General features: G+C 37.2%; 2 protein-coding genes and 2 long non-coding RNA genes across 13 annotated transcripts; 3 read left to right on the top strand and 1 right to left on the bottom strand.

Moving 5' to 3' along the window:
* Positions 1-37,190: 37,190 nt before the first annotated feature.
* LOC108026472 (uncharacterized) lies at positions 37,191-51,424 on the bottom strand. The gene is made up of 3 exons (XM_050887190.1): positions 51,358-51,424; positions 40,239-40,411; positions 37,191-38,229 (listed from the first exon to the last, which is right to left on the bottom strand). The coding sequence occupies exons 1-3, from the start codon at positions 51,422-51,424 to the stop codon at positions 38,071-38,073; spliced, it is 399 nt and encodes a 132-aa protein (XP_050743147.1). The 3' UTR covers positions 37,191-38,070.
* On the top strand, positions 40,660-139,374 carry LOC108026473 (zwei Ig domain protein zig-8). 9 transcript variants are annotated; one of them, XM_017097415.3, is made up of 10 exons: positions 40,660-41,459; positions 79,395-79,628; positions 101,369-102,210; positions 128,271-128,395; positions 128,953-129,042; positions 130,092-130,259; positions 131,450-131,584; positions 131,647-131,860; positions 136,127-136,238; positions 136,306-139,374. In XM_017097415.3, exons 3-10 carry the CDS (start codon positions 102,093-102,095, stop codon positions 136,322-136,324), a joined length of 981 nt encoding a protein of 326 aa, XP_016952904.1. In that variant the 5' UTR covers positions 40,660-41,459; positions 79,395-79,628; positions 101,369-102,092; the 3' UTR covers positions 136,325-139,374. The 9 variants fall into 9 exon arrangements, with proteins under 9 accessions (XP_016952904.1, XP_016952905.1, XP_016952907.1 ...); XM_017097416.3 differs by having other exon boundaries at positions 40,660-41,434; XM_017097418.3 differs by lacking the exon at positions 79,395-79,628.
* LOC127010956 (uncharacterized) lies at positions 112,971-115,063 on the top strand. 2 transcript variants are annotated; one of them, XR_007763924.1, is made up of 2 exons: positions 112,971-113,495; positions 113,992-115,063. It is a non-coding gene; the product is annotated as an uncharacterized LOC127010956 (long non-coding RNA). The 2 variants fall into 2 exon arrangements; XR_007763925.1 differs by lacking the exon at positions 112,971-113,495 and adding an exon at positions 113,548-113,930.
* Positions 139,375-139,973: 599 nt separating the features above from the next.
* LOC127011020 (uncharacterized) lies at positions 139,974-189,087 on the top strand. The gene is made up of 2 exons (XR_007764026.1): positions 139,974-140,224; positions 188,888-189,087. It is a non-coding gene; the product is annotated as an uncharacterized LOC127011020 (long non-coding RNA).
* The last annotated feature ends 79,742 nt before the right edge of the window (positions 189,088-268,829 follow it).

The raw sequence follows: 268,829 nt of genomic DNA on the forward strand, positions 1-268,829 counted from the left end.
GTATATATATATATATATATATATATATAAAATAATTAAAGGAACTCCATTTCAAAATAGTTTTTATTTTATATAATTTTTTTAATTTAAGTATAATATAAAATGGGACAAATTTAAAATTAATAATCTAGACTAAATAAACCGTCGAGTAAAGCGCTGTCATCTCCATCATCCAACAAATTTAAATATGGATTTGCTGGTTGTGGTGGGGGATCCTAAATTTCCTCGAAGATGTGGTCATCGTCTGGAAACATTTCCGTGGGGATAGATTCGTCCAATTCATTTGATCCACACTGAAATTGATCCTGGCTTTCATCGTTTAGGATCAGGGACTCCAGAGCAGCCTGCGTAGCAGTCCCTATTGGGAACTGGCTCCGCGCAAGGGAGGATAATTCCGGATCCCTTTCTTGGGTAGGAGCTGCAGCAGGTTGAAATGCTCTTCGTAGGAGACGATCAACCGAATCTTTCAGAAGCACCCACAACCTCCTGATCCGAGTTTTTAATAATCTCGACATCAGAATCCTGCGTCTCTGGTATTTCGAGGTGATCAATCTAACAATGAACAATCTCAATAGTAAGATCCATTGGTAAGCAATACTGAGGCATTTGAAGAATTGTTTCTGAGCAATTTAAGGGGTGTCATTTTTAATTTAATTTAATTTAATTTAACAGGTTTTCATCTACAGGGAGTGCATACAGACATGTTGTACTCTTAGAACCAATCCGATTGGTTCTCGATAATAGGAAGCAGAACAAGACCGCAGTCGAATGGTTATTAGAGGGAAAGGGAAGGCAAGGTTTGCTAACAAATTACCGGGGTGTGAACGTGATGTAGGAGGTTACGCTCACGAAAGGTAATCTCTGTGTAAGCAAGATACAAAATTATTGACACTTTGGTTCGGGCCAACTTTTGCGCAAGATGTTGCAGTGCAACCATTAGCATTTTCTCAAGCCTTAAGCTGAGAGTAGCTATAATAAGGGGGATCAGAGGTTTTTTCGACGGTTTTGTTTAAAATCATATCAGTGTGTTTGCTGTGTGGGTCTGCTTGTGCGTGGTTGCTTGTGCGTAAGGTGTAAAATTAAAATTTTTAATTGAAATGGCATATTTTCTAAAGTTTAGTTTATCTATTCAAAAATAAAAATAGTTTTTAAAAATTCAACCTTTTGATTTTTTAAAATTTTTGAAATTTTATATTTTATATTAAGATGGACAAACGTGGAAAAACGATGGACAAATGATGGGCAAACGATTTATTCTTTCGGACTCTCCTTATGCATCTGGAATTGTCGACGGTGAGAAATGTTCTTGCAATGGGCGTAGAAGAGCGGTCAAGCTTCCCTTAGCCTACAAGGCTAATCCCCTTGCGAGTCCAACACGTTAAAAGTAGTCGTCGTAAGGAGCTCCAAGGATCTTCAGGGAACTACAGCATCAATCATTATGGCGACCAGGAGCTGTCGAAGATATCGAAGACCACAAGAGGCGATATCAAGGCCAGCCGAGCCACAAAGCCGCTGTAATATTATACCCGCAATAAGCCCATTACGTTTCTCACCGAGCTACTGGGCGGTCTCGTTTGGTATCTGGACCGAGCTGAAACAGCATACCCCGAGAAAACAGGGCCAAGCATTACAAATGTAGAAGGGGAAAACCTAGTGGCAAGTCAAGGTTTCGTCAGCCTGCAAGCGAAGGATCAAAAGAGAGATGCATGCCAGTAAAAGAAAACAACAGCACCGACCAGCCAGATTATGCAAAGGTCGCTAAGCAAGTCTACGACGGTGGGGAGAAACCATTTATGTTTTTGGAGCAAGAGGAGTGGTCCGCCAACACGTTACTCAAGGGGAGGGCTTGGTTAATCTCCAATAACAAGTAGTGGAAAACATGGGTGGAATTCATCAAAACATTATACACATATTTCACACTGAGAGATTTCTTTACGAAACTAATGGATCAGGTCAGGCAACGAAAGCAGGGCTACTGCAATTCGTTAAAGGACTTTATGCAATTTCTGAGACCGATCGGGTATTCCCCAAAAGAAACTCAAAACAAAATATCGGACTTGGAAACGCTGATGATCCTAGCCGACGAATTCGAGAAACTGGAGAAGAAACGGGAAGCCTTTGCTGAGAAGAACAAGTTCTTTAGAAAGAAATCGGCAGCAACCGATCCCCATGAAGCTCGAGGAAAGAAAAGGAGGAGATCAACGCAAAGGTGAACGATCATCTCTAAATGAGGTTCATAGAGCACTCGCTCTCCCATTGTGACAGTTAAAAAGAAGACGGGTATTTGGAGTCTTTACGTAGCCTTCAGGCAAATCAACGCCAAGTGTATAATGCCTACCCTATAACCCGAATAAATTATATTCTTTATCAACTGAGGGAGGCACGGTACTTGGAGGTTGGGTACTGGCAATCTGAAAGAATTCAGCAGGCAATACACGGGGTTTCGGTGCGACCTTTCAAAGGGTGCTGGGCTGTACGATCGGTCAAGAAATGTCCACACAACCTTTTGCTTATCAGGATGACATAGAAGAACACAAAGTGAATCTGAAAACAGAGTTCCGGCGGCTGAAGGAAGCAAACCTAAGGCTAAACCCGCAATTTGAATTTCAATTTTTCAAGAAATAAAATAAGTTCTGGGACAAACTGATAAACAAAATACAATTTTTATTCTGAGAAGACCCAGAAAATCTTGTTTTGAGTATTACTTTTGAACAGAGCATCCGATTTTGACAGTGTACGTAGGTCATTCGCCGCATATTTTAATTGAGAATGCAACTAGGTTAATAGCAGGTGGTTACTAACGCCCAGGCCCCAACAGATCAACATTTTCAAATATTAGCGTTTACACATTCACTACTCTTTGTCCCAAAACAATATATTTTCTTTAAGTCTGGTATGCAGTTCTTTTGGTTTTTGCAATACCACTGCTGAGCGCGACGGCCGAATCGCTTGAGAAAACTTTCAGGGAACGCATAATCGCAAGGTATGGGGTCACGAAAGAAGTCATAACATACAATGAAGTAAAGTTTGCCAGCCGAATGTTCAAGAGTTACCTAGCCAAGATGCTTACCAAGCCATGACCATTAACACCAGTATTTCGGAATCCTCTGACTACATACCATCGTTTCTTACATAAGATTTCTGAGCGCACTATATGATAGAGAGACCTTAGGGACCGGTCGGTAACCTTAGACCCGCGGATGAGAATGCCAACAGACTCAGGGAAATTTTCGGGATCGTAAGGCGACATCTAAAGAGAGCCTCCCAGGATCAGGCGAGGTATTTCAATCGATGGAGGAGACAATGGAGGCCTCTTAGGATATACCAGAAACACCTAAACGATGCTCCAAAAACACTACAGGGTTACTCCAAGGAGTATCTTAGGACACTGCAAGATGACTCCAGGGACTATTCAAGGACACTAGAGGATAACTCCAAGGATCCTACAAGATAACGCCAAGGACACTATAAGAGAACTCCAAGAATACTATAAAATGACTCCAAGAATACTACAAAAAAACTCCAAGGATACTTCAAGTTAAACTCCATGGCAAACTAAAAAAATTACAGTGAGATACAAAACTTATTTTAGTGCTACCCATATATTCCTAAAATATATTTTGTAATTCCATTGTAAAAAGTCACGGTTTTTTTTCTTGTGCACTCTCCTTTTTTAGTGCGTTCCAGCTGCGAGTTTATGTGTACATAAATATAGTACTTATAATACAGTCCGCCTCTTGAACCACTTCTAACACAGTCCACTCCAAGTACTTTCCCTTAAAATTACTGCTAAGCATTTCCCAGTTTTAATTCGAAATTCTTAAAAAAATAAAAAATTATATTTCCAATATTATAGAATAATATGTCAAAAACACCGAAGCTATAATTTGTTTTATATTATTTTCCCACCCATTTTCGGATCTTCCCTATGACAGCTAAATGATATAGTCGTCCGATTTTAAGAAAATTTAATTCCAAATTCAGAAATAATTAAAAAATGTTATTTCCAAGCGTAGAAGGTTATATGTTAAAAAACACCGAAGATATAATTAAAATATAATGAAATATTTTCCTGCAAATTTTCGGGTCTTTCTTATGACAGCTAGATAATATAGTTGTCCGATTTTGATAACATTTAATTCAAAATTCAGAACTACTCAAAAAATTGTATTTCCTTGGGTAGGAGTTTTTTTTTGATAAAGAGCACCAAAGATATAATTTTTTCATATTATTTTCGCGCCAATTTTCCGATCGTTCGTATGGCAGCCATATGATATAGTCGTCCCATTTTGATAAAATTGAATTCGAAATTCTGAATTAACTAAAAAAATATTATATTCAAGTGTAGGAGGTTTATATTAAATAAAACCAACGATATACTTTTTTTTTAGTGTTTTTCCCGCTAGTTCCTATGGGAGCTATAAGATATAGTTGTCCGATCCGGCTGGTTCCGACTTATATACTACCTGCAATAGAAAGAAGACTTTTGGGAAAGTTTCAGCCCGATAGCTTTAAAACTGGGAGACTACTTTTCGTATAAGAACTTCGGTTTGCAGAAATTAACTTCCTTTCTTGGTTTCGATTTCATTCCACAGTTATTGGAGCTGTGGCACGACAATTGGTCAAACATACCCTTCTATTTCGGTTTATATGTTAACGCATTGTGTTTCAATAAAAGTTATACGATGAAATACGGTGGACTACTAGCGTAGGTTTTTCTGAGTAAGCTTTTGCCAATTTGATATCCAGGAAAGGAGTTTGTAATGGCTGTGACAAAATCAAATATCCCTTTAATATCTGCGCTGTACGGCGAAAAAATTTGAGACATGAGCTGGTGCCAGCAATGCTTGGCTTGAAATTTAATTCCAAATTCAGAACTAATTATTTAGCGCACAGTCTATCACTGCTTTAGTTAACAGTTTCTAAAAGTGCTTAGTGTCACGCCTTCATCTTTTATCGCATGACGTATTTATTTTAATTAACGTAATGCCCTGCTGTTCAGCGAAGCGAATATATTTGCAGCTTACACACATTTTCGAGACGTTTCCCACATAAGCTACATTTACCCACAAGCGGATATCCAAATGAATGCATACGACACAGGTATGTCAGACATGATAGCAAACACAGAAGAGTAGGTGCTTTTCGAAAAATTATCTGCTATTTAGCTTTCCACACTGAAAAAGACATAAAATAGCCGCAGGGGTCAAACCAATCCGGACAGTCAATCCAATGCAAAGACCCAAAAATAAAAGGCTTTGTTAGCTTTTGGGAAATATATGTAATTGTAATAAATATATCAACAAAAAGAGCTTTAATGAAGTAAAAATCTAAATTTAAAGTTCCGATATCAACTTTAGTGATGAAAATACATTACTCGATATACTAAGCTCCGGCACGCTTTAACACATGCATATTGAACAACAGAACACATGCATATCATTAGTTGCTCGGACCCAAGTTGATATTTCAGTTAGTTACATATATCCTCTTGTCTATTTTGTAATTTTTTTCTAGTGATTATTTTTCCTTAAATTTTTGATGTGCATGACGGCAACGAAATAGCAAATAACTGCATGAAAAAGTAAAATCTTCAAAAGCTAGAAGTAAAATCAGTGTAAAGGAAAAATAACAAACACATAGTAAGAGATTAATACAATTTCAAGTCGGAGTGGTTGACAAAACGAAATCTAAAAAAACCCAATTCCCTTAAAATTACAAAACTGATTCAGCTGCAACTGCCGAAAGATTTTTCGTCGATGGACCAGCAAAATCGTAAATGTCAAGGCTCCAGAAAAATTTACAACAGCCTAACGTCATCCTTCCTTTGTTTTGCTCGCGCATTTCCATCCGAAATAAGACATCGTTAAGGTAATAATGAAGACCAAATTCAGCTGGAAGGGAAATTTTATTTGATTTTACTTAATTTCGTTTGCACATAAAATGTTTAATATTCTCTAATCTTCGTTTTGATTTTTGATCACGTTAAGCGTTGTATGTCGATGATTAAACATTTATCTGCCTTTAGTTAGAAATTTGATTATTGTTTTTTTTTATTCTTTTTTATTATTGGAAGTTTAATTCACCATGGTCAGTACTAACAAGTGGCCCTTACGACACCAAGCAATGCATGTTACGCGCGGAACCCATTCACCGTTTATGGGGAGTATACGCGGACAAATAAAAGACAATATAACATACGATAAATTCAAAATACGGGTTAAAATATGCATAGACAAAATACATAAAGTAAAACTAATAAGTTGCTAATTAGGTTAGTGTTATTGATTTAAGGATAGGCAATGAGTCGGTAATACATATTATAATTATTATTATATGTTATAAGCATTGCAAAGTACTCTAAACGGTTCATGCATTGCATAATGATTTAATACAAGCGGAATATACTCGTAGTTTCTAGTGAATCTATTTGGCACGTTGAAATGGAGGCGACCCAGGAACTGTGGCTCTCCAACGGTTAGCTAATGATGGTAAGATTATAAGAATTAACCTACTAGAGTAAGATGGTAGTAATAGGCTTTTATCCCAGTTACCGAAAGGCAAATATTTATAAGTTTTTTTGCACAACCTCAATCCCACCCCATATTGGGGACTCCAAACAGAAGCGCAATACTCAAGAATTGGTTGGACTAATGAAATAAACAAAGTTTTTGTGACACAGGGATCATCGATTTCCTTTACCACCTTTTGATAAATGCAAGCACGCTCGTGGCTTTATTTACCATGGTGCTAATGTGATCAGAAAATTTAAGTTAAGGATCCAGGTGGACCCCAAGGTCTTTAGCATGCGTTATCCTATCTAACTCATAACCACTCAAAGTATAAGTTATATAGTGAGGGCTGACACAAAAAAAGGTCATTAGTTTACACTTAGAATCATTTAAATCTAATTAATTATCCATCGTCATCCAAGATAACTTCCTTGTGTTACACGGACGTAACTCGGATTATGGATGAAAAATACTTTTGAAAATAACCCTTTGAGTCCTGCCATTTAAGTAACTTAGGATCCACCAAGAAGATCATCTCGAAGCCCTTAAAGGTCAAATTTCATGACTAGAATCAGGTGATTTACAGAATCAAACGCCTTACTGAAATCACTGTAAATTACATCCGTCTGACGATTTTTTCTAAAACCACTTATTACAAATGAAGTAAATTCTAAAAGGTTGGTTGGCGTTGATCTACGTTTTATAAGTCCGTGTTGACAAGAGGAGATAAAGGACTTACAACGGTGCTGCAAATTACTACCCTTTTTATGAAGTGAGATAACGAACGACTCCTTTCATCTGTGAGGAAATCTGCCGTTTCTAAAGACAAAGTAAAAAGTTTGTGCAATGGTCTACAGAAAGTCTTAGCGAAATATCTAAGAACGAATCCAAATTGGATACTACTGAAAATTAATCCTCCTTATTGTCTTGTTTATTTCAAAACATTTATACATTTTGCATTCAAATCGATATTTTTTTTAAGGATCGCCAGCCGTTGGCTGTGCGTAATTTCAGTGACATGTCATTTCCCATTAAATTTCTATACTAGAATGTTGTTCTTTTTACTTTTATTTCTACTTTTAACTATAATACCGCATGTTTTAAATTGTATTAAGTATACGAGTCGTGGCTTAGATGGGTAATAGTCAGCAATTCAATACACCATACACAACAAGAAAATCCGACTAAGCAAGCAAACAGAACGGTCAAGACCATCATGGTGCAGAAGTGCCCGGAGATTAAGCTAGCAGTGAACCCACCATATCGGAGTCCGCCGGTTATAGTCCAACGTTTTTTACCAAAGGCCACGGCCACGACTCCCAAGAAGTCTATATGCTAAGGAAGCCCTAGGTAAAATACCAACAAAACCAAGGGGTATCAATGGGATCGTACTGCAAATGTCAAAGGACCAAGCCAAACACTATAATCTGAGGAGGACGCAATTAACGCCAGCGGTGAGCGACGTAGTGTGGGCTAACGAACACCACCTATCTAAAGCGGCCGAAAAATTCGCTGCGAAACTAACCCCCAAGTAAAACAGTATTTACCAGGTCGTAGATTTCGCCAAAAGGAAAATAACGGTTCCCGGATGACCTTTATAAGGCCGCAATCGATAGGTATTTATGAGACAAATACATTTGAGTTAAAATTTGTTTTCAGCATGAACACACACAGCTTTTGGCGGTAGTATAGTGGGAGTGGTAAACTTTGCTTGTGTCAATCAATAGGTATGATGAGAAAAATACATTTCAGTTAAAATTTTTTCTTACATAAAAACTTAAGGCTGATTAACGGGTATCTGATAGTTCAGGAACAGTTTTTATTTAAGTTTGTACCGAAATGAGTACCAACTCAAATTGATAAACCAAATACTTAATTGATGTTCTGAAATTTTATATTTTTATTTAAGAGGTGTTTTTGTTTGATATCAAAATTTTTTTAGAAAGGGGTAAACATTTCAATTTACCTTTCTTATAACATTTAGATTTAGTTGTTCATAAGTTACTGGTGTGCAAAATGTAGCTATTTGTAGATGTTTTCTCGCCAAACTAGCAATTTTTTGCAAAAGTGTTTCTTATATTGAGGACTTCCAGGACATTCAAATGGAGTTCGGATTTGCACAAAAAAAGGTCAATGCTCAGGCAGTGTTTATACACTGCTCCAAACTGGTTAATGTGGCCAACTTTGCTGATTAACAACTTTGAAACGGCTATTTTAATTTAAAAGTTGAGGAATTTCAAGGGCTATACATCTTAACATTTTATTTGAAATCGTTGGACCACCTTTTAAGAAAACAGAAAAAAGGCAACAAAAAAATATAAATAAAAAAATCTTTGGTACTTAGCGTTTCCAAATTCTGAGGCACATGCCTCAGTACTTCACAAGCTGCGGGTATACAAAGTTTAGCTATTTATAGCAGTTTTCTCGCCAAACTAGCTAGTTTTTCCAAAAGTGTTTCTTTTATTGATCTGTTTTACATCGTCTAGAATTTTCAGGGCTCTATGACGTTTTGTTACAAACTGACAAACAAGATAAAATTTTCAATTTCAGAGGACCCCGAAAATCTTGCTTTGCGTTCTAACTTTTGAACGGAGCTTCAGACAGTTGAGGTGTCATTCGACGCGTATTTTAATTGAGGATACAACTAGGTTGATAGTGGGGGTAATTATCCTCACCTCACCCAACAGATCAAAATTTCTAATCAATGTATATATAGTAGTTGCCTTCGCACACCTGTTTGATGCGCTTCGTCACTACATTGACAACCGTCCGCAGTGATGTACAATGTTCATTGTATGATGAGGTGAGAAAGGGCTAGCATGTCATGAACTGCACATCGCAAGCAGAATCCAAAATGTCAAACTATTAAATCCGCGGACATTGGACCCTGGTAAGGGGCCGTGGCTACAGAGCGAAAGGAAGAGGCCTATGAGGCTTATATAAGTAAAACCAGCGCTAGAAGCTGGTTATCGAGATTCATAACTCAAGGCACTTTATTAAAAATGTGTGGATGAACAAAGGCATATTTTTAGCAGGCCAGTTAATAAATCTATGCTCTGGTCACACTATTCCTCTCAAAAGAGCGCTTCTCTGCGAAAACGGGGGTTGAAAGCCGGCTGGCTGCCTGCGAGCAGGGAGATCACTTGATTATGAGAGCACAACAGAAGAGGATACAAAATGACAAAAAAACTTATAGAAAAACTAAAACTAAAGTAAAATAAGCTTAAACTAAAGTTAAATAAGCCTAAACTAAAGTAAAGTAAGTCTACAACAAATCAAAGAGGCAATACAATAAATATAAATACTACCTATTTCAATCGCAGCGTGCCAAATATAAAAAACATTTAAAGAATCTCTATTAAGCAAATCGTTGAGTATATTTTCGTCGCAAAAGATGATATTCAGAACTTTTATATGTTGAGGATGCGGCCGTCACCTGATTTAAAGCTCGTTAAAAGGTGCTTTTGCTTGAAATCAGAGGATTTTGTATTAAACATCAAACCCAAAAGTCAATTAAAGTTTCTTATGTGAAACTGTTAGTAACTATCTAATATGTGAGGCAGTATAAGATGCACTGAACTAGTAAATGTGGCTATTTTTAAAACATTCAATTAAAAAGTAGAAGAGTATACAAACTTCGTTGGAAAGTATATAAAAGGTAGAAAAAAGCATTTCCGACCCTAGCAAGTCCACCGGGTCGATCTAGCCATAGCCGTCTATCTTGGAAACTATAAAAAATAGAAAGTTGGGATTTGTCATGTAGATTCTTGAGTATCAGGTCGCTACGCCCACTCCAATGCCAACAAACGCCCATAACACTAGAAACCATCTAACTCCCACATTTTTAATATTTTGAAAATTGCGATTGCTTTCTTATTATCACTACGCATCTACATATAAAAAATGATTGAATTGGGAAGATTCATTTAAATGTTATAGTGGTGTTATGCAAACCACATGCAGCAAATCAGCTCTTTTCAATATTACAACATCAAGCGGATAGGGGCGACGCTAGTTGCTAGGTTTAGAACTTTAAGTTCGCATCACTGTTCAAGATGGAAACCGATTTAACAGCTGTCAAGTGATTTATTCTCAGTTTGGTTTGGCAATTCATCATGAATAGACTCACGCCTGAACAATAGTGCAATTAGTATCGCGCACCACGTCCATTTTATCGTCGACAAAATCGTCCATCAAAGCAGTTAATTCGATTAACCATGGAACGCCGTACGGTGCGTGTTGCTGCGTACAGAAGAAGCTATTGCTACTGTAGAGCGTAGCATTGGGGATGACCCACATTAGTCTATCCGCCATCGAGCACAGGAATTGAATCTGTGTCCATCCACTTTATGAAAGATTTTGCGGAAGGATCTAGGCTTGCGTGCTTACAAAATCCAACTCGTGCAAGAATTGAAGCCAAACAATCATCAAGCAAGGCGTAGATTCGTCGAATGCGCCCAAAACGAGATTGTCGTTGTTCCTGATTTTCATAAGCGAATTTTGTTTAGCGATGAAGCGCACTTCTGGTTGAATGGCTATGTCAACAAACAAAACTGCCGCATTTGGAGTGAAGCTAATCCTCAAGTGTATGTCGAAACACCGTTACATCCAGTAAAACTGACTGTTTGGTGCGTTTTATGGGCTGGTGGAATCCTTGGTCCGTACTTCTTCAAAAACGATGATGGCCAAAACGTTACAGTCAATGGTGATCGGTATAGAGCCATGATTACTAACTTTTTCATTCCTGAATTGAACAGCCATGATGTCCACGAGCTCTGGTTCCAACAAGACGGCGCAACATGTCATATAGGTCGTGCCACAATCGATTTATTGAAAGACGCGTTTGGTGACCGCCTAATTTCACGTTTTGGACCTGTAAATTGGCCTCCAAGATCTTGTGATTTAACACCGCTAGACTACTTTCTGTGGGGCTATGTAAAGTCATTGGTCTATGCGTATAAGCCACAAACGCTTGACCATTTGGAAAACAACATTCGCCGTGTTATTGGCGATATAAGGCCGTAAATGTTGGGAAAAGTCATCGAAAATTGGACGAGCCAGCCGAGGCGGTCATATGCCAGAAATCATATATAAAATGTAATGCCAAAAGATTATCTTTCGAATAAAAAATAATTAATGTCAATCGAATAATTTATCGTTGTTTTATTGCAACTTAAAGTTCTACTCCTCTAAAAAAAAAAACACTTGTTACTTAGTAGATAGCGGCTATGGTAAGGTTTTGCCTGACTGAACTTAATTAGTGGCAAACCTTTGATGAAACTGATGCTTTCCCTGATTAAGATGCGGGTTACGCCGTGGGCTTTACCATCTGGGTGATTTGTGCGGTAGAAACTGTAGCCTCTTCTTTGAAAGTTGTATTTGCTTGTGAGATGCGTCTCTACCAGTAGCAAATTACCGTTAATTTTATTCAGGCACTGTGTTATTTCAAGTTTGTGTCGTGAAACGCCATTGGCGTTCCACATCGTTATTCGTAGGATTTTCCATCAATTATTTTGACTTATTAGCTGCAAGCATCTGTAACACCATGTTCTGGGTTTAAGCCATGAACATGGCATGGTCGTTTTCATGAATAACATAGTCTTCTTTGTTAGCCGAATTGAGGAAGTCTCCACAACCTACATAGGCTGTTTGAAGTGAACAGTATTCCTTGGTGCGCCCCTCTCTGGGCCGTTCCTTGTATGTGGCTTTTCAGCATTAATTCTTCGGTGCATTAAGAATTGCACGTTATAGATGAGGTGCACTTTATTTTTCTCCAAGACTCTGCTGTCTGGCTCCAGCTCGACCCTGAAGTGTGGTTTCAGCTTTTTTTTCCCGTTTTCCTGAGAGCATCGATAACTTCCTTCCTGGCGGTTACGTCGAGCTGGATTCCTTTTAGTACCACTTTTAGGCCCTAGCTACTTTTTAGTTGGTATTTGGTTTTCCTGGCTTCCTCCAGGTTTTTGGATACAACTCGGAAATGTTCTTGAGATTTTTTATGAAGTTTGGTTTCATATAATTGGTTTCCGTCCCCGATCAGCGCAACAATTTTGTTGACCAGGGTATTCGAGATTTTCTCCCTAATGTAAATTGTTGGAGGCTTCGGTTTCGGATGGGTCGCCTGAGCCTGTTCTGGTTTATTTTTCGCTAGAATCTATTACTGTTGGATCTCCCGGGTAATTTATTTTATATTTGGATATGGTTTATTATACCCGTTACTATGAGAGTATAACGGTATACTAGATTCGTCAGGAAGTATGTAACACGAAGAAGGATCTAATTTAAATAAAAGAAGAGCGTGGTTAACGGAATCAAAGGACTTACTAAAATCTGTATATACATTGCCAGTCTGCATTTCTTTTAAATCCAATTATTACAATAGATGTCAATTCAAGAAGGTTGGTTGTGGTCGATCTTCGCTTAACAAAACCGTACTGACATGGTGATATAAGCGAGGAACATAAATGTTGCAAGTGAGAAGTGATAATACGTTAAAATAATTTAGGAATTGCCGTCTTTGCACCCTTTTTATGGAGTGGAATAATAAAAGAGTCCTTCCAGATAGAAGGAAAAACTGATGATGCAATAGACCATTTAAAAAGTAAAAGAATCGGCTCACAAACGGTTGACACACAAAACTTAAACACACATCCTGGAAGTTCATCTGGACCGGGAGAAGAAGTTGGCGTTGTTGTTGCTAAATCTATTAAGAGAGAGCATTACAGGGGAAAAACTATAATTTGCCCTATTTAAGGGATTAGGCTAGTTAGAATTTGACCAAGCTGTGGAACTTTAAGTAGTTTGGAAAAACTCAGCAAATAAATCAGCAATTTCAGAATCCGTCGATGGCTTCATTGAGCTTAGACGTACCGATGAAGGCAATGCTTGGCATTAACAAATGTGTAAAACTGTTTCGGATCGTTTGAAAATTCTATAGCAATAACTGCTGAGAACATTAAAATCCGTTCAAGCCACTAAATGTATAAGTGTTAGATTTAAGGTTTTTAAGTCTTTGAAGCACATTGGTTAACCAAGGAGGCCTGTTTAGGTTCGAAAGAAACCTATCAGGTAAGCATTCATTATAAAACGTATTCAACACTGTACAGAATAGTTCAGTGACACTATCAATGTCTGTCCAATTATAATGAAAAATCATATCGTTAAGTTTATTAAAGTCACATTTACGAAAACATCTCATTTTAGTTGGAGAAACTGAAGGAGGGTATTAAAGCAGGCGAGGCAAATTGTCAGTTCCATAGTTGGATTATATCGGTCTTCAGGTACCAAAAGGGCGCCAATTCTACATACAAACATAAGATCTAATTGTCTACTTACTTACCTACTACTTACTAAGGAATTTTTTATAAAGCTTAACGATAATTCTAAAAGGCCATCAACAAAATCATGGGCGGATAAAGGCATAGCGACAAATGAGTCAGTAGGAGGAGACCTAAAAATATCAGGTAGGCTAAAGTCACCTAAAACAATCAAAAAGTCTCTGTTAGAAAGAAGGGACAGAAAAGATTTAATTGCAGACAGATCGTGCTCATAATTAGATCAGAGCCAGAAGGAATACAAGAACATGTAACAAAAACAGATAAAGATTGCAAGGAAACTTTTAGATATTTAAAATATCTTAAGTAAATGCAGAGGAGTCAGCATTAAGCCTGGTTCGCTTCATATTTGGTCCCTAACATTTTGATACGTCAAAATTAAACTTTTTAGTTTTTTGGAATTTTATTGGAACAAATTCTTTAATCACTAAATCATCATTAAGCCAAAAGCTTTCAGAAAGTAAAACATTAAAAACATAAGGCGGATCGAATATTTTAAAAGACGATATCCTACGAGCGTATGAAAATCAAAATTCTTTAACTGCTATATCTTCGGATGGGAATTATTCACGAATAAATTCCAAAACTTCCTCAGATGTTTTCTGGCAAGCAGAAAAATAATTCAAGTTACACAAGCAACCCTTCAATTCGAAAAAAAAATCACTTGTGAATCACCTTGTGAATAACAAGAGACATGTCAGCTTGCACGAGTGAAGAACAAGTGACCCTCCATATAGACAATTGTATGGGATGTCCTCTTTTTCACAAGAGAAAATTCAAATGACAATTTTTCGAAGTAACTCCGGATTTTAGTGATTCCTTATACTCATTTGTTGTATAGCCTACAACTATTAAGTTATCTATCCACGTTATTAACACCATGTTATATTTTTAGTGATTGTTGCTTGCTTCAGTTAATTAAAAATAAAAAAATTTGTGTTATAATTATTTTATTATTTCTCTGACCGTTTCCTTGTCAAAATTCATAAATAATTATAAATATAAGTATGAATTTGTCAAAAAACACCGAAACTAGAATTTCTTTCATATCATTTGTTCACCAATTATCCGATCGTTCCTATGGCAGCTATATGATATAGTTGTCCGATTTTAATAAAACTAAATTCCAAATTCAGGACTTGTTAGGAAATTTTATTTTCAAGCGTAGAAGGATATATGATAAAAAAAAACAACAAATATAAATTAAAAAATTTTTTTTTCAGATTTTTTTATGGGAGCTATATTATATACAGGGTTGCCCATATTCGACGGACCCATCTGACGACGCCACAACTTTTGACAGAGATGTCAGATCGCTTAATGACATACCGCGTTTGAAGCGTCAGTCCAAGCAGATTTTTACCATGAAACAATACACGCCACGCGAGCGCCCTTAAATAGTTGAAATTTACATTCAACAGAACAAGTCAATTGTGAAAACTCAACGTGCTTTTAAAAAATTAAAAAATGTGAAAAGTGCGCCTTCTAAGAACACCATTAAGCGTTTATACGAAAAATTTACGACTGGTGAGGCTCTTTCTAATTCGAAGAGGCCAAATAAAAGTCGACCAAGGCGATCGGACGAGAATATCGCTGCCGTACGAGCCAGTGTTGAGATGTCCCCAAGAACATCCCAAAAACGCCGTTCTCAGCAGTTGGGCATGGCTCGGTCCACTTTACAACGGATTTTTCGCGTTGATTTGCATTTGTTCCCGTACAAAATTCAATTGACGCAAAGATTGTTGCTTACGAACAAGCCTCGTCGATTGGAATCGGCGCAAAGAGTCATCGAAATGGCCGAAGATGACGATCAATTTTGGAACAAAATTATCATGTCCGATGAGGAAGAAGATTCAAGAAGTGCCTCTTCACGACGAAAAAGTTACAGTTTGGTGCGGCGTTAGTTCGAAAACGGTCATTGGGCCGTTTTTCTTCCAAAATGAAAATGGCCATGCTGCTACCATCAACCAGGAGCGTTATCGCGACATGATGACCAATTTCGTGATGCCAATTATTCGTCGAAAGCGTATGAGGCAGTTCTGGTTTCAACAAGACGGCGCTCCACCGCACACAAGTCGCAACAATCGATTTTCGGAAGAAATTGTTTCCGGGCCGTTTGATGTCGAAAAGTGGCTATTTGGACAGGCCACCGCGTTCGCCCGATTTGACGCCGCCTGACTTCTTCTTGTGTGGATATTTGAAGTCAAAGGTTTACGTTAACAAGCCAAGCACCCTAGAAGAGCTCAAGGACAACATTCGTGAAGAAATAGCCGCTATTCCGGCCGAAATGTTGGCGAAAATGATGGAAAATGCTGCAAAAAGGGCACAATACGCCATCAACGCCAGAGGCGGCCATTTGAAAGATATCATATTCAAAAATTGATGTAAACAAATCTACTTGGAACAAATTAAATGATTAAGATTGCCAACCGCCAAATTTTTATTTTTTTCTTTGATTTAAAAAAAAAAACATGGGTCCGTCGAATATGGGCAACCCTGTACATAGTTGTCCAATCCGGCTGGTTTCGAACTATTTACTACCTGCAAAAGAAATAACTGTTTTGGAAAGTTTGGGCCGGATAGTTTAAAAGTGAGAGACTAGTTTGCGTAGAAACGGACATGGTTAGATCGACTCATTTAGTGTTGCTGATCAAGAATTTATGTATATACTTTATGGGGTCGAAAACGTCTCCTTCACCGTGTTGCAAACTTCTGACTAAAGTCATATCAATTTAATAAATTTTTTCAGTTTTTTCCTTTTTGGGAGCTATAACATACACACAGTTGTCCAATCCGGCTGGTTTCGACCTGCAAAAAAATAACTGTTTTGGAAAGTTTGGGCTCGGTAGTTTAAAAGTGAGAAACTAGTTTGCGTAGAAACAAACAGACAGACGGCCATGGCTAGATCGACTCGTCTAGTTCTGAGAGCGGCGGGCACGCAGATTCTTAGACACAGAAAGATAGAGGCCCAATAAAAAAAAAGAAAAAAACAAACAAACTGACATGCCACTCCGAGCCAAATGTAGAACTGACTTTCTGTTGCAGCACATACAAAAGTTTATTTAATTTCTCTTTGTTTGGCCGGTAAGTATACGGGGACATACGTCTAACTGATTGCTATGAAACTTCTACGATGGGAGTGTTTGGTTTTCCTTTGCGGAAATAAAAATTGTTTTCGACACACAACAAATAAGGTTGACATAAGGTTTGACCCAAATGTAATTGGGTGACACGTAATGTAAATATTTACGCGGTTATCATGCAAGTCATATGACACATTATTTAGGGGCTCTTACCCAATTTATAAACAACTTTGAGCCGAGAGCCAATTTCCAAATAACTCTGACAGACCCGAGATAAACCCGTGGTCAGCTATTTCTTTCAACCAGGCCTCCGAATCATTCCCACCCAGATCAATTTCACGCAGCACAAATCAAACGGATGCTGTAAACATCCAGTCCGCTAACGTAAACAAAAGATCCCCAAAGCGAGCCCCGAGTCCGTTAACGTAAACAAAAAGATCCCCAAAGCGGTCCCTAAAACTCCGCTAATGTAAACACCATTTTCCGGCCAAGATTGGACTTCAAATTTAATTGGCAAATTGCATCATCCTATTTTCCGACTCTCTCGAGCCATTCTCTTTATCAATTTTTGGGGATAAAATCTCTTAAGCCGAGGTTTGATTATTGATCATTGAACTAGAGATCAGGCAGTCCGTTTTTGAGATCCGAATCAAGCAGTAGTACAAATCGAGTAAAAGTAAACGAGCAGTGAATTAACTAAGTTCGACCTATTAAAAAATTGCAGTAGTGATTAAGTGATTAATAAATAAAAATAAATTTTTTTAATTAAATCACTAGTGAGAAACTTAATTTGCATGTTTGAACTTAGTAGTGACTTGTGACTCCGGTCGGAGCGTTCAAAAATCAAGCCCAAATGGGGCCAAAATGGGCATATTCCTGTTTGTTTACAGTACATAAACTCTCGTAAAATTCGACCTAAATCTTAATGCTAGCTTCCGAATGAGCATACAAACATAAAAAAAGGTTTGTGTACATGCTGGTTTTTCTGTACACCATATGTATATATATAATTTCCTTACTGTTATTGCTAAAATGTAAAATATTGTTGTTATTTTGCTAAAAATTTTTATTAGAAGTACATATAAACATTAGACATGATATTTGCATCTTTCAAATCACAACCGACTTCTCTCGGAGTCGAACCTGTGCTTTCATGTACCAGAAGCGGACACTCTAGCAGCTAGACAACCCAAAAAATTTTGCAAGTATAGACAATTGTGGTAATAATTTAACTACGGCGTTTTCTTCATCTCTAGCAAGCCATTTTTCATGTGCGATGTGCCAAAAAAAACATCGATTACTATAAGCTAATGCCCATCGATTTTCTAAAAGTTAAAACTAAAAATCGAGAACGTATTGTTCTCAAGTCATGAAAAATGTTCTTTATACGATATTTTTCGTTTTTTCCTGGGTGAACATACACACACAATGACGGTAGCACCAATAATGCTCCAAATGGGGAGACTTTTATTCGTTGATTCTTGTAATATAATAGAAAATAAAAGGATATCAAGAAAATACAATATATAAATTAATATAAAACTTTACTTTATTTTATTTTTTCTCCTGCTGTTTACAGAGCAAAAATGAACATTATTGAAATCCCTTATACATAAGTGAAGGTTGGTCAAACGTTTTTTTTTAATCTTTGTCTTTTCATCTCATCGAGGCTTGTCAGATATTAAAAAAAAAAACGGAAAGATGCAATTTTTTATTATAAAAAATGAAAATAATATTTAAAATACCACTAAAAAATATTGATGTATTTAATATTTTTTTATACCCTCGCAGTGGGTATAATGATTTCAGTCAGAAGTTTGCAAACGCAGTAAAGGAGACGTTTCCGACCCCATAAAGTATATTTATTCTTGATCAGTATTACTAGACTAGATACAAATCGGACGACTATATCAAATAGCTGGCATACAAACGATCGGAAAATTGGTGCGAAAATAATTTGAAAAAATTATATCTTTGGTGTTTTTAAACATACAACCTCATACGCTTAGAAATAACATTTTTTAATTAGGTCTACATTTTAAATTAAATTTTATCAAAATCGGACGACTATATCAGCTATGAAAAACCGAAAGTGGGTGGGACAAAAATATGAAACAAATTATAGCTTCGGTGTTTTTTGAAATATTATTCTACAATATTGGAAATATAATTCTTTATATTTTTAAAAATTTCGTATTAAAGTTAAATGAAATCGGACAACTCTAACATAAAACTGTCAAAGAAACGGTCAGAGAAATAATGAAATATACCCCTGCAGAGGGTATATTTATTTCAGTCAGAAGTTTGCAACGCAGTGAAGGAGACGTTTTCGACCCCATAATGTATATGTCCGCATGTTCGTCCATTTCTACGCAAACTAGTCTCTCAGTTGTTAAGCTATAGGGCTGAAACATTTCCAAAAGTCTTCTTTCTATTGCAGGTAGTATATAAGTCGGAACCAGCCGGATAAGACAACTATGTCTTATAGCTCCCATAGGAACAATCGGGGAAAAAATTTAAAAAAAAAATATTTTTTCCGTGTTTTTTATCATATAACCTTCTGAGCTTAAAAAAATATTTTTCCATTAGTTCTGAATTTTGATTTAATTTTATCAAAATCTGTCGACTATATCATATAGGTGCCAAAGAAACGATCTCAAAATTAGTCGGCAAATATGAATATTATGTATTTGGTGTTTTTTAAAATATAACCTCCTACGCTTGGAAATAACTGTTTTTAATTGGTTTTGAATTTCGAATTAAATTTGATAAAAATCGAATGACTATATGACTAAAATGGCGTTTCTAAAGTTGATTATTTTGTATAACTGCAAACAAACAACAACTGTATAACGGCTTACCGAAGTTAACTTCCTTTCTTGTTTCACTCATGTGAAGTAGTTGGAGTTATCTACGCTAACATTGATTAATAAATAAAACCAGTGATTTAAAAAAATAAATATACTATTCCCAGGATTCAGACTTGGCATGCAGATTCCTGGGTACAAAATGACACAGGTTGTCAAATTTCTAAACTGATAACTAATTAAAACATAATTTTTTTTCTATTGCTAGATGCAGTCGCTCAGTAGCCTCCGTGAAGGGTGCTGCAGAAAGCACCTTATATGTTTCGAAGCGCAAGGATCACGCAGACTTCAGGAGGCGAGGAGGTGCTAAGCACCCCAAACAATATACCAGAGCCTACATTGTAAAACCAATAATATGTTTTATAATTTTATATCTGCTAAGAGCTCAACCTATGCTTAATCTCTGATTTTTCTTCTGCTTAAACAAGAAAGGAACTTAACTTCGGCAAGCCGAAGTTTATATACAATTGCAGTTATAAGAAATTATCAACTTTAGTGAATAATTTTTTCATATTATTTTCCCACTAATTTCCCGATTTTTCCTATGACTGCTATATGATATAGTCGTCCGATTTTGATAAAATTTAATTTGAAAATCAGAACTAAATAAAAAAAGTTGATTCCAAGCTTAGAAGGTTATGTGTTAAAAAACACCGAAGATATAATTTTTTCATATTTTCTGACTAATTTTGCGATTGTTTCTATAGCAGATATATGATATAGTCATTCGATTTTTATCAAATTTAATTCGAAATTCAAAACCAATTGAAAACAGTTATTTCCAAGCGTAGAAGGTTATATTTTAAAAAACTAATTTTTAGATTGCTCATATAAAAGCAGGGATGGGATGGCTTTCATTCGTAAAGAGTAAAGTTTTCTGATCAAAGCGAAACCCTCGGAAAGGATCCCCCCTTATGATGACGACCACCGCAAAACGAAAAAGGACTACGATTTAAGGATATGCACCTGGAATGACCGAACCCTTAATTGGGAAGGTGCCTCTATCCAACCGGCGGATGCCCTCGAAAAATTATAGGCTGACATTACCGTCATCCAGGAAATGAGATGGACAGGACAAGGTTGCTACAAGCGAACAAGCTGCGATATCTACTACGAAACATGTTAGTGAGTAGCACCAGATTTCGGCACCTTGACATCCACAAGGCCACATGGCTCTCCCCTGATCAAAACACGCGCAACCAGATTGATCATGTTGTGATAGACGGAAGGCATGCCTCAAGCGTGATGGACGTGCGTACGTTTCGTGGAGTTAACATTGACTCGGACTACTATCTTATCGCAGCAGAAGATACGCATGCGGCTATGCCGGGCGAAAAACATATGCCCCATCACACAACGAATGCTTGAAGACATAGGCTGCGATCACAACGGACAGCAATATCCGATGAGCGCAATATCGTACTCCACTCACCTCTCGGAACTGCTCCACCAACATATCCCTCTCCCTGTTGACGCCGGCGGACTCTGGGCGCACATATCCCACTCCATGCGAGCTGCTGCTGAAACAACCATTGGGTTCAAGCGCCCACCCACACGGAACCAATGGTATGATGAGGAGTGTCGCGTCGCATCTGCAGCAAAAAACGCCGCCCACAGAAAAACGGTGCAGTCTGGCGGAACACGAGCTACGTGTGAACGTTACAGGGAGAAAAGGAAGGAAGAGAGGCGACTTTTCAGACGGAAAAAACGGGAGCAAGAAAAGCGAGAGTGCGAGGAACTTGAGGTGTAACAAGTCAACCGTCTGACACAAGGTTTCAAGACCAGAGCATCTAACTGCCGGGATGAAAATGGAAATCTGGTTACGGATACGCAGTGCACGCTGAGGTTATGGGGGTAGCATTTCTCTAAGCTACTAGCAGACGCTGACGTCTCCAATCCCGCCATTGGAGGAAGCAACCCGATACCACCAATCGACGAGAATGTGGATATACCACTACCTAACCATGACGAGGTCCGAGTTGCTATAACGCGGCTCAAAAACAATAAAGCAGTCGGTGCTGATGGACTGCCTGCAGAGTTGTTTAAGGCCGGCGGCGAAGAGCTGATAAGGTTCATTCATCAGCTCTTGTGCAAAATATGGCTAGAAGAAAGCATGCCCAACGATTGGAATCTCAGCGTCCTTTGTCCCGTTCTGAAGAAAAGTGACCTGACGATATGCGCCAACTACCGGGGAATCAGCCTGATTACCATTTTATACAAGGTCCTATCGAGCGTAATATGTGAACGACTGAAGCCGTATACCAGCACACTGATCGGACCTTATCAGTGCGGCTTCAGACCTGGTAAGTCCACCATAGACCAGATCTTCACATTATGCCAAATCCTGCAAAAAAAAACCCAGAAGAATAACATTGAAACACACCATCTCTTTGTCGACAGCTCCTTGCGTATGCCGATGATATTGACATCATTGACTGCAGCAAGCGTGATGTCACTACAGCATTTTCGGCTATCGAATAAGAGTCGGCAAAACTGGGTTTGGCGGTAAACGAGGGCAAGACGAAGTATATGCTGTCGACAAGCAGGGAGGAGCGGCGCCTAGACTCCCATGTGGTAGCGGACAGCTATACCTTTGAAGTAGTCAAAGAGTTCACGTACCTTGGCACTGCCATTAACACCGAAAATGACGTCAGCCTGGAGATCAAGCGAAGAATCACACTTGCCGATAGGTGCTACTTTGGTCTGAGTAAGCAAATGTGCAATAGAGACCTCTCTCGCCGAACAAAATTAACATTGTACAAGACACTCATCCTACCCGTGCTATTATATGGCGCAGAAGCATGGGTAATATCACAGACGGATGCAGCAGCGCTTGGAGTGTTAGAGAGAAAAAATTCTTTGCAAGATCTTTGGTCCCAATCGGATTGGGACCGACTTTCGTATTCGAATGAACCGCGAGCTCGCTGAGCTCGGCCAAAACCCGAATCGGGTTGTAGTGTCACCTAATAATAATAATATGACAGCTATATGATTTAGTCGTCCGATTTTGATAAAATTTAATTCGAAATTCGAAACCAATAACAAAATGTTATTTCCAAGCGTAGGAGGTTATATGGTAAAAAACACCTAAGATAACATTTCTTTAAAATTTTTTCCCCGATAGTTCCTATGAGAGCTGTAAGATATAAATGTCCGATCCGGCTGGTTCCGACTTATATTATGCAATAGAAAAAAGACTTTTGGGAAAGTTTCAGCCCGATAGCTTCAAAACTTAGAGACTAGTTTGCGTGGAAACGGACAGACAGACGGACAGACGGACATGGCTAGATCGACTCGTCTAGTGACGCTGATCAAGAATATATATACATTATGGGGTCGGATAGTCAGAAGGTTGACTGAAATCAATATGCAAGGGTACAATCCGTAAATATTCGTCTGTCCATCTGTTTATCCTTTTCTACGCAAACTAGTCTTCAAGTTTTAAACCTATCGGAATGAAACTTTCCCAAAAGTCTTATTTTTATTGCAGGTTGTATATCAGTCGGAACTAGTCGTAACCAGCCGGATCGGAAAACTATAACTTATAGCTCCAATAAAAATAATCGGGAAAAATGTTAAAAAATTATATCTTTGGCGCTTTTTAACGTATAACCCCCTACGCTTGGAAATAACATTTTTTAACTAGTTCTAAATTTTCAATTAAATTTAATTAAAATCGGACGACTATATTTTACAGCTATCGTACGTATTGATGGCAAAATTATATATATTTTTTTTTTACATATGCATTTTATTTATTGGATCTTCTCTGAATTAAGACTAGTAATAGGTATATAAAATCCTAAATTTAAAAACTATCTGACAGTCAAGATGACTGACGCGAGATTTAAAATATAACTATTGCTGAGCTGGAAGATCATTTCGTTGCAATCGGGTCCGGTATGAAACCCTGGCTAGGCCCCTGGCGAGCAGGTTTGGATGAGAAGATAGCTTGGTGTAGTAGGACGCTTTTTGCATTAATATTTCTTTTACGGGTAGAATGCCAAGATCTCTGAGGATGTTGTCGTTCCGAACATACCAAGGTGCCCCAGTGATAGTTCTCAAGATTTTTGATTGTGCTCGCTGGATAATGTAGATGTTGCTCGCGTTTCCCCACAACTGGGAGCTGTAAGTCCAGATTGGCTTAAGCGTTGAATTGTAAAGCAAGACCTTGTAGTCCAAGCAGAGGGGGGAGGGAGAGGAGCCAATGGAGGTTATTGGATTTTAATTTTAGATGAATTTTCTTAGCTTCGATATGTCTCCGCCACGTAAATCTTGTGCCTAGATGAACGTTACATCATCAGCTTGAGGAATTCAGATTAGCGGGGGACACGTTTGTCTGTTTATGTGTTTACACTTATGTGTTTACACTTTTACACATTTATTTTTATACGCTAGTCTGATAACCACCTCTCCACTACCATGAGATGATCAGCTAGTAGTGCTGTTGTCTGAACTGGGCATTTGGACCGACTTATGATAGCGGTATCGTCTGCGAATGTAGAAGTAGTAAGCCGGTTGTTCGTGGGAACGTAGGGCCCTGGTAAGTCTGCGACCATCATCCTTAAGACTTTGTTTTGATGATGGCAATATGTTGTCTTTTCACCAAAACAAACTGTTCGATTTCAAGGTTGGTTTTGTGTTAGTGTGTGTGCCCCTCCCTTGCGGTGTAGAGGCTGCGACGAGTACGGACTCCAGTGCATCGGCATAGCAGTCGATGTCCTTCTTGTTGTTGAGCTGTGGAGTTAGTTCAATGTGGGAACTTACGTACATTTTTAAACTTCAGCCAGTGGCTTCGATGCGACGTCAGCCTGCAAGGGTGCTCGATTTTTTCCGGGCTTTGAAGAAGAGTTATTAGCACTGGTGAGTGGTCCGATGATACATCCAAAAGCGAATTTTGAAGATATTAGATTGCGAGAATTATTTTTTGTCACAGCAAAATCAATTAAATCAAGTAAAACGTAGTCTAGTTTGTTGCATGTTTTGATGAGTGCATTATATAGTTGCCTTCCTGTGGGGGCCTTCGGAGACTGTAAAACTGGGTGGGCAGTACAAAGCGGCAATGGCAAGGTTGCAGTTGCCCTACTGTAATTTTATCGATGTAGCGTGCAAAAATTTTTTGCAAACCTTTGGTGAATGTATTGTTTGATGCGGTCTCTTATTAGGATGCCGGTCTGGATGATCGGTGCTGATCATGGCCTCCTGGATATATTCAGTTTTCGGCTCAATGTGAGCTGTGCCTGATCTTAGAGCACTGGCGTAAGAAATGCCGTTGGTGGTAATTGAAGGGCTAAATGATGTTCTGGATGCTTTTGCGAAGAAGACTTCCGGTGTCGTTTCCCAAAGCTACAGTTTCCCAAAGCTACACATACTGACCTGAGGGTGCAGTAAGCCCTGGTGTGACCGTATTCCTGGTAATTTGTGCATTGCACTGGCCCGCTCCGGTTGGGCGGCTTTTCTACTGTGATCCTACGATGCAGCAGGTACTGGAGATCAGGTGCACTGCGTTTTTTCAAAGCTCTGCTCTCTGGCTCCAGCTCGACCTCGAATAGTGGTTGCGGCTTCTTGTTTTTGTTCATAATGTTTGTTTTTGCACAAAAACCGTTTTCTTTTAAAGCCTCTGTCATTTATGAGGGGGTCACATCGGGTTATATTCCCTTAAGCACAACTTGCAGGCCTTTGCAGCTTTTTAGATGGTACGTGTAGTAATTCTGTTTACCAACGTTTAAGTACTTTGACACTGTTGGTACGGTTTACTTTGGGCTTATTTGCCGTCAAATTTTTTTGGAGGTGTTAGCTTGCGCTTGAAAATATTAATGTAGCGATCCATGCCTGTCTGCATGGCCGAACCCGCTTGCGGAATTGTCATTTCTTCTACCGTAATAGTTACTGTTGTTGTTGTTCACTCCATGGCGTTTGAGCGGTGAAAACCAGTGCGAGAGCAAGATCAAGCTTTCTGGTTTTCGGCGGTCAGTACACTTGCATTTTCGGTTCTAGAGTATTACTCGTGACAGCGAAATAAGCATTTTTACGGGCCAAAGAGAGACGACGTTTGTCTTGCTCCCTCTGAATTTTTTCCCGGACTTCGTCTCGTTGTGATCCACGTTCTTAATCATTTGTTTATTGATAGTGCGTAAAGATTATTTAAATAATTAATTAGAACTTTAGTTTACGATTCGCGATTAGCATCGCGAAACGCAAAACTTCGCGTTTACACATTTTTCGAACGTTTTGACTGAGTGAATAATTGTTCTTCCGGAGCGTTAAGACTGCATGCGACCGAAGTGAATACAAAATAATATAAAAAAAGAAAAGAAGTTAACTTCGGCAAGCCGAAGTCTGTATACCCTTGCAGTTATAAGAAATAATCAACTTTAGTAACACCATGTGAAATTTTTAAGGATTGTTGCTGACTTCAGTGATATTAAAAAAAATTATTTCATTCATTTTTTTTAGACAATTTTGTATATGTTAGATATATTAGAGTAGTCCGATTTTTATTAAATTGAATTTGAAATTCTTAAAAATATAAAAAAAAATATTCCATATATTATAATATGTCAAAAAGCCCCAAAGCTATAATTTGTTTCATTTTATTTTTCCACCAATATTCCGATCGTTCCTTTGACAGCTATATGACATAGTCGTCCGATTTTGATTAAATTAATTTCGAAATTCAGAAATAACTAAAAAATGTTATTTCCAAGCTTAAAAGGTTATATGTTAAAGAACACGAAAGATTTAATTTTTTCATATATTTCGACTAATTTTCCGATCGTGTCTATGGCAGCTATACGATATAGTAGTCCGATTTTTATAAAATGTAATTCGAAAATAAAAATCAATTAAAAAATTTTATTTCCAAGTGTAGGAGGTTAAATGGTAAAAAACACCAAAGACAAAATTTTTCTATATTATTTTACCAATAATTTATGATCGTTCCTACGACAGCTATTTGATATAGACGTCTGATTTTCACAAAATTAAATTCGAAATTCAAAACTAATTAAAAAATGTTATTTCTAAGCGTTGGAGGTTGTTTGTTAAAAAACACCAAAGATATATTTGTTTTTACCTTTTTTTCGATAGTTCTTATGGGTGCTATAGGAATAGTTCTGTGATACGGCTGCAATAAAAAGAACTTTTTTGGGAAAGTTTCAACCCGATAGCTTTAAAAGTGAGACGGACATGGCTAGGTCGACCAAGAATATATATACTCTATGGGGTCGGAAACACAAAAAATCGGACGACTTTTACATACAGCTGTCAAAAAAACGGTCAACAATATATTTAAAAAATTATTTTAAAAAAATGTTTTTAAAAATCAATGAAGCTAGCAACAACGCTGATAAGTATATGAAGGTGTTACATATATTATTTTTTATAACTGCAAGAGTATATAAACTTCGGCTTGTTATACAATTTTTTAAAGCTTTACCATTTTTATAGCTTTCTTTTTGTAATATTTGTTCTTTTTGGTATTTCTTTGATTAACGTATATTTAATTATAAATATAATTAAACTTTATCCTATTATTGTAAAAAAGGAAAGAAAAAGAAAAAAAATTTAAAATTTTCTTCACATTTGAATCCTTATTTCAATTTTAGCGGTATTTAAATAATAAATTCTTAAACGTAACATAGAAGATTGGTCTTTTATTAAAGTATCCCAGACTACACGATTTTGTTTTAACGACTTTTTAAAATGTCTTTTGCAGTTAGTAATAGTTTTGTGTGGAGAAAAAATTTTAAAGTCCATTTAACACTAATTCGCCTTTTTCAAATAGTGGAAGGATTTAAGATTATATTTAATTTTTGTTTCGTCAAAATACTCGTACTTATGCCGACTAATGTAGGCGGAGTAAATCGTGAATACGAGTTAGTCTCTTGATATTCCTCTAGTCAAGTGCCGGCTTCTAGCCATTATGGGTCACTAAACTACCGAAGGTCATGCACACCCACATTTCTCTTGAAGCTGAAGAGATGAGGAAGAAGATGAGAGGATACGATAATATCCACCTTTGAGTGCTTTAGAACAGTAAACTTTATGTTTACTTTTTTCACCAATTTTTATTCGGCAGTCTAACAGCTATTTCTCACTTATTTTCAGATGATTCGCTAGTTGAGCTGTTGCCCTAGTTGGACATCTTGAGCGGCTTAAGTCGTATGTTATTGCATTGCATCTCAATGCAAAGTCTCTGTCAAAGACTCAAGTAACTTATGCGTTTCACAAATGTTATGATTTTATGCTTAAGACCTTAAAGCCAAACTCAGTCAAATGCTTGCGAGACATCGAGGAATATCGCACTACAATATGACCGTTCTCTAAATGCTGTACGAATTTCTGATGTTATCCGGTTGACCTGGGGTAGAGTTACGTCTGATTTCCGGATCCCGGAGTAAAATTGTGAGCTCTTAGAAATAGTATTATGTGCGTGGGAAAGCAATTTTCTTATAATTTGGACTGGCAGTCACCTCTAAAATTTTCCAAGACCTTTGTTTGAACAATGTTATTAATCATCCTCCTTCAGATATTTCGTATTAAAGTATTTTTATACCCTTGCAGAAGGTTTAATGATTTATGTCAGATGTTTGCAACGCAGTGAAGGAGACGTTTCCGACCCCACTAGACGAGTCGATCTAGCCATGTCCGTCTGTCCGTCCGTTTTTATGCCAACTAATTTCTCAGTTTTAAAGCTATCGAGCTGAAACTTTTCTAAAAGTCTTCGTTCTATTGCAGGTAGTATATAAATCGGAACCACCCGGATCAGACAACTATATCTCAAAGCTCACATAGGAACTATTGGGGAAACATTTTTAAAAAATTATATCTTCGGTGTTTTTTAACATGCAACCTTTAAAGCTTGAAAATAACATTATTTTATTAATTCTGAGTTTGCATTCAATTTTTTCAAAATCGGACGACTGTATCATATAGCTGCCATAGGAACGATCGGAAAATTAGTGGTAAAATAATAGAAAAAATATTATTTCTTTGGAGTTTTTTAACCTGCGCTCGGATATAAAATTTTTTAATTGGTATAATATTTCGAATTCAATTTTATCAAAATCAAACGACTATATCATATAGCTTCTATAGAAACAATCGGAAAATTAGTCGGAAATTATGATAAAATTGTATTTTGGTGTTTTTTAACATATTACCTTCTAAGCTTGGAAATATAATTTTTTTTGCCATCGCCTACAATAAAGTTAATAGAATCATAGGTCTTCACAAATCATTTGAATTTACAGCATACGCTGATGACTATACAATTATAAATAGGCACAAAAAATAAATAAATAAATAAACGTAAACCCACTGCTTACTGACATTCAAGAATGGTGTAAATACTCTGGAGCCAGTCTTTCTATACCCAAATCTAAATTCCTACACATTTGTCGAAAAAAAATGCAACTTTAAATTGATTAGTACCTTTAACTTAAAAAATGTAAAGTGTCTAAAAATACTTGGTATTTCCATAACCAATAATTATAAATGGGATGCTCACATAGATCGACTAACAACACAAATTTCTAAAAGACTAAATATTATAAAATGTCTATCTAGCACTAGTTTCAACTGCCACATTAAAACCATTATCTATACAATACACTCAATTATCATGTCAAAAATTGATTATGGGTTATTTCTATACGGAAAAGCACACAAATCAAAACTTAACAAAATAAAAACAATGTACCATTCAGCTATTAGAATAGCCTTCGGGGCCTTTCGCTCCTCACCAATAAACAACCTACTATACGAATCTAACATAAAACCTATAGAACAAAGAATTAAACTTGCTACATTAAAAAACTTTAAAATGACATCCACCGCAAAAAAAACACCCCTAGAACAAATTATAAAAAAAATTTCGAAAACAAAACGAATCCCAAAACTGACATCGGCAATAAAAGACACTATCGACCACTGCAAAGCACTACAACTTCAACCTGTCCCCATAACTAATAAAAAAGCAACCACGACAACTTGGTCCTTCAACTTTTCGAAAATAAACAAATCCTTACACACCTTATTAAAGCCAAATACACCACCAATAGTCTACAATAAAAACTTCCTAGAAATAAAATATACTCTCAAAAAGCACACATTCTTATACACAGACGGTTCCAAATCCGACAAGGGAGTTGCTTACAGCGTAACCTCCTCACAACAGGTGATAACTCAGAAAATACTTCCTCCCTATTCATCCATTTTCACCGCTGAAGTAGCAGCCATTCTCCACGCATGCAGATATGCGGAAAGGCAAAAATGAAAATTTGCTATTTGCACTGACTCACTCTCAGCCCTTACAGCACTGGAAAACCCAAATAACTCAACGTACTACATATTAGAAATTAGAAAAATAATGTCAAAATACAAATACAAATACACACTGATATGGGTCCCAGGACACTGCGGCATAATAGGCAACGACCTGGCAGACAAAGCTGCTAAGCAAGCAATCTCACTGCCACTAATATCAGAACAAAATTACAACATACACGACACTCTTAAATACATTAGTAACCACATGAAAGCCCAAAACGACCTAATTTGGAACAACACATCTGTTCACTACAAACTAATCAACACAAAAAAACATAACAATTTAGATCTATTAAACCCAACTACCTCCCGATTAGACACCATTAAATTTATGAGACTCCGAATTGGACACACTAAACTGACTCACTGCCACCTATTTGACAAAACACCTCCCCCCACATGCCAACAATGTAGCCAAAACCTTACTCACACATATTCCTTGAATGCCCCAGATATATTGAGCAAAGACATAAATTCCTCCAACAATCTTTAGAAGAAATAGTAGACCCCATGAATATATCCACAACAATCCAATTTCTGAAATCCATTAACCTCTATAAAAACATTTAAATTTAATTCGAATGTACATACAAACCTAGATAAAGTACACATATGCATATACATCTGTATTTAAGTCAAATGTCACATCGAGTTTAAGCAGAAGGCCTTTGTAGCTATTGCTTAATACAAATAAAATTTACCCGCACTTTATAATTGCTGGCAATTTCGTCATAATAATAATAATAATAATAATAATAATAATTTTTTTATTAATTCTGAATTAAATTTTTTCAAAATCGGACGACTGAATAACATTAAATGTTATTGGAAATTGACATGAAACAAATTATAGCTTTGGTGCTTTTTGGAAAAAATTTTGTATTATTTCTTATAACTGCAAGGGTATACAAACTTCGGCTTGCCGAAGTTAACTTCCTTTCTCGTTTTTATTTTTAATTTAATTGATCTCTGCCACCAATTTTAGATCAATATTTTCAAAGTCAAGCTAAGTAATACAGTTCAATATGAGTAATATACAGCAATTAATAAAACCACAATGGCAAATGTACAAAAGTGTGCAGTAAAAATTACATTATGCAAAATGGGATTGTACTTATGTACATTGAACATACGAACGTAAAAGAATTGATCAATTCATTTGTTTAGTTTATTAATTTAATAATTAATAATTAATTAAATGAATAATTTAAGAATTTAATAATTGAATAATTTATTAATTAACCCGCACCCGAAGGGCACGCTGAGAAGATCACATAAAGGGGCGACAAATAGAGGTGGAGAAACATCTATGTCAACATGGATGACATTGATGCTTCCGAAACATCTCCAATAACAATGTTTTTTATTTACATAATGTGGGAGTGATATTACTGAGGGAGTGATATTACTAGAATAACCCTACCTATCCCTAACCATCCCTAAGAGTACGATGAGCAGTAGCATACATTCCAGAGGAAGACGATCCGAAAGGAGTAAAAGACGAGAACGACGACGATACGATGATAATGACGAGAAAAGAAGCAGTTTTTGACGAGATCTAGTTGAGAGAAGACGTGCTTGTGTGAGGAGCAAAACGACGCGACGACGATCTTAACTCTACTATTGCGAAATCATTTTCATTTAAATAAACACTTAAATTTATATATTCTAAAATAATAAAAACCCCACATTTGGAAGCACATCCGGGAAGTAACCGATAAGGTTGGAAGTAATGCGTGAAAGTTGTACGACGTGAACGAGACACATAAACCCTTTGTGAAACATACATTTTTTCAATTATGGCGTGTCTAAACGATTTAATTTCAAACAACTTAAAAACTGCATCAAAAGGAAGCATTTGGGCTCTGCACAAATTCGTGTTTGAAAAAGAGGGAGGCCGGAATAATCGCAAACGGCTTCGCGAATTTGCTGGCTTCCAATACGACGAAAATGACGCAGTGTATAAAGCCAAAAGTGTATACGTGCAGGCAAAACTAACTGAAAGGGATATAATTTCAATATGCCTAGTTTTAAACATAAGCCACGACGTCGAAAATATGAAATTGCATATTTTTCGCAATCTTCAATTTGGCCAACTTCTCACTGGCAACGAAGTGGAAGATCCAGAGGAATCTGATGAAGGGAGGGAAGACGAAGAAGTATACCAAAGCGACGACGAAATCGAGAGTATCATTGCAATTCCGCAGGAACAAATCCAACGAGTGAAAAAGAACGAAAGAAGAATTCACAACCAGTGCCAATTCAATGCAACAAAATGCCGCGTTTCGCTTTAGGTTTTCGCGATATAGAGGAATCTATAAAACAATTCGAGGGCACAGACGAAATTCCAGTCGAGGTCTGTATAAGTGATTTTGAGGACCAAGCTGTACTTATGGGTTGGAACGAAATGCAAAAGCTGATCTTTGCCAAAAAGTCTCTTAAAGGTGTCACGAAATTGTTCGTGTTGAGCGAGAAATAAATAAATTCGCGCGAACGAAAGTGTACAGGAATATTTTTACCGTATGAAAGACATTGCCTCACGGGGAAATGTTGAAGAAGACGCTCTTATCTAATACGTGATCGACGGTATTGATAAACTCTCAATCAACAAATCGATGCTTTATGGAGCCAGAAACATGACCGAATTCAAATACAAATTAAAAGACTACCAAACAATCAGTGCACAATCCCATTTCGTCGAAAGCAGTGCGAAGGACAAGAAAGCTCAAGCAGTGCACAGTGATTATAAAGGTGGCAAGAAGGAAATCGTTTGCTACAATTGTGGCGAGAAGGGACATCTGTCTAGTGGATGCAACAACAAAGAGAAAGGCAGAAAATGTTTCAAATGCAACAAATTCAGTCACATCTCCAAAAACTGTCCCCAACGTGTCCAAACAGTCGAAGAATGCAAGCCAAACGCGCGAGTTTTAAGTGAGCATAACAACATGACGAGCAAAGTGGTTTCAATTAAAACACAAAATTGTATTGCACTGTTCGACACAGGCAGCAAATTTAATATTTTGCGCGAAGATTTATACGATGAGCTAGCTTTGCCGAAGCTAAAAGAGTGCAGTGTATACCTAATTGGATTTGGAAAAAATCGCAATGCCAATAAGATCAAGCCAATTGGACAGTGTAAGCAAGCGGTGTCGATCGATAACAGTCCCTACGATTTGAATTTCTACATAATTCCACTTGATTGTATGGACACTCGAATGATCATTGGCGAGGAATTGTGTTTGCAAGCAGAAATATCGTTCGGTCCAAGTGGTTTGCGTGTGCGAAATATAAATAATCTTTGCCAAGAGAACATGCCATCTAACTTGCTGAAAATTGACACGGTTATTAACAACGATGAACTCGATATAAACGAATCAGCCAGTGCGTGTGCGAAACACGAACTGCGTGAACTGATTACGAATTATAAGCATTATAAGCCCGGTAGTGCTTGCTAAGAAAAACGACGGTTCGCAACGACTTTGCATTGATTTCAGGCGTATAAGCAAGGTAATCGTAAAAGATAATTTTCCGTTGCCCCTGATTGACGACCAGCTCGACCGCTTGCAAGAAGCGTTGATATTCAGCAGGAGATGATTTGCAACGAATATTTCATCCAAAACCTTGACGAAAAAATACAGAAATTCATCGACTGCTGTATTCCATGCATTTTAAGCAACCGCAAGCGTGGCAAGCAAGAGGGCTGGCTACATCCATTGCACAAAGAAGATTTTCCATTACATACGTACCACATCGATCACATGGGTCCATTAGAATCTACAAGCAAGAATTACAAGCACATACTCGCCGTCATCTATTCCTTTACGAAGTTTTGCTGGCTTTATCCTACAAAGTCAACAACTGCAAGCGAAGTCATTACAAAACTACGAGGACAAAGTAATGTGTTTGGCAACTCAGCTTGTATCATTTCGGATCGAGGTTCAGCCCAAGATTTTCATCAATATTGCGACGACGAAAATATAAAGGTTGTCAAGTCTACGACAGGCCTACCACGTGTAAATGGACAAGTGGAGAGACTGAATGCCATAATTATCCCAGTTTTGTCAAAACTCAGTGTGGATGATCCTACAAAATGGTACAGACACGTTGATCGAGTTCAACAAGCCATCAACTCTACTTTCTCGAGAAGCATCAACGCCACACCTTTTGAGCTTTTAATCGGAGTCAAAATGAGGAACAAAGATGACCAGCAAGGCTTTACAACGTTGGCGACATGGTAGCCATAAAGCGCACTCAATTTGGTGAAGGTCTCATATTAAAGCCGAAGTATTTGTGTCCTTACCAAATCAAGAAAGTCAAGCACAACAACGCCTACGATGTCCAGAAAGTTCGCAACTCAGACGGCCAAAAAGAGGGTATAATGATTTCAGTCAGAAGTTTGCAACGCAGTGAAGGAAACTGACCCCATAAAGTATATATATTCTTGATCAGCGTCACTAGACGAGTCGATCTAGCCATGTCCGTCTGTCCGTTCGTCTGCCCGTCCGTTTCTACGCAAACTAGTCTCTCAGTTTTAAAGCTATCAGGCTGAAACTTTCCTAAAAGTCTTCTTTCTACCGTCTTCTTCTTCCGCTTCTACGCAAACTAGTCTCTCAGTTTTTAAGCTATCGGGCTGAAACTTTCTCAAAAGTCTTCTTTCTATTGCAGGTCGGAGCCGGTCGTATCGGACAAATATATCTTTTAGCTCCCATAGGAACTATCGGGGAATAAATTTAAAAAAATTATATCTTTAGTGTCTTTTAACATATAATCTCCTACGCTTGAAAAAATAATTTTTTAATTAGTTTTAAAAAAAAAAAGTACGACTATATCATATAGCTGCCATAAGAACGATAGGAAAACTAGTGGTAAGAACAGGTAGTATATATGTCGGAACCAGCCGGAACGGACAACTATATATTTTAGCTCGCATAGGAACTATCGGGGAAACAATTTAAAAAAAAATTTAATCTTCGCTGTTTTTTATCATTTTTATACCCTTGTAGAGGGTATACTGATTTCCGTCAGAAGTTTGCAACACAGTGAAGGAGACGTTTCCGACCGCATAAAATATATATATTATTGATCAGCGTCACAAGATGAGTCGATCTAGCCATGTTCGTCTGTCCGTCTGTCTGCCCGTCCGTCCGTTTCTACGCAAACTAGTCTCAGTTTTGATGCTATCGGGCTGAAACTTTCCCAAAAGTCTTCTTTCTATTGCAGGTAGTAGTATAAGCCTGAACCAGCCGGATCGGACAATTATATCTTATAGATCCCTTAGGAACTATCAAGCAAAAATTAAAAAAAAAAAATTATATCTTTCGTGTTTTTTAACATATACCATTTTAAGCTTGGATGTAACATTTAAATTATATCTTCGGTGTTGTTTAACTAATAACCTCCTACGCTTGGAAATAACATTTTTTATTTGATTTTGAATTTCAAATTAAATTTTATCAAAATCGGACGACTGTATCATATAGCTGTCATAGGAACGATAGGACAATAAGTAGGAAAACATGAAATGAAAGTTATAAAATGTTATAAAATTTTTTATTAGTTCTGAATTTCGAATTAAATTTTATTAAAATCGGACGACTATATCTTATAGCTTCCATAGGAACGATCGGAAAATTAGTAGGAAAACATGAAATAAAAATTATATCTTTTGTGTTTTTTTTACATTTAAACTTATAAGCTTGAAAATATCTTTTTTTAATTAGTTCTGAATTTCGAATTAAATTTTATTAAAATCGGACGACTATATCATACAGCTGTCATAGGAACGAACGGATAATTGGTGGGAAATAATGTGAAACAAATTATAGCTTTTGGGCTTTTTGACATATTATATCATAATATTGGGAATATAAATTTTTATACTTTAAAGTATTTCGAATTCAATTTAATAAAATTATAGATTATTTTTTATAACTGCAAGGGTATACAAACTTCGGTTTGGCGAAGTTATCTTTCTTTCTTGTTTTATTCTAAGCTTGGAACTAACATTTTTTAATAAGTTCTGAGTTTCGAATTAAATTTTATCAAAATCGGACGACTAAACATAAAGCTGCCATAGGAACGATCGGAAAATTAGTAATAAAATAATATGAAAAAATTAGATCTTCTGTGTTTTTTAACTTATAACCTTTGAATATAGCCCATTAAACGGATTGATTGATATTCCAGGTTTCTTTTAAAATAATAATAATATTGTTCTAAAGGAAATTGGAATTGTATTCGAAAAAGATCCATGCTTGACTAATAGTTTTTTAATAGAACTTTGGTTAAAAAATAAACATGACAAAATTTTTTAAAACGATGGCAAAAATAGTAAATAGTAAAAAAAAACGTATTATTTGTAAGGATGTTGAAAAGAAACGATTTCCCGAGAAATTTTTTGGGAGTCGTCAGCTCATCAATATCGAGGAAATAGACTGTCCGTCTGTAAACAGGTTTAAAGATAAACATTTTTCACATTGTCAAACACATCCAAAGGGCAGGGCTCTAAGCAACGCATTTGATATTTTGACAATTTGATAATAAAATAAGAAAAAAAATGTATATACATTATTTTCAAGTTCGGTCTACATTATTATAAAGTTGGAGCTCCAAGAAAACAAGACTACTAAAATTAAATTTCATGAGAAATTTGACCAATTCATCGAACAATTTCAAACACAAAAAAAAACACAAAATGTTCAAGAAACATAGTGGACATGATATGAAAAAATCAAACTTTGCTTTACATTTTGTAATCCTGATTTAACATCGGAAACGTGCAAGTTACATCCACATTACTTAGGGGCCCTTGCCCAATTTACAAACAACTTTGAGCCAAGAGCTTTTTTCCATTCCTTAAACAAAGCCTCCAATCGATTCCCACCCAGATCAGTTTCACACTCTCCGCTTCAAACGGATTCTGTAAACATCCAAGACGATATTGTAAATCCTGATATCTTTATGATCCTTTTGTTGAAAGAAGAGAATTCTTGACAATTTACCAGTAAAACGTTTTGTGGCGAAAACAAAAATATGGGTTTGTAAATGGGAAATATCTGAGAAACATTAGCTTGTGAGATTTATTTTATTGAAGTAATGTTGATTTATAAACTAGACTTGCAATCATATAAAACATTATTCCCAAACATGCTCGGACATGTTTCTCTGAGATAAGAACCTTTTGTTACTTTAGGTGTGCCATTAATATGCTAATTGTGCCAGTAACTATTTACATCTGTATGTTAGCATATCAATAATTTATTTAATTTTAATATTTGTTCTCGGATTTGTATGTATTTTATTTGTCAAAATATTGATTTGGAATTGGTGGCAGAGGGCAACCAAATTTTTTAAAGCAATTTTTCACTTTTCAAAAATAATACAATTACAACTAACAAAGAAAGCAAAAAATGATAAAAACTTCGCGCTTTTTTGTATTGCCTTTTGCCTTTTTCTTGCTTTTAAGGAGTTTCCGTTTGTTTGGCCTGTGCTTTCTTCTCTTACAGTGGCGGGAAAAAATATAGCTTTGATGCTACGTACAGCAAACCATATTTTTATATATTACAGCAAACTGTGCATTATTGTTAAGCTAAAGATGGCTTTCCTCTTTTGTCGTAAAACAAAATTTGGAAACTAGAGAAGCTAATAATAATACAGTAAACATACATTCGATTTTACCGAAAAAGACGATCTTAAAAAAATGGGCCTCGCAAACTTCGGGTTTGAGTTTTTCTTTTTTACATTCACAGTCAAATACACCTGGATGCACTGTATTGAAATGCACCCAGATGTCCCCCAAAAAAATGCACAACGCAAATGCATATTTGCTAGGTAAATTTGCATGCGTGCGGTTTTGAGAAAAAAAGACGACCTGAAGTCGGACCGTACATTAAAAAGTTAGGGCCAAACACGATCAATATTTTGCAGATAAATCTGCAGTTTTCACTTATAGGCCACAAGCTGCTAATGGCGCCACTAGTTGGTGCTTTATACTTGGTAGCGCTTGGTGCCGCAAGTATGCGCTAGAGGGCGCCATCAAAAAGAAGGATTTCCTTGGACCATTCTTCCAAGCCTTGCAAAAACTAAAAGGATTGCATACTAAGACCTAAAAAGAGAAAGAGAAGTGTAGAAGTAAAAATATTAATAATAAATAATAATAAAAAATTTAATCTGTTGGGCCGGTGGGAGTAAATACCCCCCGGTATAAGCCTAGTTGACCTCTCACAATTGTCAATTTAATAAGATTGGTTGAAAATGACAATAAACCTAAGATCACATTTTTGGGATCAGTTTAATCCTAAATAAGTGTTAAATGTGTACTACATTGTATAAAAAATCTTATTTGACCCTAAATATTGTCATATTGACCGTGCCATGGTTACTTTGAGCCCTATAAAAGCATTTTTTGGTTGTGCGAGCTTGAAGACTTTTTAGGTCAATCGATAGGTACATATTCAGTGGATACGTATTGATGAGACAAATACATTTAAATTAAAATTTTTTCTATCATAAAAACTCTAGGCGTCACAGATTTAGAGTGGGCATGGCACACCCCTGGAACAAACTTGCTATGCGCAGATAGCCTAGGAATCTGCGTGCTAGTTCTGAGTCTTCTAGCTTTTATAGTTTCCGAGATCTGACGGACAGACAGACACGCGGACAAATGGATCAAATTGCTCAAATTGCTGATTGCTCAAAAACGGCTCTAAAGATATTAAATTTAATTTTAAGCTGTATAGTTCTTCCTCAACTTGTAACATACGACACATTGTTTTAAAAAGTCACATATAAAAGAAAATAATAAAAAAAACCGCCATAGCATTGCCATTTTAATCAATTTGACTCTAGATGATGGTAAACATCTTGATAAAAGAAACACGAGTTCTACCACTTGGAAAAATTCGCTACTTTGGCGGGAAAACAGCCCCAAATATCTCAAATTCATACACCCTTAACTTGTGAACTACTATAGCTAATATAGGTTCTGGTATCAACTTTTGTGACGAAAATATATTTTACTATATATTTTTTTAATTTGTTTTCATTCTGCACGCTGCTATTTAATATGGTTATAATAAAGCGTGCCGAAAGAAAATAATTAAGAAAATGTGTTTATTTAGTAGATCGTGCCGTACATTTTCGTCACAAAAGTTATTATTATAACTATTGTTTGCTGTAGTTGCGATCGGCACTAGACTTTTACCTCGTTAATATGTGTTTTTGTTTCCTCTAATAATCGATTAAATCACGTTTTTTATTGGTTCTTTAGCAGCCAGCAAAAAGTAGGCAACACTTTTGATTCTAATGAGCATTGATCGGATAGAGTCCACAGTGGGTTTATGGTTAGTGCGGAAAACCCGCGGGGTATACTTGAATTTAAATTGAGCACTGATGATGAAAAAAATGAACGGGGTTTAGAAAAAGGAATTAAGCATGTTGACCATTGACTGGAAAGCTCCCAAGCATGCGAATTATGAAAAAAATCTACACCATGTTTAGTGTGTACGGATTAACGCTATGTTACTTGCAGAACAGTGGCCATAATTATGCTTCAGTACATTTATGTAAATTCCAGGCGTTCTTTAGCACAAAACTCTCCAGAGCAACTGCAATTTGCCTAATTAAGGATCTTGGAGCCTAACAACAGCCTATCGGTAGCAGTTTATAAAAATAGCAATTCCCGTCAATTCCCAATTGTATCGCAGTGGACCCTGCTTTCTTTTTACGGCCAAGACCGCCCTCTCGCCTTTCCTGCGCCAGGGGTCATGCAAAAGCAATTTCCTGGACATTTACGCGAACGCTAGATTAAGACGCCTACCCCTTTCCAAACGCATTGGCCGACTCTTGGATGCCTCGGCACTCGGCAAACCTATTCGATGGCGACTATACCCTTGCAGCAGTCGGCACGAGCCAGCGCTGTCCCCAAGCTCACGGCCCAGCCAGCGTTTAAATTGTGCGCAGTAAGTAAAAAATCATTGAGGTTGGTCCGCAAACTAGCGGGCAACGACCAGCTCCATGCGGGAAACTGCTCTACTACACCGGCCCGCTGTCCTGCATCTTGGGGGCGGATAGTGGATGTTGGCGTTGAAGTTGTCAGTGAGCTGGGTGACTTACTTCTTGATTGGGCTCGGTAAAAATGTAACTGCAAGCGGCAGATCCGATATTAGCGGTTAGGCTATTGCTCGCTTTTGGCAGACCGACGCTCGAGCACGTGACAATGGCAAAGTGAGTTTCGTTCGCAAATGTGACACAATTTTGGTATCTTAGCACCACGCAGTCAGATGTTCCTGCAAAGAAACCTAAGAGAGTTTTGCCAGAACGGATTCTCTTAAATGGTCTGCGACCTGGAAGCTGGAATTAGCTGCCGCCGGGGCCTTATCGGGCGAAGTCAAAGACTCCACTGAGCTGAAAGCTGGCGAAAGCTTTCGCTCGCTAGAACGAGGCGCATGAGCGGACTCTCTTTCCAGTATCCAGAATTTCCGAAGGCCAACTGAGTCCTGGTCGGCGCAGGTCGTCCTGCCAGTTCACTTCGTTTGCTCCTCGAAAGCTGTGCACGCTGCGGAAGCGACGGCATCGCTCCAAGCGATAAGCAACAACAACACATCGAATACTGGCGGACCATTCAACACATAAACAACAAGCCTACCTGAGTGCGCAGGTCTCAGGTTGAAATTGAAGTCGGGGCTTACCGGCGGCAAAATTGAGATTAAAGTGTAAAGCGGTGCCAAACCTGAAAGGTAACGGGCGATCGCCAAATTCAAGTTCTTTGTTTTATCGCTCCAGCGATGTGTTTTCCTTGCTAATTAATGCGTGGCGCGGAAAAAATTAGTCAGTGGTTGTGCGTCAATTCATCCTTTTCCGCCTTACGCTCCCCTAAACTGACGGAGCACGAGTACGAGTGCGAGAGAGGCAGTGAAAACTGTGAAATGTGCGCGCTGCATTGTTGGTTTGATACCACTTTGACCCAAATCTCAATGCTTAGGCTTCAGTGCGAGTAGTGCGTGACCGAAAAGCCCACTCATTGTCACAGCCAAGTTAAAGTCGCGAATGGCAGCCGCTGTCAAATACGTAAAATACCAGTACCAACATCTTCTGTGGAACTAGCTGCACTTGGAAATCCATCCACAGTTGGACGTTTTGCGCCTGACACGTGCTTTGCCCATTCCGCTCCTCACTTTAGTCTGCTCAGGCATAGAGTTGGCATTTTAATGTGAGAGCTTGGGCTTTTGTTTGTTGCCTGCGAGAAGCACTATTTTGGCTGCTGCCAAACACACAGCATGAAGGTCGCTTAAAACACGTAATTTACACAGGTAATGGAACCTCTAAGTCCCCAAGGTAGGCGGGTTTTACACACATTAAAGCTATATTTAAATCTTTAACAAGACCAATTGTTTTAATTCATTTCATAATGACCTTGCACTACCATATTTTGCCACGCCTTCAAGTAGTCCTGAATTTTATCGAAGCTGCCACTTTGAGATATATGGAAGTTGGCTAAACCGTAAAATATACAGTTAGAACTTACGCCTGTTAAAAATTTCAAAAAAATGCGAAACAAAATAAGTTGAGCTCTTGTTTATTCTTAACGTGGATAATTTTCAATCGACAACAAATCATTCTAAGTATCTTTTCAACATATACCATTAATACCTCCATATTAAAAAAAAACAACTTTTCAACTGATTTTAACCCTAGGGATTTTAACCCTATGCTACCCTATGCAGTGTGATCTGCCTGCACTGAAATTATCTAAATAAACAGCAAACATTTTTTTATCCTTGAGATCCCACAACATTTAATCTATATACCATTTTGTCATAAAAATTACTTCTTGGTTGATATTGAGCAATAAAAAGTTCAGCTATTTCACGCATACTTGACAGCCCAACGCTATGCAACACTAATTTTATGACAAAAATTCTTATTATGCCCGTTACTCGTAGAGTAAAAGGGTATACTAGATTTGTCGGAAAGTATGTAACAGGTAGAAGAACGTTTTTCCGACCCCATTAAGTATATATATTCTTGATCAGGATCATTAGCCGAGTCGATCTAGCCATATCCGTCTGTCCGACCGTCTGTTCGTCTGTCTGTCCGTTTCTACGCAAGCTAGTCTCTCAGTTTTAAAGCTATCGGGCTGAAATTTTCCCAAAAGTCTTCCTTCTATTGCAGGTAGTATATAAGTCGGAACCAGCCGGATCGGAAAACTATATCTTATAGCTCCCATAGTTACTATCGGGGAAAAAATTCAAAAAAATTATATCTTTGTTGTTTTTTAACATGTAACCTTCTAAGCTTAAAAATAACATTTTTTATTAAATTCTCAATTTCGAATCAAATTGTATTAAAATCGGACGACAATATCATATAGCCGTTATAGGAACGATCGAAAAATTTGGAAAATAATATGAAACAAATTATAGCTTTGGGTCTCTTTGACATATTATCTTAAATTATTGGAAATATACATGTTATATGTTTTTAAGAGTTTCGAATTTAATTTGATAAAATTATTGATCATTTTTTGTAACTGCAAGGGTATACAAACTTCGGCTTGCCGAAGTTAACTTCTTTTCTTATTTACATATAACCTTCTAAGCTTGGAAAGATTTTTTTTTTAATTAGTTCTGAATTTCGAATTAAATTTTATCAAAATAGGACGACTATATCATATAGTTGCTATAGAAACGATCGGAAAATTAATGGTAAAATAATATGAAAAAATTATATCTTCGGTGTTTTCTAGCATATAAGCTCCTACGCTTGGAAATAACATTTTTTAATTGGTTTTGAATTTCGAATTAAATTTTATCAAAATCGGACGACTATATTATATAGCTGCCATAGAAACGATCGGCAAATTGGTTGGCAAATATGAAAAAATTATATCTTTGGTTTCTTTCTCGTTTAACATATCTTTCGTGTTTTTTCACATATAACCTTATAAGCTTGGAAATAAAATTATAAAATTTTGAATTCAATTTAATAAAAATCGGACTACTCTAAAAAAATGGTCTAAAAAGAGATGACATTTTTTTTAATATCACTGAAGTCAGCAATAATCTTTAAAAACTTTACATGGTGTTTCTTTTAACTGCAAGGGTATACAAACTTCCGTTTACCGAAGTTAACTTTCTTTCATGTTTTAAGAAAAATTTGTTTGATTATAGTTTTCGATCCTTCATTAAAACTTATACTATTTGCGTAGTTAGCGTAGAAACGAACAGACTGATAGAAGTCCGATACTCTCTGCAAGGGTATAATGATATGTATTTCATGATAAATACAATAAATTTTATTGTCGTTACTCGAAGGGTAGAAGAGTATACTAGATTCGTCGGAAAGTATGTAAGCGTGTCCGACTCCATTTCTCTGACCGCTGACATCTTGAAAACTGTAAAAGCTAAAATATTTTCGAGGTGCTACGGATAGTATGCGCTATTGGCTATAGGCAAGCATATCTCCATCCCTCTCGCAATTCCTTTATATGAGTAAAGGATATGTTATAGTCGAGGCCAACGAGTATACGGTTTGTTTGTTATAAATGAAGTTTTCTGGCGCTGTTAAATATTTAGCCCTACTTACCCCTACTTACTGGTAATTTGCACAGTTAACTGTTATCGGCGATTTCGGGTTCATCAAAAATTAAGCAGGGGTTCGAACCAGAAGAGCAGGCAAACCCCGCTTTTAAGGCACCCAACAGATGTAGAAAAATCATTGTGCAAAGTTTGTTAATGGGCATAAGTGTGGCAACAGACGCTGGCAACGACCAAAGAATGAACTTTAATGCGAATAAAGTGTTGCACATCCCCGAACGCGTATACACCATCCATTCTTTCCTGGCTCGATACTTTTATCCAGCTTTCGTCAACTTCTTCATTTTGCGATCTTTCTATACCTGCCTTGAGGTTCTCAAGCATTGTTAATAGGAAGTACTGTGCCCAGCATACGTGACATTTCTGAAATTAGGTTTAAATATCTTGAAGTTATGTTTCGCCACTTTCTGGCGCGGCATAACGTTTCAATTTCATACGAAAAAAATATTAGTTGATATGAGTTTCTGCCCCGAAAAAGAAAAAGGCGCCGACGCAAAAGGCACTTAGTATTGCTGTCAGGTCTCGACCGAGTTATTTCATATTTCACGGACCCATTTTTTACAAACGGCACAATGTCACCGATATGCGAATGCGTATTCGAAAATACTAGGCTTCTGGAAAGGGTAAAGTACGCAATTTCACACTCCGCCTTTACGCATAACCATAACTACATACATCCAGCGGAGTGGCTTTGGAACGGCGAAGCACTGCGCTGCCAATTTGCAAATTTTCAGCTGTAGTTGGCATTGACTCATCAAAAATTAATCGAATTCCCAGTCTGCGGGACCCCGTCAAACTGTCAGCTGTCACGCAGGCAAAGTAGCCTTTTGGCTCCAGATTTGCACAGGTGTCCAACATTGTGTAATTCGCTTCAAACCATAATTCGTAATGGCATGGATAAGCGCCGACTTCTTTCGGTTAGGTGCTGACCGTGTCCACTATTTTTGTCCCATTATTACGAAGTAACAAAACTCAAAGACCACGTGTAATTTAGATTCTCATAGTTTGCGGTGCGCCGCTTCAATCTCACGTGTTGTATCAGCAACTGCATTTCAGTTGCCATTAATTCGTGTTTTGTCATCGAGGGACAACTGGCAATGGGAGAGCAGCTTTTATTATACGCCAAGCTTAAGAGCTAAAGCTCTGGTTCTGCATCTGGACCTGGCCAGATGCCCCTTGCCAATCCTCAGGTAATCTTTTGGATGTGCGATCCGAATACTGAAATTTGTTGCACTGAATCTTGTTTCGAAAAAACATTAATCTTATCTACGAATAATTCATTTGTGTAACGAACATTTTTGTATAGAACCGATGGATTTTTGGCTCAAATATTGTTTTTTTTACATATAACCTCCTACGCTTGGAAATAAAATTTTTTAATTAGTTCTGAACTTCAAATTTAATTTTATCAGAATCGGACGTCAATATCATATAGCTGTAATACGAACGATCGGAAAATTGGTGGGAAAATAATAATAAGCGTTTCCGACCCCATAAAGTATATACATTCTTGATCAAGATCACTAGCCGAGTCGATCTAACCATGTCCGTCTGTCTGTCCGTATGAACGCCGAGATCTCGGAAACTATAAGAGCTAGGACAGTCAAACTTGGTATGCAGATTCCTGGGCTTCCTGGGCAGCGCAAGTTTGTTTGAGTGCCACGCCCACAAACGGTTAAATCTGTCTGCCGGCCACATAAGATCAGCTGAAATAGTCGGTAGGTGGCGCCCTAAAATAAAGCTTTGCTGCTTATATATTCCCAATCCCCTTTCGCTTCCTTAAACTGAGTAAAGGGTATATGATAGTCGACGCACTCGAACTTAGCGTTCTTCGTTTTGTAAGGGTATACGAACTTCGGCTTGCCGAACTAAACTTCCCTTCTTGATTTAAATTTATTAAAATAATTAAAACTTTTTAATATCAGCATTTAAAAACAAAATAATATTGTATATTTTATTCAAGGAGTATAAGGTATATAGTTCGCCTAAGAAAGGGTATAGGTGCAGTAGCACGCGCCAGCAGGGAAGAGAAAACAAACGAAATTGTCTCTGTAAAGCATATTTAATTAATTAATAAAAGTGATATTTTTTTAAAATAATGAAGTCAGGTAAGTGCTATTTTAAGTGCAAGATGTGGTGCGTTGATCTACGTTTTTAAGACGTTTTGAAGGTTTTACAAAACAACCTAGAAAACTCTAGTTCCGTTATTCGAAGGTGGCTTTTATACAAATGTATAAGGAAACTAAATTGTTTTCCAGGGACTTGTACGAGCAGGTAAAATATTTAAGGAAGGCGACGAATGTAAGCAATAAATTATCAAAACGGAATACTAACAACAAATAACAAATTAAATAAAATGAATTAATAAAAATTAAAAAAAAATGTATGTATTTTAAATTCAATATTTTCATGGGTGAGTCATTTTACTTGGAACTTGTCACTTTGTTACAAACTTGCAAATCACAAAGAGTTATATAAGAAGTGCAAGAGTTCAAATTTGGAAGTTATTAAAGACGCAATTACGCGCCTATGCAACTTTAATTTCACATTTATTCTCTGGAGCGTCTGCACAGTCGGAGGAAGCGCACATCGGCTGCGTCCACCTCCTCGCCACAATCTCGTCGGCACCCATAGAGAGGCGCAATAAAACATCGTCTTTCGTCGCTGGAACACCCGGAGATTGGTGAGCACCACTTCAAGGTGTTTCACCTATAAAACAAAAACGCTGTAGTCGAGTGCCTTGACTATCAGATGCCCGTTACTCAGATGAAGGGAGCAAATGGGAAATGGAGACATAAAGCCAGAAAAGCTATATTTCAGGGCGCCACCTACCGCCTATTTTAGTAGATGCTTTGTCGGCGGCAGACAGATTTTAGCGTTTAAACCGTTTGAGTGCGTTAGAGTGCGCGTGGCACCCTGCTGAAATTAACTTGTGCTGCGCAGGAAATCCGGGAATCTGCATGCCAAGTCCTAGTTCTTATAGTTTCCGAGATCTCAGCGTTCATACGGACAGCCAGACAGACGGTCATGGCTAGATCGAATCGGCTTTTCATCCTGATCAAGAATATATTTACTTTATGGGGTCGGAACGCTTCTTGTTACATACTTTCCGACGAATCTTGTATACCCTTGTACTCTACGAGTGACGGGTATATAAATACATACATATTTATTTACATTTTGCTTTATTTTATTATATTGTATTATTTCATTTTTCTGTTGAAAAGGCCGCGCATAGCTAGGTGGCGCGCGAATCGTTCCAATCATTTTGTCTTAAGAACTTTGTGTGCTATGTTTGAATTAAATTTGCTACTGAATTTCGAATTAAATTTTATCAAAATCGGACGACTATATCATATAGCTCCCATAGGAACAATCGGAAAATTAGTGGTAAAATAATATTGAACAAGAAAGGAAGTTAACTTCGGCAAGCCGAAGTTTGTATACCCTTGCAGTTATACAAAATAATCAATAATTTTATTAAATTGAATTCTTAAAAATATAAAAATGTATATTCCTAATATTAAAAGAAAACATGTCAAATAGCCCCAAAGCTATAATTTGTTTCACATTATTTCTCACCAATTATCGGATCGTTCCTATGACAGCTATATGATATAGTCGTCCGATTTTAATAAAATTTAATTCGAAATTCAGAACTAATTAAAAAAGGTTATTTTCAAGCCTATAAGGTTGTATGTTAAAAATAAACAAAAGATATAATTTATATTTCATGTTTTCCTACTTATTTTTCGAGTGATATAGGAGATGGCTAGATCGACTCGTCTAGTGACGGTGATCAAGAATATATGTACTTTATGGGGTCGGAAACGTCTCCTTCACTGCGTTGCAAACTTCTGACTGAAATCATTATACCCTCTGCAGGGGTATAAAAATAACTCTCATATGGAACAAATTTTAATTTTTCCTTAAATCGATTAACGAAACCAATAACCGATAGAAAAAACTAGACTAAGAAATCGTCGAAACAAATAAACATCATTAAAAAAATCCATTCTAGCTCTTTTTATGTTCCGAGAACTCAGCGTTCTGTCCGACAGACGGACATGGCTAGATCGACTCAGCTAGTGATCCTGATGAAGATTATATATACTTTATAAGGGTCGGAAATGCTTCCTTCTACCTGTTACATAATTTTCGACGAATCAAGTATACCCTTTTATTCTACCAGTAAATTAATATCGACGACTCAGATACTTCCATCCGCTCCAGAGCAATTATTGGTAATGCTTCCCAAGGGCCATTTCTGAGGTGAAGCTGCGCGAGGACTATGTTCGCCTTTGGAGAAAGCCACTTGCTGCGGGCCTGCAAGGCGTGACTCTGTGCACTCTTGTCAACATCAAGAAAAGAAACCTAATTACGGTTCCAATCGCTTCGCCGCAGATCTACTACACATTTCGCTGCTGAAGCTGTACCCAAAACTACAGCAACACCTCGTCGTTGGAAATTGGGTCACAATCATCGTTGGAGCGTCACCCGGGTATATGCCTCTTTGCCTACGCCACTGCCGCATTAAAAAAACAACCGTTACATTGGTATCTTGCGTATCGTAGATTTAGCTTGCCTATGCCTCTACCTCATCGTCAATCAAGCCGTTAAGTTGCATACAGTCATCTCGCTTACTCTTTATACTTCGTTTGGATCTAGCTGATCGTAAGATGTTTGCACAGCGATTCCACTCAAATTGACACTGCAATTTCACTTAAGTGACAAACTGAGTGAAACACATACGAGTATTTACGTATTCACATTGGAGGGTTGCCAGATTGCGATAGTCGTAACGCCGCAGTAGTGTAGTCTTTGGCACTTAGCTTGCAATCTTGACTTCATTAGAACATTTAAAACAACAACATTCTGCATTCGAACTGAATTGCCGGTTGGCAATATTAAAACCGTATTTCAAACAAGCCTTGTCGGTACAAGACATCGAGCAGTAAGATGTGGAGGAGCAGCAACGAGATGTTCGTGAAGAGTTGGAAGACATGTTTGTCAGCATTAAGGTTAGCATTAAGGAGCAACTCGGCCCAGATGTTCACAATACATCTGGTAATGATATGACCTCAGCATACTTAACACATCATCTATCAAACTGCCCAGGCTCGCACTTCCTACGTTTCATGGCAAGTACTCTGAATATCAAAATTTTATGACGTCATTTAAACAAGTTGAGAAATTGAATCAATTGCTAAATTGTTTACGTGGATCAGCTCTTGAAACTGGTAAGGCTTTCCAAGTTACGTCCGAAAATTACGCAAAGGCTCTCGAGCGCCTAAAGAGTCGTTATGACAACCCCACCCTTGTCTTTTTGGATAATATATCGTCGCTATTCAATTTACCGAAGTTTGCGAAATCAAATAGATAAACGTTGCGCAGCCTTATTGACAATGCATCGGCATTGTTTAACTCGTTTTTATCCCTTGGGAGTGAAACACAAATCGTTCAGGCGATGCTCATCTCAATCGTTATGAATAAAGTCGATCAGGAGACGAAGAGAAAGTGGAATGAATCCTTAGATTACGGAACTCTGCCGTCCTGGCCCAAGTGCGTTGAGGTCGTATAGCGTTGCTGTCAATATTTAGAAGCCGTTAGCAATGCCAACGGTGATGCTAATGCAAACAACGCACTCCTCAGCAGCACCCTGGGTTTACCTTTTCTTGCTCCACACCAATATGCCATGTTTGTTCTAGTAGCGAACACAAAATTGATGTTTAGTAACACTTCAGTCGATCATCGCTTCCAGATCATAAAGAAATTGGGTCTCTGAATTAATTGTTTCGGCAAAGGCCACGTGGCCAAATGCCCGTCTACGGGCCGAATCTGTTCCCAATCACATCACACCATGTTGCATCGCCGTTGCCTTCTCAACCTCGGTCAAATGCTCTTCGAATGCAGTTGTTCACACTCACAGGGAAACTAAAGTAGATCGTGTAGTGTTAGCAACGGAATTGGTTCTGGTCAAGGATGCGCTCTGCTAGACTCGTGCTCACAAGTTAACTTTATGTCAGATGGGTTCGCTCAAGCGCTTCGCATACCACGTATCAAGCACCACATGGAAATCCGCAGCATTGGAGAATCGCAAAAACACAGATCAAGCATAGCCCATGTACTACAATCAAATCACGCTTTTATGCCTTAGAATTGTCGCTAGAAATTTGTATTACATCACACATTTACTCAAAATATATAGTTCATAGGTACTTGTTAACGTTGGAGGATGCTATTAACCGAAACATCGAGCGATTGTGGAAAATTAAAGATGTTAGTAGGTCGACTGACATGTACACACCAGAGCAGCGCAAATGTGAGGAGAAATTCGGCGACTCTGTTCGCCGTGACGATAATGAACGCATTGTTGTTCGGCTGCCATTTAAGATTCAGCATGCTTGGAAACTCGTATGAAACTGCACGGAGATGATTTTAAGCCCTTGAACGCCGACTCAATCGCTCAGCGGATAAAAGATCGAAATACATAGAGTTCATGCAGGAATTTGAATCTCTGGGACATATGAGTTTAGTAGAGATGTTTTAACTCGATGCGCCACACTTTTATATACCTCATCATGGTCGGACCGACAATTCAACCCGATTTATATGTGCTGCTCTTACGCTTCCGCTTCAACGATACAATATATTTAAATTCGCATATGTACCAAAACACACATCGGAAACTGTTTCAAAACGGACAATACTATTGATATCATCATCATTATTAAACCCATTGTTAGTTACGCCAATAGTAATAGTTGCTAAAATCATTCTGCAGGAGCTATGGCTGCTAAAGTTAGAATAGGATGAATTACTTCCGCAAAATCTTTATGCAGCATGGACATCGTTTCTTCGCTATTAATACCACGCTTTTGCTTACAGCCGAGACTCCGTAATCTACAGTTACATGGATTCTGCGACGCCTCGATTAGAGCCTATGGCGGCTGTATATATGCACGTACAGTTTTTTCGGGAACCGTATTTCCGAAATCCAGGAAAACACTTCCAGTTGCTACCGGAGACATGTTTCTATGCACGAAAACCCTACGAATCTACTCTCCTGAGGCTGCACTTCATCATCTAAATTGCAACAGTCGATATGGTTCGACGGTCCAGCATAATTACTGCAAGAACAGCTACAACGCAAAGTGGCCTTTACTATAGTCTCCATCAACAATCGACTTCTTGAAGCCTACGATATTGGATCGTTAATGCACTGGAGTTGGCACGCAGCGTCGTACACTGCCTTAGCTATCGACCAACTCTGGAGAAACAGATCATGGGCCAACAGACCTGTCAACTGACGCAGTTATTGCCGCACTGAAATGTCTAATAGCAAGGCGCGGACTCCCCTCTGACATAATTTGCGACATCGCTACAAATTTCGTGAGAGCCAACAACAAGTTAGAAGTTTCTGTTTAAAGATGAAACAACTCGCATTATTTCTAGTTTATATCGAAATGAAATTTTAAGCTTTCATTTTATACCTCCCAGGGCACCCCACTTTGGTGGCTTATGGGAAGCAGCCGTCAAGAGGGTCAAGGCACTGCTAAATCGCACGCTAGCCAACACCCTTCTGACCTTCGAAGTTTACCACGGTCACTTCTGAAGTGGAGGCTATACTCTCTGACCATTTTCGACGGCCCGAACGACCTGGCTGATCTCACACCAGGTGACTTCCTTGTGGGTGATGCCCATCTTCCTGTGCCTTCAGTCGAGGGTTCTAAGGTGGACCACCTGGAGCGCTGACAATGTGTTAGCGCGATCAAGCAATATCTTTGACGTCGCTGGTCGCACGAGTACATAAACGAGCTTCAAATGCATACCAACTAGACCCAGGCTTCTTCGAATCTCTCAGTGGGAGATATGGTCATCATACACGAAGATGATTTGCCGCCGCAACGCTGGCTGTTGGAGCGCATCGAAGCAGTTGTACCAGGCAATGATCGACGCGTGCGCGTCGCTGACGTGCGCACCGCCGAGAGAGTCTACATAATAAATAACTCGTTTTACTAGCTGTCTCTTGAAAGTTCCTTCAGACTTTCAATGGGGCCGGGATGTTGGGTCAAAACCCAATTGTATTAAAACAACCAAGACAGAACCCACACTAACGTTATGTTAAGTCGTATTTGAGTGCGACTGCAGCTGATCTCTCTGGCTCTGCGAGAGAGGCCTTTTTTCATTATCATTCCGACCTCTTACTCTGTGCACTCTTGTCGACATCAAGCAAAGAAACCCAATTACGAACTATAATTTAATATCACCTCCTATTAATTAATTAAAGAATTCAAGAAAAGGCTTTTGAAATAATACTTGGCTCTGAAAGTGCCTTTAAAAACGTTCCGACCAAAAAATGCTGCTGTATTCTATCTTCTTAAAGAGGCACGAGGGGTCTTGAGTTGAAAACCGCTTCTGCATCAACTGCGACAGTTTGAAGTTTCTTTTTTTAGTCTGTTCTTCCGTCTGTCTGTCCGATTCTACGCAAACTAGTCTCTCATTTTTAAAGCTATCGGTCTGAAACTTTCCCAAAAGTCTTCTTTCTATTGCAGGTCGTATATAAGTCGAAACCGGATCGGACAACTATATCTTATAGCTCCCATAGGAACTATCTCGGAAAATTAAAAAAAAACATTGATAATTTAGGTGTTTTTTATTATAAAACATCCTACATTTGGAAATACAATTTTTTTAATTGGTTTTGAATCTTGAATTTAATTTTATCAAAATCGGACGACCTTATCATATAGCTGCCGTAGCTTTCGGGCTTTTTGACATATTATCTTATAATGTTGGGAATATAATTGTTTATATTTAAAGAATTTCTATTTCAATTTAATACAAATTGGAATACTCTAACATATAGATGTAAAAAAATGGTCTAAAAAAAAGAATGAAATCATTTTTTTTTGTTAATATCACTGAAGTCAGCAACAATCCTTAAAAATTTCACATGTCGTTCCTTAAGTTGATTATTTCTTATAACTGCAAGGGTATACAAACTTCGGCTTGTTTACCAATAAAAATGGACTTTACCGCTGCCTCCGACAAGACTCCAAAATATAGTGCGCGGGTTGGAATGAAGATAATTTTACGCCATCGGATGAGGTGAACATTTGTAAGTAAGGTCGAATTCAGCCGTCTTTAAACAATCTATTTCCTTCCAATACGTTTGATGCTGAATAAGTCCTAAAATACATAGGAACGAGAGCTGCAACGTTAGCATTTCAACCGCTTGCCACACGCAAATGTTTTTGATTGCAAGGATCTTGTTAAATGCCCGCAAAACGAAAGCTATTACTCGAAGAACACTATGATACGAAGAGATTTGAATTTAGAATTTATTCAAGGATGCTTTCCTTACATTCGGTGCATTCGAATGACGAAATTTTTCGATTTTCCAAGACCGCATCTCTGGTTTCGTTTTGTCCAACGACTTTGGCCAACTTAAAAAAGGTTTGTCCAGTAAACCAGCTTGTATTTTAAAGTTGGCTGCATCCACGAGATATGATGTCAGTCGGAAAATATTTCCTGGCACGTGACGCCAAGAAATGTCGACAATTTAGCTTTAATTCTTTAGATCCGATTTCATTGGTAAGAGTGATGGTGGGCCAAGTAATTCGATTTTGGAGTCTGTCCAGAAAAAACCTTTTGTATGTTGCTGAACTTGTGCTTTATTTTGTTCCTCGTATCACAAAGAATTGATGCAGCATAAAGCTCTAATCGTGGAAAAGAAAGAACTTTAAATGACTTTGCTTTGACTAAATGCGATTCTACTAATCCATTTCGAATTGAGCGCAATTGAAGCATCTGTGAATCCATGTATTTCGTAGTCATTCATGGAAAATCATACATATCGGGGTATGAAGATTTGGTTTAAATTGTGCAAGTCAGATTAATAGATTGCCAACGATATATTAATTGTCGAGGCAGTATTTTGTCCCAATCGAAATGACTCATCCACAGCTCCTGCATAAAAATGTTGCATCTTTTAACCACTGGTTCAAACCACCCAAGTATGTCAAACAAGGGTGCAATAATTAAGAGAATGTTTCTTTTCGTCATATCTTTTTAGATTTTTGTGATATGATGTTTTTTGATATTATCATCCAACTTGCTAATATTCCATTTGACTGACTCCGATCCGGCACATGACAAAATTCCAGCAACTTGATATATCTTCGATTTTAAATACTCAATGCAGTCAACCAAAGTAAGGAGGTCATGGACATACAAATTGCCGATATAGTTTCGTTATATCTATCTGTGAGAGCATGCCTATCAAGAAAAGCACAGTTTTCACAGAAGTGCCGATCACATTTTACCTCTTCGGTTGTGTACTGCTTTGGAGGTGGTTCTGGAAGTGATACGCTACCCTAAAACTGATTAAAATTTTTATTGAGCTGTTGATACTGCGAGATTATGTAAATAAGAACATTAGCCTTCTCCCTAGATTACGAATTGTCAACAACTTGTCTACTAATAATCCATTCGAGTATATACTTACATGGCAGTCCAGATCCTAGTGTTTAGTAAAATGTCAATTTTTTGTGGCTTAAAAAACAATGGTTCAGCCAAGTCTATTCCGTCAGGGATTGATAATTTTATACGAGTGACAGTTTGAGTCAATGCTATTGGCTTGGTAACAGCAAATTGCAATGACCACTCGTCAACAGACTGAGAATTAAAGTTTTGCTCTAACATCTTCTATACCAGAATAATTTCCGAGCCAGAATCAAGCAAGCCCCTTGCCGGGTGGAATCTTCATTTACATTTATTTATCCTGGATAAGAACTATAGCGGTCGAGATAAATGCTCGATTAGATTTGCGAGAAAGAGATGGGACTACTTGTACGAAGCAACGAGGTTGCTCGCTCGTCTGTTCTACATTTGGTTAGGAAGTTTTCTGTGTTTCAATCCTGCGATATAACGAAGAATGGTGCAGCGAAATTTCAAAGGACAGTCAGCTGCGATGTGCCCTTTATAAAGACAGTTTAAACATAGCGCTGCCTGTTTGACCTAAGTATATCGCTTCTCATGTGGGAGTGCAGCGAACGAAGGGCACGATTAAGATTGTGATCTGTGGTATCGCATTTTACTGCCTTTTTGACACAATTGCCTAAAGGGCGGTTCCATAAGAAACACGTGATACTCTGCCAATGCAGCGTCCATTGCAGTGTCAGAGTTCTTTTGCGCCTCAGTGCAGCTAGCTGTTCTTCTACAGATGGTTTAGACATATTTGCAAAGAGATGAAAGATCAGAAAGAAAAATGCGTTTGAGAGGTTTTGACAAGTTTTTAAACCTTTACAACAGTTTTAGATTAATTGCGAAACTTTTTGATATAAAACTGGGGTACAGCGAGCTGCGTTTTCTCAAAAGTTTTTACGAAGTATGTAAAAAAGAAAACCAATAGTATTTAAACAGACTTTTTTTTATTTGTATTATTTGCGTCCATAAGATCAAATAACATGTGAACTGGATTAAATCGGTGTGAATCCGAAAAATTCCAAGTTTCGGAAACTTTTCGAGTTGTAAATGTTCAAGACAGCAGTCCTGCACGGTCGCCATTGTTTAATCCGCTGCTCAATGGGAGGCAGCCAACGGTAAGATTCCAACGAAGTCTGATATTTCCTCCACGAAGTTATGTGTTAAACTATATTCTTCTTTTCGTTATACATTTACCGTTTTCATTATGGATCATAATACTTTATAATACATTCAATTTCAACTAAAATAAAGAGGAAAGCGTGAACAATCTCTCTAACAGGTTCTTTAACAGCTAAATGTTAAAGTCGTCTAATTTTTATGAAATTTAATTCAAAATTATTAAAAAAAAAAAAACAAAAATATCCCAATACTATAAGACAATATGTCAAAAAACACCGAAGATATATTTTGTTTTATATTATTTTCCAACCAATTTTCCGATTTTGATAGAATTAAATTCAAAATTCAGAACGTATTAAAAAATGTTATTTCCAGCGTAGGAGGTTATATGTTCAAAAAGACCAAATATATAATTTTTTCATATTATTTTCCCACCAATTTTCGTCGTCAGATTTTGATAAAATATAATTTGAAATTTAACCCTACATTAAAAATGTGATGTTTGCAAATAGCTGTCAAAAAAACGGTCAGAAATAATTTTTTTTTTTTAATATCACTGAAGCCAGGAACAATCCTTACAAATTTCACATGGTGATACTAAGGTTGATTATTTCTTATAACTGCAAGAATACACAAACTTGCTTGCCGAAGCTAACTTCTTTTCTTGCTTCATATTATTTTCCCACCAATTTTCCGATCGTTCTTATGACAGCTATATGTGGGATTTGAATCAGGCGGTACTCATGCACGGCACACTCGTAGCGGGTTAAGTTATACGGCAACTCTTAATCAGTTCACCATCTGAAATCCTCGTTAAAGTACTCGATTCTTCTAAGACCGCCGATACCTGATCGAATGAGTCGTCGTTTAGCGTTCGTGAAAAGAGCACGAGAAAGTTTTAAAAAAAATTAAACAGAACTATATAAATTAATCTAAGCATTTATATGTTTAAACTTAATCCCAATATAACATTGTGAATATATCTATTCCTACAATTTGGGGATCGTCCGGGAGTGACCCAAACATTATAGTGCAGAAGTGAGTTTTTACAAACACAACTTCAGAAGGCCAAATTTCAATTCTGGTGAAATAACAATTTTAGACAGCTGTGCAGTTAATTTGGCAATGTGTGCAAAGAAGACGACGACGAAAACCAGCTTTTGGCAGATGTGTGTGTGAAAACGGGCACGGTTGCCCGTTGTTTATAAATTGGGAAAGAGCCCCTAAATAATGAATCATATAACTAACATATCACTGTTTTCAGCAATTTACAGCTTACATTAACCTAATCAAAATAAAATTTTTAAATATGGTATTGAGAAGAATTGGAGTGATAGAAAAGTTGACGAAACAGAAAATCTTTAAATTGTTAATTATTTAATAAAATAAGTCCTGTGCCCTCTCTTAGCGCCAGGATCGCTTTTTGCTTTGCTGCGCAGCTCGGCCTGCAAGTGTTTACAGACACACACACATGCTTAATTGCCTTTTTCATTGCCTGGATATGATCATTGCGACGTATTGATGAGACAAAAACATGCTCGTTAAAACTTTGTTTCTGGCCTGAAGACCAGGGCCGCCACAGCTTTGGGCGGTTTGAGAGCTTTAGAGTGGGCGTTGCAAATTTTTTTTTTTCAATCCATACGTATTGGGTAATAGGTAAATTTCAGTTCCATTTTTGTTCGTAGCATAAAAACTGTAGGCGCTACACATTTTCGCGGATTGTGGGCGTTAGAAATGGCAGCGTTCAGCGTTCATACGGACGGACAAACAGGCGGTCAGACAGACATGGCTAGATCGACTCGGCTAGTGATCCTGATCAAGAATGTAAAAAGATTATACTAGATTCATTGGAGAGTCTCTAAGGTATTCGTAAGTTTCTAAAGTATCCGTCCGTCTGTCTGTCTGTCCGTCCGTATAAACGCTGAGATCTCGGAAACTGTAACAGCTAAAAGGGTCAGACTTGGCATGCAAATTCTTGGGCTTCCTGCGCAGCGTAAGTTTGTTTAAGCGGGGTGCCACCCCCATTCTAACGCCCACAATCCGCGAAAACACGCCCACAGTTATGATAAAAACGAATTTTAACTAAAATGTATTTGCTTCATCAATACCTATCCACCAACTTGAAAAAAATGTGGCACGCCCAGTATATCTATAAACTATGATGGCCACAGTTTTCAAGCTAGAAAATTTTTTTTTGCTAAATGCATTTGTCTCATCAATACTTATCGATTGTCCTATCAAAATTTGTCACGTCTATTTAAGCGCCCATAACTTATCCTGAAATAGCGGGTAGGGGGCGCTATACAATATCGCTTTGCTGCTTATGTATCTCCATTTTCCATTTGCTCCCTTAAGCTGAGTAACGGGTATCTAATAGTCGAGGCACTATAGCGTTGATCTTTGTTATGAAATATAAGGGTTAGAATCACATTTATTGGTCTGCTTTTTTGTAAACTCGGAGCTATAACTGATACAAGCTCAGAGAGTAAAAAAAAATGTTCTTATGATAAGGAAAACATTTTAAACCAACTTTTTTAACAGAAGAAAATACCATTCTTCCGTTAAAAGAATTTATATAAAAAAAATACTTTGATGAAAAGGCGCAAATCACATCCGAATCTGTAGCGGGTAATCAAAGCGAATTTGAGATATATAAATCCTGAACTCGCCATCGTTTAAATATCCGATAAAAACAAAGGCTTCGGAAATAAAAATCCTGAAAATACAGAAAAGATCTGAATATTATCAATGAAGAGCATTTATTCATTCATTCCTACTAGGACAAATATACGTGGTGAAAAAAACACCATAAATGATAGGACCATTTACAACAAACAATATCCTTATATCAGCTTCAGATTTTGTAAATTCTTAAAAATAAGTGTTATGCTAGAAGAAAATAGAAAATAGGCCAATCAAAAGTCCTTATATTTCCCCTGTACTATTGGTACCAAAAATGGGTTTCAATGTAAATGGAACTCCAAAACTCTGACTCGTAATTGATTATAAAAAACTTAATGAAAATACTATAGCTGATAGATATCCAATACAGAACCCTTCATCATTTTGTCAAATCTAGGAAAAGCCAAATACTTTTCAACAATAGACGTGGAATCTGGATTTCATCAGATTCTTCTGAATGATTCTGAATGAACCAGACATTAAAAAACCTAATTTTCAATAAACAATGGCAAATGAAAATTCCTAAGAATGCTTTTTGGCTTGACAAACGTTCCTAGAATATTCCAACGAAAGATGGAAGATATTTTAAGAGAACAAGTGGTTAAAACATGTCATGTTTTTATGGATGACATTATATATAAAAAACATTAAAAAGATTTTTTTGTCATAACTAAAATATTGCTGAACGCAAGCATGAAAGTTTCGAAAGAAAAATTAAACTTCTTAACTAAACTAACTTTCCCGGTTACGCTGTTTTTCAAAACCCAACCCTGTAAACTATCCTTCCTGACTTTTCAGGATATAACAAAAAAATTCGTGCAAAATTACGAAAAGATAGCTAAATCTTTATCGAAATATTTAAAAGGCCAAAATAAAAGTTTCATAAATAAAATTTATTGAACATTTTATTGTAGGCGTTAAAATGGGCGTGGCAACCTTTTTTTTTCAATCGACTTGTATTGATACATTATACATTTTAGCAAACACACACAGTTTTGGGCGGTTAATGGGGTTCAGGCCAGTCACTAGGCAATGATGAGACAAATACATTCCAGTTAAAATTTTTTTCCATCATAAAACTGTAATCTGACTGTTCTACCTTTCATAGTTTCCGATATTTATTTTATGGTGTCGGAAACGCTTTCTTCTACCTGTTACATAAATCCGACGAATATAGTATACCGTTTTACTCTACGAGTAAAAACAAAAAATATGTTGTATAAAAAAAAATGTCTTCCCTCAAGTCCTATTAGGCGTGTTAGCTTGGTAACCAAAAAATATACGTCAAAAAAGATTTAGAAAAGTCAAAAATGTGAAAAATCCGTTCGTTTAGTAAAAAAACGGTCCACTTGCAAATAGACAATCTAAGTCTAAAGCCCTGTTCACAATATAAATTTATGGCGTAATTTTCTGGATTTATTAAACCTGATGGCTTGCTCGTTTGGACGCCAAGCGACGGCCTAGGACGCCACAAGCCCATGAAGCGACAACTGTTTCTGGTGCAATTATATTACAAATTTCATTAAATTAAAAGCAAATATGGATAAAGCCACAGAGCCAAAGGCTGCTCAGCTTAAGAGCTGTCAAAACGCTGTTGTTTCTTGAGTTTTGATTATTGTCAAAACACCGGGTAGCAGCTGCAATTTGCGGAATCTTAACGGGGCCAAATCGAGCGGGTGGGCTTACACAGGCCGGGATCTTAATTTTCACAAGGCGCAAACTGTGTGAAAATAGCACCAATTGCCATGACTTCAAGATACAGGATGGTCTGGAATTTGTGGCTTAAAGATCACTGAGCTAGAATTGGCCGTACAAAAATAAATGGACTCTAATAAAAACGGTATATTGTATTGGGAGAAGAGTATAAACAACCTAAGACTGACGAAATTATGGCCCACTTTAGCGCTTAGGAAAATTGTATATTTGAAAGGTACTATCTCGGAAACTATCATTGGGATTTCAGACTAAAATTCCTTAGGTTTGTACGAAATCTAAATTGTTTACTGGAGTATACACCGGCCAAAACTGTGTCGCCCAAAATTTCAATGCTAGAATAAACTGAAATGTTGTCTCATCAATCCCGATTGACATAAAAAAACACAACAGAACTCCTTAGCTCTTAAATCTGTCTGCCGCCCGCAAACCCACATATTGGAAACGAGAGTAGGCACAGTTCGCTTTGCTGCCTACATATCTATATCTCTCTGAGATAGTAACTGGAATTTAAAGCCGATGGCATCGATAACAGCGTTCTCTCTTTTTTTGTTCCGCTTCTCGCAGAGATTACACAGATTTTTCTCAAGAAGTAACGATTTGATTCAAACTAGCAGCCTAACAACATGTGTTAAGCGGTTGGAATTATAAGCTTGTCTCAAATTATAAATAAACAAAATAATCGGCAAACATGTCCTAACATGATTAAAAAAGAAAAATATTTGTTTTTATATTTAGGTTTCTTGTCCTTATTTTTAAGGCGCTTTTAATTATTTAATTTAAGAAATTGAGAAAGTCACCGTAATTTCGAGATATATCGGTGTTGTTTTTTAACACTTGCTATTTTTCTAGCTTTTATGGCGAATTTACAGTAAAATCGATAACGGTACGCCCGTTCTGCTATCCACTCTTTTGTTGCGGCGTGTAATCCGAGTTCAATAACATTGAGGAGACTAGGTAGTGCAAACAACGGAAGAGTTTCGCTTGATATGGGATCCTAACATACCTTCTCCTGCCGACTTTCCGGGGATACGTAACTAAAGTCTATGGCAACGACTGTTAGATACCTGTTACTTACTACTTACTTACCACCAAGCCTATAGCATTAACTAGCGACACCCCTAGCGTCAAAGTGGAAACAACTGATTTGCTGCACATGGTGCGCCATCTCAATTAAAATTCTAGCTCCTTTAGTTTCCGAGCACTCAGCCTTTATATGGACAGAAGCACAGACGAAAATGGCTAGATCGACTCGGCAAGCGATCCTGATTCAAAATATATGTACATTTTATTGGGTCCAAAGCGCTTACTTTCACCCGTTACATACTTTCCTTCGAATCTAGTACGAGTATACGCGTTTACTTTTCGTGTAACGGATATAAAAGTAAAGAAATAACTGGCTTTAAAATTCAAATGAAATTGGCTATGCCAGGAGCTTACCTTTTTGTGGTCAAGGATACGTTTTTCCTATTATATATCACTCTTTATAAAGGTGCGTTCATGCAAGAAAATTAAAATGGATACGGTCGAAATCAGTCCTCGCAGTAAGCCATCCGAATTGGGCGCTTTTCATTAAATTTAATTTGTCTGCAGCTGACTGTCTTTTTTGGCCCATATTTTGGATGAGGAGACGAAAGTATGTTGGTATATGGATGCTCGGATGAAGGACGACATGCTCCAGCAATTAATTAAAAAAGGAATCAGGATCTGCCGGCGAGCGCCACAGCTCGCGACTGATTAGGCGTTTTAAATTTCACAGGAGAAGGCTTAAAAAAGATATCATGGAATACTAAAAAAAAGGCCGATAACAGCCAAGCAGAGGCCTTATTTCACTTTAGTATCGCGTCCATAATTCATTTTAAAAAACGAATTTACGCCAAAAAAAAAATTACAGCGTTTCTTAATTAGAAATATAAAATTATTCCTATTTAAACCTAAATATTAAATATTTAAATTGTATAAACCTTATATTCTAAGTGGTAATCAAATTTAAAGCTATTTATACTTCTATGGATTACCTTTATGCAAGATTATTATTTAAGACACTCTTTGGTGTATGTCTAACATATGACTGAATAGATTGGGCATGGTCCGTCAGTATCTCGTATATCCGTGCCTGAGTCTCTGCCTAAGGGTTAGTGGTTCGAGTCCTGACAAGTTTATTTTTCTTTTTATACCCGTTACTCGTAGAGTAAAAAGGTTTAATCTAGTATTAGAAAGTATGTAACAGGTAAAAGGAAGCTTTTGCGACGCCATAAAGTATATATATTCTTCACAAGGTCACTAGCCGAGTCGATCTAGCCATGTCCGTCAGTCCGTCCATCCGTATGAACTATGAGATCTCGAAAACTATAAGAGCTAGAATATTCATACTTGGCCTTCAGATTCCTAGGCTTCCTACGCAGCGCCAGTTTGTTTCAGCGCGGTGCCACGCCCACAATCCGCGAAAATCTGTAGCACCTATAGTTTTTTTGATAAAAAAAATGTTAACTAAAATGTATTTGTCTTATCAATACCTATCGACTCACAAAAAATAGGTGCTACGCCCACTCTAATTCCCACAAATGGCCAAAACGCTTAAATCTGTCTGCCGCCCACATAACATTTACTGAAAAAAGCCGGTAGATGGCTCCCTAAAATATCGCTGATGATATATAAGTATTTCATTATACTTTTGCTCCCTTAAGCTGAGTAACGGGTATCTGATAGTCGAGGCACTCGACTATAGAGTTCTTCTTTGTTTTTTTTGAAGTCTGAAATTATTTTTAATGCAGTTTTGTTTATTACAATTGATAAGGAAAGTTTAGATATTATTTTTAAATACTTAAAGTGCTCTCTGCGCAAACGTTTTCTGGAACCGGGGACTTCTTGCATAAGGACAGATACCTTACCAGTTTGTCTACCGGACAACATTTTCGGCGGGCGTTATGTTCAAATGCCATGAAAACCGATACTTGAGCAAAGTTCTAGATTCGCACAATCGAAAAAAGCTTTTGTCGTGCCGTGGTGGTTTTGTTAAATTGATGTCAAATAGGATTTTAAATGCAAAATAGCATTCTTTTAAAACTTAATAAGGATCCCAAAAACTTGATCCTAGGTGAAGTGTCATTTTCACCCACACTTATTTAATTGACAGTCCAAAATTATTCGGTGTTTTTTAACTTCTAACCTCCTACGCTTGGAAATAACATTTTTTATTTGGTTTTAAATTTTGAGGTAAATTTTATCAAAATCGGAAAACTATATCAAGTGGAAAGAACCAGGTCTTTTTCATCTTTTGTTTCTTCTTCGCTGTTGGAGTGTGCCTCTGCACCTATAGCCTTTCCTAGGGGAAATACAATAACTTGTACTCCTTGAGTAAAATATACAATATTATTCTGTTTTAAAATGTTGATATTAAATTGTTTTAATTATTCAAATAAATTTTAAAAGACTAAATTTCACTTTTTTTTGCTTTAATAAAAAATTTACATTTTATAAGAGTAAAAATCTGCGAGGTGTGCCACTCTTGTCCGAAGGTCCAATTTTCATCGAAATGGCTTTTCCAGTTCATAACGACGAAACAAAATCGGTTTTGCGAAATTTTGAGTTTAACCAGAGTTATAGGGGTTTGAATATGGCATTTTTGGCACTTTTTCGAAAAAGTTGCGCTCAGTCGTTGTTTTATATCTTTGGAATGGTCAAAGGTATCTTTATGATGTTTTAATGTTTTCGACTAGTTATCCCGATCAGGATAAATATATATATAAATATGTACTTTATGAAGTCGGGAAAGCTTCGTTCTACCTGTTACATACTCTCTAACTTTTCTAGTATACCCTTTCACTCTACACAGAGAGAATTCTGACGAACTCATCTGAGTTAGAAATGTTCTTAAAAAGAGAACGAAATGTTTTGAGCTTAAGATGCTCTCTTTATGTTGAATCAAGTTGCGTTTTTATTTACTGTTTGATTAAATCGAAACTGCTCTCAAAACAAAAACATTGTGCGATAGACCAGTTCTTAAGGCGTCTGTCTCTAACCCGGAACCAGAGTAATCATTAAGTATTTTAAACAATATCTGAAAATTCCTTATAATTGTAAGAACAAAGCTTCATTACTTAAATAATTTCATACTTCGAATAAAAAAATAAAACTAAATTTGTCAAGGGGAGGACTCGAACCACTAACCCTCAAGCCTGTGCATCGAAAACGAAGCGCTGCCCACTGAGGCACGCATACATTTTTGTTCCCGAGGACATTGCGACAAAAAAAGCTTTGACAAAAGCTTTGTGGATGGCGACTTTTTTTTTGGACGTAAAATGTTCTTGTTTTGATCCCAATTTCAGATCAAATTAATATCAAAACTTTACCATTTTGATTCAAATATTCTTTTGGATTAAACCCAAAATCAGCTCAAAATAAGAACATTTGTTCTTACACGGTATTTAAAAACGAATGTTCACAATTCAAGCACGAGGTTTTTCTCTCTGTGTACGAGTATCTGGTATAAAAAAGATTGTCCCTCCGAGCGCCGAGGGCAGGAAGATTTTAAGACCCAGAGAGAGAGAGAGATTTTTTATCTCTAAAAAGATCTGATCCGACAGAGTTTTGTCTTGTTGGCATGTCACTCTCAGCATACTGCAGAACTGAAGGGATATTAATGTATTTTAATTTGTCAGTGAGTTTATTTCTCGGTAAACAGCTTCACGCAGATCACTTTGCTTATCAAATATAATAATAACACTTTGTTAATTTAATTCTCCGTGCGCAGTTGTGGGAATGCGAGCATAATTAATTTATTTCTTTTTCCCAAAATATTTCCAATTGTATTGATGTGTTACTCATGTGTGAGACCTTTGCATGTTGATACGCAGATTAGAAGATGTATGCGATCTGATGACAACAATTAGACTTTGAAGAAACAAAGACTATGTTGTCAAAGACGCGAGTTTGCAAGCGTTGGCCGTTTATTGCACTTAAGCCATGACAAGGTCCGGGTACAGACTATGGCTTCAAATCCCATTGTCGAACAGATTCGGATTCCCAGCCAGGCAGACTCCAATGTGAATAGCTCGGAAACTGCTGTCGCCGAATCTGACATGCTTTGCTCGGTAGTCGACAATCAGCGGGGAACCTCAGTATCACTGAGGGAATGTGCACTCTGCACTAAAAACCCTTAAATAGAGCTCAATTTTAGTTGAGCTCATCCACGACCCCCCAAAATTAATTCAGTTATTAAATTTATTTTTGCTCGGCTGCTCCTAAGTACCTTAGAGCTACACAGAAAAAACAAGGAAGAATTTTACAGTCGAGTGCCTCAACTATCAGATAACCGTTACTCAGCTTAAGGGAGCAAAAGGATAATATATAAGCAGCAAAGCGATATTTTAGGGCGCCACCTACCGGCTTTTAAAGTAGATGTTTTGTGGGCGGCAGACAGATTTAAGCGTTTTGGCTATTTGTGGGCGTGCACCTTTTTTTTCCTGAATCGGCAGGTATAGATGAGACAAATACATTTCATTTAAAGTTTTGTTTCTATCATAAAAACTGTAGGTGGGCGTGAAACCCCGGTGAAACCAACTTGCGCTGCGTAAGAAGCCCGACTCGTCTAGTGACGCTGATCAAGAATACATATACTTTATGGGGTCGGAAACGTTTCCTTCACTGCGTTGCAAACTTCTGACTGAAATCATTATTTCCTCTGCATGGGTACAAAAATGTCATTTTCTCGAATTAGCGATTTAGACCTATTCGAATTGCGACTTAGCCTACTTCAAACATGTTGCTTCGCTTACACCATCATAGTTTTCATGGCTTCTGTACTTAACGACCGCAGAAAACGTTTTGCGATAGACCAACCAGCTGGTTTCTGTCTCTGATGCAAAATGCCTCATGTTTAAGTACAGGCAGAGTATGCTTAAGAGGGCGGTAAAGGTATTCGATTTTTTTAATTAAATGCAGAATGCAGCACTCTGTGTCAAAATTTGAAGTCAATTAATGAAAAATTGTCGAAGCTATGAGTATTTCTATATCAGCAGGATTTTCTTTTTACACTGGATTTTGTTGTATTAGATGCTTTAAAGTGTTTTTCATACACCTCACGTTTTGAAAGTCGGTGCCCATCATAACTTAAAAACCTTCTTCATCGATACTTTTAAAATTTTAAACACTAATTCTGTACATATTTCTCAAGAAAACGTTGTCGAGCTTTATTTTGTTCAAAATTTTAATTTTACAATGACAAATTAACCGATTTTTCCCCAAATGTTTATTATTTTTGTTTATTATTGTAATTTTACAATGACAAATTAGCCTATTTTTCCCCAAAAAATGTTTTTTTCACTTCAAAGTCTAAAAGAATTGGAATTTTAAAACAAAATTTGACAGCGATGGCTGGGGTTAACAATTATCTATCGAATGAAATTGGATTTTCTTTGTAAAAATTTGATAGGACATTTACCATTCACCACACCCTTTGTTGATATTAAATTGTTATGTGACGTATCAGGGCCGAATTGATACTGGATTTCATCATATTCACCATCATACCATATCAATTTTTTTTTCTGTGTACGTATCGCATATGCGGGATCTATGCAGCGCTTTAAGCCAAACCAGTTACATGAAAATAAATTAAATAAATTTTAATACTTTTGGTTAATGAACTAGTTCAACAAATCTCGTTAGCAAGGTTTGAGGTCAGCGTAAAGTACGACTCGGCAACTGTCAAAAGGACAAAGTGTATTGTGACGTCAAAACAATTACGTGCAGAAATACGCTTGATGGTAAAATAAAGTGACCTGGCTGGGCGAACTGTGCTATCTTCCTCTGAACGGCTAAAACGTGTTGAAGTGCTGACTTTTATAAATTGTGCTCTCCTCTAGACCCTCCTTGTGGCAGGTCCTTTTTTTTTAGCTCGGCAAGGTGAAAATGTGTAGGCGTGGACAGCAATTAATTACGTCAGCAGGATAGCCGAACAGGTGGGCCACGTACAGATAGGGAGCGTCAGCTCATCTGTTCCCCGATAAGTATTTAAAGCGTTTTGGCTTGCGCAATCTTCATCGTCAGACTTAAATAAGCTCCGGCGCCCTGGATCCAAACCCTGAGCCTCTTCGATGATCTCGAATGATACAGGAATTTCTGACCTTTCTTTATTTTTTTGCTGTGTCCCACTTCAGTTCTGTTACTGCTTATATTGCGGTATCACTGTTCTTGCCAGTTAATGGAAACATATTAATGCTCTGTTTTCATTTTAAATTTTATTTTCAAAACCATTGGTAAAATAAACAAGAAGAATAACTGGACTCTTATATAATCTTTACTTCGCAAAAGAAAGCGGGTCAGTCCCTTTAATGCTGCCTATCAAGTTGAAGATTTTGGTTTAAGTACTAGACTGCAAGACTTTTATGAATTTAAGGAACGAGTCTTAAATTTTACGGTCAGGTGTCTGAAACTGATTTATGTTTAGATGCAAATAGCCTTTAATCTCACATCAGATAACCTACAAGACCAAAATTAAGTTCCCATTTCAAATTTTCTAAGAATAGTCATAGTGAAGCCAGTATTATGGTAATACAAAATAATTTCATTCTGAAAGCTTTACCACGATTTTATAACAAAAATATTAGATAGACAGTCGTCAAGTGTTTTGTTGACGTTGAGCCTAATGGTATAATAGAGATCTTACAGTCCTTAAAATAAACAAACTCCGAAATATTAAAAAACATTGTTTCTGATGCAAAACAAAAGAAAAAAAATTGCTCTAACATATTTTTGAAAAGTCACACTACAATATCCCCAAGAGTCTAGTGACGACAATGTCGGTCGATCTTGCTCTTGTTGTTTCTGCCAAGCTTCAGAACAACATATTTTCTTTTTATTGTATAAATTATCAAATATTTCAAATAGTTTTCAAATCGCAAATCATTTTACAAAAGCTTCTAATGTATTTCAATACCTTTCTTACGGCATACAGCCTGTTGCTTTATTAGATCGCAGTTTACGGGTGTCCAGGTCAAATACAGTTTAGACACCCACAAAAAAAGTTCACTGCTCAGGCAGTATTGTGATTGGATAAATGTGGTTATTTTTGTTTACAACCAAACCTTTAAAAACGGTACTTTTTACAACAGTGTGTCGAACATCAAAGGTGGATAAACTTCAGGGCAATATAGCTATATTATAAAAAAATTACGAGCAATTATAAAGTCACGGCAATTTTTGGTTTGTGTTAAGCAATAGCTACAATGACCTTCTTCTTAAAATCTATTTTATAATGTAACAATGATAGATAGTATTATAATACATAATATGAGATTTGTAACAATAAAAGCTTTTTTTTACTTAAAGAGGTATTTCTAGGTATGCTAAAATATCTACTTATTACTTATTCTAGTTGTGTATAGTAAGGTTAAACTTAAATGTTATTGAAAAGGTTTATGGATTAAGAGAATTGGATAGTTGTGGTAATATTCATGGGATCTACTATTTCTTCTAAAGTTGTTTGGAGGAATTTACGACTGCTTTCTATGTAGGGCATTCTATGTATGTGTGATAGGGTAAGGGTGGAAGTTTTGGTGGCTGTTGGTCAGTTTAGGGTGTCCTAATTAATGATATTTATTCGAAAGATAATTGATTTTAAAAGTTTAATATTGTTCTCTTTGTTTGTGTTAATGAGTTTGTAGTGTACAGATGTGTTTTTCCATATAAGGTAATTTTGTAATATATTTAAGGATATCTGGTGCGTTGTAGTTTATTTCTGTTATTAATGGTAGTGTGGTTGCTTACTAAGCAGCTGGTCTACAAGCTCATTGCCCATAATGCCGGCGTGGCCTGGGCCCATATCAGTGTGAATTTATATTTGTGCTTATAGATTATTTTTATACCCGTTACTCGTAGAGTAAAAGAGTATACTAGATTCGTCGAAAAGTATGTAACAGGTAGAAGGAAGCGTTTCCGACCCCATAAGGTATATATATTCTTGATCAGGATCACTAGCCTTGACGAACGCTGAGATCCCAGAAACTATAACAGCTAGAACTTGGCATGCAGACTCCTGGGTTCCTGCGCAGTGCAAGTTTGTTTCAGCGGGGTGCCACGTCCATTTTAACGTCCACAATCCGCGGAAATCTGTAGCGCCTACAGTTTTTATTATAATACAAAAATGTTAACTGAAATGTATTTGTCTCCCCAATACCTATCGACTAACCCAAAAATAAGTGTGACACGCCCACTCCAACGCCCACCAACCGCCCAAAACTGTGGTGGCCACAATTATCATGCTAGAACATTTTTTTTTGCTAAATAGCAGTCATCTGCGTACGCTGTTAACTCAACCGATTTGTGAAGACCTATGATTCTATTTACTTTGTTATATGCGATTGCAAAAAGGATTTCGGATAATGGTGATCCATGTGGAATTCCATTTTGAAGTGGTAAAGGTTGGGATTGTATGTTTTAAATTTAAACACAGAATGTATATTATATATTTGATCAGTTTTTGAACTAAATTTCAATCAACGAGTTCACCTATGATTGTGTGCATTCCTATTTGGTCAAATGCTTTTGAGAAATCTAGTGAAATTATTGAAAGATGACTTTTTCTGGAAAGGGTATACTAACTAGAGAGAGACTATCGAGTAGCTGGCTGTTGTCAACTAGCCACCATAGTCTTTAAGATAATAATTTATCCATGACTTTGATAGACAGCTATTAACACAGAGTCTATTGATTTTTTTTCATATTGTTAGTATTGAAGTTTGTAGATTTATGTCTAATTCTGTTTACTAAATTTTTGATGGATAGTTGGTTTTATCAATGTTGAACTTAGGTTTAATGACTGAGGGTACGTCGATTCATTTTCAAAAAGTTTACCTGAGAGGTGGTTGTCCATTGTCCATTTAGAGTATAGTGAAGTGGGTGGGGAACCATTATTAAGAAGAGATTGGTTTATAAATTTGAATAATAAATTGTTATTGAGTTATTATTTTGTGATACCCAAAATTTGTGCCAGATGTTAAAACCGCCTGTTATTAAAATAGGTGTGGTTGATTTCTTGTAAAGTAAATGGTTTGTTAGGAGGTATATAACTGGAAATAATAGTAAATATTATTTTAGAATGTACAGTTACGGCGATTGAGTCAAAGCTTATATTGGGCATATTGGTTTGTTGTTGTTGTACGGAGTTGTGAAGTAGGAGGGCTAATCCGCCATAGGGGTTGTTCGAGTTATTTATGTGGTAGAGGGTGAAGTTTATTGGTATGTATCTTGAATGGATATTATTTTAGGGTTGTGTTTTTATCTAAATCTTCATCAGTACTCATTGTATACTTATCTCCAGATATCTTGCTTTTAGCATTTTATCAGTTTTAGTTTTTTGCTTGCAGAGGGTATAATGATTTCAGTCAGAAGTTTGCAACGCAGTGAAGGAGACGTTTCCGACCCCATTAAGTATATATATTCTTGATCAGCGTCACTTGACGAGTCTAGCCATGTCCGTCTGTCCGTCCGTTTCTACGCAAACTAGTCTCTCAGTTTTAAAGCTATCGAGCTGAAACCTTCCCCAAAGTCTTCTTTCTATTGCAGGTAGTACATAAGTCCTTTGTCTTATAGCTCCCATAGGAACTAACAGGGAAAAATAAAAAAAATTTTATCATTGGTGTTTTTTAACATATAGCCTCCTACGAAAATAACACTTTTTAATAGTTTAAATTTGATTAAAATCGGACGACTATATCATAAAGCTGTCAAAGGAAAGATCAGAAAATGGGTGGGAAAATAATATGAAACAAATTACAGTGTTACTAACGTTGATTATTTCTTATAACTGCAAGGCTATACAAACTTCACCTTGAAAAAGATAACTTCTTTTCTTGTTTCATTTTATTTCATTGTAGTACTTAACTTATTTAATTTAGCTGAGATTATTTTAGTCTTTGTAGGTGATAACTTGTCTGGTCATAGTGTGTTTTGTTTATTCATATCCTATCCATAATTTTTCGGGTAAGGTAATTGTTAAAAAGGTTAGTACAATTAGGCCTGTTTCAGTCGTTTTATTTGGATCGTTGTTGTCTTTTTTTTTAGTACTTTACGGGCGTCAATAACATTTCGAAGTTATAGTTCCCTTAAGATTTCTTTTTCGTCGATATTCCGTAAATCATTGGAGTAGTAATGCCTTTGAAGGAGTTCAGAGTTTTGTGTTCTTCACCGTGAACCGGGAAGTTGTGGAAGGGCTGTATTTTAAGTGTTTTTTTTTTTGATAAGGAGGGTGCCAGATCTGTTTTTCTTACAAGTTTCGACTGCTCCATTACAAGCGAAGGCTACTACTTTTATTTATTATAAGCGATGATGTTTTTTCAAAAATTTTATTGTCGGTTGTACTTATAATAATATATTTTGGTTCACTTGGTATCAGGTTTATCATTGTCAACGGACAGTCGGGTGGTCGAGGCATTGCGGTGTTTTTGGGCTCGGGCCCAAGTAAGTAAGTTCACTTGTTCTTTGTGTTTTATTTGTAAGTGTGTACAAAGTAGTTGCAAATCGGGTGATCTATTTGTATATTAAGCTGGTAAGCTGTCGTTTGGAATGTAAGTTAGTCGCAAGTCTTTACTCTTTAAAGCTCGGAGTGACTCGAGCTTAAAATTTAATTTTAAGTCGTTAGAGGCATTTTTAAGGAATCCAAACTAGCTAGTTTTTTTTTTCCAAAATTGCTGTTTAACATTGTCCAGAATTTTCAGGACTCTTACATATTTACTTTTACTTACTTACTTTTGGGACAAATTGATAAATAAAATAAACTTTTTATTTTATTAAATCCCCCAAAAACTTGTATTGTTTAATACTTTTAAACGGAGCGTTCGATTTTTGCAATAAGGGTGTCAATTGAAGTAAAAAATCATCTATATCTTTAATACTCTCAATACAAATTGTAATAGCCGATTTAGGTTATTGTAAACTTTAAATTGTTAAAAAACAAGGGAAGGAGGATTCTTTCATTTTGCTTTACTCCTTCCACTCTAACCAAAAGGCTATCCACATGGAAAGGAAAGAGGAGGAAGATATTTTACCCATTTAAATCTGTGTAAATAACTGCTTTTACTGCTTATGCAGAAATAAAATTTTGTTTTTTTTTTGCCTATGGTTGTAAAAACACCACCCACGACCTCCTGTTTGTTGTCAGTACCCTAAAAATATACGAAGGTACTATGATTTCAGTCGGAAGGATTCGTTTCCGGCCCCATAAATCCAGAATATATATATATTATTCTGGATCAGCAGATCCGTTTCTAAGCAAACTAGTTTCTTAAACTTAAAGTATTTGGCTGAAATTTTTACAAAAGTCTTCTTTCTTCTGCAAGTAGTACATAAGTCGGAGCCAGCCATATAGGACAACTGTATCGTATAGCTCCCATAGAAATAATGGGAAAAACATTCTTTTTTAAAAATTACATATTTGGTGTTTTTATACGCGCTACTTGTAGAGTAAAAAGGTATTCTAGATTCGTCGGTAAGGTAGAAGGAAGCGTTTCCAAACCCATTATGTATATATATTCTTGATCAGGATCGGATAGCCGAGTCTGTCTGTCTATGAGTATGAACGCTGAGATCTCCGAAATTATAAGAGCTAGAAGAGTCAGACTTAAAATGCAGATTTCTGGGCTTCCTGCGCAGCGCAAGTTTTTTTTAACAATATACATAACAAGAAAGGAAGCTGAATTCTGTATACCCTTTTAGTTATAATATTTATTTTTAATTTTTTTTTTTGCCTATGGTTGTAAAAACACCACCCACGATCCAACAAGGATTGTTGCTGGCTTCATTGATATTAAAACGAACATTTTTCATTATTTCTCTGACCGTTTCTTCAACAGCTTTATTTTAGATTATTAAATTTAATTCGAAATATGGATCATATGCTAAAAAACACAGTAGCTATAATTTGGTTCATATTATTTTCCCACCCATTTTCCGATCTTTCCTATGGCAGCTGTAAGATAAAGTCGTCCGATTTTGATAAAATTTAATTCGAAATTAATATTCAAAAAAATATTATTTTCAAGCGTAGGAGGTTATATGTTAGAAAACACCAAAGATATAATTTGTTTATATTATTTTTCCACCATTTTTCCGTTCGTTCCTATGGCAGCTATATGATATAGTCGTTCCCCGATAGTTCCTATGGGAGCTATAAGATATAGTTATCCGATCCGTCTGGTTCCGACTTATATACCTGCAATAGAAGGAAGACTTTTGGGAAAGTTTCTTCCCGATAGCTAAAACTGAGAGACTAGTTTGCGTAGAAACGGACGTAAAGACGGACGTAAAGACGGACATTATATACATTATGGGGTCGGAAACTTTTCCTTCACTGCGTTGCAAACTTCTGACTGAAATAATTATATCCTCTGCAAGGGTATAAAAATAATTTGCTGTTAGTTAGTTTTTAAACTTGAAAGTGGGGAAGGTTTAAAAGGCGAAAAAAAATCGAGTAATTGCTGGTAAAACCCTAAAACAGCCATTTTCTATTTCCCATACAAGCGTTTTGAAATAAAAAGTGGTTTTAGTAACCAAGCCGGAACCGGAAAAATGTTCTTAATTTCATTGCTTTTAACGAGGAGCAGATCGCGAAATGAAGTTGCTCTAGCGTTGGCTTTATCGAGAACAGCCGCGACTCTGCTAGAGGGCTAGAACTGCGAGTTTTGACTTGAAATTATCATTTAACATGCAAAAACACCAAAACACCAATTTGCAACATCGCCGAAAATTGCGCTATGGCCATGATCCTACAGGTATGCAAATAAATTGTTTGGTATGAATGCACAATGGCCCATAAGAGGTCACTAAAGGCACTGGAAAGACCTTCGTGACAACCAAAATATTTTTGTTGGGACCATGATTCTGTTGTCAGGTGATTTTCGTCAGACTGTTCCGGTTACTCTCAACTGTTGCTGATGAATCGAATTGATCATCGAATTTGTAGCAGTACGTAAAGACACTCGAATTAACAACTAACATGCGAGTATTTTTGCAACACGATGAAATTGCAAGTAATAATAAAATTGCAATGGACATCTCGAATGGATTCATCACATTACCCACAGATTTCTTTAACATCACAGATTCAGAAGAGGAGCTTATTCAGCGTGTTCTCCCAGATATAGCTCAAAAGATTACTAACCCTAATTGGCTGGGTGAACGAGCAATAAAAATAAAGACGTCGCGGCGAAAAATAAAGACGTCGAGGATCTCAATGCGACTATTCAGAATTTTCTTCCACTTTTGATTTTCGTCGAATCAGTGGACTATGAACTAGGATAACGTAGACAACTACGGAGTTTTTAATTGCCACCTGACAATTTGCAGTTAAAAGTAGGATCAGCTGTCATCATGCTGCGTAACATAATCAACCTCGACTATGCAATGGAACTAGCTGTGAAAATGCTGATGAATAACGTCATTAAGGCAACAATCATAAAAGTAAAATACAAAGGAGAGGATGTCTTTGTCCCGCAAAAACCTATGATTCCAAAGGATTAAAAATTAAATTAAATTAAATAAATCGCAAGGACAGTACGAAGTCCGCCGGGTCAGCTAGTAACGAAATAATTATTTTAATTTTTTTTTTTTGATTTGGATAGTATTTTATTTTACTCTATGGTATAGAATATTTTAACTTCTCAGAATTACGAATAATTCTACGTAATATCACTAAAGTTAGCAAAAATCTGTGCGTCCGTTTCTACGCAAACTAGTCCCTCAGTTTTAAAGCTATCTGGCTGTAACTTACCAAAGAATTTTCTTTATTTTGCAGGTGGTATATAAGTCGGAACCAGACGTATCAGACAACTACATTTCTAATTGGAATAATGGAATTTTTTTTTTACTTATATCTTTGGTGTTTTAAACATATAACCTCCTACCTTTGGAAATAACACTTTTAAATTAGTTCTAAATTTTGAATTGAATTTTATCTAAGCCCGACAACTGTATCGAATAGCTGCCATAGGAACGATCGGAAAATTAATGGGAAAATATGAAAATAAATACGAAAAAATTATATCTTTGGCGTTTGGCGGAAAACATCTTTAAATAGCTTAAATTCTTACACCCTTAACTTGCAAATTGGCGTCAAAAAAATTGATTTGTCTTAATAAAAAAATTAAAAATTGGTGGAATGCTTAAAAACGTCTCTAACAATTTTAATTTTCATTTTTAACTGTGTAGTTCTTGAGATTCCTCAATTTTTCATGTAGGTGCATTGTTGTTGTTAATATCCTTTTGGTATAAGAAATACTAACTTTACCACTTTGAAATATACGCACCTATGAAGAAGCTCAGGAGAATAAAATATAGAACAATCTGGAAACCCTGACAAGGCATCAATGGCATCAGGAGTGTGGAAGAAAACCCTAGTTCGTTTTCTGGAACAACAACAGCAGATCAATAAACGACCTTAAAATTAAAGTGGGTGATTTCAGAGCGGTGCGTTCAGGCACTCGGACTGGCACGCTTACCGTCACGAATCTTGGTGTCCGGGATTTCGTCTATCAAGGCTAAGACAATTAGAGGCTGCAGCACACTGGACTTGCAGTCGAAGATCTCGGATCGCACAATGAAAGTACGTGCCTATATACTCAGCAAAATTACCTCCACATTTGCAAGACACGATATCGCCGCCTCAGTACTCAAGGCATTCGCTGGCTTTGAGCTTGGGGATTCTGACTGTCAGTCGTTGGCGCCAGTCGACATACTCCTTGGCGGCGACTACGTTTGGACCGTGTTCACCGGTCAAAAGATGATCGACGATGAGGGCAACATCATCGCCATTTCGACAATATTTGGATGGATCATTACATCTATCGTAACCACCGGCTGTTCATCTACAACAAAAATGCACACGGCTGTTGACATTGACGCATCTCTACGGCGCTTTTGGAAGCTCGAGGATGTCAATCAGGAATTTCATGGAAAACCAGATGACGATGGAGTTGAACAGCCATTTGTCAGACAACCACTCGTGACCCCAAGGGGCGTTACATCGTCGAACTTCCGTTCAAAAACTTCAAGGAACAGTTTTCAGATGCATTACAAGAGCACTCACAATCTGCACTCACAGTACATGCAATTTATGCGGGCCTATCTTCAGTTGGGCCACATGCAAGAACTGTCGCCAGAAGACATTGACAAACGTAATCTCCCAAAAGTTACGGGTCGTACCTTTCTCGATTTGAATGTTCAAGTTCGTCTTCTCAGCAGATATTGTCAGAATGTATCGGCAAATCTGGTTGTCTGGCTGCCAACCATTGCGGCTATCAGCGTATTGTCTGTAGAGAATATTAAACAAATCCTATTAAGCAAAACGAACTTTCGACAGTAACATACGGCACATCCTGCGCACCACGACCATCAACACGAGTTCCCTACTACTGCAAAGATCCTGAAAGGCCAGTTTTATGTGGACGATCTACTGTCGAAAGCACATAACGATAAGGCCCATATTCACAAACAAAATGAGTTAATTCAATCGATGAAATGTGCAGTCAAGGAACTTGGTGATTGGGTCAATTATCGCTGACAAAGGTTCTAGGCATTCATTGGGATCCAGAAAAGGATATGTAAAATATATTTTTTGCCCTCTATGAGACTGTTTTCTCGGATGACTATCTTACTTGACCATAACTTACGTTTTTCCATTGCTAGCGATTCTTTAGCCATTTTTGGGAAGTGAACCTGCCTTTCGTTTTCTTGGGCTGCTCTATAGGCCCTTTCTGTTTGGCCGTAAGGGTTCCTCTTCTCTCATCAACCGCAAAAATGTCTGTTACTCTATTCTTGCAGTGCCAAATCTGTGTGACTTGAAATACCCAGACCAAGTTATCTTGAATCATTGCCAACGTATTGCGTTTACACTTCTGGTGAGGATTTTATATGCGAGTTCATCGAGTACTCTCTCGTCGTAGTTAATTGTGTGCAGATCCTTGTTTCCGGAAGAGTACAACATTTGTCCAGGATTATTTGGTTCTGAAAACAATTCAGCGGTTTGTCTTTTGCTTGTATAGCATGAGTAAGCGAAAGCTCATTCTGTATTGCCGCCACGCAAGACTCGGCGTCTCGCGTTTCCACAACATTTACTTTCTATCTTGATAACACGATGATAACCAGGCTCTCTAGCCAGAAATGTCGAAAGCCAACACAGCATCTTCTATACACGCCATCATCCTTTTAATCTTGGAATTAGGATGTAATTTTGATACTGCGGAAGTTGGCGGTTGGTGTCTGTTTAGATGTCTATTTCCTTGACCACTCATAGGTAATTCCGTAGCTTTGCTAATGCCCATATAATGGCCAAACATTTTCCTTTTATTGGTAGCGGTAAAATACCCTATCCTTCAATGCTCCTGAAATCATTGTAATAGATCGACCCCTTTGCGAAAGTTCCACACCAAACTCTTTTAGAAGCTTGCAAATTACCATACCTCGAATACATTCTTTGGCTCAGAGAATTCCCTTATAGGCTTTACTTTCCTTGGTCTGTTGCAGTACTGCGTCTAGTAACAAAAAACACAAGAAAATGTACATTTTAAAAAATGTTTCTCAATACCCTTATTTTTGCTTCGTGTAAAACGCAATCTACATTTTTAAAGTGTGCTTTTTTCAGGGAAAATTATGACTTTCTTCACATAAACATAGCAGACAGTTTCTGTAGGTCAAACGGCATTGAAGTTTTTGGCTGGGTAACCAGTTCGTCCTTTAGGTTACAAAAGGAGTTTTGCGTAAGCCGATGCACTAATTTTTGCGTTTTTAAAAGTTAAAGGTAATAAAATGTTACAATTGGAGCTCGGCTCATTACTTAATCAAACAAAACCGCCCCTTAACGTGGTAAGAATCTTCACTAACTCGATTTCAGGGTGAGCCAAGATCGATTCATACTAAATATCCTAAAACCTCGCATCGGTCTAGCTCTCAAAATTAATTTCCAGTAAAAATGCTAAATTATTATAGATTCCTGGAATTTGCCAAATTTCTTAATTAGAAATATATATAAATATTTAATAATAGTATAGTATGCTGTAATTGGTTACAAAATTTAAAGCTATTTACACTTCCATAGTTGTTCTTTATGCAAGATTATTATTAAAGGTACATTGCTCTTTTGTTGTAAGTCTGAAAAATGGCTGAATAGATTGGGCATGGCCCTTCAGTATTTCGCATATCCGTACCTGTATTTCTGTTCAAGTCCTCCCCGTGACAAGTTTGTTTTTTTTTATTTGTAGTCTAAAATCATTTTAAATGCAACTTTGGTTATTTCAATTGATAAGGACAAATTTATATTGTTCTTAAATATTAAAATCGTCGGAGCTTACTTGAACCGGGGACTTTTCGCATAAGAGACGGACACCTTATCAGTTGGTCTGTCGCATAACGTTTTCCGCGGGCGTTAAGTTCAAATGCCATAAAAACCCTTCAGTTCCAAAAAAGTTTTCCAGGGGAATCCCCTTGGGATTACGAGGGGACATGTCCTGGCGCACGGGAAATTCCCCGGGGAAAAGGCCCCTTGGATTTCCCCTGTTCCCTGTTCATTTGTTGAATGGCCTGTCCCCTGCAAGGGAAATGTCCCAGGAAAATCCCATCGGAAATTCGCGATTTTTCCATGGACTTTAACCTTCAAGGGACTCGTCCAAGGGAAATCCCTTTGGAAAATCTCGATTTTTCCTTTTCAAATATGGAATTTAAAATACATACATATTAATTTACTTTTACTTTTTTTTTTTTAGATAATTTGTTTTTAATGTTTTTCATAGCTTTTCTTAAATATTTGTCCGGGTCCTCGGAATTCCTGGCAAACGCTCCGGAAAAAAATAATATGTGTTTAAAAAAATGTGCTTTACTTGTTTACTTGTAGACGTTTGACTGTAGACTGTGTAAAACCCGTTGAGGGATTTCATCACACCACTTTCGGGTAACGGAACCAGAACCTTTTGGGTTGTATTATAAAATGTATAAAAAAAACTCCAAAAGGGACGTTCTTTAAACGTGGATCGACGCACCATATCTTCAACTAAAAGAAGTACTTACCTGACTTGATTTTTATCAAAAAATATCACTTCTATTAATAAATTAAAATAAGTAGCAGCGCACAATTAAAATAGCCGCTGCTTCTCTTTTCATAATTTAAACAGAATGCACCTGCTTTCTACGCTGCTGCGAATTCTCTGCTGACATCGACAGCAGCATACAGTTTTAGGTAGAAAAAAAAAACAAAAAAGCTTTTTGCGCTCGGACATATCCCGGCGACCGGACGGTGGAACTGAAGGGAACCGATACGTGAGAAAAGGTCAAGATACTCACAATCAAAGAAAGCTTTTATCGGTATCAATGACGTGGTGGGCTTGTCAAATTGACATCATTTAGGGTCAAATACAATTTTTAATACAATGTAGTATACTTTCTTAATTAGGATCCCAATAACTTGATTCAAGGTTAAGTGTCATTTTCACGCACACTTTCTCATTTAACAGTCATAGATTTTTTGGGTGTACCAACCAAACCTTTATGAAACCAATCAACCCGACAGTAGGGTTGGTAAAACAATCTATGGCACTATAAATAGTATCGATGGTCAAAAATGTATCAAAAATCTCTGGCGTTTAACTCCCTACTCAAAAAGTCTTGTTTTAATCTCCCAATTCAGAAAATGATATGATGACATATTAAACACCTTCTCGGGACCCCCTAAGTTATTGTTAATTGGGCTGTCGACATTGCGTACCATAAGAAGCTGAAGTAGTGAGGTAAAGTTGGAAATCCACTTTACGTAACGGGCTTGTGTAATGGATCCAAAACTCTCGGACAGGAATCCATGAATTCATTTAATTCCAATGTCATCGCCACCAAAAAAAAAGTCCTCGGAACCTGAAAATTTTTGGTAAGCCAAATTAATCGTTGTTATAATTATCTGATGAAACATTTTAGCGATGTCTGCACAGCGATACGACCGACTCAAAACGACATTTAAACATCAGTCATAGGGTTGAGATAATCGGTTCCATTTACCACAAATTCATTAAGATACTTTCCATGGCTCTTGGAAGAGGCATTTGGCTTGTTAGGATAAAAGGTAAAAACAAGGAAGAACGCTATAGTCGAGTGCCTCGACTATCAGATACCAGTTACTCAGCTTGAGGGAGAAAAATAAAAATGGAGATATTATATAGCAGCAAAAAAAACATACCAGCTATTTTGGTATACGTTATGTGGGCGGCAAACAGTTTTAAGCGTTTAGCCGTTTGGGGGCGTTAGAGTAGGCGTGGCAAATATTTTTTAGGTCAATCGAAACATTTTAAAGAGACAAATACATTTTAGGGAAAAAAATGTCTAGCATGACAACTGTGGCCACCACAACTTTGAGCGATTTGTGGGCGTGGTACATTTTTTTTGGGTCAATTCATACGTATTGATGAGACAAATGCATTTCAGTTAATATTTTTGTTCTATCATAAAAACTGTAGGCGCTATTTTCGCGGGTTGTGGACGTTAAAGTGGGCGGGGCACCCCGCTGAAACTAACTTGCACTGCGCAGGAGCCCCAGGAATCTGCTTGCCAAGTCCTACGGTTCTAGCTTTTATAGTATCTGAGAACTCAGCGTTCATATGGACAGACGGACAGGCGGACATGGCTAGATCGACTCGGCTAGTGATCCTAATCAAGAACAAATATACTCTATGGGGTCGGAAACGGTTCTCTTTACCTGTATACAAAACTTGGTCGCATGTGGCAGCTTAATCTTCGTGTTGCGTAGGCTTTTCAAAAAAGATTTTCCTTCTTTCGGGAAAAGTTATTTCCCTATCGCGCTCTGGAGCGATGCGGTGCGGCGCGTAATTCATTTTTTTGTATTGCCTTGTCAAACATTAATTGTCAATGCCATTCTACTGTGCTCTACAAAAAACTTCCAGCTCATCAGACGACGAAGTAGTTTTTAGCGGTTCTTCGTTACAAAAATTACGAGAATAAAGATATTGACGCAGCAAACGCCGCCCGAATGCTTCTTCGAGTACCGCCACACCGAGACGAGAATTAGTTGTTCCTTGAACATGAACACTTTGAGGCGATAGGGACGTTGAGTTTTCACTCACAAATTACAAGGTATTGCCAAAGCCCAGTTGTTGGCAGCAATCAGAAGCATCGGTAGTCCGTTGAAATATGATTTTAATGGCAATGCTTGCAAGTGTGAGTATTGATTACATTATTTATTGACATTGAGGCTCTGTTTGGGTACGAAGGTACGTTTTTTAGCGACAGCCTTTTTGGACTTCCCGCTACTTATTTTAGAATATGAGCCCTGGTAGATGTTTCTCTATACAAGTGGTTTCGGCAATCCAATGTAGGCACAGCGGTTCGAGGGTTGAAGAAAAAGGATTCGCCAAATATTTTCATCAATGAGCTTGTGTGTGAGTGTTAACACTGCTGGTCCTTGAACTTGGTCCGGTTATGATGGTCAATGAACCTTTTGCTAATTTGTACAGCCAGTCTGAATGACTTAGCAACTGGTATGACGTCACTCCTGGTGTGTAAGGAACAGATCAGTTTCTGTGGCGTGGACAGCTTATCAAGAAGCTAGCGTATTGGGATGTCAAGATGAGAGGTCAGGTTGCTGACTTTCATAGTGGCGCACGCATTGCGTTCTGCCGTAGCGAAATCAAAAACAGATTTGTGGTGTGCAAGTTGATCTTTCTGATTTTAACATTCAAAGGCTCAACAATATGCTCTGGGCGTCCAAAAAATGTTTTTTGGGTGTTAATTAATTCTGGATCTAGCGCTGGAAGTAGTAACTTATTACGCACCAATTTACAGGCTTATTCCTTGAAGCACTTTTGGAGCCGAAGCATGTTTTCTGCGTTTGTTCTCGTACCTGCTGGTGAAGATTGGCCGGTTCTCCGCGTTGCCATTGAATATTGGAAGCTCCGGAGGGAGCACCTGTCTTGCGGATAGTTGAGATGTAGTTGGCCCAATTGATAATGGTGGAATTGACATAGCGTGTGTGTCTGTGTCTGGAAGAGCAAATTGTATTTTTTTTCGTTGTGTCTCTGTTCAGCTGTACTTGTTTCTTCTGGCAGTGCTAGAATCAAATTATTTGGACTTGGTGCGTTTGTATTGGGGGGACTCAAGTTCATAACTGCAAAGGCTTGCCATTTCGTGGCATCAATTTTGTCTTGATTATGATGATGTTGTAAGGTAAGTTTATTTTCCACAAGTTTTATTCGACGCAATGTATTCCAAAATAAAAGTTTCTCAGGGGAATCCTCCCGATTTTATATACATATATAATAATATATAATAAACTCGCGGCAATATTAAGAGAGGAGTTTGGTCACTCTCTTCCCTCAATCTCATTTTCTTTAAAGCTTTTCCTTTCGTCCAGAAAAGAAAACCCAGATTGAATTTAGGTAGGAGTACATAAATCGACATCGCTTTCATATTGAAACTGAGAAAACTAAGGTGAGAAAGAAAATTTTTAAAACCGTTCTACATTTTTTGACTGTACAACAAAGAAAAGTTCTGATATCAAACTTTTGTGACGAAAATGTATTACAGGATTTAATAAAATAATAGACTTTCAACATTTTTTCTCATTCGGCACGGCAATCATACAGCTCATACATACATACATAGCTCAACAGGCATATTTATTTGCAGCGTGCTGAATGCAAACAATGCAATTAAAGATAAGCGACTGGGCCTTAGAAAAGACCCATCTGATCAGTAGGAGCCCAAAGGACACGGCTAATTGCTACGACTTTGTTGTAATGATTGTCATCCTCTAAGTGATTAGATGCACAACTAAAGTCAAATCCTGCTGTTCTCTATCTGATTTCTAGTCAATTTGGGGGTATATTTTTGCCAATATAGGATGAAACCCTCAGAAGTTATTAGGTTGTCATTTTATTAGATCCAAATAGCTTTGCCAATCGCTAAGAAGCCGTATAGTCGATTGTGCATGTCGATCGCCATTGGAGTGAGCGAGGGAAATAGGCAGCTAACGCTTTTCGCCTATTTTTCAGCGCGGTACTTAGATGAGCCAGAAAAAATACCCGGGTCAATGCTGATAAGCGCCGTTAGCCGCGGTCCAAAGTATAAGAAATTTGATCTTAGACTGTGTTCGTGCAGAGGCCGCGTAGGACCCAAACTTTAAAAATGCTCCTGCAGTACCAGCGATACAGCTCCGCCGCCAAAAAGAATTTTAAATTGCTGAATTATTTTTCAGCAACTTAAAACTGACATTAAACTAATCGGAATTTGATTATTAGAATTGGTATAAAGAAGTATTGAAGAGATAGAGGGAGTGACAAAAAGAAAAAATTCCTTAAATAGTTAATTTATTGTAAATATTGTAGTGATGAGAGAAATACATTTCAGTTAAAAATAAGTTAAAACTTGCGCTGGACAGGAAGCCCAGGAATCTGCATGCCTCTTATAGGCTAGTGCACCTGATTAAGAATATATATAATTTATGGGGTCGGAATAAGATATAGTTGTCCGATCCCCAAGAGAAAGAAGACTTTTGGGAAAGTTTCAGCGTTTGCGTAGAAACGGACGGACGGTCAGATGAACATGGCTAGATCGACTCATCATCATATATATAATTTATGGGGTCGGAAACGTCTCCTTTACTGCGTTGCAAACTTCTGACTGAAATCGAACCACCCTCTGCAAGGGTATAAAAATGGGTTCAAATTTAATACCTTTCCCAAAAAAACCGACAAAAAAAGATTTACTTATAGTAATCTTATACTTATATTAAACTGAAATATATATTTACGATTCGATTTTTATTTAATATTTTATTACTTACAGGCTTATAATATATATATATGTTATTACTATAACATAGTTTATATGTATACATGCTTATAACTATTTTAATCTAACGTAAAGTAATAAATAAAGCGCACTGTTTTGATTTTCAGATTTATAAACATATACGTGTAGTTGGTTTGCTACAGCGGAATTCAGGTAGAACTTATAAAGATGTAAAAATACCTATATAGCACTATATAGTTTGCTCAAATCTCTGTATCTCTGTATCTTCTCCGATAAACCCAATTAAACATACACAAATTAATAATATAAACATTGGATATGTATGTAGATTTGTACGAAGGATACATAAATACAGGTGGAAACCAATGAATCTGTTCCTTCATTTTAGGTTTAATGCTTTTATTAAACAAATAAAAATAAATCAACCATTTTTACAAAGTTGATCCTAACAGTTTAAGGAAATACATACATTTAAAAATTCACGCCCAATATTTTTTTTTGCCCAACAGTAGGAACTTTTAGATGTAGTTGTCCGATCCGGACAATATATAGTTGTCCAGACGGACGGACGTCTAGTGACGCTGATCAAGAATATAGGTACTTTATGGGGTCGGAACCGTCTCCTTCACTGCATTACAAACTTCTGACTAAAATAATTATACCCTCTGCAAGGGTATAATAAATTATTTTGGAAGGAACTGATTATTTAGGGTATAATGGAAGATATTGCACTTTATCACTACTCTTCCCAGCCGCCTTGCATGCCACAAATCGGATACCAAGCAGTCGTTACATGTACAACATTTGTGTCAGGCCCTCGTTAAGGTATACGTTTAGCCAAAATAAGCCAAAGGTATGTCCCGATGCCGAATTAAAAAGGTTGGAAAGGCAACAAGAAAATTATTATTAATATCTAAAAGACGGAAGTCCTTCAACATTTTATGGACACCATTTCCGATTTAACGAAGAGCGAGTATCTGAATTTGTCTGAAAAATGGTTGCTTCCGAAACTTTGAAGATGTAGGTAGAAGTAATAAAAATGTTGTGTGCTGGCACAAGCTGTACAACTATGCCGAGACGGTAGACCCCGTCTAGCTGGCGTCACTTAATTCGTATATGCAATATTTCCGCATCTATTCTTAATATTCGTATTGTATGGGAGCCACGCACCTAGCGACTCTTCTTCTCAGTCAATCAAAAAGATGTAAACATTTTCGTTTTGTTTTCTCTAAACTTTGAGCTCCAATAACAGCAACAGCTGCCGGCAAATGGGTATGGCCATCGCAGGACCTGTCGCAACTCAACACATGTGACTCACATGGGTAACAGTTGTATTAGAAGCACATTAATATGGCTTCTGACGGCAGTTCTGCCACAAATGGTCTGAACTTATTTTTTGTTTGCATACAGACCTGAAAGTTCTCAGCCAATTCGGCAGGACAAGGTCTGCCGCTCAAAATGTGGGCTGGAAAAGGAACCAGTTTATTGCGCACTGCCAATTATTAGCTGTTAGCAAACGGAATAAAACTTGTTTGACAGAGTCTCTTTGACAGCGAATTTGCTGTTCTAGCGAATTGTTGTCTGGCGAATTTGCCATTCATGTCGCTTGAAAAGCAGTTTCCCGCGGGCCTGCCGAGTCCCATTGGATGTCAGTTCAAAAGTCATGACTGTCCAACTGACGCGCCAAACCCTCTGAGGTCGTCCCAAAAACCTGGCCGAGCCACATACACTGCGGAGGCCTGCGACCTTGGACTGAAATGGTTGGACTGGGAGAGGCTGATTCGATTTCTTTTTTTTTCTAGGTTAGGTTATCCTTCTAGGTACTCGAGACAATTCCATTCCCCCTTCAACCATTCTACACTCCGTCAAAGCAAACAAGCAATTGTGTTCAAAATCCGTTGGGTGTTTTGCGGATTTTTTGCAAAAGCCAAAGACAGTTTGACTCCAGGTTTTACAACACTTTTTGTTGATAGTTATACATAGGCTTTTATGTAGCCATCTGTGGACGGCTGTGGTTGTCTATGTCTGGCAAATCCACCAAAATGTGCCCTATTTTTTGTTCCTTGCCAAGCTGTGAAAATTATTTTATGAGCTTGCATACAGTTTTGTGGTGTTCATGCTGTTTATTTTGCCGCTTTGTACATATGCTGTCATGGTCGGGGATGTCGTCGGCTATTGATTTTATTTCCAGCCACATTTCAGCTGCGCGAACGCCAGTTCGTGTGATTTACACGAACTGAACGGCTTCCAGCGTATTTGCTGACGTCGCTCCGTGTTCCAGTGGTAAAGATTTTCCCTTGGTGGTGTGCTGATTTAAAAATATTTAAATTCTGCCCTTCCATCTAGCTGTGACAATTCCGACACATTATGACAGCCCGCATTTACCTACTTCACATAACGGTTGAACTCCATGAAATTCCAATTTCCCAAAAGCAGGTGGAGGCTTCACAAGGCACCTGCGCAAATCTGTAGTGTATACACTCAAAAAATTGGTTACAACGGGGTCCATGGACTAGGTACCAAAATAAGGGCAATATTTTTTAAAAATCTTCGGGTATGGTCTTACCTTTAGGACATTTTTTTTAATCCAGGATACATTTTTGAAATCTAGGGTAATTTTTTCTGTTTTCAAAGGTAAACTAAAATGGGAATTAAAGATATATAAACAACAGAGCGATATTTCAGGGCGGCACCTACCGGCTATTTCAGTAGATGTTAAGTGGGTGGCAGGCAGATTTAAGCATTTATACCGTTTGTGGGCGCTAGAGTGGGACACACGGATGTGGCTAGACTCAACTAGTTATGTATCCTGATGAAAAATATATGTACTTTATAGGGTCAGAAACGCTTCCTTCTACTTGTTACATACTTTCCGACAAATCTAGTGTACCCTTTTAATCTACGAGTAACGGGTATTATAAGACTAATTTTTTTTAAATTTAAGGAAATTTATCTTTAATGCACGGTGTATTTTCATTTTAAAGGTAAAAAACATGTTTTAATATGTTTGCTGGTTCTCGGCAAAATTTTTTATTTGTGTTACTTTCTTCTTTCTTTAATTTAAAGTCCTTTTTATACCCTTATAGAGGGTATAATTATTTCAGTCAGAAGCTTACAACGCAGTGAAGGAGACGTTTCCGACCCCATATATATATATATATATATATATATATATTCTTGATCAGCGTCACAAGACGAGTCGGTCTAGAGATGTCCGTCTGTCCGACCGTCTGTCCATCTGTCCGTCCGTTTCTACGCAAACTAGTCTCTAAGTTTTAAAGCTATAGGGCTGAAACTTTCCCAGAAATCTTTCTATTGCAGGTAGTATATAAGTCGTAACCAGCCGGATCGGATAACTATATCTTATAGCTCCCATAGGAACTACCGGGGAAAAAATTTAAAAAAAATTATAACTTTGGTGTTTTCTAACATATACCTTTCTAAGCTTGGATATAACATTTCTAAATTTCGAATTAAATTTTATCAAAATCGGAGGACTATATCATATAGCTCCCATAGGAACAATCGGAAAATGAGTGGTAAAATAATTTTGAAAAATTATATCTTCGGTGTTTTTTAACATATAACCTCCTACGCTTGGAAATAACATTTTTTATTTGGTTTTGGTTTTCGAATTAAATTTTATAAAAATCGGACAACTATATCATATAGCTGTCATAGGAACGATCGTAAAATTAGTCGGAAAACATGAAATAAAAATTATATCTTTGATATTTTTTAACATATAACCTTATAAGCTTGTAAATAACATTTTTTAATTAGTTCTGATCGGACGACTTTATCATATAGCTGTCATAGGAACGATCGAATAATTGATGGGAAATAATTTGAAACAAATTATAGCTTTGGGGCTTTTTGACATATTTTATTATAATATTGGGAATAAAAATTTTTATATTTTTAAGAATTTTGAATTCAATTTAATAAAATTATTGATTATTTTTTTTACTGCAAGGGTATACAAACTTGCCGAAGTTAATTTCCTTTCTTGTTTTATATAATTTGAGAGAATGAGCTCATTCGGTCACTCGCGGCATGTTGGAAAACAGATAGTTACAATTATAATAATTAAAAATAGTCATGGACCAGAATCAGGGAAAAACAAAAAAAAACACTCCCTTTTTGAACTAGCGACCGCTGGATTCGCAGTCGAGAGGATTACTACCGCAACACCACAGACACTTCGCGCCGGGCGACGCGTTTAAACGGTTCATATTTCATTTTGTTGGGGCCTAAGAAATATTCTCACAAAAGACATCAAATTATGTTTATACCTTTGCAGAGGGTATAAGGGAGGGAAAATTGGTGGGGAAAATAATACGTAAAAATTATAGTTTCGGTGTTTTTAAACATATTATTTTGATTTATAGCTGTCAAGGAATCGCAAGAAAAATACTGAAATACTCGTATATTTTTTTCTTTAATATCACTGAAGCTGGCACCAATCCTTTTAAATTTAACATGGTGTTATTAACGTTCATTATTTCTTATAAGTGCGTGGGTATACAAACTTTGGCTTGCCGAAGATAACTTCCTTTCTTGTTTGTCTTATTTTATTCTTACATCAAACAAAAAAACTTTTGTGACAAAAATTTGATATACGATCTAGTAAATAAATACATTTTCTACATTGTTTACTTTTGATATGGTTAGACCCATTTTTGAGAAATCAGAAAAAAGGTTAAAAAAAATCGTAAAAAAAAACATTGTCTCATAATTTTTGAACGGTGATATTTAGACAAATCGTATTTAAAGGCGTACATAGTATTTCAAAATAATATCTAACGACGTATAGCACACCTTCAGTACTTCACAAGTTACGGGTATACAAAGATTAGCTATTATTAGGTATTGCTGTTTTCTCCCTAAACTAGTTATTTTTTCCAAAAGTAGTAGAACTTATATTTCTTATATTGAGCTGTTTAACACCGTCTAGACTTTTCAGGACTCTGAAATAACGTTTTAAGACAAAATGACAAACTGACAAAATAAAATTTTCATTTTGAGAGGAACCCGAATATGTTGTTTTGCGTATTGCTTTTGAACAGAGCATCCGAATTTGAAAGTTGAGGTGTCATATTTTAAGTGCGAATACAACTAGGTAAAAATCGGGGTTAGTTATTACCACCAGCCCAACGGATTATAAATTCTAAATTTTTACCTTTACACTTTCACCGCTCTTTCACCCATTTACCGATTTATGTATCACTTAAAACAATCGGGCCATTATTGTAAATTTTCATTTCTTCATAGTAGTCGCCTTCGCAAACTCTCCTGGTGCGCTTCGTCACTACATGGACTGCCGTCTACAGTGATAAAAACAGAAATTTTAATGCAATATACATATTTTTTAAACTATTCTTTTAAAGAATTTAAATATATTTATAATAGATATACAATAATTTTTGACTGCTTTTGCACACAAAATTGATTTAAATACTTGCACAATATAGCAAAATAAATATTGACCCCACTTTGGCTTAAACGCACGACATTCAGGTATTTTCAACGCATTAGCCCGCAATTTAATGGTGATTTTCTAGATTCAGAAGCGATTTTAGATGACTTTTTGTTTTACGAACTATGGCACTTTGCCCTAAATATGGGTCATTCATTCAGAAATCAAATCCCTTTTTTAAGTTACAGTTTTGATTCGCATATTTTCCAAAAAACTATAAAAACAATTTTTTTCGTCCAAGACCCGATACAAGTTTTTTACTTATTTGCTAAAAAATAAACGAAAAAAATTTTTAAGGCAAATATATTAAAGCTCGGAAAAATTCGCCTCACAATTAAAAAATATTCAGATTTTATAAAATTAATTTTTCTTTACGATTTCAAGTTTAGCGCGACTTTTCTAGTATTTTTACAAATCATTATATTCCTCCCTCCTTATGACACATAATTTTAAATGGCATTCAATAGGCAACTTCATTAGTTCTAGGTGCTTAAAAAAAATCCGATTAGCCAGATTCCGATGAATCTAGTATACCCCTTTACTCTACGAGTAACGGGTATTAAATACAATGGAAAACTTTATAGTCGATGGCATCGATCTTAAGATACCGGTTACTCAGCTAAAAGAAGTGCAAAAAATTATTTTCGATTTTTTGACACAGATAAGAATAACAGTGCGCATCAGTGATAAGTTATTTGCTGTAAAATTAAGTTTTAATTTCAAAATGGTAGGGGAGCTAAAAAATGTTATTCGTAGAGAAGAAGGGTATTCTAGATTCATTGGAATGTATGTAACAGGTAAAATTAATCGTTTTGTACCACATAATATAATATAATATAATGCATAAGTATATAATATATACATACATATAAAAATCTACATGCCAAAAATAATTAAAATTGATTATTCACTTAAAAGTAAGAACCAAATATGTCAAAAATTCAATTAAGACTGCACACCACATTGTTGCCGATTGCTTTCATTGCTCAGCCGATTGTTTTTCCATCAGCAGTGTTATAAGTTTGCAGCTGCTAGTTGAGCTGAAACTTTCTCAAAAAACTTCTTTCTATTGCAGGTAGTATATAAGTCGGAACAAGCCGGATCGGCTATATCTTATAGCTCCCATAGGAACTATCGGGGAAAAAATTTAAAAAAATATATATCTTTGGTGTTTTTATACCCTTGCAGAGGGTATAATGATTTCTGTAAGAAGTATGCAACGCAGTAAAGGAGACGATTTCAACCACATAAAATATATATATTCTTGATCAGCATCCCTAGACGAGTCGATCTAGCCGTGTCCGCCTGTCCGTCAGTTTCTACCCAAACTAGTCTTTCAGCTTTAATGCTATCGGGCTGAAACTTCCCTAAAAGTCTTATTTCTATTGCAGGTTGTATTTAAGTCTGAACCAGCCGGATAGGACAACTATATCTTATAGCTCCCATAGGAACTATCGGGGAAAAAATTAAAAAAAATTATATCTTCGGTGTTCTTAAACATATAACCTCCTAGGAAATAACATTTTTTAATTAGTTCTGAATTTCAAATTACATTTTTTTAAAATCGGACGACCTCAAAGACCTTATAGGTCTTCTCGGAGTCACTTCGGCGACACTTCCAGAAGTTACTTTCCGAAGTGTCGCCGAAGTGCTGCCGAAGTGGCGCATTTCTTCCCGACATGACTGACTTCCGCAATCCAAATGCGATATCGCGGACGATAGTTTTCATCTTCTTGAAGTCACTTAGAAGTGTCTTTGGCAATATAAGTCTTTTTATAAAAAGTGTTTCACAAATCAATTTTTTATTAGACATGAACTGTGCCCATAACCTGTTGTTGTTTTATATAACCGAATATTAAACTGGATTTATGTTATATAATTTATACATTTAAAAATACCGCAACACAAGTACCACAACTTAGCTCAATAAGATTATCAAGAAAATAAAGTAAGTAAGTACGTATTCATTATTGCCCAAAATGGATAATTGCTAAATGATATTTCTGTACAGAAACAAAATTAAGCTTTCTTCCACATATTGGTCTACAATGAAATCTCAATAATTCTTTCTTGAAATGGTATGCATTATTATATGAATTTGCAAGTGACACGTCCCAGGGAAATCCATTCAGATATTCGCGATGCACAACATCTTCAACTTAAGAAAACACTTACCTGACTTGATTTCTTTCAAAAAATATTACTTTTGTTAATAAATTAAAATGTGTCGAAGCGCACACGGTGTTCTTCCCTGAGTTAGCGAATCACTTTTCAAAAGTTATGACTCACTAAGTTAAGCATTCTTTGACGATTTCAGTATTATGAGTTTTGCCAAAAACTTCTGGTCCAAAATGGCGTTTTCTTGTGTGAAGGCCAGTTTCTTTTTTGTGATCTGTTTGAATTTATGCTGCACGTGCCGAGTTTCTAATTTCTGACACAAAATTACATGCATTTTTCCCCATGTACTGTAGCGTGCATGTAATTGGTCTTGTAGTTGTAGAAGCTTCCTTTGCCGCCGCTATCTTGATAAATGCGCATAATTTCAGTAGTTTCTCCTGAAGTAGCGAAGAAAACCTTGTGTGCTTGTGCGTATGATCTAGCTACTGCGCTTTATTGCTCACAGCGCAGCTTGCTGAATTTAGTGGTTCAGATGGACCTAGTTTAGTTAGCTTTGCGGAAATTATAAAAACGTTTACATGACCTTAAATGTGGGTCCATGCGTGTGGTGCATAGTTGCCCTTTAAGTCCAAAAAAGAAGTTTTCCATGGGAATCCTCTTGGGATTCTGGGGGGATATGTCATCTTGCACGGGGGAAGTACGCGAGACGCGTCACATTGAAAATTGTATGGGATTTCCGCTGTTTCCCAGGGGAAAATGCAAAGGAAACTTTCTTGAAGTCCCGTCGGATTTCCCTTGTGTCTTATACTTACTTGTTGTATGGCCTGTCCCATGCAAGGGAAACGTCCCAGGAAAATCACTTTGGAAATTCGGATTTTTCCAACAAGTTTCACTTGTGAAATTCCATGCAAGGGAAACGTCCCAGAAAAAGCACTTCGGAAATTTTGAATTTTTCCAATGAAAATTCTCCTATTAAAATATAGAATTTAAAATATGTATGTATTTTACTTTTATTTACATTTTATATTTTTTTACATTTTGCTTCATTTTATTTAACTGGTATTAATTAATTTTTCTGTTGAATTAAAGCTATTGTTCGTAAATCTAATTTTTGTTTTGTCAATTTGCTTTACACGACCATCATCGCTTTTCTTAAACATTCGCCTGACTGTGCCGAATCCCTGTCCAAAGCTTCTGGAAAAATAAGAACATGTGTTTAAATAAAATACCCTTTGCGGGATTTTTATTGACACAAAACATTTTATCTTCCCACCTTCGGGTAACGTCTCCAGAATTTTCTAGGTTGTGTTGTAAAACCTATAAAATATCTTAAAATGAGACGTACTTTAATCTTAGATCAACGTACAGCATCTTTAAGACACAGAAAAAGAGGGTAATCTCCGAAGATCTGCATCTCTTTTTTGCCGCACCGCTTTCATCGACACTCTTCTACGCTGCTTCGAATTCTCATCTGACATTGACAGCAGGTCCCTACTTTTCCGGTCTTCATTTTTATTGTTTGAAAAATAAATCACCGACCGTGGAAATATGTTGACAACACCAACTGAAATAAAAACGAACAGGGCAAGCCACGAAAACATAGCAGCGGAATATAGGGGCAAAAGATGGTGGGCGGTGAAATGGGTGTTGCAAACGGGCGTTGAACGGAAACGGAACAAAGCACAAAACAAAAAAGTGTATGCCAAAAAGGGAAACTCAGCTACAATTGCAAGGGAAGTAAAATAGGAAAATGAAAAGGAAAAAAAAACACGAAGGGAGCGGAAAAGCAAAATTGCTAAACTGAAACTTTGCTGCAGGCACGATACAAAAAAAAAAACAAGAAAGGAAGTTAACTTCGGCAAGCCGAAGTTTGCATACCCTTGCAGTTATAAAAAATAATCAATAATTTTATTAAATTTAATTCTTAAAAATATATAAAAATTTATATTCCCAATATTATAAGATAATATGTCAAAAAGCCCCAAACCTATAATTTGTTTCACATTATTTCCCACCAATTATCCGATCGTTGCTATGACAGCTATATTATACAGTCGTCCGATTTTAATAAAATTTAATTCGAAATTCAGAACTAATTTAAAAGTGTTATATTTAAGCTTAGAAATTTATGTTAAAAAACACCAAAGATATAATTTTTTTTAAATTTTTTCCCCGATAGTTCCTTTGGGAGCTATAAGATATAGTTGTCCGATCCGGCTGGTTCCGCCTTAAATACTACATGCAATAGAAAAAAGACTTTTGGGAAAGTTTCAGCCCGATAGCTTTAAAACTGAGAGACTAGTTTGCGTAGAAACGGACGGACGGACAGACGGACATGGCTAGATCGACTCGTCTTGTGACGCTGATCAAGAATATATATACTTTATGGGGTCGGAAACGTCTCCTTCACTGCGTTGCAAACTTCTGACTGAAATCATTATACCCTCTGCAAGGGTATAACAACAAATGCTGAAAACCCATGTAAGGATTGGAAGGTGGGCGGTGGGTCAAAGCGGGGGTTCTGTGGCAGAAACGTAGTAACACACACCCAAACAATAACTAGGTGATACCTGAGAATGTATTGTCCTCTTGCTCTGTAGCAACTTTAGCACAGCACAATAAAATTACGAAAATTTGTAAAATTCCTAAACATAAATAAAAACCAAGAATGGTTGTTTTTTAATGACACTATTTTTCGTCTTGGGAGCGAATGGTCTTAAAGAGAGGGAAAAACATCAATCGTCCGATTGTTACGAGTGACACATCAATCGAAAGGTATTGCAGAAGACTTAAAGAAAATCAATTGGTTTTGGAGAAAGCGTGGTGAAAGTGTAAACGTGAAAATTTGGAACATTTGATCTATTTGTCTAAATATCACTGTTTAAAAATGTAGGGAAAAGGGTTGTTTTATTCCTTTTTTTTAACTTTTCAAATTAAATTTTAAGCTTTATAGTTCTTGAGATTCCTAAACTTTTGACATACGACACATTGCTATAAAAACACGTTTCAAAGCTATTAATAAAAAAAAATAAGGGCATGTGCTTAAAAACATGTGTTTTACTTGTATATATATAAAGGTAAATATACCTTTTCAAACGGTTTGAGGGATTTCATCACACCACTTACGGAACCAGAATGTTTCGGCTTATGTTATAAAACCTATAAAAAATGTCAAAAAGGAACATTCTTTAAACGAGGATCAACGCACAACATCTTCAGATTAAGGAAGCACTTATTTTACTCAAATGAGTCACAACGCACAAATTAAACAACCGCTGCTGCTCTTTTCATCACTCAAACAAAATGCACCAAGTCTTCTTCTTCTTTTAGTTTCTTTCTAAACATAACGGAGAGACTCAAAAAAGAGCACCGGCCGATTCGATGCTTCGAATTCTCTGTTGACGTCGACAGCTTTTAGGCAGAAAAAAAAAACAAAACTGCTTTTTGCGCTCGGACATGTCCCGGCGACGGTACTGCAGAACTGAAGGGTTGTATTCAACCAAATTGGCCACTTTGGGGTTTTATAATCATTTAAATTGTTGTTGACTGTTTCACATAAGAAACTTGTGAAACTATATGATTGTTTTTTAACAAAAACTTCTGATATCAGTCTAAAACACTCCTAAACGAGGTAAAAATCTAGTGACTATCGCGTCTACAGCAAAAAAAAGGTTCTGATATCAACTTTTCTGACTAAAACGTATTATGCCGCTCCGCGTCGCACTGCTTCAGTGCACGGACACCTTAAATTTGTCTGCCACCCACATAACATATACATAAATAGCGGTTAGGAGGCGCTTATCAATACTGTTTTGCTGTTTATATATTTCCACTTACCTTTTCTTCCCTTAAGTCAAGGCACTAGAATAGCGTTATTTTTTGTTTGTTTTGTTAATTTGTTTTTACATTCGTCACCTGGCCAACGAACATGAAAAAATATAAGGTCATTAAGGGCAATTTAACCTTTTTGAACTGTGTAAGACCCTTTGCGGGTACAAAATATTTTATCATGATACCTACTGGTAACGGAATTAGGATGTTATAAGACCTGAAACGTTATCTTCTTTACGCTTAGATCAACGCACAACCTGACATTATTTTTTTCAATACAAGGAAGAACGCTATAATCGATACCCGTTATGAGACAACTACACTTAAGTTAAAATTTGTTTCTATCATGAAAACTTTAGGTGCCACAGAATTCGCAGACTAAAACAATAGGCGTCACTACACGAGTCGATCTAGCCATTTCCTCTGTCCGTCTATCTGTCCGTTTCTATGCGAACTAGTCTCTCAGTTTTGAAGCTATCGGGCTGAAACTTTCCCAAAAGTCTTCTATTGTAGGTAATATATAAGTCGGAACCCGTCGGATCGGAAAACTATAACTTAAAGCTCCCATCAATGAAAAAATTAAAAAAAGAACAATTATAACTTCGGTGTTTTCTTAGCTTGGAAATAACGTTTTTTAATTAGTTCTGAATTTTGACTAGCATAAAAACTGTAGGCACTTTAGTTTTTCGAAGATTGTGGGCGTTATAGTGGTCGTAGCACCCCGCTGAAACAGCTTTGCGCTACGCAGGAAGCCCAGGAATCTGCATACCAACTCTTCTAGCTTTTATAGTTTCCGAGATTTCATCGTTTATAAGGTCAGACGGACATGGCTAGATCGACTCGGCTAGTGATCCTGATTAAGAATACATATACTTTTCGGGGTCAAACCGCTTCCTTCTATCTTTTCCATACTGTCCGTCGAATCCAGTAAACCCTTTTACGAGTAACGGCTATAAAAATTAAAGAAAAAACTCAAAAACCACGCCAAAGACGCTGTCAAGGTCAAGGTCAAGGACGCCTAGATGTTGCCCACTATTATGGGTGAATCCATAATAAGAAAGAGCATGACCAGTGAGATTTCGCTCCCAACATGAACATCCAGCCGGGTGTGTTCACGAAAATACGATCTCGTCGTGCTCGCCATTGGGGGAACACTGGATTACATCAATACCAGCTTCTTGCCAGCTTATGTGGAGCTGAAGGACTCACTAGCTTCTTAAGGGGAAGAACCGGGGGAAGCTATTATCGGGATGCTGGCCGCTTTTCTGTAGTATCAGTGGTACAACTCTGTACTGATTCCGGATCTAACTCCCCCAGATGGGAAAGAAGCTTTAAACTTCTTCCTAACAAAAAATAAACAAAATTTATATTTGCGCATATAAATATATATGTAAAATACCATATAAAATATATAATAAATAATATATGATACTACAGAATAAGAAATACAAATTGGTATTCAAAAATACCCGGTTGATGACCAGAATTTCAGACCGACGTGGTTGTCCAAATCCAAGAATAAACATAAAAATTATTCATTGTTACTCGTAATTACTGCCAGCAATAATACAGTCTTCTGCAAAACTTAATTATGCATGCTTCAGAGTAAGTCGGCATATCGTTGCACTTCCGCCAGCATGAACAACCGGCAGCAATAACAATATGTCCGGGCTCACCGCACCAGTGCATTATGAAACTCGGTCGAGCAGAGCTTCAGCTAAAGCCCTAGTCAGATGACGAGCTAAACAAAAGCTGCAAAATGAAGTATGAGGTCAGCAAACAAAACACGACAAAACACAAAGGCAGCGCACAGGATTGTCGCTTGAAACTTGAGCCCGACAACTAACCTCATGACATCAGCTTTTTTGGTTAGCAACTTATTACAATTTCTATATAACCTCAAAAGAGCCAGTGTGTGGGTGTGTGCACGTAGAATGTCCGAAAGGGAAAAATGTATCAAAAGCAGGAATAAAGAGCAAAACTAACCTTCCGTGGGGGGGTTTGGTGTTAAGTGTCAGAAGGAGGCGAAGGCAAATGCCATGTCCTTCTGCGCTTGCCCTTGCAATAGCAAAGGCAAAACAGCTGGGGGGTCTTTAAGTTTTATGGCACCATTGTGTCAAAATATTAGTATGTACATACGTCGCCGTGTGTGTACGTGACTACTTTAAAGTAAATAGTTGTGTACAGCTGTATTCACCCTCGTACTCGGGGGAAACAGATACATAAGCAAGCTTTCCTCTGGCATGACATTTACTCTCAGAATTACTCTAAACTGCTGTATTTCCTATGATACGAAAAGCGAAAGAAAGAATTAAACTGGCATCAAACAACAACTAGTTTCCACCCCTAAGCCCTCCAGACAGGATTATCAATTTAAATGAATAACTTTGGGATGTATGCATTTGCTAATATTTGTCCATGAGCGCAGTGGCGTTAATTAAATACCAATGCATATTGCTGCACAGGAATCCCAGGAATCTGCATGCCAAGTCCGAGTCTTCTAGAGTTCCTGATCAAAAATATACATGTTTCAACTTCAAAGGTCTGTAACTTTTTTTCTAATGCACGCACTTTGAAGATCTTAGTCTTGTTTTGTAGGTTATATTTACTACTATTTAGTAAAACTAGAGGCCATTTGATATAAGTTAAGGAAAATGTAAAACAAGTCAAATGTTACAGTTTTGCACTCCCAATGGCAGGGCTTCGCTTTTTAGTTCTAAGGCTGTTAACGTGTATTTGTTTACATTTTAATCGCTGAGCTTTGATATTTTAAAGCTTCATGGTAATTGAATTCGTTATGGATAGTGGAAAAAGTAGGAAAATTGTTGATATCCTGGAAGCTGGTTAATCTGTCCGACTGACTGTGCAACGGCTCAAATAACATAGTTTAGGAACATTCCAATTAATCCAGGAGGTCTACCCAGAGTTTTAAGTGAACGTGAGACACGCCACGTCGCTAACTTGGTAACAAGCAATCCTGATATAACACCAATAAAAGTGGCGTCAATATCTTATTTGAATGCCAGTGTTTGGACAGTTCGTCGAAGTCTTAACAAATTGGGTCTTAAAGCTAAAGAATAAGGAAAAAAAAAAATTTCTTACAAAAAGATACATAATGCTAGGTCAAAACTTTGCTGCAACACACACAAATTAGACATTAGCGGATTGGGACCGGTGTCTAAAAAAGCAAGCAATGCCAAAATATTTTTGTTTCCAAGGTTATATGGTCGGATTAAACTAAAATTATTCGCTTCGAGTCAGATGAACGCTCTTGGTATTGGAATAGAGATCCTACGATCCAGTCACCAAGGAATTTGCAATAAAACCGTCAAACACGGTGGCGGTTCCATCATGGTTTAGGAGTGCATTCATTCAAAAGGAGTTGGTCCCTTGGTCTTAATCGATGGAATATTGCGAAAGAAGAAATATCTAGACATTTTACAAGAAAATCTTCCGAAGGTTATTGGGAATATGGGCCTCTCTGCCGGAAAATGACATTTCCAGCAAGACAACGACCAAAGCACACGTCCATTTTGTTAAAAGTTTTAAAAGTTTTCTTTTCAAAACAGAAATTTTAATCTACGAAGTGGGCACCACAATCTCCCAACATGAATCCAATATCAAACTTGTAGTCATGTGCAATCGCAGCTGGCGAAATATGCAGTTCCTCCAAGTGGAATGAAGGAGTTGTGGGAACGGGGGAAAGAAAGGAAGTGAAATTCGGCCAGCCGAAATTTGTATAACCATACAGTTATAAGAAATAATCAACGTTAGTAACACCGTGTGCAATTTGTAAGGATTGTTGGTAACTTTAGTAATATTAAAAAATAAATCTTTAATTATTTCTCTGACCATTTCCTTGGCAGCTATCAGTTAGAGTAGTCCGATTTTTATTAAAATTAATTCAAAATTGTTTTTGAGATAATATGTCAAAACCCACCGAAGCTAAAACTTGTTTCATATTATTTTCCCACCAATTTTCCGATCGTTCCTATGACAGCTATATGATATAGTCGTCCGATTTTGATAAAATTTAATTCGAAATTCAAAACCAATTATTTTCAAGCGTAGGAGGTTTTATGTTAAAAACACCAAAGATATAATTTTTTTTTAATTTTTTCCCCTATAGTTCCTATGGGAGCTATAAGATATAGTTGTTTGATCCGGCTGGTTCGGACTTATATACTACCTGCAATAAAAAGACTTTTAGAAAAGTTTCAGCCCGATAGCTTTAAAACTGAGAGACTAGTTTGCGTAGAAACGGACGGACGGACAGACGGACATGGCTAGATCGACTCGTCTAGTGACGCTGATCAAGAATATATATACTTTATGTGGGCCCACTCTAACGCCCACAATCCGCGAAAATCTGTAGCGCCTAAAGTTCTTATGATAGAAACAAAATTTTAACTGAAATGTATTTGTCTCATCAATAAAAAAAGGTGCCACGCCCACTGTAACGCCCACAAATGGCCAAAACGCTTAAATCTGTCTGCCGCCTACATCTACTGAAATAGCCGTTAGATGGCTCCCTAAAATATAGCTTTTTCTTATATGTCTTCATTATCCTTTTGCTTCCTTAAGCCGGGTATCTAATAGTCGAGGCACTCGACTATAGCGCTCTTCTTGTTTGTAATTAATAAGAAAATAGCAATTACAGGTAAGTCTCTCCCACCATTTATTTATAAAGGTGGAACTAACACCAAGTTCATTTATACTCGTACTCGTTTCTCAGGAAACACAGTGCCGGAATAAAAAAGCAGGGAAAAGAATTGTTATTGAAAGTAAAAACAAATACAAACCTGTGAAAGAATATTCAAATTGTATTCACTGCAAATTTGCTAGTGACCAAAAATAAGAGAAGTTTGTTCGTAAAACTTTTTAGGTAAGAGTCTCATACATCTTTAATTTTCGGTCCTTGGGAAAATGTTATTTTTCACAAAGCAAAGAAGGCCTACCCAACCTTTGATGCGTTCTTACTTGGTGGGTTTTTATTACACGCTGAAAATAACTATTATTTATAAGTTTAATATATAAAGGACTTATACAATTTGTAATAAAATGGCCAAAATTAATATTATTTTACTAAAAAATGGAACTTACAAATTTATTTTGAAAACAAATTTTATCCTAATTCTAGGTTCAATCTCTCAGATAGAGCTAACCAAGCCTCTGGAAAAATCTGTGTTTTTCCTCTGCTTAACTAAGCGCACAACCTGTGCTGAAGCTGTGCTTTTTCGTCTGCTTAATTAGGCGCACAAAAGGATTCTTTAAAATGAACTAAATCTGTGCTCATTTTTGAGCTCAGCAGTGCTCCTGGGGCACGCAGTCAATTTCAAACAAATTAGCCACTGACTGAGCGCTTAGTGATGAGCACTTTGTAGTGATTCGGTAACGGATAAATTGAACAAACGAAAATGTACGGAAATATTTTTCCAGGAACTTTATTCTGGTGTCCGCCGCGTTTTATTTCTCTGAAAGCGCTGTAGGCATCAACCTGTGGCACAAAATTTGGATCGAAATATTGTCAGTTATGGGACGCGTCTCTCCAATAGCTTGACAATATGGGTAAAAATGTGTGCAATTCATTTGGCAAATAGCTTTTAATTGTTAGGATGTCTGCTTTAACATTGAAATACGCTTAAAAAAATTTCAAAAAATCGCATTAGGAACAAGGTTTTTGCCTGAAGAGAGAAGAAGAGTTAGAGAGTTGTAAAGTTATTGCTCTTCAATTTTACGTGCACAAATTAAAATCATTCCAACTCTCTTGCTTTTGTACTTTCCAAAATCTCAGCGTTCATACGGGCGGACAGACATACGAACGAAAGGATATGGCTAGATCGACTCTTGGTACTGATTAAATATATATTTACTTTATGGGGTCGGACGAAGGTAGTATACTCTTTTACTATACTGGTAATGGGTATATTGAACAAAAGCTTTGGCAGTTTTGCGCCAGAGTTTCAATTTTAATTTATGTGAAACCGCAGAATTGAGGAGGGTACTAATAACAATAACAAAATTATAAACAGGAAAAACACGATCCCGGCTATTAGATACTCGTTACTCAGCTAAAAGCAGGGCAATGGGGATAAATCCCTATGAATCCCTAACTCTAGCCCAATTCCTTTATTCTCTTCTTCCTCCCCCAAAACAGCGCCATGCAATCGCTGACCTATAATTAATACGCCACATTTGCTCGAAGAATAAACTTTTTTCATTTTCGTCAAATAAATAAAAAATTCCCGCTTCGAAATCTGAGTTCCGGCAAAGCAATCACAAGCAAGTCGAGAAAGGTCGTTGTTATTGTAATTAGGCGAGGCAATTAGTTTACCAAACTGATCTAATTTCAACGAATTTCTTATTTACCCAGCCATTTCAAGTTAATGATTTCTTGTGGTCTACCCTCTGCATTCCAGCTTACATCGCAGGACGCACGAACTTCTTGCGGAGCCCATCTGAAGACTTTTCTTTCAAAACGATTCATCATCTCGCGTCGGACATTGGTCTCATGGGAAGGTGACGGGGAGGACAGAAAAATACCTACAGCAAATTGAATATAACTTCATAAGAAGGCGAATAATAGAAGATAGAGTAAGTCAGTGCTACACGAACCGCGCCCTGGCTTAATGTGCTAGCATGCAGTGACATGAAAAATAATGAAGAGCATGCCACGTTTTTCGGCACTCAGCCTCTAGGGAAAAAAGGACAAAAGAAAGAAGATGGCGACGAGCTGGAACACTGTGACGTGCGCGAGAATCACGAGGGAAAAATCATCGTAACTCACAGGACACCAACGCATTGACAGCTAGGGGAAAAAGGCAGCGCTGCACATCGGACCACCATCATTTATCAGCGCAGCATCGCATCGCGCTTACTAGTAACAGCAGTAGAACTCGGCGAGGCATATGTGCGCCGGAGATGAGGGCGTTGTGTGGTTCCCCAGCTGAAAGGATTCTGCGCGTTCATTCAAAAACCCATTAACCCTAATAAGCAACCACAAAAGCCAGCCAGATAGTACGCCCCGCACGACCATCGATGAGATAGTACCCCCTTGCGGACCAGGCTGTGGACAGTAGGCCTTGGGAGAGGCCGCAGTAGAAACTGTGACAGGAAGGTAACTGTCCGGCGAATCGAGAAAGGATGCCAATCGTGATTTCACGGATGCTGCTGCATCTGCTGTGGCCCCTGCACCTGATGGAGGCGCGCATCCTTCTTCTCCTCCTGCCGACGCTGCTCCTGGCCACGACGCACGAGCCAGGTGCGTTCCAATAGTCCCACATTACCATCTAGCCACAGAATTTAATTAGCCCTGTTTTTTCGAGTTCGAAAGCTTCGAAGGGATTTTTAAAAATTTTTAGCATGACAACTGTGGCCACCAGTTTTGGGCGGTTTGTGGGCATTAGAGTAGGCGTGGCATTGCGCTGCGTAGGAAGTCTAGGAATCTGCATGCCAAGTATGAATATTTAAGCCCTCTTAGTTTCCGAGATCTCAGCGTTCATACGAATGGACTGACAGACGGACATGGCTAGATCGACTGATCAATAATATATATACTATATGGGGTCGGAAACGCTTCCTTTTAGCTGTTACATACTTATTGACGAATCTAGTATACCCTTTTACTTTACGAGTAACGCGTATAAAAATACTTTGAAATTGCTGCTGAGCTTTTAGGAATTGATAAACTGTTGAACCCTGCCTACATGCTTATACCAAGCTTTCGGGTCCTCCGCACAAAGTTTTGTCAATATAGTGATGACAGTTCTATTGATACGCTCCGTTTGACCGTTGCCACGTGGCACTCCTGTGGCTACCAACGAATGCTGGATATTGTGATCCTTACAGTGCTCCTGAAATGCATTGGCTGTGAATGCTGTACCACGATCCGTGATAATACAACTTGGATTACCAAGAACTTCAGACTGCCTTTCCATTCTATCCACTACCTCGTCAGCGCCAGTCAACTCAACTCAACGCAACTCTTAGTGAGGTAAAGCCACACAAATTTAGAGAAAGCGCCGACCACTACTAAAACATGATTGTACTCTTTTTTAGTCAAGTCCATGTGGTCAATATGAAAGGTCTGCAACGGCTCGACTGCCTTGTTTATCGCGTTTAAGAAGCCCTCTTTTTTCCCACTCTACACAGGACTTCACGATAGTTTGAGCCCTTTTCTCTAAATCACCAAGACCAAGTCAATTGTTCTTTTGACGCCAAAGTGTCCTTGCCGGTGAGCTGTGTTGATTATTTCATTCTCCATGGCTGATGGGATTACTTTCAGTTCTTTTATAGGATTCTTGTGTAGAACTTCGTGCTTTAGATATAAGTCGTCATAGGTATTGGTCTGACCGAATCTTGGAGCCACAAGTTATGAACGCGGCTTAAAGCGTCGACATGTTTCACCCTTGTGCCTAGGCGATGCTCTTTTATGTACTCAAAATCTTTGAAAAAACATAGCCCAACGAGATACTTTCACTGGGACATCATTCTTCCGCATGGTCATAGCAAACACATTGCTGTCGGTGACGATCCTAATCTTTCTCCCCAGCAAGTAGATTCTCCACTTCTTTAGGAGAGTAAGGTTTCATTTTTTTTTGTTTTTCATTGGTCAAATTTACAAACCATATTTTTTGTATGTACGCATCGTTAGACTGCCTAAGTTATGGTCATCACGTAACCTTAACAAATGATAGGGATAATAAAAAGTTGCGGCTCTGGTTTTGACCTGGAGCGCGAAAAAAGTCCATATCGTCGCACTCCCCTTGCTGCTTTTGTTGTTCGAGTCTTCGCTTTGGGTTTGGTTTTTTACCGCCCTCTGCGGTAAGCTTTCCACGACGACACCTTATCAAGTCGCGCGGTCCGCTCATTACGCAGCCACCCGCGAAAAGTGGAAATGATGCTCGTGTGACAGTGCAAGAATTAAATATTTATGGAGACGACTTACGGCTTGGAAATCGTTGTCAGGGAAAACTTTTAAAATTGACTTAAAATCCACATCGAAATGGGCCAGAAAGTGTTGTGTGTAACGGCGCGGCGTTTGAAAATATGCGTGGTATTTTCTAAATATGTAGGTGCAGGCAAAGCTTGAAGGGATATCGGATTTTTCAGTCAGGTTCGCCGGTGAGAGAACCAAAGTACCATCAGACTATAAAGCAATCCCGATCCTGCATCTTTGGCAAAGAAAAATGAGTCCAAAACATTATTTGGAAAGTGAATTAAGAAAGGAAGTTAACTTCGGCAAGTAATTAGAAATAATCAACGTTAGTAACACTGTAATTTGTTTCATATTATTTTCCCACCCATTTTCTGATCTTTCCTATGACAGCTAGTCGTCTGATTTTAATAAAATTTAATTCGAAATTCAGAACTAATTACAATAAGAAGTTAACTTCGGCAAACCGAACCCTTGCAGTTATAAGAAACACTACGTCAAATTTTTAAGGATTGTTGCTGACTTCAGTAATATTAAAAAAAAATTATTTCATCTTTTTTAGACCATTTTTTTGACATCTATATGTTAGATAGTCCGATTTTTATTAAATTGAATTCGAAATAAAATTTTTTTACAAATTTTTCCCCGATAGTTCCTTTGGGAGCTATAATATAAAGTTGTCCGATCCGGCTGGTTCCGACTTATATACTATCTGCAAGGGTATAAAAAAACAAAATCAGCTTAGCACATGTCGGCTTTTCCTTGTGTCGGTATCCACCCTGGACTTAAGGTGTCTCTTCTAGACTTTCAGCTTGCTGACTCGCAGTCAGCTTTTCCGCAAATTTTCGTAACGGTTTTAAAACTAAACCATGGGCCGTGTGAGCAGAGGGATACCGCGAGATTTTCACCGGCAGGCTAACACCAATTGTGGGAAACGGGTTAAGGGCTACGGCAGCTAGGCCACCGGGGAACCAGAGAGCTAAAAAACAGCTGATTAATGCAGTAGACTCTGCAGCAACAACCACAAAAATTGAGGATACAAAATTAATTTCCAATGTGTAGTGACTGTGGGTCATAGGGTGAGAAAGGGTGCCAAGAAATATTTATTATTAATAATAAACATGCGAGAGCGCCAGCCACACTTGCTGACTTCATTATTTATCGCTTTTTAACAGTGGTAATCGGGCCAGGGGAAATGGAACAAAAATTGCCACTTTTTCCTTCTTTTGTTGCGGCACTCGGTAAGTTCACAATGGATGACTACCGAAGGCTACAATGAAAGCGAACGAGGGAGTCCCATTGCCGGTTACATTTTTCTATCGCTTCTACCAAAAGTTTTATTACAGTTGCTTCTTAGGCATAATATAATTCACACTGCTAAGTCGCAGGAAGCTGACATGCGCACGTTCTGCCCAGCAGAGAGTCTCAGAGGTTGAGTTGGAGCCATTTTACTAGCAGTGCGTGTTTTTACTCTATTATCGCGTTTGGCCTTCATCCGGGGCCCCACCCTTTTGATTTCACTCCCGGATTTCTCCTGGCACGCAACTCACAAGCTATCGTGTCTCAGTGGCCTGAGCGGTTAAATTCTTCCTAACATGCCCAATATTTTTTCACTTGTGTTGTGCTGGTGTTGTGTGTAAGGAGATAAGGAGCGTGTGTGTGCGTACAAGCAATTTATGTATGGGAAATACATATGTGTGCCGTCTTAAAACGACTTGAGTCAAGTGAACATCTCTTTGTCTGCCCTTGATTTTCCGGTTCGTTTCGACCTATATACTTCCTGCAATAGAAATAAGACTTTTGGGAAGGTTTCATCCTGATGGCTTAAAACTGAGCCTCTTGTTGCGACGGGCTGACATGGACAGATCGAATCGTCTTATGATGCTGGTAAAAAATATGTACATATACAAAGTGTATGGGGTCGGAAACGTCTCCTTCACTGCAGTGCAAACTTTTGATTGAAATCATTATATACTCTGCTTGATAGCTAAATTTTGTTTTTTTTTAATTTTGGCAAGCTGAAGTTTGTATACCCTTGTGTGGTCGGATGTTTTATTAAATTTAATTCGAAATTCTTAAAAATGATATTCCCAATAGTATAAAATAATACGCCAGAAATACCGGAGGTGTAATTTGTTTCATATCGTTTTCCCACCAATTTTCCGAGTGTTCCTATGGCAGCTATATGATATAGTCGTCTGATTTTCAAAGCTCAGAACTAAATAAAAAAATGTTATTTCCAAGCGGATGAGGTTAAAGTTAAAAAAACATAAAATATATAATTTTTGAAAACTTTTATTTTCATATATTTCCTATTAGAGCTATAAGATAGCTATAAGATGCAAAAAAAAAGACTTCCGGAAAAGTTTCAGCCAGATAGTTTAAAATCTGAGAGACTCGTTTCACGGACGGACAGACGGACATGGCTAGGTCGACTCGGGTTGAGCAGGGGTATAAAAAAGACGCGACAAAACAAAAAGAAACTAAGACTGCCGCACGTTAGATAGGATCTTAGTTTTTAATATGGAGGTAAAAGTTGAAGGACCAATTTGACGAAAACACACTACTCCTTTATGCATGTGCCCTGCAAGCAAAAGGGTGATAATTATTTCGCCCTAATATATGTTCTATCTATCGAACACATTTTAAACAAGAAAGAAAGTTAGCTTCGGCAAGCCGAAGCTAGTATACCCTTGCATTTATAAGAATCAATCAACGTTAGTAACATCATGTACAATTTTTAAGGATTTTTTCTAGTTCAGAGATATTAAAAAAAATATTTCTTTATTTTTTTGACCGTTTCCTTGACAGTTATATGTTAGAGTCGTTCGACTTTTATAAAATAAAAAGTTTTAAAAATACAAAAAATTATGTTCCCAAGAGTATAAGATAATATGTCAAAAGACACCTGAGCTATAATTTCCCACCAATTTCTGATCGTTCCTATGATAGTCGTCCCATGTTGATAAAATTATCATCAAAATGTTGAAATTCAGAAGTAAATAAAAATGCTCTTTCTAAGCGTAGGTTCTATAGGTTAATTTTTTTTTTTTTCGATTGTATGGGAGTTATAAAATATAATTGTATACCCTTGCATTTATAAGAATCAATCAACGTTAGTAACATCATGTACAATTTTTAAGGATTTTTTCTAGTTCAGAGATATTAAAAAAAATATTTCTTTATTTTTTTGACCGTTTCCTTGACAGTTATATGTTAGAGTCGTTCGACTTTTATAAAATAAAAAGTTTTAAAAATACAAAAAATTATGTTCCCAAGAGTATAAGATAATATGTCAAAAGACACCTGAGCTATAATTTCCCACCAATTTCTGATCGTTCCTATGATAGTCGTCCCATGTTGATAAAATTATCATCAAAATGTTGAAATTCAGAAGTAAATAAAAATGCTCTTTCTAAGCGTAGGTTCTATAGGTTAATTTTTTTTTTTTCGATTGTATGGGAGTTATAAAATATTGTCTGAATTGTCTGAACTGTAATAACACTCAGACAAAGTCCATATGCGCTTGTTTTTTTCTTTTTACCATTTATTGAATTATTATTTTCATAAAAGGAAACATACCAAAGTACAGCTGCCTTTGGTTGATGCTTGTTTAACAACGCCTGTCCCTATGGTGAATAGAGAGTCACTTCCTAATGATATTTAATGTTTATATCTTTGAAACGTTTGTGGTTGCTTTATATTTATGTTCAAACTTTCTATTAAAAATTTTAACCATAAGGCTTCCCTTACAGCCTCCTATAATGCGTTGTATTCGACTTTGGTTTATGCTGTCACTGAATTCGGTTTTTTAGTACTCCAGAAAATCAAATTTTTTTTTCAAGATGTCGACTGTTGTATTTGGTAAAGTCTTGGATGCCCATTCGAATAACTTGAAAAAAAGGCTCCAACCTATAAAAAATCCGATTGTAGATGAAAAATGAAAACACAATTTTAAATTAAAAATATTTTTTTTTTTGTGATGACAAAATTTTGTTTTAAAAATTTGTTTTTTATTTTTAAGAAATTTAAATTTTATTTCTGTTAAATTAAATTTATTTTAAGAGTAAAGGTTTTAGAAGATTTTATCTAAAAGACATGAAATCAATCGGATAATTACAGATGGAGATAAAGACTTGCGAACAGAGGGTTCTTTTAAAAACTAGCTTTTTCTTACAAACTTTAAAAAATTCTAACAAGAAAATATTTTTTTGCGGCCAAATCCTGATACACGTATTTACTTATTTCCCAAATAGTTTAGAAAAAAAGTTTCAGGTAAATCAAAATTGTGTGGTCGATTTATGAGGTCTTTTAACTTAATAAAACTTAATCTCGCCTGCTTTCCCTTGACACAAACTTTACGTAAAGAAACAAATTTTTTGTTTTAATTTCTAAAAACTTTCCCTTACTCAAATGACCTACCCTCGTATTCCACAAACAATAATTATTATGTTAAACTGCATTTGTAATACAAGCTAGTTTATTAGAAAAAAATTAACCAATGAAACATTTCCAAATATATAATTCCTTTCATTATTATTATTTTACATTTCTTAACGGTTACACCTCCTGGGTGAAATACAATGGGAATACCTGCCTCCTGCAATTTTTTAACTAAGATCCAGTTTTCCGTGATATCAGGACAATATAAGATATCTTTAAGCTCTACTTTCTTGTTTGAATTTCTGTACGGCCTAAATGCATAAATGAATACATCGTTCTTGGCAACAGAAATTTTCATCTAATTCAGTGAAAGTTGTAAACAAGTTCTCATTGTTGGCCTAATGGTCTGATGCGCCAGAATTAAAAAACAACCCAATGTTGGTTTGGCCCGTGTCAATCTAAATACGATCCCAATATGATTTCCTTGACCTTTTTTAAATATCATTTGCGTCAATTTGCCATTTCCATCCCTTCAGTTCCGCAGTTCGCTCGCCGGGACATGTCCGAGCACAACAAGCTTTTTTTGTTTTTAAATTCTGCCTTAAACTATATGCTGCTGTCGACATCAGCAGGGAATTAGGAGCAGCTTAAAAGAGTGCCGACGAAAGCGGTCCGGCAAGAAAGAGAGGCAGATCTTCGGAGATTACCATCTCTTTCTGTGTCTTATAATCTGCCTGCCCGCGGCTCTCAGAGATCAACCTTCGGCCGGTCTTTTTTTGCGTTAATTCTCCGTTAATTTCAGAAATAAGCCAAAAGAAGAAAAACACCTGCATTTTGTTTGAGTTATGAAAGGAGAAACAGCGGCTGTTTAAATTGAGCGCTGCGACACATTTGAATTTATTAACAAAAGTAACATTTTTGAAAAAAAATGAAGTCCGGTAAGTGTTTCTTTGAGTTGAAGATGCAGTGCGTTGTTCCACGTTTAAAGAACGTTCCTTTTTTGAGATATTTTAATAGATTTTATAACATAACCCAGAAGATTCTGGTGCCATTGCCCGAAAGTGGCGTGATGAAATCCTTCAAAGGGTTTTAAACAGTTTGAAAAGGTAAATGTACTAGTAGGTGAAAATGCCTGGAAATTCGAGATTTTTCCAGGATTTCCCTGGTACGTTTTCCTTGCAGGTTAAAATTAATGGAAAAAATAAGAATTTCCGAAGGTATTTCCCTGGGACGTGTCCCTTGCAGGTGAAAAACCATGGAAAAATCTATAACTTCCGAAGGGATTCCCTGGGAAGTTTTCCTTACAGGGGACAGGCCATAAAACAAATGAGTTAAGGCCCAGGTGAAATCTGACGGGACTTCGAAAAAATTCCCAGATTAAAGTAAAAAGGATTCTTTTCTTTTAGCAATTGACCCAAAAACACGTCACTAATAATAGTGACGCACATAAGAGCTATCCCTTAAACTAACTTAAGAAACACCGACTTGCCTCGACCCAAGGAACTGAACACTTTTTTAGGTCTAGTTTTAATTGCACTCCTGACATATTTTTTGGCATTATTTAAGATTTTTTTTATTATATTTGTAGTAAAAAATATATATGCATATAACTAATTTCTGACTCCACCATCTGCAAAAAATATACCGGCCCTTCGCTTCGTATGCCTGAATCCCATAAATAAATGTAAATTATTTCTCCCAATTTAATATTTCTTATATGTTGCATTTTTTAAACATTAATTTTATCCATTCCATATTACCATTAGAAATTAAAAATAAATTTATTTTAACCATTTTATTTAAATTTAATTTCTGATTTAAGTTAATGGTAGACGTGTTGGTGCCTAGCAATATCTGTTTCTAGTTGGTTACTATTTTCCTAGTTCTATTCTATTTGTACACTATTTGTAAACAAAGTGGCTTGAACGGACCTGTAAGGAATTTGGTATAAATAGTTTTATTCTACTAAAGAACAATTTTGATTCATGTTATCAGGTTTAAAAATAACATAAAAAATTCGTTTACGGAGACAAACTTGTTGTAAAGCAACAAAAAATATCATTTCACTATTTCTCATTCTTGTATCTTATACAGGTACACTGTTAAAAAAAAAACATCTTAAATGTCACTATTTCGCCAATATTTGACCTATTTTGCCCAGCGGCTTAGATGAAAACATGAAAACCTTAAAAAATAACACGTTAAATAGTTGATTATTTTTTATGTTAAAATAGTGCACAATAGTTAAATTAAATATTTTGCATCGTAAGAAGTATTATATTTCCATATTTCTTTTAAATATTTTCATATTTACATTCAGTAAATGGAATATTTTATTTGAATGGTTTTTAATACAAATTATTTTAACCCGCATTAAAACTCAACATTTTTTATTTCAATTAAATACTTTTTATATTTAAAACAGACTGGGATGATCATTAATATAAATTCAAATTGCATTCAAATTAAAAATAAACCCCGCCAAAATAACTGTACTTTATGTTTAATTACTATTTAAAACACTATTACTACTATGTTTAAATACTATTATCGTGCATATTCAGTTTAAACAGATCTGAAGTTTAAAACAAGCGTGATTTATATTTTAAAAGTTTTATACAATTAGGCAATGTGTTTTTATTGTATATATTTTTTATAAAATAATCCTATACATATCATACAAACAATGGTTTTCATTACAGTTATTTTAAATACATTTGTACTTAATGTAACTCTTAGAAATTAAATTACTGTTTAATAATATTATTACACCCAATACATTCAGATGACAATTTATAAAAACTAATATATTTTAAGTATTCTTTATCTGCGAAGTTGAAGGTCTTTAATATAAGTAAAAGTTTCTGTTTTTAGCCTCGAATTTGGTATACCAAAATAAATTAGAAGGTCCACATTTTTTATCGCATTCTTAGGTTTTAAAGATGGTCCATATACCTTCAGCATCATTAAATTCATTCTGAAATAACATATCCTATATATATTCTAAATATCATACATATATTCTAAAATTACAGGTTTCAGAGGATTTAATAGAAAATAAATCAAATTAATTGGATAAGTACAGCTGCAGATAAGTTTTTGTTTGTTTTCACTTGTAAAATTATATAACTTAAAAAAATTGTAAACTTCTGATACACATGTTTACATACTTGACCAATAGACAATGTTTCAAGAAAAGTAAAAATGTGAACGTATATTTTTTGCGAAATGCGTTTGGCTTGTTCTACTGTGGACAAAAAGTAAGGTGAATTTTCAATTTAAATTTCGCGGGCCTAGGATGGCAGGACTGTTGATGACATCTGGCGGTAATTTAATGTCAATGTCAGTATCAGTTCTATATTTACGCTTGTGTTTACCAAACGATTGTCGATTTTCACAATGTCTGATTTCATTGAGCAGAGAAATGCCATCAAATTTTGTTTGTGGAATAAAATTTCGGATGCGGAAATGTTGAGGATTTTGCGAAAGGCCTTTGGCCATATCCCAGAATAATGTTTATAAGTGGTACAAAGACTTCAAAGAGGGTCGGGAACGTGTTGATGACTTATAGCGCTCCGGACGACCATGGACGTCAACAGATGACCAACACGTCAATGAAGTGAAGGAATTAGTGCTCAAAAATCTTCGGTTGACTGTCAGAGACCTTACTGATATGATTGGAATATCAGAAGGATCTATGAAAACCATTTTGAAAGACCATTTGGGCCTACGAAAAGTCAAATCTCGTTTGGTACCGAAGACTCTGAATTTCATGCAAAAAATCATCGCGTTGATGTGTGTGAAACAATGCTTTCTGACTAATAGGACAAGCTCAAATGCATAATGTCGAATGATGAGACTTGGATTTATTCTTACAACACTGAAAGCACGTCAAAGTCGTTCAAAAATCAAGGCTATGGTGACATTATTTTTGGGTTTTCGTGATGTGCACTATGAATTTCTTCCACCTGGCCAAACTGTTAATAAGGAATATTATTTGAGCGTTTTGCGTCGTTTGCGTAAAAAACAACAACAACAACTGTTGGTTTTTGCATTACGATAATGCTTCATGATAATTTCGCCAAGAATTCGACGCATATCGTTCCGCAACCTCAGTATTCTCCTGATTTGGTTCAGTGTGACTTCTGGCTATTCCCAAAACTCAAGAGACCACTCTGGGGAACGAGTTTCGAGTCGATTGAAGAGATAAAAGCGTAATCGACGAGTACGCTTATGGCTTTACCAGAAAGGGACTATTTAGCCTGTTTCGAGTATTTGAAAAAACGTTGGCATAAGTGTATTACATCGGAAAGGGATTACTTTGAAGGGGATGAAATTTATTCAGGAGAATAAATAAAGAATTTTGACTTTACAAACAAATTCACCTTACTTTTTGCCCACAGTAAGTTTTGTAATAAAATATTTATTTCCTCACCCCTTTTCAATTTTTACTTACACTTGAATGAAATTATTCGAATTATTGTCTTGAAAACTCTATTAAACACTTGCACATCCGATCAGGAGAACCGCTTACTTTCAAGTGATCGCTGGATTCGCTACAAACCCTGCAAGCATTTAGGCAAGCAAGGGAATTAGGTAAATTTTCCCCCCTTAGGAACCACAGAACCTGAAAATTTTACTTGTTTGCTAGAAAAATATTCTCTACAATAAAAAAAAAGGTAAATACAACAGTGACACTCTTCTCATCAAATACGCTATGGAAATCACAACAACATACTATCATAAATTGCATTATATGACCTGTCTAAACTTATTTAACCCTTTTCTGGGCGACCCTTTTCTGAATTGAGAAAGAGTCGAAGTGTTGAGTTCAGTATAAGACATATACACTCGTCGTCAACGATACTTTGGTTCGATTTTCGGTTTTTTTTCCTCGAGCTACCACCCCTAGCACTATCTGGCAGTGTTCCCAACCGTTACATTATTATCCTATACGATAATGAGTATGAGTATGAGTCATACTGTACAATTGGCACTAATGAGTATGAAAACACTCAACGCATGGTGACGTATCATTTAAATCGGTTTATATCGCCAAAAACGCCTCAACTTAACAGTCCACTAGAAGCACGCTATGCCCAGCTGAGCGGAATTATCGATATAGTAACTATAAGTTGCCCAAGTTACCCATTTCATTTTCTGTCAATTTCTGTGAAGTTATACCTTATAGTGGAAAATAAAGTGCCCAATTTTGAATATCTAAAATGGTAAGTATCGATGTTGTTTCGATTTTACTGTTTATTTTTGTGCGTGGTGAAATTTCACTGACATTATTCAAATGAGTGTTTACATAAAAATTGAGGTTAGGTTTGCTTATTCAACAAATGTAGTAGCCAATTTTGCATATAGAACCCGTGTTTCAACTTAGTGTTTCGTAACAAACTTCAGGAATCTCAATATAAAATGAGAATTTTGAAAAAAAAAGTCGAATAAGGTGGAAAATTTCAGAAAACTGTTTTTCGGATGTTGTGCAGTTTTTCTTAGCAGCTTCACTTAAAAGATATTTGAATGTCATTTCATATTAAATTTACTATCAAGGATTTGAATATTTGAAGAAGATGATTAGTGAAAGTTTTTTCCGGCATTTTTGGGAGCAAAAAAGGCGACAAGTATATTATTATTTTCAGTACGATACAATATTGGTATTTGTCTTCTTCATTCAATTGGTTACTTGATTTTATATTTATAATTCCTATCTTACAGTCATCTCGACAAAAGTCCATCTCGGCCTACTTTGCACCTGCGAAAAAAGAAAAGTAGATGAAGATGTTGCGACAGTACATCGAGAAGAAAACGAGGTTCCTCGTGCAGTGACGCACAGTGCACCTAACCATGATGAAGGCATTGACAATTCTGGCAGCGAAACTTCTTCCAAAAACTCCGACATTGCGCAAGTTTCTACCATTGCTGTAAACATTTCCAATGATGTTGGTAATTTCGTGGGGCAAAAAATTGACGATCACGTGAAACCAATTTTGCTTGAAAATCCTCTAAAAAATTATATTTTCCCATTTTCGTCGAGAGTTGTTTCTGGCAAAGAAATAAAACACTACGACTCTTCCAAACACTTGGATTCTCATGCAGAGTGGCTCGTACTATCTGCAAATATTGTCATGGTTTACGCATGGACAATATTTGCAGAATAGCAGAATAGTTTGGAAGAGTACGTATCCAGCAGACTGCTGAATACCATCAAAGAAGATTTGGAAGCTCGTTTTTCACAAGAAGTTTTGGATGGTTACCAATTGAGTGTGTTGCTCCCAGAAAAAGCGAGTCTTTTAAATAAAAACGAAATCGATGATCTAATCGGATGGTTGATAGAAAGATTCGGGAATCTTCTGGATGATGACAAGAGCGTACAAAAATTGAAATTCAAAGGTGAATTGAGTTACTGGCAATGTCACTGGCTGCAGCAACAAAAAATTGAATGCAACGAAATTCCAACTTCTGCACTGGAAACACTAAGAAAATGTGTCGACATATTCCCAACAATCCACACCTATCTCCGAGTATTCTGTACTCTTCCCGTAACAAACGCGAGCTCTGAACGTTCTTTCTCTTATCTTCGCCGCATCAAAACATGGCTTAGGACGACCATGCTTCAAGAAAGACTAGTTGGATTAGCGTTGCATCATGACATCGAAATCACCGCCGAAGAAGTCATCGAAAGATTCGCAAAACTTGGCAGCCATCGTTTTGCGTTATGAAACACGCAATGTAAAAGCATTTTTCTGTTTGAATTTCGAATAAAATGAGCCACTCTGTAATGCATGCATACTTGACTTTTCAAATATAACCACTTTGTTTACCTAAAAATTGGGATGGATAATTTTTGTTTTATAATTTGTACTGTATTTCTCTCGCAATAATAAGTTTGAACCCCAAATCGAAGAATAAGTTCAATTCAATTTTGGAGGTTACTTAGAAGTGACTTAACAGACGCTTGTAGATGATACCAGAAGGGCCTTTCCCCGTTGGAAATCTTGGAAATTTTGAATAAAAAACTTGTTTTTACATGTTAGGCAATATTTTGCATTTATTTTTCCATAAGGAAACGGACACGGTCCTTGGCATATCGGAAATGCTGCATAATAATATTATTTATGCTTAGCTCCGTTCACATGAGAAATTTAATAATAACCATTTCTAAAATAAACAAAAGCAACAATTTTTTTTTATATTTAAAATACAAATAAAATTGGAGGAATTACCTTTTATAATTAGGTGGAGAATCTTTGAATGCTTATTTCACTGCCATCCAGCCTGGTAAAAATATCTTGAAGTAATAGTACAGCTTCACGTAAATTCGCATTCTTCGTTGAGTTGGACATTTTAATTTTTAATTATACAATTTTAAAATTTCGGAAAAACAAAGCAACACACAAATTTTATACAAAACTGGGCTGGACTGGACCGCAAGCAAAGTGCGAAATAAACTGACGCTCGGTCGTAAAACAACAGCGTAGGTAAAAAGGGAGAGGAATTTTCAGAAATAAAGGGTAACGGCAATTATCGTGTTCTCCTTTTCCCCAGTAACTTAGTTTTTGTATCAACTATCTATTGTCCAGAAGTATCTGAGAAGATACTTCTTCGATATCGTGACCCTTTTTGTTTTTGTAAAATGAGTGCTATCGTCTATCTATCGTCCAGAAGTGTCTCAGACGTTACTTCTTTGCGATCGAAATGTTTGCTATCGCTTTCCTATCATCCAGAAGTGACTTAGAAGTTACTTCTACGCGATATATGTATATTTTGTTTTTGTAAAATGTGTACTATCGTCTTTCTATCTTCCAGAAATGACTTCTGGACGATAGGCGATAGAATTATTTCCTTTTTGCTTGCAGGGTTAAGCGGAGTGTCAAAATATTTTGTGTATAGGTGCATACATATGCAAGTTATATGACACATTATTTAGGGGCTCTTACCCAATTTATAAACAACTTTGAGCCGAGAGCCAATTTCCAAATAACTCTGACAGACCCGAGATAAACCCGTGGTCAGCTATTTTTTCCAATCTCCGAATCATTCCCACCCCGATCAATTTCACGCAGCCCAAATCAAACGGATGCTGTAAACATCCAGTCCGCTAACGTAAACAAAAGATCCCCAAAGCGAGCCCCGAGTCCGTTAACGTAAACAAAAAGATCCCCAAAGCGGTCCCTAAAACTCCGCTAATGTAAACACCAATTTCCGGCCAAGATTGGACTTCGAATTTAATTGGCAAATTGCATCATCCTATTTTCCGACTCTCCTGAGCCATTCTCTTTATCAATTTTTGGGGATAAAATCTCTTAAGCCGAGGTTTGATTATTGATCATTGAACTAGAGATCAGGCAGTCCGTTTTTGAGATCCGAATCGAGCAGTAGTAAAAATCAAGTAAAAGTAAACGAGCAGTGAATTAACTAAGTTCGACCTATTAAAAAATTGTAGTAGTGATTAAGTGATTAATAAATAAAAATAAATTTTTTTAATCAAATCACTAGTGAGAAACTTAATTTGCATATGTCCAAAAAGGACGGACAAAGTATGTCGCGTGCTGTTCCTTACAATAGAGGTCAAGTTAATAAGGAGAGAATGGGAAAATATTTATAAATAATTCCTAAAGAATAAGAATGTATGTTAAAGTAGTGATATTTACTTACATACATACTATTATATGAAAATAACTTTTATTTTATTGTCAAAACATCGGAACGCAGGAAACATTAAGGTTCATATAAACAAACATTCTTTTTGACCAGCAATGTAAAAATGAGAATGGAAGAAGGAGGCGCACTTGCGTTTGCAGCTTTACTTTTTTTCATTTCTCTCGAAATTGTATGCATATATGTATGTATGTACGTATGTACAGTGTGCCGTTGGTTTTAGTTTTTGGTTGCGGCCCAGCGTTTACTCACGCAAAGTTTTTCTTTGAATAAGCATGTTTTTGTACTATTCACTGTAAATTACAAAGCCAAATCTTATGATAATAGTCATGGTATTAGTGGTGCTTGGGAAAAAATCCCATTCTTTAAATATTAAAGCTAATAAAGCTTTACAGTTTTTCTTTTTGAAAATTATTAATATTTTAAATTATGTTCACAAAAATGATGGTCACAAACTTATTACATATGTATGTATATGGTGGGGTAGGTGGTAGCTTAATTTATATTTTTTTTATTTGGTCAAATTATTGATAAAATGTCTCGACGCAGGTGCAAAGACCAATAAAGAAACAAATTCTTGAAATATTATCCCTTCATAGAAGTCATAAAAAATGTATACATATGTATATATATATACAAAAATTTATAACGGGGAATATATTTGTTTCTTCGTACACATTAAATTTGTGTACCCACACCTAAATCCTTTGTTCGAAATGTGTGTGACTTTTACGTGTAACCTTATTATAATCCCAGAGTCAAATTACTTACCCTTCAGTTCCATAACAAAAATTTCCCAACGGAATCCTCCTGGGATTTCGAGGGGACGTGTCCTGGCGCACGGAGGAATTCACCTGGACGCCCCATAGGAAAATTGTATGGAAAATTTGTTTTCGAAGTCCCTCAGGATTTCCCCTGTTCCTTATACTCATTTTTTTCAGGGACTTTCCCATTCAAGGAACACGCCATCCCATCGGAAATTCGCGATTTTTCCATGCACTTTCCCATGCAACGGAAACGTCCCAGGGAAATCCTATCGGAAATTCGCGCCTTTTCCAGGCACTTTCACCTACTTGTATATTTACCTTTTCAAACTGTTTAAAACCCACTTTCGGGCAACGAAACCAGAACCTTCTGGGTTATGTTATAAAATCCATTAAAAAATCTCAAAAAGGGACGTTCTTTAAACGTGGATGGACGCACAACTTCTTCAACTTAAAAAAGTACTTACCTGACTTAAGTTTTTGTTAAAAAAAATCACTTTTATTAATAAATTCAAATGTGTCACAATGTGCGCACAATTTAAACAGCTGCTTCTCCTTTCATAACTCAAACAGAATGCACCAGGTCTTTTTCTTCTTTTGTTTTCTGTCTAAACATAACGGAGAGACGCACAAAAGGGCACCGACCGAAGGTTGATCTCTGAGAACCGATAACATCCGAAGGTCTGCCTCTCTTTTTTGCCAAACGCGCGTTCGTCGAAAGTCTTCTACGTGGCACCGAATTCTCTGCTGACGTCGACAACAGCATACAGTTGTACGCAGAAAAAAAACAAAACAACTTTTTGCGCTCGGACCTGTCCCGGCGACGGGACTGCAGAAAAGAAGGATTACCTACATTACAAAACGTTGAGGTACAAAGGATTGTTAAAATATCTCGACATGTGGTCACGACATCATTCTACCTCAGTAGAATTTTATCAGAAGAAATTATGAGGCCTAGCCGATGCACTTACAACCCACTATAGTGAGTAAAATTGATATTTGTCGAAAAACAACAAAACTTACCATGCGCATATCAAATTGATCTTGACGCATTTTTTTTTCTGTGTATTATAATAACTGCAGCGCTACAGTTTTTTGCGGATTGTGGGCGTTAGTGGGACGTCGTAATTGGTACAGTTTTATCGCAAGAAGGTAAACCAATTACTTTTATTTCAAAAACCTTATATAATACAGAACAAGTTTATGCTTTTAAAAATCTAAGAAATTACTTATACAGAGTGATTATTATTATCTTCCATCATATTTCGCAATCTCTTATAAAAATTCTAATATAGGAATAAAACGCTGGTATTCCTTCATAGAAAGTTTTACTTCAAAAGTCATTTATAAAACAAGTACAACTAATTAGTTGCAGACGCCTTATGAAAGATTCAGATTAACAGCTTGATGAAAGTAACGAATCGGTCTCAGATCAAAACATTCAGCACTGAGTAGTTTTGAGAATGTTTTACAAGAAACCCGTAAACCCTTAAACCAGTTTAAGCAACACTTGCTATTAGCAACGGGGAGGTATACAATACATGAGTCGGTTAATATATATTTAAAAATACCAGACATATAGTAGTATTTGACACTCCTCAATCACCCTAATATAACAATAGGTATTCATTGTAGAAACTTTAATGAATACATATTTTTTAGAAGAATATTTGTCCAAGATGTGGAAAATTCTGAAGACAGACAGATATTCGAAGAAAAACATTATAAAGCACAAGGGGGCGTGACGAAAATTATAAATCAAATCAAATCAAATTAACAAATCAATAGATTGTATTATTGGCCAAACTTACTCACAAAATTAAATAAATATATAAAAAAATTGTAAAATTTGCTATGAAAACAAATATAACAGTCATCAAATTAATATTCCAATTGTAGAAGCCCCAATCCCAAGTAAAGAAGGCGAAAATCACTTTCATGTCTTGTATAGACGCCTATTCAAAATTTCTAGTAGTAAAAGAAATCCAAAATAAATTAAATATAAACAAAGTAATGGGGTTACTTCAACAATTTCCACAATGAACCGAGCTTTACCTCGGCACAACTTAAATCTTTTGCACAAATTTGCGGTTTAAATTTACATTACGCAGACCCGAGGCACAGTACCTTAAACGGACAAATTGAAAGGGCACATTTTATATTAACGAAATAATTAGAGCCTCAAGAATATAATCACAGCATTCATTCATCAACGAACCACATAATGATAACAGAAAAGATAAACAATATCATGTAGAACAGGTAGTTTTTGAAAAGAAACACTGGAAAAGAAATAAGCTTAAAACTAGATATAAAAAGCAAGTTGTTAAGAAAAATTTACCTAACCAAATAATAGTCATCAGTAGTCACAAAGATAATATAAAATTCTAAATATTTATATATTACTTTTATTCCCTTTTCCAGAAAATGTTTTATTAACAAAATCAGAAGTAATTGACTATACAAGTCACGAGTATCTTTTATTCAAGGACAATAAAGAATTATATTATAAATTATACTAACTTCAGTTTTTATAAAGAAAAAATTCACTTGGAATCAGATAATATAACAATAAAGGAATTTAACTTCGGCAAGCCGAAGTTTGTAAACCCTTGCAGCTATAAAAAATAAATAACTTTGGTAACACCATGGGAAATTTTTAAGGATTGTTGCTGACCTCAGTGATATTAAAAAGAAATTATTTCATTCTTTTTTTTCAGACCGTTTTTTTTTAAATATATATGTGAAAGTAGTCCGATTTTTATTATATTGAATTCGAAATTCTTAAAAATATAAAAATTATATTTACAATATTATAGGATAATATGTCAAAAAGCCCCAAAGCTATAATTTGTTTCATATTATTTTCCCACCAATTTTTCGATCCTCACTACGATAGCCATATGATATAGTCGTCAGATTTTGATAAAATTTAATTCGAAATTCAGAACTAATTAAAAAATGTTATTTCCAAGCTTTAAAGGTTTTATGTTAAATGTTAAATGTTTTGTGTTATGTTCTCCGACTAATTTTGGGATCGTTCCTATGGCAGCTTTATGATATAGTTGTCCGATTTTAATAAAATTTAATTCGATATTCAGAACTAAATATAAATATTATTTCCAAGCTTAGAAGGTTATATGTTAAAAGCCACCGAAGATATAATTTTTTCATATTATTTTACCACTAATTTTCCAATCGTCAATATGGCAGCTATAAGATATAGTCGTCCGATTTTGATAAAATCTAATTCGAAATTTAGAATTAAATAAAAAATGTTATTTCCAAGCTTAGAAGGTTATATGTTAGAAACCACCGAAGATATAATTTTAAATCTATATCATATAGCTGTCATAGGAACGATCGGATAATTAATGGGAAATAATGTGAAACAAATTATAGCTTTGGGGCTTTTTGGGAATATTGGGAATATAAATTTTTAAAATAAAAAGAAAAAAAAAATAAATAAAATTATTGATTATTTTTTGTAACTGCAAGGGTATACAAACTTCGGCTTGCCGAAGCTAACTTTCTTTCTTGTTTTTAAATTTTTCCCCGATAGTTCCTATGGGAGCTATAAGATATAGTTTTCCGATTCGGCTGGTTTTAAACTTAATACTACCTGCAATAGAAAGAAGACTTTTAGGAAAGTTTCAGCCCGATAGCTTTAAAACTGAGAGACTAGTTTGCGTAGAAACGGACGGTCAGACGGACATGGCTAGATCTACTGATCAAGAATTCACTACGATGCAAACTTCTGACTGAAATCATTATACCCTCTGCAACGGTATTTCTATTTACATTTACCAAAAATGTTGCTTTAGGTGCTGTCAGTTTGATTGCACGGCCTATTTGCCTTCACTCCCATTTTTCAGGAAACACATGTGCGCTGTCTCCCGGAAAAGAGCGCCAAGCTCTTTTGCTCTGCCGGAGGGGCTGGCTCCTATACTTCGTGCTGATTGAGCGCTTGAGCTGAATTGTGTAACTGCAGGGTAGATACAAACTATCTGCAAATATGTATTTAATTGTAAACGGTTATACCTTCAGTCAATCTGAGCAAAAGACAATTTTGTTTCTATATCTTTTGGAAATGGCTCACGTCAACGGAACTGGACATAAATGAAATTATTTAGCAGCATTTCCGACATGCCAAGGACCGTGTCTACAAGTAGACAAAGCCTATAAAGAAAAATGACTGCAAATTATTTCACAAAAAATAAAAAAAAGGTTTTATTCAAGATTTACAATTGGGAAAGGCTCTCCTTGGTATTTTTTACAAGCCTCTGTTAAGTTACTTCAGAGTGACTTCCAGAAAGGACTCGCTATATCGCAATCGGATCGCGGACGTTCGTTTTCATCTTCTAGAAGTCACTGTGCTTGGATATACATATTATTACAAAAGAAAATAAGAAATATTCAACTCTTATCAGTCAATATTCTATATCTTTGGAATGCTTAAAGATATCTTAAAAAAAATTTAATTATATTTTTTGTTTTATTTTCTTCAGTATTTTTTATCCGCTATAAAGATTAAAACTATTTGAAAATAAAGTTTTAGTAATTACAAAAAAGATACAAAAAATCTATCGATTTACGAAACGCATACAGCGGTCTTCCATATAAAAACCGAAGAGGCCACGCATAGTATCCAAAGTTCTTTTGACAAAACAATTGGAGCGACTTGCGCGCCTGCTAACTATACGCGGCCTTATCAGTTTTATATAGAAAACCCCTATGCTGCGTAAAATCGACTGCTGCTTGATCAAGATACGCTGATAATGAAAGATCAAAAATAGTCATCTATAGTTACACTGTTCCAATTTAAAATAAAACGAGATAGAAAATTAACTACGGCAAGCAAAAGTTTGTATATCTTTGCATTTATAAGAAATAATCAATGTAAGTAACACCATGTTTCATTTGTAAGGTTTGTTCCTAGCTTTAGTGATATTACAAAAATGCAAGAGGGATGGAGTTTCCAGGAAATCTGTTTTTTGCTAGCGCCATCTAGCGCATACTTGCATATAGTTGGGTATTGAAAATAAGAACACAGTATTATTTTTGCATAATATTAGAGTTATTGTCATGTGGGCGTCAGAGTGAGCGTGACATCCTGCTGAAACAAACTTGCACTGCGCTAAAAGCTCGAGAATCTACATACCATGCCGTTCATACGATTAGACGAGCCGAGCCACTAATTTTAATTCGTAATTCATAACTAATTAAAAAATATTAACAAATAACGTAAAATAAGTATAAAGTACGTTAAAAAAAAAAAAACAAAAATACAACATTTTTTGTCGATTATTCCAATGGGAGCAGATATACATAGTTATCCGCTCCGGCTGGTTCCGACTTATATACTTCGGGCAAAAAAAAGAAGACTTTTGGGAAAGTTTCAGCCCGATGGTTTAAAAACTGAGAGACTAGTTTGCGTAGGAACGGACGGACCAACGGAGACATAGCTAGATCGACTAGTCTATTGATGCTGATCAAGAATAAATATACTTTTTGGGGTCGGAAACGTCTCCTTCAATGCTTTGAAAATTTCTGACTGAAATCATTATACCCTCTGCAAGGGTATAAAAAAATATATATTACAATAATGGCATTCAGATTTTAGTAGCAAAAGCATTTAGAAAAAAAAAATAAAAGGAATTGGAAACCAAAATCAAATGGTTTTGGAGAAAGGGCGGTGAAAGTGTAAAAGTGCAAATTTACATAATTTGACTTTTTAGTGCCGTTAGGGATTAATGCTCAAGCTCATTAGCTTAATTGTATACCCATTAAAATTAGCGTCGAATGACACCCTACTTGTAATCCAATGCTCCGTTCAACGGTAATACACAAAACAAAATATTGGGGATCTTATCAAAACGAATATTTTTTTTATTTGTCAATTTGTCGCTAAACTTAAGTTTAGGATCCTGAAAGTTCTAGACCGTGTTAAACAAAACGGTGTTAGTAAAAGAAACAAAAGTTCTACCAATTTCGGAAAATCTCACTAGTTTGGCGGAAAAACCATTAAAAATTTCTCGATTTTGTACTCCCTTAGTTTGTGAAAAAATCACGTTGAGATCTCTATCTATAAAAGCAAGAGGAGTGGAACTTGGCATGCACATTCCTGGGCTTCCTATGCAGCGCAAGTTTGTTTAAGCAAGGTGCCACGCCCATTCTAACGTCCACAATTCACGAAAGACTGTAGCGCCTGCAGCTGTTATGGCAGAAACCAATTTCAACTGAAACGAATTGGTCTCGTCAATACCTATCGTTCAAGACAAAAAAATGACCACGCCAAATCTAATGTCCACAATTTGCGCAAGACTGTAGCACTTCCATATTTTAATCTTTTAACTAAAATGTATTGGTCTTATCGAAACCTAACGTTGATTGAGCCCGAAAACATTTTTCCACGCCCACTTTAACGCCAACAAAACTCCCAAAACTGTAGCGCCCAAAAATTGTTGCAAGAAAAATTGTTTAAGCCTTTTGATTGCCGCACCCACTCTAACGCCCCTAAATGGCCAAAATGATAAAATCTTTCTGGCGCCCACATTAACATGCATTAAAATAGCTGGTAAGAGGCGCTTTACAATATCGCTTTACTGCTGGTATACCTTCATTTTCATTTTCCTCCCTTAAGCTGAGTAACTGGTATCTGTTGGTCGAGGCACTTGTTTATACCGTTCTTCCTTGTTTTTAAATCACTTTGGTTGGTTAAAATATATATATTTTTTTAAGTTCTAAACTTTATAGCCCTGTGGTTAGTCAACTTTTAATATACAGTATAACAAATTTTTTTGTAAAATTAACGGTTTGGTCTGTTCACAATTGTCTCCTTGCCACAATATTAATTACCGAAGAAGAGTGTAGGTGGCGCTTTACAATCAATAAATATTCTTGATCAACATCACTAGACGAGTCGATCTAGCCATGTCCGTCTCCCCGTCCGTTTCTACGCAAACTAGTCTCTCAGTTTTAAAGCTATCGGGCTGAAACTTTCTCAAAAGTCTTCTTTCTATTCCAGGTAGTATATAAGTCGGAACCAGCCGGAATGGTATATCTTATAGGAATAGGAATTATCGGGGAAAAATTAAAAAAAAATTATATCTTTGGATGTTTTTTTAACATATAACCTTCTAAGCTTGGAAATAACATTTTTTAATTAGTTCTGAATTTCGAATTAAATTTTATCAAAATTGGACGACTATATGAAATAGGTTTCATAGAAACAATCGGCAAATTAGTGGGAAAATAATATGAAAAAAATATTTACTAAAGTTGATTATTTCTTATAACTGCAAGGGTATACAAACTTCGGGTTGCCGAAGCTAACTTCCTTTCTCGTTTCACTCATGTGAAGTAGTTGGAGTTATCGTTCGCTTTCTAGTTTGTTTTGTACAATAATAGTTTGAGCGTTTATTGTTTTGATAATAATTATTATTATATCTGCCTCTATCATTATTTACTATCGAAATATTACCAGACTTATTTTTAATTTGGTGCCATGGATTAACGTTCATTGGCTCAATAGTTTGTTGCTTATGATTGGTATTCTGTTTATATCAGGTGTTTTTTTTAGAGGTATAGAACTTTAAGTTGGCATCACTGTTCAAGATGGCTACCGATTTAACAGCTGTCAAGTGATTTATTCTCAGTTTGGTTTGGTAATTCATCATGAATAGACTCACGCCTGAACAACGCTTGCAAATAGTGCAATTTTATAACAATTTATTGAATGACACGTTTGGTGACCGCCTAATTTCACGTTTTGAACCTGACAATTGGCCTCCAAGACCTTGTGATTAAACACCGCTAGACTACTTTCTGTGAGGCTATGTAAAGTCATTGGTCTATGCGGATAAGCCACAAACGCTTGACCATTTGAAAGACAACATTCGCCGTGATATTGCCGATATACGACCGCAAATTTTATGAAAAGTCGATAATTGGCCGTGGCGGTCATATACCAGAAGTCATATATAAAATGTAATGCCACAAGATTATCTTTCGAATAAAAAAAATTCATGTCAATCGAATAATCCATCGTTGTTTTATTGCAACTTAAAGTTCTATACCTCTAAAACAAACACCCATTAGTTTTGCAGAAAATTTATATTTTGTGGCAAATTATTATTTTGGTTATAATTTTAATTATTTAATGTTCCCCTCTTTTTAATATTTTATTTGGAATTTATTGGATAAAATCTTAAGTTATTTTTCCTGATTCTATTTACAATTTTTAAACCATAAAACCTGCTTGCGATTTGATCACGGAAATTATTTGATTCTAATTCCTGAACCGTAAGCAAAGCATTGGATTAAATGAGAAAGGGCTTCTGATATTGAACCATTAGGTCCAGAGATAAAAATGCTTAGAGCATTGCTCCCTATTGTTTTGCTCGTTTATCTTTCCTTTCCGTTTGTTATTATAGTTTGGTTTATATTTTGGCTGGCTGGCTTTTTCCTTTAACCTACATATTGTGGTTGTTCCCCGGTTAATTTCGTTAAAGATTTGATAACTTCAAAAGTGGTTTAAAATTGTATAGTAGGGTCAACATCTTGAGTTTTATAGACCTCTACTATGTTTGTAGCTGTAGCATACTTTTCTACTGTGATGTATTTTTTTGCTTACTTCGCTTAATTGAACATTAATTAATCTATTAATTAATTCCAAAGTTAAGTTACTGGATGTGTCTGGGAAAACTGCAGAAAAATTAGCTAAGGTATATATATATAGTATTACTGATCAGCTCACTAGCCGAGTCGCAATAGCCATGCCCATCTGTCCTGTAGAAACTGTAAACACTAGAAAGTTGGGATTTCGCATGTAGATTCTTAAGCTTCATGCGCATTAAGGTGTCAAGACCACTCTAACACCCCAAAAGTACTATAACACTAGAAACCGTCTAGTTCCAAGAATAAATTAATGTTTCGGAAAAAGTTAAATAAGATAGATTTCTCATTATCTACATGCAAAATATAATTAAAAGGGTTGAGCCAAACATACAGAATGCACATATGTATATACACATAGGCTTATACATATATAGTCTTAATGTCGCTAGGCGACGCAAAGGTGCGCTATATGGCGTTATAGGTATGCCCGTGAAAAAACAGATTTCCTGGAAACATATTTCTCTCGCACTCCATTAAGCTTAGGAACGAGTATCTAGAGTATAGTTAGAATATTCATACTTCAGATTCCTGGGCTTCCTACGCAACTCAAGTTTGTTTCACTTGCCACGCCCAAACAAAAACAAACGCTCACAAATGGCCAAAACGCTTATATCTGCCTGCCGCCCACATAACATTTACTGAAAAAGCCGGTAGGTGGCGCCCTTAAATATCGTTTTGCTGCTGATATATTGCAGTCCGAGGCGATCTAGCCATGTCCGTCTGTCCGCCCGTCTGTCCGCCCGTCTGTCCGCCCGTCTCTCCGTCCGTTTCTACGCAAACTAGTCTCTCAGTTATCGGTCTAAAACTTTCCCAAAAGTCTTCTTTCTATTGCAGGTAGTATATAAGTCGGAACTAGCTGGATCGGACAACTTTATCTTATAGCTCCAATAGGAACTATCGCTGTTTTTTAACATATAACCTCCTACGCTTAGAAATAACATTTTTTAATTGGTTTTGAATTTCAAATTCAATTTAAAAAAAAAATTTAAAAATAAGAATGAAGTCATTTTTATTTAATATCACTGAAGTCAGCAACAATCCTTAAAAATTTCATATGGTGTTACTAAAGTTGATTATATCTTATAACTGCAAGGGTATACAAACTTCGGCTTGCCGAAGTTAACTGAAAAAATGTTATCTTTGGTGTTTTTTTTTAACATATAACCTTCTAAGCTTGGAAATAATATTTTTTTTAAATAGTTCTGAATTTCGGATTAATTTTTATTAAAATCGGAAGACTATATCATATAGATGCCATAGGAACGATTGAAAAATTAGTGGTAAAATAAAATGAAAAAATTATATCTTCGGTGTTTTTTACCATTTAACCTCCTACGCTTGGAAATAACATTGTTTAATTAGTTCTGAATTTCGAATTTAATTTTATCAATATCGGAAGACTATATCATATAGGTGACATAGAAACGATCGGAAAATTGGTGGGAAAATAATATGAAACAAATTATAGCCTTAGGGCTTTTTGACATATTGTCTTATAATATTGGGAATATAATTTTTTATATTATTAAGAATTTTGAATTCAATTTAATAAAAAACGGACTACTCTAACATATAGATGTCAAAAAAACAATCTAAAATAAGAATGAAATATTTTTTTTTAATATCACTGAAGTCATTATTTTTTATAACTGCAAGGGTATATATACAAACTTCGGTTTGCCGAAGTTAACTTCCCATCTTGTTTTATTATTAGATTTTTTTGATTTCTATTAAACACGACTCTCGATTGTTTTCAGTTCCGGGACCAGTACCATTTACTGGCCAGTTGACCCACCCCAGGAACTTTTATTAGAAAACAAAAAAGGAAATTTTTCACTGCCCACTTTACTTTGCTCTATCTTACGCTCGTGTACGCTCTTTTTTTGATTTCAGAACAAAAGTCAATGCTCACAGATAGTGACTGGAAGAAGCTATGGATGCGCGGCGGTATAAATGCCGATTCAAAATTGAATAATAATCTCGAATCGAGCGATAGTCCAATGTTCGAAGACAGTGAGGTAAGTTTCATTGACAGATTGCATTAAAATGTTATCGAATTAAAATTAAAATTAAATCGACTGTAGATGCTACATGACCCAAATGCATAGCCGTAGCAAAGACAATAGCTCGTTTCGTCAGCAAAACATTTTTTCCTAACCCAGCCAAATGCTATTGCCGCAGCCAAGAAAATTCTGAGAATCGAAGACGATGAAGTTGAGTCGTTTACGGGTATACAACTAGTTATCAGCAACCCAACTATGAGACTTATTAATTATTAGTGCTTGCCTATAAATTATTTGCGTTGTCCTCGAATCCAATTATGCAAAACGCAAAATGCCACACCCGTACCCACCGATAAATCTTTTTGTGTCATCCCTTTCCAGACCGGATAGCTTTGACTCTGATGTATTATACCGTCAAAAACGATGTTTTGCTGACTAATTGTGCTGCTTTGTCGCGCTTCGCTCTGAAATCAACTCCGTAAAAAATGAACTTTTAACTTTTTGTCTTGTGTTTTTCTCTCTCTCCCTCTATTCCAATTTGCTTCTTTGATACGATTATCCTGCTCTAAAAGCTGATGGCGCATAACACAACCGTCCAGCTAGGTGGCACCGCCTTTCTGGTCTGCAAGGTCTCTGGAGTGGACAGAGTGGGTGTAAATTGGGTTTGTTTTGTCTCTTTAATTGTAACTTCTCGAACAAGGAAGTCGTAGACTACGGCTAGATTCCTCTGCTCTCATCCGTTATTTGTTGTTCACGCCCTGCTCTTCAACTAGTCCTAAACACACTGCCGTTTTCCGCCCTCTACTGTTCTGCACTGTACATCCCATATGCATACCTTGAATAGAAAAGCACGTATAGGGGCTGCGAATTCGAATTCCATATCGTACTTGGGGTTTTTTTTTCCAATATATTCTCATTTTGCCTCTTATTTTCATTTAATTTCCCTGTCTGATTTAAAGGATTTTTCATTTTCTTCTTCGTTTTCCAAAATGCGCCACAAAAAAGTCTAATTTGTTAAGGAGTCAATTTTAAAATTGCATTGGCAATTAAATACCTGTAATTCAGCTAACACGAATGCAATGGGGATGAAAATATGGTTAATATTCTCAAATAAATCTTCCGATCCTACTAATTTTTGTCACAATCAAAAGCTATAAAAATATTTCAAAGTTTGTGCGCTAAACGGGTTTTAGTGTTATGGTCTTTTGTGGGAAACGAACAGACGGAAATGGCTAGATCGACTCGACTAGTGATCCTGATCAAGAATATATATACCTTGTGTGGTCGCAAACTTTTTTTCTACATAGTACATACGCTCCGAATTTAGTATACCCCTTTACTTCACGAGTAAAGAATGAATAATAAAAATTAAAACTAAGATCAATTTATTTTCAATAAATTTCTTAATGTTTATAGGGCCCTAGTTTTAAAAGCGGACTACAGAAATCCTTTAAAAGCACAGAAGTTATATAAATTTAGGTTGTTCTGCCTTACCTTAAATTTGTGCTCATTCCACACACATTAATCTGCTTGTAAGACATTTTCGTTATTTAATTCATCCCATCAACATTACATGAAGCGTAGGCAACAGTTTTAATAAAACATTCGCATGTTTTACTAAGTGCATGAGCTGACCTTTTGTAGTGCTATTAATTATCTGTCAATTCGTCCGCTCTTTAATAACGCGGTCGGCATTGGCTTTCGTCAACAGAATCAAATATCTTGGATCCGCCGCCGGGACTGGCACATCTTGTCGTCGGGGGCCCAGCTTTACACAAACGACGAGCGTTTCGCGATACTGCACACGCCCGGCTCCAACATGTGGACGCTGCAAATAAAGTTTGTGCAGCGCCGGGATCACGGCATGTATGAGTGCCAGGTGAGTGTGCGTGGGCGGCTAATGGCATGCTGCTGTTGAAATAAACTACCGTGTATTTACATATGCTCTCGTTTCTCCTCAATGCGCCCCTCGTTTTATGAGCGTTGTATTGATGTTTTCACTCTTGGGCTTTCCGCTTATTTCATGTCAGGGCGTTTCTGTCGCATTTGCACGATTTAATTGTAAAAGGCAAATCAAGTTGTATATGAAAAGCTTTGATTTAAGGCAACTGTCCCGTCCTTTCGGTCACCTCTTCGTATCTCAGATCGACTGGGACTGTGATTGGAATCGGGCCAGTGATATTGACAGGAATGACTGGTCCTGATAAACCAAACCCCGCCTGCAAGGGCCAATGACCTTCGCGTTCCCGCCTGACGATGAAATGCACATGCCAGGCCGAATGTCTTGAGTATACAAATAAAGAGAGGTTGTGCTTGGGGTCGGGGATGAAGAAAATCAGCTAACGAGGGAATTCCGAGGGGAAGACAACTAACTGAAAAGTAACTTAGTTGGATACTGCTAAAATGGACGCTTGACATCAACTCCGTTGGTGCAGCACCACAAGTGCCACTCGTTCTTCCTTGAGTGGATGGATAATGCAAGCGAGGTCCCGGAGTGTAATTTTAGAAACGTATCTTTATTTCAAAATTGTTTGTATGCAATTTTAATATGAAAAGCCGCATGCCAAAAAACCAGTCAGACTTAGAGTCCGGATGCTGACTCTCCGGACTCCGGTCTACCGTCCTCAGGCTGTGGACTCAGGACACCGAATCTTTTACTAGGAAGCTGAGCACCAAGCGAGAGCTTCATGCAAATATGCCAAATTGATTATTTGCCTACTCCGTTGCGGCAGCAAGACCAGAGAATATGCAGTTGCAACGTCTGTCTGTCTGAAATTTTGGAGAACAACTCCGGGTCGAGACGTGGGGGAAATGCTCCCCTTACGTAGAATCTATTCGTTTTTGTTTCATTTTTACGTGCGAACTTGAAATGGTTTGATGTGCATTTCAATGGGTGCAACAATTTTTGCACTGGCTGAAAGGGGCTGATTCTTGCTCAAAGTAACATTTGAGTTCATTACGAATACCAATCGCACTTATTAGCCACATTTGCTCTTTTCAATCTCTGGCTTTTTGGTTCCGTTGGTTTAACCTGCACTTACTTTCATAAAAACAAAAACCAACACATAGGTCTCCACGCCGACTGGCATCATTTCCCACTTTGTGAACCTTCAAGTGGTTGTGCCGGAGGCATTCATTCTGGGCTCCGGCGAGCTTCATGTAGACATGAGCTCAACAATCAATTTAGTTTGCATTATTGAAAAGGTAAGTCGGGAAGTGAGTTGAAAGAGACTCCCACTGATCTACATTTACCCTCCTTGGCACAGAGCCCGACACCACCACAGTATGTATACTGGCAGAAAAACGATCGCCTGATCAACTATGTCGACTCTCGGCGAGACATAACTATTGAGACGACCCCGGGACCCCGGACGCAGAGCCGCCTGATCATTCGGGAGCCGCAAATCACCGACTCCGGAAACTACACCTGCTCGGCCAGCAACACGGAGCCGGCGAGTATCTACGTCTTTGTCTCGAAAGGTGAGTGAAAGGATACTAATTTACTCGGGCTCTTATAAAAATATAAAAACACAAACAACTCCTACAGGGGTCATGAACATCTCGTGTGGCGAAGGAAAATGTTTTTTTGGCTCAAACTAGATGCCAAATTAGATTTTGAAGGACAGTGTTTACTGACTTAAAAAAATAAACTTTTTAGAAAATCGATTTAAAGTTTTCGATGCTAGAAGACTGGCCGGGATCTCACCTCGTTAAAATGGTCACACATTTTGAATCTGCTGCTCGTAGATATCCTTTTTTGGCTATGCCCCTGCGTTTCGATGTCCTTGCTCTGCAATTTCTTGAGAATTTGGGTATTGAACTTTCAGGCTTCCGGTAGACCGCCTGCACAAATCCATTTTTTCTTTTCGGGTAACCGTACGACGTAGTTGTTAATTCTTGGCTTTCTTTGCCGGGCAATTTTGTTTCAGCGGGGTGTCTGCCGCCATTGTCATGACAAAAAAAGTTTTGGGAATCTCAAAGTCCGTATAATTTTAAATTTAAAAAAAAATAATTCGTTTGAAACAACTTTGACAAAATAGGCAAAAAGTGGTTTTAGGCAAAAGCTTTTTGCTATAACTTCAAGTCTATTATACTTGGAAAATTTCAGTATAGGCAGCATTTTTAGTAATTTGAATTACCTTTTTATTTACCATAGAGCACGACTCTGCAGCATTGGTTTACATAAGAAAATAAGAACAACTGTTTTTTTTGTTCTTCAGAAACTAGTGGGAATCAAACTTGCTTTACAGCCAAATCTTAATACACACGTTTACTTATGATTTGAAGTAAAAAGGTTAAGGATAATTAAAAATGTTAAAAATTATTTTTCCTTTCCTTTTGGCTCGTAAAGTCACTAAGCCAAACATTGCACTAAAACTTTGTTACGACTATACCCACTACCAGACATATATATATTTTTTTACCTACTACTACTACATTTAATGATTTAACAATTTTGAAGATTTAAGTTCCTTTTTAATTAATTGATCATTATCCATCTATCGGTTTCTGATTTTATGTTAAATTGGCTCTTAATTAAAAGTCAATGCGCGTTCAAAATTTAAACAAGGAGAACTCTATAATCAAGTGTCTCGACTGTCATATGCCCGTTACTCAGCCTTTAAATTATTTAATTTAAATTGGAATACGCTTAGACGATTACAAAGAAAATGCATTAGGCACACGTTTTACCAATCGAGAGTTTGTTGACACAATGACACAAATTTGTATGTTATTTTACTTTCTTCTACACAGAGAGAAAAAACCAAGAACATTGTTTTTGAATTAAGGACATTCGCTGAATGTTTTTAATTCTTAAGCAAAATGGGACGAACTAAAAAAATGAACTTAGTAAATTTCGTTCCATTTTCAAATTTATTTTCGTTTTAATTTAAGGACATAGTTGGATCAATATGATAACATTTTTATATTGATTTTATCTGAATTTGGGATCCAAACAAGATCATTTTACACCCATAAAAAATAGTCATCCCTAAAGCTCTTGTCAAAGCTTTAATTAAGCATTTTGCCCTCAGAAAAAATGTATGCGCGACTCAGAGGGCTAGCCATTCGTTTTTAATGCATAGTCTTGAGGGTTAGTGGTTCGAGGCCTCCTTGTGAAAAAATTATTTTTATTTTTATACCCGTTACTGGTAGAGTAAAACGGTATACTAGATTCGTCAGAAAGTATATAACAGATAAAAGGAAGCCTTTGCGGCCCCATAAAGTATTTATAATCTTGATCAGGATCACTACCCGAGTCGATCTAGCCCTGTCCGTCTGTCAGTCCGTCCGTATGCACGCTGAGATCTCGGAAACTGTAAGAGCTAGAACATTAATACTTGGCATGCAGATTCCTGGGCTTCCTAAGCAGCGAAAGTTTTTTTCAGCGGGGTGCCACGTCCACTCAAACGCCCAAAATCAGCAAAAATCTGTAGCGTCTCAATTTTTATGATGTATTTGTCTCAAGAATACATATCGACTCACCAAAAAAAGGTGCCACGCCCACTCTAACGCCCACAAGTGGCCAAAACGCTTATATCTGTCTGCCGCCCACATAACATCTACTGAAAAGGCCGGTAGGTGGCGCCCTTAAATATCGCTTTCCTGCTTATATATAAGCAGTTCATTATCATGTTGCTCCCTTAAGCTAAATAACGGGTATCTGATAATCGAGGCACTCGACTATAGCGTTATTTCTAGTTTTATTTTACACAACGACAAAATAAAACTTAATTTGAACGGTTTTAAGAAATGATGAGTTTAAATGGAATAACAGGGTAACATTATGGCATTTTTGGCACTTTTCCGAAAAAGTTGCCCTCATTCATTATTTTATAACTTTGGAATGTTTAAAGTTTAATTTAATTTTCTTAAAAATATTACATTATTTTTTAGGTTTTATTATTTGTTGTATTCTTCATCAGCTATAGAGTTTAAAAACATTCAAAAATAAAATTTAATTCATTACAAAAAAGATAAAAATAAGAAAGGAAGTTAATTTTTAAGGAATGTTGCCTGCCGTGATATTAAAAATAAACATGAAATGGGGTTAATTTGGGCAAGCCTAAGTTTGTATACCCTTGCATCTATAAGAAATAATCAAGTTTAGTAACACCATGTGAAATTTTTAAGGCTTGTTGCTGACTTCAGAGATATTAAAAAAAATTATTTCTGCACTGCGTTGCATACTTTTGACTGAAATCATATAAGGGTATAATGATTTCATTATTAAATTTAATTCGAAATTTATAAAAATATAAAAAATGATATTCCCAATATAATAAGATATTATGTCAAAAAAACACCGAAGCTATAATTTCTTTCCTGTTATTTTCCCACTCATTTTCCGATCTTTCCTATGACAGCTAGATGATTTAGTCGTCCGATTTTGATAAAATTAAATTCGAACTAATTTAGAACTAATTAAAAAATGTTATTTCGTATGAGGTTGTTTGTTAAAAAACACCAAAGATATAATTTATCCATATTATTTTCCCACCAGTTTTCCGGTCGTTCCTATGACAGCTCTATGATACAGTCGTCTGATTTTAATAAAATTTAATCCGAAATTCAGAACTAATTTAAATGTTATTTCCAAGCGTAGGAGGTCATTTGTCAAAGAACACCAAATATATATAGTTTTCATATTATTTTTCGGCTGGTGCCGACTTATATACTACCTGCAATAATAAGTTGACTTTTGGGAAACTTGCAGCCCGAAAGCTTTAAAACTGAGAGAGAGAAAACTGAGTTTGCGTAGAAACGGACGGACAGACGGACATAGCTTGATCGACTTGTCTAGTGATGCTGATCAAGAATATATATACTTTATGTGGTTGAAAAGTCTTCTTCACTGCGTTGCAAACTTCTGACTGAAATCATTATACCCTTTGCAAGCGTATAAAAAAGTAAGGTCGCAAGACAGGCAGTAGCGGTCTGCAGAAATAATCTTGCGAGGTCCCAGAGCTTCAATAGTCCGCATGATCAACTTTCTAGCCTTTACACAGACGGACAGTTGGGCGGACAAGCAAACGGACAATCGCACACATGAGCATGGCTAGATTGACGGCTTATGTCCCTGATTAAGAATATATGTTGCTCACACTCCGAAAAATCTAGTACACCCTTTTACTCTACGAGTAATGTGTATTTGACGTCAAAATTTTTCTAATGGGAAAATGTTTAAATGGGCGTATGCCCATATATTATATTTATTTTTTTTATGAAATCTATTGTCCACTGTATGCTTACATTTTGATTTAAAGTGATTTCATGAGGATAATGTTAAATTTTTTTTAGGAATAAAACCGTTTTTTTCGTTTTATCATCTATTAAAATAATTTATGTATATATACCATGTAAAGATAAAATAATGTTATACTTATTTCAATAGTCTTCGGAACAAAAAATTGACACGGTGACTTGGGTTTAACATTGCTAATGTATGATTCTCAAAATTTTGCAAAGTTTTTTATCTTATTCAAAAAGGGCCTTACCCTACTGCGCATTTTTGTGTTCTTGGTGATGCCCCAAACTCCTTATGCTTTTTTTATAACAAAAATATGACGTATTAATTTAATTAAATTAAATTAAATTATGCAAATGCCCCGCACCTTATTAACATTAAAGTGGGAAATGGAGGTCATCCGGGGTGGTGTAAACCAAGAGCGGTGATGCTGTACTTAATTGACAATGCCTCTCTGACACAAAACAAATTCTGGCTCTAATTCAATTTACCTGCAGGCGACAATATGGCAGCAATCTCCCGTCGGAAGACCTCCTCGGCCGACCGCCTGACGCACATATTTAAGTCGATGCTGGCACCCTGCCTTATGTTCAACACTGTTATTGTAAGGTAAGAGATCTTATATAAAATCTTATATTTGGCGACAAGCAGTCCTTAATACCGCCCCTTCCATCAGACTCTTCTTTCTGACCTAAGTAAACATCTTGGCCAGCTGTAAGAAGTGCGAGAACGACGACAAAGATTTCCTATTTAAGTGTTTGATCTAAAGCAAGCCGAAAAAAGTTAATAGCTAAATAACACAAAGTCTAGAATAATTGCTTAGCTAAGCTCAGTAAAAGCTGCGCACTCAAATGTAAAAATCATGTTAAACCAATCGCAGTTTTTGTGCACACATAAATGTGTTTTCTCGTATGCCAGACACTTATCCAAAATACTGACAAGTCTAAATAAGTTCTAGAATATTTTACTTACCAATATTTGTGTACAGTATGTTTAAAAAATATTAAAATATTTTATTTTCGTTTATAAATGCCGTGAATAAGTTATGTAAGCTTATAGTGCTCATTTCAAATTCTTTTTTGACCACGTTTAATGCTTTGCGACCCAAAAAGTCTGTTTTACATTTCTAACCAATTCAAAGTTACTAATTGAAAAACAAAAGCATAAAAGCGGACACTTGTAGCCCAGGAACCACAACCGGGGAAAAATATATGTTATCGGAAAAAAAAAAAACAAAAAGATTAACCCATTCCCTTATTCATAATTATGTTATTATATTTGTAAATAAATTGTTAAGCAAATGGCAAAGCACGCAAGCACAAGGCCAAATACAACATTTAGCCTTGTACTGAAAAAAAATTTAAATTGTGTAAATACTATTAAAAAGGAAATCATAAAGCTCCAACAGCAGCAACCACAAGGCACACAGCCGACTGAAAATGTGCAATACACTGGTCGGCATAAGTATTTTGACGAAACAAAAGTTGAATATACTCATAATTTGAACTTACTTCTTGTAAACTTTTGCATCAATGGATATGTCATTTAAATGCCGTTTAAAGAATGTAATACTTTTCTAAGTCCATTCATTACTTATAAAAAATTTCGAGCTTCTGTGAAAATCTACATTTTGAACTTTTATCCCGATTTTGAAACGTTTCTTCAAACAAAAATAAGATGAGGGAAAAAGTTTAAAAAGTAGATTTATACACAAATTTTAATGAGTTCTAAATGGATTAACAAACGTAATGCGCCATATAAACGGCATTTAAATTTTCTTTCTTTTGATGCCAAAGTTTACAAGAAGTAAGTTCAAATTATGAGTGTATTTAACTTTTGTTCCTTTAAAATACTTATTCCGATCAGTGTATAGTAGCCAGGAGAATGAGAACGAATGAGAGCTGTACATGTAAGTAGATTAGGGCTGATCGAATTGTATATGCCCAACTAGATGTGGCAAATCGTACAGATAACATGATCCTTTAAGGATTATAAGCAATATTGCCAAACAAACGTACGCTTCAAAATAGCGTTAAGCCTCCCCCGAATGCAGAAAAATAAAAAGCAGTTTAATATTAAAATTGTAAACAACAAGAAAGGAAGTTAACTTCGGCAAGCCGATATTTGTATACCCTTGCAGTTATAAGAAATAATCACCTTTAGTAAATAATTTGCTTGCCGATCTTTCCTATGACAGCTATATGATATAGTCCTCCGATTTTGATAAAACTTAATTCGAAGTTCAGAACTTATTAAAAAATGTTATTTCCAAGCTAAGAAAGTTATATGTTAAAAAGCACAAAAGCTATAATTTGTTCTATATATTACTTTCCGACCAATCTTCCGATCGTTCCTATGACAACTTTATGATATAGTCCTCCGATTTTGATAAAATTCAATTCGAAATTCAAAACTAATTAAAAAATGATATTTCCAAGCTAAGAAGGTTATATGCTAGAAAACACAGAAGATGTAATTTTATTTAATTTTTTCTCCGATAGTTGCTATGGGAGCTATAAGATATAGTTGTCAGATATAGTTGTAGCATACGATTTTTCGGCAATGTTGCTTCGAATCCTGTTAAGATTAAGTTCTCCATATACGATAATAGGTTCTTAAATCGAGCTGTCCAATGGAAATGCTTTATAGGATTTCAAATAGGATGTCAAATCAAGCTGTAATTAATAATGGCAAAAACACACAAGACATTAAGGAACGCGTCGAGGCGGAAAACTTGCTTTAGGGTCAAATATTGGATAATGACATTTATTAATCTGCCAAATCAAAATTTGCAGAATATTTACTTTACGAGCTGACATATAGACAGAAATATAATTGAAATTAAAAAAAAACATGCTCTCATCTCGAAAACTTTCATTTGTGTTATTTAATTGTTTGCATTTGTTTCCTGCCTGTGCGAACGAGCTGAAACACCTGAATCATTAAACAACATCTACGTAACAAACTATGTACAACTTTTTGACTTTTTATTAAACAAAGGCTGGCTCCAACAATGCCTGCACTTACAATAGAATACAACATAGAGTATCCACTCAATTTCGAATCGATGTGACGTCATATTTACACCAGCAATATATACCGTTCGTTCATTGCCGGTACGTAGTTTAAAAATGTTAGAAGATACCATTTAATGTTCGAATTGATCCATTAATGTGAGCCTACGGCAAACAAAAGAGTTAATCATTAAAACCGCTAAAGTTAAAATACGGATTGTGCTAAAAATAATAAAAACGATTCCACAGCCTCCTTGTTTGTTTGTTTGCTTTTGATTTGCTTTAAATAGACATTATTATTAATATTTTTTTGGTTTTTACTGTTAGGTATTACCACTGTAAATATTTTATAATAACATGCGTAAATTATTTTATCGAATGTCTGTTAAAGGGCCTTCGTTACAAATAAATACGAAAACACAAATAAATTGTAATAGGTTATGGTATGGAGCAAATTGAACAACCAATATAGAATAATTAAAATGTTTTCAATGTAAGTGCTCGAGCAACTAACTGTACAATTTTCATCTTGCAACCATTTGACGAATATGAATTTAATAATAGTACACATACTTATAAATTAAAACAGAACTAAATTGTGCTTGCACGCACAGATACAATAAATTGAGGCAACAGAAAATAGCAAAGCAGCAATGTATGGCTAACAACACAACATAATTTAAAAAAAAATTTAGTGATTATCATGAAAAATATATGTAATTCCAACAATGTTTCATTTCGATACTCATTTACCTTCGGACGAGAGCGGTTTGTAAATCTATTTCGGTAAGTTTTATTCTGGGCAGTATATCTGCAATAATCAATCGATCACAAAACTTCTCAGCAAATCGAAAGGCATTGTAAAAGACCAACACCATGATACCATGGCACAGCATACATACATATACAATCGACTGCCCTTTTTCCGAAGTTGCCAGCTTTTCAGAACGATGTTCAAAATATTTTTCGTTTTTTGCCTTAGGACCGGCAGCTTACATTCAGTCAAAATTTTATTCACCTCTCGCCATAAATTTCGTAGCGAACGTGTTGCGTTTGGGCACACCCTCCGGCACCCGTTTTTGCCCAAAAGTTCGCACTCATAGTTTGACAAGTGGGCTTGCGAAATCAAATGGCCACCAAAGTTTTTGTAGAATCAAATGAACCCTGGGTAAATTTTCCAAGCACAAGCGCCACCGTGGGCAAGGCTTGATGCGCGGAGGCACAAAAGTAAAACATTCAACAGAAAAAAGATGGGGAATTTCAACGAGAAATTGCAATGAACACACATGGCCAAAAGTCCTGCGAATCCAGGAAGGAATTAAACAGAGCCGGAACCCTTCATTGCTGAGTCAGCCAATTGATCGGAATTGGCTGTTGACAGCTCCAAGTTTATTCTGTCAATTCTGTCAACTGATGTTTGAAAAATTAAAAAATGCCTCATTCTTATTTTTATTTGGCCGTTTTGTTAAAAAAGTTTTTCACTTATCTCGAGCACTCTCAAAATCAAAGTTTAATTTCAGCGTCAGTCCTCGATCCCGGATTGATTTAAATTTTGCAAATAGAATAGACCGTCACATAAAGGTAAGGTGTAAATGTATCAAACCATAAACGGCCAAAACATTTAATTTTGCCTGCCGCTTACATATTTATATCTAATAGTCAAGGCACTCGACTATAGCGTTTTTCCTTGTAAAAGTATAGTAGCATATACAAATACAAATACAGTTCGCAATGCAGTGAAGAAGACGTTTCCGTCCTTTATCAGAATTTCTGATAATTGGATATTTTATGCATATTACAATAACATTTTGGTGCAAAGCTATTTTAAATTCAGATTCAGTCAATATATCAGTTATAATTATAAGATTTTATTCACCCATATACATTTCTTGTATGTCTTCATTGTTTAATATTTTAGTGTTAAGTACATACATTTTTTCGTATTTGCGTTGTGGGATCTTGATAAGCCTCTCTCGTCTCCAACATAACTAGAATAAATATTAAAAGTGCAAGGAAAACAATATTAAAGCGTACAGTTTGCCAGTCGTCAGTCCACAAGATTAACTGTCTCTTGGTCGCATGCAATCAAGGTTGTCCGTCGAAAGTTATGTCATTGTTTTGGACCTTTTTCCCCGTCAGCGCACCCCCCTTTTTAGAGTTTTTAATTTTTTAAGACATTATACATTTATTGAGTGAAATTCATGAATCTTATGATATATGAATCAGTTCATGAATGTTCACTTAAACAATAAATATATACTTATAGTATGCCAAAGGTATGCGACTTCTTTAGTGGCTGGCAGACAGACAAGTCTTCTCCAATTGTTCAGGGCGATTCACTCTTTGTCTATGAATTGAGTTGATTTAAATTTATATCCATGCATTTTGAATGCTTCGTGCTTATATGTTTTTTTTCTCGAAGTGATCGATGCGATTCACATGAAATGTCTTCTTCTTTTCAGGCGCCCAATTTTTTGTTTTCTAGCATGAAAACTGTGGCCGCCACATTTTTGGGCGGCTTGTGGGCGTTAGAGAGGGCGTGACACAATTTTTTGATTTAACCGATAGGTATCGATCACTAACAATGTATTTCATTTAAAATTTTGTTCTTGCTCCCGCATGTTAGGCGTAAGAGTGGGCGTGGCACCCTACCCAGGAATCTGCACGCCTCTACCTCCTGTAGTTTTAAAGATCTCAGCGTTCATACGCAATGCCAACGGTTGACTTAACGTCTCGCTGGCCCGCCAGAGCAGTCAGCACATTGTTGCAGTATCAGCCGAGCCAACTACGCTTACTGCACCAGTATCAAAAATCACATTCTCTTCTAAGTTACTTTAGAACACATCTTACTTTACTTCTAAATTCAAATTAGTATATACGCATGTACCAATTTATGAATAAATCAGTTATCAATCTACTCATAACTCTGCGGTTCTACTTCTTAGAATAGAGCTCAACACTATATCAACTAGAAGCTTACCTCAGCATAGTACCCGGTGACTTCACAGGAGCTTCACAGTATACTCAGCGGCTACATATTTTACAGAGTTCGCTTCGTGCAGCCTTTTCACATGGTGGCTATGTCGACACCCGGTTGCGATTAAATACCAGGTACCAAAACAGTAAAACACTAGTATTCCCTGCCATAGCAAAAATAGTTCACTGTAAGACTATAGTCGGCTCCTGGCACCAACTAAGAGCCCTAAAAGACACTGTCTAAAAATCAATGAGTACTCTTAAAAACCTCTATATCTGAACAAAATCCTGGGATCCTATGGTTTTTTATCAGAAACAACTTGACCAACAGACTCTAGCTCCAACGTTAGGGAGTATACTGACTTTTATTGAGTGGTGCGCTTGCATGCTGGAGACGATAAGCGAACAACCATTAGTCAGTTCACAAGGAAGAGAACTGCAAAATTTGTCACCTAGGATCACATCACTTTAGCGCGGTAGCCATTTTTAAGAAATGGACTCCAAAACGTGTCGACTATTATTAAGGTAGGAGCACTCACAAATTGTTTGTCAACAGCTCATAAGGGTGAAAACTGTGGATCACTGCACACTTGTTAAGACTGCCACAACGGCATCATTCTAAAAAAAAGGTCCCGCTGTTATAGATCCAGAATCTATTACTATAAAGGTTAATTTTATCTCAATCTAGAGATCTGCTAACAGTAACCAAGTAAATATAAAAGCTATTTTCATCTACATACGATTTTAAAATACCAGTAGTGGTAATTGGTAATTATCACAGGTTTTATTAAAAAACAAATCATAAAATTCTCTAACCTTATAGACTGGTCTATATACCCATTTAATGACTATTGAACTTCAAAGACTAGGAACTTATAAACCCCTGACGCAAGGCACTAAGCTTATTAATAAAGATAAGGAATACGTAATTCAGTCATATGGTGAAAGAAGAAAAAGGTGATCTTCAAAGACCAAAACCTGCTTTCAGCTAACGAACGATGAAAACATGGTGGATGGAAACCAATTTGCTATATTTCGACTATTTTAGCATTGATGGATCATAAAATAAGAGCCGGAAGATATGTAGCCAATCAATAAAAAGTCACACTGACTTATCCAATAAGAATCAATAGCTAAAAATAACGGTCTCTTACAGCTGAACGAAACCTGTTTTATTTTTTTATCAACGTCGAAACTAAAAGAACTCTGACAATTTTAAGACATGTCTAAATTCAACGAAGAAAAGGTAAGCATTGTTGCAGAAGGTCCACATGATCAAATGATCAAATGGAGCTCTAACTATGACCCCCTTGTCTCGCGGAGTGGTTCACGGAATTTACTGATTCGTGGTAGGTTTATTGGTAGCTTGGATGGCCTTGGTATCGCCACTTATGGCCTTCGGTATCTCCGATGGTCTGGTTTTCTTGATGTCCTATTGCCTTGTTGACTTTGTACTTCAAGGATAGGGTAAACAGAATGCCACGCTCTCCAGGATTACTCGTTGGTACACTCAGCCGCCTGTCGCGGTATATTTAAAATATGCCATATCATAATAACCAACATTGATTTGCAAGTTATGTGGTGCATATTCTTGTATATCCAGAGAGTTTAAAAACTCCATTGGATGATTCACTATATCATCGGGATTTGTTATGGAATGAACGGATTTGTATGTCATCAAATCGACAACAATTTTTTATTGAATGGGGAAATTCAGTGCGTGTAAATTATTCTTTGCGGCAAGATTTTCTCATTGACCTAATCAAGCATAATTCTGATAATCCTCACTAATGTTTGGAAAAACATTTTCAAACAGTGCTTATTGAGAGTCTACAAATCGGCAAAAGTCGTTGGTTAGAGTAATTAATCCAGATGTCGCCTCAACTCGGACTTTCCCATTTCCAACAGCTAAAAATGGTTTGGAAAATTGTGCTGCAATTTTATTTTGAATTCATTTTGAAGTTGATCTCTCATATTAGTGGTTAGCGATAACTTTTTTACGTTATTCCATAAAGCTGATGCTTTTAGGCAAGCATCCAATTCATCTGCAGGCAATTCACGAGGAATTACTGGCAACGACTGTCTGAAATTGCCTGCCAACAATATCATCAAGCTGCCATAGACTTGTTTATTTTGCCAAAGATCCTTCAGTGTTAAGCTAAGTGCCTCAAGTGATTTATTATGGGCCCTTGTGCACTCATCCCAAACAATAAGCTTGCATCAACAATTTTTCCATTGCACTGGATCGGGAAATATTGTATGTTGGAGTATCAATTGTCATATCTTAATCAAATAGTGGCCAAAATAAATGATTACTCCTTTTAAAAAACAACCGCCTAATCCTTGCACTGTCCCGAATGTTCCCACTGGGTTTTCTGCTCAGACCGCGCGGTCAGTCAAGGCTAAACGCTTCTACGCCTAGTGTAAACGAACGTTCCGCCCCAGCCTCACCCTTTTGCTTACTATCCGTGACGTTTCTGCGGGGCTCGATCTGCCATGCGTAGCTGTCTGGCTGGCTTGCTGATGGCAATGTTTTGCGTACTGCTCCCGGATGTGCTAGCTACGGGACTGGACGTAGTGTGGCTTCTGGTACTCGGGATTTCGGGCATACTCCGATCCGGGACTACACGAGTCGATACCGTTGACTCTCCTGAACAACTCCACTCGAGACCGTACCGATCGACCGCTCTCTGTTCTGGCTAGTCGCGCCAGGACCTTCTCAGTTTCCACTTGAATTACTGGCGTACTGATGTTTTTCCCGAGCTCACAATTTCTAGTCGCAGGCCTTCACTGCTTAAATTCCGACTCCTTTTCCAGCCGTAACGCCAGGATTTCGTTGTCAGAAATAAACAGATCGCCGTCTTTTCTGTCTGCTGCCGCCACCTCACCCTTTCGGACACGAACGTCCGTGTGCTGTGGCTTACGTGTGCTGTCGGGATGTCCGTTTGTACACGGTGTCCTACCGGGTCCCCCCGCTTGTACAGCGGCGAATCTGAGTGGGTCGGCTGCTCTTACAGCTGCTGCTGCTCCTCCTCTTCGTCCCTTCACAACTGGGGTTGCCTCTCCGGGTTCTCCTTCATCTCGCCTCGCATTTCAGGCGAAATTCCAAGATGGCCGCCGCTACGACCTCGTCGTGGCTAGTGGGAGTCGGCTGTTCCCTGGACGGCTCCTTACTGGACCACGAGTTCCGTACCGCTCCGGTCGGTCCTGGTTATCCTCGAACTGATGATTTTCGCTAAATACTCCTCGGCGCCGGGCGCTCCCTGCTCGACACCTCGGTTTTGAGCCTTTCTATTTGCTCGGCCCCGCTATTTTCTTCGGCGTCTCCTTCTGCCTACCTAGCTCTAGAGTACAGCTGTTTGATCTGTGACGTCTTCCGCATGCCTTCGGCAGACTAATGATGCGTGCTCTTAGTTCAGTCCCAATCGATACTTGAGACGCTCTGTTCTGCTCCCTTTTGTTTTCTTGTCGTTCTCCTGTTTTCCTTTATGTAATTTCTTGTACATTTGTTTTTGCCTTGTCGAACCCTTGGAGAATGCCTGGGTTTTTATACCATTGCAGAGGGTATAATGATTTCAGTCAGAAGTTTGCAACGCAGTGAAGGAGACGTTTTCGACCCCATAAAGTATATATATTCTTGATCAGCGTCACTAGACGAGTCGATCTAGCCATGTCTGTCTGTCCGTCTGGCCGTCTGTACGTCTGTTCATCAGTCTGTCCGTCAGTTTCCACGCAAACTAGTCTCTCTGTTTTAAAGAAACTTTCCCAAAAGTCTTCTTTCTATTGCAGGTAGTATAAGTCGGAACCAGCCGGATCGGACAACTATATCTTATAGCTCCCATAGGAACTATCAGAGAAAAAATTTAAAATAAAATTACATCTTCTGTGTTTTTAGCATATAACCTCCTACGCTTGGAAGTAACATTTTTTATTTTCGAATTTAATTTTCGAATTCAATATAATAAAAATCGGAGTACTCTAACATATAGATGTCAAAAAAATGGGCTAAAAAAAGAATGAAATAAATTATTTTTAATATCACTGAAGTCAGCGACAATACTTACAAATTTCACATGGTGTTACTAAAGTTGATTATTTCTTATAACTGCAAGGGTATACAAACTTCGTCTTGCCGAAGTTAACTTTAGTTAGCTTTTTTGTAATATCCTTTGAGAATCCTTGTAGGTATCATTAAACTCTTTTCGAAATATCTTTTGAGAATCCTTGTAGTTATCCTTGGACTCCCCTCCTTCTTAGATTGAAATGCCTCGCCCGATCCGGGCGGTCTGCAGATTTTAACTTAAGATCTCGAAAATCCGTCTGATGTTCCTGTGTCCACACCCACCTGCTGGCCTTGTGTAGCAGATCTTTAAGAAGTTTGACTATTTTTGCGAAGTCAGGTACAAATCAGCGGAACCATTATGGTATTATCACGATGGGAGAGCTGTATGGGCTTGTTGAGTGCTCTATGTATTCCATTTGGAGAAGCTTGTCCATTTATGTTAGAGAGTTCCATTCTGGCACCAATGAATACACTACCCTAGGTAGTATCAGCAGGCTCATTTCCACCTCCAGCTGTTCATCGATTTTGCCGCACTTTTCGTCTGCCAACCTAACTTTACGTCGTGTCCTCGTAATATTCCCGAAGGCAGTCAGTCCTGGGTAGTTCCCAACTCCTGGCAGCATTCGACGCTTCTGACGCCTACTGTCCCGCACATCCAGAAGAATAACAGGCGTTGGTTCTGACATCCTCGCGCTCACTGTCTGTGACCGCCGCATTTTCGGCGGGCCTCCTAGGGGTCTGTGATGTGTTTCGCTTGAAGAGGCCTTTGTGTTGTGCTTGGTGGCCTATACACAGTTGTCCATTGGCCACGGCGTGAGGCGCCTCTTGCCTGCTGCCGTGGGACTCGGTAAAATGGCCATCATTGGTCATTTCCCCGTGTCTCCTGTTGCGTTGGTGATGCCGACATGTTCTTTGAAAATTTCTTTTCCTACGCGAACGCTTCTTATGTTTTTTCGAATTCTTCGTACTTATCGGTTAATAACATTACCGTATCCAGGACCAACAACTTTTACGCTTTTAGGAAGATCCTTAGGCTTGGGTTGCAGTTCTTCTTGATAAAAGAATAAATAAGTGGCCTCATAATCGTCTGCATGACGATCATGTAGTCTTTGAACGACTCATTGAAGCTCGCTTCCGTTGCGTGGCCGGATCCGCCAGCCTGGTGAAGAAGTCTCTCGGCAAAAAGTTTGTGTGAAAGCTCTTAACAAACTCTGCCCAGGTTTTCCATTGCTTGTTATTAGAGATGAAATCATGTCTGAAATCATGTGAAATCACGTCTGAATCCAAGCCGTATGTGTTGGCGGACCAATAAACCTGCTCCAGTAACTCGAATATATTTTCCGCTCCGTCGAGCCTGAATGACCACTCGCAAACCTGTTAAGCGACCCTTGCATAATGTGACTGACTGGGTGTCGAAGTCAGCGTTGCTGTTTTCCTGCCTTGTCTTGACCCTCTCCTCTGGGCCTTTTTTTTGAAAGTTGTCAAAGTTCGTTAACGTGATGCTTTGGCCGACCGAGATGTCGACAAGTTGGTGGTCATTATCCATTTCTGAGTAATACTCCGATAATGCATTTCTCATGACTTCCAGTCTGTACGAGACGGTTCCGATCGACCGCTTTTTCTACTGGCTCGTTATACTCGGAGTTTGGGCCTTCACGAATCGATACCGTAGGCTCTCCTGGGCAACTCCGATCTTGCTACTTGCATACACCCACGGTGCTGCTTCCGACGACTCGACTTCTTGTGCCTCCCCTGTAGCTTATTTGGTTGATATCTTCACTGATATTGATGGTTTGAATCCACGTTATCGACTGATGGACTAGCTGCCAGCGCCCTGTGGCTTTATAAAGGGCCCCCGGGAACCGTTATTTTCCTTTTGCCCACGACACGCTGAGTTTCTCCACTTCGTGTGATACATGTAGCACACCTGTGTGCCCTTTCGAAGCCCAGTCTAAAGTACGGTGGAGTTCCGTTATTCCCTTTTGGACTCGGCACTTTCGCTCTGCTCGACAAGTCTCCACTCTTTTTTTCTTCAAACTTGGCATCCAACCTCTTTCATTCTCCATCCTTGGTCTCCAAACTCTCATCTTCTCCAAACGTAATCTCAAAATTCTATTATTCTCCAACATAGGTCTCCAAAATGTCTTCTGCTGTTTTATTTAAAAAAAACTTTAAAACTAGTCTCTCAGTTTTAAAGCTATCGCGCTGAAACTTTCCCAAAAGTCTTACTTCTATTGCATGTAGTATACAAGTCAGAACCAGCCGAATCGGAAAACTATATCTTATTGCTCCCATAGGAACTATCGGGGGAAAAAATTATAAAAAATATATATCTTTAGTGTTTTTTAACATAGGGGAGAGTAGGGATAGGTGAACCACTTTTTTTTATTAAAATTATTATGTCTGAACAATTCGACGTAAGGGTCTGCTGTATATAGAAATCTAGAAAAAAGCGCGCATTCCTTGGAATATTAAGTATTAAGCAAAAATACTATCTTTTGTTTTGTAAAGTTTATTTGCTTTCCAAATTTTTGTCTCAAATGGTTCAGGTATCCCCACGGATGGGGAGTTTTCTGATTGGGTACCCTCTTAAGTCCTCTGGCGATTTTCCTGGCGAGAACTCACGCATTCTGATCGCCAAAGGAACATCATCCAGGTCAATATTGGGAGACATTGCGGACCCGACTGAGTTATTGTTCCTCGCAGGAGTGTTCAGGAGCACATTTTCATCGTGTACGATTGCCATATGTTGAGAATTTTGATTGTGAGTGTTTTCTGTGTTCATGTCTCTGTTAGTGTAACCACTGCCAAGAAAGTCAGATGCAGAAAACTTTGTGGGTTGAAGGGAAAAATTTCACTCTTTTCAAAACCTGATTTGATATTTTTCGGAGTAATCGCAGCATCTTGTGCGGAATGCACACATTCTGCAACTTCGTAAATTGTTAGTGGTTGCTTCAAAGATTTGATCATTGCATCCAGAAATTGGTTGTAGGCAGCTATGAATGGATAATAGCAAGTAATGTCCAATGGTTGCAATTTATGAGACGTGTGAGGTGGCAGAGTCAAAAGTGTGATGCCATTCCGTTTCGCTAAGTCCAAAGCCCGGATAGATAAGTGACTTTCGTGGCTATCCAAAACCAGTAACTTTGGACTTGTCAGTTCATGTATCCCCACAAGTCATTAGCCAATTAGAAGTGATTTGAAGAAAACATGAAATATTTTAACTGCGTGAGCTATCCGTGGAAATATCATAATTTGAGTCTACTTACGATAAAATACAATTTTATGAAGTTCAATGCCACTGGCGAAGCACGATAAAATTTTTCCAAAGTCACAATTGAAGCTGCAAAGGGTGAATACAAACTTCGATTAGCGATAAAAACGACAACAATCGTTTGACGCGTCTGTGCGTGCGTGTGAGGTTAGGATATCGACTAAGTAAGCAACACACATATAGATAGCGCAAAAAATCATGACAGAAGGTGAAATATTTGTAGTGGTTCATCTATCCCCGTGGTTCACCTATCCCCACTCTCCCCTATATCCTCCTAAGGTTGGAAATAATTTTTTTAATTGGTTCTGAATTTTGAATTAAATGTCATCAAAATCGGACGACTATATCATATAGCTGCCATAGGAAGGATTGAAAATTTTTAACGTATAACCGCCAAGTGGATCGTCTTCAATATTTTAAAAAGGATCATCAGCGCTCTTTAAGGGACTGTCAAACAATTCTAACACTTTTGCTTGCACGGCTATAATTTAAATAGTTTCCAAAATTCGTAGAATTCAACTCATGTTTCTTATGTGAAGCTGTTTATAACAATTTTATAATTTTAGATAACTGGTTGCCTAATAGGCAGACGCCTTACCATTTGATCCACCACACCATGATACGCATGGGAGTGTAAGTTGAAGTCATATGTAAGGCATCGGTCTCTCGTGCGGAAGACCCTGGTTCAAAACCCACCGCGGACAAAATAGAAATAATTGTTTTTGTTTTTTTAGATACAAAATTAAGTTATTATTATATTTTTTCAAAAAGTACGCAATTTTTAGGTCATATATGGTCAATGTGGTCAAACAAACAATACAATTTTTTTGGTTGGGCCCAACATCGATATATAGATATATTTTGTTTAAATAGTTTTCAGCTGTCAAGTATTTTCAAAAGTGTGTCAGTAAGTAAAAAATTCTAACTTTACAAGGCTAAAAATGAACTTTTAGTCCATGCGTGACCTACAATTTTGTCCATCTTTTTTCGGGGTGCTCTAACTTCTTAGTAACTTCTAAAAGATAGAAAAACGATAGATCACATTTTATAAAAACAAAGTATACATATATCGCGTAGAAGTCAGTTCTAAGTCACTTCTGGACTATTTAAGCAATGATAATATAATATTATATAAAGGTAATATAAACTATAGGACGAGTAAAGGCCGTACAACGAAATAGACCGCAAAGTATTTGGTGTGGATTTTCGATCTTGTTAGTGTGCGTTGTCCGTATTAAGCTCATTTGTTGTGTTGGTGTATACCCTTCAGTTCCGAAAAAAGTTGCACTTGTGAATCACCTTGTAAATAATGAGTGACATGTCAGAATACACGGGGGAAAAACGAGTGACACTCCATATAGACAATTGTATGGGATGTCTGCTTTTTTGTAAGTAAAAATTCAAATATACATTTTTTGAAGCCAGTTCTGTTGTATGGCCTGTCACCTGTCATCCAATGAGATTTTACTTATCAAAATATTGAATTAAAAATACATTTATTCAGATTTCGTTATTTGAGTTTTCTGTTAAGGCTGGGTCCTCAAAAACAATAAGGGCAAGTATTTAAAAAAATGTTGTACTTGTATATGTTACTTGTATATTTACCCTTTAGAACTGTTTAAAAGTCATTACAGGATGTTTATTGGCACAAAACATTTCTTCATGCCACCTTCGGGTATCGGAAACAGCAATTTCTAGGTTGTTTTGTAAAGCCTCTTAAAAAGAGACGTGTTTAAAACTTAGATCAACGTACAACATCTTGCGCTTAAGGTAGCACTTACGGTAGCACTTATTATTTTTTTTTTTTAATATAACTTTTATTAATACAAAAATCCAAATGTGTCGCAGCCAACAATAACTCAAAAAGAATGGACCAGGTCTTCTTCCTCTTTTTTGCTGAACACAACGGAGAGGCACAAAAAAAAAGAAAGGCAAAAAAAGAAAACAAAAAAGCTTTCAGACTTGCAGAACTGAAGGGTAATTTCGTGTGGTCTGCTGCAATAATGGCTTAATGACACATTTGACTAATGCGGGGTGTTAATGGCCTGTTGGCAAGGGTCTAGTCGCTTAACTGCGAGAATTGCAAGTCGGAGTTCAACTCCGAGTGGGAAAAATTTTTTTTTATGCATTTGTCCTTTTTTTAAACCATTAATTAAAACATGGTGCTTATGGTGTTTTAGAGCAATGGCTATTAATTGATTGAATGTACTGCTAAGCGATATCGCGGTCGATAGTTTTTGTTATATTCCGATTGAAAGGAAACGACAGACCGGGTTAAAAATAAATGTCCAACTGACGTTATTCGGCTCTGTATAGCTGTGGTTATTTTCGGAATGTTAGAGTGTACATAAGAACAGAGAATATCGATAAAGTAAACAGTAAATGGCCAAGATTTCGTGATTAATATTCATATCACATCTCTCCCCTAAATTTACATTTTGTTAGTAGTTTTACGCTTTCTGAATTCTGGGGGTTGGAAACGGTTGACTTCTTGGCGCGATCTTCATGTCTTGGGCTTGGCGAAGTTGTGGGTGGATTTAAAGTATCGGGCATCCACCAAAACGGTGTATTGCCATCTTTGAAGCTTCTATAAAGGTCATCGTGATCAGATCTCGGCTTAATCTAATTTATACGACGCTTAATAAAACCTGTGGATGTTCGGAGAATAAATACCATATGGTCTCCACTTTTCTCCCCTGGCATAATTTCTGGCAAATACTTTTTCGTTCGGTGAATACTTTTTTGGTTCGATATGCTGGCTTTCAGTTTGTTTTTCAAAAACTTTTCAAAATTCCTAAAAGGTTTCACTGACAATTTTTTTGGGGTAACCCTCAATTGCAAATATAGCTGTGAGCGCAGATATAGTATATGCAGTTGACATTTGGGTTATAAACGGGAACTGAGAATAAGCATCGACGCAACAACCACATTGAGTCAAATATAGGAACCGCAATGTCTATGTGTATCCTTCCCAGGCACTTGAAGCTTTTGGCCAGCTTTGAAACTCTTTTACCGGGGCTGGGTTGCTTACCTTGCAAACGCTGCAACTCTTAGTAAGTTGTGCTTTGTCGTCGTCGATACCTAACCACCAAACATGCTGAAGTGCTAGTTGTTTCATGCGAACTATTCCCCTGTGACAGTCGTGAAGAAGTATAAGAATGTTACTTCGAAGCTTGCGAGGAATAATAATTCTGTTGACATCAGAATGGAGACATAGCAGCTTGTTGTTGATCGTCAAGGCAAATCGGCGACTGAAGTAGGGTTATATTTTGGGATCATCTGTATCGCCTTTCAGACTTCCATTGACGTTATCGGCATTTATTGAACAGGATATATCGACGATGTTATAGCATTTCTCTTCCTTATCAAAAAGGGGATCTGTGCTTATAGGAAGACGTGAGAGTGCGTCAGCGTTTCCATGAGCTGTGGCTGAGCGATATTTAATATAAAAATTGCAAGCCCAACGCTGGAGTCTGTTTGAAGTTATTGTTGACAAATGCTTGCTAGGATTAAAGATTGCGACCAACGGCTTGTGATCAGTTATGAGAATAAATTTCCTGCCATATAAATACTGATGAAGCTTCTTTACCCCAAATATGATTGAGAGGGCTTCCTTCTCAATTTGGCTGTATCGAGCTTGGTGAACGGCAAGGGTTTTGGATGCGACGGCTATTGGCTTTTCCTTGCCATCTGGATGTGTGTGTGATAATACAACACCAATGCCGAAAGAGGATGCTTCTGTATCTAAATCAAGCGGAAGATTCTCGTTGAAATGTGCTAGCTCTGTACCGTCGAGGATATTCTTCATGAAAGCTGAAAAAGCTTGCTGCTGCTCTGATCCAAATTTGAAGGGTATGTTCTTTCTACGCAATTGATTCAGGGGTGAAGCTAATTGGCAGTAATTTGGAATGAAATTTCAGTAATAGTTCACTGTTCCCATGAACGCATCTAGCATCTAAGCATCTTTTAGATAAATTTTGCAGAAATGCGTGCCGTGGCGAATTTTGTGAAACAAAGACTCACGTGTCAGCAATGGATATTTGTCGACGTCCAATTGGGAATTGACGCCTTGCTTGAAATCGCCCCAGATTCGTAGTGCTCCACCTGGCTTTGATGCTAGTACTATTGGCGATGCCTAGTTGCTAAACATTATGGGTTTCCAAATACTTGCTTCCTTGAACTTATCCAATTGGGCAAACGGAATTTGCCTGCTTTCGTAGAACTTTGGATCGGAATTCGATTTAAGGTAAATGCTTGCCTGAAAGTTTTTAATCGTACCCATAGCCGGACAAAATACCTCCTCATACCTCTGCCAAAGATCTGCCATTTGAGTCTCCTGCTTTTCAGTGACGTTTCCGATTTGCTGAATTTCAAAATTAAATGTTGTAAACAAATCCAAGCCGAAAAGATTATTAGAGTTCTCCACATAAGCCACAATTAACACCATATTTGCCAATTTGTTGCCACACTTCAACAGTGTGTAGCTCACCCAGTACAGGAACCTGTTGTTGGCCAAATGCGTGCAAGATTCGATAGCACTTTTAAAGCAGTCTTGCCGGCTTTTCCATCAGAAAAATTGCGTTTTTGGTGATTTGCCGTTTGTGTATATATGTACTGCGTTTGTATCAATAGCTCTCTTCTCAGTCTCCTTGATTACTGCCACTGTCTTTGTTGTTGCCTCTTAGGTTTCAGCATTTAAGAGAACGTCCTCGAGCGACGGCTGCAACTTCTGCAAAGCCACTGTGCGAATTGCATCGAATAAAGTGTGAACAATAATTTGATCGCGGATCATTTCATTAACGTAATTAAATGAACACCCATCGGATTGTCAAACAAATTTACACTCTCTAGCAATGCCACGTACATCGGCAACCCATTCCATATGTGTCTGTGAGTCCTGCATCTGACGTTTAAAGATTTCGTACCGCGCAGCAACAATATAACGCTATTGCTCGAAATAATCTGTTAGTTTCTTCGTTATTTGTTGATATGGTCCAAGTTTTCGCTACCAATCAGATTTTTTACAACCTCGATAGAAAATACGTTTTTTTTCCTATCTGCTGCTTGCACCGAGTAGCAGGTACGTTTCCCAATTTTGATTTTCCTTATTAAAGTTTAGAAACGGCGTGCACGAGAATAATGCTCCCGATCTGGCTATGTTTACACCACTGCTTCGGATTCCATCCTTTTTTGTTGTTATTGCATCAACTTCTGCGCAAATGAAAGTACGCGGCACGTTTATTTATTTTTTCACTCGTCGCCAGAAAATATTGTGTTCCGATTGAGAGGAGAAGACAGATAGGGTTAAGATTAAATCTCCAACTGACTGTACTCGGCTCAGTATAGCTATGGTATTTTTGGTATGTTAGAGTGTACATAATAACAGAGAATAGCGACAAAGTAAAAGGCAAATTCGTGATTAAGATACATATCATATACAAACATAATAGTCTGCTGTAATGGTCCGATCGTACCGAGTGGTACACATATCGAAACGTATTGCAAACACTAAGAGGATTGCATACCAACCCTTTAAAATGAGTAAATTTTAGAAAGTGTTTTAATTTGTTCAAATGTAAAATTATTTATCGTCACAAATTGGAATATGTTACGTTCGCATATTAGAGCCCGAGTTCTTAAAATGACTAAGGCATTTTTGGCGGCATACGCTACATCGTATTCGGTTCGTGGGATTTTGGTAAGCCTCTCTCCTCTCCAACATGAATAACTATTTAAATGTCGACGCCTCGGATTGCTAATAATTATATTGTATTTATATATATATATATACAAACGTGCACGAAAAAGACTGCTGCGCTTAAGAATACCAATTCACCTAGGCTCAAAAAATATATATGTATATGCCTGAGGCATGCGTCGTTCCTAACGGCTGGTATAGAGACTCGTCTTCTCTAATTGTTCATCAGGACTCACACTATCGATTCACTTGATTTAATTGTTTTGTAATGCATTTTTGAATGCTTGCAATGTTTTGGATCTGCACTTTAGCTTAAATTGTTTCTCTGGTAACATTTACATTGCACCACGAATGTAGTATATAGTAGTTTGAAGGTGATGATAGATGTATGGTTACTAGAACTCTGATCGGATGACTCCTACAGCTAAACAATCTTCAGGAGCATGATCACGAGTACTGCGGCCACAAATATCTCACATACGATGTCGTCCTTATGGTTTATCCTCCCCTCCTTCATTAGTATAATGGCGGCGGTGGGTTTATTTTAAGCTATTTGTGTTTTACCCAAGGGCTTTGGATATTGTGGGTGATCCTGCTGGCATAGAACTCCGTGGACAAGACACTAGAATGGGTTCTCCTCTCTTTTCTAATTGTTTTAGGTCTTTTATACCCTAGTAGAGCTTTTACTTGGCTGCCAGTATGCCTCGGATAAACTAGGTGTTCCCACCTAGGATTACTATTGCTCGGTATTCGCTATCTTGGCAGTCAACGACAGACTGTTGCACATTGCCAGCTACCAGGGTATGGTTACCAGTAGGTAATTGATCTGGCCACGCGAGTTGCCAAATTGTCAACAAGTCTGAGTCTGGCTGGTCAATTGCACCCCCTCCCACCGACTCAAGATTCATCGTTGTTTCCATATGCGAATCTTTCTATGTGGAGGCGTACGTAACAAATATCAGAACTTTTGTATGTTAATGGTGCGGTCGCCACTATTTGTTTTCCGCGTTAGGAGTTGTTTTTGGTAGACAATATATAATCAAACATAAACAGTAAAGCAAACAAAAAATATAGTGACGATCGCACCTTCAACAAAAAATGTTCTGATATCAGATTCTGTGACGAAAATGTAATATACGACCTAATAAATAAATACACTTTCTACATTTTTTACATTCGGCATGCTTTATTTAAATCAACCAACTAAGCAATGGCATATTGACTGGCAGCGTGCCGAATGTGAAAAATGTAGGAAGTGTATTTATTTAGTAAAGAGCGTACTTAGTATTCCGAAAAAACCTTCCTAACGACGTATAGCACAAGGGTGTAACTTCAGTATTATAAGATATATATATAGATATAAGCTTACTTTTTTTTTGTTTTTACTAGTTTTTTCAAAAGTGATGTTACTTATGGTTCTTATATTGAGCTATTTAGGATCGGCTAGAATTTTAAGGACTCTTAAATAACATTTTGGGATAAACTGACAAACGGACAAAATGACAAACAAAATAAAAATTCCATTTTGAGAGGACCCCGAAAATCTTGTTTTGCGTATTTCTTTCGAACTGAGCATCCCCACCGGCCCCAACAGATCAAATTTTCCAAGTTTTAACTTCTACACTTTCACCACCTTTTTGGCCACACCATCTGATTTCTTTTAAAGTCTTGGTATGCAATTCTTTTAGTTGTTGCAAAACCTTTCGATTGATGCATCACTCAAAACAATCGGACGATTACAGTAGATTTTCCTTTCTTTAAGTACATATAGTAGTGCGCTTCGTCACTACGTGAACTGCCGTCCACAGTGATTATTTATTTATTTTGATTTTGACTCTTCCTAGCGCTAGTACAAGAATACTTTTAAATTAGGGGTATAGTCAGAATTCAATTTACTTCATGAACATAAGAAAAACTTCTTAGCTATATGGTTATAATTCTAAGTTTTGTTTTAAATTATATACTGTTTTGAAGATGTGTGTGTAAAATCGCTTTGAATTGTGTTGCATATATAATTGTTTTTAAAGGATGCGGTTATTTATTTCAACAAATGACAAATTAGATTGTATGTTCCGTTGGATGCGCTGAATTCATGTTTGCGAAAGAGATAATTCGGCTCCTAAGTTGTTGTTACATTGACAACAGTGCTAGTCTTTTGTACCGGCATTTCAAAAATTTAGAAAGTTGCATCAGAGATTATATGTGTGCCCTTGTGTTTTTCCGAAAAAGAGACTGTTTTTCCGATAAAATATTGTGTGCATCTATAAAACTCACAATTAGCAATTAACCGCTCGAGAACTTTTGACAAAAAAGGCAGAATGGCTGTAGGTCGATATTCTATACCTAATTTGGGAACTGGTACAATTTTTATTATTTTCCAGGATTTGGGAAACGTAGAGGTGGTGATGCAGTTTAAAATGTGTGTTTATTCAGAAAGAATTTTGGGAAATGTTTAAAAAAAGGTTTTAAAACTTTTCAATTTATCTCATTTAAACCCGTTGCGTTGGATTTAATGTTTAAAATTGATTTAAAGACCGCGCACAGGCTGACACAATTTAAACTAATAATAATATCACAGTTATTTTTAAGACAAGGTTCAAGCGATGTCAGATAGGTGTCATGAGTGATTTCAGTTGGTTTAGAATTGCCGATCCCCAATTCCTTTAAAATTGACCATGTATTTTTATTGTTTTTTTAGTGTTGGAATTCATGTATCTAGTAATTTCGTTTCGCATCTGCAATGGTTTTACTAAACAAATTTCTATTTGATTTAAAATCGTTGTAATAATTCTTCGTCTTTTTTATATCATAACTAAACCAAAGGAACCGTTCTGTCCTAGAGGACTTTCACTTTCCGTTGTAAAATTTGTACCTGTGCAATAACACTGTGAACGGAAGTACACGTAGTGGCGAAGCCCGCAAGGGAGCGTGCAAAGACAACTACTAGCCGCAGAATTGAAAATCTGCTATTATGGTCCGATCGTAATGAGTGATGTACCAATCGAAAGTTATCACAAAACCTAGCCTTGCATACCAAGGCTTTAGAAATATCGGTTTGTTTGGGAGAAAAGGCGGTGAAAGTGCAAAAGTAAAAATTTAGAAAATTGTATCTTGTGGATAAATGCACCCGGCTTTTAACCTAATTAATTTTAATTCAATTTTAGCTATAATACATAAATCGAATTTACAATATAATAACTAAATTAGAGGAAGGAGTAACTAGCTACTATGGCCATCGACTCGAAAATTGATAACAATTTGTTTACATTTTTATTTGAGATTTAACATTTGAAGAAATGGATATTAGATAATTAAAAGGGGAGTTTAAATTAGGTGTGTAATTTTACAATTCCTTAGGAAAGATAATAATTGTTTGGAGTTGGCAGCTGTGAGGTCAAATAAGCGATTTGATGGCGGGGTGAGACCGAATAGGTTTGTTCTGCTGTTTTGGTAGTGTCCACAGGTATACAGTAGATGTTTTACTGATAGTTCTTCTCCGCAATTAGGGCAGTTTTGCCGACTTTCCCATTAAGGATGTACTTATGCGTGAGATTTGTGTGTCCGGTTTTTAGTCGTGTGAGAATGGCGCATTGCCTTCCGTTGAGTGAAGTAGGGAACTTGATGTCTTTCTTGTCAGGGTTAAATTATTTATACCAGTGGTTAAACGACGACCAGTCTTCCAGTTCGATGTCTCACAAAATGTTTTTGATGTTTTTCCAGATGTCCTGTTGTAATCCAGGTATGATTGTATGGCACAGAGCCCGATCGGCTAATTTTGCAGCATTGTCGGCCATCTCGTTCCCAAATATTCCTATATGGGCCGGGACCCATAACAGTTTAATTTTGCTACTGTTTTTGATGCAGAGGTGACGAATTTCGGATAACAGGTTATTGTTATTGTAGAAGTTTTGTACTTCTTGCAGGGCGGACAGACTATCACTGCAGATGATATAACTTCCTTTAAGTTTAAGAGCAAATTTAATTGCCTTAACTATAGCTACTGCTTCCGCATCAAAAACTGAGAAGTGGTGAGGTAGTCGACCCCAAGAAACAATTTATCTGTGTTGGTCAACCACTGCAAAGGTGGTTGTGGCATCGGACTTTAAACCATCGGTGAAAAGCCATTTCCTATCGGAGTATTTATGGGTAACTGCTTCGAAAAGCTGCTTAAATTGGGGTCCTTGATTTTTGAAAATCATGAAGTGTAGTGTCAATAGCGGTGGAGCGTATTTTCCACGTAGGGGATGGAATGACTTTGTTACAACGATAAGGCGATCCTATGTTGTGTCTCTTGGTAAAGGTTATACATCTTCGAATCGTAGATTGGACTTTGAATTTCCTACGCTGCTTTGAGGCAACTTCATAGTCCTTCAACAGAATAGAGTTGGTTGAGCACATGAGTTTTGGTATTAATTTAAAGGTAGTTTGCGTGACTCTGGTTATAATGTCCGGCAATCCTGCTTCGGCTAGGATGCATTTAGTTGGGGTCGTTGGAAAAGCGCCAATGCTACGCCTGACGGCCGCATGGTAAGGAGGTAAGATTTTTCTTAAGTTCGATGGCGCGCACCAGCGGTAGATGGGGAGTCCATAATCAATAATGGCCAACAACAGAGCTCTTGTCGCTTGTATAAGTGTGGTCCGATGGATGAGAGATCGCTGAGATGTTAAGAATTTTATAATGTTTAGTCTCCTAATAAGTTTAATCCTAAGTTCGCTACAGTGTTGTTTAAGTGTAAGTCGTTTATCAAATGTCAGGCCAAGTATTTTAAGAAAAGAAACGCGTTATATATCTATGTCATTGTGCGATAATGGTGGGTATGTACAGCGCTGTTACCCCAGATTTGGATTTTATAAAGGACTTCATTAAACTTATTTAGTTCAGTAGTATTCTTACATTTGTTAAAAATTATGGCATCGTCTGCATAAATTGCCAGTTTAATTTGCTAATGTCTTAATATTATGTTGTTTAAGGACTGGAAGGCGATTATGAACAGTACCGCAGAGAGGGGCGATTCTTGTGGGATCCCATTGTGGAGAGTATAGAATTTAGATAGAACGGTTGATCATGAAAGCCTTCGCTAAGTTGAAGGTCTTTTGACCTACCCCCCACCGGGAAAGTTGATCCAATACTGCATGCACCCCCACGCGATCGAAAGCCCTTTTAAAATCAGTTGCCAATATGGTAACATGATTTTTGGTAGAAAGGGCATCCGATGCGTAATGGTGGAGATGCAGGAGGGAATCAATAGTGCTATGTTGTTGCTTAAAGGCCATTTGATGGGGGCTGATAAGTTTATGTTTCGTAATGAACCACATTACCCTTTTGGCTAGCATTTTTTCTAAGGTCTTGCTTAAACATGGGAGGTCTAAATGATTTTATTTCATGTGTTGGTTTGTTAGGTTTTAGGATTGCGATAATTACAGCGGATTTCCACACATGAGGGTAGGTACCCCTAGCGAGCATAGCGTTATACATCTCTAAGAGGCAGTATTTGGCCTCGGAGGGCAACTGTTTCAGCATTGGGTATGAAATTCGGTCTATACCGGGTGTTTTCCCTTTCGCATGCTGAAGTGCATACTTAAGCTCACTAAGGGAAACATTCGAGTCAAGGTCTGCAGAGGCGGTCGAGAAAGAATTACTTCTTTGCGGGTCTTATGTTGGTGGGAGAAATTGCCGTCCTTAGAGTAGTCCGACCAAAAGTTCCCAAATGCATCGCCAATGTCTACGGAGTGGTGGAGATTCCCGTTATTATATTTTTATGTGCTGAGGTTATTTGGAAAATTACCTATCAAGCGATTTAGGTCAGCACAAGTTTTCTTGGTCGATGATAGAGGGGTTATATTAGAAGTGAATCTTTCATAGGATTCCCATTTTGCTTTTTTTAAATTATATTTGAACAGAGCGTTAGCTTTTCCGTAAGAAATTAAAGCAGCGGTGCTTTGAGTTTGTTTGAATGCATGCCAAAGAAATTGCCACCAAGGAACATTTCTCTGATGTAGAGAGGGTTTGGTTTGAGGGATTGCTAAATTGGCTGAGGCTTTGATTCCTTTTATTTTTTTGGCGGCAAACATTTGGTGCGATACAGATCCCAATTGGCTTTATTTAATTTAAATTTAGGGGATGGCGGTATGTTTAGGGAATTAGTTCGAAAATGAAACTTTGTCTTTAAGGGATAGTGATCGCTTCCGTAAAGAGAGTCTTGTACGGACCACTTACAGAAAGGGAACAACGATGCGGAGGCTAATGTTAGATCAATAGCCGTGAAAGAGTTGTGAGTGGAATGATGGGTAACGGAGCCGTCATTGAGGAGAGTTAAGGTTGATTTGTATATGACTTCTTCTATTTGTAACCATCTAGAGTTATGCGAAGATGATCCCGACATTGGACTCCAGGCATTAAAATCTCCCACATATTTGTTGACAATTCTGCTGGTCCAAGTTTTCGCTGATCAATTTCGCCAGGTGCTGACCAATTATCTGTCCTTTAACTTGTTCACTTATTTGAAAATTTGTATTTTACATCTAGTCTCGAATTTAAATTTATGGTTATAAAATTAATTTCTTGTTTTGGTGCTACTTTTAAAATATATCAAAAAAGTGTGCTTGAAATTATGGAAAACTGGTTTAATGATGGACAGCCCATTTCCTCAAAATTGACGAGCTGACGAATCCTAAAAAACGGGTCCTGGCTCACTAGGTAATAAATCACGTCAAAAAAAAGGGGGTGGGGGTGACCCTCATTACTCAGACATGGTTGCACACAAGTGTCATAATGACCAAATTAGCATAATTAAGTAATAAAAGTGTGGGAAAAAGAGGGTAAATATGGGGGTAGGGGTGATCGTTAGGATGCACACAGGTTTCATAATGACCTAATTAGCATAAAAAGGTCACTTAATTAAGTTAGAAAGGGTGTGAGGTGTAAGGTGGGGTGTTTTGTCATGTCTTGTCTTGTATTGTTTTTTTCTCACCCCAAAGGTGTGTGTGTGTGAGGGGTCTTTTCTCATGCGTAGAATTTGTGGTTGTTTAGAGTGATCTTTACCCGAAAATGGTGAGTAGGAGTGTGAGAGAGGGGTGCTTTGTGATGCGTACGAATTTCTAAAACGATATTTAGGTTGAGTAGTAGACGGAGGAGGAGGGGGAAGTTGTTTTATTATGCTTGGGCTTTTGTCGTGTGTAGGATTTACTAAACGATATTTAGGCTGAAGGGATGGGTGGGGGGGGGGGGGGGAGTTGTTTTATTATTCGTGTCCGTTTTGTTTATTCAATTATGGTTGTAGATGATATCTGTTGGTGTAATTCTATAGTGGAAGTGGTGGTGCTGGTGGTGGTTCCTAACAGAATATACACAAAAACAAATGAGATCGTTTATTTAGTCAAATACGTTTATATTTAATCATATTCGTGTTACATTAGTTTCCATTGAGTTTTTAAACAAATTAATGTACCGTTCCATCAATTTTAAGGCATTTTCTTATTTCTTTTCAACATGCATGCACCTGCAGGTGTCAGGTCCGACTTTACAATCATCATATGCCCATGTACAGGATGATAGATGTTCCCCATATTTGGAATGAATTACTGGGGTGGCTTCAACATTTTTTTTTTGTGTTTTTCTCTTTATTTTAGAATTTCAATATATGATGAAATTACTTTTCGAATTTTATATTGTTGAATTATAATATGAAAACAAGCACACGTTTCTATATTATCATTACAAAATTTTCATAAATTTAAATGTTCTCCAAATGATGTTTTTATAAACTCCTTCACGGCAATACTCATGAACATGTCCCTTGACTCCAGCAGTAATTTCAAGTCCTCTTTTGAAATCATATTTCCAATATTAATTATTAGTAGTAGTAGTATTAATAAATAAATTAGTTTTATTTATCAAGGAAGAATAATTCGGTATGAGAAAATTGTTAGTAGAATCAGACATTTCGTAAACTTCTGTTCTCGACTCCCATATTGTGCATGAATGAAAGGTCTGCAGTTTTCTTTTGTGAAAAAGTTTAAGATTTTATGAGCATTGTTGAGTGAGCAGACACCATCTCGAGCATGGAATGAACAATATGGAAGGTGGTTTTCATGCATTATATTATGAGTGGGACATTCAATTTCATCAATGTTAATTACATCATCTATTTTTAAAATTTTTTTTGGCGGAATAACCTTTTTTGATACCCTTTACAAATTATTACCTTTTTTCTCTTAAATATTTTGTGTTTCTTTGAAAAAGTATACTCCGTCGTTCCAATAAATTTTATGATGTTTTTTTGTTAACCAAGTAGCTGCTTTTTCTACATTTTTTATTCAATTCAATAAAATTATATAGAGAGTGTATCATAAAATTAGAGTTCAAGATTGTTGCGTTTTTGAATACGACTCCAATTTCTTTTAGAATAAATTTATTATTATTTCCTTGAAATCCTTGAACATCAATTGCAACAATGTCTTCACTCATGATTGATTGTTAGGCAATCCGCTGAACTAGACCATTCAACGGGTTATATTCAACTAAACGATCATGTATCAGCACGCAATAAACTTGAACATTTTCGATAGCGGGCTTGCTAAGTTCAATTGAAATCCTAACATCGATGGGTCGCGATTTAACCATTTCATTTTGATATGATAAGTCTATTACGATAATAGAAGCTTTACTTTTAAACTCAGGAGGTAATAATAAAGGAGATTCACTTCGATCTTTCTCAAAGTCCAAATTCAAGTCATCGTAGGGATATGTTTCAGAGATTAAGTAGACCCTTAGATTTCTTAAATTGTTTGTAATCAGATGGTGATTATCTTTAAATGCAATTAAAGCAAATCGTGGACGTTCACGGTTAGCAGCTAATTTAACATTCCAAACATGATGTGTTCCGTTACTTAGTTTAGGATTAATGTATGTATCCCAACTACGGAATGCAATCGGCAGATTGGATCCACTTTATATATCATACATTTTAATTTTCGTTGAATCGCTAGGTGTTACATGAGGAATTTTCCATGTAATATTAGTCATATTGAGATGATATTTTCCGACTATTTGTGCATTCTCAATTTTATCTTCCTCAAGTGCATCATTTAAATTTTTTGATATTAATAGTACTAGTTCATGCTTACAATTTAATAACACTTTTTTGAAATCTTCAGCAAATCCAAGTAGATTTTTAAGAGGTATTGTAAAGTTAATGTGCGGGGTTAAATTGAAATCGGGTCCTCCACTCTATCCAGAATTGTAAAGTCTCTTGCTTTCAAATTGATTTGAAGAAAAAAAGTTTTTTATTGTAGAAGTAATACCACTAAACCTGGTTCTATATATTTCAACACCATTTATTTCATAGCGTATTTCATCTAAAAAGTGTGCCATGCAAATATTTCTCATCCTTCCAATAACATTTTGAGTTTCTACGGCTCCTCCTTCCTTAAATAGGGTAATATCTCCTTGAAAATTTAGAAGAACTCTCATGGGGGAGTACATAAAAATCTTGATTTTGAATTGAAGTTCCTATCTCATCATTTGGTTTAAATGATTGTTGATTCGGTGAATAACTGTGATATTCTTTCTTCGAAATACTAACATCAGAGAAAGGTTTTTCTCGCACTGCCAATATTTCATTAAATCTCATAACTTTAGTTAATCTCGTACTTTATAGCGCAGTGATTTAAGAATTAACTTGTTTTTTAATGTAAATGTGTGTCTTTTTACTTTCGATCCTCTTCCTATAACTTTATGTTTTAAAGTGTGCTGATGATGGTAAGTATCACCTCTTTTATTATATATAATCATTGTATTAGTCTTAAATTTCAACGAATTGTATACTTTTCACCGCGTAAATTTATAAGTTCACCGTTCTGATCAGTTATGTGTATAGAGAGTGTACTTATTTCTCTAGTGTTGACTGGTAAGTAAATGAGATTGTGTGGTGTGATATTCATTTTATAGACCAGTGGAACATTAATTCCGAATTCGTATAATGAATTATTTTGTCTACTATTAATATATGATCCGCTCCCAATATTACATACTAAGCGTATTGTGTTTATTTTTTAAATGTTGTCAGATTGTTCCGATATATATGTTTTTTTCAGGTCGGGGTAGATTATTTTTTTATTGAAACCAAGCAATTGTCCAATGGAGTTGTTTCTATTCAAATAAATAGGTTCCATGGTAGTTGTAACATAAACTTGAAGTGTGTTATTATTACTTTCCATTTGAAATGTTTTCTCAAGATCATAATCTTTTAGTTTATTTTTTAGAAAATCATATATATCATATATATTATTTCATATGATCCTATAGGGAGTTGAATAACCTTATCACCAATATGAACTAGATTATTATTTATATCAACATTGGGTATAGAGTTGTACATATGAAAATCAATGAGTGCACACTCATAGTCACCATTCGTTAGTTCAATGGGTGGGAAATAAGTGATGCTTGTAATGGGTTCATTATCATTTAATGTAAGATTGAATGATCTACTCATTTTGGAATCTAATTATGAACTGTGAAAATATAGCTTACAGGAGGAAACTTATATTCTCAAATAAATATAAATTCCTTAAAACCCTTCCTATACCTTCCTTTTTAAAAATCGTTATCTTTAATTATTATGAGGAATCCGTATTTATCGCTCCAGCACTTTTGACAAATTTTCATAAATAAATCATAGGACATAACAGTATTTACATGATCACGATATATATGTCGCACATTTAAGTCATCTTGTTCAAACATTAAAATAATTTTCGCGTTATCACGTATTAAATGTTTTGGAATATGAGTATATGATTTTGTGAGAATGTATAATATCTTATACCGTTTATTGGTTTGTGTAATTTAGTTCATTCGATAAGAAATGCTCCTTGATTAAAAATTATATAAAATGGGTATAATTGTTGCAGTCAGAGTTATATCTTGAAACGAGGTAGTGGTATTATCAACAAAATAATTAACACACTTTCATTTGAAGCACATATTCCCGGCTATAATTTTTGTGGACCTAGAACAAAGCTTAAACAAAGGTTGGAGCGCGGTGATCGTGGGATAAATCAATTGGATTAAGTTTTTAGAGTTCGTGATACTGCATACTCACAAGATAAGGATCTAGCTGATCGACATAAGGCTGATGCAGTATTAATAAATAAAGCGTGGGAACGTGTTGGATCAAAAGATAGTAGTATTGCAGAGACAACAGCAGCATACTTAGTTACAAATATTATGAAAACAAAAAAGAAATTCGGAATGGGTGTGATGAAGGGAAAAAAGAGAAAGTGTAAGAAGAGGAGATCAAAGGTAGAGTTTTTCAAATGTTATCCAAACAGGAATAAGGGCGTTAAAAACTCAGAAACCACTAGATCTAATGGTCAGATCAATTGGTAGAAATAAAAAAAGCAATTAAGATTCCTCGTGTCATTAATGTACCGAAAATTGATGGCATTTTACCTATTGTACCCATTTTGGCTGCACTAAGTGCATTAGGTAGTCTTGCCTCTGGTTGTGCAGCCATTGCTAAAACTATTACTAATGCAAACATGGGAAAAAAACAACTAGAAGAGAGTAAACGACATAATAAAAAAATGAAAAGTATTAAGGTGGGTGAAGGTATGTTTCTAAAACCTTATAAAAAAGGTTATGGAAAAAGGAAATTGAAAAAACTGATTACTAAGCTACCTAAAAAACCTCTTTCAAATATTGAAATTTTGAATTTTGCTCAAAAGTATATTCCATATTTCCGAGGTGTGTTTATAAGAGACTCACTACCAAAATCTCCTTGGAGAGAAGAGACAGGAATTATAAACTAAGATGATAGTTCATTAAATGGTACACATTGGGTAGCTTTTAACAAAAATAAAAAATGTATACACTACTTTGATAGTTTTGGAAATTTACATGTTGTGAAATACTTGGGGAGAGAAAACAAGAGTTAAATAGTATCAACTGTGGACACCTGTCCCTTCAATTCTTACTCTCTAATCCTCCCTTACTTTTTCGTTATGGTCAAGTAATTTTTCTATGATTCTTGAAACTCACCCTATTTTACATGCAATTCGCTGCTATGATTGGTCAATTCAAAATCAAGAATGAGATAGAAAAAGGAGGGTTAGTTTACCTTAAGGTATAAAAACTCGATCAAAAGTTATTTTAACTCACATTTAAAAAACCACCTGTAAACAGTATCAAGTCAAAAGTTTCAAGTAAAAAGTATCAACCTAGATCATCTCACAAACAACAAAATCAACAACAACAAACTGCTGAAAACAACAAAAACATTTAAAACAGCTACAAACAACGACTACAACAGCTACAAACAATAAAAACAAGAAGAGAAACAGCTAAATCAACAACAACAACTACGAGAACAACAACAACAACAACATTTACATGAAGAAACAAGTACGAATATTCAATCTGGAAATGATGAAGGTGCTCAAGGATTTTAATGGTAACCTATCAAAACCTCTCTTAACGAAGACGATGATGGAATCGGATGTGTGCTACCCTATTCGACGAGCTTAACGTGAAAAACCAGCTTTGAAATGGCCCTCGCTCCTGCTGTAACTGCAGGAACGATACTTGACTTTAGATGTTTCAACTATTGAATATATAAAAGGTAATCTTTTTTTATTATTAAAAGGAATGATAACAACCTCTATTTATAATTAAATAAGGCTTAAAATGTATTCATTTTTAATATTATAAATTAAGTACATTTATTCAAAAAAAAAAATTTCATTAAAGTCAAAACACTTTGTTATAAATATTTAGATTATACTTCATTTTTTTCCAGTATCAAATGAGTATCAGAGAAAACTACAACAATGAAGCAAAATCTTTTAAAACAGTTGAAAACAGTTGGAATTCATTAAAAAGAAAATTTGATGAATTGAAGCAAATAAAAAATGAGAACGTATCAAATTTGGAGGAAACTTTTAAACCTCTTACAGAACCTTTACATGAATTACTCACTAAAAATAAAAAATGAAAAAACACTCTCATATAGATGAATCTTATATTTCTCATCAATCCCTTATAGATGAATCCGATGTTTCACAACAGTGATGGCTGATTTAAATGAAAGTGTATTTAAAGACTCCGAGGTGAAGTATAATATCAACATTAGTTAAAACAAGATTTTAGATAATAGTTATGGACTAAGAGAAGAAAATAATATTTTAATGTTGGGTAATAGTACACTTAAAATAAAAAAAATTTAATGGAATTAGGATGTGGAAATTTATACTATTAATTTATATACTATACTATTTAATTTTTCATAACAGTACTAAAGATTATACTAAGAATGGTTTAGAATCATATAGAAACATTTTAATTGAAACAAGTGCTCACAAAAGAAACTATCAACCAGATGGTCAAATAGAAGGAAATCTTTCTACAAAATATTCTTCAATTATTAAACCAATAATATCGTCATCTTCAGTAAATGAAGAATATACTGCTTCTGGGTATATGAGACTACAAAAATTACCACCAAATGATGTATATTGGGATAATGTAAATAAACTTGTTGAAAGATTGCAACTCTTATTGTTAATGGCTGCTGGTAATGGCTGCTGGTAATGGTTGCTGATAATGGCTGCTGGTAATGGCTGCTGGTAATAATAACCATTCTTATGAAATTCCTTCAATAATAGAAGAATTGCGTGAAGAAAAAATAATATATTAATAAAATGGAAAACAATGGTCAATTTTCAAATGATAAAGATTTTTCCTCATTTTTCAAATAGGAAGTTGAGTGTCATACATGTATAAATCTAGATACTGATGGTCACATAAATGTTCAGAAAAAAAGAATTAAAAACTCTTCAAAAAAAATAAATGGAAATGATTTGGCTATTAAATTTTATGTAGATGAAAAAATTTATGAAGCGAAATCACATTAAATGGAAACTGGAAATGAAGTATCAGAGTTGGAAAGTAAAGTAATAAAAATGATAACTCAAATGGAGTATATACATAACAATTAAAAAAGCTTCCTGATAAATTGGAAAATCTTAACAATTTCATAAACCAAAAAACCCGCACGTTCTGATAGATAGATACAAATAGATGGAACGATACTTCGAAGTAGTCCATTTTTATGTCGTATAACGAAGAAGAGGTCTTGACCATTAATTTTGATCTTACATAAATATACCGTTCTTTCATTATTTATTTTATAATTAAAAAGTCAGTTGATAAGTTTGGTTGTTTTTTAAATAAGAAAGAGTACTCAAGAGATATAACAAAAGGTGTAGAAAAATTCAAAACTATACTCAATGATTATGATGGACATTTAAAAATTCAGAGAAAACGATTTAAAAATTCTCTTCCCCCCAATAATGAAAATGATATTGCAACAAAATTTTATGTTGATGATGAAATAAGTAAACTAGTACAGAATACATCTAATGAAATTTCTAAACAACCACAGAAGCAATAAAATCAAAAAATGCAGAAGTTACAAAAGCAATGAAAAAAATAATAAAATGTGGTGGTGGAGTCCCAAAGAATTTACAAACAGATAATGGAAATGAATTCTATAGTAAAGAATTGAGAGAATTGATGAAACACTATGAAATTAATCATTACTCAACATTTATAACAATAGGGAGCATAGAACAATTAAAATGAAACCCATTGATGTTAATGTTAATAAGAAAGGAAGTTAAATTCGGCAAGCCGAAGTTTGTATACCCTTGCAGTTATAAGAAATAATCAACTTTAGTAAATAATTTTTTCATATTATTTTCCCACTAACTTCCCTATTGTTCCTATGAAAGCTATATGATATAGTCGTCCAATCTTGATAAAATTTAATTCCAAATTCAGATCTATTTTAAAAATGTTATTTCCGAGCTTAGAAGGTTATATTTAAAAAAAAACACCGACGATGTAATTTTTTCATATTATTTTACCACAAATTTTCCGATCGTTACTATGACAGCTATATGATATAGTCGGTTATATTTAAAAAAAACACCGAATATATCATTTTTTTTTAATTTTTCCCCGATAGTTCCTATGCGAGCTAAAAGATATAGTTGTCCGATCCGGCTGGTTCCGACTTATATACTACCTGCAATAGAAAGAATACTTTTGAGAAAGTTTTAGCCTGATAGCTTCAAAACTGAGAGACTAGTTTGCGTAGAAACGGACAGACAGACGGACATGGCTAGATCGACTCGTCTGTGACGCTGATCACTGCGGTGCAAACTTCTGACTGAAATCATTATACGCTCTGCATGGGTATAAAAATGAAAAACAGATTTTGATGAGGTTTAAAAATATTCACAAATGGAGAGTTTAAAGAGGGGGATAATGTAGGATTAAGTAAATATAAGCATGTCTTTGAAAAAGTTTATACTTCAAACTGGACAACGGAAATTTTTTGATTTCCGAAAATACAAAATACATATTTACTTGAACACTTGAAGGGCGATACAATTCAAGGGGGCTTTTATAAGCGCGAAATTAAAAAAACAAATTATCTTGTTGAAAAGATTCTGAAACAAAAAAATGATTATGTGCTTGTGCGTTGGCTGGGTTGTTCAAAATCAGAAGATATTTGGATTCATAAAAAAGAAATTCTATAAGGAACAAGCGAAGGCATATAAAAATTAAAATGTACGCATTGACGTCAATGTGTGAAATCAAATTATGTTTCTTCACACGCACAATATCTATTTATAAAGTGTGCAAAAACATGTAAAGATAAGCATACGAATGGAAGTGATTATGTGCTTGTGCGTTGACTAGGTTAAGAGAGCATGCATGTACAGATAAAAATTTTGTACGGAACCTGAACTCCAAAGATTCTGACTGTATAGTTACGCACTGTATAGACTTTTTTAAAATCAGGAGATAGTTGTACGTAAATGTATATATATATATATACACATACAAATCTGGAGGTTATAAAGGGAAAGAATTTCAAAAAGTAATCAGTTTTCGTCTATTCGTTTAATCGTTAGTGCGTGCGTGCGTTCATTTGTTAAAAACAAAATGTCGTTTTTGATTATATTTTTTATAATTTCACTATTAAATCCGCTTAAGAAAATGATACTGGTGCCCAGTGAAATTACGATTATTGAAAACCCATCGACCTTAAATAATTCGATTGATCTATTCATCAAAATGCCGAAATTGAAAAAAAATATTAAAACTGATTTGAAATTTGCGATCTTGGAGGATAGCCATAATTTTATGGATCTTATAAATAAAACAAGTGAAGAAAGTAATAAAAATGTGAACTCGACATAAAAATAATTAATACTAATAATAAAAGTATTAATGAAAACTCATCAACTGCAAGCACAGTTGAAGAAACAATAAAATCAACAACAACAACAACAACTACACCTACATTATCAACATCAATATCAAACCCACCTACTTTGATAAGTAGGTTTCTGGAGGAGGAAGAATCAACTACAGCAGCATCTACAACAACAACTACATCTGCAACTACAGCAACATCTACGACAACAACAACATCTGCAACCAAAACAACATCTGCAACAACAACATCAAACCCACCCAATCTTTTTGATTTTTATAGTAAAGATACAAATGTTGAGAAAATAGAGAATAAAAACAGAGGATCGCTGAAAAATCACGAAAAATTGTTATGGGTATCAATGATAGTGAGGCAGAATTTGAAAGTGCAACACGAGTTCCTATAAAAAGAAATACAATTTAAAAATTCAAATGCACTGAAAACATGCATAACTCTCAAATAGAATTTACAAAGAGAGAAATAATAGACAATTTTGAAAAGCAATTAATTGAGAATTAACGGAAAATAGGGGGGCACCTGAATTTAGGAAGAAGGTTAACCCCCTTCTAGATTCTTGACCGTAACATAAAAATGTTCTAGAGTAGGTGTTAAATGTCACTGCAATAATATATATAGAAGATTGCATGCTAAACGTAGTGAATATATCTAAACGTATGAATACAAAAAATTTAACTACTCGCCACCACCAACGAAAATCTAAGCGAAATATTAATACCCCCTAGCAACACTAAGAATAGATTGCTTTGAATTTGCTAAAGTTTAGACACATTCAGTAATACATGCAGAAAGACAGAAAAATAGGAAAGTATATGAAAGAATTTCGAAAGATGCTGATCTTCTTTTTGTACAAGAGAGTAAACGGGAAGAAATAGGAGATGTAGAACTAGGATATCTCAGCGATGCTCCACAAATGAATGAAATAGGTATCGGAGCAGCAGAAAAAATTAATGTAATATATTTGAGAAAGAGAAATGTAGCATCTCAAATGCTAATTGAATATTTAAATAAAAAGGAAAGTGAGGTTAGATCAGCTGAAATTCAAATTAACGAAATTAATGACTTCAAAATAACTAATAGTGACAATATAATCTGATTGAGTAGGGAAATATGTTTGTTTTTGCAGAATTTAAATAAAGAAGTTGCTAATACTATTTCAAGTGGAGTACAAAAAGGTGAGTTGAATAATATACACACATATAAAATATTATTTATATATATACAAATAATATTTTTATTTTCAAAATTTCAAAATATTAAAAAAGACTTTGATAATACTATTTCGAGTGGAGTACAAAAAGGTAAGTTGAATAATATACACATATATAAAATATTATTTATTTATAATAGTAATATTTATATATAAATATTATTTTTATTTTCAGAGTTTCAAAACCTTAACAAAAAATAGGTTAAAAACGACACTCTGGTTTTGTATGATCACCATGATGGCGATGATGATGATGACCACGATGTGATCATTTACGATGAGGATAATCCGGAGCCATGTGAGGACGAAACTATTCTTGTTGAAGGTGGAATAAAAAACTATGTGCAAACTTTACCTTTAAATTTAGATATGGATAATGATGAATATATAAAATCAATTCTTTTAAGTAATGACGATGATAAAATCTATATATTAGAGGGTGGAATAAATACTCATGTGCAAACTATACCAATAAATATATAAGAAAGTAAGCAAATTGAGTAGATCATTCACTTTTACATTAAATGGTAATGAACCCATTACAAACATTTCTTATTTCCCACCCATTGAACTAACGAATGGTGACTATGAGTGTGCACTCATTGACTTTCATATGTACAACTCTATACCCAATGTTGATATAAATAATAATCTATTTCATATTGGTAAACTCAATGATATTTATGATTTTCTTAAAAAATAAACTAAAAGATTATGATCTTGAGAAAACATTTCAAATGGAAAGTAATAATAACACACTTCAAGTTTATGTTACAACTACCATGGAACCTATTTATTTTAATAGAAACAACTCCATTGGACAATTGCTTGGTTTCAATAAAAAAATAATCTACCCCGACCTGAAAAAAAACATATATATCGGAACAATCTGACAACATTTAAAAAATAAACACAATACGCTTAGTATGTAATATTGGGAGCGGATCATATATTAATAGTAGACAAAATAATTCATTATACGTATTCGGAATTAATGTTCCACTGGGCTATAAAATGAATATCACACCACACAATCTCATTTACTTACCAGTCAACACTAGAGAAATAAGTACACTCTCTATACACATAACTGATCAGAACGGTGAACTTATAAATTTACGCGGTGAAAAGTATAAAATTCGTTGAAATTTAAGACTAATACAATGATTATATATAATAAAAGAGGTGATACTTACCATCATCAGCACACTTTAAAACATAAAGTTATAGGAAGAGGATCGAAAGTAAAAAGACACACATTTACATTAAAAAACAAGTTAATTCTTAAATCACTGCGCTATAAAGTACGAGATTAACTAAAGTTATGAGATTTAATGAAATATTGGCAGTGCGAGAAAAACCTTTCTCTGATGTTAGTATTTCGAAGAAAGAATATCACAGTTATTCACCGAATCAACAATCATTTAAACCAAATGATGAGATAGGAACTTCAATTCAAAATCAAGATTTTTATGTACTCCCCCATGAGAGCTCTTCTAAATTTTCAAGGAGATATTACCCTATTTAAGGAAGGAGGAGCCGTAGAAACTCAAAATGTTATTGGAAGGATGAGAAATATTTGCATGGCACACTTTTTAGATGAAATACGCTATGAAATAAATGGTGTTGAAATATATAGAACCAGGTTTAGTGGTATTACTTCTACAATAAAAAACTTTTTTTCTTCAAATCAATTTGAAAGCAAGAGACTTTACAATTCTGGATGGAGTGGAGGACCCGATTTCAATTTAACCCCGCACATTAACTTTACAATACCTCTTAAAAATCTACTTGGATTTGCTGAAGATTTCAAAAAAGTGTTATTAAATTGTAAGCATGAACTAGTACTATTAATATCAAAAAATTTAAATGATGCACTTGAGGAAGATAAAATTGAGAATGCATAAATAGTCGGAAAATATCATCTCAATATGACTAATATTACATGGAAAATTCCTCATGTAACACCTAGCGATTCAACGAAAATTAAAATGTATGATATTATATAAAGTGGATCCAATCTACCGATTGCATTCCTAAACTAAGTAACGGAACACATCATGTTTGGAATGTTAAATTAGCTGCTAACCGTGAACGTCCACGATTTGCTTTAATTGCATTTAAAGATAATCACCATCTGATTACAAACAATTTAAGAAATCTAAGGGTCTACTTAATCTCTGAAACATATCCCTACGATGACTTGAATTTGGACTTTGAGAAAGATCGAAGTGAATCTCCTCTATTATTACCTCCTGAGTTTAAAACTAAAGCTTCTATTATCGTAATAGACTTATCATATCAAAATGAAATGGTTAAATCGCGACCCATCGATGTTAGGATTTCAATTGAACTTAGCAAGCCCGCTATCGAAAATGTTCAAGTTTATTGCGTGCTGATACATGATCGTTTAGTTGAATATAACCCGTTGAATGGTCTAGTTCAGCGGATTGCCTAACAATCAATCATGAGTGAAGACATTGTTGCAATTGATGTTCAAGGATTTCAAGGAAATAATAATAAATTTATTCTAAAAGAAATTGGAGTCGTATTCAAAAACGCAACAATCTTGAACTCTAATTTTATGATACACTCTCTATATAATTTTATTGAATTGAATAAAAAATGTAGAAAAAGCAGCTACTTGGTTAACAAAAAAACATCATAAAATTTATTGGAACGACGGAGTATACTTTTTCAAAGAAACACAAAATATTTAAGAGAAAAAAGGTAATAATTTGTAAAGGGTATCAAAAAAGGTTATTCCGCCAAAAAAAATTTTAAAAATAGATGATGTAATTAACATTGATGAAATTGAATGTCCCACTCATAATATAATGCATGAAAACCACCTTCCATATTGTTCATTCCATGCTCGAGATGGTGTCTGCTCACTCAACAATGCTCATAAAATCTTAAACTTTTTCACAAAAGAAAACTGCAGACCTTTCATTCATGCACAATATGGGAGTCGAGAACAGAAGTTTACGAAATGTCTGATTCTACTAACAATTTTCTCATACCGAATTATTCTTCCTTGATAAATAAAACTAATTTATTTATTAATACTACTACTACTAATAATTAATATTGGAAATATGATTTCAAAAGAGGACTTGAAATTACTGCTGGAGTCAAGGGACATGTTCATGAGTATTGCCGTGAAGGAGTTTATAAAAACATCATTTGGAGAACATTTAAATTTATGAAAATTTTGTAATGATAATATAGAAACGTGTGCTTGTTTTCATATTATAATTCAACAATATAAAATTCGAAAAGTAATTTCATCATATATTGAAATTCTAAAATAAAGAGAAAAACACAAAAAAAAAATGTTGAAGCCACCCCAGTAATTCATTCCAAATATGGGGAACATCTATCATCCTGTACATGGGCATATGATGATTGTAAAGTCGGACGTGACACCTGCAGGTGCATGCATGTTGAAAAGAAATAAGAAAATGCCTTAAAATTGATGGAACGGTACATTAATTTGTTTAAAAACTCAATGGAAACTAATGTAACACGAATATGATTAAATATAAACGTATTTGACTAAATAAACGATCTCATTTGTTTTTGTGTATATTCTGTTAGGAACCACCACCAGCACCACCACTTCCACTATAGAATTACACCAACAGATATCATCTACAACCCTAATTGAATAAACAAAACGGACACGAATAATAAAACAACTCCCCCCCCCCCCCCACCCATCCCTTCAGCCTAAATATCGTTTAGTAATTCCTACACACGACAAAAGGCCAAGCATAATAAAACAACTTCCCCCTCCTCCTTCTCCAACTACTCAACCTAAATATCGTTTTAGAAATTCGTACGCATCACAAAGCACCCCTCTCTCACACTCCTACTCACCATTTTCGGGTAAAGATCACTCTAAACAACCACAAATTCTACGCATGAGAAAAGACCCCTCACACACACACACCTTTGGGGTGAGAAAAAAACAATACAAGACAAGACATGACAAAACACACATGCAACCATGCGTGAGTAAAGAGGGTCACCCCCACCCCCTTTTTTTGACATGATTTATTACCTAGTGAGCCAGGACCCATATTATCCTACTTCTTCGTTTCTTTTCCACACCCTTACAAATAACTAGTTTACCGTTTGTAATTGTCCACAGATACTCTCTCTCTTGTGGAAAACTGTTTTCTCCATCGTTCCAAAAAACTTTGCGATGTTTGGCTAACCAAATGGCAGTCTTTCAAGATATGGTGTTTCTATTAAAAACTATTATTTAAGCTTGGTTCTTTTTCGAAAACATTTCCAAATTTCTTTAAAAAAATTAATAATTATTATCAAAGAAACCTTGAACATAATTCGAAACATTAAACAACTCGTGTACTAGTCCCTTTAATGGGTTATGTTCAACTAAATGATGTATAAGGAGACAATAAGCTTGGGTGTTTTCATGACTCGGTATCCTGAGTTCTATTGAAATTTTCACATCAATAGGACACTCAATAGAACAATACTGATTCTGATGACTAAAGAGGGCCCCTAATTTAAATTCATTTCATAAAAGTGGGCATTCTGATTCTTACTAAAATTAACATTCATATTATCACATGGATATGAGTCAGAATTTAACTGTGATAAGTTCATAAGTTAAGTGTAAATTCAATTATGGCACATTGTTTTTTCGAGGCTAGCCGACCATTTCATATTTCAGCTGTGTTGGCTGCAATGCCCCAATTTGGGGTTAACATACGTATGAATCCCAACTCTTTTAACAATATCACACAAATTAATTTTTGCAAAATCTCTCGGAGTTACATGGGAAATTTTCCGGATTACATTCGTCATATTTAGTTGAAAAGTTTGTTCATTTCTGGCTTGTTTAAACACATCTCCCAAAAAATATTTAATGGTATAGAAAAGTTGAAGTGGGGTTCCGAAGAAATTTCGTCTCCACTGCTCCAAAACTTGATGCTAAAATTTAATGGATTCTGACTTTGAAGATTATCCAGAGATATACATACAATAGATCAGAATCTATCGGTTTTAGTGGGATTTAGTTTAAGCACTTTTTTATGGAATCTAAACGGTGGTCCAACTGACCTTTCCTTATAAAAGTAAAATTGCTCTTGGGTGGTGGTTACTTTAACTTAATGTATATTATTATTACGTTGAATTTTAAACGTTTACCCATGGTTATCGTATCTTAGTTTATTGTAAATTAAATCAGTGATGTCATTTAATTCGTATGATCCAGAAAGAATTGTAATAACATTATCACCGATGTGAAAGAGATTATTTTCTCTTCAACATTTGGAATCGTATTATACGTATTAAAGTCAATAAGTGTGCATTATTATTGACCATTCAATTTGATAGGTAGATAAAAATTTGTATTTTTAATGCAACTGTTTCCATTCAAAGATTATGCAAGTGATCTTAACAATATTAATTATTGATAAACTGTGGGACTGTAGGTATTTTACCCAGCTTTAATTGATATTCCTCTTTAAATCAAAATAATTATCAAATCCTTTTCTGTACCTTAAGTTACCCATTTCATCATCCTTGCTTATTAATAAGAATCCGTGGTTATCACCCAACACTTTCGATAAATTTTTATAGATTACAGAACATAATCGATATGCTTATCCATACATTACCGTTTGATGCCCATATTCCGGGATATAATATTTGTAGAAAAATGTTTAAATACCTCGTGTAATTAGTGTACCCAAAGTTTTAGGTTTCCTACCAATCATTCTGATATTGACAGCCCTCAGGGCTCTTTTTAGTTAAGAAAGTATTAAAGAATGGCTAAAGAGGATATGGAGGATAAGAAACGTCACAACAGGAAAATTGAAGGTGTTGCTGTAGGAGAAAGATTATATCTTAAACCCTATAGAAAGGGTTATGTTTTCTTTCTTAAGCCCTATAGTAAGGGAAAAGGAATTAAGAAGCAAAATTAATTAATTTTACTGCTACCCATTATCAAATATCGACATTATTAGTTTTGCTAAAAAAAAATCACTCATTTTAGAAGTGTATTTAAGAGAGATCTACTCCCAGAAAAACCGAGAAGTTAGGAGTGCGGTATAAATAACCTTGACAAATCACAAACACGCGGTACACATTGGGTTGTACATAATAAAAATAAAAACATGGAAGATACCCGTTACTCAGCTTGAGGGAGCAAAAAAAAAAGTGGTGATATTTAAGCAGATATAAATATTCTAAAGCTTGAGGGAGCAAAATAAAAATGGACATATACGAGTATAAGCAGCAAAGTAATATTTTAGGCGCCACTTACCGGTTTTTTTGGAATACGTTATGTGGGCGGCAGACAGTTTTGCGCGTTTCACCCGTTTGGGGGCGTTAGAGTGGGAGAGTGGCAAACATTTTTTAGGTCATTCAAAAGGTTTGAATAAGACAAATACATTTTAGCAAAAAAAAAAAAAAAATGACAACAGTGGCTACTACAGTTTTAGGCGGTTGGTGGGTGGTGTAGAATAAAAACATTTTATTTCCCGAACTTTGAGTGGACTGTATTCTTTATTTCATTTTCTTCGTGTCCGATGCGTTCAGTTGTAGTCTTAACACTAAGTACTAAAAAATCTCTAATTGGCGACGCAGCACCAAAAAATATATCAAAAAATGGCAAAGTTGATATTTTATATACCGGGGGGATAATAAGATTCCAATTCACATAAAAACTGCAAAGCGTTTATTAACATGGGGGCGGCTGAAACAAGATTTCAGAACTAGGCAAAACAGCTAACTTGGTGATGGGCCGCGTTATTTCTTAAGTTTTACGGCGCGTACAAGTCCGTCTGGTCCAGGATGGATTTCCAATACACGTGCTAATATTCAAGCTGATGGAGGATGATTTGAGTCCTTGACGAGGACTGCGTTGTCTACTGCTATGTTACGTTCCTTGTTGTTCCAGTTTTGACGTTGCTGCAGGGATGTTAAATACTCTCGGGAACTGCGTTGCCAATAGTCAAGACGATTGATAGGTAGGTGAGTCAGGTCTTCTTCTGGAACAGTTTTGAATGGGCGTCCAATTAAAAAATGGGCCAGAGACAAGTAGTTGAGACCAGTGTCAGGTGTGTAGCGGTCGCGAGTTTACCACAGCACTTATCTGAGAAATCAGAGTTTGCATATGTTCAAGGTTAGAACAGTTAGTTTTTCCCGCGACACGACGCAGATGCAATTTTATGGAGCGTACTGATGACTCCCACTTCCCTCCCCAATGTGGGGAATGCGGAGGAATGAAACTCTAATTGATTCCATCATTAGCCAGTTATTGTGTTACATTGCGTTGATGCTCCTGCGAAGATAAAAGTTGCGTAATCACAGCCAGAGTGCTGGAAGGGAAAAGCTTATGTTATACGTATGCCTGGTAGAGCGGCCATGAATTGGTGCTCCGTGAGTTTAAGTTGACGGAAACAGTTTATCCGGTTGTGAACCCGATTTCTTATCAGGTTCCGTGCACCAAAGATCCAGTGCCTTTGACGAGCAATTACAAATAGTGCAGAAACTCCTGGATGAAGATTGGATATATGTTCGTACCCCAAAACCATTTTTGTGATGGGGTTCGACCTTGGAAGCAGTATAAGGTGGTTTGCCTCAGCTGGAAATCGTGCGTTGTCCACTCGTCCACCAACTCGATGAAGGCCATCCTTGCAAATAATCGGTAAAAGCTTCACCAACTGTGAGGGGCTGTGAAGTCGCTTATATTCTGCCACTAGTTTACGGTCCTCCATAAAACATCTCTGAGCCTCTTTCAGGCAAAGAATGTGAGCAGCCTGAATCTACTCAAAGATGAGCATCTTTCCATTTGCCAGCATTAGATATTTAATGTTTTTTGGATGAAGCGAAAGGTGTAAGCTACAGCTCGTACCAGCTTTGACCAGGACGAGATGCGTTGAGCCAAAGCACGCTACCTGAGTGGTTAATGCGGTGGTCTTCACTTCTTCCTTGCCTTCTTTTCCTGAAAGGGGAGCACAGAATTTCTTACAGCTCAACTTTACCGCTAGCATTTCTGGATCTTGCAGCCATGAAGGTCCCAACCACCATAAGTCGAAAAAAAGGAGATCTGAAGCCAACATTCCTCGAGTGGCGCAGTTCTCCTTTGTGCTTACGTAATGCCATGTGATGCGCAGTAAGGCTTCGTGTATTTCTGAGGTTCTATTGCCTACAAATGTTGCCAAGACTAAGGTTGAGTCGCACCATGCATGTAGTTTAATGTCCCTGTGTTGTAGCGTAGCCTTGACTGATAGGAACAGTCGGCTCAGTAGCACAGCCCCACACAGCTCGAGACGCGTTAAAGACTGCTGCTTCAGCGGAGTAACTCTGGTTTTTCCTGCTATGAGCAAAACAGATACGGTGCCATCTGCTCGCACCACTCTGCTGTAGATGACTGCGGAATATGTCTTGGTGGAGGCATCTGAAAATCCATGCAGTTTGATGTCTTTAGTGTTTTGGGACAAACCGTCCCAGGCGAAGATATCTCAGTATGTGTAGGTCGTTGCGGCATTAATTCCACCAGTCCGCAATTTTTGGAGGAAGCTCTGGGTCCCAGCCAAAATCGAGCAGCCACAATTCTTGGAATAGAATTTTAAACTGTACCACTACTGGCGAAAGTATACCCAGCGGGTCAAAGATACGTGCCACATCTGACAGCACTTGGCGTTTGGTGTTGTCCGGATTTGTTGTGAGGCAGACCTTATAGGATAACATATCCTCTTCTGGATCCCAATGAATGCCCAGAACCTTTTCTGTAGAATTGGACCCTTTTCCTTGTAAGTCGGTGGCCGCGATTGCTTTGTCTTCTCTGAAGACAATACGCTGATATCTGCAATGGTTGGCAGCCAGACAACCAGATTTGCCGATACATTTTGATAATATCTGCTGAGAAAACGAACTTGAACATTCTCAAACGCATACAAATCGAGAAAAGGTTTCGTAGAATGCTGGGTCCAATAAGTAGAGCTTCATTTAAGGACCTTCCATTCGTGTCCTTGAATGTACCATCAAATACGACCCGTAACTTTTGGGTGATTACAGGGTGATGTAGCAAGTAAAAGCTCGGCCGTTTGTCAATGTCATCTGGCGATAGCTCTTGCATGTGGCCCAACTGAAGATAGTCCCGCATAAATTGCATGTACTGTGAGTGCAGATTGTGGTCTTTCTTAAGGCGGCGTTCTACACCACTGAATTTTGTGAGTGCTCCATGTAATGTATCTGAAATCTGATCCTTGGAGTTTTTGAACGGAAGTTTGTCGATGGGGTCACGAATGTGTGTATTGACAAAGTGCTGTTTAACTTCATCTTCATCTGGTTTTACATGAAATTCCTGGTTGACATCCTTGAGCTCCCAAAAGCGCCGTAGAGATGCGTCAATGTCAACAGCCGGTGTTTACGATACATGTAATGACCCATCCAAATATTGTCGAAATGGCGATGATGTTGCCCTCATTGTCAAACATCTTTTGACCGGTGAACACGGTCCAAACGTAGTCGCCGCCAAGGAGTATGTCGACTGGCGCCAACGACTGATAGTCAGAATCCCCAAGCTCAAAGCCAGCGAATGCCTTGAGTACTGAGGCGGCGATATCGTGTCTTGCCAATGTGGAGGTAATTTTGCTGAGTATATAGGCACGTACCTTCATTGTGCGATCCGGGGTCTTCGAGTGCAAGTCCAGTGTGCTGCAGCCTCTAATTGTCTTAGCTTTGATAGACAAAATCCCGGACATTAAGATTCGTGAAGGTGAGCTTGCCAGTCCGAGTGCCTGAACGCACCGCTCGGAGATATTCGCCAGTTCCGAACCACTGTCCAAAAGCACACGGCAGGTGGTGTGCGATCCCTTTTTGTTTTTTGCTGTTGGCAACTCGCTCTTGCTTCCTTGGGTTGGCCAAGGCAGCAGCTAGGTGATTTGCGGGCGCTGTGAGGCGTTCATTCTACCGACAGGAGTATCGGTTTATTTGCTCTCGGACAGAGGGAACGAGGAGGTCAAAGGCTAGAGATTCATTCCTCACGTACCACGGCGCATTTGCAATCCTACGTAGCGCCCGGTTTTGAATCATTTGCACTTTCATGACGTTCGATTCCGAAGCCATGCCCCATAATTGGATGCAGTAGGTCATCGAGGGCAGCACAATGGATTTAAACAGCAACACTTTGTTGCCAAGGCTCAGCTTGCTCGTTGGCTTAAGCAACCAGTTAAGCTTAGCTCGACATGTAGCAGCTATTGTCCAAGATTTGCCCCAGGTATTGTGCTTGTTGTGATTGTGGGATTGTGATGCCGGGAAGTTAATTCTGAGGTGATTCTTGACGCTTCGGTTAGACATGAGGAGTTAGGAAGGAAGGCAGTGTCATCAGTATAAGTAGCCAGAAGCGTGCCCGGCTTATTGGGACACCGCAGATCGGATGTAAAGAGGGTATACAGGACGGGACCCAGAACAATCCCCTGAACGCCAGCTCGAACAATTCTAATGTTTGACCTTTCACCTCTCACCTCGACCATAAAACTTCGATCAAGCAGGTATGATTTCACCAAGAGCAATTGGCCAGTCGGGAGAAGGGACTTCAACTTGTAAAGTAAGCCATCATGTCACACGCGGTCGAAAGCTTCCATGACGTCGAGAAAAATAGCAGAGCTATATTGCTTATTTTCGAAAGCATTAAGGATATTTTCAACAACCCGATGTGCTTGCTCAGGAGTCCCGCGCTGACTAAAAACAAACTGGTGGTCTGGAATGGCTTTCTGTACTCTTGTAACTGCCATCATTCTGCTAAGGAATGTTCTTTCGAATATTTTATAGAAAGTGGGCAGCAAACTTATTGGTCGGTAAGACTCGACAAGGCTCTCCGGTTTTCCTGGCTTTGGTATCATCGTAATCACAGCACACTTTCATTGAGGAGAAAGTGGTGGATACGAAGCAGGAGAACAAGGAACAGGATTCCCTTTCTAAGCAGTGCTTTATCGATTCTGCTATCAATGCCATCGAAGCCCGGCGCTTTTTTTGCATGCAGCTTTTGAATATGTAGGCAAACTTCTTCTGGGCTAACATGTTTGATTGGTAACGCAACCGGGAGAGGAGCGTTAAAAAATGCAAGCGATTCTTCGACGTCCTCTCGGACCTGCACCATGTATCGTCAGATTTTTTAATGGGGATCTTTCGAAGTGGCTGTCATTTCCAAAGGTTAAATCGTTAAGGCTTGGTGGGGTCAGCATTGAGAAGCATCGTATCGAAATATGCTCGCTTCGTTTCATAAAGAAGCTTCTTAAGATCGTCTTCGGCTGTACGATATGCCCTTTTGTCGACTGGATCTTGAGATCTCATATATCTGCGCCGAAGTGAGCCTTTCAACCTTACCAGATCCATAACGTCAGGTTTTAACTGAGCCTGCGGCTCAGTTTAAACTTCCGTTTACCTGTTACATACTTTCCGACAAATCTAGTAGACCTATAATAAAATATATTAGTTCGATAGCTTTGGAAATCTACAGCCACCTAGAAAAATTGTGAAATACTTGGGATATAGCATACAATACAATTACGATAGAGTTCAGAACTTTCCTTTATAGAAGATGTGAAGTCATAACCGGTATATTTAATTGGTTTATTTACATTTGGGGGTTGAAAATCAATGTATGGGTACGTGTATGTGTGAGCTCTGTATAGTATAACAAGTGGACCCGCACGCGTTGAATTTCGCAGTCTAATTCTTTACTTTACATAAAACGTCATCTAGTGGACAAGAACTTTGATCATTCTTGATAATAGACTTAGTACCAACTTAAACCAATACAGTAAACCTATAGTAAAAGTAGTGTAGAAGTCTATACACATAATTACTATCCAAAACATAGTCGAACCATCAAGGTAACAGCTAAATACAACTTGTACCAAGTTCAAATAGCTCAATCATCCTCATGAATCAGGAAAATCGGAAGAACATTGTAATCAAAGAGTTAAATAAATTTAATTAAGAAAGAAAACGTATCTTTTTAATTGGGAAATGGTATATAAATATTACAGATAATGGCGTTTCCTAAACAGTATATGTTTAAGATCGAAGGAGTGACTACATCAATTTTGAAAATTTTCAATTATTTCCTTAAAAGTTTCAAAATATACTTCGATGAATATTTTGTCTCAGTTAACCAAAGGTCAAAAATCAGTCGACGGTTAATACTTTTCAACAAATGAGAAAGACCTCCAATCTAATCAAATATAGTCTGTGCTCTCTAATTTTTTTTAGTAAAACTGAAATTTATAATGAATAAGATTTAAAAATATATACAAAAATTATATTTTTTTTTTCATAATATAAGAGTTGCGTGAGGTAAGGATTATATTTTAATGGGTATAAATAGCGAGTGCAAATAAGTTTTAAATATATAAACATCATGTCTGAAGACAAGTTTGGACATTTTTCTGTTAATAAGGAAAGATTATCAAATTTCAAATGACTTGTTAATCTACATGCTCAAAAAACGAATCAAAAACGGAACGGCAACGAAACATACTAATACGGATAGTTGGAAAAATATTTAAGAAAAATGTTATGCTAAGGAAGTTTTTCAAGCCATGGAAGGAATATTTAAATCGCGTCATGGAAAGTATAAGTGGGTAGATACGTATAACAAATTTATTAAAAAATATAATAATTCAGTGCATAGAACAACAAAAATGAGTCCAAGTAATGTAAATGAAAAACAAATATTACAAAAGTAAATTCCACGTTCGTATTAGTAATGTAAGGCAAAGAAGAAATAAAGTTTAAGTAAGGGGCTCGGGTTTTCGAAGACTAGCTGTGTGAATAAGGAAGACATTTTGTAGTATAACCAATAATTTATTTAATTATTTTTCTATATGCTTAGCTTATCTTGTATTTAGTTTAATAATAATGTTTTTGTACAATGTTTACATGAATATAATTAAAAATAATAAATATACCCTTTACAAACTAAAAATAATTTTTATTTGTTTTTTCCAAAGTCTCGTTCATAAAAAAACACCTCCAATTCTCAACTGATTTATAAACTAGTTAATTTTCAATATGTTATGTTAGGTTTGCAATTTAAGGTTATCTAATAATTCTCCATTGATTTCATAATTGATGTGTATCATCTCTCCTAAGCAAAATGAATTAGATTCTAACCATTGAAAATTGTAAACAATATATTTTTTAATTAGTCTCTGATGTTTTATTGATGTCCTACCATCGTCTTCATAACTTAACATTACGTTTTTTTTCTTTTTCTTTGCCACAGAAAATTGTTAACCCGTTACTCGTAGAGTAAAAGGGTATCCTAGATACGTCAGAAAGTATGTAACAGGTAAAAGGATCCGTCTGTCTGTCCGACCGTATGAACGCTGAGATCTCGTAATCTCTCTCCTGGGCTTCCTACGCGCCGCAAGTTTGATTCAGCGAGGTGGCACGAACACTCTAACGCCCACAATCCGCGGTGTATAAAGTAGCTCGAGATAGAAACCGTTTGTTCTACAACTTTTTGAAAAAACCGGATTTAGCGGAAAATTTTTTAAATGCTATGCTTTAAATCTGGAAAGAAAATTTAATTTGCTAAATATACTTTATTTCCTTGCAAAGCGTATAATGATTTCAGTCAGAAGCTTGCAACGCAGTGAAGTAGACTTTTCCGACCCCATAAAGTATATATATTCTTGATCAGCATCCCTCGACGAGTCGATCTAGCCATGTCCGTCCGTCTGTCCGCCCGTTTCTTCGCAAACCAGCCTTTCCGTATTAAAGCTATAGGGCTGAAGCTTTCCCAAAAGTCTTTTTTCTATTGCAGGTAGTATATAAGTCGGAACGAACGAATCGGAAAACTATATCTTATAAGTCCCATTAGAATTATCGGAAAAAAATTTATATCTTTGGTGTTTTTTAATATAGAACCTCCTACGCTTGGAACTAACATTTTTAAGTTAGTTCTGAATTTCGAATCAAAGTTGATCAAAGTCGGACGACTATATGCCATATGAACGATCGGAAAATTGGTAGGAAAAAAATGTGAAAAAATTATATCTTTGGTGTTTTTTACCATATAACCTCTTACTCTTGAAAATAACACTTTTTAATTAGTTCTGAATTTCCAACTCATTTTAAATCGTGCGACTATATCATATAGTTGTCATAGGAAGGAGGGGAAAAAGGTGGGAAAATAATATGAAACAAAACATAACTTCGGTGTTTTTTGAGAAATTATCGTATAATATTGGGAATACCATTTGTTATATTTTCAAGAATTTCGAATTAAAATTAATAAAAATCGGACGACTTCAACATACAAGGTGAGTAAGCAGGTTTTTTTTAATCTAGCGCCTTCTAGTGGCGCCATCTATATGTCAACTGGTGCGATAGAATTTGCTATCGTTTATCGACTTTCAGTAAAATTTTAATGACATTTCTATTGGAAGTGAGGCTATTGCGTGTTAAATGTCAGTATGTTTTTGTCATCGGTGCTAAAATGAGCTTTGAACAAAGTGCCAACATTTTGTTTAAAAATTGGTAAAACTTTTACCGAAGCGTTTCAATTGGTGAAACAAGTTTATGGCGATGATTTCCTATCCCGTAGCAGATTGCACGAGTGGTTTCAACGTTTCCAAAGTGGTCGTGAGGACACAAATGACGATGAACATGTGGACCAACCAAAATCCGTGATCACCGAAAATTCCATAGCACAGTTTGCGTGAATTCATAAAAAATCAGTCGAAATCATCATTGAAATTCATGGAAATAGAATTGAACATATCCAAAACATCGATTTATCGCATTTTGGCCGAACATTTGTGCTTACAAAAGGTGTGTGCACGGTTTGTTCCGCAATTCAACATTCGAAGGACATCATTAAAGAGGCAAAAAAGACCCGAACTACCTTTTCATGATTGTGACTGGTGACGAAACATGGACTTTTCAATATGATCCCGAAACGAAACGCCGGAGTGCTGAATTGAAGTCGCCGGACGAGCCGAAACCCAAAAAATCGTAGCTGGAGAAGTCAAAAGTGAAGACAATGCTTGTTCAACCCGGCCAAATCGTTAATGCGGTAGTTTGGTGCGCTGTATTCGTGTTCGTCTCGAATATCGAGAAGATGGAAGTTTTCGTTTGTTGCACGATAATGCGCCGTCTCATCGATCGTCGCTTGTGTCCGACCATTTGACCAAAAATCACATTTTAACCATCAACCACTCCCCGTATTCACCTGATATGGCATCTACCTTTGAGAAAAAATGCGTTTGCCGATGAAAGGAAAGCGTTAAGCAGACGTAGAGGCCATTCAAAAGGCTTGCACCGGCATACTGACGACCATACCGGGCAAAGAAAAAAAACACTCGTTCGACATGCTTTTGGACCGTGCAAAACGCTATGTTAAAGCAGAAGGAGACTATTTTGAATGAAATAAATTGATTTTGACCAAAAAAAACAATTTGTTCTGTCTTTTTTTTAAGCCCTGTTTACTTTGGAACTCACCTTGTCTATCTGTCAAACAAACGGTCAGAAAAATAATTAAATAAATATTCCCGTAACTCGTAAAGTCAAAGCGTATACTAGTACGTACAAGGTTAAAGGAAGCGTTTCCGACCCTATAAAGTATATAATCGTACATTCTTAATCAGGATCACCAGCCGAGTCGATCTAGCCATGAGTATTATGACCGCTCGGAAACTATGAGGACTAGAACATGCAGATTCCTGGGCTTCCTACGCAGCGCAAGTTTGTTTCAGCCACTATCACCTACTCCCACTCTTACGCCCCCAAACGGATAAAACGCTTAAAACTGTATGCCGCCCACATAAAATATACAAAAATAGCCGGTAGGTGCCGCTCTAAAATATCGCTTTACTGCTTCTATATTTCCATTTTAATTTTGCTCCCTCAAGCTGAGTTACGGGTAACTGATAGTCGAGGCACTCGACTAGCCCTTGAGATAACTCAGCTTTTGCATGTAACACTTTCTATAATAAAAATTACGTTATGGAAGACATTAAGCGCAACCCTTTTCTCTTCAGTATGGAAAGCATTTTAATGCGTACTTGCATGCCTAAAACTATGCAACAGTAAGTTGATAAGAACAATTCTTTTTTATACATTTTATAAGGAATTGGGAAGCACTTACAAGTTTTTCATCGACTTTTTAACTTTTTTAAAAATGAATTATTAAAATTCGTAAAATGTTAGGTAATGCTTTTACCAAACCTCATACAACCTTAATTAGTTTAGAGGTGTTTTTGTTTAATATAATTTAAGAGTAACTATTTCAGAAACTTTGGCTTCATATATTGGAAATGTAAATCACACATTTTTCATTTCGACAAGTCTAATTATGGTAAATCCTAATCACATGGGATTATTAAATAGAACGGACAATCTTTTTATATGAATTGCATACAAAATATCATTAATTTAAGTTGCACTTTGAAAATTGGATTTTGAAATTAAATTTTTTGCACATTGTGCTTTTTGTCCAGTCTTTTTGCTATCCAGAGCTTCCCATATACTAACAACCTTTATATCGACTCTGGACTCGGGGTCCTCCATTGTTTTTCCAAAATCAGAATTTTTCAATAACTTACAAAATTTTTTTTCAAATTCTTTTTTTGCTTTTTGCCTATGTAAAGTATTTAGATCAATATAATTCTTTAACCAAGGCTTTTGTAAGAACTGAACTTCTCTATGGGTCTTTTTCAGTACTAACCCATTCTGGATTCATTGTTGCAATTTTTTTTTGGACGTTGATGCACTATGCTCACTACAAACAAGTGGCCTTTACGACACCAATCAATGATTGTTACGCACGGAGCCCGTTCACCATTTAGGACGAGTAACCGAAATCGTGGACAAAGAAAAAGACAATATTACAATAGAAAATTAAAATTTATAAAGTAAAACTATTTAGTTGCTAAATAGGACAGTAGTATTGATTAAAAGATAGTCACTCGGGACTCCCCACATTACAATAAAGTAAGAGTAATACCAAGCATAGTTCTACGGTCAGCTAATGATGGTAAGTTAATAAGAAGTAGCTTACTAGAGTGGGATGGTAGTAATAGTACCAAAGTTAAGTCCCCGTAAGGTAAATTTGAAAAAGTTTTTTTTTTTGCACAGACTCAATCCGGTTTACATGCACCCCATATTGGAGACTCCAAACAGGAGCGCAGTACTCAAGAATTGGTCGGACTAATAAAATAAGCAAAGCTTTTGTGACTCAGGGATTATCGAATTCTTTTGACCACCTTTTGATAAATGCAAGCACGCTTCTGGCTTTATTCACCATGGTAGTAATGTGATCAGAAAATGTAAGTTTGGGATCCATATAGACTGCAAGGTCATCAGCATACGTGTCCTTTCTAACTCTCAACCACTCAAAGCATAAATTGAATAGTGACGGCTGAACGAAAATAGGTTATTAGTTTACACTAAGAACCATTTAAATTTTAATTATTATCTACGAACCATGTTTGATATGCATTGATAAGATTATAAAGCTTAACTTTGTGGCGGATCTGATCAGTGTTTGCGGCCGAATTTTCAAATTTACGTGATGATCGAGAACATGCAGATTTACGCTTTTTGTTATCAATATTATTAAATCCGATCCTAGAACCGAGCTAAATAGTTTTTGTAACACGAGCACTTAAGTATCAGGAAAAGGCAGCATTGGAACTTGATTTTTTTAGACAATAAAATATCAAGCAAACCGTCAAGAAAATCAAGCTGCGTTGAAGGTAACAATATATTCGATGTTTCGACGGTGGACCATGGCGCCCTAGGCATGTTGAAGTCACTTAAAACTATTAACTGATCCCTATCTGAAAGTTTACTTGAGATAAACTGGATAGCGGACAGGCGGACAGGTAGAAATGCCCGAAAGTTAAAGTTTTACACACAGAAAATCAATGTGATTGAGTTCGTCGGACGTTAATAAGTAAGACGTTAATTCTGAGTCAACTTCAAGTAAATCACCGTCCCTCGTCGGGACGGACGATCAAGCCTGTAAGTTGTGTAAAATAATTGGAAAAATTTCGGAACTAGGTATTTCCCGTTTTAACCAGTTTTTTCATAAACAAACAATAACATTCCAACCGATTTTTCGGTCATCTCATGGGGCAAAATCTCGTGTGCTTGGCATTCGGTACCTAATCCTTTTCAGCTTTTGACCTCGACCATTTGTGCGGCAGCTGAGATCGACTACTGTGCTGCAGACCCGGATCGCCAAAGAGAGTTTCACTAGCGTCTACCGTTTGTTGTCTAGACGTACCACACGTCAAGGCATTTATATGAAAAATATTATCACACGAACTGAATATTATTATTCGAACCACAGTGCAAGGGGAATAATGCTACGCAAGATAAGAGAGAGTTTAAGAGGGGGACACAGTTAGCGGGGGTGAGTAAGCTGGGGAATCGTAAACTTATCATATTCCAACAACAAAGTTGAAAGCAGGAAAGCAGGTATCTACCGTTTAAACTCGTACAGCTCCAGACAGCGTTTGAAAGAAAAGGAGAAGGCAAAAAGATAAAAAAAACAACAACAAACACTGCACCGAGATTAGACGTGCAAGCTAATTTTGTTAATTTAAACACAACAACAATCACTATGCACTCGCGAAGCGGACAGATATTCTTAGGGACATAAAGAACTATATAAACATACGAAAATATAAGTTAATGCCTGATGGTTTATGGACAAAAGAATAAAAATCGGAGAGCAAGGCATAAACACGACCGTTGACTGAAAGAGTTAGGAGCAATTCCGATATAACATATTTTTTTCATATTTCCCAGCAATTCATTTTTTCACCCTATCCCCTTTTGAAGCCAGACAATTTGACGGACGAAATGGGAGGTCATTATGAATATCATATAAACTGTACGGATGTATTAAGTCCACTTCCAAAACATAACTGTATTTGTTATCAATTGAAATATCATGAATATTTATGGTAGACATCTACATAAAGTCTTTATATGGTAAAGGTTGTGACATTGCATTACAAGTTAATCGCATCCACATATATTAAAAATGAAGACTCCATCGAGGAATCATAATCTGACAAATATTTATTATTTGCCTTTGTGTATATTTGTGGTTTTCAACATTTCCATCAAGAAGGACCTGGAGTCGTAAAATACTAAGCTAGGTCAAGTAAATAAATTTGCATACAAATTTTTCGAAAATTTTGAAAAATGTCGGTTAAAAGGAATACATTAGTTTTTAAATATAATTCTGAAACTTTAAGAGCATGATCATAATTTTCCTAAGAGCATTCTCTTTCCGTTAAATTACTATAGAAGGAAGGGTGGAAGGGAAGTTTCTTAAAGTCTATTAGGAAAATATACACTTCCTACGCATTAGTCAAAATTCTATATTATTACTGAAAAACGCATTTGATCGTTAATTAAATTAGAAGCTAAGGTATCCAAACTTAAGGGCGTGAACATGTATGTATAAAGAAAATGAATTTTAAAAAAATTTGCAATACAAATTTTTATTTTTTTCGAAACGGAAATAAAGCTTTTCTTTATTAATTGGTATTACGGAAATTTCACAGGGAATCTTTTCTAGTTCTTGAATAAATAAATGACAGTCGTATTTCGAAAAATTATAAAAAAATACTGGTATGAATTAGAGTACCTTATAATCAAAGTTACATTTAGAGTGAGCTGCACCCCTAAAGCTACCTATGAAATGATAGTGATCTCTTACCCTATCATTCCCTAAAACTATCAGACAAATAAAACGGTTCAACGACTTATAAAATATTTGTTGGTCATCTATTCTATGTAAGTACACAGAGAGAATTTTTAAAATGAGAAAGCTATTTTTTGAGTTCAAAATGTTATCTTTGTGATTGAATTAAGTTGAGTTTGTACTTAAAATTTCGTAAAATCAAAATTGTTCTCAAGACAAGAACAAAATGTTATACATTTAGCAAGTGGTTGTTAAACCAATAATCTCAAAACGTTTTTAAAGTAAGAACGGAAAGGACTAAAAATAGAACTATAAGTGAGTTGCATTTCGACCTGAACTGGCGTGTTTCAGATTTTTTATAACGCGTTAGTATCTTTCGGTTAGCACGTGTTAGACCCTTCTTCTGTGCTCTTCTTCTTCTGAACCATACCGCTGGGACATTTCATTAGCGTTTAGATTTCTTTATTTATATATTGCAGTGATGGAATAATATTGAAATAGAGTCCGTAAGGAAATTCCGTGAAGGTAAGTATAAATTGCTTTTGACTTTGAGCTTTATGTATGTACACATGTTTGTAAAAGTGTTTGCTTTTATCCGGAAATATTGCTGCATTTATGTTCAAGTAATTTTTCCAAGAATTCTTTCGGCTCTACGTGTGTTTATACTTACATACATACATTATCACTTATTTATAAATATGTATATGTATGTATGTATACAGGAACATACAAATGAAAAATATAATTTCTCTTTCCAGTGCACCTTTACACAAATACTTATTAAATAATAAAAAAAAGTGTTAGCTTAGATTTAAATTATTATAAGCTTGTATATATACCTTAATATTATAAGAGAATTAAGCCTGTAAATAATTACACATTAAATACATATCCCAAATATATTACAAACCAAATATTATATTTAGCTTATTTCAAGAACGATTTGAGCTCATTTTTTTTTTTTTAAAAGGTCTAAAATGTTCATCAATTGTTCCCAAATTCCGATAAAATCAATATAAAAATAATATTATATTGATCCAAATATATTCTTAAATTAAAACCGAAATCAACTTGAAAACAAAATCAACTCATTACACTTCTTTAGTTCCTACCATTTCGTTCAAAAATTAAGAACATTCGGCTCAAAATGAGAACATTTGTGCTTATGCGGTTTATAAGAACGAATGTTTTCAATTCAAGCACAATGTTCTTGGTTTTTCCTGTGTAGACCTTACTCAATTTGGCTAAATTTTCTATTCATGAATTTAAAAATCTGCTTCCTGAATTTAATTGAGTTTTTAAAATAAATATATCTAGTCTAGAGTCAAAAGTACACTAATAATATTAAATAATTTCACTTCAAGATATTTTGGTTCGGGAAAAAATGTTCCAATTATTTCCTTCGTATCTTCGTTATATCCGAAAACATTTGATCTTATTTAAATATTCCTTTCAGAAAATGTTTTATTCATTTTATTTCAAGGGGGAATGTCAACCCTGTGGTATGTCATCTTAATCCATCGCTTAAACGAATTTTTTCTTATTTTAAATCAGAAATCAATTCAAAACAATAGTGATCATTTTCGTTACATACGTTGACTTTCGTCTTTTTCTTTAAAAAGAAACGAGGTATTGGTAAGAAAGATGAACCAGACATCGGTGTATTGTGATTCACAGTCATTTCCAATCGTATTAATTTTTTAAGAGACCATACATTATTTCTCTCTTGAAATACTTGAGTTTTTGAAATTATTTCCATGGTATGAATGGCAACCCCCAAGCTTGGCCATTATTTTATAGCAGTTTTTAAACTAGAACAGAGATTGCCAACGCGGAGAACCTCATGCGCCTACAGTCAAGTTACTATTACCAGCGATGGTCTCAGAAATCAAACAGACCGGCCGGCCAGAGCATGTTCTTCAAACAATGCTTGATAAAGCTCGTAAAATGCCGCCTTCAAAAGACAAACCAGAACCTCTGATCGAGTACGTACTCTGCGTAAGAAACATTCATTTATTTAAAACCTGCGAGCTAGTCGCCCACGTGAGCAACCCATTTGGTAGCTAAAATTGAAATGGGCCATGCACCCAAAAGTAACCGCTCGGTGGTAAAAGTATTCAGCGAATGGATGTACACAATTGCCGAATCAGCAGCAAATGTGTGATATGCGATGCCGGAGACCACAAGATCCAAACCTGCCCTAACTTCTCCGCTATGAACATGGGAGAAATATCGGACGTGCCCCGCACCCATCACTTGTGCCTCAATTGCCTCAACAAGCGCCAAAGCACTACGCGCCACCCAACAGCACCCGACCCGAGCTGAAGAGCGGTCTCATTCTCGCCCATAGACATGTGGATCAAACTAATTTCTAGTACCAATTAAAATCGATTATAAGACTCAACAAATTGACACCTTTGCCCCTCTAGACAAAGGATATTCAGTAACGTTCATCGAAGAAAGTATCTTCCAGCAGCTGGGGGTAAACGGCGTACCACACCCAATGTGCCTGAAATGAACCGACAATACTACCCGTGACGAAATAACTTCTAAAACAGCGACTTTATGTGTCATCACCACGCAGTACGAAGCCAAATTTAAACTGAGAGATTTTCGCAGCGTCAGAAGCCTAAACTTACCAATGGAGTCCGCCAACATGGAGGAGCTCGCCATGAAGCTCCCGTATCTTAAAGGGCTACTTATTGCCTCATATGCCAAAGTGCGACCAACTATAATCGTTGGAGCGGATAACTGGAATTTAGCCGTACCTCTTAGAATCCGGGAGCGAGTCTGGCGCCAGCGAATGGTTTCAAAAAATCGACTGGAAAGGACGTTGCAAGTCCCTCCGAGCAAAAGGCCTAACGGAGAGGCACACGTAAACATTCATGAAGCAGATCCTACGAAGCCTTCGCAGTAGAGACTCCTCGACGTACCCACCTATATTCTGAAGCTGACTCCCGTGCCCTAGCCATCATGAACTCGACATCCAAATTTAAGGACGGCAGATTTGAAATCGGACTGCTGTGGAAGAGCGAGAACGCAGCTCTACCAGATAGTTTCCCAAACGCCCTTAAACGACTGATGTCTTTCAACGGAAATTCATTAAGGAACCGGAACTAAATATTGAAACCCAAAAAGAGATCGATAATCTCGTGCAAAAGAAATATGCCTGTTAGCTAAATGCAGCTGAGATACTCGAAGAAGGGTAGGGTATCCATTAACCTGTATAATTACAAACCCGAACAAACCCCATAGGGTTCGTCTAGTTTGGGATGCAGCGGCGCAGTCAGGGGTACCGATCTCTCCATTGGTGGATCTGCTGATTTCATTTCGTTCCGGAAAGGTGGCGATCATCACATTCGAGTCAAGCTTGAAGAAGCCCATTTTATCTAAAACGGCAACGACAATAAGAAGGTGATAGAAACCGCCACACAAGTTCGCCATATACACGCCGCAGAAAGGTTATATTTTCGCAGCTTGGCATCGAGCTCGAAGACTGTCCTTAGCGAACTAGGCGGAAAATCATCGTCAACAGAGGTCTAAATCACCACCGCCGAGAAAGTCCTCAACCTAATCTGAATCCCGAAAACGGACGGCCTAAAGTTTATATCAAAATTCTCCCTGAAAGCTGGAAGAACTTATGTAAATGTACGACCCTCTCAGCCACATCGCCTGCTACACTATACAGCTGAAAATATTATTACAACAAGTGTGGCGGACCCCCACCGACTGGGACGAGTGCATACCAGAAAGCCCGCTCCCAAGGCGGAAACGCCTGCTACACTATACAGCTGAAAATATTATTACAACAAGTTTGGCGGACCCCCACCGACTGGGACGACTGCATACCAGAAAGCACGCTCCCAAGGCGGAAACGATGGATGCAGGCATTAACCCTAATCGCCACGTTTAGGATTCCGCGATGCTTCTTCAGAACCAACTAGGACCATGACGTGCAGCTCCACACCTTCGTAGACGCGAGTGAACTCGAATATGTAGCAGTCTCGTATCTTTGCATCCACCAAGGCAACTCAGGATTTTTCGAACTGGCGTGTTGCAGATTTTTTATAACGCGTTAGTATCTTTCGGTTAACAGTTAGCACGTGTTAGACCCTTCTTCTGTGCTCTTCTTCTTCTGAACCATACGGCTGGGACATTTCATTAGCGTTTAGATTTCTTTATTTATATATTGCAGTGATGGAATAATATTGAAATAGAGTCCGTAAGGAAATTCCGTGAAGGTAAGTATAAATTGCTTTTGACTTTGAGCTTTATGTATGTACACATGTTTGTAAAAGTGTTTGCTTTTATCCGGAAATATTGCTGCATTTATGTTCAAGTAATTTTTCCAAGAATTCTTTCGGCTCTACGTGTGTTTATACTTACATACATACATTATCACTTATTTATAAATATGTATATGTATGTATGTATACAGGAACATACAAATGAAAAATATAATTTCTCTTTCCAGTGCACCTTTACACAAATACTTATTAAATAATAAAAAAAAGTGTTAGCTTAGATTTAAATTATTATAAGCTTGTATATATACCTTAATATTATAAGAGAATTAAGCCTGTAAATAATTACACATTAAATACATATCCCAAATATATTACAAACCAAATATTATATTTAGCTTATTTCAAGAACGATTTGAGCTCATTTTTTTTTTTTTAAAAGGTCTAAAATGTTCATCAATTGTTCCCAAATTCCGATAAAATCAATATAAAAATAATATTATATTGATCCAAATATATTCTTAAATTAAAACCGAAATCAACTTGAAAACAAAATCAACTCATTACACTTCTTTAGTTCCTACCATTTCGTTCAAAAATTAAGAACATTCGGCTCAAAATGAGAACATTTGTGCTTATGCGGTTTATAAGAACGAATGTTTTCAATTCAAGCACAATGTTCTTGGTTTTTCCTGTGTAGACCTTACTCAATTTGGCTAAATTTTCTATTCATGAATTTAAAAATCTGCTTCCTGAATTTAATTGAGTTTTTAAAATAAATATATCTAGTCTAGAGTCAAAAGTACACTAATAATATTAAATAATTTCACTTCAAGATATTTTGGTTCGGGAAAAAATGTTCCAATTATTTCCTTCGTATCTTCGTTATATTCGAAAACATTTGATCTTATTTAAATATTCCTTTCAGAAAATGTTTTATTCATTTTATTTCAAGGGGGAATGTCAACCCTGTGGTATGTCATCTTAATCCATCGCTTAAACGAATTTTTTCTTATTTTAAATCAGAAATCAATTCAAAACAATAGTGATCATTTTCGTTACATACGTTGACTTTCGTCTTTTTCTTTAAAAAGAAACGAGGTATTGGTAAGAAAGATGAACCAGACATCGGTGTATAGTGATTCACAGTCATTTCCAATCGTATTAATTTTTTAAGAGACCATACATTATTTCTCTCTTGAAATACTTGAGTTTTTGAAATTATTTCCATGGTATGAATGGCAACCCCCAAGTTTGGCCATTATTTTATAGCAGTTTTTAAACTAGAACAGAGATTGCCAACGCGGAGAACCTCATGCGCCTACAGTCAAGTTACTATTACCAGCGATGGTCTCAGAAATCAAACAGACCGGCCGGCCAGAGCATGTTCTTCAAACAATGCTTGATAAAGCTCGTAAAATGCCGCCTTCAAAAGACAAACCAGAACCTCTGATCGAGTACGTACTCTGCGTAAGAAACATTCATTTATTTAAAACCTGCGAGCTAGTCGCCCACGTGAGCAACCCATTTGGCAGCTAAAATTGAAATGGGCCATGCACCCAAAAGTAACCGCTCGGTGGTAAAAGTATTCAGCGAATCGATGTACACAATTGCCGAATCAGCAGCAAATGTGTGATATGCGATGCCGGAGACCACAAGATCCAAACCTGCCCTAACTTCTCCGCTATGAACATGGGAGAAATATCGGACGTGCCCCGCACCCATCACTTGTGCCTCAATTGCCTCAACAAGCGCCAAAGCACTACGCGCCACCCAACAGCACCCGACCCGAGCTGGAGAGCGGTCTCGTTCTCGCCCATAGACATGTGGATCAAACTAATTTCTAGTACCAATTAAAATCGATTATAAGACTCAACAAATTGACACCTCTGCCCCTCTAGACAAAGGATATTCAGTAACGTTCATCGAAGAAAGTATCTTCCAGCAGCTGGGGGTAAACGGCGTACCACACCCAATGTGACTGAAATGAACCGACAATACTACCCGTGACGAAATAACTTCTAAAACAGCGACTTTATGTGTCATCACCACGCAGTACGAAGCCAAATTTAAACTGAGAGATTTTCGCAGCGTCAGAAGCCTAAACTTACCAATGGAGTCCGCCAACATGGAGGAGCTCGCCATGAAGTTCCCGTATATTAAAGGGCTACCAATTGCCTCATATGCCAAAGTGCGACCAACTATAATCGTTGGAGCGGATAACTGGAATTTAGCCGTACCTCTTAGAATCCGGGAGCGAGTCTGGCGCCAGCGAATGGTTTCAAAAAATCGACTGGAAAGGACGTTGCAAGTCCCTCCGAGCAAAAGGCCTAACGGAGAGGCACACGTAAACATTCATGAAGCAGATCCTACGAAGCCGAAGCAAGCCTTCGCAGTAGAGACTCCTCGACGTACCCACCTATATTCTGAAGCTGACTCCCGTGCCCTAGCCATCATGAACTCGACATCCAAATTTAAGGACGGCAGATTTGAAATCGGACTGCTGTGGAAGAGCGAGAACGCAGCTCTACCAGATAGTTTCCCAAACGCCCTTAAACGACTGATGTCTTTAAACGGAAGTTCATTAAGGAACCGGAACTAAATATTGAAACCCAAAAAGAGATCGATAATCTCGTGCAAAAGAAATATGCCTGTTAGCTAAATGCAGCTGAGATACTCGAAGAAGGGTAGGGTATCCATTAACCTGTATAATTACAAACCCGAACAAACCCCATAGGGTTCGTCTAGTTTGGGATGCAGCGGCGCAGTCAGGGGTACCGATCTCTTGAAACCATTGGTGGATCTGCTGATTTCATTTCGTTCCGGAAAGGTGGCGATCATCACATTCGAGTCAAGCTTGAAGAAGCCCATTTTATCTAAAACGGCAACGACAATAAGAAGGTGATAGAAACCGCCACACAAGTTCGCCATATACACGCCGCAGAAAGGTTATATTTTCGCAGCTTGGCATCGAGCTCGAAGACTGTCCTTAGCGAACTAGGCGGAAAATCATCGTCAACAGAGGTCTAAATCACCACCGCCGAGAAAGTCCTCGGCCTAATTTGAATCCCGAAAACGGACGGCCTAAAGTTTATATCAAAATTCTCCCTGAAAGCTGGAAGAACTTATGTCAATGTACGACCCTCTCAGCCACATCGCCTGCTACACTATACAGCTGAAAATATTATTACAACAAGTGTGGCGGACCCCCACCGACTGGGACGAGTGCATACCAGAAAGCCCGCTCCCAAGGCGGAAACGCCTGCTACACTATACAGCTGAAAATATTATTACAAAAAGTTTGGCGGACCCCCACCGACTGGGACGACTGCATACCAGAAAGCACGCTCCCAAGGCGGAAACGATGGATGCAGGCATTAACCCTAATCGCCACGTTTAGGATTCCGCGATGCTTCTTCAGAACCAACTAGGACCATGACGTGCAGCTCCACACCTTCGTAGACGCGAGTGAACTCGAATATGTAGCAGTCTCGTATCTTTGCATCCACCAAGGCAACTCAGGATTTTTCGAACTGGCGTGTTGCAGATTTTTTATAACGCGTTAGTATCTTTCGGTTAACAGTTAGCACGTGTTAGACCCTTCTTCTGTGCTCTTCTTCTTCTGAACCATACGGCTGGGACATTTCATTAGCGTTTAGATTTCTTTATTTATATATTGCAGTGATGGAATAATATTGAAATAGAGTCCGTAAGGAAATTCCGTGAAGGTAAGTATAAATTGCTTTTGACTTTGAGCTTTATGTATGTACACATGTTTGTAAAAGTGTTTGCTTTTATCCGGAAATATTGCTGCATTTATGTTCAAGTAATTTTTCCAAGAATTCTTTCGGCTCTACGTGTGTTTATACTTACATACATACATTATCACTTATTTATAAATATGTATATGTATGTATGTATACAGGAACATACAAATGAAAAATATAATTTCTCTTTCCAGTGCACCTTTACACAAATACTTATTAAAAATTAAAAAATGTATTAGCTTAGATTTAAATTATTATAAGCTTGTATATATACCTTAATATTATAAGAGAATTAAGCCTGTAAATAATTACACATTAAATAGATATCCCATATATATTACAAACCAAATATTATATTTAGCTTATTTCAAGAACGTGTAACGAACTGATTTCTTTGGTTTCTGCTCGCTACGGTATTTGTGCGGCTAGCTCAGTAGATTGTGTGTGTTCGTCCCACCAAATTTATATAAACGTGACCGCCCAGTAGTTCAGTGAAAAAGCACAGAATTCTCGGGTTCGGAGTGGGTTTATTGCGGGTATAACTGCAGTCGGCTTTCTAACTTGCTCGTCTTGCTGTCTCCGACGGTGTGGGTTGTCTTGTCGCTCCTCGAAGATCCTTGCCCGCTGATTGCTCCTGACGTGGCTGGCTGTCTTGTTGCTCCTCGAAGATCCTTGACCGCTGATTGCTCCTGACGTGGCTGGCTCGGTGACTGCTCGGCCACGGTTCAGACTCGCTATGGGGTCAGCCGTGCGGGCTTAGGGAAGTCACCGTTCTCAGACTAGGGTGAACAGACCGACGAGCTCTCCAGGATCACTCCTCTCGATACCCGACCGCCTGTCCCTTGCTCTGTCCCGGATGGTCCCACGGGCTTCCGCTCAGATCGTGCGGACAGTCAAGGCAGAACGCCAGGACGCTGCCTCGCTTTTCACTTCGCTTCTGTGCCTCGTGTAAACGAACGTTCCACCCTAGCCTCACCCTTCCGCGTACTGTCCGTGCCGTTCCTGCGGGCTCGATCCTCCTTGCGTGGCTGTTGCGGTGGCGTCCTGCTTGCTGGTGGCTATATCCTGCGAACTACTCCTGACAGGTGGCTGTAGGTCTTGACTTCTGTGCTTGGTTCGAGGGTATACGCCGATCCGGGACTTCTCTCCCTTCTGGCTCGTGATTCTCAGGGTTCTGTTGCGCCGCTCCGGGACTTCTCTCCCTTCTGGCTCGCTACTCTAGGGGTTCTGTTGCGCCGTTCCGGGACTTCTCTCCCTTCTGGCCCGCTACTCTAGGGGTTCCGTTGCGCCGCTCCGGGACTTCTCTCCCTTCTGGCTCGCTACTCTAGGGGTTCTGTTACGCCGCTCCGGGACTTCTCTCCCTTCTGGTTTGCTACTCTCGATTTCAAATCTCAGTCTAGTAGACCCTCCAGGCGTACCGCCAGGACTTCGTCGGCAGGACGGAACAGAACTTGGCCGTGTGGCGCCTCCTTAGACCTCAGCCACCTGTGTCTCAGTTCGGAGATTCCTAGTAATCCCAATCCCGAACGTCTCGACGTGACGATCTTGCTCCTCGTAGGCTCCCACGGCGCTGCTTCCGACGACTCCTTGCTCTCGACTGACTGCTCGCTCTTGACTGAATGCTCTCCGCTGGATCACGGATCTCAATGCTCTCGACCGAATGACTGATACTGGATGACTGATCTTGACTGACTGATCTCAATGACTGATCTTGACTGACTGATCCCAACGACTGAGCTCGCTGCCAGCGCCCTGCGGGTTTATATAGGGCCTCTGGGAACCGTTATTTCCCTTTTGCACACGGCCCGCCAAAACTCTCCACATCGGGTCCAAAGTCCATGGTTTCTGTTTGACCCTCTTGTCCTTGACGCACTGCCTCCCGCCTCCGTCCAGCCTGATGCCGCCGTCCCGCTGATCCCGGAGACGCATGTGACATGTTTGTGTGCCGCACCGCTGCTGAGATGTGGCACCTTCTTTCCAAAGTCCAAAGTCCGGCGGCGTCCCGCTACTCCTTTTTGCACACGGCACTCTCGCTCCGCCCGCCAAGTCTCCGCTCTCTCCGTCTCCATTGTTGGTCTCCAAACTCTCTTGGTCTCCAAACTCTTATCTCCAACCTCTCTTCCTCTCCAAACTCTCTCGCTCTCCAAACTCTTGTCTCCAAACTCCCTCTCCAAACTCTCCCGTTCTCCGTCCTCGATCTCCAAACTCTCTCGTTCTCCGTCCTCGATCTCCAAACTCTCTCGTTCTCCGTCCTCGATCTCCAAACTCTCTCGTTCTACGTCCTCGCTCTTCGCCGCGCCGCCACTACGCGAATTCGCCGCGTACCTGATGAGCGGCCGGCCATCTGCTGCTGGGATTTGTGGGGAGTTATTCAACTTCTCACAAACGATTTGAGCTCATTTTTTTTTTAAAAAAGGGCTAAAATGTTCTTCAATTGTTCCCAAATTCCGATAAAATCAATATAAAAATAATATTATATTGATCCAAATATATTTTTAAATTAAAACCGAAATCAACTTGAAAACAAAATCAACTCATTACACTTCTTTAGTTCCTACCATTTCGTTCAAAAATTAAGAACATTCGGCTCAAAATGAGAACATTTGTGCTTATGCGGTTTATAAGAACGAATGTTTTCAATTCAAGCACAATGTTCTTGGTTTTTCCTGTGTAGACCTTACTCAATTTGGCTAAATTTTCTATTCATGAATTTAAAAATCTGCTTCCTGAATTTAATTGAGTTTTTAAAATAAATATATCTAGTCTAGAGTCAAAAGTACACTAATAATATTAAATAATTTCACTTCAAGATATTTTGGTTCGGGAAAAAATGTTCCAATTATTTCCTTCGTATCTTCGTTATATCCGAAAACATTTGATCTTATTTAAATATTCCTTTCAGAAAATGTTTTATTCATTTTATTTCAAGGGGGAATGTCAACCCTGTGGTATGTCATCTTAATCCATCGCTTAAACGAATTTTTTCTTATTTTAAATCAGAAATCAATTCAAAACAATAGTGATCATTTTCGTTACATACGTTGACTTTCGTCTTTTTCTTTAAAAAGAAACGAGGTATTGGTAAGAAAGATGAACCAGACATCGGTGTATTGTGATTCACAGTCATTTCCAATCGTATTAATTTTTTAAGAGACCATACATTATTTCTCTCTTGAAATACTTGAGTTTTTGAAATTATTTCCATGGTATGAATGGCAACCCCCAAGCTTGGCCATTATTTTATAGCAGTTTTTAAACTAGAACAGAGATTGCCAACGCGGAGAACCTCATGCGCCTACAGTCAAGTTACTATTACCAGCGATGGTCTCAGAAATCAAACAGACCGGCCGGCCAGAGCATGTTCTTCAAACAATGCTTGATAAAGCTCGTAAAATGCCGCCTTCAAAAGACAAACCAGAACCTCTGATCGAGTACGTACTCTGCGTAAGAAACATTCATTTATTTAAAACCTGCGAGCTAGTCGCCTACGTGAGCAACCCATTTGGTAGCTAAAATTGAAATGGGCCATGCACCCAAAAGTAACCGCTCGGTGGTAAAAGTATTCAGCGAATGGATGTACACAATTGCCGAATCAGCAGCAAATGTGTGATATGCGATGCCGGAGACCACAAGATCCAAACCTGCCCTAACTTCTCCGCTATGAACATGGGAGAAATATCGGACGTGCCCCGCACCCATCACTTGTGCCTCAATTGCCTCAACAAGCGCCAAAGCACTACGCGCCACCCAACAGCACCCGACCCGAGCTGAAGAGCGGTCTCATTCTCGCCCATAGACATGTGGATCAAACTAATTTCTAGTACCAATTAAAATCGATTATAAGACTCAACAAATTGACACCTTTGCCCCTCTAGACAAAGGATATTCAGTAACGTTCATCGAAGAAAGTATCTTCCAGCAGCTGGGGGTAAACGGCGTACCACACCCAATGTGCCTGAAATGAACCGACAATACTACCCGTGACGAAATAACTTCTAAAACAGCGACTTTATGTGTCATCACCACGCAGTACGAAGCCAAATTTAAACTGAGAGATTTTCGCAGCGTCAGAAGCCTAAACTTACCAATGGAGTCCGCCAACATGGAGGAGCTCGCCATGAAGCTCCCGTATCTTAAAGGGCTACTTATTGCCTCATATGCCAAAGTGCGACCAACTATAATCGTTGGAGCGGATAACTGGAATTTAGCCGTACCTCTTAGAATCCGGGAGCGAGTCTGGCGCCAGCGAATGGTTTCAAAAAATCGACTGGAAAGGACGTTGCAAGTCCCTCCGAGCAAAAGGCCTAACGGAGAGGCACACGTAAACATTCATGAAGCAGATCCTACGAAGCCGAAGCAAGCCTTCGCAGTAGAGACTCCTCGACGTACCCACCTATATTCTGAAGCTGACTCCCGTGCCCTAGCCATCATGAACTCGACATCCAAATTTAAGGACTTCCACTGCTGTGGAAGAGCGAGAACGCAGCTCTACCAGATAGTTTCCCAAACGCCCTTAAACGACTGATGTCTTTCAACGGAAATTCATTAAGGAACCGAAACTAAATATTGAAACCCAAAAAGAGATCGATAATCTCGTGCAAAAGAAATATGCCTGTTAGCTAAATGCAGCTGAGATACTCGAAGAAGGGTAGGGTATCCATTAACCTGTATAATTACAAACCCGAACAAACCCCATAGGGTTCGTCTAGTTTGGGATGCAGCGGCGCAGTCAGGGGTACCGATCTCTCCATTGGTGGATCTGCTGATTTCATTTCGTTCCGGAAAGGTGGCGATCATCACATTCGAGTCAAGCTTGAAGAAGCCCATTTTATCTAAAACGGCAACGACAATAAGAAGGTGATAGAAACCGCCACACAAGTTCGCCATATACACGCCGCAGAAAGGTTATATTTTCGCAGCTTGGCATCGAGCTCGAAGACTGTCCTTAGCGAACTAGGCGGAAAATCATCGTCAACAGAGGTCTAAATCACCACCGCCGAGAAAGTCCTCAACCTAATCTGAATCCCGAAAACGGACGGCCTAAAGTTTATATCAAAATTCTCCCTGAAAGCTGGAAGAACTTATGTAAATGTACGACCCTCTCAGCCACATCGCCTGCTACACTATACAGCTGAAAATATTATTACAACAAGTGTGGCGGACCCCCACCGACTGGGACGAGTGCATACCAGAAAGCCCGCTCCCAAGGCGGAAACGCCTGCTACACTATACAGCTGAAAATATTATTACAACAAGTTTGGCGGACCCCCACCGACTGGGACGACTGCATACCAGAAAGCACGCTCCCAAGGCGGAAACGATGGATGCAGGCATTAACCCTAATCGCCACGTTTAGGATTCCGCGATGCTTCTTCAGAACCAACTAGGACCATGACGTGCAGCTCCACACCTTCGTAGACGCGAGTGAACTCGAATATGTAGCAGTCTCGTATCTTTGCATCCACCAAGGCAACTCAGGATTTTTCGAACTGGCGTGTTGCAGATTTTTTATAACGCGTTAGTATCTTTCGGTTAACAGTTAGCACGTGTTAGACCCTTCTTCTGTGCTCTTCTTCTTCTGAACCATACGGCTGGGACATTTCATTAGCGTTTAGATTTCTTTATTTATATATTGCAGTGATGGAATAATATTGAAATAGAGTCCGTAAGGAAATTCCGTGAAGGTAAGTATAAATTGCTTTTGACTTTGAGCTTTATGTATGTACACATGTTTGTAAAAGTGTTTGCTTTTATCCGGAAATATTGCTGCATTTATGTTCAAGTAATTTTTCCAAGAATTCTTTCGGCTCTACGTGTGTTTATACTTACATACATACATTATCACTTATTTATAAATATGTATATGTATGTATGTATACAGGAACATACAAATGAAAAATATAATTTCTCTTTCCAGTGCACCTTTACACAAATACTTATTAAAAATTAAAAAAAGTATTAGCTTAGATTTAAATTATTATAAGCTTGTATATATACCTTAATATTATAAGAGAATTAAGCCTGTAAATAATTACACATTAAATAGATATCCCATATATATTACAAACCAAATATTATATTTAGCTTATTTCAAGAACGTGTAACGAACTGATTTCTTTGGTTTCTGCTCGCTACGGTATTTGTACGGCTAGCTCAGTAGATTGTGTGTGTTCGTCCCACCAAATTTATATAAACGTGACCGCCCAGTAGTTCAGTGAAAAAGCACAGAATTCTCGGGTTCGGAGTGGGTTTATTGCGGGTATAACTGCAGTCGGCTTTCTAACTTGCTCGTCTTGCTGTCTCCGACGGTGTGGGTTGTCTTGTCGCTCCTCGAAGATCCTTGCCCGCTGATTGCTCCTGACGTGGCTGGCTGTCTTGTTGCTCCTCGAAGATCCTTGACCGCTGATTGCTCCTGACGTGGCTGGCTCGGTGACTGCTCGGCCACGGTTCAGACTCGCTATGGGGTCAGCCGTGCGGGCTTAGGGAAGTCACCGTTCTCAGACTAGGGTGAACAGACCGACGAGCTCTCCAGGATCACTCCTCTCGATACCCGACCGCCTGTCCCTTGCTCTGTCCCGGATGGTCCCACGGGCTTCCGCTCAGATCGTGCGGACAGTCAAGGCAGAACGCCAGGACGCTGCCTCGCTTTTCACTTCGCTTCTGTGCCTCGTGTAAACGAACGTTCCACCCTAGCCTCACCCTTCCGCGTACTGTCCGTGCCGTTCCTGCGGGCTCGATCCTCCTTGCGTGGCTGTTGCGGTGGCGTCCTGCTTGCTGGTGGCTATATCCTGCGAACTACTCCTGACAGGTGGCTGTAGGTCTTGACTTCTGTGCTTGGTTCGAGGGTATACGCCGATCCGGGACTTCTCTCCCTTCTGGCTCGTGATTCTCAGGGTTCTGTTGCGCCGCTCCGGGACTTCTCTCCCTTCTGGCTCGCTACTCTAGGGGTTCTGTTGCGCCGTTCCGGGACTTCTCTCCCTTCTGGCCCGCTACTCTAGGGGTTCCGTTGCGCCGCTCCGGGACTTCTCTCCCTTCTGGCTCGCTACTCTAGGGGTTCTGTTACGCCGCTCCGGGACTTCTCTCCCTTCTGGTTTGCTACTCTCGATTTCAAATCTCAGTCTAGTAGACCCTCCAGGCGTACCGCCAGGACTTCGTCGGCAGGACGGAACAGAACTTGGCCGTGTGGCGCCTCCTTAGACCTCAGCCACCTGTGTCTCAGTTCGGAGATTCCTAGTAATCCCAATCCCGAACGTCTCGACGTGACGATCTTGCTCCTCGTAGGCTCCCACGGCGCTGCTTCCGACGACTCCTTGCTCTCGACTGACTGCTCGCTCTTGACTGAATGCTCTCCGCTGGATCACTGATCTCAATGCTCTCGACCGAATGACTGATACTGGATGACTGATCTTGACTGACTGATCTCAATGACTGATCTTGACTGACTGATCCCAACGACTGAGCTCGCTGCCAGCGCCCTGCGGGTTTATATAGGGCCTCTGGGAACCGTTATTTCCCTTTTGCACACGGCCCGCCAAAACTCTCCACATCGGGTCCAAAGTCCATGGTTTCTGTTTGACCCTCTTGTCCTTGACGCACTGCCTCCCGCCTCCGTCCAGCCTGATGCCGCCGTCCCGCTGATCCCGGAGACGCATGTGACATGTTTGTGTGCCGCACCGCTGCTGAGATGTGGCACCTTCTTTCCAAAGTCCAAAGTCCGGCGGCGTCCCGCTACTCCTTTTTGCACACGGCACTCTCGCTCCGCCCGCCAAGTCTCCGCTCTCTCCGTCTCCATTGTTGGTCTCCAAACTCTCTTGGTCTCTAAACTCTTAACTCCAACCTCTCTTCCTCTCCAAACTCTCTAGCTCTCCAAACTCTTGTCTCCAAACTCTCTTCCTCTCCAAACTCTCCCGTTCTCCGTCCTCGATCTCCAAACTCTCTCGTTCTACGTCCTCGCTCTTCGCCGCGCCGCCACTACGCGAATTCGCCGCGTACCTGGTGAGCGGCCGGCCATCTGCTGCTGGGATTTGTGGGGAGTTATTCAACTCCTCACATTCCCCCCTTACTTCGGGAAAGATTAAGAAAACTCAGCGATCCCACTCTCCGGCGTTCCCTTGTATATCCTAGCCATTGAGTCAGGGCGCATCTCGTTCCGGTTCCCTCGGTGCTCCCTCGGTGCTCCCTTGTTGCTCCCTCAACGTTCCCTCGACGCTTTCCATCTTGTTTCCTTTCCACAGCGCCGGTCGTCCTCCGTATAGCAATTTCGAATCTCCCGCGCCGATCCTCCATCTGTTCCCACTGGGCACCGATATTAATCAGCTATCGATACCCAGAGGGCCTGCTCACGATATCGATATCGCAGGTGCGGCGTTGCCACTTGTGAGCCGCGATGTTCATCATCACCGATATTTCCATTTTCTTGTGCCCATCGATCGCACTATAGTCCAGTGCCAATCGACCGCCTATCGAGGCGCCCCCTTCCCTGTTGAATGGTGATTTTGCAAATTGTTTATGCCCGTGCACCGGTCGGCAGAAGTTTAGTTTTTTTTCTACCCCTCAGCCCGGCGTTTCCACTTGTCCTTGCCACTACGTAAGTATTCTGATCACACACCCGACTCCTTGTATGTGCTCATCAGCTTCCTTTCTTTTGGCAGGTTGCCTTTGTTGACCACCAGTGCCCTTTCAGACTCCAGCAGCTGTGCTTCCTGGTTTGGACCCCGATCCGGCCCGCGATCCCGTCTCCTCGTCTGGGCATGATGCCCTTCTCCGTGATGCTTGGCCTCTTTCGGTACAGCTCTCTCAGCTGTGCCGACTTCCCCCTTCCCTCGGCAGACTGCTGCTGCCAGTCCTAATCAGATCCTTGTAGACCTTCTCCTCGCGTCCTTGGAGCTATCCTTGGACCCCTTTTCTTGTGTCCTCCGGGTATCCTTGGAGCTATCCTTGGACCCCTTTCCTTGTGTCCTTCGGGTATCCTTGGAGCTATCCTTGGACCCCTTTCCTTGTGTCCTTCGGGTATCCTTTGAAACTTTACTTTTGCCTTTTGTCTACCGTATCTGCTTGTAGCTGCTCGCTGGTGTTCTGTGTTTGTTGTTGTTTCAGCTCGCTCACGTGGATGGTCCTCTCCTTTTTTGTGTTCACGTGCCGTATTTTGCAGATTACTGGTGACGCAAAATCCGTGACCTGGTAAGGTCCGTCGTATCTTGGGGCCAACTTTGCTGCGAACCCCTCGGCCGCCTTCGACAAATGATGTTCCTTGGCCCACACGACGTCTCCCACCGCTGGTGTCCATTGTCTCCTCCTCAGGTTGTAATGCCTAGCCTGATCCTGGGAGGCTCTCTCCAGATTCCGCCTTACAATCTCGAAGATTTCCCCGAGTTTGTTTGCCTTCTCCCCTGGGGTCTCAGTGGGTTGTCCTGTTCCCAAGGTCTCTCTGTCGTATAGGGCGCTCGGCAGTCTCGGTTCTCTGCCTTGAGTAACAAACGCTGGCGTATATCCTGTGGATTCCGAAACACTCGTATTTACTGCCAGCATGATCTCAGGCCATTTCTCGTCCCAGTTTCTCTGATCCTGCCCTGTGAACTGCGCTATCATCGTTTTCACGGTCCTGTTTGTTCTTTCTGTCGGGTTCTCTTGCGGGGTATATGGGGCCGTGAACTGTTGCTTGGCTCCCATCTCGGCCAGGAAACTCTTGGAGATTTTGCTGTTAAACTGCACTCCGTTGTCCGTTATGACTACCTTAGGGACCCCAAACCTTGCGATGATGCGCTCCCTGAACGCTTTCTTTAGGGACTCGGCTGTCGCGCTCCGCAGCGGCACCAATTCAGTCCTCTTGGAGAACCTGTCTATCAGCACCAGCAGCATTTGGTTGCCGTGTTTTGAACGCGGCAGGGGTCCGACGAAGTCTGCGCACACTGTAGCCCACGGTTCCTCTGGCATCTGCGTTAGCATTTTCCCAGTTGCCTGCATCTGATTTGGCTTGAATCTGATACATGTCTCGCATCCTCTTACGTGGGCTCGAGCGTCTCGGTGCATGCCTGGCCAGTAGTACCGGGCTGTCAGACGTGCTATTGTCCTTCTGCTTCCTACATGGCCAGCTGCCGGTGAGTCGTGGTTCTCTTTCAGCACCGCTTCTCGCAGAGCTTTCGGGACGCACATCTTCCACGTCGCGACATCCTCACTGCCTGCTCTGTGTGGAATGTTCCTGTACAAAGTGTCTCCCTCCATTACGTAGTCCGGGTACTTTTGTGGCTGCGTCCTTATCTTCTCGCGCATGTCCTGAATCCAGCTGCATGCTGCGGAGGCTTCCGTCGCCGATGTCTCCTTGATCCCTCGCAGTGTTACTGGTAGTGGCTGCCTTGATAATGCATCTGCCACCACATTGAGTTGTTCCTTCCTGTACGCTATTTCGAAGTCATACTGCTGCAACTCCAGGGCCCATCTGGCGATCCTTCCTGAAGGGCTCTCGATGCTGTTGAGCCACTTCAGCGCCATGTGGTCGGTTACCACCTTGAAGTGGTACCCTTCCAAATACGGCTTCAGTTTCCGGATCGCCCAGACTATTGCCAAACACTCCTTCTCGGTCGTGGAGTAGCTTTTTTCAGCCCCGTTAAGCGTTCGGCTTGAGTAAGAGATCACCTTTTCGCCATGTTCGGTTTCCTGGGTCAAAATAGCCCCAATACCGTAATCACTTGCGTCCGTCTGCAGGACAAATGGTTTTTCAATATCCGGGCACGCCAGTACAGGGTCTGCCACCAGCCTTGCCTTTACCTCTTCGAATGCCGACTGATGTTCCTGTGTCCACATCCACTTGTTGCCCTTGCGCAGCAGATCGTTGAGTGGTTTGACTATTTTGGCGAAGTCAGGTACAAATCGCCGATACCATGAAGCTACTCCCAGGTACTCCCAGGTAGGAGCTCTCTTACTGTTGACGGCGGCTCTAATTCGGCAATGGCTGCTACCTTTTCCGGATCCGTGCCTATCCCGTCACTAGTCACTCTATGACCCAAATACAGCAGCTCCTTCTTGAAAAACTGCCATTTTTCCGGGTTTAATCTCAGATTAGCCTCTTTCAGTCGCCGGAATACCTCTTTCAAGTTTGCCTTGTGCTCTTCTATATGCGTCCGATCACTATGATATCATCCTGGTACGCAAATGCGTGCGGCGACATCTCGGGACCAATTACCCGATCCAACACCCGCTGGAAGGTCGCCGATGCCGAATGGAGTCCCAACGGCATTACTCTCCACTGAAATAAGCCCTTTCCCGGCACTGTAAATGCAGTGTACTGCTTTTTTTCAGCGGGATTTGCCAGTAGCCATCCTTCAGGTCCAAGCTGCTTATGTACCGTGCCTCTCTCAGCTGGTCGAGGATATAATTTATTCGAGGCATGGGGTAGGCATCCTTTATCGATTTGGCGTTGATCTGCCTGAAGTCGACGCACAGTCTCCACTTGCCCGTCTTCTTCCTAACCATCACGATGGGAGAACTGTATGGGCTGGTTGAGTGCTCTATGCATCCCATTTGGAGTAGCTCGTCCACCTTCGCATTGATCTCCCCTTGAACTTTCGGATTCTTCGGGTAGTATCGCTGTTTTATTGGCTTGTCGTCCTTCATCGTTATTTGATGCTCTTCCATGTTCGACGTTCCTGTCATGGTTTTAAAACTGGCTAGCTCTGCCTCCAGGAACTTCGCTGTGTCGTCATACTCTGCTTCCTGCTGTACGACTGCTACCGATAGCCTCTCCTCAAACCACCCATTGTGTCGGTTCCTGGCCGGTATTCTCACCTCGTGTCCAGCGCACCTTATCTCGGTTCCGACTTGGGTTAGAAAGTCCCATCCTAACACCAATGAATCCACTACCCCTGGTAGTATCAACAGGTTCATGGTTAGTCGCTTGTTCCCGAATGCGATCTCCACCTCCAGCTGTTCATCGATTCCGCCGCACCTTCCGTCTGCCAACCTAACTTGTCGCCGTGTCCTCGTAATCCTCCCGAGGGCAGCCAGGTTGTCCGCCAGTTCTTTGCTTATAAAGCTCGCTGTTGCCCCGGTGTCGATCGTGGCCATGTACGTGCCTCCCCCAATCGTCACCGCTGCGGACAACTGCTGCTCCTCTTCGATTAGCTTGCCCGTTAGTTTGGAGAGGTAGCATCTTGCGACCCCCGCTCGCCTCTCTGCGGCTGAGGTCGCTGGGCATTTCCCGCCTGCTGGCAGCACTTGACGCCCCTGACACCTATTCTCCCGCACACCCAGCAGAATAGCAGGCGTTGGAGTCGACATCCTCGTGCCCAGTGTCCGTGGCCGCCGCACCTTCGGCAGGCCTCATGGGGATCTGCAATGTGTGTTGTGCCCCGCGGCCACTGTGTTGTGTTTGGCGGTCTCCACACCGTGTTCGCTGGTTGTATCTGTTGCTGCTGTGGTGGCGTCCATTGGCCTCCTCGTGGTGCTCCTGTTGCCTGCTGTCGTGAAACTCGTTGCGGCGGTGAAAATTGGTCATTTCTCCGTGTCTCCTGGCTATCTGTATCCTCGCATCTTCTGCACGTGACCTGCGTTGGTGGTGACGACTTTGCCTTTGAGAACTTGTTTTCTTGGGCGAACGCTTCCCGCTCCTTTTCCAGTTCTTCGTATTCGTCGGCTAATAGCATCAACGTGTCCAGGTCCGGCACATTGTACGCCCTTAAGAAGATCCTTAGGCTTGGGGTGCAGTTTTCCTTTATGATCTTTAAGGTGTCTTTCGCAGAATAGTTTAGTGGCCTCGACATCGTTTGCATGTCGATCATGTAGTCTTTAAATGACTCACTGAAACCCTGCTTCCGTTGCCTGACCTGGTCCGACAGCCTTGTAAAGAAATCTCTCGGCAGAAAATAGAGATGGAAGCTCTCAATGAACTCGGCCCAGGTTTCCATTGTTTATTGTTGGCGATAAACCACTTCAACGCCCTTCCTTTCAGCAACTCCGGCATTGCTCGGGGGATCATGTCTAGGTCTAAACCGTAGGTGTTGGCGGACCATTCGACTTGTTCCAGGAACTCGAACGGTTTCTCCGCCCCGTCGAACCTGAATGACCACTCGCGGACTTGTTTTGCGACCCTTGCATAATCCTCCTGGCTGTGTATAGAGGTCAGCACCGCTGTCTTCCTGTCCTGGCTTGACTCTCTCCTATGGGCCTCCCTTTGCATGTTGTCGACGCTCAGGCTTGCTACTAGGTTATCCCCTTCAGCGTTAGTTAGCGTGATACTCGGGCCGGTTCTGTCGTAATACATGGCTTCCAGCTCAGCCCAGATGTCGGCAAGTTGTGTGTCGTTCTCTGTTTCGGAGTAATACTCCGACAATGTCCTCCTCATGTCCTCTAATCTGCCGTCCAGGACGACATTAAGCCTTTGTGCGACATGGGCGAAGTCCTCCTTCTTAAGGCGGTAAATCCACTTCTTTCCCATTCTGTTTATTTTGCATCCACCGCTGGGACAATCACGTTTTGGGCGCCAGATGTAACGAACTGATTTCTTTGGTTTCTGCTCGCTACGGTATTTGTGCGGCTAGCTCAGTAGATTGTGTGTGTTCGTCCCACCAAATTTATATAAACGTGACCGCCCAGTAGTTCAGTGAAAAAGCACAGAATTCTCGGGTTCGGAGTGGGTTTATTGCGGGTATAACTGCAGTCGGCTTTCTAACTTGCTCGTCTCGCTGTCTCCGACGGTGTGGGTTGTCTTGTCGCTCCTCGAAGATCCTTGCCCGCTGATTGCTCCTGACGTGGCTGGCTGTCTTGTTGCTCCTCGAAGATCCTTGACCGCTGATTGCTCCTGACGTGGCTGGCTCGGTGACTGCTCGGCCACGGTTCAGACTCGCTATGGGGTCAGCCGTGCGGGCTTAGGGAAGTCACCGTTCTCAGACTAGGGTGAACAGACCGACGAGCTCTCCAGGATCACTCCTCTCGATACCCGACCGCCTGTCCCTTGCTCTGTCCCGGCTGGTCCCACGGGCTTCCGCTCAGATCGTGCGGACAGTCAAGGCAGAACGCCAGGACGCTGCCTCGCTTTTCACTTCGCTTCTGTGCCTCGTGTAAACGAACGTTCCACCCTAGCCTCACCCTTCCGCGTACTGTCCGTGCCGTTCCTGCGGGCTCGATCCTCCTTGCGTGGCTGTTGCGGTGGCGTCCTGCTTGCTGGTGGCTACTCTAGGGGTTCCGTTGCGCCGCTCCGGGACTTCTCTCCCTTCTGGCTCCCTACTGTAGGGGTTCTGTTACGCCGCTCCGGGACTTCTCTCCCTTCTGGTTTGCTACTCTCGATTTCAAATCTCAGTCTAGTAGACCCTCCAGGCGTACCGCCAGGACTTCGTCGGCAGGACGGAACAGAACTTGGCCGTGTGGCGCCTCCTTAGACCTCAGCCACCTGTGTCTCAGTTCGGAGATTCCTAGTAATCCCAATCCCGAACGTCTCGACGTGACGATCTTGCTCCTCGTAGGCTCCCACGGCGCTGCTTCCGACGACTCCTTGCTCTCGACTGACTGCTCGCTCTTGACTGAATGCTCTCCGCTGGATCACTGATCTCAATGCTCTCGACCGAATGACTGATACTGGATGACTGATCTTGACTGACTGATCTCAATGACTGATCTTGACTGACTGATCCCAACGACTGAGCTCGCTGCCAGCGCCCTGCGGGTTTATATAGGGCCTCTGGGAACCGTTATTTCCCTTTTGCACACGGCCCGCCAAAACTCTCCACATCGGGTCCAAAGTCCATGGTTTCTGTTTGACCCTCTTGTCCTTGACGCACTGCCTCCCGCCTCCGTCCAGCCTGATGCCGCCGTCCCGCTGATCCCGGAGACGCATGTGACATGTTTGTGTGCCGCACCGCTGCTGAGATGTGGCACCTTCTTTCCAAAGTCCAAAGTCCGGCGGCGTCCCGCTACTCCTTTTTGCACACGGCACTCTCGCTCCGCCCGCCAAGTCTCCGCTCTCTCCGTCTCCATTGTTGGTCTCCAAACTCTCTTGGTCTCCAAACTCTTATCTCCAACCTCTCTTCCTCTCCAAACTCTCTCGCTCTCCAAACTCTTGTCTCCAAACTCCCTCTCCAAACTCTCCCGTTCTCCGTCCTCGATCTCCAAACTCTCTCGTTCTCCGTCCTCGATCTCCAAACTCTCTCGTTCTCCGTCCTCGATCTCCAAACTCTCTCGTTCTACGTCCTCGCTCTTCGCCGCGCCGCCACTACGCGAATTCGCCGCGTACCTGATGAGCGGCCGGCCATCTGCTGCTGGGATTTGTGGGGAGTTATTCAACTTCTCACAAACGATTTGAGCTCATTTTTTTTTTAAAAAAGGGCTAAAATGTTCTTCAATTGTTCCCAAATTCCGATAAAATCAATATAAAAATAATATTATATTGATCCAAATATATTTTTAAATTAAAACCGAAATCAACTTGAAAACAAAATCAACTCATTACACTTCTTTAGTTCCTACCATTTCGTTCAAAAATTAAGAACATTCGGCTCAAAATGAGAACATTTGTGCTTATGCGGTTTATAAGAACGAATGTTTTCAATTCAAGCACAATGTTCTTGGTTTTTCCTGTGTAGACCTTACTCAATTTGGCTAAATTTTCTATTCATGAATTTAAAAATCTGCTTCCTGAATTTAATTGAGTTTTTAAAATAAATATATCTAGTCTAGAGTCAAAAGTACACTAATAATATTAACAAATTTCACTTCAAGATATTTTGGTTCGGGAAAAATGTTCCAATTATTTCCTTCGTATCTTCGTTATATCCGAAAACATTTGATCTTATTTAAATATTCCTTTCAGAAAATGTTTTATTCATTTTATTTCAAGGGGGAATGTCAACCCTGTGGTATGTCATCTTAATCAATCGCTTAAACGAATTTTTTCTTATTTTAAATCAGAAATCAATTCAAAACAATAGTGATCATTTTCGTTACATACGTTGACTTCCGTCTTTTTCTTTAAAAAGAAACGAGGTATTGGTAAGAAAGATGAACCAGACATCGGTGTATAGTGATTCACAGTCATTTCCAATCGTATTAATTTTTTAAGAGACCATACATTATTTCTCTCTTGAAATACTTGAGTTTTTGAAATTATTTCCATGGTATGAATGGCAACCCCCAAGTTTGGCCATTATTTTATAGCAGTTTTTAAACTAGAACAGAGATTGCCAACGCGGAGAACCTCATGCGCCTACAGTCAAGTTACTATTACCAGCGACGCGAGTGAACTCGAATATGTAGCAGTCTCGTATCTTTGCATCCACCAAGGCAACTCAGGATTTTTCGTCGCTACTACGCCACTGGACCCTATCGTTAACGTAGAACACTTTTCAGACTGGCGGAGGCTATATCGAGCGGTGGCAAAGTTTATATTATACATGGAAAAGCTTAAAACAACAGCGCGGGAAACTCCTCCGATTACGAGCAATAACGGCAAGGATTCGTGGAATTTATTAAATACCACGCTCACGAGTTTTATATAAGTCATCCCGACAAGCATGCCAACGCTACTGAAAGCTAACGCCTTAAGTTTACTTATAACCTCGAAACCGATTAAAATCAGTTAATTTATGGATTACGTTAATTGTCCCAGAAACCAGATATGCAAATGAGCTAGGGTGGTGAGGACGGGGCCCATTAAAATGCAAATTGTCCCAGATACCACATTTTCATACTACTGCCTTTTCCAATAGAAAATATATCAGAATGCAATATAGCCGAAGTGTCTTCTGAAAGTCCCTTGAAGTGACTCAACAGACTTAACCTTTAATAAACACAAAATCTGATATAAATATTTGTGACGAAAAACTTTTGTATGTTAAAGGTGCGGTCGTCTCTGCTTTTTTAGAAGCGCTTTCTTTATATCAGAAGTTTTTAAAGGGACAATATATTTCCTCTTTTAAGGCTTAGTATAAAGATTTACTTCTATCGAAAAATAAATGTTTTTCTTGCTCAAATAGAACTTTATAAAAATATAAAATTTTCCCATCATTTTAAAATGATCTTTCAACATAAATTAGTATACACAGATTTTTTCTTTACGTGGCCATACACATTTAGAGATTTCTGTATCATTAGATTTGTAAAATGTTTCACCTTTTTTTAAAACAGATGTATAATGTCCATCAATGGTGAAATATGATACATGATAAAATATATATATTAATTTCAAATCTAAGCTTACTTTGCGAGGCGATTGTTAAATTAAAATTTGTTATTTTTTAATGTATTGGTAATAGTTTTCTTATTTCCATTGATATTATTTTTTATTTGTGCATTTTCTAAATACAGGAACACAAAGTTAAGCAATTACGTTTTCTATTTATTTTTTGGTTCCACAAGTGTATGTACAAAAAATGCTTTTATTTTTGCTAGGGAATGACACTGTGAAAGTTGTCGCAAAAAATCCCTGCTGTTCTGCTCTTCTATGTTGTCACAAATTCTTAATTTCAAATCTAAAATAATAAAGGGTGTGTGTAGGATTTCTACCAAAATCTGTTTGCTGAAAATATGTTGTTGCATGCCGCAAGTACAGAACCAGTGGGAAAGGTCGCCTCAATAAGTACAGAACAAATTGGGCTGCCGAGAAGTGAATACATCAAAATTTCTGATTTTATTGAGCATGGATCCGGGCTTATATAGATTATTTGGGTTTACAAAGATATTAACTTAGGTCTAGTTTAGAAAAAATGGACATCATGGTTTATTATCAGTTTACAGCAATAATAGCCGAAATATGCAATTACATCTACCAGATGGTTGGGTTAAAGTTTCCCAGATGTGTAAAGGCACGTCCGTCGGCTGGTTGCATATTTATGACCCGTTATCACATGCAGATGTGCATAGACCAGGATATCAGGATATGTCAAAGTAGCTATCAGCAACGAACGAGTTTCTGCAAAGTCGAAATCGTACAGTGTTTAGAATTAAAAAATGAGGACTTTAAAATGTTACTATTTTGATAGTTATGTGTTAATTATATTAATGTAAAGTAATTTTTTTAGTATTACGAGACAAATGTTTTAGATCTTTTCTATATTTACTTTTTAATTAATTGTTCTATATTAGCAACACTATTTGTTTTAATGCTTCTCGGCTTAGAGTTGAAAATATGTTGGCCGGAAAGAGTTCGCGAAGGAGATAAAGGAACATATGTTTGACCATTTGCGACCATCAATATAACAACTCCGGAAGTGACTATTAGCCATTGGCTTTTATGAATGCGTATTGCATACGTCAAAAATAATGAAAATTATTTTCGAACTAAAAAAACGTTATTATTCAATTGAAGCTTTTATTCGATATGTTGGATTTCAAATTATTTTTTTTAATAAAACGGTCAACTTTACAACAGTTTTAAAAATGCGGAGATTATATATATTACTTCACTTCGAGCAGTGCAAACAATTGACCCAACGACTCCAAGCACGCGCTTGTTATAAGCGGGGCCCTATTTTAAATTTTTGCAAAAAATGCGAGTTCGCGAGATACATAACAGAATTAGAGAGAAAATAGAGACACTTGAGTCCCAGTGAAATGAGTTGAAATAATAGTTTTTAATCCCGGGATAGAAATTGAAATGGAAATTAAATGATAAAGGCTGTTATAATTACGCCCAATGGCGTCACTATCGCAAGAGAAATGTAATATTATTATTATTACTGTCGAAATTTCAGCCGAATCGGACTCGTAGTTTTATTTTGACTGCGTGTGGAATCGGACGTGTCTGCGGATTTTAGATAAATGGAGAAAAAGCAATAAGGGCTGTGATATGATTCTTGTTTTTGAAATGGAAATCGCGCAGCGAAATCGAAGAGCGCTAGGATGCTGTGTACGGTGACTCTTCTCCTTCGATAGCGATCGTCTAAAATTGGTTTAACGAGTTTCAACGTGGTCTTGATTAAAAGTCTGTAGGTTATTTGTAAAACACATTCAAAGAATCGTATCCACGCATGAACTAGATAAGCCGTATTTTAATAGATCTAAATCAACCGGGTAACGTTTTACCAAATCCGAATTGTTCATATCTTTTGCTACTGCTCTACAAATACAACAAGTCTTTGAGAATGAGAATAATCGCTTTATGGACAATATTTGGCTTTTCACGTTGTCTGTTTCCAAACGTATTAACTCACTTGATTCTTTCTGACAATAGCGGGTTGATGAAGATCGTATGTTTTTCCATAAAATTGTAGAACCAAGTTAAATTTGTAAGGGTACGAGACAAACAGTAAATAAATGTTGGTCAACCATACTTATATCCCCATCTTGAAACTTTTTGCGATAGGTCGCGTGGGCACTGCTTCTATCGCAGCCCCATTAATGTATTGCAGTCAAAACTTCACTTAATATTGTCCCCAAAAAAAGTGACTTTCAAAAACCTGCGAATGCGCATTTAAAATGTAGCTTACATAATAGTCTACCAAATTCTGTGGAAGTATTTCAGCAGAATACTGGGTAGCACATAGTCTTTGTTCTTTGCAACTCATGATAGTTGGGGTATAGATCAGGGTTAATTTTTAGTAAGCCTGCTTACGAAACTGGCCAATTTTTTTTTACATCTGTTATGTTATTTTCTGATAAGTTTTTGTTCTCCAAAATACACACTTTACACAAATACCAAAATTAGCTTTAATACGATTGAATAACGTTAGTTATAGTCCAATAAAGTTGGTATACTGCTCAAAAGCAATTCTTGCAATAACACATTTTTTACCTACACTTGTAAGACAGGTCGCGAACATACAATTTATGTCTAGTTAATAACTTATTTTAAAGGAATCAAAAGTTATTATTATTAATAAGCTATAATTTATCTCTTTCTTTTATGTTTAAAGACGAATCACAAACAGCCTCAAATCTTTGCAAGAACACGTGCTAATAATAGGTAAACTTCCCAAGCTCGCAGCCGATCAGGGATGCAATTAAAAGCTTATTCAAAGGCTTTTTTGAGATTTGCAAAGTGTTTCCAGTAAAACCAAACTTAATATATTTTTGCGCTTCATCACTACGTGGATTGACGTCCACAGTGATATGGTGGGTATGGGCCTTGATGATGACTGAAAGCAAATTGAAGTTATTATACATGTGTATACAATTGGTTGTAATAAAGTAAGGATGAATTGACGTCGATTTATATTGCGGATCGCTGTACAGGCACTCCTGCGACGAGATGAAGATTGGAATATACCGCTCGGTGCTTCCGCGACGTTATTGAATTGGAGACATCGCTGATACTTTCATACGAGGTGCGCACCGATTGTGCTTACCGACGACGAAATAACGTAGGGCTCACGATCTTGTCGGGGTCTTGCCGACGATTTGGACGGTTAGGAGCACACAATCGGTGATTAAGATTTGCTCCGCCCAATGGGTGCACTTACGCCGACATAAATGCTATGTGTGCAAGCGCTCCATCTACGAACATTAAAGTTACACGTGATGAGTACTTAAGAATCGCGTCTTTAAGGGTGAAGGCCAATGCACCAATCTGCTATGCCGATGCATTTCCAGTTGCGCAACGTTGACTGCGTGCACTTTTTATATAACTCTTGGTGATTTGCGAACTTTCCAGAATTCACAAAACCGAAGTTTATATGACGGCTAAGATGTGTACTAAGAGTACACCACGGTGTGTACTAAGAGTACACCACGGTGTTTTATCAGGTCTTAGGGTGGGCCGTGTATCCTGCTGAAATACACTGCTATGTTGTCATAAGCCTTTATGCTTGTCCTTGTAGGGCTCGCTAAGCATTGTCGTATGCGGCAGACGACCAATCCAAAAATGATTTTCCCCTTGTCGAGGATCATGCTCTGGTCTAAGGTAAACCTTCGCCGTTTGTTTTCCGCCATAGGCCTTTCGCATCCTAGGTGCAGCGCCTGCCGAGATTCTCGCATTCCTCCTCAGCGTAAACTGCCTGTAGTATGTCCTCCCATTTTTGCATTTCTTTAATGTTAATGTATCAAATAATATCTGTTAACATACTATAGAATAATTGAATATAGTAAAATGGTGTTTGACGGATATGGAAAGCGATGACAATGTTGACCCCCATATCTTTGATTTAGGATCATTAAAGATCCAGCATCAAATAGACATTCTTACAGGCAGTTAGGAAAAGGATTTCAAAAAAAAAAGATTTAATTTTGGAATTGGAATATACAAAAATTTATTGTGACGCTGAGCAACGTGAGCTGGTCAGCGATATGTCTTGCGGCGACGATCCTAGCTTGCTGATCATACTTAAAAATATATATGTCATATTACTTTAATAAATCTTAAAAAATTTAAGATATATTATGAAAGATATTTGTATGTGATTAGTAAATAATTATAACTAGAATAAGAATAAATAAATAAATTATAACCAGAATCAGTTTTAGTATTATTATTATTATTCTGGAATTTACTTCAAAAACAATTATTAAACTGATGTAATTTTAACAGACTTCAGTAAGGCTTTCGACTCCGTAAAACATCAGTTATTATTGAAAGAACGTAATCTAAAAGGATTACCAAATACGTTATTGTTATTGTTAAATTTGTAACGATTATTTCTAGCTATAGTGATATTCAAAAAAAATTATTTCAACATTTCTCTGACCCTTTCTTTGACAGCTATATGTTAGAGTCGTCCGATTTGTATTCAATTTAATTCGAATTTCTTAAAAATATAAAAAAGCATATTCCATGTATTCTTAGATAATGTGTCAAAGAACACCGAAGCTATAATTTTTTCATATTAATTTCCCATCAGTTTTCCGCTCGTCCCTATGACAGCTTTATGATATAGTCGTTTGATTTTGATAAAACTTAATTCGGAATTCAAAACCAAATAAAAAATGTTATTTCCAAGCGTAGGAGGTTATAAGTTAAAAAACACCACAGATATAATTTTATCATATTATTTTCACATAATTTTCCGATTGCTCCTATGGGAGCTATGTGATACAGTCGTCCGATTTAGATTAAAATTTAATTCAAAATACAGAACGTGTTGATATACCCCTTTTAAACATACAAACATACATTAATACTGATAATACCGCAATCCTTTCGCCGGAACATGTCCGAGCGCAAATAGCTTTTTTGTTTTTTTTTCGGCAAAAAAGAGAGGCAGATCTTCGGATATTACTCTCTCTTCCTGTGTCTATAATCTGCCTGCCCACGGCTCTCAGAGATCAAGTTAGTTTTTTTGCGGTTCTCCGTTATGTTCAAAATGAAACCAAAAGAAGAAGACATTGTGCGTTCTGTTAAAAGAGACGCAGCGGCTGTTTAAATTGTGCGCTGCGACAAATTTTAATTTATTTATGAAAGTGATATTTTTGGAAAAAAAAGCAAGTCAAGTAAGTGCTTCCTTAAGTTGAAGATGTTGTGCGTTGATCCACGTTTAAAAAACGTCAATTTTTCAGATTTTTTTTTATATATTTTCTAAAATAACCAAGAAGGTTCTGGTTCCGTAGCTCGAAAGTGGCGTGATAAAATCCCTCAACGGGTTTTACACAGTTTGTAAAGGTTAATATACAAGTAAACAAGTAAAACTCATTTTTTTAAACACACATTATTTGCTTCAGGAGCGTTGGCCACGGTTTCCGAGGACCCGGACAAATGATTAAAAAAAGCTATGAAAATTATTACAAATTATCAAATTATCTAAAAAACATATATTTAAATGATACAATTTAAATAAAATATAGTTAAAAGTAAATTAATATGAATGTACTTTAAACTCAATATTTGATAGTGATAACTCCATGGAAAAATCAGGAATTTCCGAATTGATTTCCCTGGGATGTTTCCCTTGTAGGTGAAAACTCCATAGAAAAATAAAGAACAGGGGAAAGCCGAGGGTTTATGTAAATTGGTATGGTGGTTTTCTGACATAATATGGAAATGTAATGCATAATGCATTTCCATCTCTTTCCTTCAAATCAATACTTATTTATTAAACCCGTTACTTAAGTAACACCATGTAAAATTTGCAAAGATTGTTGCTGACTTCAGTGACATTAAAAAAAATTATTTCATTCTTATTTTTATACCATTTTTTTGACATCTATAAGTTAGAGTAGTCAGATTTTTATTAAATTGAATTCAAAATTCTTTAAAATATAAAAAATATTATTTCCAAGCTTAGAAGGTTATATGTAAAAAACACCAAAGACATAACTTTTTCATATTTTACGTCTTATATTCCGATCGCTTATAGTCGTCCGATTTTGATAAAGTTTAATTAGAAATTCACAACCAATTAAAAATGTTATTTCCAAGCGTAGGAAATTATTTGTTAAAAAACACCGAAGATATAATTTTTCAATATTATTTTACCACAAATTTTTCAATTGTTCATATGGGAGCTATATGATATAGTCGTCCGATTTTGATAAAATTTAATTAAAAATTCAGAACTAATTTAAAAATGTTAAATGTTATATCTCAGCTCAGAAAGGTATATGTTGAAAAACACTAAAGATATAATTTTTAAAAAATTTTTTCCTATGGGAGCCTTAAGATATAATTGTCCGATCCGGCTGGTTCCGACTTTAAAACTGAGAGAATAGCTTGCGTATAAACGGACGGACAGACGGACGGATAGACGAACATGGCTAGATCGACTCGTCTTGTGACGCTGATCAAGAATATATATACTTTATGGGGTCGAAAACGTCTTCTTCACTTCAAACTTCTGACTGAAATCTAGGGTATATAATTAATAATAATAACAAGAAAGAAATCATGGTTTACTAAGGGGAACCTCACTATTAAAAGCCTCATAAACCTATTTCTGTTCGAAATATAGCGATTTATCATCGAATCAATAACGACAAATAATTTTTAGAAAACAAAAATTAAGATTTTAGGATACATAACCGGTCTATATTGCAAATTAATGACTACCACTCCCTAGAATTGATAACATTTTCGGTAAACAAGGAAAAGAAAAGTATTTTTAGAGAGTTTAATGTCAAACAAGGAATAACGCTACTATTAGATACAAAAAGTTGGCCGCGCTGTCATGAAAAGTATCCTATTTTTTGAGGGATAAGAAGCCTGCTATGAAGAATAAGAAAACTTGTAAGTGTATGCAAACAATTTTCGTTTATTAATAATTTAAATGTATAGACGTTGCTAACTTTCAGGAGTAAACATAGGTCAGCAGAAAACCCGTACTTATTGTAGAAATGGGGTTTTGATTTGACGATACCTCATTGATTTGATCGAACTTTATGAAGAATCCTTTCCATCAAAGGGAGAACATCCTATAATATTTTGCCAACTGTGGTTCTAGAAAGGACCAGGTTTGAGTCTTTTCGAATACTCTCTGAATGGAGCCAACTGCCACCGCAGAACCGAGGCCAGCTGGAACAAGGGCGTGATTGACGATTTTGGGATGTGCTCCTCAATCAGATGAAACACGATGCCTGTTTATCAAGACTTATAATGACAATGTCTGTTTATGACAATCAATGTTTATCAAAAAGTTACAACAGTATTTAAAGCTTTAAGTTAAACATTAAATTATCTTACGTTCCATCTGTTAGCAAATGAAAATCGGAGGAGCTTCTAGGATTTTCCTCTGCATCCTAGCCTCTCCAAGTTTTTGTGCTCGCAGAATTCGTGTCGCTGGCATTTTGGTTTCCTTTTAATATTCTTGACAATTAACAAATGTAAATAAACCAATTAAGCAGCTGCAAGCAGCTTTTCGAGGGTGCAGTATGGCTGGTGGGTAATTCAAACTTAAAAACTTATTTTTTATTTTTTTCAATATGCGTTTTGTTTTGCAAAAAAAGCTTAAATTAAGTTTAAACCTAATGAAAATGGTCAAATAAAATCATTCAATATAAATTTATCCAGCCATGGGAAGTTTTCGTTTTTTTTTCGGAAAAAAATGAACTTGCTCGAATTCCTGTGAAACTTACGATTTTGAAGGGTTTCCAAACCAAACGTACCCAAATCCGATGGGGCTGATTCAGGGGTGTAATAATGCGATGCAAGTCAAATACTTTTGTTTTGTTCGATGTCGTGTTCCGAACGAAATGCCTGTGAAACACAGGACTTTCTTGTGGGCAACTTCGGATTACCAAGCGCGTTCGCCATGGACAGAGATCCGGACTATACGGAGAATGCAAAAGAACCTCCAAAGATGTGTGGGGCCTGGCGTTGTCCCGATGGAAGATAATTCGGTCTCAGTTGATCAAAGATGGCTTCTTCTGTATGAGTGATGCTTTTAAGCGGTCCAGTTGTTGGCAGTACAGGTCCGAGTAGAGGGAAGCAGCTCAAAGGCTTAGCCACCGTCTGAGCCGCTTCACCGCTTTTTGGCCACGACCGTTTGCGACCTACGTTAACGTAAGTGACCCATTTTTCATCGCCAGTCACCCTACGCTTCGAAAACGGGATAATATCGTTGCGATTCAGGACCGATTCGCATGCCTCAATACGGTCGAAGATATTTTTTGCTACAATTTGTGTGGCATCTATATATCGAGCTTCTTAGTGACTCCAATCAGCTTCATTTTTGCTATATAAGCAGAAAAGGAATAATGTAAAGCGCCACCTACCGGCTATTTCGGTATATGTTACGTGGGCGGCAAACAGTTTTAAGCATTTTAGCCGTTTGGAGTCTTAGAGTGGGCGTGGCAAACAATTATAAGTCAATCGAAAGCTTTTAATGAGAAATACATTTCAGCAAAAAAAAATGTTTTAGCATGACAACTGTTGCTACCACAGTTTTGTGCGGTTTGTGGGATTTAGAGTGGGCGTAGCCCAATTGATCATTTTTTTACATCTATATGTTAGAGTAATCCGATTTTTATTAAACTGAATTCGAAATTCTTAAAATTTTTTAAAAAAACACATAAAAACATATTTTCCCACTAATTTTCCGATTATTTCTATGGCAGCTGTATGATATAGTCATCCGATTTTGATAAAATTTAATTTGAAATTCAGAACTAATTAAAAAATGTTTTTTTCAAGCTTATAAGGTTATATGTTAAAAAACACAAAAAAAAAAAATTTTATTTCATGTTTCCTACTAATTTTCCGATCGTTCCTATGGCAGCTATATGAAATCGTCCGATTTTGATAAAAGTCAATTCGAAATTCAAAACCAAATATAAAATGTTATTTCCGAGTTAAGTTTAAAAACACCGAAGATATAATTTTTCAATATTATTTTACCACTAATTTTCCGATTGTTCCTATAGGAGCTATATGATGTAGTCGTCCGATTTTAATAAAATTTAATCAATAATTTTATTAAATTTAATTCAAAATTCTCAAAAATATAAAAATGTATATTCCCAATATTATAAGATAATATGTCTAAGATATGTAATATGTATAAGACAAAAGCCCCAAAGCTAATTTGTTTCATATTATTTTCCCACCAATTTTCCGATCCTTCCTACGACAGCTATATGATATAGTCGTACGCTTTTGATAAAATTAGTTTTAATTATTTAAAAAATGTTATTTCCAAGCTTAGATGGTTATATGTTAAAAAAAACCGAAGATAACATTTTTTCATTTTTTCCAACTAAATTTCCGATTGTTTCTATGGCAGTTATATAATATAGTCGTCCGATTTTGATAAAATTTAATTCGAAATTCAGAAAAAAATTAAAAAATATAATTTTTAAGCTGATAGGTTGTATGTTAAAAAGACGGAAGATAACATTTTTTCATAATTTCCGATATGATATAGTCGTACCATTTTGATATTAAAAAAAAAATCATTTAGCGATTTATCATCGAATCAATAACGACAAATAATTTTTAGAAAACAAAAATTAAGATTTAAGTCTAACCGGTCTATATTGCAAATTAATGACTACCACTCCCTAGAATTGATAACATTTTCGGTAAACAAGGAAAAAAAAAGTATTTTTATACAAAAATTAAAAAATATAATTTTTAAGCTGAGAGGTTGTATGTTAAAAACACGGAAGATAACATTTTTTCATAATTTCCGATATGATATAGTCGTACTATTTTGATATTAAAAAAAAAATCATTTAATTTTTTTAGACCATTTTTTTGACACCTATATGGTAGAGTAATCCGATTTTTATTAAATTGATTTTGAAATTCTTAAAAATATAAAAAATTGTATTCCTAATATTATAAGATATTACTTGTATGTCAAAAAGCCCCGAAGCTATAATTTGTTTCATATTATTTTCCCACCAATTTTCCGATCGTTCCTATGACAGCTATATGATATAGTCGTCCGATTTTGATAAAATTTAATTCAAAATTCAGAACTAATTAAAAATGTTATTTCCAAGCGCAGGAGGTTACATGTTAAAAAACACCAAAGAAATAATTTTTTAAAATTATTTTACCACTAATATTCCAATTGTTCCTATGGCAGCTATATGATATAGTCGTCCGATTTTGAAAAAATTTAATTCGAAATTCAAAACTAATTAAAAATGTTATATCCAAGCTTAGAAAGTAATATGTTAAAAAACACCGAAGACATAATTTTTTTTAATTTTTTCCCTGATAGTTTCTATGGGAGCTATAAGATAAAGTTGTCCGATCCGGCTGGTTCCGACTTATATACTACCTGCAATACAAAAAAGACTTTTGGGAAAGTTTCAGCGCGATAGCTTTAAGACTGAGAGACTAGTTTGCGTAGAAACTGACAGTCTGATACTGTGTTTATACGTTGCCGAATTCACGCTATCATTTCACGCTTTCAGCCGATTCGTGTGTGTATAAACGTATATTTCGGCAACACACGAAAGTTGACTATATTTCAGCCTAAAAGCGTGAATTTTGTGGTGCGCAACCAACTTAACGCTATGCAGACCAGGTGGCAACGCTCTTTGGCTCTTGCATTAGTGTCCAAAAAGTGCTCAGTAACTTTGGAAATTAATTTTTCCGCTCTATTTTCCGATTGTAAATGAAGAATTTTAGTTTATCCATCGCGTTGTTTGGTTTGTTTACATTTTGTGAAAGTGTGACCAAACTGAAATACCAAATTTTAGGCGTCTGGCATCTCTACTGAAAGTATTTCACGAAATTATATGTGCCGTATGGGGTTATTTCTATATCGCGCTTTTAAGAAATTGTGATTCCTATCGTATAAACAGAGTATGAGTGTGGTCTGTGCGACACTAACCACTTTAAGCATGAACAAATACAATGTAAATCAAGCAAGAAAGAGTAAGAGAGAGGGAGTTACAGAAATAGCACCGAAAAAGCCTGCCAGAAATTAGTCAGGTTTATAGAGAGGGTAAATTACTGCTATGAAATAGATCGAGGGAGATTGAGAGAGAGTACAAAAGTTTTAGCAGGTTTAAAGAGCGTAAGTTACACTACAAGGCTTAGAGATTAAAAAAATCTAATAGAAATGGTATAATAACTATAAACACATAGCCGTTTACTGGGAGATCTATTTAAAATTTCTAACACAATTGTTAGGCTAAGCTTTGTAAATAAATACACACAGAACACTTGCACATCACTGAAAAAGACAAAAACTCGGATCACAAAAGTAAACACAGCTGTTCACAAGCGAAGCTAAATAGCAAATTGTTTTTACAGTCATAGGAAACATCTTTCCCCAACATGATCGGACATGATCCTGTAAGATAGCCATATTTCGATACTATGAGATATGCCACTTTATGTTTGATAAAAATGACCGACCATGTAACAGATTATTACTCTTACAAGTCAACTTAAAAGAATTGAAAACATTTATTCGCGGAAAGATTCCAAGTAATGAAATCAAGGGCGGATGCCCTCGAAAATTTAAAGGCTGACATTACCGCCATCCAGGAAATGAGATGGCCAGGACAAGGTTGCTACAAGCGAACAAGCTGCGATATCTACTACAGCTGCCATGCGGAGAGGCACGAATTTGGATGCGGATTTGTAATAAGCCGGAGACTTTGCCACCACGTCTCCAATTTCACCCCAGTGAGTGAACGGATGGCTACAATCCGCGTCAAAGCTAGGTTTTTCAATCTTAGCATAATTTGCGCGCACGTCCCCGACGGAGGATAAGGACGATGCTGTTTAGGATGCATTCTACGCGAGACTCGAGGGCACATACGACCGCTGCCCAGACCACGACGTGAAGCTTAGGCTGATTGACTTCGCTGCGGCGCGAAACATGGTAGTGAGTAGCACCAGATTTCGGTACCTCGACATCCACAAGGCCACATGGCTGTCCCCTGATCAAAAGACGCGTAACCAGATTGATCACGTTGTGATCGCATGCGGCTATGCCGAGCGAAAAACATACGCCCCATCACACAACGAAAGGTTGACGTCACTAGGCTGCGATCACAACGGACAGCAATAGCATACTCCACTCACCTCTCGGAACTGCTCCACCAACCTATCGCTCTCCCTGTTGACGCCGGCGGACTCTGGGCGCACATATCCCACTCCATGCGAGCTGCTGCTGAAACAACCATTGGGTTCAAGCGCCCACCCACATGGAACCAATGGTATGACGAGGAGTGTCGCGTCGCAGCTGCAGCAAAAAACGCCGCCCATAGAAAAACGCTGCAGTCTGGCGCAACGCGAGCTACATTTGAACTTTACAGGGAGAAAAGGAAGGAAGAGTGGCGACTTTTCAGACGGAAAAACGGGAGCAAGAAAAGCGAGAGTGCGAGGAACTTGAGGTGTTACAAGAAAGGAATGATGTTCGAAAATTCAACCAACAAGTCAACCGTCTGACACAAGGTTTCAAGACCGGAGCATCTAACTGTCGGGATGAAAATGGGAATCTGGTTACGGATACGCAGTGCACGCTGAGGTTATGGAGGGAGCATTTTTCCAAGCTGCTAGCAGGCGATGACGGCACCAATCCCGCCATTGGAGGAAGCAGACCGATACCACCAATCGACGACAATGTGGATATACCACTACCTAACCATGACGAGGTCCGAGTCGCTATAACGCGGCCCATAGACCAGTTCTTCACATTACGCCAAATCCTGGAAAAAACACACGAGAATAACATTGACACACACCATCTCTTTGTCGATTATAAAGCTGCGTTCGATAGCCCGACGAGCGAACGCCTATATGCCACCATGTCCGAGTTCGGTATTCCTGCAAAGCTAATACGTCTTTGCAGAATGACATTGAGCAGCACCATCAGCTCTGTCAAGGTAGGAACGAACCTCTTCGAACCTTTTAATACCGTGCGAGGTTTTAGACAAGGCGACCCCCTGTCGTGCGACCTCTTCAATTTCGTGATGGAAGGGGTTCTGCGGAAAGCCGGTGTACAAAAGTGTCAAGCTCCTTGCGTATGCCGATGATATTGACATCATTGGCTGCAGCAAGCGTGATGTCACTGCTGCATTTTCGGCTATCGAAAAAGAGTTCGCAAAAGTGGGTTTGGCGGTAAACGAGGGCAAGACGAAGTATATGCTGTCGACAAGCAGGGAGGAGCGGCGCCTAGACTCCCATGTGGTAGCGGACGGCTATACCTTTGAAGTAGTCAAAGAGTTCACGCACCTTGGCACTGCCATTAACACCGAAAATGACGTCACCCTGGAGATCAAGCGAAGAATCACACTTACCAATAGGTGCTACTTTGGTCTGAGTAAGCAAATGTGCAATAGAGACCTCTCTCGCCGAACAAAATTAACATTGTACAAGACACTCATCCTACCCGTGCTATTATATGGCGCAGAAGCATGGGTAATATCACAGACGGATGCAGCAGCGCTTGGAGTGTTAGAGAGAAAAAATTCTTTGCAAGATCTTTGGTCCCGTTCGGATTGGGGCCGACTTTCGTATTCGGATGAACCGCGAGCTGTACGAGTTGTACGACGACGTGGACGTGCTCCGGCGCATCACGATACAACGTCTGCCCTGGCTCGGCCACGTTGTGCGTATGGATGAAGAATCTCCAGCTCAGAAGGTGTTTGCAGCGATCGTCGACTACGGGCGACGACGAAGGGGACGACCAAAGCTACGATGGAAGGACTAAGTTAAGGAGAACCTGACTGCACTGGGTATTTCCGATTGGAGAAGGCGCGCGAGGAGCAGAGGCGCGTGGAGGGAGACGCTAGGTCGGCCAAAACCCGAATCGGGTTGTAGTGCCATCTAATAATAATAATTTTGGCGATTATATCAAAAATGACCCCAGCTTATGGAGGGAGCCAAAATTAGCCCGGGAAATTCGATTTAAAATTTTTACCTTACAAAGTGCCAAAACCTGTGGCACTTACATACATTGCCAAAGAATACAATTTTTGATAAATTATATTTTGTTCTGCTTGTCAATAACAATCTTCACGCAATTAATATCTGTTTCACTTCATAAAAACTGCGTCTGGCAAGAACTTAGAATATTTGCGGGATAAAAGTAAAATAACTACTCACACTATTTAAGCCCTTTTGCAAGGCAAGTGTTTAAATCAGGCCAATGTGCAAATGCACCGCAAATGCACTCAATACACAAATATGCTAAAAGATACGCAAAAAACATATTTATCCTCCTACTGGTACGGTCAGCCTCTTAAATGGTTTTTGGCTTTACTTTATAAAGAAGAGAAGTCACCGTTTTTATCCTTCATCCTCTGCTATCGTGTGTTCCCTTTCTCCACAATGGTGTACGGTTGAATCATCAATTATGCTTATCAAAACACTGAAGCGGTAAACTTTTTCTGGCAGGCCAACAGCCGCCCAGACCAACAAACCCATGCAGTGCCCGATAACCCAGCAACGACTAAAAGTGATTTAAGTGCACTTGACATGTAATAAATATGAAGTGCTAAACAAGAGATACGAGCATTTTTCTGCCTGCAAAACTTTTGCCACACTGCGGCCAACAGTGCAACAGTTTTTAATGAAACGCCGTGGGCTGGGGGTTTACTTTTGAGTTATGGCAAGTCGTAGTGCAGGAGTCAGATGAAGAGAAAAATGTCGATAAAAAGGCACAAGGCCCGGCAAGGGCAATCCGCGAAAATATCATAATATTTTTAGATTGAGCAGAAAACATGAGCGTAAGCGCTAAAAGAGAAGTGCATGCACACCACGTTGCACCTTGTGAACAAGGAGCGTATGCGCAATTTGAATGATTGCTTTGCGTTTTTCACTTGTGTACTTTTGCCATGTGGGATTGGCCAGAATGTTGATGACAGTTATTGCAGTTATTTGCAAATTTATAGTGCTTGACGTTTCAACAATTCACGCTACATTTTTTTTGGTACGATAATGAATTGGGAAAAGAGATTCATATCCCGTTACCCGTTGTGTAAATAGATATGTTGCTTTCGAGAAAAAGTAAATAAAAGGTAGAGCTAGGCGTTTTCGACCCATATCCGCCTGTGCGTGTGAACGCTGCGAACTCTGTAAATAAAAAATATATAAAATTGGCATATTGGATTTAGATTCCTGCGCTTTTCATTCGGTGGAAGTTTGTTATTGAAAAGTGTTACGCCCACTCTAACGCCCATACAAATAAAATCTTCCTTCTTCTTTCGTTTATCAATAACCCTCTACAATGCTAAAAATCCATCCATCCATCCAAAACCACTTGCCAAAATCTCAGATAGGGGGCAAATTTTCTTCTCCCTTGCGCATATTTTAGCTGATTTGGTAGTTGTTGTAAAGTTATGATAAGTATTTAAGTTGTTGTTTTGTTTGGGATAGATTAATTATTGTGGGTGGGAAATAACGTTGGAATATTATTTTTGAATATTTAAATAAAATATTAAAATGTACATTGGTAAAGAACATGAGTAAATTAAATAAAAGGATTTTGTCTTTTTGTTTCTTTGGTTCTTTTATTTTTTTGCCATTTCATTCATTTTCCGCAGAGGGCACATCAAGGTTGTTGTTTTATTCAATGCATCAAACCGCAAGATAATAGCCCTGTGATACCGAGGTGAAGGAGATACGCTGAAACGCTTCGACCAGAAGACTGTGAACATGGAAGCTGTTTGTTTTTTTACAGATACATCTGGAATCAATGTAAACAGTTTTGCTGTTTTTATTTTACATTTTGTGAATAAAAGATGAACAATAACTTTAATTTAAATCTATTTATATCTATAAATTGTTTTTTATTTTATTTGTGGATGCATACACAACAAGGTGTTGACATAATACATAGGGATATATATATACAACATTATAATTTGTAAAACGTAAAGGAATAAATATGGTTATAACAAAATAATTTGTAGAATATATTGGGATCGTCATTGTGAATGGTGCACTTAAATACAGTCAGTGTAATGATCTAAGAATTATTGGTCAGACGCTTCCGTTTTTTTCTGCGCTTTACAATGGAAAGTTTGACCACTCTGTTTGGCCAAAACCCATATTTTAAAAGTGGTTTGAAATTGATTTTGTTAATCAGAATGTATTGGGATAACATCAATCTTGAGTGTTAAAATTTCCTCTAATTTAGGGAATAACCGCTTTGCCAGTCCTAGCGTTAGCCCCAAAGTCAGAAAGAAAAAAACAATACCAGATACACCCAGTAGAATTTCTCGACCTCCCAGAAACAGAGCTTAAAAACCCGAGATTCTTAGTCATCATAAGATGACTAATACTACCCCAAAATCATATCAGAGTTCTTCTGCTTTGCAATCCATAGAGCTCTGAAGCACATCTGTAAATAAATCATATCGATCGCCATTCTCCGTTATGGAAACTTTCTAATGCTTGTCAATTGCAAAGAAGTCAGTCATAAATTTATTAAAGTTAATGCACACCCAATCTATTTGGCAAAATTCTCGTAACTTTTGACCGCTACACTTCCCCGACAAAACTAGACGTTTCCTGGCACACAGTTAGGGTTTCGGAGTATATATGAGGTGTAAGTCATGCCAATTACTGGGACTCACATTAAAGCACTCCAAGAACACAGCCGCCTGCGTATGTTGCAATCTTGCTTCCCACTTTCCCGTTCCCCGCACTCGAATATTTTGTGCAAACTGTACCGGCGACCACTCAGCTTCCTCACTCTCACACCCACAATATAAAACACAAAAATATTATGCACATAAAAACGAACAAGAATTGCAGCTTCCGTGAAGCTCGCATGATCTTAAAACAACAACAAAATACAACAGCCAACTTCACGCTGACGTACTCGACTGTCGCAAGTTGAAACCTAACAGCCGCTCCCGGCATATCAGACGACGCAAAAGCAGCAAAACCCGATAAGACAACCGAGCTCCTCAGTACCACGAGTGCTGACTCGGCGTGTTGCTCGACAAAAGCCCCAACATCTCATATACCATCGCATCTTCCTCCTCATACCAGCACTTTGAATCCCAAAGAAAAAGTTGCAACGATACCAAGTTCATCCGAACCGGAGTTCACTTACACAAGCCCAGGAAATCGATTCGAAAAACATTTAGAATAATTCTCTGTTATAGATTTAAAGTAGATCATCTTCTTAAATAGATAAATGACGATAACACAACAATGACCTCAAGATCAAGTTTAAACGAATTAATCGCTTCTCACGCCCCAAATAAACAATCCAATAGACTCTGACGCATCAATGAATGACCCCGATACTTAGTCCCGATCCTTTTCATTTTTACACTCATATAAAACAAGAAAAGAAGTTAACTTCGGTAAGCCGAAGTTTGTATACCCTTTCAGTTATAGGAAATAATCATTTTTAGTAACACCATGTGATATTTTTAAGGATTGTTGCTGACTGAAAAAAAATTGTTTTTTTCATATTATTTTACCACTAAATTAACGATCGTTTCTGTGTCAGCTATATGACATAGTCGTCCGATTTTAATAAAATTTAATTTGAAATTCAAAACCAAATAAAAAGTGTTATTCTCAAGCGCAGGAGGTTATATGTTAAAAAACACCGAAGGTATAGTTTTTTCATATCATTTTACCACTAAATTTCTGTACGTCCCTTTGGCAGCTATATGATATAGTCGTCCGATTTTGATAAAATTTAATTCAAAATTCAGGACTAATTAAAAAGTGTTATTTCCAAGCTTAGAAGATTATTTATTAAAAAACACCGAATATATAGTTGCCCGATCCGGATGGTTCCGACTTATATACTACCTGCAATAGAAAGCAGACTTTTGGGAAATTTTCAGCCCGATAGTTTTAAAACTAAGGTACTAATTTGCACAGAAACGGACGGACAGGCGGACAGACAGACGGAAAATAAGTGGTAAAATAATATTGAAAAATGACATTTTCGGTGTTTTTTAAAATAACATTTTTTAATTAGTTTTAAATTTCGAATAAAATTTAATTGAAACCGGACGACTATATCATAAAGCTGTCATAGGAACGATCGGATAATTGGTTGGAAGTAATATGAAACAAATTATAGCTTTGGGGCTTTTTGTTATATTATAGCAGGATTGCTACATCGTAGTATGTATGTATGTATGTATGTTATTGTATTCCTTCTAGATCATTCGTGTAAGTTCTAAGAATAAGTTGTTGTTGTTGTACGATGCCGCTCACTGTTCTCTAACTCTCTCTCTCAATCTCATCGCTCTCACACTCTCTCTTAGTGAATCAGTGAATCGGGGGTTGATGCGGATCGTGAGCTGAGAGCGAGGGCAGTTGAACGCCGACCATGATTCTAAACGGACCAAATTAAATCAAATAAAAGAAAAGACTAGAAGTACATATTTGTGTTGGTGTCTAACTTCAGGGGAATACGTTATACCCCTACAATATTATCTTATAATATTGGGAATATAAATGTTTACATTTTTAAGAATTTCGAATTCAATTTAATGAAATTATTGATTATTTTTTACAACTGCAAGGGTATACAAACTTCGGCTTGCCGAAGTTAACTTCCTTTCTTGTTTTTTATTATTATTTTTACTCATATTCGTATTTTTGTCCAAATATATAGCACTTGAGCAGTTGCTACACAAAAACACTGTCCAACGTTGTCTCATTAAATAAAAAAACCAACTGCATTATGTGTTTACTTTTGTGCTCCGAGTTTTTGTCTTTTCCTGTGATTTTGTGCGAGTGTTCTGTGCGTATTTATTTACAAAGATTAGCCTAACAATTGTGCTAGTAATTCTAAATAGATCTCCCAGTAAACGGGTACGTGTTAATAGTTATTTTAGCATTTCTATTAGATTTGTTCAATCTCATAGCATTGTTTTTGTAACTTACGCTCCTAAACTTGCTTAAACTCTTTTACTCTCTCTCAATCTCCCTCGCTCTATTTTATAACTGTAACCTGCTCTCTATGCACCCGCTGAATTTCTAGTAGACTTTTTCGGTGCTATTTTCTGCAACTCTCTTTCTCTCTTTCTTGATTTACTTTGTATTTGTTGGTACTGAAAATTGTTAGTGTCGCACAAGCCACGCTCAGTCGATAGAATTTTTTTTCTCTCCTGCTCTCTTACGTTATGATAAATTTTCGCGATCTCGCGCTCTTATATTTTTTGTGTTTTGTGCCTTTGTGATTTTTGAATTTGATCCCAGTGCCAAATTTACTTTGAGGTATTTTTGATATTTTATTTCATTTGTTTGTGTTATAATGGCCCTTGTCTGTTCCAAGAAAAACTGCACACTTGCGTCCTCAACGAAAGACCCCTTTATTTTTTGCTGGCTCTGCGATTCGATGATGCACGTCAAATGTGCAGGATTCACCGGCAGAGTTAAAGATTGTATTGATCTTAACTCTGGTCTTATGTGGTCATGTGGTTCCTGCAAGGAAATGGTGGTTGAGATGAGCGGCTTTATGAAGCAAACTCGAAACAGCCTGTTGATTATCTCGGGTGCTTTTAGGCAACTTAATGAGGGAGTCAATACCGTCTGTGCCCAGTTTAATAATAAAAAATTATTAACAGAGTCGCCTAAGCGCAAAAAAGCTAGCTTAACCGCCGTTAATACCACCATGGAATCCAACCCAAATACGAACTTGGTAGCAGGAGTTCCTGTCGACACAGGGGTAACCGAACCAACTGTGCGTATGGATACAGCTAGCTCGAGTGAAGTCCATGTTTGCGTAATAAAATCTTCTGTACTGGCTAAGCCAAAGAAATCGATGCCAACCTTACCTGTAGGTATAGTAGGCACCGTTCCTGGATCTCAGCCTAGTGAGGTTGAGACTGCTGCTGGGGAGCGTAAGAAACTTTCAGTTGTTCCACAAAGGAAGCAATTTTTTATTTCTAGATTCACCCCAGATACCACATCTGAGGATGTTCTGGAAATTATACGTGAAAAATTTCCATCCGAAGATATTGCAGTTGAACAATTTCGATTTTCATATGTTCGTAGGATATCTTCTTTTGATATATTTGCTCCGCCTGACATTTTTAATGTTTTACTTTCTGAAAGCTTTTGGCTTAATGATGGTTTAATAATTAAAGAATTTGTTCCAAATAAACCGAGAACAAAGAACAGGCCCTCTACTGTGTCAAAAAACTAAAAAGTTTAATGTTGGCCTATCAAAATGTTAGGGGATTAAATATGAAACTACCCAAGCTTTATGCTGACTCCTCTGCGTTTACAGAAGATATTTTAGCTTTTACGGAAACTTGGCCGAAACCAGGTATATTCGACTCTGAAGTTCTGGCTAATAACTTTAATACTTATCGGACAGATCGCCACTCACGTAGAAGGGGGCGGTGTCCTGATTGCCGTTACCTCTAGCCTATCGTCTAAAAGAGTTCTCATTCATATACCCAATGAAATTGAATTTTTAAGTGTAAAAATTTCTTTGCAATCTTTATCTGTTTATGTTACATGTTCTTATATTCCACCTGGCTCTGACCTAGTAATTTATGAGCACCATCTGTCTGCAATAACATCTGTTTTATCCCTTCTTTCTAACAGAGACCTTTTGATTGTTTTAGGTGCCTTTAACCTACCTTTAGTTTCTCCAACTAAAATGAGATGTTCTCGTAAATGTAACTATAATAAACTTAACGATATGATTTCTCATTATAATTGGACAGACTTGTACAATTGTACAGACATTGAAAGTGCCACTGAACTATTCTATACAGTCTTAAATACGTTTTTTATTGAATGCGTACGTACCTGATGGGTTTCTTTCAAACCTAAACAGACCTCCTTGGTTTACCAATGCGCTTCAAAGACTTAAAAACCTTAAATCTAACACTTATAAAAAGTATAAAAAATCGGGTAGACTAGCATTTTAATGCTCTCAACAGTCATTGCTACTCTATGTATCTAAGTCGATTTAAATTTGAATTTTTAAACGATCCGAAACAGTTTTACAATTTTGTTAATGCCAAGCGTAAGGCATCGGCATTGCCATCATCGATACGTCTAAACTCAATGGAGGCATCGACGGATTCTGAAATTGCTGATTTTTTTGCTGAGTTTTTCCAAACTACTTATAGTTCGACAGCTTGGTCAAATTCTAACTATCCTTATCCCTTGAATAGGGCAAATTGTATTTTCTCCCCTGTAATCACCAAAAGCTCTCTCGTAAGAGATTTAGCAATAACAACGCCAACATGTTCTCCCGGTCCAGATGGACTTCCTGGATGTGTGCTTAAGTTTTGTGCGTCAACCATTTGTAATTCGATTCTTAAACTTTTTAATTTGTCTATTTCATCATCAGTTTTTCCTTCTATCTGGAAGGACTTTTTTATTATTCCACTCCATAAAAAAGGTGCGAAGGCAGATGCCCAAAGTTATAGAGGTATATCTAAATTGTCGGCAATTCCTAAAGCATTTGAACGTATTATCACTTCTCATTTGCAACATTTATGTTCCTCGCTTATATCACCGTGTCAGCATGGTTTTGTTAAGCGAAGATCGACCACCACCAACCTTCTTGAATTGTCATCTATTGTAATAAATGGGTTTAAGAAAAAAATGCAGACTGACATTGTATATACAGATTTTAGTATGGCCTTTGACTCCGTTAACCACTCACTTCTTTTATTTAAATTAGATCAGCTTGGGTTTCCTGGTAATCTATTATCTTGGATTTCATGTTACTTGAATGGTAGGACTCAGAGGGTTTTATTCAAGAATGCTGTTTCAAAATTGATCTACGTGACATCTGGAGTGCCTCAGGGTAGTCATTTGGGCTCTTTGCTGTTTACTTTGTTTATTAACGATCTTCCCTCAATCATAACACATTCTCGTGTACTAATGTATGCTGATCATGTTAAGCTTTGTTTATCTTTGTTTATATAATGATATAGCGTCGGGATTTAACTTACAGTCGGATATTGATTGTTTTCATGGATGGTGTGAGTACAACCTTTTAAATTTGAACTGCCTTAAATGCAACGTTATGACTTTTTATAGGGGTACTCCTACGTGTATCAGATACTTTCTTAAAAATACGCTACTTGACCGTATATATTCAGTTGCGATTTAGGTGTTCTTCTTGATCCTAACTTAAATTTGACTGCCACATTATGTCCACTGTTAACAAAGCCATGAGTGTTCTTGGGTTTATAAAGCGTTGGTCAAAAGAATTTGATGACTCTTATACGACCAAATTATTATTTACCTCCCTTGTCCTATTTTGGAATATTGTTCGTCGGTTTGGAGTCCACAATATCAAGTGCACATCGACCGTACAAAAAAAATTTCTCTTATTTGCCCTGCGTAGTTTGAACTGGGATCAAAACGTAAGGCTTCCTTCCTACGAGAGTAGATTACAATTGCTTAATTTACCTACACTTGTAAATCGTAGAACAATGCTTGGTACTATTTTTATACAAAATCTTATAAGATGTGACATTGATTCTGCAGAACTTTTAAACCGTCTAACATTCAACGTTCCCGTTAGACTCTAAATTTTCCACGATGTACATCAAATTTTTGTCTGCACGAGCCCTTTCGCGTTCTATGTAATAAGTATAATAAACTTTATCATTTAATTTGCATTTCAACATCTATCCCGGTATAAAAAACTAATATTTTAACTCATTTGCTTAATTCTTAGTTATGCCTTTTATTTTCATTTGTTTCTCGTCTCTATTTGGTTTATGTATGTATCTTCCTCGCGAACTCGCATTTTTTGCACAAATTGATAAAAGGGCCCCGCGCGTAACAAGCACGTGCTTGGTGTCGTTGGGCCAGTTGTTTGTACTGTTCGAAGTGCATCAACGTCCATATATATATTAATGTCAAGTAATGAAAGGTACACATTCCTGCGTAAATATGTACACATGTAGGTAACTACCAACTGCGTTCTAAATATACATACAAATGTATATACATACGAATGCTACTTATGAGAATAGGATTAATCCATTAATATATTAAATTCTTTAAGATTAGTCTAATTATATGAAAACTACTCACCTGATTTAAAGAACACATACACTGAAATATCAAGCATTGACATTCGTCTTTTTTCGAGCTCACAATAACTTAACCGATAACTTCGCTTGCTCGATACGCGCAGTTCGAAATTAAAAAATAGAAAGACAATTCTTGCTATTAAAGAGACTCTGGATTTGGTCAAAATTACACTAATCCTAGGTGTATTGTCATTATCAACCACACTCATCAAATAGACACTCAAATATTTTTTTTGGGTGTTATTTTGTTTTATTAAATTTGGCACAAACGGAATAGAACCCCTCATTGAGCTCTTTAAAAGCTCCAGGGAAAGGCTGTCTCGAGTTTGCTTCGTAAAGCCGCTCATCTCAACTACCATTTCTTTGCATGACCCAGATCACCACATAAGACTAAAATTCAAGTCAATTAAGTCTTTAACTCTGCCAGTAAATCTTGCACATTTAACGCGCAAATTGTATGACACATTATTTAGGGGCTCTTACCCAATTTATACACAACTTTGAGCCGAGAGCTAATTTCCAATATAATAACTCTGACAGACCGGAGATAAATCCGTGGTCAGCTATTTCTGTCAACCATGCCACCAAATCATTCCCACCCAGATCAATTTCACGCAGTTCGCATCAAACGGATGCTGTAAACATCCAAGCCGATATTGTAAACATCGGAGTCCCAAGCCCTGAGCACGTAAACAAACGCTAAAAAGTTTTAAAGTAAAAACCCCGATATAACGGACAAACATATAAAGCCTGTGTTGATCAAAATATGGTGAAAATTAATAAATGCAATATTCCCCTTAAATCCTTAACAACCGGCAAAAAATAAAAATATTGTGTTGATCAAAAAATATTTAGGTGTTAAATAATTAATGAAATAATCCCCTTAAATCTCAAATAACAAAATAGTGATAGTAACATTAATTCACTGCTCGGTCAATATTAAATATTTCATCGAAACAAATACCAATTATAAAAAACAGTTAATTAAAAATGTTTAAAACAAAAATTAATAAACAAATCTTTGAAATCATCAACCAAAAGACATTAAAAAAAAAGGCTGAAGAACAATTCCTTGCCAAAACTAAACTCTAAAAAAAAAGTAAGACTCCAATTTAAAAACCCAAGAAGAAAGGACCACCCCAAGCAAGATCATCTTCCAAGACAAAGACGACCCCAACAGGATCAAAAAACAACGAGAAAAAAATAAGGAGGACGATTCGTGTGCGATACTGTCTTTTTTTTTTAATAATATTACTATTTTTAAAGAAAATTTTAAAAAATCGAATACAAAAACAAAGTGGAAGACTTAATTTCTGATTTCGAAAACATACTCAAAATGTGAAAGCCTTTAACAAGCCAGACTGGAGCAAACAAAAGACTCCACATGAATCCGACATCAGGCAATGACAAACAATACAATGTTAAATGTAGGAGATTTAATTAAACAAATTGAAAATACAGAATTAAATCCATTAAAGGTAGAGATCGTTAACATAAGATCGCAGCTTCTCATAAAAGAAAATCGGTTGAGGATTATCAGATAAAGATTATAGACCCAAATATCAAGTGTGACACATCTTATGAGATCATCAAATCTGTTAGGATATAAAGGTGGGGCATAATGCCATAGGAAGTGAAAGGTTTTATTCTACCTTATCTATATTAAGAAACAAAATAACGGGAATGGCAAATGATGCCTTAACCCATAATGGTAGGGTATTAAATTTCGATGCCATAATGGCCAGACTTGACTTTGTCTTTAGCAACAAACGTCCAATTCATATTATTGAACAGGAATTAAGTGTACAAAGCTAGGGTAAATTATCCATAATGGATTATTATGGTACGGTTAATATAAAATTAACTCTAGTAATTAATAAAACTATTATGACCTATGGTAGAAACAAACCGATAACAGCTGAAATGAATGAGAAACAGAAGAAGACAGCTCTTAAAGTCTTCATAACCGGCCTCAACTACTATTTTCACAATGAATCATACCTGACCTACTAAATGCAATGGTCATGGTTCAGGAATTCGAAAGCAAAAACATTAGGGCTCATTACGCAAACAGTTTCTCAACTACTGAGAGAAAACATAGTGCGCCAAACTCTGGTGGAAATGGACAAACACATTTCAATTACAAGCCAAGACAACAAAACAACAATTACAATTACCAGAGAAACAATAATAATTTAAGGTTTAATCAAGACAACAACAAACACAAAAATACGTGTAGTAGTTATAACCAGAAAAAGAATAATTCTTGGATTTAATAATAACCAACAAAATCAGTGGAACACTTATAGGCAGCCACAAAATAGGCCAGAACCAATGGAGGTAGACGAGTCTACCCAGGTTCAGAAAAGGGCTTACAACGGCTATAATAAATATCAAAGAGAGGATATCACATCGAGGAGAACCATTTTTTAGGCAAAAATCAGGAGTAGGCTTACCCTACTTAATTAGAAATGTGATCAAAATAAATAAAAAATTAAAAATATTTATTGACACTGGGTGTCAAATTAGAACAGGAATTTATAAAAATAAGAATGAGCTTCCAATATACAAGAGAGTAACAACAGTGAATGGATATTATTCAATAATCAAATATTATCATATGATAACTATTTTTGATACGCGATATACTTTTTATGAAATAGAAGGGCTAGACTCTGACCTACTGGTAGATATATAAATAGATTATAAAAAATTAGTGAAAGTACAATACCTTATAGGTATCCAATGCAGGACCCTTCAGTGATTTTATTAAATCTTGGAAAAGCCAAATACATTTCAACAATTAAATTGGAGTGTGGATTTCATCAGATTCTCATGAACGAATCAGACATTCAGAAAACCTCAATGGGAAATACGAAGAATGCCTTTCGGTTTTACAAACGCTCCAAGAATATTCCAATTAGTCATGGATAACATTTTAAGACAACAAGTGGGTAAAACATACCATGTTTATATGAATAACATAATTATATTTTCACAAACAATTTTATAACTTTGCTGAACGCAAACATGAACATTTCGATTGAAAAATCAAAGTTCTTTAAATTAGAAAAAAACTTTCTTGGTTACGTTGTTTCCCACAATGTGATCAAAACCGATCCCGAAAAAATGTATACAATTGTAAAATATCCGATCCCAAGAAATATTCGAGAGCTTAAAAGCTTCCTAGGCCTAATAGGATATTACTGAAAATTTTTGCAAAATTACGCAAAGATAGCAAAATATTTAGAAGGGCAAAACGGTAAAGTATCTAAAAAAGCAGCACGAAGAACTTTAATACAGTTTGATGATTCAGCTGTAAGAGCTTTAAACGAGCTCAAAGAAAAATTTAATTGCACAAGTAGAACTAGTACAACCAGACTATAATAAAAAATTTACTCTAACAACGGACGCTTCGGACTTAGCAATTGGTGCTGTTCTTTCTCAGGAAGGAAAACCAATTACATTTATTTCAAAAACTCTGACAAAAACCGAACAATTATACGCAACCAATGAAAAGGAACTTTTAGCCATTGTATGGGCTTTTAAAAATCTTCGAAATTATTTATATGGGGTTAACAACATCTATATATACTGATCATCAACCTCTTTTATTTTCCATTTCTCAAAAAAATCCAAATATTGAGATGAAAAGGTGGTATGCCTTTATTGAAAGCTATTCACCCAAAATTATTTACAAGCCAGGAGCAACAAATGTTGTTGCGGACGTTTTATCTAGGATTCAAATAAATAATTTAACGGAAAGTAATGAATCGGTCTCAGATCAAAATACTCAGCATTCTGCAGAGAGTAGTTTTGAGAATGTAATACAAGAAACCCGAATACCCTTAAACCAGTTTAAGGAACAATTGCTAATAGCAACGGGGAGGTATACAGTACATGAGTCGATTAATGTATTGGGAAATAATAGACATATAATAGAGTATGACACACCAGAAAATTTAGTATCAATCTTAAGGGAATATATTCCACGCAATATAACAATAGGAGTTCACTGTACTCTAGAAGATTTTTACAGAATTCAAAAACCACTTAAGGACAATTTTATAAATAAATTTTTATACACAAGGACATTTGTCCAGGATGTCGAGAACGCTGAAGACAGATCTCTTATTATCACAGAAACTCATTGTAGAGCTCATAGAGGGCTTGATGAAAATTATAAACAAATAACTAGATTCTATTATTGGCCAAATTTATACAAAAAGCTTAAGGAGTTTATAAAGAATTGCACTATCTTCAATCAAAACAAATACAACAGGCACCCAGTACATATTCCTATAGGTCAAGCACCAATTCCAGAAAGAGAAGGTGAGAATTTGCATCTTGACATATTTTACGCCCAAAATCTTATATTCATTACTTGTATAGATTCGTATTCGAAATACTTGGTCGTAAAAGAAATCCCTAATAAACTGAATATAGAATATAAAGTTTCAGAAATTTTACAACAATTTCCATTAGCCAAATCTTTGATGATAGATAACGAACCAAGTTTTTCTTCATCCCAATTTAAATCTTTTGCACAAAGAAATGGGATATCTTTATTCTTTGCAGATCCTCGACATAGTACGTCTAACGGACAAATAGAAAGGGCACACTCAACCTTAACAGAAATTGCTCGCTGCATTAAAGATGAGCTTAATTTAATCGATTATTCCGAAATTATAATTAGAGCAGCACAAAAATATAATTTAACAATTCATTCAATAACCAATCATCGACCTTTTGATATATTATTTAATAAAATCAAACACGATGACATTCCTAAATTATTGCAGCAAACCCAAGAGAAAATGTTACATTTTCAAAATAAAGATAGACAAAATAAGAATTATCACGTAGGAGAGGTAATTTACGAAAAGAAACATGGGGAAAGGAACAAGCTTAATTCTAGATATAAAAAACAAGTAGTTAAGGAAAACCTCCCAAATAAAGTTATTATAAATAACAGAAACCGTACGATTCATAAAGATAATATTAAATAACTTGTTTCAAATTACGGATAATGATTTCAATAATGTACTTATTATTGCTGGTAGCAACAACGAAATTATGGATTACACGAACCATGATTTTCTTCTTTACAAGGATACCAAAGATGTTCTTATTTATGAATGACACGCAGATTTATTTCATATAACTAATATAAGTTTTTATAGAGAAATAATTAATCTTGAAACAGAATTTCTAAAATGTCACGACAACAAGAATATTCTTTGGGAAATATCCCACGATTTAGAAATTATCAAAATACTTATATCTCAAGTTATACCCAGTAGATCAAAAAGAGGCATTAATGAAATAGGCACCATTTGGAAATGAATAGCAGGAACACCAGATCATGATGATTTCATAACAGTCCAAAATAAAATCGATGATTTAATACAAAATAATAACGATCAATTCGTTATTAATTCTAAAATATTTAAAGAGATAAAATCTATGTCTGAACAATTCAAAACAGCCTTTAAAAATCAAAAAATTCCACTTAGAAAATATCGTCTGCGTTTGCTTACTTACGTTCTTATGAATTTAATGGACACAATTACACTTGCCAAAATTGATGTATTTAATACTAAAATTCTAAACAATGTGATATACTAGAAATTTATAAGCACGAAGATAGACCTGTAGTTATAACAGACCTTTTAGATATATCTGAATTTAAAATCGCTTTGCATCAAGATCTTATTATAATTTACATAAAATACCCTATTATTACCGATCGTTGTGACGTTTATAATTCAAGATCCATTTCACATAATAATGGAAAATTATTAATTGATAATCACGTCGCAAAATGTAGAATTAAGTACCATGTAATGTCTAATTTTAAGACAGAAATATTTAATAATAACCCAGAAGGCTCTTGTTTCACTAGATTACTAAATGGAGAAAAATCCTTTTGCATCAAAATCCGAGAAAAAAATAAAAATGTAGATGTAATCCAAGATGGAGCCATTTTTGTAAATGGAGAAAATACAGTTAATGACACTCATTTAAATGGGTCATATTTAATAACTTTTAATGGCACCACTAAATAATTAATAATATTTCCTACACCAACGTAGACAATAAGATATTGGAATACATCACAGCTCGAAAATATACAGATTTTTTAGTATCCGAATATATTATATCTAATGATTCGGAACTCACATTCGATAATATTAACATACTAAATCCATTTATTCAAATTAAACAAACTCAAATACCAGTTACGTTAATATTAATCATATTCACATTTATATATTTAACTATTATTATTATTATCAAATTCAGAAAATTTTTAATATTCAAACCATGGCAAAATCATATAGAAATTGAACCAGAAAATAATATTTCCGATAATGAAATAAATAATATTCCCGACAATGAAAATACCCTAGAAGAAAATATCATTGTCGAATTAACCCAACAATTACATTCAATATACCCATCAGTTCCAATGAATCGGGACGATTCAATTTAGAATGGGGGGAGTTATATGACACATTATTTAGGGGCTCTTACCCAGTACAACCGGACTATAATAAAAAATGTACCCTATTACTTGAGTAACTTTTAGCCATAGTATCGGCTTTTAAAAACCTTCAATATTACTTATATGGGGTTAACAACATCGAGATCTATACCGATCACCAAACTCTTTCATTCTCCATTTCTCTTAAAAATGCCAATATTGAAATGAAAAGATGGTATTAATTTATTGAAAGCTTTTCACCCAAAATTATTTATAAGCCAGGAGCAACCAATGCTGTTGCGGACGCTTTATCAAGGATCCAAATCAATAAGTCAACGGAAAGTAATGAATCGGTCTCAAATCAAAACACCCAGCATTCAGCAGAGAGTAGTTTTGAGAATGTCACACAAGAAACCCGAAAACTCTTAAACCAGTTTAAGAAAAAATTGCTATTAGCAACGGGAAGGTACACAATACATGATTCGATTAACGTATTCTGAAATACCAGACATATAATAGAGTTTGACACTCCTGCAAATTTAATATCAATCTTAAGAGAACATATTCAACCCAATATAACAATACATAGGAGTTCACTGTACTTTACAAGATTTTTACAGAATTCAAAAACCACTTAAAGACAATTTAACAAATACATTTGTATACATTAAGACATTTTTCAAGGATGTGGATAACGCTGAGGTCAGATGTCTTATAATCACAGAAACTCATTGTAGAGCTCATTGAGGGCTTAATGAAAATTATAAGGAAATAACTAGACTTTATTATTGGCCTAATTTATAAAAAAAAGGTTTAGGAATTTATAAAGAATTGCACAGTCTGCAATCAAAACAAATAAAACAGACAACCAGTACAGATTCCTATCGGTTAAGCCAGCAAGAGGTGAACATTTGCATCTTGACATACATATATATTAGCCCAAAATCTTATATTCATTACTTGTATAGATTCCTATTCGAAATACTTGGTCGTAAAAGAAATCCCTAATAAACTAAATATAGGAAACAAAGTAACATAAATTTTACAATAATTTCCATTAGCCAAATCTTTGATGGTAGATAACGAACCAAGTTTTTCTTTAACCCAATTCAAATCTTTTGCTCAAAGAAATGAGTTAAATCTATTCTTTGGAGATCCTCGACATAGTACGTCCAACGGACAAATTGGAAGGGCACACTTAACCTTAACAGAAATTGCTCGCTGCATTAAAGATAATCTTAATTCAATTGATTATTCTGAAATAATAATTAAAGCATCACAAAATTATAATTTAACACTTCACTTAATAACCAACCAACGACCTTTTGATATACTATTTAATAAAATCAGTAACGAAGATACCCCCAAATGATTGCAACAAGCTCAAGAGCAAATGTTGAATTTTCACAACAAAGATAGATAAATGAAAAAAGAATTAACACGTCGGAAAGGTAATTTACGAAAAGAAACACGGAGAAAGAAACAAGCTTAATTATAGATATAAAAAACAAGTAGTTAAGGAAAACCTCCCTAATAAAGTTATTAAAAATAACAGAAGCCGTACGATTCATTATATTAACTAATTTGTTTCAACTTACATATAATGATTTCAATATTGCACTAATTATTGCTGATAGCTATGGATTATGGATTAAACGAACAGGGATATGCAGATTTATTTCATATAACTAGTATAAGTCTTTATAGAGATATAATTAATCTTGAAACAGAATTTCTAAAAAGACACAACAGAAAGAATATTCTTTGGGAAGTATCCGTCGATTTAAAAATTATCAAAATGCTCATCTCCCAAATTATACCCAGTAGATCGAAAAGAGGCATTAATAAAATAGGCACCATTTAGAAATGGATAGCGGGAACACCAGATCATGATGATTTCATAATATTCCAAAATAAAATAGATGATTTAATACAAAATAATGAAGATCAATTCGTTATAAATTCTAAAAAAATACAAATAATATTATATATTATAATATAAAGTAAACATTTTTTATTAATTAAATGACTCGAACTAATGTCCCGTCAGTTGACTAGGGACAACGCTAAGAAGAATAAATTAACGAATATATAGTTTCGTCTTTATTCAAATGAACTCAGCTTAAGACTGAATTCTTGTGACAAAAGTCTTTCTTGTGCTGCCCTTTGTTTACAAAAGTTTTGAAGCGATTGGGATATGGATTGAACATAAGTTTGCGAGCGAAGTCGCCCGTTTGGGATATTGATTGTATACAATAATTTGAGAGTAACAGTGCCACTCAGGGTGCGACACTTATTGATTGCAAGAATTGTGTATGTTATTGAAGAGCGGCGTCGTCTACTCCGGATGTGGATTGTTTACATTGATTCAGCGTGGGATCGCCTACGCTGCCTATTCTTTTTTTTTGGTACATAACTAAATGTGTGAATATGTCACTATATATATATACAAATAAGATGAGAGAGCCAATTGTATCCTGAATTAATCGACGACGTATAACAGAGAGCTGAAGAGGTGGCAGACTGGGCTTTTGTGGAGGTACGAAAACGTAAAGCTCGCGTCCTCCCATGCGATGGCAATGCGACGACTCCAGTGTTTCGGAACCCTTATGGCGAAACACAAAGAACTACGAGAGTTCGTGAATCAACAGTCAAAAATCCGAAAAAATCGAGGAAAATCGATCGCCCTCAACGCGATGTTATTAAAGGGACCGTATTAACTACCCTCTCTTGTTGGAGTGATTTCAAGATTCAGACAGAAACTGGTCGGAATATGTGGAAATATTAAATAAATGTTTCACCAGATAATGGTGCGTGAAGAGGACCAAGGAGCACAGCAATTCCCCTGGAGGTATTGCGACAACAGTCGAGAGCCAGATATGTACGTATTAAGAGTAATGAACTTTGCTGCTTCCTGTTCCCTAGCAGCGGCTAACTACGTGAGAGATAGGAACGCTAAGCAATTCCTTGATGAACACCCGAAAGCAGCGAAGTCATATTAAGGGATACATTTGTAGATGACTGGCTCCAATGTTGTGAGTCTGAAGAAGAAATAGTCCGCCCAGCTCAGGAAGTACGACACATACACAAAGAAGGAGGCTTCGAAATGAGGGGATGGATATCAAAGTCGTCTACAGTAATGCGGGCGCTCTTGGGTGACATTAAAACACCTGAATTTCTGAGTCTACGACAAACGAACGAGTGCTAGGAATGTGGTGAAAACCTAGAGCAGAACACTTTACTTTTGTCAAAAAATTTGGAGAAAAGAAGTTATTACTTTGAATAGTTATGACCATCTTTAACCCATAAGTTCTGCTAGGATTCTACCTAATTCAAGCGACGCTGATACTAAAGGCAACTCAAACACATCGATGGTCTACAAATCGCACGGTAACTTGGCTTATCTACAGAAACATGTAATACATATTCAATTACACATATTTACATATGGGAGTATCAATGCTTTCGCCAATCCCTAGAATGGAACTAATGGCTGCTATTTTAGGCCTAGGATTGGCAAAATTATTGGAGCAGGATTTATCCATCGGGGTGAAGAGACGGTCAGAAGCTCAGATGCTCGAAAGTATTACGTGCCTCAATGTAAGAGGCAACATCGAATTAGCTAACTCGCTGTCGGCGGATACATTTATGCTGATCTTTGAAATGTTTGTGGCACGAAAAGAACAATGTCGGACAACGGAACCAATTTTCGAGGAGCTAGCCGACCACTACAAGAACAAATCGAGAGGATCTAGTCGAAGGAGCTGGAAAAGAAGTATCCAGAGATCGAGCGTTCATAACGCCAGGAGCGGATCTGTAAACTCTATTCTTTCTGAAAAACTAGAAAAGAAACAAACTCAAGAACCGGTGCTTAGAGCAGCTCTAGCCAGGATAAAAAATACGCTCATTTTTCGACCATTGACGTACGTGTCGCTGGAGACCCCAGAGCTGATGCACTAATGCAAAACCATTTTCTACGAGGAGCAAGCAGCGCGATGGCAGCAACGGATGGCAGAAACACGAACGGTATTTTGCTAGGTAAGAGTTTTTATATTGCAGGTCAGATTGCAGACAGTTTCAGGAAGCGATGGCTGAGGGAATACCTACCGTGCCTCACACAACGAGCCAAATGGCATGGTCCACCTAACAACCCGATCTGCATAGGAGATGTCGTCATTATGGTTGACGACACGAACCTTAAGGTGCAGTGAAAGAAAGGTGTCATCATGGATCTTCGAGTGGCCAAAGACGGGATAGCACGCAGCCAATCGTCAATTTGGCCAAGCTTGATGTCAACAGACCAGCAGCTGATAGTCAAGATGGCGGCCAAAGCGTAACTAAAGTTTTGCAAACAAATTGGAGAGGATTGTTGGCAAAGGGGGGAATGTAACGGTAACTAATTCGTAGCACAGACCAGTTGGCAACGCGACATCCGAACAGCTGATAGCTGGCCGTCGTCGGCGAACGGTTATGCTGGGCGAATAGCTACTAAGAATAAGAAGAAGAAAGAAAAGCACGTGGAAGCTGCAAGTTAACCGGAGAGCCGTACAAGTTTTTTAGTCTGGCTTTTGTTACAGTTTCTTGGCAAATTAACCAATTTCTATCCTAGTTTAAGTTACATGAAGTGAAACGTAAGGAGCGGACTTTAATTTGGGACTTTAACAACGGATTTAAAAAAGGTACAACCCCCCGCGACCAAGGAGGCATTGCCCGGCTAGGCAATACGCATAATGACACATGGAAAGGACAGCGTTACAAACAAAACAATAAGGAGCAACGCTCTACGATTATTTATATCCGATTTAAATGGATCTATCAGATTTGCCGAATACTTTGGCAAAGGTCCAGGAATTATAATCAAACAATTTCCGTGCTCAATTTGCAAACAGGTTTAACAGTTTTAAAACTGAAAATAAATATCAGGGAAGCAACTTACGATTTGATCAAGCACGACAAAATAATAACTGGCCAGAAAAGGGAAATTTTTGGCAAAAGAATAACCAAAACAACTCTCAAAAGCAACAAGCTGTCGAGCCAATGGATGTTGATCCTTCGATTCAACTCCAGAATAAACCTAATAACAATCGGCAGCCGAATAATAATTGGCAGGCAAAGAATACCCGAGGGAGATAAAATAATAAGATATATTTTGAATTAAAAATCTTGAGAGCGCCGACATAGAAATATCCGTCAACAAAAATATAAATATCTTGGGAATTAAAATCCTGAGAGTGCCGACGAAAAAAATACCGTTAAAAATCAAAAAAATAAAAATCGTTTGAAATTTAAAAATTTCTAGCCCGCCGTCATTGAGTTGTCCGATAAACAACACATAAATATAGGTACAGATCAAAGAGAAGGACTAAAGGAAAAAAAAAATGCGAAGATAAATATTGTAGTATGCACACATATTTTATACCCACTGTACTAAGAGTACTTAAAGGGTACACACTGTAACACTTTGTTGCATAAACATAAACACAAACATAATTAAGTTATGCCTCGGTCCACACACTGAAAGTGCTGGCATCGTTGTTGTTGTAACACGAACGGACCTCATCTGCAGATACCTCGCTCTCCCGCTTAAGAGATCATAGCCGATATTAATAAGCATATACACAGCCGTCTCTCTGCCGCCGTCTGTGGGCAGCGCAGCGATGAGACTTAGCCTTACTTAGAACTAAAATAATAATGTTAAGACTGACACGATACAAACGTTGGAGCGGCATCATTGCTGCTCCCACAAAATAAAGAAATAAAAATAAAGCAAATGAATGTGAAGTTAAATGAAAGGAAAGACTAACATACTTCTTGGTGACTCCCAATTACTACATGGCGACCGTGACATTAGCACCTGTAAACCCTCAAAAACACCGCTAAACTGGAAATGGAATTTGATCGAAGAGTAAACCGGAAAGAAGACAATTAAAGACTGGAACAAATAAATCTGAATGAGCAGGGATGGAGCACGGGCAAAAAGCGTCAAAAATAAAATAAATAAAAGAAAAAAAAGCACATTAAGTGGCTATTATTTACAAATCAGCCGCCACCCACGCAACAGCCCAAAAATTGCAAGAAGAATTTGATTTTCTTAAATAAAGTCTTGTAAAACTAAAGCCCAAGGCTCCAGCTCACTCAGTAATTAAACAAATTAACGGAAAAACAATAATAGCACCCTCAGCACCCAAAACAGCTGCCCAGAAAAAAAATAAGTATCCCAAGGATTGCCCGGGACCTTTGGAGAGTTAACCTGTTCGAGACCTGTGCGATGACCGGCACCGGTACCGCCTGATCTCAAAGGCCCAGGACATCTGCAGCTGAATCAATAAGTGTGCGGATTATAATGAGCGCACATTTTTTTTATAAACTGTATAATTGTTTTATGTACTGTACAATTGTCTAAAAAAAAATATATGAGCCAGGCAAAGGACCCGGACAAAATTTAATAAACAAACAAAAAAATAAAGAGCACAAACAACATTTATAGAACAATCTTTTCAGTTATCGACTCTTAAAATTTAAGAGAATGGAATAAAATAAAATGAATAAATACAAATAAAAATATATATAAACTAAAGTTAGGCTACATTAAAGGAGATTAGAGAAACATCATTCCAGAAGTGCAAGTTAGTAGTAGACGAACACCCAATACTAGGTAGAACAATTGTGAGAAATAATTCATGTCCATAATATAATGGAATGGAATGAATTATATAAGCAAATAAATAACATAAAAGTTGACTTTGAGAAATCATATAACTTGACTTACTCAAAACAGGCCAATTCAAAAGAACATTATAAAAAAATACTAGCAAAATGCTTTAATGAAGCACGAATACTATGACATGGTCAGAGACAAAAATTAAATCAAGATCATTGGTACCAAGTATCGAAATTCCTGATCAGACTACGATCTAATATAATATCAATTAAACAAAAGTTCAATTTAGATATATCAGTAGCAACCATACTTGACACTTCCCTAAAAGTTAAAACTGGTGATGAACCGGAATCACCAGAACAAGTTGACATTGACCAAATAGATTTAAATAATCTTATTATTCCAGCCGTATTAATGCCAGATCTGCATAATTCTAGAGATTCCGAAGATAGTTCAATCATAATATAAAAAACAATAAGCAACAATATTACAATGCTCAATCTAATATTGATTTTATTAATCTTTTTATTGCTAATAAATAAAATTAAAAATAAGTACGAAGTAAGTAAGAAAGAAAACATAAATAAAATAAACAAGAAAAAACAAAAAAAATTATTAATTTAAAATCCCTATTATTATTAAAATAACTTCATATTATTACGTTATTTTTCAAAAGGTGGGAGAATTAGTATGTACACATAATATATACCCACTGTACCAAGAGTTCTTAAAGGTTACACACTGTAACACTTTGTGAAACCAACCCGTGTTACCACAGTGGTGACAACGGCACGAAAAATAATTCGCCTACCGAAATTTACAAGCAACAACCCGCAATTGTGGTTCGCCCAAGTGGAATGTTCATTTCGTCTGCACGGCGTCAACAACAATGACGATAAATTTGACTACATCACCGTAAATTTGGATTTAGACGTTGTTTTGACTCTGGAGGATTTAGTCACTCAACCGCCAGCGGCCAACAAGTATGGTACTCTAAAGTCTCTAAAGTCAGCCGAATCCAAGCTACGCCGTCTACTTCAAGGAGGAGGAACTGCTGTTCTGAAGCCTTCGCAAATTCTGGGTCATATGCGTCGTCTGGCTGCTGAGTCGAGCAGCGAGTTGATAGTCCGCACACTGTTCCTCGCCGAGATGCCCCAAAACATTCGCCCTATTCTATCGATATGGGAGGAGAATGATCTGGAGAAACTTGCAAAAGTAGAAGAAAAAATGCTAGAAACCATGGGTTCTGTCAGCACCTTTGCCATCGCCTCAAGCAACGTAACCGCTGGCACTACGGTGACTACGATGACGCCGCCGGATTCGCTCAAGAGTATTACCGAATCCCACCGTCAACTATCTAAGAAGGTCGACACAATCCAAGGTGAGCTCAAAAGGCAAGCAAGAGACCGTTCTATCAGCCAGCCACGTGGTTCGTCTCAGTATCGTTCTGGTTCTCAGCCGCGCACTCAATCTCCGAATGACTCCCTTGCCCAGCCGCAGCAGTCAGATGATCAGCAAGAGTTTTGCTATTACCATCGTCGTTTTCGAACTGGTGCACACAAGTGTAAATCTCCTTGCTTCTTTGCACATCCTTTAAACTAATGCAGCTATCGCCTTCAGGGCTGGAGGGTGGCAGCCAAAAAAATAACAGCGAACATGCAGTCCAACCTAACATGTTCTCAGAAATCCGTCTTCACATAACCGATCGCAACTCACACCACAAATTTCCTCATAGACTCGGGCTCTGTGGTCTCAGTTATGCCACGCTCACGAGCTATGCAAAACGTCAAACAAAGCGATCTAATATTATATGCAGCAAATGAAACTGTCATTCACACCTACGGCAGCGTGGTGGTTGACCTGAACCTTGACCTGAACCTGAACCGTTCCTTCATGTGACCTTTTATCGCAGCTGACACCGAGTTAGCTATCATAGGCGCCGATTTCTTGTCCCATTTTAACTTGCTTGTCGACATCAAGGGCAAAAAACTGATTGATGCAAACACCAATTTGTCGAACCCGGTTTTGATTTCGGACGCGAAACATAACTCTGTGTCTACCATTATTACTAAATACAGATTTTTAAATCTCCTGTAGGAATTCGTGGACTTCACCATACCAGCACATAGGACAAGCACCCGACATGATGTAAAGCACTACATAGAAACAACTGGAAGTCCAATATCCGCTCGCCCATGCCGTCAGTCTGGTGAGAAGCTAATCACCGCGAAAGTAGAAATAAACTTATTAATCAATGAAGGCATTTGTCGCCCTTCCAAGAGCCAATGGTCAAGCAAAAAGGTATATATGGTCAGCAAAAAAGATGGTGGTTGGCGTTCCTGCGGGGACTATCAGCTGAATGCTATAACGGTACCTGACCGTTATCCAATTGCTCACATCCATGACTTCTCGGAGCAGCTACACGGGAAAAAAATATTTTTTACACTCGATCTTATCAAGGCGTACTATCAGTTTCCAGTTGCTGAGTGTGATATTCCTAAAACCCACGTTTGCACTCCATTTGGCGTAATCGAGGACCTCTATATGCCATTTGGTCTAAAGAAAGCTACGCAAACCTTCCAAAGATTCATCGACAATATTTTTCGGGGCATTGATTTCGTTTATTGCTATATAGACGATATCCTGATCATGTCTAACACACCTGAGGAACACGAAAATCATCTTCGTGCCGTCTTGGAGATCCATCGTAGCCATGGACTCAGCATCAAGTGTCAGCTGGGACAGGACGAGGTGCAGTTTTTGAGTTCCATCATCAATAAGCACAGAATCAAACCTCCAAGTCATAGAGCTCCTGAGGAATGTTAAAAAAAAACGACCAACGCTTGGTTGAATGGACTCCAGATCGTATCGCCGCCTATGAGGCATGCAAGCAAAGTGTTATAGACGCAGTACTGTTGGCTCATCCGAGTCCAACTTAACAACTCGTCCTGGTATGTGATGCTTCTGATTTCGCTATCGGAGCCGCATTAGAACAGGCAATCGACGGCCACACGCAGCCATTTGGTTTTTTCCTCTAAGAAACTCAGAAAATATACAGCACCTACGATCGGGAATTGCTCTTCATTTATGAAGCCATAAAATAAAGTATTAGCATTGCCTCGAGGGTCGCATATTTTGCATCAAAACGGACCACAAGCCTCTCGTTTATGCTTTTAGGCAACGGCCGGAAAAAGCGTCACCAAGGCAACTCCGTCATCTGGGATATATTTCGCAGTTTACGACTGAAATCGTTCACGTCAAAGGAGCTGAAAACACAGTTGCAGATGCTTTCTCTAGGCTCAGCGCAATTAACATGCCAATGTCAGTCACTCTACAGGAACTCGAAGAGGCACAAGCAGTTGATTCCGAGCTTCCGACTTTACTGCAAGGAACCACTTCTCTTCGACTGAAAAAAACCGTTACAATTACAATATTTTGTTGTATTGTGATGTTTCAACGAACACCGTTCGGCCGTACGTACCCACTACTCTTCGCAACAAAATGTTATCTCTTTTCCACAGCCTTTCGAGCGGAAGATCGACGCTGCAACAAATAAAGCAAAAAATGCGGAAAAATATTATCGAATGGAGCAGAACCTGTCTGCTATGCCAACGTGCTGAAATCAACCGGCACAATCATCTGACTCCAGAGAAGACTACAGTTCCCAACGACAGATTCTATCACGTGCATCTAGATATCGTCATCATGCCTTCTGGCTCGGGACTTAGCCTTATCTAAAATTAAAAGAATAATGTAAAGACAGACACGTTGGAGCGGTAGCATTGATGCTCCCACACAAAAAAGTAACAAAACTAAAGCAAATTAATGTGAAGTTAAATTAATGGAAAGACTAACATACTTCTTGGTGACTCCCAACTACTTCATTATAAATAAGAAATAAATCTTATTCACGTAAGGCCAATATACGGGAAACAATATCCGTATGCTTTATCTGTCACCAAATTTGTGAGTACCGAAAACAGTAGAATGTTATTAGATGAAATTATAAGGCCTAGCTGAAGCCGTCACAATTCATCAGTTCTGGTAGTCCCCAACAAAGGAGAAAATCAAGACGGAAGCTGTAAGCAAGGACTCGTTATTGATTATAACAAATTAAATAAAAGTACCAAATCTGACAGGTAGCCAATGCAAGACCCATAAGTAATTCTATCTAATTCTATAATTCTATTTAAGGAATGCAAGATATTTTTCAACAATAGATTAAGAATAAGGTTTTCATCAGATATTAATGAAAGAACCTGGTGTCAAAAATCATATTTTTTAATAAATAATGGAAAATAAAATAAGAATGATATTCGGATTAACAAATGTACCAAGATTTTTTCAGCGAGCAATGGACGACATCCTAAGAGAACAAATAAGGAAAATATGTTATGTCTACATGGACGACATTATAGTATTCTTAAGCAACATTATGACGACTTAAGCAAATTTATAAATATATTATTAAGGACAAACCTGAAAATCTTTTTAGAAAAATCAAAGTTTCTGAAACGCGAAACCAGTTTTCTAGGATACAACTTATCACATCATTAAGACAGACCTAGAAAAAACTAACACAATTACTAAATATCCGCTTCCAAAAAATATTATAGCAAATTTGTTTTAAACCTCTATCAAAATATCTTGGAGGTCTTAGTGGCAGGATTTCATAAAGAATGTCAACAAAAATTTTAATTCAGCTGACCCAGCTATTAAAGCTTTTAACGAGCTGAAAAAAATCTCAAGTAGAACTAGTTAAACCGGACTATAAAAAAATTTCACCGACTACCGACGCGTCGGACATCACAATTGGTGCAGTTTTTTCGCAAGAAGGTAACCAATTACTTTTGTTTAAGAAACCTTATCTAAAACAGAACAAGTTTATGCAACTAATAAGCAGGAACTTTTAACTATAGTATGGGCTTTTAAAAATCTTAGAAATTACTTATACGGAGTGATTGGAATAAAATTCAAACTGATCATCATTATCTTTATTATTATTATCTTATCTTTCGCAATCGCTGATAAAAATTGAAATTAAACTCTGGTATTCCTTCATAGAAAGTTTCACTCAAAAAGTAATTTATAAACCAGGTACAACTAATGTAGTTGTAGACGCCTTATCAATTCAGATTAACAACTTAACTAAAAGTAACGAATCGGTCTCAGATCAAAACATTCAGCAGTGAGTATTTTTGAGAATGTTTTAAAAGAAACTCGTAGACCCTTAAACCAGTTTAAGCAACAATTGCTATTAGCAACGGGGAGGTATACAATACATGAGTCGGTTAATATATTCGAAAATACCAGACATATGGTAAAATTTGACACTCTCGAAAATTTAATATGAATCCCCCTAATATAACAGTAGGTATTCATTGTACTTTAGAGGACTTTTATAGAACTAAAAAAACACTTAAAGAAAATTGTTTTGTAGCTCCCTAAAGATCCTTGTCAGCTGCCTGTTCCTGACGGGTTGGCTTGGTGACTGCTCGGCCACGATTCAGACTCGCTATGGGGTCAGCCGTGCGGACTTAGGGAAGCGGCACCGTCTCTGTCCCGGATGGTCCCACGGGGGTTTCCGGGACAGAGTTGCGGGTGGCTGTGCATAGCGTGACTTCTGTGTTGGGTTCATGGGCATACGCCGATCCGCGACTTCTCTCCCTTCTGGCTCGTTACTCTCGGGTTTCTGTCGCGCCGCTCCGGGACTTCTCTCCGTTCTGGCTCGTTACTCTCGGGGTTCGGTCGCGCCGCTCCGGGACTTCAAAAGTCGGAACCGTAGGCTCTCCTGGAAAATTCCACTCGAGACCGTACCTCGTAGTTTGCTTGGTTGGTATTTGATCGACTGCTTGTCTTAACTCTGCGACTCTTTTCCTCGTGATCGACTATCATGTTCGACTGATCGTAATCGACTGATCGTAATCGACTGATCGTAATCGACTGATCGTAATCGACTGATCGTAATCGACTGATCGTAATCGACTGATCGTACTCGACTGATTGTGTTCGACTGACCTTAATCGGCTGATCCAGCTACCAGCGCCCTGCGGGTTTATATAGGGCCTCCGGGAACCGTTATTCCCCTTTTCGCACGGCCCGCCGAAACTCTCCACACCGGGTCCAAAGTTCACGGCTCCAGTTTGAACCTCTTGTCCCTTATGCGCTGCTTCCCGACGATGTCCACCCTGATGCTGCCGTCCCGCTGACTTCCGCGACTCATATGGCATGCTTGTGTGCCGCTCCGCTGATAAGATGTTGCTCCCTCCCTCTCGGTCCAAAGTTCATGGCCGCGTCCAAAGTGCGGCGGCGTCCCGGAAATCCCTTTTGCACACGGCACTCTTGCTCCGCCCGTCAAGTCTCCGCTCTCTCTTTCTCCATTCTTGGTCTCCAAACTCTATTGCTCTCCAAGCTATTTAGTTTCCAAACTCCCTTATCTCCAAACTCTTTTGATATCCAAACTCTCACGTTCTCCATCCGCTCTTCGGCGCGCCGTCACTGCGCGAATTCGCCGCGTACCAGGTGAGCGGCAGGCCAGGATTTGTGTGGAGTTATTCAACTCCTCACAACACATTGTAGAGCACACAGGGGACAGAAGAAGGGAAGAAAATTATAAACTAATCAATAGATTGTATTATTGGCCAAACTAACTCACAAAATTACAAGAATATATAAAACAATCTAAACTTTGCAATGAAAACAAATATAAAAGACATCCAATTAAAATTCCAATTGAAGAAGCCTCAATCCCAAGTAAAGAAGGCGAAAATTTATACATTGACATATATTAAGCGCAAAGTACTATACAATAAAATAAAGAAAATGTTAGAAACACAATGATAACATAAGAAAACTATAGAAAAAAAATAAACTTAAAACTAGATATAACAAAAACAAAGTTAACTTCAGCAAACCGAAGTATATTCTTGCAGTTATAAGAAATAATTAACTTCAGTAACGCCATGTGAAATTTTTAAGGCTTGTTGCTGACTTCAGTGATATTAAAAAAAATAATTCTATTCTGTTTTTCAGACAATTCTTTTTACATGTATATGTTAGAGTAGTACGATTTTTATTAAATTGAATTCGAAATTCTTAAAAATATAAAAAATGATATTCCCAATATTATAAGATAATATGTCAAAAAGCTCCAAAGCTATAATTTGTTTCATATTATTTTCCCACCAATTTTCCGATCGTTCCTACGATTGCTATATGATATTGTCGTCAACTTTTGATAAAATGTGTTTCAAAATTCAGAACTATTTAAAAAATGTTATTTCCAAGCTTAGAAGGTAATATGTTAAGAAACACCAAAGATATAATTTTGTCATATTTTCCGTCTAATTTTCCGATCGTTTCTATGGTAGCTATGGTATAGTCGTCCGATTTTAATAAAATTTAATTCGAAATTTACAACCAAATAAAAAATTGTTTTAAAACTGAGAGACTAGTATGCGTAGAAACGGACGGACAGAAGGACGGACAGACGGACATGGCAATATAAATATTACTTTGTTTTTCTTTTCCAGAAAATGTTTTATAAGGTGCTCACCTTATTTTATTAACAAAATCAGAAATAATTGACTATAAAAGTCACAAGTATATTTTATTAAAGGACAATAAAGACGTTTTTACTTATGATACATGCGCAGATTTATTTCACGTAACTAACTTAGTTTTATAAAGAAATAATTCACTTGGAATCAGATAATATAAAAAGGGATACTAAAATAGATCACAATGGAAAATTAAATTTGACTTAAAAGTAATCGAATTAATTTTATCACAATTAGTTTTAACTAGATCAAAAGAATAAATCAATAAATAATAATAAATAAAATAAAATCAATAAATTAATTGAATAATAATAAGCAATCTACTATCAATTTACATTGCTTAAAGAAATAGATATGTTAGTAAGGCATATTAGTGCCTGAGTCCTGAAAAGGACTTGGGCCGAGGGAGAGGTGTCCGATGTTCAGGCACCATTTTTCCCGGCGTAAGCTACGTCGTATTCGGGTCGTGGGATCTTGGTAAGCCTCTCTCATCTCCAACATAACTAGAATAAATATTTTAAAGTGCCAGAAAAAAAAATAATATCATATCGTAAAGTTCGTCAGTCGTCAGTCCACACTGCCCCACAATCTTAGCTGTCGCTTGATCGCAAGCGATCGGGCTGTGTTTTGGGCATATTCCCTCCCTTTTACACATTCGTGTGCCAATGGATCATCGCGGGCCGCGCAATACGATCGCCTATTGTCAAGGTTGTCCGTCGAAAGTTATGTCATTGTTCTTAACCTACTCCACTTCTTACATCAGCACACACCCCCCATGTTAGAATTCTAGTTCACCATGGTTTCAAATTCGTTTTCACATTATAAATTTATTGGTTAATATATTATGTCGGCATATGCCGTGGATAAGTAATATAAAGTTGGATAACGCATAAGAAATAAATCTACTTGACAATTATTTTTATTAGCGGAGAGCATCGAATTTACCATCCGTAAGGTACGCACATCAGCAAAACGCTGACCATTCACGACTGCAAACGTCGCTCAGAGGGCTCTTGAAGTTGTACATACTACTACAAGGCTGATACTCGCTGCTGAAATATTAACAAGAGCCTATAAAAAAACTTTTTGGACTGCACGAATAGTTATATATGTATGCTTTTAGAAAGGAACCGTCTTCCGACAAACTTACCCTCTTTTAAATCCTGTGCGATGAGATCTCGACGCTCCGGATCCTTGAATTTGGAAAATAATTTATTGGATATATATGTAAATATACGTACACTAAAAGACTGCTGCTCTTAAGAATACCAATTCACTTAAACACAAAAAATATATATATGTCTGAGGCACGCGTCGTCAGTAACGCTGGTAGTGAGACTCGTTTTCGCTAATTGTTTATCAGGATCAGCACTACCGATTCACTTGATATAAATGTATTTCAATGCATTTTTGAATGCTTCCCATGTTTTTAATTTTCACTTGTGTTTTGGTTGTATTATATGTGGCTATTGCCTTTGGTTATGCATAAGTTCACTGCAGCTATTAGCATCCCAGTATGACTAATGTCGTCCTTGCGGTTGATATTCCCTCCTTCTTTGATTATAATGGCGGCGATGGTCCGACACATGAAAATCTTTTAAGCTATAGGTGTCCCCTTAAGGGCTGCTGGACCCTGGTGGCTGATCCTGGAGGACAGGACTCCGGGGACGACTGCCCTGGAAGGTCGCCTTTCCTTGGAGCCGGCGGCTTCCGACAGCAAGACACAAGAAGGGATTCTCCCCCATTTTCTAATTGTTAAACTCTTTTATACCCTAGTAGAGCTTTTACTTAGCTGCCAGTTTAAAGCGGATAAACTAGGTGTTCCCACCTAGGGTTACTATATCTCGGTATCCAATATCTTTGGAGTCAATGGCCGGCTGTTTCACTTTGCCAGCTACCGGGGTATGGTAACCAATAGGTATGAATAGGTAGGAATCTTTCTATATGGAAGGAGTACGTAACAGAATCTCTTTCCGTTGATTTTAAAAATGTTTTTATTGATCAAGATTTACCCCTGCGAAAACATCGCCTACGATTATTAACATTTAATCTGCAATCTGACACAATCAATCAAAAATTGACGTTTTTATATCAAAATTTTACACAATAATGGCATCATGGAAATATTAAAACGCGAATTAAAACCAGTAATTATCTCTGACTTAATGAAAATCCCTGTTTTTTAAATGGCACTTCATAAAGAACTTTTAATAATCTATATAAAATACCCAATAATAAAAAAAATACTGGTAACAACATTGTTAACAACTCTCATTTAAACGCTTCATGTTTAATAACAATTAATGGTACAACCAGAATTAATAATATTTCATATACCAATTTAAAAAACAAAATTCTTGAATACATAACCACGAACCACTTCAAAAATTATAAAATATCTGATTACATTTTATCAAATATTTCGGAACTCTTTTTAGATAATGTAAAAATTTAAAACACTTTCATTTAAATACTAAAATATCACAATTAATTTTTATCATTATATATTTGATTTTCTACTTATTTTAAAATACAAAAATGCTATATTAATTGTAACCAGAAAACAACGGTCAGAACCAGAAAAATCTATTAACCAAGAAAATTTTTTAACAGAATAAAGAGATCAGTTAAATGAATTACATATGGAATCGGGGCGATCCATTTTAGAAAGGGGAGAGTTATCCAACCCCTGAAATCAGTCCACTTATGGCTTTTATAAGTTACACAAATCAAAATTAAATTAAACATCAACTTCCGTTCTGCCTAATTGCATCTGTCTAATATTGAACAAAAACACCTTTAGCTATGTAAAAATCTCACTAAAGTTTTGATTTCAAATCCCCTGCATGTGCCACAACCCAAGTAAAATCACATGTGAAATTCAGAATATTTTCAATGAGTGTTAACCTTTGAAAATATAGAGTGTTCACCTTTGAAAATATAAAATTAAAAATACTTACATATTTATTTTCGTTATACTTTATTTTATCAAAATTTAATTTTTTAGATTTTTGTTAAAGGACAATTATTGTTTGCAAGCCTATTTTTCTGCTTCGTTAAAAAAAGTGTTTTGCTTTTATATTTTTACTTTTAGCTTTTCGAACTGTATAAGAACCTTTGCAAGCTTTTTGTTGGCACAAAACATTTCATTACGCCACCTTCAGGTAACGGAGCCAGTAATTTTTAGGCTATATAAAACATATAAAACACCTTAAAAATTGAACAACACCTTAGACTTATGGAAGCACTTACTTGACATTATTATTTTCTAAAAATTTCACTTTTTATAATGAAACAAATATGTTTCGCAGCCTGCTTAAACAGCCTGCGGCTTCTCTTTTGATAACTCGAACAGAATACACCAGGCTTTCTTCTTTTGCCCTTTCATTGGTACATTTTTTAAACCCTTGCAGAGGGTATAATAAATTCAGTCAGAAGTTTGCAACGCAGTGAAGGAGACGTTTCCGACCCCATAAAGTATATATATTCTTGATCAGCGCGACTAGACGAGCCGATCTAGCCTTGTCCGTCTGTCCGTCTGTCTGTCCGTTTCTAAAAACTAGTCTCTCAGCTTTGAAGCTATCGGGCTGAAACTTTCCCAAAAGTCTTCTTTCTATTACAGGTAGTATATACCAGCCGGATTGGACAACTATATCATATAGCTCCCATAGGAACTATAGGGGACCAAATAATAAAAAAAAAATTATACTTTCGGTTCCGAATTTTGAATTAAATAGCTGCCATAGTAACAATCGGAAAATTAGTGGTAAAATAATATGAAAAAAATTTGTCTTCTGTGTTTTTTAACATATAACCTTCTAAGCTTGGAAATAACATTTTTTAATTAGTTCTGAATTTCGAAGTAAATTTTATTAAAATCAGCTGACTACATCATATAGCTGTCATAGGAATGATCGGAAATTTGGTAGGAAAATAATATGAAAAAATTATATATATATATATGGACGTTGATGCACTTCGAACAGTATAAACAACTGGCCCAAAGACACCAATCACGTGCTTGTTACGCGCGGGGCCCTTTTATCAATTTGTGCAAAAAACGCGAGTTCGCGAGGAAGATACATACATAAACCAAATAGAGACGAGAAACAAATGAAAATAAAAGGCAAAACTAAGAATTAAGCAAATGAGTTAAAATATTAGTTTTTTATACCGGGATAGATGTTGAAATGCAAATTAAATGATAAAGTTTATTATAGTTATTACATAGAACGTGAAAGGGCTCGTGCAGACAAAAATTTGATGTACATCGTGGAAAATTTAGAGTCTAACGGGAACGTTGAATGTTAGACGTTTTAAAAGTTCTGCAGAATCAATGTCACATCTTATAAGATTTTGTATAAAAATAGTACCAAGCATTGTTCTACGATTTACAAGTGTAGGTAAATTAAGCAATTGTAATTTACTCTCGTAGGAAGGAAGCCTTACGTTTTGATCCCAGTTCAAACTACGCAGGGCAAATAAGAGAAATTTTTTTTGTACGGTCGATGTGCACTTGATATTGTGGACTCCAAACCGACGAACAATATTCCAAAATAGGACAAGGGAGGTAAATAATAATTTGGTCGTATAAGGGTTCTTTTGACCAACGCTTTATAAACCCAAGAACACTCATGGCTTTGTTAACAGTGGACATAATGTGGCAGTCAAATTTAAGTTTAGGATCAAGAAGAACACCTAAATCGCAACTGAATATATACGGTCAAGTAGCGTATTTTTAAGAAAGTATCTGATACACGTAGGAGTACCCCTATAAAAAGTCATAACGTTGCATTTAAGGCAGTTCAAATTTAAAAGGTTGTACTCACACCATCCATGAAAACAATCAATATCTGACTGTAAGTTAAGTCCCGACGCTATATCATTATATGATAAACAAAGGGAAAATCGATTGAGGGAAGATCGTTAATAAACAAAGTAAACAGCAAAGAGCCCAAATGACTACCCTGAGGCAGTCCAGATGTCACGTAGATCAATTTTGAAACAGCATTCTTGAATATAACCCTCTGAGTCCTACCATTCAAGTAACATGAAATCCAAGATAATAGATTACCAGGAAACCCAAGCTGATCTAATTTAATTAAAAAAGTGAGTGGTTAACGGAGTCAAAGGCCTTACTAAAATTTGTATATACAATTTCAGTCTGCATTTTTTTCTTAAACCCATTTATTACAATAGATGACAATTCAAGAAGGTTGGTGGTGGTCGATCTTCTCTTAACAAAACCATGCTAACACGGTGATATAAGCGAGTAACATAAAAGTTGCCAATGAGAAGTGATAATACGTTCAAATGCTTTAGGAATTGCCGACATCTGCTTTCGCACCTTTTTTATGGAGTGGAATAATAAAAGAGTCCTTCCAAATAGAAGGAAAAATTGATGATGTAATAGACAAATTAAAAAGTTTAAGAATCGGTTTACAAATGGTTGACGCGCAAAACTTAAGCACACATCCAGGAAGTCCATCACTAAAGTTAATTATTATATAACTCCAAGGGTATACAAACTTTGGCTTGTCGAAGTTAACTTCCTTTCTTGTTTTATATTGATTTTAAAATTTTTATTATTATTTTAAGAACAAGAAAGGAAGTTTGCTATTATTATTATATTGCTTCTGAAACATCATTTGTATTTACTTACTTTTATTATTTATTTAAAATGTAATATCTCATCCTATAATGTTAGAGAAATGTGAAATGTATTATAAACATTTAATGACATAATATGTAATATATAAGTACAATCAATCTAATGAATAAGATGCAAGTATTCATTTTGCATTTGGATTTGTATTTTGTTTTAAGAACAAATAAAGCTATTGTTGTTCATAAATAAAAAAATATATATGTTGAAGTCTTTAATATGTTGAAATGAAATCTACTCAAGATATATATTACAGTTGCGAAGCGCGCCTAAAAGTGTGCGCGTTGAATGAAACCTGTTTTGTTGAAATCCGATGTCCCGTTCAAACTAGTTCCAAAAACATCATTTTCTTCTTCCCAAAATAAAAATTTTTGTCCCTTTGTTTGTGGGCTTGTATGTATTCCGTTTAGGTTCAAGAGTCTTGGCGAGCCTATGGGTGTATAAAGTAACTCAAGACAACAACTTTCGGAAAACACCGCAAGTTTAGCGGGAAATCAAAACCAGATTCGAAAGAATTGTATGTAGTTTATAAGCAACTGGTGCTACAGAGAGGTCCTATATGCAGCTTAATGATGATGGGCTCGGTAAAATTAAATTTTTGAAATTTGAAAATGAAAATTGATTATCCACCTTTTACTTTTTTTGTCCACGTCCAGTTTTAAAAATATGAATTTTAAAAAAAATTTTCAAAAGTCGAAAAGTGGAATTTTTAAAAATTTTTTCATGGAATCGTTTGTCCACCTTTAAAAACTTTGAAAAAGTCGTAACTTTAGAAAATATACCAATTTAAAAATTTTCACCACATTTCAGAAGCCAAAAAGTCGAATTTTTCAAAATTTTTGCATGGAATCGTTTGTTCAGCTTTTAGAATTTTATTTATTTTTTATTTATTATTAGGTAGAGGGTAATTGAAAAGTAGCGAACAATTTTCTTTTATAGTACTAAAGATACTGTGGCCTTAAGCTATCCACATTTTATAATTATTTACATTTTTAGATGTCATATAAGGTGGTATAAATTTGTTGCCTTTAAAAATTTCAGGGGGGATAGGATATTTTAGGTGTAAGGAGTAAGGAGTTTAGACGGGTTTGAGGAGAGGAATTTGTTTCTTTATGTCAGGTCAAAGAGGACATTTGAACAGAATATGTCCTACGGTATCATTTGTGTTTTTGCTTGTCCTAACGCTGTTTGGTTTGATGTTCTAGTTTTTTAATGACAGTTTCTTGTGTCCTGGGATCTGAGCAAATGACAAATCTCTTCTTTTGAGTACAGCGTACGCAAGCTGAATAAATAGCTGCCCTTTCGGCTCCCATTATAAGATTGTTGATTGGAGTTCTACGTAGTGCTCCTAATGCAAGTATTATAGCAGCATGGTAGATAGTTTTCAACTTTCTAAGAGAGGAGGGAGACAGTAGTCAGTCATAGACATTAGGAGAGCATTTATTCTTATTAATAAATAAGTGGTATCGCAGTTGTAACCTTTTAATTATGTTGAGTCTTTTTCATAATTCTATGTGTCCTTTCCACCGGTACTTATTTGAAATGGTAAGGCCAAGGATTTTAATTATCTTGATTAGAGGATACGGTTGTGATGTGATAATAAAATTGCACCTATGTTTCCTGCAAATTAGCATGTGCTTGCATTTTTGTACGGAGAGTTTCGCTCCGGAGTAGTCGCACCATCTCAATATGTCTGTGAACAGATTGTTTATAGACATTTTGTTGGTATTTTGATTGATTTTCTTCACAATAGTGAAGTCATCTGCATAAGAAAATAATCGAAATCCCCCATTGACTTCAATGGTGCGGCATAGTTTGTTGTCCGCTTTAAGGAAGAGAATTACGTACAGTGGTGAAACTTGAGGGATCCCATTTTGATCCAATTTTTTACGAAATTCAGCAGGTTTGGTCCGATTTTCCATCGTTGTAACTCGTCTATAATTGCGTGGATTCCTATTTTATAGTAAGCTTTTTCAAAGTCGAGACTAATAACTGCGAGGTAAGGCTGCGGTAGTCTGGTAGTCTAACAGAGTTAGGCATTCAGATACGGACATACCCTTACGAAAACCGAGTTGTCGGCCATCGAGAAGCTTGCTGTTTATTGCAAGCCACTAGAGTCGGCTTGCTGACTAAAGTTTTTGATCACAGGATATGATAGTGGTAAAGACCGGAGTTCTTTCCTTTCAGGCTATTTAGTGCTGCTTTGAACTCAATAAGTGTGATGCTCGCTTCTATTATCAATGCTTCCGGTGATGGGTTGAGGGTAGAATTTGATGTGTAGATTCTGTTTTTATTTTT

The sequence above is a fragment of the Drosophila biarmipes genome, chromosome 2R, assembly GCF_025231255.1.
Source record: "Drosophila biarmipes strain raj3 chromosome 2R, RU_DBia_V1.1, whole genome shotgun sequence".
In the NCBI taxonomy this organism is placed as follows: Eukaryota; Metazoa; Arthropoda; class Insecta; order Diptera; family Drosophilidae; genus Drosophila; species Drosophila biarmipes.

Coding starts and splice junctions, on each gene's coding strand:
- LOC108026472 (XM_050887190.1), bottom strand. CDS start 51,424: ATGGGCATCACCCACAAGGAAGTCACCTGGTGTGAGATCAGCCAGGTC. Junction 40,412..51,357: donor CGTTCGGGCCGTCGAAAATG/GTCAGAGAGTAT, acceptor GTTTCTTTGCAG/GAACATCTGACTGCGTGGTG. Junction 38,230..40,238: donor TTACCGAGCCCAATCAAGAA/GTAAGTCACCCA, acceptor TTCTCTTTTTAG/GTCTTAGTATGCAATCCTTT.
- LOC108026473 (XM_017097415.3), top strand. CDS start 102,093: ATGCCAATCGTGATTTCACGGATGCTGCTGCATCTGCTGTGGCCCCTG. Junction 128,396..128,952: donor CAATGTTCGAAGACAGTGAG/GTAAGTTTCATT, acceptor CTGCTCTAAAAG/CTGATGGCGCATAACACAAC. Junction 129,043..130,091: donor ACAGAGTGGGTGTAAATTGG/GTTTGTTTTGTC, acceptor TTTCGTCAACAG/AATCAAATATCTTGGATCCG.